The sequence below is a fragment of the Ostrinia furnacalis genome, unplaced genomic scaffold (genome assembly GCF_004193835.3).
Source record: "Ostrinia furnacalis isolate ACB-3 unplaced genomic scaffold, ASM419383v2 OfSCF3909, whole genome shotgun sequence".
Classification (NCBI taxonomy): domain Eukaryota; kingdom Metazoa; phylum Arthropoda; class Insecta; order Lepidoptera; family Crambidae; genus Ostrinia; species Ostrinia furnacalis.
In genome coordinates this window covers 1-284923 of record NW_021134148.1, presented here as the reverse complement: position 1 = coordinate 284923, position 284923 = coordinate 1, and the positions used below count along the sequence as shown (strand labels likewise).

At 40.1% G+C, this 284923-nt stretch overlaps 26 protein-coding genes and 1 non-coding gene across 43 annotated transcripts; 14 read left to right on the top strand and 13 right to left on the bottom strand.

Moving 5' to 3' along the window:
• Positions 1 to 545: 545 nt before the first annotated feature.
• Positions 546 to 3860, bottom strand: LOC114358410 (zinc finger protein 680). Its single transcript, XM_028312378.1, has 6 exons — positions 3625 to 3860; positions 3124 to 3277; positions 2514 to 2628; positions 2005 to 2118; positions 1766 to 1924; positions 546 to 1681 (listed from the first exon to the last, which is right to left on the bottom strand). Exons 1-6 carry the CDS (start codon positions 3720 to 3722, stop codon positions 558 to 560), a joined length of 1764 nt encoding a protein of 587 aa, XP_028168179.1. The 5' UTR covers positions 3723 to 3860; the 3' UTR covers positions 546 to 557.
• Positions 3861 to 4548: 688 nt separating this feature from the next.
• LOC114358397 (zinc finger protein 2) lies at positions 4549 to 9892 on the bottom strand. 2 transcript variants are annotated; one of them, XM_028312361.1, is made up of 5 exons: positions 9629 to 9868; positions 9183 to 9318; positions 8574 to 8669; positions 7790 to 8011; positions 4549 to 5922 (listed from the first exon to the last, which is right to left on the bottom strand). In XM_028312361.1, the coding sequence occupies exons 1-5, from the start codon at positions 9785 to 9787 to the stop codon at positions 4793 to 4795; spliced, it is 1743 nt and encodes a 580-aa protein (XP_028168162.1). In that variant the 5' UTR covers positions 9788 to 9868; the 3' UTR covers positions 4549 to 4792. The 2 variants fall into 2 exon arrangements, with proteins under 2 accessions (XP_028168162.1, XP_028168163.1); XM_028312362.1 differs by lacking the exon at positions 4549 to 5922 and adding an exon at positions 6313 to 7381 and having other exon boundaries at positions 9629 to 9892.
• Positions 9893 to 10124: 232 nt separating this feature from the next.
• LOC114358399 (uncharacterized) lies at positions 10125 to 11064 on the top strand. Its single transcript, XM_028312363.1, has 2 exons — positions 10125 to 10579; positions 10727 to 11064. Exons 1-2 carry the CDS (start codon positions 10260 to 10262, stop codon positions 10932 to 10934), a joined length of 528 nt encoding a protein of 175 aa, XP_028168164.1. The 5' UTR covers positions 10125 to 10259; the 3' UTR covers positions 10935 to 11064.
• A 1214-nt stretch (positions 11065 to 12278) lies between these two features.
• LOC114358396 (gastrula zinc finger protein XlCGF26.1-like) lies at positions 12279 to 16140 on the top strand. Its single transcript, XM_028312360.1, has 6 exons — positions 12279 to 12308; positions 12343 to 12554; positions 12939 to 13098; positions 13561 to 13701; positions 14368 to 14520; positions 14971 to 16140. Exons 2-6 carry the CDS (start codon positions 12411 to 12413, stop codon positions 16110 to 16112), a joined length of 1740 nt encoding a protein of 579 aa, XP_028168161.1. The 5' UTR covers positions 12279 to 12308; positions 12343 to 12410; the 3' UTR covers positions 16113 to 16140.
• A 597-nt stretch (positions 16141 to 16737) lies between these two features.
• Positions 16738 to 30836, top strand: LOC114358395 (zinc finger protein draculin-like). Of its 8 annotated transcripts, XR_003656372.1 has the most exons (8): positions 16740 to 16986; positions 17330 to 17462; positions 17925 to 18047; positions 18852 to 19001; positions 19276 to 19380; positions 23189 to 24260; positions 24963 to 25115; positions 25865 to 26003. XR_003656372.1 is itself a non-coding variant. In XM_028312355.1 (7 exons), the coding sequence occupies exons 1-7, from the start codon at positions 16843 to 16845 to the stop codon at positions 30808 to 30810; spliced, it is 1821 nt and encodes a 606-aa protein (XP_028168156.1). In that variant the 5' UTR covers positions 16738 to 16842; the 3' UTR covers positions 30811 to 30836. The 8 variants fall into 8 exon arrangements, 7 of the variants coding, with proteins under 7 accessions (XP_028168156.1, XP_028168157.1, XP_028168153.1 ...); XM_028312355.1 differs by lacking the exons at positions 24963 to 25115; positions 25865 to 26003 and adding an exon at positions 30717 to 30836 and having other exon boundaries at positions 16738 to 16986; XM_028312356.1 differs by lacking the exon at positions 24963 to 25115 and having other exon boundaries at positions 16739 to 16986; positions 25865 to 26009.
• Positions 30837 to 33473: 2637 nt separating this feature from the next.
• LOC114358411 (zinc finger protein 431-like) lies at positions 33474 to 51584 on the bottom strand. Of its 2 annotated transcripts, none has more exons than XM_028312380.1 (6): positions 51279 to 51567; positions 50716 to 50836; positions 50163 to 50366; positions 48903 to 49017; positions 46640 to 46785; positions 33474 to 36323 (listed from the first exon to the last, which is right to left on the bottom strand). In XM_028312380.1, the coding sequence occupies exons 1-6, from the start codon at positions 51432 to 51434 to the stop codon at positions 35278 to 35280; spliced, it is 1788 nt and encodes a 595-aa protein (XP_028168181.1). In that variant the 5' UTR covers positions 51435 to 51567; the 3' UTR covers positions 33474 to 35277. The 2 variants fall into 2 exon arrangements, with proteins under 2 accessions (XP_028168181.1, XP_028168180.1); XM_028312379.1 differs by lacking the exon at positions 33474 to 36323 and adding an exon at positions 41294 to 42810 and having other exon boundaries at positions 51279 to 51584.
• A 1610-nt stretch (positions 51585 to 53194) lies between these two features.
• LOC114358418 (zinc finger protein 25) lies at positions 53195 to 59664 on the top strand. Its single transcript, XM_028312387.1, has 5 exons — positions 53195 to 53489; positions 55056 to 55203; positions 56788 to 56913; positions 57777 to 57998; positions 58279 to 59664. The coding sequence occupies exons 1-5, from the start codon at positions 53334 to 53336 to the stop codon at positions 59388 to 59390; spliced, it is 1764 nt and encodes a 587-aa protein (XP_028168188.1). The 5' UTR covers positions 53195 to 53333; the 3' UTR covers positions 59391 to 59664.
• Positions 59665 to 61555: 1891 nt separating this feature from the next.
• LOC114358420 (PR domain zinc finger protein 5) lies at positions 61556 to 66851 on the top strand. Its single transcript, XM_028312392.1, has 5 exons — positions 61556 to 61829; positions 62895 to 63036; positions 63408 to 63503; positions 64383 to 64538; positions 65696 to 66851. The coding sequence occupies exons 1-5, from the start codon at positions 61662 to 61664 to the stop codon at positions 66799 to 66801; spliced, it is 1668 nt and encodes a 555-aa protein (XP_028168193.1). The 5' UTR covers positions 61556 to 61661; the 3' UTR covers positions 66802 to 66851.
• A 4921-nt stretch (positions 66852 to 71772) lies between these two features.
• LOC114358408 (zinc finger protein 782) lies at positions 71773 to 75489 on the bottom strand. Its single transcript, XM_028312375.1, has 5 exons — positions 75246 to 75489; positions 74803 to 74941; positions 74262 to 74405; positions 73409 to 73615; positions 71773 to 73060 (listed from the first exon to the last, which is right to left on the bottom strand). The coding sequence occupies exons 1-5, from the start codon at positions 75399 to 75401 to the stop codon at positions 71979 to 71981; spliced, it is 1728 nt and encodes a 575-aa protein (XP_028168176.1). The 5' UTR covers positions 75402 to 75489; the 3' UTR covers positions 71773 to 71978.
• A 769-nt stretch (positions 75490 to 76258) lies between these two features.
• Positions 76259 to 88716, bottom strand: LOC114358419 (zinc finger protein 2). 3 transcript variants are annotated; one of them, XR_003656373.1, is made up of 13 exons: positions 88471 to 88716; positions 88205 to 88346; positions 87219 to 87344; positions 86209 to 86358; positions 84441 to 84509; positions 84124 to 84207; positions 83783 to 83851; positions 82660 to 83257; positions 81764 to 81869; positions 80849 to 80958; positions 78987 to 79083; positions 78376 to 78718; positions 76682 to 76742 (listed from the first exon to the last, which is right to left on the bottom strand). XR_003656373.1 is itself a non-coding variant. In XM_028312388.1 (12 exons), the coding sequence occupies exons 1-12, from the start codon at positions 88624 to 88626 to the stop codon at positions 76661 to 76663; spliced, it is 1866 nt and encodes a 621-aa protein (XP_028168189.1). In that variant the 5' UTR covers positions 88627 to 88716; the 3' UTR covers positions 76259 to 76660. The 3 variants fall into 3 exon arrangements, 2 of the variants coding, with proteins under 2 accessions (XP_028168189.1, XP_028168192.1); XM_028312388.1 differs by lacking the exon at positions 78376 to 78718 and having other exon boundaries at positions 76259 to 76742; positions 78910 to 79083; XM_028312391.1 differs by lacking the exons at positions 76682 to 76742; positions 78376 to 78718 and adding an exon at positions 78222 to 78294 and having other exon boundaries at positions 78964 to 79083.
• A 242-nt stretch (positions 88717 to 88958) lies between these two features.
• On the top strand, positions 88959 to 94665 carry LOC114358406 (zinc finger protein 568-like). Of its 2 annotated transcripts, none has more exons than XM_028312373.1 (6): positions 88959 to 89196; positions 90267 to 90411; positions 90997 to 91101; positions 91721 to 91858; positions 92417 to 93540; positions 94529 to 94665. In XM_028312373.1, exons 1-5 carry the CDS (start codon positions 89038 to 89040, stop codon positions 93412 to 93414), a joined length of 1545 nt encoding a protein of 514 aa, XP_028168174.1. In that variant the 5' UTR covers positions 88959 to 89037; the 3' UTR covers positions 93415 to 93540; positions 94529 to 94665. The 2 variants fall into 2 exon arrangements, with proteins under 2 accessions (XP_028168174.1, XP_028168175.1); XM_028312374.1 differs by having other exon boundaries at positions 92417 to 93532; positions 94521 to 94612.
• An 859-nt stretch (positions 94666 to 95524) lies between these two features.
• Positions 95525 to 101688, top strand: LOC114358409 (zinc finger protein 37 homolog). Its single transcript, XM_028312376.1, has 5 exons — positions 95525 to 95744; positions 96801 to 96936; positions 97552 to 97659; positions 98072 to 98227; positions 100567 to 101688. The coding sequence occupies exons 1-5, from the start codon at positions 95586 to 95588 to the stop codon at positions 101667 to 101669; spliced, it is 1662 nt and encodes a 553-aa protein (XP_028168177.1). The 5' UTR covers positions 95525 to 95585; the 3' UTR covers positions 101670 to 101688.
• Positions 101689 to 102042: 354 nt separating this feature from the next.
• Positions 102043 to 172044, top strand: LOC114358394 (zinc finger protein 91-like). The gene is made up of 11 exons (XM_028312351.1): positions 102043 to 102374; positions 104787 to 104958; positions 105506 to 105649; positions 107518 to 107718; positions 156187 to 157212; positions 157480 to 158236; positions 164836 to 164887; positions 165378 to 165534; positions 165832 to 165945; positions 166747 to 166866; positions 171030 to 172044. The coding sequence occupies exons 1-11, from the start codon at positions 102222 to 102224 to the stop codon at positions 172034 to 172036; spliced, it is 3903 nt and encodes a 1300-aa protein (XP_028168152.1). The 5' UTR covers positions 102043 to 102221; the 3' UTR covers positions 172037 to 172044.
• On the top strand, positions 144605 to 145859 carry LOC114358402 (zinc finger protein 626-like). Its single transcript, XM_028312368.1, has one exon. The coding sequence runs from the start codon at positions 145006 to 145008 to the stop codon at positions 145648 to 145650; it is 645 nt and encodes a 214-aa protein (XP_028168169.1). The 5' UTR covers positions 144605 to 145005; the 3' UTR covers positions 145651 to 145859.
• On the top strand, positions 149184 to 151069 carry LOC114358401 (zinc finger protein 62-like). Its single transcript, XM_028312366.1, has 2 exons — positions 149184 to 149286; positions 149470 to 151069. Exon 2 carries the CDS (start codon positions 149886 to 149888, stop codon positions 150696 to 150698), a length of 813 nt encoding a protein of 270 aa, XP_028168167.1. The 5' UTR covers positions 149184 to 149286; positions 149470 to 149885; the 3' UTR covers positions 150699 to 151069.
• Positions 157229 to 158729, top strand: LOC114358400 (zinc finger protein Xfin-like). Of its 2 annotated transcripts, none has more exons than XM_028312364.1 (2): positions 157229 to 157386; positions 157480 to 158729. In XM_028312364.1, exon 2 carries the CDS (start codon positions 157518 to 157520, stop codon positions 158613 to 158615), a length of 1098 nt encoding a protein of 365 aa, XP_028168165.1. In that variant the 5' UTR covers positions 157229 to 157386; positions 157480 to 157517; the 3' UTR covers positions 158616 to 158729. The 2 variants fall into 2 exon arrangements, with proteins under 2 accessions (XP_028168165.1, XP_028168166.1); XM_028312365.1 differs by having other exon boundaries at positions 157235 to 157296.
• Positions 161347 to 162101, bottom strand: LOC114358404 (nucleolar protein 56-like). Its single transcript, XM_028312370.1, has one exon. It carries the CDS (start codon positions 161823 to 161825, stop codon positions 161388 to 161390), a length of 438 nt encoding a protein of 145 aa, XP_028168171.1. The 5' UTR covers positions 161826 to 162101; the 3' UTR covers positions 161347 to 161387.
• On the top strand, positions 167189 to 169612 carry LOC114358403 (uncharacterized). Its single transcript, XM_028312369.1, has 7 exons — positions 167189 to 167283; positions 167366 to 167443; positions 167525 to 167638; positions 167756 to 168006; positions 168092 to 168263; positions 168578 to 168674; positions 169545 to 169612. The coding sequence occupies exons 3-7, from the start codon at positions 167557 to 167559 to the stop codon at positions 169576 to 169578; spliced, it is 636 nt and encodes a 211-aa protein (XP_028168170.1). The 5' UTR covers positions 167189 to 167283; positions 167366 to 167443; positions 167525 to 167556; the 3' UTR covers positions 169579 to 169612.
• A 13866-nt stretch (positions 172045 to 185910) lies between the features above and the next one.
• LOC114358421 (myb/SANT-like DNA-binding domain-containing protein 3) lies at positions 185911 to 194564 on the bottom strand. 2 transcript variants are annotated; one of them, XM_028312393.1, is made up of 5 exons: positions 194426 to 194564; positions 193656 to 194047; positions 193121 to 193192; positions 186605 to 186788; positions 185911 to 186196 (listed from the first exon to the last, which is right to left on the bottom strand). In XM_028312393.1, exons 1-5 carry the CDS (start codon positions 194497 to 194499, stop codon positions 186019 to 186021), a joined length of 900 nt encoding a protein of 299 aa, XP_028168194.1. In that variant the 5' UTR covers positions 194500 to 194564; the 3' UTR covers positions 185911 to 186018. The 2 variants fall into 2 exon arrangements, with proteins under 2 accessions (XP_028168194.1, XP_028168195.1); XM_028312394.1 differs by lacking the exons at positions 185911 to 186196; positions 186605 to 186788 and adding an exon at positions 191828 to 192063.
• LOC114358422 (uncharacterized) lies at positions 188144 to 190393 on the top strand. Its single transcript, XM_028312395.1, has 3 exons — positions 188144 to 188305; positions 188918 to 189101; positions 190031 to 190393. The coding sequence occupies exons 1-3, from the start codon at positions 188230 to 188232 to the stop codon at positions 190254 to 190256; spliced, it is 486 nt and encodes a 161-aa protein (XP_028168196.1). The 5' UTR covers positions 188144 to 188229; the 3' UTR covers positions 190257 to 190393.
• A 7947-nt stretch (positions 194565 to 202511) lies between the features above and the next one.
• LOC114358405 (PR domain zinc finger protein 5) lies at positions 202512 to 208525 on the bottom strand. 2 transcript variants are annotated; one of them, XM_028312371.1, is made up of 6 exons: positions 208328 to 208525; positions 207487 to 207625; positions 205630 to 205758; positions 205158 to 205331; positions 203517 to 204360; positions 202512 to 202679 (listed from the first exon to the last, which is right to left on the bottom strand). In XM_028312371.1, exons 1-6 carry the CDS (start codon positions 208454 to 208456, stop codon positions 202526 to 202528), a joined length of 1569 nt encoding a protein of 522 aa, XP_028168172.1. In that variant the 5' UTR covers positions 208457 to 208525; the 3' UTR covers positions 202512 to 202525. The 2 variants fall into 2 exon arrangements, with proteins under 2 accessions (XP_028168172.1, XP_028168173.1); XM_028312372.1 differs by having other exon boundaries at positions 205191 to 205331.
• Positions 208526 to 212286: 3761 nt separating this feature from the next.
• LOC114358412 (zinc finger protein 420) lies at positions 212287 to 218242 on the bottom strand. Its single transcript, XM_028312381.1, has 4 exons — positions 217973 to 218242; positions 215399 to 215534; positions 214048 to 214158; positions 212287 to 213612 (listed from the first exon to the last, which is right to left on the bottom strand). The coding sequence occupies exons 1-4, from the start codon at positions 218126 to 218128 to the stop codon at positions 212399 to 212401; spliced, it is 1617 nt and encodes a 538-aa protein (XP_028168182.1). The 5' UTR covers positions 218129 to 218242; the 3' UTR covers positions 212287 to 212398.
• A 2871-nt stretch (positions 218243 to 221113) lies between these two features.
• LOC114358413 (ferritin subunit-like) lies at positions 221114 to 223832 on the bottom strand. Its single transcript, XM_028312382.1, has 5 exons — positions 223548 to 223832; positions 222706 to 222848; positions 222051 to 222185; positions 221481 to 221615; positions 221114 to 221288 (listed from the first exon to the last, which is right to left on the bottom strand). The coding sequence occupies exons 1-5, from the start codon at positions 223612 to 223614 to the stop codon at positions 221133 to 221135; spliced, it is 636 nt and encodes a 211-aa protein (XP_028168183.1). The 5' UTR covers positions 223615 to 223832; the 3' UTR covers positions 221114 to 221132.
• Positions 223833 to 225086: 1254 nt separating this feature from the next.
• Fer1HCH (ferritin 1 heavy chain) lies at positions 225087 to 236779 on the bottom strand. Of its 2 annotated transcripts, XM_028312385.1 has the most exons (6): positions 236642 to 236779; positions 235858 to 235932; positions 228208 to 228350; positions 227404 to 227538; positions 225901 to 226035; positions 225114 to 225525 (listed from the first exon to the last, which is right to left on the bottom strand). In XM_028312385.1, the coding sequence occupies exons 2-6, from the start codon at positions 235922 to 235924 to the stop codon at positions 225370 to 225372; spliced, it is 636 nt and encodes a 211-aa protein (XP_028168186.1). In that variant the 5' UTR covers positions 235925 to 235932; positions 236642 to 236779; the 3' UTR covers positions 225114 to 225369. The 2 variants fall into 2 exon arrangements, with proteins under 2 accessions (XP_028168185.1, XP_028168186.1); XM_028312384.1 differs by lacking the exon at positions 236642 to 236779 and having other exon boundaries at positions 225087 to 225525; positions 235858 to 236159.
• On the top strand, positions 236645 to 247530 carry Fer2LCH (ferritin 2 light chain). Its single transcript, XM_028312383.1, has 5 exons — positions 236645 to 236945; positions 240122 to 240240; positions 245074 to 245307; positions 246122 to 246300; positions 247087 to 247530. Exons 2-5 carry the CDS (start codon positions 240126 to 240128, stop codon positions 247243 to 247245), a joined length of 687 nt encoding a protein of 228 aa, XP_028168184.1. The 5' UTR covers positions 236645 to 236945; positions 240122 to 240125; the 3' UTR covers positions 247246 to 247530.
• Positions 237985 to 238055, bottom strand: TRNAG-GCC (transfer RNA glycine (anticodon GCC)). Its single transcript has one exon. It is a non-coding gene; the product is annotated as a tRNA-Gly (tRNA).
• Positions 247531 to 249789: 2259 nt separating the features above from the next.
• LOC114358417 (dipeptidyl peptidase 9-like) lies at positions 249790 to 284859 on the bottom strand (the record flags this gene model as incomplete). The annotated part of the gene is made up of 16 exons (XM_028312386.1): positions 249790 to 249895; positions 251020 to 251131; positions 259263 to 259455; positions 260342 to 260420; positions 261022 to 261165; positions 262392 to 262520; positions 268944 to 269116; positions 270213 to 270308; positions 270741 to 270861; positions 275673 to 275825; positions 276284 to 276390; positions 279132 to 279412; positions 280052 to 280239; positions 282497 to 282644; positions 283929 to 284052; positions 284738 to 284859. Coding segments are annotated over 16 exons (2263 nt in total), but the record flags the coding sequence as incomplete, so codon positions are not given.
• Between the last annotated feature and the right edge of the window lie 64 nt (positions 284860 to 284923).

The following is a 284923-nucleotide window of genomic DNA, read 5'->3' as shown; positions in this document are numbered from 1 at the left end:
CGATCATTGCAAACGTTGTGATAGGGATAGAGACATGCGATTTTTGGTTTTACGAAGGTAATACGATAGAGAATAATACAAACTAATAAAAACCACCGGTTATAGGGGCATTTTTTGGAGAAATTTATCAAATAACCAAAAAAACACGAATTTTTAAGCAGATTTTTTTCAAAAAGTATCATTTTTTATTATTTGTTGGCCTTTTTTGTGTATTTTATGTATTTTTTATTATCGCCTGTTATTTAGCATTATTACTGTTTTTATTTTATCAGGATCTACCGCTTAGATTAAAAGTTATTACGTTTTCTTTACAACAAGTAATTGGAAGAAAAAAAATCTATAAAAAAATAAAAAAAAATCTCAAAAAATTTTTGTCCTCTTTTTTGTCGATAAAAATAGGTCTAGTTTCATCTATTTTCATATGTACACTTTAACGTGACTCACACTGTATATGACTTTATCAGTTACACACGATAATTAATTTAAAAAAAAAAAATCTTTGATTTTTTTGTAAAAAAAAAACATGAAAAGTCACACATCTTTATTGTAAAAGTTATTTATTTATCAGGACTTTTATAAACAATCAAATCAGCCACATTATATTCAGCATGATTCACTCTGATATGGTTTTTCAAGCTACATTTTTGTACAAAACAAACGGCGCAAGCACCGCACGACCATCTCTTATCATTTCTATGTATCTTCAAATGTTCCTTCAACGAACTCAGTCTCCCAAACTTTTTTTTACAGACCTCGCACTCGAAGTTTTTCTCGCCTGAGTGCACAAGCTTGTGACCAGTCAAAACGCGTTTCGTTTTAAACTTTCTACCACAATCCTCGCATGTATACTTTGCTTCTCTAGGCACCATAAGGTGTTTATGCTTGACATGATGATTCAAATTGCTGTTAGAGCTAAAAGTTTTGTCGCACTGGTCGCACTGCAAACTCAAAGGGGCTCGACCGTGCCTCTCTACGAAATGCTGCAACCTTTTCCTATAAGTTGGAAACGCTTCGTTGCAAATTGAACATGCGTACAGTTTTTTCTCGTGAGCATAACGTATATGGCTTTTCAAGGCTTGCTTTGTGGGCAAAATCTTGTCGCAGCTATCACATTTAATGGCATTCTCCGAATGCATCTGCACGTGTACCCTCAGCCTTTCTATAAGAAGAAAACACTTCCCACACACATCGCAGACATGGTTCGAACTGTGTTCGTTCATATGCTTCGCTAGCGTTTTAAAGAACAAAAACTCTTCCTTGCAAACCGTACATTTAAATTTATTATCACCCAAATCGTAGCTTATAACTGAATCTTCTGGATTCTCATCGAATTTCACACTGTGTGTTACACTCAAATGAATCACCAGTTCGTCCAATTTTGTGCACTTTACATTACATATTTTGCAAGATATTTCACTAACGTCCACCTTGACTTGATCGTGCGGTCTTGTGATGCCTTTTACTATGTCAATAAAGCTGATGTTCGAATGATAATCTATGACATGGTTCTTCAGTTCTTGGAAGACTAGGAAATTTTTACTGCAGTAGAAACATTTGAAGTAGGCCTGGCTGTATTTGAAAGGGCAGATGGTGGAATGTTCTAATAGAAGGCCAACATTTCTGCGTGGTTTCGTATACTTCACTGACTGGAAGGCTACGGTTCTGCGGTCAACTTTGGGATCTAGAAAGTAAAATATAGAAATGGGTTAGCAAATAAAGACAAGATATGATATTTTTTGAAAAGTTTTAAAGGTTATTGACTCACCCTTTTTGATTTGGATTAGTCTTTTCCCTTGCCCTTTCTTTCGCTTGTTTATAATTGGTAGCCTTTTCGAGTTCTTTGGACTACTCTTATCATTTCCCCTTTTCAGTTTTTTATTAGATTCATCACTACTATTTTCTGATTTCACCGAGGGAGGTCTATCTGGAATGAAATTGATTAAAAAAATTTAACATAAATAGCGCTAGATAACCAAAATATAGCAACATAACATAATGATTTACCTTCAAAGAAATCGTCGTGATCTGTGGTATCTTTCCTGTCACAATCATATTCAACTTTTACTTCATTCTCCGTTTTCTCTTGCTTATCTGGTCTTCTCTCATGAGTTTTCACATCTGTAATAAAAAACATTTTAAATTACCAGCTCAGAATCATCACACTTTCTCCAGCTTTTTCGAAATGCAACAAACAAAGACTAATTAATGATAATAATTATTTAGAAATACGTTAAAAATCTCACAGAAATAATTGTTCAGAATGAGATAAATGTAGTTCTAAATTAAATAAAAGTTTGGCATGTAAAGGCACTCTTTCACTGAGGGCATAAAATGATAGATACTATTTCGTATACAGAACATCAGAATACTAATAATTTGTATAAAAAGAATAATTTGTTGCAAAGTAGCACCTATTACAAGGACATTAGACGTGCCGTACATCCTGACTCAAGTTAAAAATCACGATGAATTAGTCTCAAGAAACGCTTATAGAAAATCCTAATTTTACTGACCACTTTCTTCACGTAGCCGAGCCTGACAGCGAGACACTTGCGCCTTGAAACACACCGCGTTGCGCAGTTGCGTTATACACACTTCGCAGATCTTTGCATTGATCTGATCTGACATCTGAAACCAGAATTTAAAATTTTATGAATAAGTTTTCTCTCTCATCTCATAACCAAAACAAGTTCAAAGCGAGATGATGTTCGTCAAAGCTGTTTACTAGCTTTTTAAGTCAAGATAAATTATCATAGCCACGATAGCCGAACGGTGGATGGGTCGGACTGGCCGACTCGAGATCCAAAGAACGCGGGTTCGAATCCTACCGCCACTCGACTATTATGGTGAGCCCACACGTAACACAAGCTTATTTATTAGCTTAACACGAGGGGCTAACGGAACTACTATAACTATGTAATTTGTGCAATACAAATTGCTAATAATCTTAAAAAATCAGTTTTCAGACACCAGATTCCCCTTTAAAACTGCAGATAAGTCATGTATTATTTTTCCAGAAAGCCAAGAAACAAAAACAATAGAAAATTGTATTGTTTTTGGTTCTCAACACAAGTTATTAAAGCTCAAAATGATCTGTTACTGCAAGAAATAAATAATACCTACATCTAACCCAAAGCACTCCCCAAACATATCCCCATACTTTTCGCAGCCCGCCATCCATTCATAAGTCTGCCACAAGCCCTTCTGGCTTTGCAGATGAAGGCAGCAGCAGCACAAGCCAGCCTGGTCTATAGGCACCTCAAAAACGGAGTTCAGGCTGAAAAAAGGGAAAATTAAATTGATCCAATACATCTACATGATTTATTTTAAACAGGCTGCTTGTAGGCGTATGAAAGATTATGGTGCATTGTCTATTGTCATCATAATATTGTTTATTTGCCGAGAAAAAAAAAACCAGCCAGATAATTTATATTGAAATGTTAATTCCAAACATAAGTATGTTAGAGTTTAGACTAACATACTAACATTGTTAATATGGTTTTTTTTTAAAGAAAAAACTAGAAACATCTGTAGCTAAACTCAGCTATGTGCCCCATATGGGACATAAACTGAAAAAGTTTGAGAAACAGTGCCACTTAAAAGTCAGCAGTTCTATTTACTTACAGGGAATAGTTACTGTTGTCTTCAATGTTTTCGCCTTGGCACTGTTTCTTCAAGTTGCTAAAATGGTCATTATTAAGTACACCCCTCTGTGTAGTCATGTTTTATACAAAAATACTTGAGAGCGTAGGGTTTTTCTTGCTAAAATAATAATTTATGACTCAATTAAACTTAAAATATCATGATCCTAACTCTGTTCCATCTATCTTCAATAAATAAATTGATGTTTATGAAGATTTTTAAAAAATTAATTCCACAAAAAGCAATGCAATCACAACAACAACAAAAACAATGAAAAAACAACAACAGCTGATGCCAAAATGCAGCGTAGCACCATAATCGGACATTTGCTAGGGAAGTGGCGACACTAAACTAAATCGAGAAATTAGACATTCAGATTGATGTCAAAGGAGACGTGATGGTTTAATCGGAATGAGTTGGCCATGACCTTGATAGTGGACCGAAGATCACCGTATGGTTATTTTCTCGTATTTTCATAAATGGATTCTAATGTTCAGTCTGATCCAGCCTCTATAAAGTAACGACACGTAACGACGTATTTTTTAAATAGGAACAGCACGTCATTTGATACAAAATAGCTTCCATTACAACTGTTTAGAGTAGGCGCACACCGTTGATTTTTCGTCGGCCGATAGTTTAGTCGGGCAGTTGATCAGTATGGGCATGTATGGGAGTGCGCACACTACGCCGACGATTTGGCCGATTTTTCATACAATTTAAAATCAGGCACAACTATCGGCCAACTAAAAATCAACGGTGTGCGCCTACTCTTAAGATCTCACTCAAATTTTTGCTGTCCATATTTTCTACGTCGTACTACCTACTGCGCTCCGTGAATTTTGAATAAATAAATAAAAGACGATTAAAAAATTACATATTTATTTACATTACTTATAGATTAGCAAAAATATTAAATAAATACTATCGCAGTGATTATGGCAGAAAGGGTACAATCATAATAGAGATCAATAAATAACCGATAGCGTGAGCAAGCTAATGTGGCAGTTTTTCTCTCACCAGTTACTTTAGAGCAAGGTTTACTTTTGACACCACTGGCGATTGAAAAAATTCTACTCTTTAATTAATTCAATGTTTTGATTTTTTATTTAATTTTGACTAGAAATCACATCACAGTAATACATATTCCAATTCACAATTTGCTCAAATCAGCCTCCGGATGATGGACTTTAGTGTGGTTCTTCAAACTGCACTTCTGTATAAACGCCGCTTTACATATTCCGCAGACGTACCTTTTATCATTCATATGAATCCTTTCGTGCATTTGCTGTGAATACGACTTAGCGAATTTCTTATTACAGAACTTACACTCAAAGTTTTTGGCACCAGTGTGGACATCCATATGCCTCTGCCATATCCATTTGTACGCGAATACTTTCCCACATAATTCGCAAGGGTACTGAACTGTTTTCAAGTGGGAATACCTTTTATGGGCTGCAAGCCCCCCAGAACTAGCTAACTCCCGCCCACAAATATCGCATTTAAACTCTGGCTTCTTCACCTTATGACGCTCAACCAAATGCTTCAACCTGTGGTGGTACTGCGTAAAACTTTCAGAACACTCCGGACATTTGTAAGGAGCTTCGTTATGCTCCTTCCGTATATGGTAGTTCCTTGCTGCCACAGTCTTAAAGTCTTTGTTGCAATGCTTGCAGAATATATTCGTCCGTTTGTGCATCATAATATGCGTCTGCAATCTATGGTCCGATATGAATTTTTTGCCGCACACGTGGCACATAAAACATGTGCTGTGCTCGTTCATGTGGACAGATAGGTTCTTAAAAAACCTGAACTGTTTCTGACACACACTGCACTTTAACTGTTCGGAGCTAAGATCGAAACCCAAAATCCCGTGAGGAGGTTTCATCCGTAAGTTCTGATGATAAATCTTTTTGTGGACTTCTACCAAATGCTCTATAACACTGTCGATGTTTTTGAAGTTTTCCCCACAAAGCGTACAGGATATTTCGCTTAGATCAGCCTTTATTAAATCTCTAGGAGTTTTTAGAGACACGTTAATCTCTTCTTCCGTTATATTCCTGTGAGATTCCATATGGGATTTCAATTCTTTGAAGAATAGAAACCCCTTTTCACAATACAGGCACGCGAATTTACTGTTGTTTATATGCCTGAAAGGAACTACAGAGGTGTTTTTGAGAACTAAAGTTATATTGGAGCGAAGTGAGCGGTTGTCGATGATGCTCTGTGAAGGTATCTTTTGCTTTCTTTGCACTTTTAACGATACCAGCCCTAATTTATTCGCTGAAAATAAAATACAATATTTGTTAGCGTTGTAGCAATTTAAGCCTATTTTAGTGACTCTTTTTCAGTCTATAGACATTGGGACAGGAATTTACTTATGACATTGGACTTAATGTCTGAATAGTGACTGAGTTCCTTGCGGTGCTTCTTCTCAGCACAACGTCCCATTATTTGTCCCGAAGCAGTGGTAAGAACCGTTTGGTTTCTGCCTACTATCAATCCTGCCTGTCTATAGTCTGGTCTGCGAGTACGTAGAATTTTGTCTAAAGACCCCAAGCTACCCATCCTTATCGTTTGCGCGTAATTATATTGCTGTCCCGCTTGCACACTCACTGAGGGCGCCCGTCGCACAGTCGCGACAGCAATATAATTACGCGCGTGCGATAAGGATGGGTAGCTTGGGGTCATTGGACAAAATTCTACGTGCTCACAGATCAGGCTTTAGAACTCTAGAGATGGCGCCTTCAGTTTTACTCAGGGCAACCAAACCTCCTGTCATTATCGTGAACCCGCATGTGTTCTTTCAAAGTATAACTCCTTGCGTACGATTTACTACAGACATTGCAAGAAAACGGCTTGACTCCTGAATGTTTAAGCATATGCTTTTTCAAGCCATGATTCGTAATAAAGGCCATGCCACACTCAGAGCACTTTTTATTCTTATGCCCGTGAGTCTGGCGTATGTGAGTCGCCAAATAATGTTTTATATTGTACTCCCTACCGCATATAGGACATTTGAACTTATGCGTTATGTTGTGAACTTCCGACATGTGTTTGATCCTCTCATTATAATGTTTCATGGGCTTAAAACAGATCTGGCACTTCATTTGTCTCTTAGAGTGAGCACTCTCCATGTGGTTAGCTTGGGAAGTCTTCGTCTTCAAAACCTTCCCACATTCGGAACAAGGGAAGTTTCCAGATTCGTGAGTGCGTTTGTGAACCTTAAGCCTCTTAGAATTAAGGAACGATTTCCCGCAAACCTCGCAAATACAGTTCGCGTAATGCTCGTTTATGTGGGTAGTCAGAGTTCGGAACACGTGGAACTCCTGTTTGCAAATATGACACGTAAACGGACTGGCGTTAACCTTATAATCGGCTATGCACTCGTTGTAAATGACTTTACTGTGCGCGTCGCTAAGATGGCGGCGCATTTCGTTGACATCTGTCATCGGCGAGTGACAGTTGCGGCATTCTAAATTCGAAATGTCGATTTGGAGGGAGCGCGGGTAGCGTTTTATTTTTTTTATTTCGGAGTCTACATTTGAGTGATCTTGGAGGGTGTGGTTTCTGAGGAGGTTCATTTCCATGAAGCCTTGTGAGCAGAAGAAGCATTGGAACCAGCTCTTGTGGTGACGGAAGGGGCACGCGGTGGTGTGTCTAAGGACAACGTCACACGTCAGCATGACGCGTTTCCGGTCCGATAAGTGCTTGGCACCGTTCGCCCCGGTATGCGGTGGCCCTAAAAATAAAAATGCTATTTATTTGTTTGATTACCACCGCGGCCTAGTTATAAAAGTCAAATTACTAATATTGATACCTTGAGTCGGATTTTTTTCGTCTCACAACATAACCCATAAGTCAAATAATTATGTATTTTTCATATAATATTTATGTCGCCAGCAGTCAAGCAGCCACAAAATTAGAAATTTTTCAAAAGATTTAACAGGTTGTTTGGATTTTCACATTATTGAGATGGAAAATTACAAATGTGAAGGCAAAATGTATAAGAATTTCATTCAATATGTTTTATAAAATTGTAGATACAGTTTACATAAACTACCAAACTATAAAAATAAAGATGAGCAACTCTGAATCAAAAATAAGTTAAGAAATGACCTCAAATAAAAAATAAAAATACCTCACTTACTCTCAACATTGGGAATTTCATCTTTTACATTTCCAATCACAGCCTTATTATCATCGCATGAAGGTTCATTCTTATCTATCATGTTGGCAATGGGCGTGTCTGAATCGTATTCCGTTTCAGTTTTCTTTTTCTTTCGTCTCACTTTATCTGTTTTCTGTTTCTTTCTCTTTTGTATTCTTTTTTCAGGTTTTACAACTGGAGGCGATATTAGATTGTTTTCGTCTGAAAGGAAAAAAATTGGAGTCCTTTAGCTAATAATATTACAAGTAAATGAAACAAAATAATAATAATTTGTTCCAGCCACTTAGTGTGGTTTCAAAATCAAAAAAATCAAAATCAAAAATATTTATTCAGTTTAGACCACAAGTGGCACTTATGAACGTCAATAGAAAATAATAAAAAAAGAAAAGGTAGCCCTTATGGGGCACTTTACATGTCTCCTTATCTTTTGGGCCCTACCAGCGCTTCGAGACAAACATATGGCAAGTGCTGAGAAGAAACGCCGGAACAAACTCAGTCACCACTTATTGCCAGGAATTATCTATTAGGTAAGAATAGTCAAATTTAAGTACATCAAATATGTGCAGACTGAACTGACCACACATGGTGGTTTGGATTATTATTTTTACGTCAATTTCACCAAAAAGCAATCCTAAGATCTTAAAACAAGAACATTAGGTTCTAAATAAGCTTATTAAATCCCTTCTAATGATACTGATATATTGTAAACTTTAATTCATATAAAATAATGTCCAAAATCAAAACCAATAAACAAGATATTTACCTTCAGATGGGACTCCCCTATCACTGAAATCAGCTTCTGGACTGTTAGCTTTGACATTTTCTTCTAATTTTACTGTCACCATGCCAGTGTTATGGTCTGAAATTAAATAATTATATTAGTTGGATATAACAGTATTTAACTATCTATCTAACTAGCTCATAGCAGATGGAATGCAATGATAGCAGTTACGACTTAACACACAGAGGTAACTTGTGTTGCTGCTGTGCGAGTTGTATACAGTTTGCCAACTAACCAAGATTTGCCAATAAGTCAGAAAAAAAACAACTTCTATAAGACAATTAACAATTAATAAAGATTTTAAATAAGTTATTTCCCATAAAATAATGTAAATAATAACTTATAAAATCTTTTTAAACTTTGGAAGAAAGAAAGAAAAATGTTCATTAATTAAATTATAAACAAAACTAACTTAGAAACTTTTTGGCAGGGTGTGCATTGAAGGAAGAGTGGCTGTCAGTTGTATTGATAGCAGATTCATTATAGTTGGGTTAAGTTCACAGGTGATAAAGATACATACAGATTACAAGATAATTAAAATGGAAAGAAGAAAGAAAATTTAAAATCTTACAATACAAGAGAATTTCTCACCTCTACTGCTGCAGTATTCTGTAAAATGTTTCTCCGCAGCCCTGACCTGGTCGCGGAAGCTGCAGGCCTCCCTCAGGTGACCCACACACAGCTTGCACACCATCCGGCTCGGGCCCCACTTGGAGAGATAGGACAACTGGGGAATGAAGGCAGACATCTTGTTTAAATAAAGAAAAAAATAAAAAATAATTTATTTAGCACCTTAGGCATTTAATACATGGACAATGTAAAAAGAATATAAAAATATAGTAAGCCTTAAGTTCTATAAAGGCTACTTAGTCAGCTATAATGCATGTATAGGCTGTATTAAGGTGATAACAATTCTAATTAGAATGCAGTTGGATACAAAAAACTTTTAGTCACAATATTTTTATTACTGCAAAATCTACCGGTTAGCAAGCAAGATAAAATGTTAAGGTCACGTTTTTAGAAACTAGAATACTCACAGTAATACCATAACAATCTCGAAGCATTTCAAAATACACTTCCTTGATTCCCGAATCAGATATGTAAGAAGCCGTGACATCCCACGTCCCGCTGGCCGAAAGGCAACACCTGCATACATCTGGCTGTGAGACCCAGCTGTTTATATTTTCTAAATCCATTATTTTAAGTTAAAATTTCACTAAAACAACTGCTAAGATACAATTTTTTTACGATTTTTTGACATTTTTGCACAAATTATAATACCATCAGATTCAATAGTTTATAAAGATGACATTTTAGGCAGCTTATCTCTTTTACACATACACAAGATAGTATAATAGGAAAAGAGAAAGAATGTAAGTTTAAAAAATTCTTGACCATTCAAATATGACTGCATAAAATTCGTTCAGAAAAGCTGCTTACCTATATCGTAAGTACTTTTAAACACAATCGAATGAAAATAGTTGCGCGTCGATTCAAATCATTTTCTGAACGGATGTTCTAGCTTGACATTGACATTTGACACGCCAAGGCGGGAAAAAAAACATTCGCTTCTTTTTTTACCGGCGATATCTCGTTTTTTAGGTTTTTACAGTTAAATTACTGTAATTTCACTATCCACTTCATTGTTTTTGTGTTAATTAATCCAAAATGCGTAACGTTGAGATAAAAGCGAAGATAACAAATCTTGAAAACATTTGCAAAGTAGCCGAACAACTCAGTGGTGGTCCTCCGACAATAATCAAACAGGACGATGTTTTTTACCGAGTGAATAATGGGCGTTTGAAGATGAGATACTACGCAGATGAATCAGCCACTCTAGTAAGATACGAACGTAGTGACCAAGAGGGCCCGAAACTAGCAGATTATGATTTGCTGCATTTTTCAGTGACCGACAGTGAGAAAGCGAAATTGCTAGATAAGATGCTAACCCAGTGTATGGGGGCGAGAGGACGGGTTATCAAAGAAAGGTCAGTTTCTTATTATTACATTTGGTTGAGGGTATGATGAAAACTAAATTTCTGACTGTACTGTTGCTTCAAAAAGGTATCTTCATAAGTAAGTCATTATTGTATTGTAATTTGTTATTCTTTTATTATTATTTTTTTACATTCCAGGAAACTGTACATGGTTGATCAAACTCGGATCCACATAGACTCTGTGCAGGACCTCGGAGACTTCATGGAGTTAGAAGTTGTGCTGCGGCCAGAACAGACTGTAGAAGAAGGTCAAGTTATTGCCAAGGACTTGCAAACCAAACTCGGTGTTAAAAATGAAGATCTGATTGACTGTGCTTATGTAGACTTGTTGGAGAAAAAAGCTTGAAGTTACAGTGTTGTAAAATGTAAAAGTCAAATAAAATGATAATTCTGTTAGATTCTGGCTGTGCAGTTGTTATGTTTGCTACGATATTGTATGTTTTTGATAAGGTTTTTGAATAAAAAAGTTATTTTAACTTGTTTATTTTTCTATTTTTTACACACTTTAGAATGTAATTAACTGCCTCACACACTTTTAAGTTACTGAATTTCAGGTGTTTTGTAAAAATTTATGTTTTGATTTATTACATGGACATCATACATTAATGGAAAGTGGAAACTAGCGATGGGCGTTATTCGTTATCACGGGTTATTAAACGAGTGATCAGCCTGACCAGTGATCACTCGTTATCCAGAAACGCCTAAACTAGTTTTTTTCTTAACGTCATACAACGTTAGAATCTCTTCGTTAAGGCCTAATTCACACGAGAGCTTTTTTAACGTCCGTTAAAAAAGCGTTCAAATAGAACATATGCATACCCAAGTACGTGTTCACACGTCGGCGCTTTTAAAACGCGACGCTTTTTTATCGAGCAGTGTTGCATTTTCAACGCAGAGCGTTGGGAATAGGCTTGGGTATGCATATTATGTTCTATTTGAACGCTTTTTTAACGGACGTTAAAAAAGCTCTCGTGTGAATTAGGCCTTAACGACATACAACGTTAGAATCTCTTCGTTATTCAACACGATTGTTTCCACAACGCTCTAAAGCTAAACTGAATTCACTCTTAAGCAAACAACATAAGGTAGATGTTTGGTTGACATAAAAAATAACGTGTTTCCCGCTTCGTTATGACAGATTTGAGGACAACGTCGTACATTGACGATTCTTAAACATATTTTTTGTAACCTAAACGAGTAAAGCGAGTAATGTATGGTGTCCAATTAATAAGGATTGTAACGAAACGAGTGCGTGTGCGAGTGAGAAAGCCATAGGACGTTAACATAAGTGTGGATGAAATAGGTATAATGTTCGTCGTACGTTAGATATTCAATTGAATTTGAGTCTTATTTTGAAGGTCATAAGTTCTTAAATGCCTTGCAGCTAACCAAACACCTAACGTTATAATTATCACACTTGCTTGAGAGTTGTGGAAATAACTTCGTTTAAAAAAAACTAGTTTTGAAAACGTTATTCGTGATTCGAAAACCGTCGCGTTTAGTTATTTCAAAAACCCTCGACACATCTTTAGTGGAAACCTGAAAAAAATATTTTTTTAACCAAATGCGTTTTGTTTCTGCATTGTAAATCACTAATCGGAGGCAGAAAAAGGCTGCTCTCTGGAAAAAGGAAAACCGATTATGGTGTTGGGCACTTGGGCACGCACTAGTTGGTTAAAAAACTAAAAATGTCAAAATGCGTAAATTTGTTGATTTCTTTTTGATTTTGATCTTATTTGTTGTTTTTTTTGGCNTTGATTTTGATCTTATTTGTTGTTTTGATAGAAAAATTAATTATTTTCGCTGTATAATTTAAAGAATCATGGAGTCAAAAACTCTGGCAAACTACGGCCAGTGTCGTTGTTGCTTAGGCACAGGATATCACCGGGATATTATGAAAGAATACTTTTGTAATGGCATACGCGAAGTGTACTTTGAAATTTTTAGGGAATGCTACAATTTGTTCGTAAGTAAAAAGTCTATAAATTATTTATTTTCGAGTTTAAGCAGCGTACTTATTAGCAACCGTAATTCGCATACGTGTTATGTACCTGATTTGCTAGATCCTTTTACTCTTTTAAGCACTTACGGGTTTAGTTCAGGTTCACCACACTTGTGAATATTTGAAATAATCTGCGATGTGTACAAGTGTTCGAAAAAAACTAGTTAAGCTCGATCTCCAGCACGTGTTCGCAATACACAATCACCAAAAACATGTCAACTTTTAACAAAATTACCTACAAAAAATGTTGAATGTTGACATTTTTTAAATTAATTGTTTAGGGCAAAACACCGGCTTTATAATCTAAATCTTTTATTAAACATGGCCCTTTTTATTCTTGTCTTCCAGCTCTCAACAGACGCAAACATCAGCACACTGATATGTTCGTCCTGCGTCCAGCGGCTTCGCGAGGCGATCAGTTTCCGCATGATGGTGGTGGCGACGGAGCAGCAACTGCTGAGCGCTGCTCGGAAGGAACCAGGGGACAACCAGATGACTTTCGTGAATGGTAAACACTATAAAATTGAAATAGCTGTATAGTGTAAAGACTGCTATTTAAAATTGTACTTTTGTTTCATTTTCGGGAAATAAATACATATTTATACTCTTTAGGTACCTACTAGATAATTTATTGCTATTTTAGAAAATAGGTAATATTGTACAGGCCTAAGTGATGTTCCCTATCTAGGCATGTCAAAGTACTGGCCTTCCTGGTATCCCTTGTTTGTATTCCGCATCTTTTTGGCAAGATACTGCAATTCAAACACTGTTACCACCTTCCCTGTTATTTTAAACAACTGTCCTCTCCCTCGGTTGTAAAATATAGCTTCCTAACTTGTTTTGATTTGATTTTGCATTTGTTTTATTTGTCAACCCACAAGACCTCCAATCTCCTTGTTGAATGAATCTGAATTGAATAAAAAAGATTAATTAAATTAATCACTAAAGCTAATTCACTATTTGTTTCCAGTGCCGGTAAGCATAGACGCTCTCAAGGATGTGGAAGTCAAGCAAGAAATTGATGTTCAAGTAATTAAAGAAGAATTGATCGATGTGGAGCCCGACAACACCGATGCAGACCCAGATTATGTGCCTGAAGATGATCATTATTGTGCGTATTATTAGTATCATTTATTTTACAAGAAAATTGTTACTTTATTTGTCTTAACTAAATATATATAAATTTCTTCAAAATAAAGCAAAAAGATATAAGAAGAAGATATAGAAGCAAAAAAAGGATTCTGGCAGATTTATCAGATCTGCTGTATGATGTATTAAGTTAAATATCCATTGTCTAGGTACTCGTAGTACAAGCTCTTTTCATAGTTTGGGACTGGATGGCGCAGTGTTTACAGACTACCAGAATATTACGTTCGAAAGACGTCCACTGCTGGACAAAAGCCTCCCCCAACTTTTCCACAAAGACCGGCCCTGCACCGCCCGCATCCAGGCACCTCCCGCGACCTTGACCAGATCGTCGGTCTACCTAGTGGGAGGCCTGCCCTCACTATGCCCAAGAATATTTATTATTAATTAACGCAAATATTCTATTAGCGAAAGGGATGTTAATAATAGGGATGCGCAATTGCTGTAGGGCTTCCTGCTGAAAACCAGTGTCGGGACATCCTTCAAGGTGTCCCAACTAAAACTTAGCGGGCGCCCTATCAACAAACATTTCTTTCTTTCTTTTAAATATAACCTTTGTATTGTCTTGTTATGTGTGTTAATAAAGTTATTCTTATAAAACATAACATAAAAATATTCTATAACTTTTCAGCGGACGAGGCTGAACCAGCGAAGCCCGACAGCGACCTGGTCGAAGGTGAGGCGAAGCTCCTGGCGAGGTTCCCAAAGCTCAAGTGTCTGCCCACGCGGCAGACCCTGGCCAAAACCTGTCCGCAGTATGTGAAACAATTAGACTTATTGAAAGGTACACATAACACTTATTTAAAGGTACATTATACTTATTGAATGGTAGATTAGACTTTGTGAAAGGTACATTAGACTTGTTTAAAGGTACATCAGACTTATTGAAAGGTACACTATACTTAGTGAAAGGTACACATAAGACAAAGGTACAATAGACTTATTGAAAGGTACATTAGACTTCGTGAAAGGCACACATAAGACAAAGGTACATTAGACTTATTGAAAGGTACATCAGACTTATTTAAAGGTTCATTAGACTTATTGAAAGGTACATTACACTTACTGAATGGTACATCAAACTTTAGAAAGGAAGGACTTACGATTAAAAGGCACAGACTGACAAATGTAACATTTCATGTTGGCCATCGCTTTGAATTTCCTTAGCTTATTGTTGTATCAAAAAGATACGGAAAACATTAATTGAAACTTTAAGAAAGTATATTGTTTGCAGGTTTAATTGTGCTGCCCGGTTCACTAGTGAAGTTACTAGATAATGATAACATAAGAAGCAAAGTACACCCAAAAAAGACTTTTGTCTCTGAAAAAATGGCCCACATCGTCAATGCGTCTACGTTATTAGAGTTTTCAAATATTACGCCGTTCAAGAGCAGAAGCAGGAGCGGATTCCCATGTTTCTACTGCAGAAACTTGTTCGAGAACCTTGACGAACTCAGAGAGCACACATCAGAGCATAAAAAGAGTGAATTGAGGAAAGTTCTCGGCACATACGGGGCTGAATGCTTGGTTGTGTATGCTGACATCACCGATTTGCGCTGTACCATCTGCAATAGCAGCATTACGAATCTTAGCCAGTTGAAAACTCATCTAACGAAAACACACAATAAGAAAATGCACCTCGAATACACTGACAGAGTTATACCGTTCAAACTGTCGACAGATAATGTGTACGAGTGTCAGATGTGTGGGTTTAGTTTTGAAACCTTTGGGTCGATAGAGAGACATATGAACGTCCATTTCAGGAACTACGTGTGCAAAGATTGTGGGACGGGCTTCGTAACGAAATACAGGCTGAAAGTTCACTCGAAAAGCATGCATGTGGGAGGCAGCTTTCCCTGCGATATTTGCAAGAAAGTTTTCACAACGCAGCAGAAACAAAAGAACCATGTCGACACAGTGCATAAGATGGTCAAACGGTTCAAATGCACGAAATGCCCTGAGCGATTTTCGGAGTACTTTAGACGGCAGAAGCATATGGTAGAAGAACATGGTGTTGCGCCGTTACAGTATAAATGCAATGTGTGTGAAAAGAGCTTTGATAGACGATACACATTATCTCGACATATGAAGAGAGATCATTTGGAAGAGAGAGACTTCCAGTGTACCTTGTGTTCGTATAAATGTTTTACGAACAACGAATTAAGAGTGCACATGATAAAACATAACGGTGAGAGAATATACGAGTGCTCCGTTTGCAAAAAGTCCTACGCTAGGAAGAAGACGTTGAAGGAGCATATGAGAATACACAATAATGATAGGAGATTCTCGTGCGCTGTGTGCGGACAGGCTTTTGTTCAGAAGTGTAGCTTGAAAGGACACTTGAAGACTCATCACCATGAGTACGGTTTACAATGAAGTTCTAAATAAAGGTTAATGTAATTTTTCTTGTATCATTTTATTTATTTCAATGTGAGAAATTGGAGAATAATGTGGGCGGGGCACGTAGCACGCAGAGCTGATGGCCGCTTGGGTAGAAAAGTTCTCGAGTGGCGACCACGAGCCGCAAAATGTAGTGTGGGCAGGCCACCACTGTGGAGCAACAATCTGATGAAGGTCGCGGAAAATGCCTGGATGCGGGCAGCGCCGGACCGGTCTTTGTGGAAATCATTGCGGGAGGCCTTTATCCAGCAGGACATCATTCGGCTAAAATGAACAGTGTGAGAAAGTTGAGAAAAATGAGAAAAATCTTTCTTCTAGGTAGGTATAGTTCCAAAATACTGGACTGTCCTGTCGATGACATTGACAGTGGGGCGCCACCGTCAATACCGGATTGCTGGTTCAGATTTTTGCCATGTTGGAAACCATATAGTTGAACGATGGTAGCGCCCCCCTGTCATTGAGTTTGGTGGTGGGACAGTTCAGCGTGGGTCAATTTTCTAGTTTTTTTTTTGCAATTGCATTTTACATGTGATTTTGCAATAACGAAACGCAGAATCATAATCGAATAATTTGACAGTTCCATGGCTGATGCACATCACTGACTTGTCAATTTAACCATTTTTTTGTGATGATACGGATTGAAAAATCCGCAATATTTATTTTAATTAAATTAAAATATTTTAAAAGACGACAACAATAAACTAAAATGGATATAAAATTTGCGAGCGTTTACGGAAAATGTCGCTGTTGCTCTGCTATGGGCAGCCACAAGGATCTCAACAAGGAATACTGCTGGAATGGGATTCGCGAAGTGTATTCCGATATATTATTTGAATGCTACAATTTAAAAGTAAGTCATTCTTTTTGTGCAAGTTATTCTTATTCACAGCATCAGTGGACATCCTGTGGCTGCAGTGATGATGATGATGAAACTCTAGCAGCGTTAACTAATTATTTATTGCACCATTACACTGTGTCGGGATTTAGTTAAAAAACATATTTATTATTACATTTTTTTTAGTTCATATTGATCATCACCTATATTAAAGTGATGTGTACCTACCATTTACAGTGCTTCTGATTAAATAGATAAGGTTTTTCTCACATAATTTTATGTTTAGATAGTTTTTTTATTTTAAATTCCTATACTTGTTTGTCATAATAGTTTATTTTAATATTTGTATTATTTTCAGCTTTTGTCAAAGGCCGGGTTATCCACACTCATATGTAACGAATGCGTCACACGCTTGAGAGATGCTTGCAGCTTCAGGATCCTGGTATTCAACACAGAGAGACAGCTGCTGGAAGCTTTGGATTCTGGTCAAAGTAAGTTTGTAAATTTTTGACGTATTTGATTTTGAAGAAAAAGCAACAACTCAACTCTGTTGTGACGACAATAATATGAAATTGAAAAGTCGCGGTGTCTAGTCGCCGCGACTGTCGCCCAGTGTGTGCTATAGCTCAACAAGATTGCTCACTAAGTCAAACTGTGATACATAATAATATGTAATACCCTGGCGATATTTTTGAGCTTTTTAGCTACTTGCCGGATTCGAAATAATGTAAATTAAAAAAACATATTACAGACAACAAAAAAAATAGAACACTACTATCTTAACTATTAGAAATAGGTGCTAAATTGCAACTCAAAAAAGTACCTATAGTCTGTCTGTACATAAATATTATTTACAAGCTATAAAATCTGCACCTACTCTAAAAAACTGTAGCCAAACTGTAGATGCTTGAAAACCATTAAGTGGTCTTTTGAATTTGACTTAAAATTTACAGGCGATATACTAAATCAAGATACAGTGAAGCAAGAGTTCAGTAGTACAGTATCTGTAAAAGAAGAAATAACGAGCAATGGGGAATGTTCGGAAGAAGAGTCTAGCAAATATAATATGTGTGAAGGTTAGTGATTTATGGCTATTATTATTCAAATTATAAGAATTCGTTTCAACAAAGGATGACCACTGCTGGACATAGGCCTCCCCTAAGAATTTTCCATAACGATCGGTCCTGGCGCTATCTGCAGCTACAATCCTATTGAGCTAACTGCATCACCTTCACCTCTCTGAAATGCGATTCTAAGACCCCCCCCCCCATTTGTCCGCACACGCCCCTACGTTCACCCCATCCGAACCAGAGGTGGAATTGTGTAAAGCAATCGTTATCATTTGACAGTTCATAACGTACGATTATTCTGTCAAACGCTTTGTCTAACTGACTTTATCGTACGTTATGAACTGTCAAATGATTACGATTGCTTTACACAATTCCACCTCAGAGCGTCGATGTACGTCACGGCCGCCAAGTGCGCAGTTAACTCGACCAGGTTGTAGATGCTTCATACTGTTTGATAATAAATATAATATACCTATTTCATTCCGCAACCTTCAATGTACAACCTGCGCCAGGCCTCCTGCCTACTCCACAGTGCTTCCCATCACCTATAAGAATGGCCATTGCAATGAGGGTTTTCGCGAATGAAAGATTCGCTAGATGGCGGGACGTGGATGTGGGGTGTGACTGCTGCGTGATTGGTGGATTTTGACATATCTGTCAATGTCATGTCAAAAATAACCAATCATGCAGCATTTGGACCTCGCGTCTACGTATTGCCATCTGGCGGATTTTTCATTCGCGAAAATCCTCATTGGAGTATTAACATTGCATTCAGAATAATTTGTAAAAAAGTATATTTTACCTTTTCAGTAATATACAATACCCCTCCCCCCAATAATGACCTTGTGGAAGGCGAATCAAAACTGATCGCGAGGTTCACTTCGCTTAAACCACTGCTAAAGCGAGTGCACCTCAAGAAGATTTGCCCGAATTTCGTTAAACGCTTGGAAGCACTAAAGGGTGGGTAGTTTTAAAACTTACAATGCTGTAATGTAACTAAACAGTATTTTTATTTATTAACAAAAGAAACTACCAAGAAAACGATTATAAACGTAACAAAAATGCTAGCAGATTGTTTTAAATTCATTGATTATTAACATTAAAATCATAAAAGTAACCAGGATCACGACTCAACAGCTAGAAATATTAACTACGTCTACTATCGGCGAAACCTGAAGCAGCTAGTGTTACAAACTAAAGTGTATTAATGTTACTCAATACCTTTTTGTTTTAGGTAAACATATATCAGGAAAGTCTTTAGAGCGACTGCTACAGACAGACACAGAAAAACTAAAAGGAAATTTAAAAACGGTACCTAATGACCAACTTAACGACGACCNTGAGTCACGCCAAATAATTTTTTGTAGTTGTTGTTGATCTTGAGTTATTTCTATGCAGCGGAACATTTTCTCTATGTCCGCGGTGTATGCATATTTGTATGACCTCCATTTTAAGATAAGGGCCTGAATATCTTTTTGTAGATTTGGGCCCTTTTCTTGTAGTTGGTTGAGACTGAAGCCACTTGTAGTTTTTTGAGAAGCGTTGAACACGACTCTCAGTTTGGTAGTAGTTGATTGTTCACGTAAAACGCCATGATGCGGTAAGTAATGTTTCAGTAGGTAGTATGTAGGTATCGATGACGACGGCTTCATGTGACCAAGTTCAATGTACTCGTTGATAAAGTCTCGGTACATTTGAGCAAGTTTATGGTTTCTCTCAAATCGTCTCTCCAGTTGTAAGTATTGTAAGAGAGCGATAGATCTTGAGTTTCCCATTTTTTCTTCATAGTTAGATAGAAGTGGCATTTCAACGATGTACTTCCCGTTTGAGTGACGTTGCACGGTGTTTGAGTAGTGTTTTTCACAGAAGTCATCCTTAGACAGGTCATTGTCGTCTTGGACGATCTCTTCGCTCTCCCAGTATTTCGATATTTCGTCGAGATCGATGAGGGTCACGTGACAGTTTAAAGTTTTCAGTTTGCCGCACAGAATCCATCCCAATTGTGTTTGTTGTGCAATCGGTGATTGTTGACTTCCTTTGAGTACTCCATCTAGTAAGATGTCGGAGTACACGTCGGCTCCTAGCAGTAGGTCAATAGGGCGCGACATGTGGAAGTCTGGATCTGCGAGCTTCAAGTTTTCTAAGTGTGGCCATTCATTTGGCTCAAATGAGGAGTTTGGCAAGTTGTTAGTGAGCTTTTTCATTACGAGGGCTTGTACCTCAAACTCGTAACTGGAGTAAATGGACTTGCAAGACAGATTTAGACGTCCTTTGCAGTCTCCAGATCCTACTCCTGTTACGGTTGCGTTCAGTCGCTTCCTAGGCAGACGTAGCAGTTGCGCCGCCCTTTCAGTAATTAAGTTCACTTGCGAGCCTTGATCTAGTAAAGCCCGAAGTTTAATTTGAGTGCCGTTTGCAGACATCACTTGCAGCTGTACAGTCGGCAGTAAGATCTCCACATCTTCCGTCGATAGATGATTGGAAGATGGTTGAGAAGAAGTTGAAGGTCGTGGTTTTGAGGTAGTTTCGTTTGATGTTTTAGTTGTTGGTGAATATTTCTTTGTAGAGTTGTGCAATAAAGTGTGGTGTCGCATGTTGCATTCTTTGCAAGTTTTTGTAGAATTGCATTTGTCGTTGCCGTGCCTGTAAGCAGTTTTCGCACAAATGCAGTTTTGCAACAGTGTTATTGCGTTGAGTGGGGTTCATGTCGATGAACTTTGGACATTGCATCAACACGTGATTCTCGTTACAGTTAGGGCACTTTCCATAAGTAGTGTAATAAGTTTTCTTAGGTTCGTTGTTGTATTTCTTGAATGAATAGTTTCTCTCGCTGGTATTCCACGATGGAATGTTTCTGTTTGAAGTTGAAGTCTTCGTAAAAGTATGCTTCTGATTTTGAGTAACAAAAGCTTCTTTTTTGGTGTTTTTCATGGACTCGTACGCCATGAACTTGCACTCGAGAAAGTATAGAAAGTCGTTTAGGGGCTGCAATTCTCTGTGGTCTTGTAGTTCTTTCATGTATTCCGATTAAGTACTTCTGTCGAGTTTTAGTGACATCAGGTGGACAATCAGTGGGTCCCACGTAGTCGTGTCAATGCCAATGTTTGTGATTCCATTCAAACATTCAGTGATGACGTCGTGCATCTATTTCAAGTTGTAGCTATCAGGATTTTGTATGGTAGGCAAGTTGAGCATGGTGTTGATGAAAGATGTAAACTGAAGGCGTCGGTTTCCATAGCGTTGCGTTAGTATCTCCCAGCATGAGTTGTAGTTGTCGGCACTGATACTGAGATGCTGCACTATGCGCTCTGCCTCGCCTCTCAGTTTAAATTTGAGATGCTGCATCTTCTGAGCGTTGTTTATCATTGGATTGTTGTGAATGGTTTCCATGAAAAGATCTTTAAAGGAAATCCATTGAGTATAGTTGCCAGAAAATTCAGGTATTTCCATTTTCGGCGCTGATGTTTCGTAATGCACAGTCGACCATATTCTTGAGTTTAAAACTCGTCGGATGTCGTCATACTTGTCTTCCATTTCGACAAATATGTTGTAGTATTTGTCGTTGGAGCCCTTGTACTTTCTAATTCTTGGAGCTTCTAATTCCCAATGTAGTTTGTCAATGTCTTGCCACTTAGATTTTAGTATAGAGAGATGGTCTTGAAGCTCCCACTTCTCGGTGATTGTTTTGAGGTCAATTTTGGACATAGCACGATCAAGAGCCTTGAAGTTACACATTTGTTTTTCCAGCAGTGAGTTTGATGATGAAGTTTCATCCGAACTGTCCTCCAGCATTCCTGATAGGTCGAATTCCAGAGACTTGGGCTCAGATAGTTTTTTCAGTAAGCTCTCCATGCTTGTTCTAGTAGTTTCGTAAAGTTGTTTCGTATTTTCGTAGATGTTTTCGGTAAAGTAGTTAATGTTCTTGTCTTCGAACGTTTCCAGTAGTTTTTTATGTCGTGCACTGAAGTCGCTCCACTGTGCCTCGAGAGACTCCAGTCGTTTTTAAGTAAGTATTCTTGGTTTTTTCGGTTTTCGCTGTCTTTCTTGTAGTTAGAGCAGAGAGTTTTGATGTTGTTGAAACACTGTTGTTGTAGTTCCAGCATGATGTTGTTGAAGTAGTTAGTTGATTGTAGTTGTAGAAGTTGGATGAAGTTTCGTAAGTAGTTCGTAGCTTAGTGATCTGGCACGTAGTTGACGGTGGCAGATGAAGCTTGGTGTTGGTTCGTTCCAGGAGGTAGTGTAAGTACGTGATAGGACTCCTCTGCGATATGTGCGCCTTCTCAATTGATCTGGGGATTTCCTCTTCCGGAAGGCCAGTCAACCGAATCGCTACCGCAGATTTATCACTGATCACACACTGTACACTTCACTGGTGAATTTAAACTCGAAGGACCATTAAATGTATGGTTTGTAGGGCCATACATTTATCTAAGTAGAGTTGAAGTTAGTTGAAGTCGAGTTGAAGAGCACGTCGAGAAGAGAAGATCTCCAAAGTTTAAAGTTTATATTGTAGTGAAATACTGACAGAGTTATCGTGGCAAATCTTTTCTTGAGTAGTAGTGTTACGTGGGATGGTTGTTGACGTACTGAGTTATAATAAAGAAAAATACTTAAAATAGTAACTAACGCGCGCCCAAAAAGTAGGACGCAAACGTAAGCGTAAAAGTAAGTGCAATGTACGATGGCTTGCCCGTACAAGGTGGGTAGTTTTAAAACTTACAGTGTAGCTAGACAGTATTTTTATTTCAAAAGAAACTATTAAGAGAATGGTTCTAAACGTAACAAAAATGCTAGCAGATTGTTTTAAATTAAATTGGTTGATTTATTATCATTCAAAACATAAAAGTAACCAGGGACTACGGGTGTCTATAGGCGACGGTAATCACTTACCATCAGGTGATCTGTCTGCTCGTTTGCCTCCTGGCACATCAAAAAAAAGGATCACGACTCAAGAGCTATAAATATCTAACTACCTGAAACCTGAAGCAGCTAGTGTTGCAAACTAAAGTGTATTATTGTTACTCAATACCATTTTGTTTTAGGTAAACATATATCAGGAAAGTCTTTAGAGCGACTGCTACAGACAGACACAGAAAAACTAAAAGGAAATTTAAAAACGGTACCTAATGACCAACTTAACGACGACTTAAACGAACCCTTTACTAAAAAGAAGCGAATACAGACCACCAAGTATAAAGAAAAAGACAAACTGGACATTGATAGACTTAAAAACCCATACACCATAGAAAGATTAACTCATGCAACGAATATAACTGCAATACTGGAATTTTCAAATGTAACAGCTTTTAAATCGAAATTCCAAAGAGCTTATCCGTGCTTTTACTGCGAAAAGTTATTTGAAGATTTTGAAGAACTTAAAAAACATCAGAAATCAGATCACACCAAAGAGAATGTCAGCCAAAGCGTTTTAAAAAAGTACAGAGTGGGCAGACCTGATGGAGTAGTTGTTTATGCTGATATATCTGACCTACAATGCACAATTTGTAGTAAGAGTATACAAAGTCTGAACGATTTAAAGAAACATCTAACAGAAGTTCACGGAAAGAAAATGTATTTGGAATTGTCGGACAGAGTTATTCCTTTCAAAGTGAAAGAGAACAGTTTCCAGTGTCAACTTTGCGGTAATCTTTACGAGACATTTGGAGCGATAGAGCGGCATATGAACACTCACTACAGAAATTACGTTTGCGAAGAATGCGATTCTGGTTTCGTGTCGAAACAGAGATTACGAATACACGGCTATCATATGCATTCGCGTAGAACCAAACAGTACCCGTGTGAGGTTTGCCAAAAGCAGTTCCCTTCTCAGCAAAAGAGGAAGATTCACGTTGAAACGGTTCACGAGAATGTGAAGAAATATAAATGTAATAGATGCCCTGAGAGATTCAATGAATACTTCCGGCGACATAAGCATATGGTGCTGGTACACGGAGTAGCTCCTCTAGAATATAAGTGTAACATTTGCGAAAAATCATTCGAACGTCCCTACGCGCTATCCATTCATATGCGAACGCATATACAGCAAAAGGATATATACTGCGAAATATGCCCTTATAGATGCTTTACTAACGTGGAATTAAGGCATCACATGATAAAACATAACGGAAAAAGAATTCATGAATGTTCTGTTTGCAAAAAATCGTATGCTAGAGAGAAAACGTTAAAGGAACACATGCGAATCCATACAAACGACAGAAGGTACGTGTGTCCTGTCTGTGGGCAAGCATTCATACAAAATTGCAGCTTGAAAAGCCACATTAGAAGTCATCATAAAGATTATGGTTTGACGTGAAATTAAATTACTGCATTAATTGTTGCCTAATAAATTATTTTGTTAAATAATCTTGGTATGTATGTTCATTGTATATTTATATTTCTTAATATTACAGTCACCTTGGGTATTTTATTATGAATATCAGGGTAACTTTCAGCAGTAAAAAATGTATGCACTACAATCTACAATGCCTGAAATTCAAAGAAAGGTACCCAAGATAACCGTTATAACTTTACTGTAACTAATAATTTGATATAGAACCTCCTCCTTTTTTGAAGTCGGATAAAAAATATTTCGTCCCCTTTTCATAGAGGAATTATTTTTGTTTTCTGCCTCGAAAAGCGTTTTGTTTTTCCACCTGCACCTCATCAAAATGACATATTTTCTCCTTTTTTTTTCGATTATGATTTTGCCTAAGTTACTTCACTAGCCACTGGCCAACATGGCGATACTTATTTTAACCAATCGCGTTGAAGTAAGCCAAGCCCAAGTGATACGTGATTGGTGCTTTAGTTAGCTGTCATGGTTTGACACATTTTGTGAGACACGCTCAAAAATATTAAATAAATTTTCAGCTGTTTTCACCAAAATGATTTTTCTAGTTCCAAAAAATGGATTTTTTACAGGAACGCGATAATACAACTGATACAGAGTCTAGTTACGGCCACTGCCGATGTTGTTTAGAAGAAGGCTACCACAGGAACATCACCAAAGCTTATCTAAGCAGTGGTTCTAAAGAAATCTACGCGGATATTTTATTAGATTGTTTCAATGTTTTTGTAAGTTTTCTTAATTTTACTACTAAATCTAAATAATCAGTTGCAAGGTCCAAGGATGGATGTTTATTACTCCTTTAGGTTACTTAAAAACCACTAAACATATTTTGATGAAACTTTATTTAAAAACAGCTTAGCATTTAGTTAATTACTTAGTTTGGGACTTGGGTATAAAATGCGCCGTTTTATGCGTAGAATTTAAATGTAACATGAAGAAGGGTTTTAATTAGACCTGTGTCCACGATTTTGGGGGAGGAAAGAGGGGAGTGTAGCTAAATTACGTTCCGTTCACTCATTGGCGAAAGAAATCAACGAAGTTAAAAAAAGAATTAAATTTATTATTTCGCAACTCTGGCGCCCAATATCATTTGGGGGTGTTTTAGATGACACCCCTTAAACCCCCTACATATCTTCTTCTTTTTCTTCTTCGTCGCTACACTCTTGCCAGAGTGGTCGTGGTCGTCACACCAGGTCCGGTGGCAAGTCTCACAATCCGTCGCCATTCCTCCCGCACTGCAGCCTTTCTTGTGCACTCGTGGAGTGGACCATTGAGTGCGGTTTTGACCTGGCCAGTCCAGCGCATTGCCGACCTGCCGCCCGCTCTTGTGCCCTCAATCTTCCCCTGCACGACAAGTTGTTTAACAGTATCTAGTATCCTCAAATTCAAGCAACTAGATTTGTTATTGATACAACAAGAAGAAGGCAACTTGATCCTAAATCCAACTCTAATCTTTCCTGTTGAAATTCTTCAGCTATCAACACATACCAACCTAAGCACACTAATATGCTCCGACTGCGTGGCCCAGTTGCGGGCAGCGAGGGACTTCAAGGCGTTGGTGTTACGGACGGAGGAGCAACTCATGGAGGAGCTACAGAAATGCGACAACGAGCAGATGGTTCTAGTCAATGGTAATTGTACTTATTATTAGGCGTTGATGATTTTTTTGGTGATGATATTTCTGAGTATACATACTCTCCCAAAATTCAACGATAAGCCGGCTCCATGATGTGCATATTACCTACGTAAAAAAACCTATCTTAATTATTTTTTTCTTATTTTTCTTAAAGTTCAACTAGTAATTTTTCCTAAACCTTAGGAAAAGATAGATAAACATTTTGAAATAGATTTTTTTCTTATTTTTCTCAAAAAAAGTAGTCATGACTATAACCGTCTTCTTCTTCTAATTCGTTACGCTCTTGGCAGAGCGGTCGTGGTCACGTTGAGGCCGCCTGCTTCAGACGCAGAGGTCCCGGATTCGATTCCCAGTGGGGGCAAATTTTTCTGTTTAGTTTGGTTGGTGGTAAGGCTTGTTCTAAGTCCGCCTAGCTAGCTCCATACCTCTCTCTGCAGGCCGTAGTGGCCCGCATGGTGGGGAGTAAGGAGGTATGGCAGGCGATGCTCTCCTTCTGCGAGGCAGTTATCTCGCAGAAGGAAGCGGCGGAGAGGAAGCGAGAGGCTTCGGCTGTCGCCCCTATGATCCGCCGCCGTCGTCCAGGGCGTCGCAGGAGGGTTTACAACCTCCACGCTCCTCCTTAGGAGTCTCGACCGCCGGGTATGGGGATGCCCGGCCGGCGCACAACGAGACCCGTGGCGCCGGCGCACCAGTGTCCAGGGCGCCGTTAGCGGATGACCCGAGGGGAATCACTATTCCCCTCGAAGCTGGAGGGGCTCGCCCAAGAGCGAGCTGTAGCCTGAGACGGAGCCGCGGACGAATGTCCAATAGGACAATAACTCGCGGCTTCGTATCAATGGCCCCGGAGGACACCGTCGGGTTTTAGTGGGTAGGCCCCGCCCTCCCGGCGGGGAGAGTCCCACATAACCCATTGACTGACTGTCCCCATCAGCCAGTGGGCATGCGCAAAGCATTTCCCGACGCAAAAAAAAAAAATCTAGCTACCACCATCTTATCTAAGTCTGTCGCCATAACAACAATGCTGAACACAGCTGCCTGTCCCTGCACAGGCTAAACCAGTGTTTCCTAATAAAAATAAAATCAGTAATTAATACTAATACCTTATTTGCCTATTGAAAACAGTCAAATAAGTTATTTATTCACTTAATTTTATTTATTTTGTTTGTTTTGTTTGCTTTTCCACAATGCACGGTCCTATTTATTTATTCATTTAATTACTTGATTTCAGTGCCCATACCAAAGGAAACGTTAGGGACAACGGTAGGCTTCAAAATTGAAGTCAACGACTTTGGAAACTTCACTGAGACCAAGCAGGATGCTGAGAGTGACGAATGTGCGCAAGAGGTGACAATTACACTAAACGATGATAGCAACTCTGATACGCAGATCAGCTGGAATGATTCAAGTTAGTATACTCAATAGCCCCTTTACTAAGAATCCCCTCCATCTGGCCACTAGTTCTTAGAGTAGGCGCACACCGTTGATATTTCGTCGGCGGATAGTTTAGTCGGGCAGTTGATCAGTATGGGCATGTATGGGAGTGCGCACACTACGCCGATTCGGTTTGGCCGATTCTTCATACAATTTAAAATCGAGCACAACTATCGGCCAACTAAAAATCAACGGTGTGCGCCTACTCTTAGTGACAAATAAAAACCGGCCAAGTGCGTGTCGTGCGCAGTGTAGGGTTCCGTAATTGTCCTTCGTTACTACAATATACTTCAGAAGTATTTTCTTCTAAGAAATTTTTTATTAGGTATGAAATTCTATAATATATGAGTAAAACGACTATTACTCTTAAACTAACTGATCTATCTTAACCGCTATAGTTTTCGAAATATGGTCCAACCAACCAACCAACCAATCCAACGATACTCCACACGATGGGGTAGAAGATGAAAAAAAAAAATCATTCCCACTTTACATGCAGAGGAGCTACCCAAAAAAAAATTTTTTTTTTCAAAATTTTATTCTACCGTTTTGTCGGCGTGATTAATATACATACCTCCACAAAATTACAACTCTCTAGTGCCAATAGTTTCCAAACAAAACCTCGGACGGACAGACAGACGGACATAACGAAACTATAAGAGTTGCTTGTCAGGACTACGGAACCCTAAAAATTATGAAAATAAAGGTTAAATAACATTAACTTATTTTGTCCTCAGATAAGCCACCCAAGCAGACCCAACTCCACATAGATCCTAAAGAACGGCTCAAAAGAGCCCTAATCGTGAACACCTACAATTTACTACAATTCTCTAACGCCACACTTTTCAGAAGCAAAATGCGTTCCGCTGGTTTCCCCTGTTTCTACTGCAGAGAGTCATTTGAAGAATTTGACCATCTGAGGCAACACCAAACCGAACTGCATCCAAAAGTTTCGCTTTTAAGAACTCTGAAATTATACACTGCAGAAACTTTAGTTGTATATGCAGACGTTCAAGACTTAAAATGCACTGTCTGCGATATTACGATACCGAGTCTTAAAGAATTCAAAGAGCATCTCATAGAAATACACAAGAATAAGTTTTATTCTAATGTCACGGATCGAGTTGTGCCATTCAAAGTGCTCGAGAATTACTTTGAATGTCAAATCTGTGCGTTCAACTTTGAGACGTTTGGTTCGATAGAAAAACACATGAACACACACTACAGAAACTATGTGTGCAATTTCTGCGGTGCAGGTTTTATAACCACCATGCGATTGAAAAAACATATGGATACTCGACACAGAGACGGGACTTTTCCATGCGACAGTTGCAAAAAGGTGTTCAGAACGCAGCAAAAATTGAGGTACCACGTTGATTTTGTTCATAAAATGCTCAAAAAGGTTAAATGTTCTAAGTGCACAGAGCGGTTTTCAGATTATTTTTTACGGAAGAAACATATGGTGAAAGTTCACGGAGAGAAACCAGTGGTTTACCGTTGTAATGTGTGCAATAAAGGGTATCAGAGACGGTATACTCTCGCCTGTCATATGAAGAGGCACATGGAGCTGAAAGACGTCAAATGTGACATTTGTACATATTCATGTTACAACAAGACTGAGTTGAGGGAGCACATGTTGAAACACTACAAATCGAACATAGAACGGTCATACGTATGCTCCATCTGTAGCAAGAATTATTCGAGAAGGAAGTCGTTGAAAATACACATGAAAAGTCATATGGACGTTATGTGAGAGCACTACAGGTTTAATTATTTAAATAGCTGATGATATGGTGACATAGCCCGATGGATTAGCAAGCTGAAGTGGCAATGGGCAGGGCACATAGTACGCAGAACTGACAGCCGATGGGGCAGCAAGGTTCAGCAGTGGACATCCTATGGTTGAAATGATGATGATGATATGCATGATGGAGCGTGCTATGCTATACTTGGCGTTCCCTACGTGATTGAATCAGAAATAAGGGGATCTGAAGGAAAACCAAAGAACCGACATAGCCAGCAGAATTGCTAAAGCCCGGTCTGTGAGCACGTAGATGTCCAATGACCCCAAGCTACCCATCCTTATCTCTCGCGCGTAATTATGTTGCTATCGCGCTCGCACACTCACTGCGGGTGCCAGTCGCAGACTATAGTTTAAGTGGCAGTGGGCGGGGCATACATAGCTCGTAAACTGATGTCCGTTGGGGCAGAAAACTTCTCAAGTGCCGGCTACGGGCCGGAAGACAGAGTGTGAACAGCATTGCTACTCGTTACACCGACGATCTGGTAATGGCCGTGCCTGGATGCAGGCAGCGTAGGGCCGGTCGTTGAGGAAACCCTTGGGAACCTTTGTCCAGCAGTAGACTTCCTTTGGTTTAAACGATCTGATATCTGCGAGCGAAAGTGCCGGAAAAAGATTTGGTTCCAACGAGACACAATTTCAACGGGACACATTTTCAATCAGACACATTCCCACGTGGACACATCAATTATTGTATCATCAGTTAACCCTTATTCAAATAAAGATAGATATATTACCACTTCGTTTACTTTTAAAAAAGGATCCTAATTTTCGATATGGTGATACTTAAAGATATCGTGGTCACTTATTTATATTTTTAAATATATTTTTTTACTTATCTATGCCAACTTTCAACTTTTCAACGTCATTTGTCACTGTCAGGTAATGTCAAAGTCAACCAAACGGTTTTGGTGTGAAAAATTTCAAGTTTTTAGCGCGCGTTTTTGGTATTTTTGAAACTTTGTTCAACGAAAATTCTGATAAGTGTTTTTTCGATTCAAAATCCTAAACTATAACATTTATTGTATAGTCTCACTTATAGGCAGCGTCTGCAATTGATTTATTCATATAGTTTAGACATTTATATATTAAATAGTTTACCACTGTCCGATCCCGTCTTGACAAAAGTTTGATGATATACAGGGTGTTAGGTAAATGGGTATATGAGCCGACACTAGCCCATGTTAACATGACCATATAAATGGTATAGTGAAATCAGAAATTTGATATCACAAACATACAAAATAAATTTTATAAAATGCGATTTGTATGAAAATTAAAATAATTAAAATGAAGATATCAAATTTCTGATTTCACTATACCATTTATATGGTCATGTTAACATGGGCTAGTGTCGGCTCATATACCCATTTACCTAACACCCTGTATAAAAATAACTGTTGTTTTTTGTATGTGCACAAATTAAANACACATGCGGATCCATACAAACGACAGAAGGTACGTGTGTCCTGTCTGTGGGCAAGCATTCATACAAAATTGCAGCTTGAAAAGCCACATTAGAAGTCATCATAAAGATTATGGTTTGACATGAAATTAAATTACTGCATTAATATAATTGTTGCCTAATAAATTATTTTGTTAAATAATCTTGGTATGTATATTCATTGTATATTTATATTTCTTAATATTACAGTCACCTTGGGTATTTTATTATGAATGTGGGAGTCTGAAACGGAACGCAAGGGAGTGAGTGAGACGGAATGAATGAGGGAGGAAGTAAGAACGACGGGATTTTAAAACAGAAGACGAATAGTATTAAGACGGTTCTAAGACGTTCCTATTTTTTGTGGTTTATCCTGGAGTAAATACAAATACAGCTGATGAAATACAACCTGGGTTTCAATTCCTACATGAATATCAGGGTAACTTTCAGCAGTAAAAAATTTATGCACTACAATCTACAATGCCTGAAATTCAAAGATAGGTACCCAAGATAACTGTTATAACTTTACTGTAACTAATAATTTGATATGGAACCTCCTCCTTTTTTGAAGTCGGATAAAAAATATTTCGTCCCCTCTTCATAGAGGAATTATTTTTGTTTTCTGCCGCGAAAAGCGTTTTGTTTTTCCACCTCGTCAAAATGACATATTTTCTCCTTTTTTTTTCGATTATGATTTTGCCTAAGTTACTTCACTAGCCACTGGCCAACATGGCGATACTTATTTTAACCAATCGCGTTGAAGTAAGCCAAGCCCAAGTGATACGTGATTGGTGCTTTGGTTAGCTGTCATGGATTGACACATTTTGTTGCATTTTGTGAGACACGCTCAAAAATATTAGAGAAATTTTCAGCTGTTTTTACCAAAAATTATTTTCTAGTTCCAAAAAATGGATTTTTTACAGGAACGCGATAATACAACTGATACAGAGTCTAGTTACGGCCACTGCCGATGTTGTTTAGAAGAAGGCTACCACAAGAACATCACCAAAGCTTATCTAAGCAGTGGTGTTAAAGAAATCTACGCGGATATTTTATTAGATTGTTTCAATGTTTTTGTAAGTTTTCTTAATTTTACTACTAAATCTAAATAATAAGTTTGCTATATCTAAGGATGTATGTTTATTACTCCTTTAGGTTACTTAAAAACCACTAAACATATTTTGATGTATTTGAAAACAGCTTAGCATTTAGTTAAATTAGTTTGGGTATTAAACATAAAGAAGGGTTTCAATTAGATTTGTGTCCACGATTTCGGGGAAAGAACGAGGGGGAGTGTAGCTAAATTATGTTCCGTCCACTCATTTGCAAAAGTAATCAACAAACTTAAAAAATTAATTAAAATTATTATTTCGCAACTCCGGCGTAGGGTTTCTGATTTCTCGACTTATTTTTTTTCTCGAGTTTCGGGAATTCTCGAGGCCAAAGTCTCGAGTTTTCTCGGGTCTCGAGTCTTTTAATTAAAACTGTTGAAATCGGTTGAAATTTAATAAAAACACGGGTTTTTATTAATGTTATAATGTGTCTGGGTTATAATCAAATTCAAATTCAAATTCAAATTCAAAATTCAAAATTTCTTTATTTTCTTATAAGACACATTTACAGGGGTTGGGTGTCTCCTTTTAAGTTTAGAAAACCTGTATTAGGAGACGCCCGCTCTTTCGATCAGTTTTATATAATAAGAAAATAAATAAAATTACATGATTTTTTACTTACAAATTAATTCGTACCAAAAAGTTGTGTGAGTATGAGATATTGTGTGTGTGGGTTTGTGTGAATGTGTGCATGCGTTAGTTGTTTCTTGTGTTTGCTTGTTCCCTAATTGTGATTTATCTGTATAAGTACCTACAAACTGAACGGCTATTTCTGCGGCGAGGAGGTAGCGACCGCTTTACCGCGAAAGTAGCTGTTCAGTCTGATCATAATCAAGTTCCTTTAACCAATTTATTAAAGTCTGTTTACACTCATTAGAAGACATTGTATAAATATGTTTTAGTCTGTTTACTTTATTATATATAAATATGGATTGTACCAAGAATTGCTGTCTAGCAAATAGTGTTCTAGCTGGAGGTTGTTTTATAACAGAGTATGGATTTCGCTTTTTGAGAATATCTGGGTCTATATTATAGCTCTTGTGAACTTTGAGAACAGATTGTAGAATAAATAATTGTCTGACTGTTAGAACATTTGCATCCCTATTAGGGTTTCTGATTTCTCGACCTATTTTTTTTCTCGAGTTTCGGGAATTCTCGAGGTCAAAGTCTCGAGTTTTCTCGGGTCTCGAGTCTTTTGATTAAAATTGTTGAAATCGGTTGAAATTTGATTAAAACACAGGTTTTTTAAAATCTAATATACAAAAAAACTAAAACCCAACTACATAAAAATGAACTGAAAAGATACGAACAAGACAAAGTGTTCACAAATGCAGTCGGAGACATCAATGACTATTTTTTTTGTTGGTGATAAGTTAAGTAGTTGGTGATAAGCCGTGTGGTGACGGCAGAATAGAATACATTTGTCACCAACCCCTACTCTTCCCGCGGAGGAGGCTCATAGTCCAGCAGTGGACTGTAAAAGGCTGTTGATGATGATGATGATAAATGTTTGATGCCTCCAACTGNAATAAGGGTTAAATGTTTTAATGAAAAAAAAATATATTATTTATTATATGTATGTATAGATGTTAGAGCAAGTGTAAAAATATAAACTGTAAATATGTAAAAAATATGGTTTCACATAAATAAAACAAGTTGGAAACTTTTGGCATTTATTAATTCAAAAGTTAACTATCAACATAAGGGTCACACTTCCATGTAATTAATCTAAGGCCGGGTAGACGAGTGTAACGTGTAATGGAATGTATCGTGTAATGTAATGGAAATAGAATGGGCAGCACTTTAAATGTAATGCTCGTAGTGCCGTCCACACGTAGAATTCATGTTACATAACACATTACACCCGTCTGATCCCGGCTTAAAAATACTTGTAGAACGAACAAACAAAACTCATTTGTGTTTCTCAAAATTTACAATATAACTTTTACAATTAATTTAGGAAAATTTCTATTCTGCGATTTCATTTCTTACAACTTTTTTCATCTAACTTAGGCCACGCAACGCCGATAGGGTAAAATATTATAGTAGATGACGTCAACAAATTATAAACACCAAGGAGTCCCTTAAATTAAAAAAAAAGAAAAATAATGATAGCTTAGTTATTTTGACCCCAGTCAAGACGCGAGGCGCGGATTGGCAAATAACAATGACATAATTATATTATTTTTAACAACTGCTTGAAACTAAGCTTATCTTACAAAAGATTTCATTCATTTATTATAAACTAATCATACACAAACACACCCTATTTTCTAATTACAATAAAATTAATACAACGTTAAACCAATTTACATTTTAAATGTCCTGCATTTTGAGGCGACTTTTTATACCCCTATTAGACTAAGAGTTATTAGTGAACGCCAGACCTACGTTATAAAAGCTGAAAGTTTGTCAGCGTATGGTCCCAATATAGGTTAGAATGTTGGTGCATCATGAAAAGAGATGTAAATTTACGGAATCTGACCGGTCACGATGGTCAAAAACCATAAATGACCGGTCAAAGTGACTCAAATATTACTGTAGTCCAAGTCCCAAAGTCCCAACAAATAATTTATGGTGCTTGACTCTTGAGACAAGCTAAATTACACCATATTGTTTATGACATTGAGCATACATTTTTTTAAATACCTTCGCGAAGTAAAACTTCTGTACAAGGTACTTATTATTATTCTGTGCCTATATTGGGAGCATTATAAAGTGACGTAGGTCTGGCGTTCACTAGCTCTAAGTCTATAATATGGTGTCTGTCTTGCCGAAGCTCAGTAGTGGCGATCGCAGATGTCGCTGGATTTTATAGTGATTTTCACTTAATGATTCCATTCATTTAACATCTTCGATATTAACCAATTATCAAAATACATTATTAATGATTGTCTTTTATAAATAGGTAATTGCAATTTTCATTCAGACGGATTTTTAATCAATCTAATTTTATTGAGCATAAATTATGAATTTATGCTCAAACAAACACATTTAACTATCATGTACAGACAGAACCCAAACTCATTTGATTTTATGGAACAGTAACATTTTTTTCGATTTTCATAAACCCTCTGTAGTGTGAGACTGTTTGATTCGTTTTTTTTCGAATTATTCAAAAATATATTCACCAATTTTTGGTCGGGGAGTCATTATTGTAGTGTGCGTGTGCACTCATGGATGATTTAGCGTGTACCGATAACACTCAAACATTGGCGGAAGAATGGTGTCCGCGTCTTCGTGGATGAAACGATCTATACACGTCCTAGAATCCAATGCACCTTAGTTACTAAATTATAAGTAAATTAAACTAGAAAATCTAGAAATTCATTAAGGTCGTAACAAAATGTACATTTTGTACCACACGTAACTTCAAGTGTGAAAAGGTCCACAGTAAAAGTACAAGCTTTGCTTGGTTTGGTACTAGATGGCGCTGTATGAAATGTAACTCACACTATTAAAATTAGCTTTGGCTCACTACAACGCTATCTTCGTCCACGTACATTATCTCAGCGGCGTGCTTTTTCATATGCTTCTTCAGCTCTGTAAAAGTGACGTAATTCTTCTCGCAAAACATGCACACATGCTTGCCTTTCCCCGTGTGCCTTTGCACGTGCATTTTCAATTCGTGTCCGCTAAGAAAACATTTGTTACAATAATTGCACTTATAATTCTTCACTTTGTGGTGAACTTTCCTCAAATGGGCCATGTAGTATGGCTTCCAATCGTAAGTCTTCCCACAGAATTCGCAGGTCGACATCCGCACCCTCTCCTTGTGTTTCTCGACTATGTGCAAATGCCTTTCGTACTCAGAATGGTACGCTTCGCCACAATCCGCGCATTTGAACAACTTAGCTTCTTTATGCACCATCGCTTCGTGTTTTTTCTTGTACTTCTCCAAAGAGAACGTCTTCCCGCAATGCCCGCACGAAAACTTGCCCGTGTTGTGTATCATAATATGGTGTTTTAATCTATTTTCAGTGACAAAAGTGTCTCCACATTCCGAGCAAACATAATTGCAGTAGTGAGCGTTCATATGAGAGTCCAAATTGGCTACATTCGGGAAATCTTCGTTGCACAGCGCGCAGTAAACTATATTATGAGCGCTCAGCTTGTACGGAATCAATTTGTCATAAACCTGGTCTAGTTCAATATCGTGCAAATCCTTCAGATGCACGAACATATCGTTCCACGTCGGTATGCGGGTTTGGCAGACCGTGCAGTTGAACATTTCGATGTCTACGCGTAACATTTCGTTGAGGAACGGCGGCCTCATGATTTGGTCGAGTCTGTCAAGTCTTTCTTTCAGTCCGTGGCTGGCTGTATGGACTCTGAGTTCGCTGGGGTCCTCGAAGCTCTCACTGGCAGTGTAGCAGAACGCACAGAAGTACCTGGCGGATTTTACCTTGAAAGGAACAGCGTCGGTGAGGGACAGCACCTTCGTGATTTCTTGCACGAATTGGTAGTGTCGCTCGTTGTTCATATGCGTTGCGATCTCTTTAGGCGTTTCTGGAAAGAAAGGATTGAAAATAAATGACGGTAGTTTTCGCGATTGAAAAATCCGCCAGATGGCAATACGTAGACGCGAGGTCCAAATGCTGCATGATTGGTTATTATGTCAAAAATAATAAAAAACATTTGGACCTCGCGTCTACGTATTGCCATCTGGCGGATTTTTCAATCGCGAAAACCCTCATTGGTTTACGTTAAAAAAATTGCCAAAAGATTTTAAGAGCGTTGTAGCAAAAAGTTGGCGTTCGAATTTTAGGTTTTTATTGCTTGACGTCTCGTAGTGAGTGCGCAAACTGCATTTATCTGTACAATGAGGATCAGTACTGTTGTAGAAAATTCAATAAAACTAGTATCTACGTTAATCTTTAAGACATAAGAAAGATATATCTTTTTGAATTATCCAAATCGGACCATTACTTACGAAGATATTAAGTAATAAACATAGGCCGTTTTTGCCGCTAAAAGTCAACGTACGCAAGGCCGCGTGACGTCATTATATCCGAATCGAGCGCAGCCGGCGTACTAATGGGATGGAAAATATTTTTTTCCGGCTAAACTATCAGTTTTAGAAAAAAACTTTTAATAACATTTATTCTTCAAAATAAAGTAACCTATCGACCAGTAATTTTTAAAAATAAAAATTGTGAAAAATAAGTATTGCTATGTCCAAAAACCACATTTTCATAGGATTCGATGCAATGCGGAGACGCGGTTGGGGTGAGTGTAACTTAATGATTGTTTGTATTGAACATAATAATACATAATATGATGCTAATACCCAGTTTCTGGCCTGGGGGGGGCATCAAAGAGCTCGTAACTAAACATCGTAAGCGCCATTCAAATTATTATCTATAAGTTAATAATAAATATTTAGTTTTTGTAAATCTAAACAAGTCAGGAAATTAAAGAGGTAAATACTGATATCATTGTGATTTTATAGAATTTATTATTATAAACCACGGTCGTATAATGCTAAAAAATCAGAGGTAACTTTAAGATTTTTATCCATAGAGCAAAATTTATCTAATCGTGGTTTTAAACAGTTATCCCATTAGGTACACATGCGTTCTGTAATACAAACCCATCAAAAACAATACTAAAGTTGTCAAAAAACCAAGTCTCACTACTCAGTTGTTCTACGGTAAAAAGTTGTGAGATATGAGAGTCCAGGAAATCATTAACATTTTACATAAATATATTGACTTGGCCATCGCATGAAAACACGTGTAAATTAAATTATTTAGTGCGAAATGAAACTAAATTTTGCATGCCTGTGCAGACATGCAAAATTTCAGCTCAATGGGAAAACGGGAAGTAAGTAAATTTTAAGTTGCAAGATTTTACAACTCCAGATGTCAAAGAGAATAAAAGCTTGTAGATAGCTTTACAAAGAAAAGAAAGATTTATGAAGAAAATAAAAAGTACTGTCTACGATACATTTGTTGGGCCGTGTAACCGTGTTGCACCGTCTTACTTTAACATTGACATCAAAATTTTGGATGTCAAAAATCGTATAACATAAAACACCGGTTATTGTCAGTTAGGGTCAAGGTTGGGTGGTGCATCTCAGCCTTGGTGTATTTTAATTAAATTCAATACAAATAAGGATGACGAAAATAATCGATAAGTGATCTCACTCGAATATTTCTTATAGTAGGTATGCAAGATGTCGAACAAATGGTTACTTACTGAAACAGTGCTTCATGAGACCTAGCAAACGGCATCAGTAATATGTTTGGGAACGAACTGAATCTATTCAAGGAACCTATATTTCCAGCTTTCATACATTTAATACAGTTACAAACAAACACGAAATCAATGGTTTCTGAGAATTCTGAGTGCCTTAATGCCGTCTCCTTTATCTGTTTATTTAGTATTTATTAATTAGTATCTCTTGATGATATTGTAGCAAGTTAAACCTAAAATCATGTTTTCCGTAAATAATTTAAATAAGAATGCAATTTACGAGTTTGTTATTTGATTATTATATATTACTCAATTAAACATTTAAATTTAAAAAATTAACACTTCTAATATGGTAGGTATGGCTGGCGGCATACATTTAGTATGAAATTCGGAAACATTGAATTTTTGCATGGATCCAGTTTATTATTTAACCTATTTATTGTTATTGTTTTAAAGAGCTTATGAAGCACTTACAGGAGCAGTAGACAGTTTCTCGATATCTTGTATAATTAAAAATCAAGTGAAATCACTTATCGTTTCCACCCAACCTATACTTTTAAAAATAAACTCATTTTATACGTTCATTTGTATATAAGTATCTTACAAATACCTAACCAACAATACAAATACCTAACCAACTTAGTTGACGTTTTATAAAACTAGGAAGTTTGTAAAAAGTCACTAATTAATACTTTGATTTGCTCGTTTAAACACAGTGAATGATTCAAATAGGTACATACAGTGAATGGTTCAATTACATAAAATATCTTTATTTATTAAATTTTCAATATTATTTACGAACAGCGCTATTCATAGTAGGTACATGTAATATTTAGTTACTAATTTACTAATGATGTCAACAGATGGCGTTTGACAGCTTTGCCTTCATGAATATTTACGTACCTCAAAAATGTTTGTCAGGCGCAAGATGATTTTAACCAATGACGATAGATGGCGCTTTTCCACGTCTTATGAAAATCCCAAATACTTTACGGGACCCTATTTTTTTTCAAAATAAAATGTAGCCTATGTTACTCGTGAGTTATGTAGCTTTCGAATGGTGAAAGAATTTTTAAAATCGGTCCAGTAGTTTTTGAGCCTATCCATTATAACTAAACAAACAAACAAACAAAGTTTTCCTCTTTATAATATTAGTGTAGATGTCGATAGATGGCGTTTGACAGCTTTGCCTTCATGAATATTTACGTACCCCAAAAATGTTTGTCAGGCGCAAGATGATTTTAACCAATGACGATAGATGGCGCTTTTCCACGTCTTATGAAAATCCCAAATATTTTACGGGACCCTATTTTTTTCCAAAATAAAATGTAGCCTATGTTACTCGTGAGTTATGTAGCTTTCGAATGGTGAAAGAATTTTTAAAATCGGTCCAGTAGTTTTTGAGCCTATCCATTACAACTAAACAAACAAACAAAGTTTTCCTCTTTATAATATTAGTGTAGATATTTGTCTAAGTGTCATCGAGCGACCGCTGGTGGATTTGCCATTTACCTGACCTACCCCTTTATTATTAAACGTTTAGTATCAGATGAATAGTTACGCACCTAGGGTTGCCAGGTCCAAAATCAAAAAAGCCGGACTCTGTGCTTCATTTGGCCGGACATTTTACCCTAAAAGCCGGACATGTGACGGGGGGGGGGGGGTGCAATTAGTGTCATTAGTACTGTCATCGTATCATCGGTTGCCCAACATAACATCCTGATGCGTGCGCTTCATATTACTCTGTGGCTCACCTTTCGCCTGGCTCAGCAGGCCAAATAAAAAGCCTAACAAAAGCCGGACAGGCCGGACAAGACAATATTTGGCCAGACAGGACCGTAAAAAGCCAAACATGTCCGGCTAAAGCCGGACGCCTGGCAACCCTATACGCACCAATTTCTTTTATTCAGTCGTCAGTAATTGAACTTTCGGAAAAACATGACGAAGCGTTGTGTGACCATGCAGACGCTATTCAACTTTTATTAGTAAGGAAGAGTATATTTTATGTTGGTAGAAACACAATAGCATAGACTAGTGTTTTCACACCCTGTTAAAAAAATTATTAGTCATTAATTTTTTCCTGACCAAACAGATACCATAATAATATCTTTTATCTATTCTACCCATATTCTGTAAGTAAAATAATAAAAAGTTTGAAAAGAAAGAAATTACAAGTCCGATTTACCTAAACAAATAAATTAAAAATACTTGCGGATCAAAAGTACTCAATCATACTACAATTTACGAAAAAATCACGCGTGACGCATATACGTCAGTGGGCAGTCAACTGACATAGACCCGGCGTCTACGAGTGCCAAAGCACGACTGATTTATGCCATTTGATGCACCCGATTTTATAGTATTTTCAAATTAATTTTTCATTTGAAGATTGAAGATAGATATTTTTTCTTTTTCACACAATAATAGTACTATGTTTCTTCTTAAGTATAAAGTAGTTTATGTTGCCAAATGACTTTTAGATTATGAGATGTGACCTGTTTTCTTGCAGTAATTTTCTCGAATTTTGACTATCTTAGACATGATAAAAATGCATTTTAATGAATTAAACATCAAAATTTTCTCAATACACTTTCTTCTTCAGGGTATGCTTATTCTAATGAATACATTCTATCTTCTTACTTAGAAATAAATTTGTTGTAATATTAGTTCAAAGTTGTGCCTTCGCGAGTTACCTGGAAATCGGGCTTTCGAAATTCGCTGTTTTCGTAGGCAAAAATCCAATTTGAACGAGATTTTGTCAATAGACATTCCGTAAAAACGTATGATAATTACGATGATATAAGTCAAAAGAAGCTATAACAATAAATTATATGACTAAAATCATTTCGAAATCTGCCAAATTCTCGATTTCTGCATGAAAAATGTGACAACGCTCTTAATGCGTTTAATTACCTTGCGATAGATTATGGACCACAATACCTATTTGTTATATGACGTTCAGCCTTAGGAAATAAATTCCTTAATAATTTAACTCAACTGGAGCATTATTTTGGCTGTTATAAAAATTTAATAAAATCAAGAATACAAATAACCACTATTTATTATTTAATTTAGGTACATAATATTTCAACGCTTACTCTCTACAAATACAATAATCTTATTGTACTTAACAACAATACATCTTTTACTAATCTTACTAATATTATAAATGCGAAAGTTTAAATGTCTGGATGTTTATTACTCTTTCACGCAGAAAGTGCTGAACGGATTTTGTTGAAACTTTATTACTTACTTACTTATTTTTGTAACCCAGATTAACATATATGCTATAATTTATGCCGATCTGTGACCCTAAATTTCACGCGGGTGAAGCCGCGGGCAAAAGCTAGTTATGCATAATACATCAAAAATTATTTAGCACATAAGAGCATAATTTTTTATTGAAAAATAACTTATTACAATTACCCAATGAAGTGTTTATAAGTTAACTAACTGTTCCCGCGAATTCGTAAGCGTGAAAATAGTTTGAATAATATTTCCCGTTTTTGCAACATTTTTCTTTACAGCTCCGCCCCTATTGGCTGTAAGGCAAAAAAATATAGTTCCTGAGATTAGCGCGTTAACCAAACAAATTTTTAGCTTTATAATCTATATTCTATAAAACGGGATTTTATAAAATTCAACTCCTACGGGGGTAAAACAGTATCCACGCGTACGAAGTCGCGGATGGACGCTAGTTTAAGTACCTATAGATACCATGTCTGTCAAAACATTCACAAATCATAAATACTGTGTGTGAAAGCCATGTGGTCCCTCCACTTGTACCTCCTTGTGAACTTCCTAGGACACAATTCACACAGCAGCTTGCAATCGTCATTGTGTATCTTCAAATGCAGTTGGAAGTTCTGCCGGTGGCCAAAACTCTTCCCACAGTCCGGGCACTTGTAGTTTTTGACCCCGGTGTGTTTCACCATGTGTCTGTCTAATGTTGCTTTTCTAGAAAATACCATGCCACACTCCGGACATGTTTTCTGAGGCTGGTTGAAGTGGCAACGGGTCTTATGAAGCTTCAAGCTCATCCGAGTGTCAAATCTACGCTCACACCCATCACAAATGCATGGTCTTGCCTCGTCGGAATGAAATTCTAATTCATGATTAGCCTTTTCGTCTGCGTCTAGGAATATTTTAGAGCATTTCCAGCACTTGTGAGCTTCGTTTGAATATATGTGGACGACTCGCAGATGAGCTGCCAAGCGAGACTTGGTAGGGAATCTTTTTGGGCATATATCACACTTGAAATCCCCTATAGTGTGTTGTCTTAACTTATGCTGCCGCAACGTAGGCAGGCTTATAAAGCCTTTCCCACATTCGTCACATTCATAATTTCTGTAGTGCGCGCTCATATGCTCGCTGAGATGTTTGAAGAATTTAAACGCTGAATCGCAATGCGTACACTTGAACTCATCTTTGTCAAACTTGTACGGAATAATCACGTTTTTGATATCCGTATGTATAATTTTACCGTGTTGGATTATATGAGTGGTAAATTTTTCTAAGGAGTCAAAGTTCTTTTTGCATAGACGACATTTTAAATCTGTCACGTCGAGTTTGAGACTGAAACCGCTAGCCATTTTGAAGTGGAGTTCTTTTGATTCGTGCGCGTGGATGACGTTATGTTTTCTTAGTTCGCTGATGGTGGTATATGCTTCGTTGCAGAAATAGCAGACGAAATCTGAGCCGTGTGTCTTAAAGGGCGTAGCGGTGGAGTAGTGCAGGATAGTCCGCGCGTTGTGCCTGTGTTTCCGGCTCTCGTCCGGCTTTGGTCGGATCCGGGCATCTACAACAAAACACCCAGTTGTAGTTTCACTTGTGGAGAAGGTTGACGGCACAAGAGCGCGAGGCAGGTCGCCCATGCGCTGGACTGACCAGCTCAAAACCGCACTCAATTTTTTTTTTATCCACAGCGAGGAAGCTCTTGGCCTGTATCCCACCTGATGGTAAGTGACGATCAGGCCGAAGGTGGAAGCGAGCTTCACCCGGAATTCTCAACCACGGAGGAACTGGCTATCTTACCTCTAACTGCCGGAACACAACAATGCTGTTAGTTAACATTGTTGTTATGGCGACAGACTTAGGTAAGATGGTGGTAGCTAGCCAGGCGGACTTTGAACAAGCCCTACCACCAACCAAACCGATCAGAAAAATCTGCCCCCACTGGGAATCGAACCCGGAACCTCTGCGTCTGACGCAGGTGGTCTTACCACTAGACCACAGAGGCGGTTAACTCGATGGTCAACTCCACGAGTGCACAAGAAAGGCTGCAGTGTGGGAGGAATGGCGACGGATTGTGAGGCTTGCCACCGGACCGGGTGTGACGACCACGACCACTCTGGCAAGAGTGTACCGACGAAAAAAAAGAAGTAGTTTCACTCTTGACACGTTTTGTGTACATTTCATTTCTATGTGCTTTTAAGCTTGCAACATTTTGTAAGGTTTTTATTATTTTATTCAAAGATTTAATTTAAAATATTACTTTTCTTTACGTATTGCATTATATTATCAGTTAAAATTATTTAAATCAATTATTTCAATGAATTAATAGCACTCAAAATCGATTTACCGAGTAATTCAATTGACCGTTGAAACTTCCTGTACCGGTTTACTTAAGGCGAAACGACTCGACAGGTTGGTCATTCTGTGCGAGAGAGCGGCAGTGAACAGTCGTGTCTTCAAGCCTTGTACTTGGTAATAAAAGTGAAATAAAGTGTTGAAGTGCTATTCTGAAGACTTTTATTGGTGAAACTCTTACAATTTATTTATTTTATAGAGCACTAGCGGCCGCCCGCGGCTTCGTACGCGTGGATCCCGTTTTACCCCCTTCCCGCTTTTCTGTTGAAATTTTTCCTGAATTTTCTTTGCTATAAACCTCACGGAGCCTTTCCTTTCTAACGAATGCAAAACCGTGGAAATCGGTTCGTGCGTTCTGGAGTTATAGCGTCAGGGAGGAAAACCCGACTTATTTTTATATAGTAGATCTGTAAATTAATCGTTCGCCGTCCGCTCCGATCCCTTCCATCACCGGGGAACCAGACGCAGGTTAGCGTACCATCCCTATATTGTGACATTCCACCAGCTCGCACTAAGCGTTTTGATGACTCTTTTATACGATCGAGCTAGGCACTGGAATTCGCTGCCTGCTGCTGTCTTCGAACACTATAATCCGGGCCTTTTCAAGGCGAGAGTAAATCGGTACTTGCAGGGCAGATAAATGTACCATCCTAGACTGCATCTCACTTAACACCAGGTGCGATTGTGGTCAAATACCAGCCTTGTTAACAGTGCCGTAACTAGGGCGGTGCCAGCGGTGCCCAGGCACAGGGCGCAGACCCTGGAGGGGCGCAGAAATGACCAGACCAAGCATTATTCAAGGGCGCAGTTTTGAAAGCTCGCACCGGGCGCATAAAAGGCTAGTTACGGCACTGCTTGTTAAGCATAAAATAAACTTGTCGTGCATCAAAGAATAGACAGTCTCCTTTCCGTTGAACAGACAAACTAATGCTCATCATAGGGGTCATCCATAAAGTACGTCACACGTAAAGAGGGGGGGAGGGGGTTGACAAAGCGTGACATGGTGTGACAAGGGGTGGGAGGGGTCCTAAGTTTCGTGACATCACATTTCAATTGTTTCAAATATTTGATATAATGTTGATTTAATAAAAAAAGTACTTAATTTAAATGGAAATAAAACTAATTTCGGAACTGCTGTTAATTTAATAATTTTTCGATGTGAAATTGCAAAACANGATATAATGTTGATTTAATAAAAAAAGTACTTAATTTAAATGGAAATAAAACTAATTTCGGAACTGCTGTTAATTTAATAATTTTTCGATGTGAAATTGCAAAACATGTGACGTCACATTAGGGAGGGGGGGGGGGTCTCAGAAATGTGACCACCTGTGACAAGGACGGAGGGGGGGTCAAAAAATCATGAAATTCGTGTGACGTACTTTATGGATGGCCCCATATTACAAGCTTTGCATATTATTGGGGCAGAAAAGTTCTTGAGTGGCGACCACGGGCCGGAAGACGTACTANCCCCGATAGTACCTAGTGTAGGCAGTCTCTTTTTAATGTGAACAGCTAAGAACTGAATTCGCTGCTTGCTGCTGTTTTTCCCGAACACAATAATCCGGGCCTCTTCAAGGCGAGAGTGAATAAGCGTTTACTACCACCCTAGACTGTTCCTAATAAAAATCAAGTGAGATTGCATTCCAGAAATACCTGCTCTGTTTTGCTTAAAAAATTATATGTGAGCGGCACGGGATGGCTGCTCGTCATGCAATGAGGGCTATCGTTTTAGCGCTCACCAGTTGGCGGCACCGTAGGGTAAGGTCCTGTCACTTGCTAGTAGCGAAGACAGTGGCGCCAACTTGTGAGCGCTAAAGTGGTAGGAGGACTATCGCAATTGCACTCATCAAGATGGCGCCACTGTAGAGTAAGGTCCTGTCAATCGCCAGGGGTGCCAACTGTTAAGTATAAAAACGATAGCCCTCATTCAAATTTCGTTTCCTGACATTTATTTATTGTATTGTTACTGGTATGAAAAACAACTACGAGTAAAATAAGTATTTTGAGTTGTAAAATATGTTAAGTCTAAAACTAAATGTAGCAATAATAATTAACATAACTTTAAGAACAAGAACTTTTGCACGTCGCATGCGACAGAATATGCTGGAATTTATTAAATTAACAGTTAACACCCATCTGTAACCATGTTCTTGCAAATAAATGATTTTATTATTATTATTATGCTTACTCTATTATTTAACTAGCTTTTGCCCGCGGTTTCACCCGCGTGAAATTTTGTCACAGATCGGCATAAATTATAGCCTATTAGGGGTAACAAACAATAATAATACTGTAAAGTTTCAACAAAATCCGTTCAGTAGTTTTTGCGTGAAAGAGTAACAAACATCCAGACATCCAAACTTTCGCATATAATATTAGGATAATTATTATTAACTAGCGGCCGCCCGCGACTTCGTACGCGTGGATCCCGTTTTACCCCCTTCATCTATCTTACGCGGTTTAGATTTTTTCATACAAATGTTTTTTCCCGCTAACTCCCGTTCCCGTGGCAATTTTGCAATATCCTGTTGTAACTAAGCTTTAAGTTTACTAAGGTACCTGCATGCCAAATTTCAAGCGTCTAACTTAAGCGGTTCAGATTTTTCATACAAAAGGATTTTCCCGCTAATTTCCGTTCCCGTGGGAATTCCTAAGTATACTATAACCTGCCCAGGAGTATGAAGAATAATGTACCAAGTTTCGTTAAAATCCGTCGAGTAGTTTTTGTGTCTATAAGGAACATACAGACAGACAGACAAAAATTTTACTGATTGCATTTTTAGCATCAGTATCGATCACTAATTGACCTCTCTACAGATCTACTATATAAAAATAAGTCGGGTTTTCCTCTCTGACGCTATAACTCCAGAACGCACGAACCGATTTCCACGGTTTTGCATTCGTTGGAAAGGTCTCGGGCTCCGTGAGGTTTATAGCAAAGAAAATTCGGGAAAAGGGGGTAAAACGGGATCCACGCGTACGAAGTCGTGGGCGGCCGCTAGTTTATTATAAGTATACATAGATGATCCACTCACCAGGTTTCAGCCCGTGCTTAATGTTGTATACTCTAGCGATCAGAGTCTTCCTGGGGATGCCGTAGCGCGCCGCCACCTTGGACAGAGGCTCCGTGCTTGACATTGCTTCCTCCACGCATTGACGGAGGGTCGCCTCGGTGTACATCCTAATCAAATCAAATCAAATCAAATTTCTTTATTTGCGTAATTCCAGGCACATAAGTGGTCTTACATAGATTTGGTAGGTTTCACTGAAATTTGCTCAAACTAGGAAGCGTGCAAATATTAAAAAGANGTGTTTGATGGATTTCTCAGTTTTTTACAAGTGTCAAAAAGACATTTTAAAGACAATAGATTGCAATAGATATTTAAAAATACAATAAAAAGTAAAAAAGTCTACATCGCCATCGCCAACAAGTGATGTGCATGCGTTACGATAATTAGTGGTGTGTTTAATAGATTGTCGATAAAATAAAATACTCAAGATTAAAAAAAAAATTTTTCGGGCATTATTTTTTTACGGATTTGTGTTCAGTATCAGTAATATAGTAACCTCTGTAAATATGGCAAGAATGCAAGGTAACACCCTGTATATTATATTATATTTATTTATATAATATATATTTATTATATTTATTGTATTTATATTATATTTTATTAATAAATAATAATAATAAAGAGGAAAACTTTGTTTGTTTGATTGTTTTTTTGTTTGGTTGTAATGAATAGGCTCAAAAACTACTGGACCGTTTTTAAAAATTCTTTCACCATTCGAAAGCTACATTATCCACGAGTAACATAGGCTAAATTTTATTTTGAAAAAAAAAAAGGGTTAGTATGTAAATAACGTAGTCAACACGCGCGATGCCACGGGCGGAAAGCTAATTTCCTATAATTTGGCTATCATCATGGTAAACCAAGCAGGCTCTGGATTGGAACCCCCAAGGAAAACGCAAACGTGGTCGCCCCAAGCAAACTTGGCGGCGCACTGTAGCAGACGAGGCGAAGAAGATCGGCAAGACTTGGAGCGAGATCAAACGCGAAACTCAAGACCGAACGCGATGGAGGACTGTTGTGGACGCCCTCTGCCCCATCTAGGGGACATAGGACCATAATTCAAGTCAAAGTCATGGTAAACACTGATAAAACTCATTTATTTTTGCAAATAGGCTTTTAAAAAGCACTTTTACACGTCCCTGTACATATTAAGTATTAATCCTACCACTGCTTCGTGACAATAACTGGGCCAGTGCTGAGAAGAAGCAGCGCAAGAAACTCAGACACTATTGTCAGCCTCAGGTAATTTTTATGATTTACTAGTCCGGTCGCCGAGCAGATAGAATTTCGTCCAATGACCCCAAGCTACTAACTGTGCGACGGGCGGCCACAGCGCAACAGCAATATAATTACGCGCGAGCGAGAAGGATGGGTAGCTTGGGGTCATTGGACGAAATTCTATGTGCTCGGCGACCGGACTTTAGCTGTGTAATATTTCCCGTTTTAGCAACATTTTTTTTTAGTCCGCCATTATTTGCTGTAGGGTGATGTTAAATAGCCTAAAGCCTTCCTCGATAAATGGGCTATCCAACACAAAAATAATTTTTCAAATCGGACCAGTAGTTCCTGAGATTAGCGCGTTCAACCAAACAAAACTATACAGCTTTACAATATTCATCATCATCATCATCATCACAGCCATAGGACGTCCACTGCTGAACATAGGCCTCCCCCAATGCTTTTCATGTTTCCCGGTTGGCAGCGGCCTGCGTCCAGCGCCTTCCTACCTTTATGATGTCGTCGGTCCACCTTGTGGGTGGACGTCCCACGCTGCGCTTTCCGGTACGCGGCCTCCACTCCAGAACCTTGCTGCCCCATCGGCCGTCAGTTCTGCATACAATGTGCCCTGCCCATTGCCACTTCAGCATGCTAATCCGTCGGGCTATGTCAGCGACTTTAGTTCGTTTACGGATCTCCTCATTTCTGATTCGATCTCGTAAAGAAACGCCGAGTTACAATATTAGTTTAGTATAGAAGTATAATTATGTAAAGCCTGGTCCGTGAGCACGTAGAATTTTGTCCAATGACCCCAAGCTACCCAACCTTATCGCTCGCGCGTAATTATGTTGCTGTCGCGCTCGCACACTCACTGCGGGCGCGCGTCGCACAGTCGCGAGAGCAATATAATTACGTGCGAGCGATAAGGATGGGTAGCTTGGGGTCATTGGACAGAATTCTATGTGCTCACGGACCAGGCTTTAGATATTATTGTGACGTCGTTGCATACCTGTAGTTCCGCTTTCTGCCACTTTGCGGCGCTTGTTTGATGCTCACTGCTTTTGCTTTCTTAGACGATTTAGCGGCAGCTGCTTTGCGTTTTTTTTTCTCCTTCTTTTGGTGTTCTATAACAAAAGATCATTGGTAACATAAATTCTGTTTGGCCCAAAGATTAGGAAGAGATTTTTTAATGATCAGGCTAAAAAATAAATAAATAAATCTTTGGACAATTTCACACAGCGCCAGCTAGCCCCAAAGTAAGCAACTTAATGCTTGTGTTATGGGTGCTAGCTTAACGGATATACTACTTAAATCCTTTTTTATTCATTTTTTTTATTTTTAAATACATAAATATTATACATAGTCACACCCAGACCCGTCACAGAAATTAAAATTCATCATTTCAATTTCTGCCCGGCCGGGAATCGAACCCGGGACCTCTCGGCATAGTAGTCCGTTCTGAACCACTACACCAAACGGCCGACTAAAAGAAAGAAATAATTTTCTTTTTATTTAATAATCCTTATTAAGACAACAACATCAGTACATGTTGTGGTCGACTGTGTGACGGGCGGCCGCAGTGGGTGTGCGAGCGCGACAGCAATAAGGATGGGTAGCTTGGGGTCAAAGATTGGGGGCTAAAGACATTTGCGCGCATAGACAGACACTTGCGCGAAAAGACATGAGCGCGAATGGACGTTTGCGCGAAAAGACACGAAGGTGGACCGACGACCTCCTAAAGGTAGCGGGAAGGCGCTGTATGCAGGCCGCCATCAACCGGCCAATGTGGAAATCATTTATAATAATAATAATTTATTTATTTATTTCTCTCACAACATAAATTATGAAACATTTCTTATAATATATCCGTTAAACTATAGATTGCATTGTGAGAGCTGGTGCCTATTGTAGATTTTAAGAAAATCTGTATTACAGGTCACCAGGCCCACTCTGCGGAATCTATTTTATTAAATAGTTATACATTTAAATAATTAGAAGATTCCTAGAGGTACAGAGTGTTGAGTTCTAATTAAATAGACAGGCTAAACAAAATATAAAATAAAAAATACCATAAAAATACAATGATATGAGAGTGTGAGTGTGTGTGTGTGTGTGTGAGCGTGTGTGTGGGTGTGTATGTAGATGAGTAATTGGTGTAAGGGCGTACTATTCCAAGATATTGTCATAAAAAAAAATTGGGGCAGACCTATGTTCAGCAGTGGACGTCCTATGGCTGCAATGATGATGACGAATAATGAAGATTCCTTACCTTCTGGTACTTCATCGTCTAGATATTCAACTTCCTCATATTCAATGTCCTCATCTTCTTCTTGTTTGATTTGCACATCATCCTCTTCAATCTGCTCGAATACAATTTCATCGTTGTCTTCTTCGCCTTCCTCATGGTATGTAATGATCTCGTACTGATCCATCTCTGATAACTTTTCTTCATTTACGGATTCTGATTCGGAATCTAAAAAAAATATTAAAGAAATTAAAATCATGAGAGCGTTTACTAATGCTAAATTACAAATAAATTGACCCTTGCCAGGCGATTGCTCTTCCTTCTGAGCTACTTAAGACACTGGGTGAACCAAACGAAATTTTCAAAAGTCGCAAAGTCGCCTCGAAAGGTCGTGGGTTCGTTCCTTAATAGCATTTGACGATTTGTAAGAACTAAATCGTTACTAATATTATAAATGCGAAAGTAACTGTCGGTCTGTCTGTGTGGCTTTCACGCCTAAACCACTGAACCGATTTTAGTCTAGCTAGTGGTCTATATAAATAAAGATATTTTTGAAACAATTAGCTAGCATACAGACCTAACGCTCCGTCCATTAGCAACTTTTCACTGGCCAACACCTCCCTTTTAAAAGTGTGCGCGTCCCGTAGTCTTCCCACGCACATTTCACAAATCACCTCATTGGTCGCTGACGAATCCCACTGTGGAATAAACATTATTTTATTAATAACATGAAAAAACCTATGGGAATTACTCCCACAACCATTTGCTTGCCAGGCAACTGCTTTAACCGTAATTGAAATTTTGAAATATAATACGCTATTACGGCCAGCCATGGTAGGGCCCAAATGAAGAGAGACATGTAAAATGTCCCTTATGGTTATGGGGTACTTTTTAAATCTTTGATTAAAGCATTTTAAAATAGTGCTACTATTTTTATTAATTTTTTTCTGAGGTTATCATAGTTATAAAGTTTACAAATAGGTATGCATGATTAAAATAGAACCCAAAAGCACAAGAATGGGGTCAGATTGGGGCTTAGATTAATCTAATGATGGGGGTTATAATCCATCGTCCAATCTTCTTTGAAATTATCATTTCTGAACAGCTGTACAGAAAATTTTATAAACTTTGTTTACTTACAGTTATTGAGAACGTTTCTATGAGCATTTCACCATAGATTTCATTAGCTCCATCCCATGGATACGGAGTCCACATGTCCTTCACGTTGCCAAGTTCTAAGCAGCACCTGCATCTTCCGAAAACTTCGGTATCAGAATTTTGAACTTCTTGATCCATTTTCACAACAAAAAATGTAGCTATAGGAAAATAAAATGAAGCCAAGCCAAATGCCTCTCGTCCAAGGTGGTGATGAAATTTTTAACGGAATACCAGGTTCGATATTTAAATTACCAACAATTTATAAATAATAATACACTGACGCGCAGGGTGGGGTGATGGCCAGTGATAGACGATAGCACTGGTCAACAAAAAATCAAAATTAAAATGGTGCCGAGATTCTGTTGATAGTTTATTATTAGGTGTTTATTAGTAATAATAAAAATATTTTTCTTTTTTTTTTCCTACGTGTAGTTTTTGATCTACCCTCAGTTTTAAATTTTAGCTTTAATCGGTACTTTGGTTGCACAGTTTGTAATGTTATCGGTACATTTTTATAACGAAATTTATTTTAATATGATGTCTGCATTGCCAAGAAGTTGCCTCAACGATCCAAATGTAATTTGTTACATTTGTGATGTGTACACAGTTAAGAATTTCAAAAATTTAGACAAAATTTTAATAAAAAGTGCTTATTTTTCTTACTTTAAGTCGGAAATTGTGGTTGTATTCAAGCCGTGGATACCCGAAATTGTTTGTATAATCTGCTGTGAACACTGAGGCAATGTTTCAATGGTCAAAGAAGCCATAACATGAAGTTCAGAGTGGAAAAAGTGAGGAAAAAACAAAAAAAAATCCTGGTTTGAGCATAAAAAAAGGTTAAAGCAGTAAATTTTTGATGGCCCACAAATAAGAATATTAATAAAAGATACTGATTTCTTAAGTTTGATGGACGTTTAGAACGATATACGTGGACTTATTTCGTTGAAGTTACTAAAAATTTTTTCGGAAATCACAGGACTAGTAACTACTATGAAATTGTGAGACATGCCCTAAAAACTCAGGATGTAATAATTTTCATCAAAGGGCACTACCTCCACAGTCATCTTGACCAATTCCCAGAGAATCTTGGGTCACTATAACATGCTATAGCTAAGAACAGGGAGAGCGATGCTATCAAGACCTAAAAACCATTGGAAGAGAGGTACCAAGGCAGATGGGATAGCTATATGATGGCTGATTACTGCTGGAGGATGTAACGTGATAGTTCCATTACACCTCATTCACAAAAGTCGTGGAAAAGAAAGTTTTTAAGCACTTCAAAATATTATAAACGCTGATTTTGGTGAAATTTTGTATTTTTCTATACACCTCAAAATCTAGAAAACCACACGTAGGAAATCAACCAATTTGCTACTAAAGCAACCAGTATAAGGTCCTTAATCAAAAAATATATACAGTTCCTTGGCACCAAAACCACTGTTGACCAGTGTAGTTGACCGATCGCTTATCGCATCATGATGCAGTATTATTGCTCATCATCCCATTTTAAACTCGTGACTCGTAAATGAACAAGAACATTTTTTATCGAATATTCTGAGATATCACCGTGCGTGTTAGCAGAATATTACTGTCAGTTTTTACACATTCATTTGCATGAAGACAAGATTATGAGACAATAAGCAAGATTTTTCATAATAACATGAAAATTCGGTTACATTGGCTTTAACAAAAAAAAACGAAATTAGTGGTAGGATCTCACAAAAACTAAAATTCCCCATTTTTTGGTAATTTACGTTTATGGTCACACCAACTTATGTCAAAGACAAGAAATAGTGATGTTACAGTATTAAAATCACAATCATAATCGAGTGATTGGAAAGCTTCTCCTTGAAGCAGTAAACTAAACGCATTTTTTTTAGTCTGTGCTTCTTTTATTGACATTTTGTCGTTTTGGGAAAGCTTTCGTGTCGTGGGCCATTATTTTGGTGCTTGGGCCACATCCCAAAATCGCTTGGGTGCTATAATATGGAATAATTATTACTGAAACACATTAAATTATATTTACAAACGGTAAAAATGAGTGCGCCCAAAAATAACGGGCCTATTATAGACCCAGCTCTTTGTAGATGTTGTCGTGCCATCAAGAAATGCAGGGTTCTCACCGCCGAGTATACTTGGATGGACAAAAAAGAAGTGTACGCGGATATGATCATGGATTGTTTTGGTATTCTCGTGAGTATTTACTGTGATATAACTTTAATAGCAATTTTATTGCTAAAAATGTAAAACATCCACTTTCACTTAAAGCATTAAAAAAAATATTTTCAATGTTTATTTTATTTTAATTTTAGCCTCATAACTATGCTATAAGAACAACAAAAAAACATTTTGTTTTGTACAAAAGTATTAATTGTTCTCAAAAAGCCAGAAAAGTTCTTACATGGATAAGTATTTACAAACAAATTATCATTTAGAAATTACACTCTTGTCTGGATTGTTTAAATAGTGTGTTAGGTCACACATTATTTAAACTATAACATAATAACATCAGGTCATCTACCAAAGGTTTCAAAATCAACCCCATGAGCATGAAACAAATGTCTAAAAAGTGGTAAATTGATGATTTTTGATTTTAAATTTAAAGTTTATGCTGAACTGTTTACACTCTAGGCTTGACCTTTAAAAAAAGCATGATTAAGCAATTTACGATTACTAATTTAAACTGTTAAGATTAAGATTTGTATTTCCATGCTGTATCAAGGTATGAAATCCTGGGAATAACCAAAATGAAGTATCGTGGTAAATGCTAGCCATCCCCCTAGGCACGCCCTAGGGTTTCCACAATGACTGGTACTGTGTTGCCAGCGAAATTGTAAAATTCAAATGGTTTTTCGAATGGTGGATATCCCACAAAGGTTCTATTCTCTTTCAATTTAAGGCTGAGTTGCACCACCTTATTTTAACCGTAACAATATTAATAACCGGTGCTTTATGTATGAAGTTTGGCAGATTTTTGATGGTTGTCAAAGTTATAAGTGAGATGGTGTTACAGCCTAAGCGCTCCTGCACACGACGCCGCCACCGCGCCGCCGCTGCGCCGTCGCCGCGCCCCTACACTGTTCATACGCACCGAGTAAAGCCCGCCGCCGCGCCGCCACCGCGCCATCAAAGCATAATTTCGCCAGCGGCGCGGCAGCGGGCTTCACGCGGCGCGTATAAACAGTGGAAAGGCACGGTGGCGGCGTCGTGTGCAGGAGCGCTAAGCCTGAAACATTATCGGCCGTTTGGTGTAGTGGTTCGAAACGGACTACTATTCCGGAGGTTGCGGGTTCGATTCCCGCACAGTACAAACATTTGTTTGTATTGGACTGGGTGTTTTCTATGTATTTACGAAAAAAAAAGTATTTAAGTATGTTTATTTATATCCGTTGTCTAGTACCCATAGTACAAGCTTTGCTTAGTTTGGGACTAGAAGCGCAGTGTAAAAATGTCCAAGGATATTTATTATTTATTTATTTTATTTATTTACTATGCAGCTCTCGCTGCATATATATATACAGTAAATAAATAGAGGTAGACAAGCGAAAAGATGGGAGGACGATATCCGCGAATTAGCAGGGCCATTATGGCCACAAATGGCTAGAAACCGAGAAGCATGGAGATCATTGGAGGAGGCCTATGTCCAAGGACAAACTGGAGATGAGTGCAACTAAATTGTAAAATGAAATGTTAATGTTGTAAAATACCTTGTAATCCAGTAATAAAGGCTTATATTATTATTATATTATTATTATGCAGCTCTCGCACGTGGACGAAAGCGAGCGCGACAGCGGCGTTTGCGCGACGTGCGTGGTGCGTCTGCGCGACGCGCTCGCGCTCCGGCAGCAGGTGCTGCAGTGCGAGGAGCTGTTCCTGCACGCCAAGCTGGAGTACAAGGAGGCGGAAGGTAGGAGACTTCCACTTAGGCTAGTTTTAGGCCTCAGCCTCGAACTTAGCGGGCAGCGGGGCGGCGGCGGCGGCGGCGGCGGCGCGGGAGCGGCAGGATCTTATGCGTAAAATCAAATGGACCGGTTCTCGAAAACAGCGGCGCGGCAGCGGCGCCGGAGCGGGCAACGAGCGGGCAGCGGCGAGGGAGCGGGCAACGAGCGGGCAGCGCACTCCTTCTTTTGCCCACAATAAATCGAGCGTTAGGAATATCGAAATAAAATTGTCGCCGTTGTTCAGACATTTCGTTTGCGAATGAAAACAAATATCTCGACAACACAACCCCGATCACAACACTTCGCCGCTAAAGCGCCGCGCGAGCTGCCCGCTTGTTTCGAGAACGGGTCTGCGTTGCCCGCCCCGCTCCAGCGCCGCCGCCGCTCCCGCCCCGCTGCCCGCTAAGTTCGAGGCTGAGGCCTTAGAATCGCGCTGACGCACGCTGACCGTCGGCGCTGACGGCCAAAATGTATGAAGCGACGGCGCCGAGCGATCAGCGTCACTCAGGAACGTTTCCTTCAAATTGTACATATTGATCTGGCAGTTCGACGATCAGCGAGCGGTCAGCGCGATTCTTAAACCTGCCTCATAACTCACCTATCAGCTTATAACTTAGTGCCTGAGGTGTGGAAGCGGCACGGGAGGATGATTTTCTTACGTCAAATGTCAGCGAGACTTCATATTTTTTATGCTCCGTCACGTCAAAATCGTCCCTTGCCGTGCTGCTTCCATAACTCACGCCCGTATTCACAAACAGTGCACGTGGACGCACAAGGTGACACACGAACCAATCACAGAGCTCTATTCAACGCTGTGCGGTTGATTTGCTGCTTCACTTAAGTAAGAATCGTTTGTGAATACGGCGTTCAGACACTGAGTTGAGAGCTAGACCTATAACATCCTTCATCATCAGGTTAATTCACTGTGAAAATGACGCACCAGGTGCATGTCAGGAGCTGTTCCTGCACGCTTTAGTACAAGAGGGCGGAAGGTAGGAGACTTCCACTACATCCTTCATCATCAGGTAATTTAGGCACCAGGTACAGCTGTTCTTTTATGCCAGCCAGAAATGACAGTAGGAGCGTCACTCCAGATACATTGCGAGGCAACCTCAGGCCGAACGGCTGCCTCGTCCTGAGGCAAATACATCGCCGCGTGACGAGCCATAATAACTAACTACACTAAAGCCCGGCTTCCACTTAGACGGAGAGGAGCGGAGACGAGAGAAAATCTGTAATAACCAATCAGATTTCCTTATTTCTACATCTCTCTGCTCAGCTTTCGGTGAAAATGGCCTCGCGCGCCTTGTTCCCAAGAAAGGCTATGTATGTGAAAGATTATGCAGGGATAATCCCTACTGCCTTTTCTACACATAATCTCACATCTCTTCACTCGTCTGGTCTAAGTACGCTACGTTTTGGTGGAAATAAACTGCCAGCTTCGTCGCATATCTCCTCTCATCTCCGCTTTAGTGGAAACCGGGCCTGACCCACATTAGTACTTATCTCTACCACATTCATCAACCAGCAATGTTTGTACTCCTCCACAGAGACCAAGAAGCCCCTGGAGATTGAGCCCAAGATAGAGCCCAAGGATGACGTCAGCGATCACAATTCCGTCCTCGAGATGGACCACGACGACAGACTGTCGATTGACTACTCCGCTGATGATACAGGTATGGTATATTGATCTAAAGTCCGGTCGCCGAGCACGTAGAATTACGTCCAATGGCCCCAAGCTACCACGTAATTATATTGTTGTCACGCTCGCACACTCACTGCGGCCGCCCGTCGCACATTCGTGACAACAATATAATTAGTAATTACACGCGAGCGATAAGGATGGGTAGCTTGGGGTCATTGGACGAAATTCTACGTGTTCGGCGACCGGACTTTATCTATTCTGTATACCAAGTTTTTTTCCATATTCCTATTGGATGTTCCATTATCATTATTAGCTAATGTCGAACATAGGCCTCAACATGTCACATCAAGTGTCTACCAGCGACCTTTCGCTAGCCATCTGGAAAAGTATGCATCTTACCAAATTCACATTTTGCGAAATGCACATTTTGAGAAGTGCCCCTTGTTAGAATAAATGCGCCAACAGCGTACATTCTGCGTCAGACTCATCATTCCACTTAGACGTAAAAAGCTCTATTCTATCTATGCTTGCCAAGCTCTGGTTTACCTCAACATTTACTGGTTCTTCCAAAGACATACTTACCTAGTTATTTGTCACAAATTATATCAATTTAGGGAGCTATTTTGGTACGCCATCCGCAAATCTTGTCATTCATTCATTGACTCTTTTTTGATCACTGACAAACCCCAGAACAGCATTGTTGTGTTCCGGCAGTTAGAGGTAAGATAGCCAGTTCCTTTGTGGTTGAGGATTCCGGGTGAAGCTCGCTTCCACCTTCGGCCTGATCGTCACTTACCATCAGGTGAGATACAGGTCAAGAGCTTCCTCGTTGTGGATAAAAAAAAAGAAGTGGTTTTAACACGTCATAAACACGCTACATTATTCTCTCTACAGAAGTGAAACCGGACACAAAAGAGGAGAAAATCGACATAGAAGCAAACGACATAGAACCGCCACCAAAGTGCAGCACAGAAGACAGCGACGACTCGTACGCATCATCTTCAGATTCCGACAAGCCGATCAAAAGAAAGAGAAGCAAGAAGACAAAATCTACGAAGAGTAATGGGTCTACGAAGAAGAAGACGAAAGTGGCTAAGGCGAAGAAGGAGAAAGCTGGTGAGTGAACAGAATATTACGAAGTAAATACAAATCTTAGGTCGCGCAACGAAAGTTTAGGCAAACACGGTATAGTTCGCGCAACAAGAGTGCAGGCGATCAACACAAGCAAATATTTGTATCTGTATACGCGTGGCGCGCTGAAGTCTTGCGTATTATGGCTTCTGTATTCAAATATTAAATCAATGTGAGTAGGTATATTATGTTCGGCTCAACTTTCGCTGCGTGACCTACAGTGGTGTAGATGATGATTCAGTAAAGTTATTTTTGTACCTTACAGGTTCCTCAAAAAAAGTGATCAAAGTGAAAAAACCGCCCGTCGAAAAACGCCACAACTACGACAGGGACCTCGACTGCATGTCTGAGGAAAACCTAATAACGATCATCCAATACTCCTACGTCTGCCCCTTCAAGAACAGAAGAAACAACTACTACTGCTTCTACTGCAAAGATTACTACCCAAAACCAGAAGACCTTAGAGAACACACAGCGACCCACGACACCAAACCGTTCCAGCTTCTCATGGGGTACAAGAAAATGCCCAAAATTGACATCACAAGAATTGACTGCAGACTCTGTCCGGCCAAAATAGACGATCTTAACACCTTTAAACAGCACATAGACCAGATCCACGGCAAGAAAATATACTTTGAAGCACCGGACAAGATGCTGCTCTTCAGACTGACGTGGAACGATTTAGTCTGTGTCATGTGTAACGATGTATTCGAAGATTTCAATACCCTCAACACCCATATGGTGGGGCATTTCAGTAACTACACCTGCGATATCTGCGGCTTCTGTTTCTTGGAAAAACCACGCTTGGACGCCCATTTAAAACGACATAAGGACGACGAGCGACACACGTGCGAAGTCTGCGGAAAAGTGTTCAAATCAAACCATTACAAGGACATGCATGTGGATATAGTGCACAAGAAAAAGGCCATCATACGGTGTCCGCGGTGTGACGAGTGTTTCATGTCTTACGCGTTAAAGAACAAACATTTGACCGAAGCCCACGGCCAAAATAGAACGTACCCGTGTAACTTGTGTGACAAAGTGTATAATAGGCAGAAGACTTTGACCGAGCATCAGAGAAGGAATCACCAAAAGGTGTTGAAGCATCAGTGTGAGTATTGCGATCAGAGGTTTTACTTGCCGTCTCGGTTGAAGGAGCACATGGCGACTCATACAGGCGAGAGAAACTTCCGATGTGAGTACTGCGACAAGTCGTATCCTAGGTTGAAGTCTCTGCAGTACCACATACGAACGCACACAAACGATAGGAGGTACAGATGTCACATTTGCGGTCAAGCGTTCATACAAAACCCGAGTCTGAAGTCCCACATAAAGAACCACCATCCTGAATGTGACATAGAGGGATGTTATTTCTAAGATAATTGAAACTTGTGTGGATATTGCTAGTGTGTTTGTATTGAGATTATTGTGTATTAGATGGGGTAGATCGTGCGTTTTACACTTGAATCAAATTGCAATTTCTCAAACGTAATTATTTATATTTATTAAATTATCGATTTATTTTACCAACATCACTTTAAAACATCACAGTGTATTTTTTAAGTAATTATAATTTATATTGTTTTAGAATTATTATACCAACATCACGTTAAAACATCACAATTTATTTTACAAGTAATTATAATTTATATCATTATAATATGGAGAATTATTTTACCAACATCACTTTAAAACATCACAGTGTGTAAAGTATACTTTCTAAGTTATTTATATTTATTATTTTTTACATTATTTTTTTTATTGAGATTATTTTGTATAACAGAACAGTATTGTTAGATTTTTAAACGCTTATTAATAAGGCAGCATAATAATTAATTATTAAACCTAATTTATTCCCGATAATCACCCGCTGATAGTTATTTTGAAAATATTATTCATGTACAGAATTGACTTCTCTACAGATTTATTATAAGTATAGATGTTTAACAAACACGACATCAACATTTTCGTCAGCAAAGTATTCTTAAGAGTACAAATAAATTACAATATTAGCGTTCATAATTTTGAACTCGCTAACACAATCTCTTGAAATGTAATTCTGCATTTGCGATAATGTTTTTATTGTTTTAATATTATTTAAGCACGATCTATCAAATGTATTGGTATAGTAGGAGTAATGATGTGTAGGATGATTTATTTATACAGTTTAATATAGAAATGTACCTATTGTAGATTAATATTTTACACAAAGATTTTTAAGTAACATTCATAAGTTTTCGGTTTATACTTTGTTTATTGGTCAAAGTGCGATGTAAGTCTGATGTAAACAAATTCATCACAATTTATATATTTTTACAAACAAATAAAATAGTTCTAGATATCAAATTAGTCAGTTATGCTGAACAAATCACAATAATAATAATTTATCATCACAAGGCTAAGTTTTGAAACCTAAAATATTATTAATAATTAATAAAAAATGTGCGTTTAAAGTCTTGTAAATGCTTATTTTAGTAATTAAATATTGTAAATAAAAATAAGTATTAATCTCATAGATTATGATGACGATAATATTCCTAAGTAGTGGTCAAGTGAAGTAATATTGACTTTAATTTATAAGTTTTATAATAAAACAGTTTAAAAAGTTAGTGTTGATGCTTTCATTTTTCGTGAATCCCTGAACTTGGTGAACTTCAATTTAAAAACTTTTCACTTTTTTTTTTGCTTAATATTTTTTAAATTATTTTTATGAGACGATAATTGCGCATTTACCCTAGTCAGTGCATTCTATCACATTCAAGCTATAAAAAAAAACAGCCATAAAAACCAAAACTAATAGGTATTAAATAAAATAATCTTTGTGTTGATCGCCCCAACTCTCGCTGCGCGACTTAGGTATACCGCTCCTGTTGTGTAGTGGCTGGACCACCTACTTCAGATTCAGATCCAGAGGTCCAAGGTTCTATTACTAGTGGGAGCAAAACTTTCTGCTCCGTTTGGTTGGAGGTAGCTTAGGGATGTAGGGCTTGTTCTAACATCTAGTCCGCCTGACAAGCCACTATCTTACGTCTATCACCATAACAAAAATGTTCCGGCAGTTTTTAAGTTCCTCTGTGGTTGAGGATGCTCGCTTTCACCTTTGGCCTGATCACTTTTCACATCAGTAGGCCTAGGATGCGCGCCGCGATAAGCGTTTATCACGCCATTTTATCAATCTTACGCGATAAGCTCATACATTAATTTATCGTCTAAAATATTCGATAAGTTTTATCACGGCGTGCATAGCCCGGCAGGTGAGAAGCAGGGTAAGAGCGGAATATCATCTCCTTAAAAGTTCCCTGCTCGAAGGTTTTTATAATCATAATCGAATTAATTTATTTTTAATAAAGGGAATAAAATCCATAAAGTTAATATTCCTTCGGAAGGAATATTAACTTTATGATAAAATCTCGTATCAAAAACGAAACGCTTTTGACGTTGCGTTGGTCATGTTCCATATCTGTGTTTTCAAATATATTTTTTGTGTTTTGCTTACGATCAAACTTTGTACAAAAATCCTAAAAAAAAAATACTCTGCTGAAACATTGACGGATTGGAATGGAACACGACTATAGTTAATTTTGTATCGTCTTGTGTTGATGTGAAGAATCGAAGTTTTATTGAATTTAAATGTAAATAAATCAAGAAATGGCTACTCCATCGGGGTCAGGGAAAAATAGAGGACCCATTGTGGACCCTGGACTGTGCCGTTGTTGCAGGTCCATTAAAAAATGTCGACTTTTGACCGCAGAATACTTGTGGAATGGCGAGAAGGAAATTTACTCAGATATGTTTATGGACTGCTTCGGTTTATTGGTAAGCTAACTTAATTTCATTGAGCTGTGTACATCCTAGATATCTATTTCTTTAAAGTACGGTAAATCCTTCCTCCTTGGTTCTGTAGAATAAGCAGCAAACCAAGTCCTAAAAAGTCCTAAATCCTTTTTCTAAGCTCTTCTGTAAATATTTTTCATACTTTGAATTATTTCCCTACAATTAAAACCTAATCTAATTTTTCTAATTGCCCAATGCTTGTGAATTTTACATCATAAGCTCTTAATAGAAGACCTATGAGTAAAATATTAAACTGTTGTTGTTCACTACAATATTTGCATCAGGCATGAAAATAGTTTAAATAATTTAAAAAAATGTTGTAAAGACGATCACTGACAATTGACTACTTTTTCACATGGAATTTACATTATTTTTGAACTGACTTCAAAAAAAGTGGCAGTTCAATATCCCACAGAATGTATTTTTTTAAAGTAACTACTGGGTATTATCACTGGTGTTATATTTACACCTGCTCAGGCCCTGAAGTCCTTAATAATTCAAATTTTACTTATGGTAGAGCAAAAAAAAGAATGAGATCAATAACAACTACGAGCATTTGATGATTATGTAAGAAGTAATCCAGTTAGTCTAAAACTAAACCAGTGTTTTTCAACCCTTTTCATGACACAACCCCCTAGTATGAAAAAAAATTTTGCGATCGAAAGCGAAGAAAAAGTAAATGGTTGGGCCATTTACTTTTTTTTTAGTGTCACAACTTTTTTGAAAATAGGTTTGTCACCAGTCTATAAAAATATTTCTTCCTCGTAACCATTTTCGGCCGTTTGGTGTAGTGGTTCGAAACGGACTACTATTCCGTAGGTAGCGGGTTCGATTCCCGCACAGTACAAACCGTACCGCACACAAGCATAAACATATTTGTTTGTATTGGACTGGGTGTTTTCTATGTATAATAAGTATGTATTTACAAAAAAAAGTATTTAAGTATGTTTATATCCGTTGTCTAGTACCCATAGTACAAGCTTTGCTTAGTTTGGGACTAGAAGCGCAGTGTAAATGTCCAAGGATATTTATTTATTTATTTTTCAGCTGTCCCACCTGGACGGGGACAGCAAGGAGTGCTGCATATGCGCGGCGTGCGTGTCGCGACTGCGCGACGCCTGCGCCTTCCGTCGGCAGGCGCTGCAGAGCGAAGAAGTGTTCTTGAGCGCCCGGCTTGAGACCAAGCAAGGTGAACACTAAGCCTAGGCAAAGACCATCGATTTTTGGTGTGATAATAATTGCAAACTGGACATCTGAAGGTCATAATCCGTCCTTAGGGGGTCTTATTAATACGGCGGTAACTACGAACCTGCTAAACACTACGACACCCCCCTTATCGCCTATAGCACACACTGCAGAACCATAAGTATAAGACTATTTTGAAAGAATATTGAAGAAAATAAGCCTTTTCATTGACAAAGCCCTTCTCTTGCTGGATCACGGGTCCCATCCAATTTTTACATAGGTAGAGCACTTATTTAGACACACTATGCTACTAGTGTTCAGATTGATATGTTTTTATTTTATTTGTTCTTTAACATTTAAAATTACATTTTCCAGGTCTAGAAACCAAGATACTGCTGGAGGTGAAACAGGAACCGCCGGCAGATGACAACGACTCGATGGGCGCTGACGACGTGGGCATGGGCGAACCCGGTAAATATAACTTGTACAGCACATTACCACCGCACCGTAGCACCGTAGGAGAACCAAAGTGACTGACTTAGCCCGCAGAATCGCTAAAATCAAGTGGCAGTGGGCGGGGCACATAGCTCGAAGAGCTGATGGCCGCTGGGGCAGGAAAGTTCTTGAGTGGCGACCACGAGCCGAAAGACGTAGCGTGGGCAGGCCTCCCACTAGGTGGACCGACGATCTGGTGAAGGTTGCGTGAGGTGGCTGGATGCGAGCGGTGCAGGACCGGTCTTTGTGGAAATCCTTGGGGAAGGCCTTTGTCCAGCTGTGGAGGTCTTTCGGCTGAAACGAACGAACGAACAGCACATTAAACTACATACATTTTTGTTGCAAAATAGCTCTTTTTAGAAAGAAAGAAATAAATATTTATTACGATGAACATCACATAAATAACAAAGAATACTTTCTTTACGGGAAAAAGACAGAAATATCACATAAATATTACAAGGAAATAAAATTTTTAGCGTTAAGAGTCGCATCTCAACAGTGGGTTCATAGTTCATACCCGCCTTAGGCAGTTCGATTTTTTCAAGTTATTTATAACTAGCTTTCCGCCCGTGGCTTCGCCCGCGTGGAATTTTGTCTGTCACAGCAAAACTTTATAGCGTGCGTCTCTGTTTCAAAAACCGGGATAAAAACTATCCTATATCCTTTCCCGGGACTCAAACAAATCAAATCTCTATGCCAAATTTCATCAAAATCGGTTCAGCGGTTTAGGCGTGAAAGCAAGACAGACAGACAGACAGAGTTACTTTCGCATTTATAATATTAGTATTAGAAGATTTTCAAACATTTTTGGTGTCTTATTTTACATATTTATTTCTTATTCTTGTCTCTTTTCAGATCTCGAAGAGCAAGACCCCAAGTCGGAGCCTTCGGCCTCGGACCCCTCGGACGCGGACTACAAGCCGCGCCGCAACAAGAAGCCCGGGCGACGGCAGCTGCTGGCCAAGATGAACAAGCTGAGGGACAAGCTGGACCACATGATGAGCGCTACAGGTAAAAAAAACTAGTTTTGTTCTAAAACCTGGTCCGTGAGCACGTAGAATTTTGTCCAATGACCCCAAGCTACCCATCCTTATCGCTCGCGCGTAATTATATTGCTGTCGCGACTGTGCGACGGGCGCCCGCAGTGAGTGTGCGAGCGCGACAGCAACATAATTACGCGCGAGCGATAAGGATGGGTAGCTTGGGGTCATTGGACAAAATTCTACGTGCTCACGGACCAGGCTTTACGAGTAAACATGATAGAAGTGGTGCTACAAACTATAAGGCATGGACGACGTCATATCGTACAAATTCACGTACGGTAGACGTAAAGTGGGCAGGCCTTCCACCAGATGGACCGACGATCTGGTGAAGGTCGCGGGCCGGTCTTTGTGGAAATCCTTGGGGGAGGCCTTTGTCCAGCAGTGGACGTCATTCGGCTGAAACGAACGAACGAACTGAACGGGTTGGGTCTAGAGACTCCAAAGGTACGTAGGTCCTTACGACGCGGACTACAAGCCGCGCCGCAACAAGAAGCCCGGGCGACGGCAGCTGCTGGCCAAGATGAACAAGCTGAGGGACAAGCTGGACCACATGATGAGCGCTACAGGTACCTAAGAGTCGCCCACGGCGACTTTTTGTAGCGGTGCAGTCGCGCGTTAGTAGCGCGTTGGCATCACTTCTGTAGTGCATTGCGTTGGGCCCTTAATAAATATCCATGGTCTACACTACGCCATCTAGTCCCATACTAGCAAAGCTTGTACTATGCGTACTACACGAGAAATATGTATACATAGTTTGAAACAATGAGGGTTTTCGCGAATGAAAAATCCACCAGATGGCAATACATAGACGCGAGGTCCAAATGCTGCATGATTGGTTATTTTTGACATGACATTGACAGATATGTCAAAATCCACCAATCACGCAGCAGTCAGACCCCACATCCACGTCCCGCCATCTAGCGGATCTTTCATTCGCGAAAACCCTCATTGGAAGTAAATTCCCATCTCTCGTTCTCACCGCTGCGAATCCTGTACCCAATTCTTGACCCAGCCCAGACCCAATCCTGAAATGTTTCATCCTCGTATACATATTAATATTTGCCCCCCGACGGGAATCGAACCCGTACCTTCCAGTTCGTTACTAAGCTTGCTCCTTGCCCACAGAAGCAGTTGCCCCAAAACGAGAGAAGATACCACGAGCAAAAAAGAAAGAATCCCTCGACCACGACAACATGATGTATAACAACGCAGTCACCATAGTACAGAACTCCTACGTCTGTCCGTTCCATAATAGAATCAGCAACTACTATTGCTACTACTGCAAGGACCAGTTCGTGAACCCCATAGAATTAAGGGACCATACGTTGTCCCATGACCCAAAAGAACTCTTTGAAAGCATGATGGAAAACAAGAAAATACCCAAAATCGATATCACAAGGATCGATTGCAGATTGTGTCCGGACAAAATAGACGATATCGATACTTTCAAGCGGCACATCACTAATACCCACGGAAAGATCATATACCCAGTTGACAACGAATTCCTCAAATTCAGACTGACTTCAAACAATCTAGCGTGTACAGAATGCAACAGTGTGTTTCCGTATTTTGATATGTTAAAAAAACACATGATCGACCATTTTGGCACTTATATTTGCGATATGTGCGGAGCGTGCTTTCTCGAGCAAAACTCACTGCGAACTCACATCAAATCTCACAACAAAGTCGAAGCGAATTTCCCTTGTGAAGTCTGTGGGAAGAATCTTAAATCTAAGTACAGCAGATATTTACATGTAGCCACTGTACACGAGAAGAAACCAACAGTTAATTGTTATAAATGTGAAGCAAGTTTTCTGTCTTATGCTCAAAGGAACAAGCATTTGATAGAAGTCCACGGAGACAAGAGGACGTTTCCTTGCAAATTGTGTGACAAAGTGTATAATAGGAGGAAGACATTAATGGAGCATAACAGAAGAAATCATTTGAAAGTGTACCGGCATCAGTGTGATTTGTGCGATCAGAGGTTTTACCTTCCATCGAGGTTGAAAGAGCATATGGCAACGCACACCGGGGAAAGAAATTTCAGGTGTGAGTTCTGTGAAAAAAGCTACCCGAGGCTGCAGTCTCTCCAAGAGCATATTAGGTCTCACAGTAACGACAGAAGGTACAAATGCGATCTGTGCAACTCAGCGTTCACTCAGAATGGGAGTCTCAAGAATCATATGAAAAGTCACCACCAAGGGTACGATTTGGACACGAGTTTTAGTTGAATTATTGTGAATGTGTTTTTTATTTATTTATTACATGAATTGATGATCAACTGTTTTGTATTTTTTTTTAACCTTTAACTGGTGACATGGTTTTTGTGTAACGTAACTGGTGACGTACGGTCTGAGAGGCCGCTACCGTATCAAGACTGTAGCATAGAAACTAGGTAAGGTAGCATACCACAATCTTTAAAAACAGATTACTAGCATATAGAAGAATTAAATTTAAACAAAATAGTAAACTCTTAATATCATTTTTAATTCAGAAATTGCTGTTAAATTATATGTAGTAATAAAAATCAAAAAACTAGAGATGAGATCGATAATCGCAAATAAAGAAATTTAAATCAACTAATTATAACAAAATTAGTATTTTTTATTATAGTTCCAATGATAATCAATTTAAAAAAACCTATCACACATAGGTAACCTATCATTTTAGAAAACTGGCAGTGGTGAAACTTTTGTATTTTTTATTGGCTGTCAGGGCATTTATTGTTTGGCATAAAAGTTGACCGTCATTTTCACTTTCTGACTGATTCTCGTCAATTGGTCCTTCATCTTCAAAAACACTTTCTTCGGCTTCCGAATCATGGTCACTTTGCTCCTGAACGATGTTTTCAGGAACATATTCGGCTTCCGACCCAATTGAGTCTTCCTTTTCCGGATATTTTTCAAGTGGCGAATTTTCAAGTCGTTTCATAAAGTATGGCACTATATTCCCAACTAATGATCCTACGCTTCTTTTTTGGAGTTATTTAAGTATCAATTGCAAGTAAAAACTGTAAAAATACGAAAAAACTGTATGAAAAAAATGTCACGTAACTGGTGACATGCGGTCTGAGAGACCGCTGCTAAACTTTACATCGATGTAACTTGCCGATTTGGAGCTGAATGATGCAAATATCCTTATCTACGGCGTAGACACAACTAAACTTGAAGCTACTGAAGCGGTGAAACATGGGAAGTACGGGGAAGGGGGTGAAACGATGCTTCACTGACGCTGCCCGGCCTGTGAGACCGCTTGTCACCAGTTAAAGGTTAAATGCTCTAGAATTTTTTAATGCCACGATAGCCGAACAGTAAATGTGTTGGACCGACTCGATATCCGAAAAACGTTGGTTCGAACCTCGCCGCCGGCGCCGTTCAACTGTTATGGTGAATCCAGTTGTAACAACACCCGATTGAGTTAACTAACTAACTGCGTAACTGCGTACCTGACAGCCGTGACGTCACGACGCTCTGGTACGGACGGGGCGAACGGGAGGTGTGCAGGTAAGAGAGGAAGAGAAAGTTGCATTCCAGTCAAGTGCGCAGTTAGCTCGATTGAGTTGTAATATTCTTTGAAAAAATAAATTGTGAGGGTAGCCAAAGTTCTTCAAGCTCGTCCAAATATACGACGTGCGAACCGCCGCCAGTCTGTTTATGACCACGGCTGTACCAACACAACCGACGATTCGAAACGTCAAGCTGTAAGTACTCATGTAATATTATGTGATGATTAAGCGTTTGAAGACCCTTCTTCTTCAAATCTTGAGTCTACAGGGGGCCCAGTGTGAGTTTATTAGATGTCGACCGCGTAAAAAAGTGACATGAAATGTATGACGGATTGTACAGCGCCCCTAGCGGAAACGAGCAAGAACTAAAATGTTCTTATTTTTTTTATGGACTAACGGCCGCCCGCGACTTCGTACGCGTGGAACCCGTTTTACCCCCTTCATCTATCTTACGCGGTTTAGATTTTTTCATACTAATGTTTTTTCCTGCTAACTCCCGTCCCCGTTGGAATTTCGCAATATCCTGTTGTAACTAAGCTTTAAGTTTACTAAGGTACCTGCATGCCAAATTTCAAGCGTCTATCTTAAGTGGCTTAGATTTTTTCATACAAATGTTTTTTCCCGCTAACTCCCGTTCCCGTAGGAATTTTGCAATATCCTGTTATAACTAAGCTTTAAGATTACTAAGGTACCTGCTTGCTAAATTTCAAGCGTCTAACTTAAGCGGTTTAGATTTTTCATACAAAAGGATTTTCCCCTGTTGTAACTAAGCTTTAAGTTTACTAAGGTACCTGCATGCCAAATTTCAAGCGTCTATCTTAAGTGGCTTAGATTTTTTCATACAAATGTTTTTTCCCGCTAACTCCCGTTCCCGTAGGAATTTTGCAATATCCTGTTATAACTAAGCTTTAAGATTACTAAGGTACCTGCTTGCTAAATTTCAAGCGTCTAACTTAAGCGGTTTAGATTTTTCATACAAAAGGATTTTCCCTCTTGTTCCCGTTTCCGTGAGAATTTCGGGAATTCCTTGTTGTAACTAAGCTCTAAGTTTAATAAGGTACCTACATGCCAAATTTCAAGCGTCTAACTTAAGCGGTTTAGATTTTTCATACAAAAGGATTTTCCCGCTAATGCCCGTTCCCGTGGGAATTCCTAAGTATCCTATAACCTGCCCAGGAGTATGAAGAATAATTGTACCAAGTTTCGTTAAAATCCGTCAAGTAGTTTTTGTTTCTATAAGGAACATACAGACAGACAGACAAAAATTTTACTGATTGCATTTTTGGCATCAATATCGATCACTAATCACCCCCTGATAGTTATTTTGAAAATATATTTCATGTACAGAATTGACCTCTCTACAGATTTATTATAAGTATAGAAGATAGAAGATTAGTACTGTAGTACTGGGTTGTACTTGTATCCCAGTCTTGTTAACTGCGCACCTAGGAGCCGTGACGTCACATCGACGCTCGGCGAACGCGGGGAGGTGTGCGGGTGAGAATCACATTCAGCGAGGTGCGCAGTTAGCGATCCATTTGTAACAGTATAGAATCGGATTATAAGATAGGCAGTGTTAAATTTCTAAGGTGAAGAATAAACCAAATTATTTCTCAATATAACATTATATTTGTAACATAAATTAGTGATAAATAAATTATTATTTACATTATGTAATTGCGTAATTTGAATACTTAATTCCATTAATTTATATCTTTTTTACTAAATGTAAAAATGTAACCAACTATTATTGGTTTTGTTGTACTACATTTACAGCAATAATACTCGACCATTATTCTGGTTAACCCATATATGCCCAGAGGCACGAAAACGACCCAATGGTACATGTTCTCTTGCGATGCCAATTACAAAAAAACTGTACGTTTGTTTTCTGTTTTAGCGCTATAAATATAATGTTGAAAGAACTTCCTAATGAAATTTAACAGTTACTAAGTTCGTACGCAGCCACTTTTTTTAGAATTTGAAATTGAATTTCACTGATTTTTTTGTTGTTGAAATTAGTGCACCCAGTCTTACAAAAATGTAAATATTATTTTATGTATTCTGTTTTAAACGATTATTGCGATTGAAATATTGAAATGAATATATTTCCAAGGTAAGTAACTAAGAAGTGTTATGAAAATATAAATATGTGCTTTGTTATTTTTTGCAAAAGTTCTGTTGGTCGAAAACGACCGCATGGGCATATATTGGACCAGAATGTAGAAGGTCCAGGCTGAGTTCGAAGAGATCCATTTGTAAGAAGCGAATTTCTAGTAATTTACCTTCGAAACTTCAAAGTGTCTACAGATGCTCCAAGGGATCTCGCTATTATGGCAAAGTTATTGATGGGAAGGAAAAAAATGATTCTAATGTTTTTGACATGGTTGATTGATGTCACCGTCAATAACAACTCTGGAGTTTCGAAGGTCAATTGCTAGAAATTTGCTTCCAAAATATAGATATCCTTGAACTCAGCCTGGACCTTCAACATGCCCAGTGCCGTCTAATATACCACTAAGTGTAAGGCGATATGGTGCTGAGCATTTGATTGATCCTCACAGGTCAGATTCGTAGAAATTGTGCAGTATGCAAACACATAAACTGTGAAAAAATGCAGCAAGTGTAGTGTAAATCTCCATGACAAATGTTTTGCGGCCTAAATTGTACTAACTGTATTATTATTCAAGTTCCTAAATAAACCAAATATGATTATTATACACTATTTGCTATATTCTGTTCAAATTTGCAAACTAATTATATAATAAATACGACTATTATTTGAAAATACTTTATACTATGAACACCTACATTCTAGTCTCATATATGCTAAGGCGGTCGTTTTCGACCGACTGAAAAAAAAATAGTTCCAAATCCTGAAATCCAAAAACTCATCTTGGTTCATGATTATGGGCCTAAATAGAGTAAATATGCCAATATACATAAAAATCTGGGACCTAAATAGTTCTGGGCATATATGGGTTAATTAATTATCTTCACTTCAATAATTTTCTTTATTTCCTTGTCTAAAGACAGATATTTTTAATGGCCAAATCCAGTGCTTCAGCAAATACCCATCTCACGTATCTCAATGTTTTCAGTATGGCTGATCCAACAGTGTTGAATTGGCACTTTTTTGCCGTGTTTAACGTGACTGGCGGAATTCATTAGGGAAGTCACTCTGTGTAGGCCGTAATATCCCAGACTTGGCGAAAAAACAAAATAAGAAGGAAGAACTGTTATGCCGAATCTCTTTGACCAGTGGCGTAACTGTACCATCCGGGGCCCGCAGGGTGGAAAAAAATCATGATTTATTTATTTTAATTAAAAAATCTGATTAAAAAAAAAACACTGTTTTTTTTATTTATTTGATATTTTCGATTTTTATTACGTTTTGCGATCATTTCTTTAGTTTTTCTTACGGAAAACCTTTTTATTTACGTAGAATTGATGCAACACCACCAAAAAAAAAAAATTGTTTGGTTATCTAAAAAATCGCAAACATGTTTGTACGGAAAAAATATTTTTTTCTGATTCTCTATTCAAAACATCAATTTCATACATTAACACCTATTTATTAACATTGTTTTCGAACATTACAGTTGATTAATATAAATTCCCAGACTTTCATTAATTCCATTTTCGGCCTTTGATTTAAATCAGTGATTTTTATTTAAAAAAACATGCAATATAAATCGTGATTTAAATCATGATTTAAATCAAGTTGATTTAAATCATGCAACCCTGGGGGCCCGTGGCAAATTCTGGGCATGGGGCCCTTGTTTCTAGGGTTATTTTCAGGGGGGCCAGGGCCATTGCGGATTGCGGCATCACGATACGATCAGGGATTTTGCCAGACTTGCTATACTTACGCCACTGTCTCTGATACAACAGCGTCTCTTTCTACTCGTGATACACTTCCTCCATATCCGCTGGCTGATGCTGCCTCCTTATATGGCTGGTCAGGTTCACATTCTGAGTGAACGACGCCGAACATAACGTGCACTTATATCTTTTCTCCGCACTGTGACTTTGCATGTGCACTTTCAGACCTCGTAACCGAGGGTAGCTCTTCCCACAAAATTCACATCTGAAGTTTCTCTCTCCAGTGTGTGTTGCCATGTGTTCTTTTAATCTCGATGGCAAGTAAAACCTCTTATCGCAGACCTCACATTGGTGCCGGAAGATTTTTAGGTGAGATCTTCGGTTGTGTTCTCTCAACGACTTTCTGCTGTCGTAGACCCTATCACAGTGTTCGCACGGGAACATACGTCGTTCTCCGTGAGCTTCTATCATGTGTCGATATCTCAAAGAATACGAATAAAACACTTCGTCACACTTATTACACTCATACGCTGCTTCTTTCCTATGCAACCTCGCTACGTGGAGATTCCTACTATGTTTCGACTTAAACGTCTTCCCGCACTCATCACAAGTGAATTCTTCGTCCGTTTTCTGATGACACCTCATATGAAGACTCAGCATCCGTTCCTCAAAATAATGGGCACCGCACACATCACATATACAACTGCCGAAATGTTCTGCCATATGTTTTTTTAGCGCATGAAAAAAACTGAACGTCCCATTGCACTCTATGCACGTCAAATTGTTGATTGTCAACTTAAATTTCAGGAACTCGTTGGTGACGTCATGCAGTTTCACATCGTGGGATGTTATCAGGTGATTTTTTAGTATGTCTATATCGTCAATTCTTTCTTCGCACAATCTGCAGTCTATTCGTAAAATATCAAGCATGAGCTGTTTTTTTGTCACTGCATACTCGTTGAACGCACTGGGGTCGTGCGATAGCGTATGCTCTCTGAGTTTAATAGGGTCTGTGTACATTCCACGGCAGTAGACGCAGTAGTAATCGCTGAAGGAACTGTCGAACGGACAGACGTAGGAGTTTTGGACGATGGCGACGGCGTTCATGAAGCATTTGTGATCGTTGTCGATCGTTTTTGGCGGCTTGAGTTGGATTTCATCTGTAACCAAGAAATATTATCATTTGTTAAAAGTATGCATTGAATTTAAAGTCGCGACGCGTCTGTGATGCATAAAAAATTTAACGCGCGAGTTTTAGCAGAGTAAATACAAATGAGTAGGTCATCTTCATAGAAACGCACCGAGCGCGGTTTGTATGTGAGCGCGCCAATACGTATGCGGCGCGCACGCACACACTGCAACTCCCCGCTAAATTTTGTCAGTGTGTGCGTGCGCGCCGCATACGTATTGGGGCGCTCACATACAAACCGCGCCCGTGCGTTTCTATGAAGATGACCTTCATTTGTATTTACTCTGGTTTTAGTATAGGCCCTTAGACCCAAACTTACCTTCATGCATCCTCTTCAACTGTTCACTGATCTTAGCTATGTTAGCTAACATCTGCCTTCTATCCTTTTCTTCTTGACTCAACGAGTTCTTACGTTTAGCTTTCTTTTCAGTCTTCAGTTTCTTCTTCGCTTTCAAAGATTTCTTCGGCTTGGGAGACTTTTTGGGCGATTTCATTGTTGATAGTGGTTTGTTGTCGTCAAGTGAATCTGTTAATGTAATCAAGAACATGTTACCTTCAATTTGATTTAGTTCATTATTGTCTTTAATTTTATTTTAAATTCTTCTTTTATTGTGACAATACTGCGCTTCTTCTTAACACCCCTATTAACAAACATTACTATGAGGTCTCATAGTGCGCGTGGACGCACAGGGTGACAAATGAACCAATCACAGAGCTCTATTTCTATTTAACGCTGTGCGTTCGATTTGCTGCTTCACTTAAGCAAGCATCGTTTGTGAATATGGGCGTAATACAATCATGTTACTTCAAACTTTTTTTTATGCAGAACAAGGCAGGTATTTGATCACAAATGCACTTGAAGGTGAGATGCAGTCTATTGTCAGGCCCAGATTGTTTTAAGATCCATGTTGCCTGTGCCATAGCTGTGAAACACTATTATTTATTTATAATTATATGCAATCACCCCCTTACTAATAAAAGGTTACACAGTTGTTGAACACTGTTTTAAAATGACATTTCCATACTAAACGTCACTTTAAAACACTGTTCAATGAGTGTGTAAGTTTTATTAGTAAGGGGGTTAAAGTTTATGAGCTAAGGTGTGAGATATTATTTATTTATTTTCTTGTCACAATATTGGTAAATACAGGTGGCAAGAAATAAATACATACCATATGCACGGTCCGACCCACTATCTCCATGGTGTGGCTCAGCGTCATAAGGATACGGATCTTGCTGCGGTTCAGCGCTTAACTGGACTTCAACTTTGATTTGTGCATCTGCCTCCTTTTTGATGTCAGATTCTGTGGCTTCATCTGTAATGACAAAATAAATTATGTAATATAAGTCTAGCTTGGTTTAATAACTATTTATTTAGCTTACTATTTACTATGAGTATAATTTGTTTTTTTATTTTCAAAGAACACCAATAACCATTATCTACTAGTAGCCTCCAAATTAATAAGTCGTAGGAAATGGAGTCAATCATTTAACACATTTTAGTCATTATAACAGTGATAGTTTAGAATACTTTGTGCACATTAACATAACAATATGGTTCATACTTCATGCACAAATCATTAAAAGGTAGGAAAGTAATACAACTTCTTTAGTTAATTACCTACACAACAATTTAGCGTACCACCTACATTATTTTAGTTCCAATTCTGTCTTAATTTAAAGTAGAAACATTTTAAAAAATAATTTGTTTACCGTCCAAATGTATCCTTGCCTGCAGCAGTGTTTCTTCGCACTTCAGCACTTGTATACGGAAGGAGCTCGCCTCACGCAGGCGGGAAACACAGGTAGCACATATTAGCCGCTCTAGGGGTTCCCCGTCGAGGTTTGATAGCTGTAAGTGTTCAGACAATAATATGAAAAATTATTATAGAAAAAGTACTGAAAACTTCTGTGGAATTGGGCTTGGGGATAAAGTTAAGTGCGATAAGGAAATAGTTTTCAGTATATTTAAAAAAGATTAAGTTCCTAATCGTTGCTATTTTGCTTAATTTTAAAAGCTTTTTTTGGTTAATGATTGATGACTTACTTTAGGCAGAATAGAGAAAGTTCTCCTTGATATTAAGTGATTGAAGCTTTATTTGATTAGAATACAAAATTTTAATCAAGTTTCGGTTATGTTTTGTTCCGCTACTCACCATCAAACCAAAACAATCTACAAACATATCGCAGTACACCTCTTTTTGACCTCTCCAGTCGTATTCCACGTTCAGCAACCTGCATTTCTTGAGCGCACCGCAACACCGACACAGTCCAGGGTCAAAAACAGGCCCCTTTTGGTTATTTACACTCATTTCTGTGTAATTTTTCACTTTATTTTGTAAAACAACAAATCAGCAGGAAGACATAACATTTGACGTTCTGTTCCATTGAAGAAAAGCAGACAGAAATACGCACCGAATGAAAATGAAAAAGTGCAAGATGTCAAAATTGTAAAGAAACTAATGCACGAAATAAATGGAACATGCTCTTTTTTTTTTTTAATACCGATCCATAATATAGCGCCATCTGTTGAGGAGTGGATGTAAATAAAATTTAAAATAGAGGTGGGGCGAAAAAGGGCGAGGGCATACGAAACATGAAGAATATTTTGCATCCTCGTAATTTATTTAAATGCGATGCATCCGAATGCAACTAAACTTAAAATATGTGCTACTGCACGCATTGACGATTATTTACTGTTTTTTCTGTGTGCTAGGGTTTAGCTTATAGCATAGAAAAAACAATCGTTTGCTAATCTAAAATGAAAATCGTAACTGTTCTAACAATATTTATTACAAATTGTATTTTCAATAATATTTATAAAATACTTAACGTAAAATGGAGACAGTGTCAAAAATAGCTTTACAGTCCAAATAATCAATAAAACTACAGAATGTAATGAAAATGTGTGCATTTTCGCTGTAAAGATATATTTGATATCTATATGCTAAATTATCCTATGTATTACATTTCATTTCACTTATTAATCAGAATAAAATATAAAACCTACAAATAATATTTCATTTTAAAATAATGATTTTTAATACATAAAATAAATAATCTCAATTGAATACTAAAATTGTGATTGTTCCCGATATAGCGGGTCGTGTTCCTATTGTATTCTCTCTCACTCATTGCGAGATGCTTCCATGTGCGACAGAGACAAATAGATTCGAAATTAATTTATTAATGAACTTACGTCTGACTTTTATTCACCGGTTCGGCTAGCACGAAAAACTTTCGAGATCGAATCGTTTGCGTATTCGAATCGCCATCAAAAGATTTAGTACGAAAACTACATCAGCGCCCTTGTGAACGTGTCGTAAAGTGAACTTAGTATGAGAAATGGTTGCACGAAACTTATTTTGAGAATCAAAATTATCACGTAATCGTTGAATTCGAAGGTTGAGTGTCGAATTTTGTCGAATACGCAAACGATTCGAAGACGAAAGTTGCTCATGCTAGAGGTACCGGTTTCAAAAACTTGTCCGATTTGATACCTTAACGCTATACACATAAAAACTACTATTGCTTGTACTGTACAGCCACGTTGTTTTTACAATAAGACACCTTATCCATACTCGGGGTGTTGACTCTTCATGTGTCCCTTTAAGCTGCAGTTTTGTATGAAGGCTTGACCGCATATGTGGCATCTGTTGAGAGAAAACAAACTTTATTACATTCACAATAAGGTCTATATTTCTTGTGTTTCTGACGGCATATACAGGGTGTTAGGTAAATGGGTATATGAGCCGACACTAACCCATGTTAACACGGTCATATAAATGGTATGGTGAAGTCAGTAATTCGATATTATCATTTTAATTTTTTTAATTTTCATACAAAATATTTTTTTATAAAATCCGATTTGCATGAAAATTAAAATAATTAAAATGAAGATATCAATTTTCTGACTTCACCATACCATTTATATGACCATGTTAACATGGGCTAGTGTCGGCTCATATACCCATTTACCTAACACCCTGTATAAGATATTTTTACACCTCATGGAAAGTGATGATCAGGCCGAAGGTGGAAGCGAGCTTCACCCGGAATCCTCAACTACAGAGGAACTGGCAATCTTACCTCCAACTGCCGTAACAACAATGCTGTTGTTGTTATGGCGTCAGACTTAGATAAGATGGTGGTAGCTAACCAGGGGGACTTAGAACGAGCCCTACCACCAACCGAAACCGAGCAGAAAATGTTGTCGTCACTGAGAATCGAACCCAGGACTTCTGAGTATAATGCGAGGTTTAAACTAGTTATAAAACTTGCAGAAGTTTGCTTTAGTTTTAATTATTTTCAAAATGGAGCAAGAATTTAGCTTGCGATAGCTTCTCTATCCTTCATACAACGTCGAGTTAACTGCGCATCTGGCAGCTGTGACGTGACGTCACATCGCCGCTCTGGTACGGTCGGAGAGTTGAATTCCAGCGAAATAGATTTGAGCGAATAAAATTTTCTCACCTATACCGCCTGTCGTTGGTGTGTATCCGTATATGGTCTTTCAGAGTCTTGAGCCTTGGATAGGTCTTCTCGCAGACCTTACAATTGAAGTCTCTCGCAATCAATGCAATAAAGAGCAGTCTTAACATAATGTCTCACCTATACCGCCTGTCGTTGGTGTGTATCCGTATATGGTCCTTCAGAGTCTTGAGCCTTGGATAGGTCTTCTCGCAGACCTTGCACTTGAAGTCTCTCGCAATCAATGCAATAAAGAGCAGTTTTAAATTTTCTCACCTATACCGTCTATCGTTGGTGTGTATCCGTATATGGTCCTTCAGAGTCTTGAGCCTTGGATAGGTCTTCTCGCAGACCTTGCACTTGAAGTCTCTCGCAATCAATGCAATAAAGAGCAGTATTAAAATTATCTCACCTATACCGCCTATCGTTGGTGTGTATCCGTATATGGTCCTTCAGAGTCTTGAGCCTTGGATAGGTCTTCTCGCAGACCTTAATTGAAGTCTCTCGCATTCAATGCTATAAAGAGCAGTTTTAAAATTATCTCACCTATACCGCCTGTCGTTGGTGTGTATCCGTATATGGTCTTTCAGAGTCTTGAGCCTTGGATAGGTCTTCTCGCAGACCTTGCACTTGAAGTCTCTCGCAATCAATGCAATAAAGAGCAGTTTTAAATTTTCTCACCTATACCGTCTATCGTTGGTGTGTATCCGTATATGGTCCTTCAGAGTCTTGAGCCTTGGATAGGTCTTCTCGCAGACCTTGCACTTGAAGTCTCTCGCAATCAATGCAATAAAGAGCAGCTTTAAATTATCTCACCTATACCGCCTGTCGTTGGTGTGTATCCGTATATGGTCCTTCAGAGTCTTGAGCCTTGGATAGGTCTTCTCGCAGACCTTACACTTGAAATCTCTCAATCAATGCAATAAAGAGCAGCTTTAAATTATCTCACCTATACCGCCTGTCGTTGGTGTGTATCCGTATATGGTCTTTCAGAGTCTTGAGCCTTGGATAGGTCTTCTCGCAGACCTTAATTGAAGTCTCTCGCATTCAATGCTATAAAGAGCAGTTTTAAATTATCTCACCTATACCGCCTGTCGTTGGTGTGTATCCGTATATGGTCTTTCAGAGTCTTGAGCCTTGGATAGGTCTTCTCGCAGACCTTACACTTGAAATCTCGCAATCAATGCTATAAAGAGCAGTTTTAAATTATCTCACCTATACCGCCTGTCGTTGGTGTGTATCCGTATATGGTCCTTCAGAGTCTTGAGCCTTGGATAGGTCTTCTCGCAGACCTTACAATTAAAGTCTCTCGCAATCAATGCAATAAAGAGCAGCTTTAAATTATCTCACCTATACCGCCTGTCGTTGGTGTGTATCCGTATATGGTCTTTCAGAGTCTTGAGCCTTGGGTATGTCTTCTCGCAGACCTTGCACTTGAAGTCTCTCGCGCCTGTATGGACGGGCATGTGGTTGTTCAAGGCGAAGCGAGTGAAGAACTTCTGGCCGCAGCATTGGCATATGTATCTGGAAATACAAATAAATAGATGTACATAAACAAACATATTTTGCATTTACGCCACATCCTCATAACGATAACATTCTATGACTCTCAAGACCTATGCAAAAAAGCACCGCAGTATACTTGGCTACATGCATCGGGATAGCGCGAATGTTCAGTTTACCGGGATGTATAATAAGGTGTCATCCATAAAGTACGTCACACGTAAAGAGGGGGGGAGGGGGTTGACAAAGTGTGACAAGGGGTGGGAGGGGTCCTAAGTTTCGTGACATCACATTTCAATTGTTTCAAATATTTGATATAATGTTGATTTCATTTAAAAAAATACTTAATTTAAATGGAAATAAGACTAATTTCGGAACTGCTGTTAATTTAATAATTTTTCGATGTGAAATTGCAAAACATGTGACGTCACACTAGGGAGGGGGGGTCTCAGAAATGTGACCACCTGTGACAAGGACGGAGGGGGGGTCAAAAAATCATGAAATTCGTGTGACGTACTTTATGGATGGCCCCTAATATGGCACTGTGGCCTAGGGGTTAAGATTTTTTAACTTGAAAAAATCGATTGCCTAAGGTCAGAATTGAATCCGCTACTTTTGCTAGCCGGGCGACTAACTGATTGACCCCTGAGCTATAGTAGAGACATCGGGTAAACTAGCATTGTTTCATTAATGCTGAAAAGTTGAGAAATATTCGTAGCTCAGCGGTTTAAACAGGAATAGGCTAGTTTCTTAAAATTTTTTTTTAGTTTGTCATGTTTAATATCAAAAAACATTGGACACGTATATTTTTATTTGTCAATCTAACAAATAATTACATAGTTATGGTGCGCTGAAGTTCCGCGCGACGTCACAAGGTGCTGCACTTTTAAACACTCATTGACGTCACGGGGCTCTTCTTTGGAACTTTAGCGCGTTTTATCTCCTTACATTTTCATTAGTTTGAAAAAGTGAAAAATACGTGTAGAGTATTTTTTTGATAAGTTAACTGACGGACTAATTAAAACTCTTGCTTTTTTACCCAGGAAACATCCCTATTGCAGCAGTGGGAACGAGAGGTGGGAATAGTCCCGTAGCTCAGCAGTCAGAGCAGTAATGTGTTGAATTCCCAGTTGAAACAATCGATTTTTTCAATGTACCTATCTATACTGATATTATAAAGCTGAAGAGTTTGTATATTTGGTTGAATATTAACACGGGAATTATTATGCTAACTATTTTCACGCGAAAAGTAGAAAATTTAAAATTAGTGATTTTTTTAAAAGGGGATATGCGTGCTATAAGGGGACATGCGTGCTATAGGGGACATGCGTGCTATAGGGGACATGCGTGCTTTAGGGGACATGCGTGCTATAAGAGGACACGCGTGCTATAAGGGGACATGCGTGCTATAAGGGAACATGCGTGCTATAAGGGGACATGCGTGCGATAAGGGGACATGTGTGCTATAAGGGGACATGCGTGCTATAAGGGGACATGCGTGCTATAGGGGACATGCGTGCTATAAGGGAACATGCGTGCTATAAGGGGACGTGCGTGCTATAAGGGGACATGCGTGCTATAACGGGACATGCGTGCTATAAGGGACATGCGTGCTATAAGAGGACATGCGTGCTATAAGGGGACATGCGTGCTATAAGGGGACATGCGTGCTATAAGGGGACATGCGTGCTATAAGGGGACATGCTTGCTATAAGGGGACATGCGTGCGATAAGGGGACATGCGTGCTATAAGGGGACATGCGTGCTATAAGGGGACATACGTTACCTGTAGTCCTTCAAGTGGTCCTTCCGCCGGTGTATGGTAAGCGTGCGGCGTGTCTCGAACACCTTGTCACACACGTTGCACGTGAACGACAGGGGCTCTTCGCCGTGCACCTGAAATATGAACAAATAGGTAAATATGCAGTTAAAATGACGTAGCACACTTATCAATCCGGAAAGGGATCGTAACAGTATCAAGAGGCGCTCAGCATTCTTTGTATGAAATTCCATACTGCAACGCAAACTTATCCGCACCGTAACGTAAACGCCTCGCGTCGCCGTTGACAGCGCGCGAAGGGCGATACGGTGTGGATCTCTTTTCGAGTTGATAAGTCTGCTATGACCTAAAGCCTGGTCCGTGAGCACGTAGAATCCCGTCCAATGACCCCAAGCTACCCGGCCTTATCGCTCGCGTGTAATTATATTGCTGCAGTGAGTGTGCGAGCGCGACAGCAACATAATTACGTGCGAGTGACAAGGATGGGCAGCGTGGGGTGATTGGACGGGATTCTACGTGCTCACGGACCAGGCTTTAGACTCTTCGAAGACTACAGACTATAGTTTGATCCTCTTTTCTTCTTTTAGTTCATACTGATTAACGGCTTGATAACGTGACGATTGTAATATTTGTAATACCCCGTCGCTCCGGCGTTTTTGTGTAAGCAGTTAGTTACTTAAGATAGTTACCGTTACAAAATAACGCTCAAAATTATAATCAAACTCAGTCCTAGATTCTGCCTTGTGATTGGTTTAGTGACATTGGAATTTAACCAAGTCTCAATTTATGTTTGAAATTGATTCGAGTGTCGAAATTTAATCTTCCTTATGTGCACAGTCTTTGGTTATTTTTGAACCGGCAATGAAAATATCCATACTTTTACATTGCGCTAATAAAATTAATGTCTTTATTTATTCTTACCTCGACCAAATGCTTGAGTTTCTGGTGGTAGGACATGAGCCGGATGTCGCATTTGGGGCAGTAAACGCGTCCGCGCTTCATGTGAACCCGGTCGTTGTGGAGATCCCTGGGGGAACAAAAAAACACAATTAAATATGGTATGGTAGAATTGATACATGAATGTGAGGCAATTTGAAAGAGTTAACTGTAACTGTTATATTTTTTAAACCCTATTAATATTGCAAATGCGAAAGTATGTGAGGATGGTTTGTTACTTTCACGCAAAAACTACTAATAGGATTTTCAAGAGACTATACATTGTTATTGTTTATAATACATCCGAATAACAACTGTCTGTGATTATCTGGAACTCACGCAGGCGCAAGCATTGGAAATAGTTGAATAGATGCAACTGAAATTCAGTGTCCAGGACACAGCGAGTGTTTTTTCTCAGCGGGCGTCTTTTTGACAAGAAAGAAGAAACTTTTTTTTGTAAAAACCGACTCCAAAAAACCTACATTAAAAAGTAGAAAAATAATTACTAATAACCTACTTATTTATTAGGACGAATTAATATTTATGTAGGTATACCATGATTGATACTTAAAAAAAAAAAAAAAAAAAAAAAAAACATACGGGTCGAATTGAGAACCTCCTCCTTTTTTTGAAGTCGGTTGAAAAGGGTCGGACCCCATTTGCGCGGCGCTGCGCGAAAGAATATTTTCTCTTAAGCAACTGTGCTGCGACACTCATTGCAGCGCCGCCATAATGCGACAAACTCCATACAATTACAAAATGACTGAAATAATAATTTGACACTGTGTCGCGCCGAAAAAATGAGCTCCGACCTATAAGAGACGGACATTACTGCAATTTATATTTTTTCTGTAAATTAAAGTATATTCTTATAACCTCACCTATTATACTGCGCCTTGAACACCTTCCCGCAAGTCTCACACGGATAATCGCCTTCCTCATGCCTCTGTTGATGCATCACAAACCGTCCCTTATCAACGAAACCCAACCCGCACGTCTCACACACATAATTACTAAAATGCACGTTCATATGCTTATTCAACGCATGAAAATACGGAAAAATCACATCACACACTGCACACTTCATTTCATTTTTAGTCAACTTGAACGGTAAAATCAAATCTTTGAAGTCGAAGTAGTATTTTTTGTTGTGGACACTCGATATGTGTTTCTTGAAGTCGTCCAGGTTTGTAATATTCTCCGGGCATAATCTGCAGTCGATTCTTGTTAGATCCACTTTGAGCATGTTCCGGTGTTCAGCGATTTTGAATTTCTTCGGAGAGTGGCTTGATTCAGTATGTTCTCTCAAATGCACTGGGTCTATAAAATGGGCACCACAGTAGTGACATAATAAGTGATTGTGTCGGCATTTGAAGGGGCATACGTATGAGAACTCGATGATTGTGAGCGCATTTGTCTCAATCATGTAGGTGGGGTCGCGTTCGCGCATCATTTCTTGCACTTTCGCCATTGGGAGTTCTGGAAAATAAGGTATTATGGCTGTTTTATTAGAGGTTATTTGCATAAAACATGGTAGTTGTACCAACAAGCTAGAATTTGGTTAACAAGGCAGGTATTTAACCACAATCGCACCTGGTGTTAAGTGGGATGCAGTCTAAGATGGTAAATATCTGCCCTGTAAGTACCTATTTACTCTCGCCTTGAGAAGGCCCGGATTATAATCTTCGGTAAAGACAGCAGGCAGCGAATTCCAGTCCCTAGCTGTTCGCATTATAAAAGAATCATCGAAACGCTTAGTGCGAGCTGGTGGAATGTCAACAATATGGAGATGGTACGCTAACCTGCGTGTGACTTCAACATTCAGAATTCGGCTTGAGTAATTTCAATTCAATTCAGAAATCAATTATGTTCAGAAACCGTGAGTTAGTCTTCACTTGCAGGAGACCGTCACTATTTACGCTGGTCAGACGGGCTGGGAGGCCTGACAGTACCTTAATAGAAGAACATTTCTATAGTTACAATAATAATATTAATTTTACTCACTCTGTCGCTGTAGCATTTGTGAGGCCGTCGGAACCGTGGGTAGTTGTGCTTGCTTCTCTACTGCGGGTCCTGAAAAGAAAGAATAAGGAACTAGTTCAGCGTCACGAGGTTACAAATATCTGTACCTATGTTAGATCTGTAACTTTAGAGATTTTTGGAAACAGAAAAGCACTTCTATTTGAAAATTGGAAGTTGAGATTTTAAGCGTGCTCAATCTTTAAGATTTAGAAAATATTAGTAGTTTTTTGCATCTTTCACAATTTTAAACTGTACTTGTAGTATTATTGCCTTGAAGAAAAATAACTCGCTTGCCCGATCAAAGGTTAGTAATGAATACTTACGAGTTCTCTTAGCCATGGCATGTGTCGCGGCTCCATTCTTAGCTTTCGTGTCGACAGATTTCCTTATCGCAGTTGCCCGGAGCACTAAAACATATCATTATCAGATCATTGTCTCCTTGATGGTTTTTCTACCTATAAATAGCAATGATGGTGAATAAAATATAATATATAAATAAAAGGTCATAGCATACTTATCAACCCGGAAAAGGATGTGCGTTGTGGTACGGAGTTTTATGCAAAGAATACTGACCGCATCAAGTTGATACGGTTACGATCCGTTTCCAGGTTGATAAGTGTGCTTCGTCCTTAAAACTCACCTGGTTTTTTGACTTGAGTTGATACTGCCGATTGCTTTTTCAATGATGCTAGGCTCTTGTCACTCAAATCTGAAAAAAAGTATAAAAAGGACTTCATACAGAGAAAAAGTGTAAGTACTGTAGTTACATGACTGTGTAGAGGACGGAATAGCGATTAGGGAAGACGGAATCGCGGTTGGAGACGATAGAATTTCAGATGGGGAGAACGAAATTGCACTTGGGGAGGACGGAATCTCGGTTAGCGACCATGAAATTTCTCATGGGGAGGGCAGAATCTCGCAAGGGGAGGACGGAATCGAGCAAAGCACTCACTTGCAGGTTTGGCCTTCTTTGCAGGCATGGTGAGAGGAGCCACATTGATCTCCAGCATGGGAGCGGCGGGCTTTCTTCTGCTTACTCACTCAATCGGGGAGGACGAAATTCGCATGGGGAGGACGAAATCTCGCATGGGGAGAACGGAATCTCTGTTCGGGTAGAAACATAACTTACTTGCAGGCGTTGCGAGCGGCGCCACGTTGATCTCCAGCATGGGAGCGGTGGACTTTCTTCTCCTTACTCACTGCACTAGCAGTCTCAGTTGGGGAGGACGAAATTTCACATGGGGAGGACGAAATTTCACATGGGGAGGACGGAATCTCGCATGGGTAGGACGGTATCTCGTATGGGGAGGACGGAATCTCGTATGGGGAGGACGAAATCTCGGTTGCGGAAGGCGGAATCAAGAGATCACTTGCAGGTTTCGCTTTCTTTGCAGGCGTGGTGAGAGGAGCCACATTGATCTCCAGCATGCCAGCGGCGGGCTTTCTTCTCACTCGCTGCACCAGCGGCACGTCACCTTGGTTTGAGTCGTCGTTCGCTTCGGCGGAAAATCAGTTGGGGATGACGAAATTTCGCATGGGGAGACCGGAACCTCGTATGGGGAGGACGTAATCTCGCATGGGGAGGACGGAATCTCGTATAAGGAGGACGGAATCTCAGTTGGAGAGGACAAAATCTCGCATGGGGAGGAAGAAATCTCGGTTGCGGAAGGGAGGGAATCAAGAGAAGTGTAACTCACTTGCAGGCTTGGCCTTCCTTGCGGGCGTGGTGAGAGGAGCCACGTTAATTTCCAGCATGGGAGCGGCGGGCTTTCTTCTCACTCGCTGCACTAGCAGTCTCAGTTGGGGAGGACGAAATTTCACATGGGGAGAACGGAATCTCGCATGGGTAGGACGGAATCTCGCATGGGGAGGACGGAATCTCGAATGGGGAGGATGGAATCTCAGTTGAGGAAGACGAAATTTCGCATGGGGAGACCGGAATCTCGCATGGGGAGGACGGAATATCGGTTGGGGAGGATGGAATCGAATTGTTCATTATGGAAAACCTTGGGGGAGGCCTTGTCCAGCAGTGGTCGTCATTTGGCTGAAAGGAACAGGATGGAATCGAGGGAAGCACTCACTTGCAGGTTTCGCCTTCCTTGCAGGCGTGGTGAGAGGAGCCACATTGATCTCCAGCATCGGAGCGGCGGGACTTTCTTCTCCTTACCCACTGCACTAGCAGTCTCAGTTAGGGAGGACGAAATCTCGGTTGGGGAGGACGGAATCTCGCATGGAGGACGGAATCTCGCATGGAGAGGACGGAATCTCGCATGGGGAGGACGGAATCTCGGTTGTGGAGGACGGAATCTCGCATGGGGAGGACGGAATCTCAGTTGGGGAGGACAAAATCTCGCATGGGGAGGAAGAAATTTCGGTTGCGGAAGGGAATCAAGAGAAGTATAACTCACTTGCAGGCTTGGCCTTCCTTGCGGGCGTGGTGAGAGGAGCCACATTAATCTCCAACATGGGAGCGGCGGGCTTTTTTCTCACTCGCTGCACTAGTGGTATGTCGCCTTGGTTTGAGTCGTCGTTCGCTTCCACTTTGATGTCGGGCTCATCTGGAGATTGGTGTAGAAATATTGCGTAATTAGAAGTCTTAGAGTAGGCGCACACCGTTGATTTTTCGTCGGCCGATAGTTTAGTCAGGCAGTTGATCAGTATGGGCATGTATGGGAGTGCGCACACTACGCCGATTCGATTTGGCCGATTCTTCATACAAATTAAAATCAGGCACAACTATCGGCCAACTAAAAATCAACGGTGTGCGCCTACTCTTAGACTGCATGTCACTTAACATAAGAGGTGATTGTGGTCCAATAAGAAAAAGCTCACTTAGGACCATTTTCTACCAAATAAATAGAGCAGAGCTCTGCTCTCCTTTTTTATCTGTGATCAGGCAGCAGATTTAATTACATTAGATTGAATTGGCAGTTTGTGTTTCAAAAAAAATTTGAGTTTCTTCCCCGCTGCTTCTTCTAAGCTCTAATCCATTTATAGCCTCATAAGTTTAAAAGTTAGAAGGGGATGTGAAAAAAGTAAGAAGGGGATGTGTAAAAGCGCTTTTTTTAACGACTATTCCCGTTGTCCCCATACGCCGTGTCTTCGACAGTGACACATCAGGGTCAGTGGGACGTCGTCGCTTGCCTCTCTAACTGACGTGACTGACATTTTGCATAATTTTCAGGCGATTAGACAGATCGATTCGTCTTGCGAAATTGATTAAGATGGTGTAGATAACTCAGTTTCTAAAAAAATGTCAGATAGGTACGTCAGTTAGAGAGGCAAGCGACGACGTGATTAAATTTAATTCCCGTCGTCCCCATAACGTGGATTCGGCTAACGGGAACAACGGGAAGTAAACATGTAACGCCTATTTGCAAAAAGGAATGAGTTTTATGAATGTGTATTTTGTACTGACCGTCAGGCAGGTCGGCCAGCGTGTCCCCGGCTATGGAGTCGTCGTCGGGCGGCTCGGTCTTGACGCAGACGGCCGGCGGAGCGCCCTCCACCGTCGCCTCCGCCATTTGGGCCACTTGAGCCCCCGCTGCGGGACCAAATATGTGAACTATCAAAAACTCATATCAAACATTAAGGTTTATGGCATTGGTTCCCAAAGTGGGGGGCGCAATGACATTTTAAATGTCGCGTGGCGCGCGGGCCATCTGTATGAAACCTGCGACCGCTGAGAGAATGCATTCCAGACTGCTTGATACGACCAATAAATATAATCTTGACTGGAGGAAGGGGACGCAGATTTTTTTGTCTGGTCGAAAGGGGACACGTCTCAAATAAGTTTGGGAACCAATGGTTTAAGGATTTGCCACACTGGATACTGTCTGCAGTCAAGTCCAAGTAATCATACATTATTATATTCACTTTGATCTGACCACAGATTGCAGACTGAATCCAGTGTGAAAAAATTTTCAACAAACAACTTCTTCGTAAGTTACATGATTTTCTGTTAGCTATATTTCTATCAGTGATATATGATTTTAGGCAGGTTCTACTATTTTAATTTTTCTACTATACTTCATTTAAAATTTTTTTATGCATAAGTTTTATGACTTTTTCTGGATGATTCAGTAATGCTAAAAACAGTATTTACGAGTACATAGTATACTTTAATCTTGCGCAACATAAGTCAAAGCAGAGGGGCACAAGCAGTAGTCAGTACACAACATGTTTATGTTTATTATGTTCTATAACATCTTGTGTACCTTTCTGTCACATGATTCAAAATAAATGCTTTGAATTAACTCATTATTCTGATTGAAAAAAGTTATTGTAAATAGGTAAAATATAAAAAATTCAGGAGTGAGTTTTATAGCAATTCTATATTTACCATAATAATGCCTAAATTATGTCTATATGTGGTAACATTCATACACAATTTAATAGTAATACCTTCACAGTCCAACATCCTCATCTGCAGAAAGGCTTCCTCACACCGCAGCACCTGTTTCCTAAAGGTGAAAGCCTCTCGGAGCCGCAACACGCATGTAGCACACACCAAACGCTCTGAAGGCTTGCCGTCTAGGTGGGACAACTGGAAGGAAATATGTAAAATTAACAAGTTTGTCGAGTAAAGGAAGACAGGATATGTGATTGTAATTTAGAGTTTAATGGTATTTGCTGGGTTTATAGGACGAAACGCTGACTGATATTCTTACCAGAAGGCCATAACAATCCATTATCATATCAGAATACACTTCTTTTTGCCCGCTATTCTCGTACTCGATGTTCAAAACACGACATCTCTTCATAGTCCCACAACACCTGCACAGCCCGGGGTCAAATATTGGCCCCTTGGGCTTGGCCACACTCATATTGAGAGATTATGTTTTATCAATTGTGAGATTATTCACATTTTGGCTTTTCTAAAATCAATCAACAAACAAAATTCGCCCCTGATTGTGCCTACGCCGCGGCTGTCAAACAAAACACCATTTCAATCTGTCAAATACTTTGACGTTTTTGCACTGCCATCTAGCGCCGAGTAGTCATACTAATGAGCTAGTGTCTAAAACTAGATGGCGCTGTAACGGAAATTGCGCCATCTGTATTTTAGTTTTAAAATTTATTAATTAATTTATTTATCAATAAGTGGTCAGTGATGAAACAAAACGCAACTTTTGACATTTTATGACAAGCTGATAAGATCAGCTGTTTTGTTGTTGGGTTTGTTGGTTTGTTGTATAACAAAAATAAAACGATAAATCGTGAAAAAGTGATCCAATATGAATGTTACGTACAGTAAAAAAGGTCCAATATACGACCCAGGGATATGTCGCTGCTGTGGAGCCCTTAAAAAGTGTCGTATATTAAACTTGGAGTACGAATATCTGGGCCAGAAAGAAACCTACTCTGATATCTTCGTTGAGTGTTTTGGACTAATGGTAAGTTATTCTTTGGAGTAATCCACCTTATTTATAACTCTATGCAAACCCTAAAATTATTTACAAAGGTTTCTTTCACAATGTAAGGTCCCAACTAACAGTGGCGTAAATAGGTAACCAAGGGTCCCGGAGCAAACTAAAAATGGGGCTCCACTGCTATCTAAACTGGTTAGGTTTTATCAAGTTTATTAACATTAAGCTTAGTTACTCCTGATTCAGCATAAATTTTTTTAACCGTTCTCTTCTTTTCACATTAAAATGCACATAATATCCCTATCTGTCAAATTTACTACACTGCCAACCAGCTTTGCCAGACGTCCCGATTTTTAAATCAAATTTAAGTGTCCCGCGCGGGACAGGCTCTGTCCCGCTTTTCGGAGAGAGAGACACTCACTTCACCAGACTATTGTTTGAAACGCCATATTATTCTAAAGAATATTTTTTTTATTTCGATTTTTGTTTTGTTTTTCTTTTTTTATTCTAAAGACGAATTTAACGATAGAGTAAATCTGATTTAAAATATAATTTTTTTGTTAAAATACATTTTCTATGGCTACTTTTGCTATCTATTGTCACGTAAACGTAATTTTAAGTCAAATAAAAGGATAAATATTTAAAAACCTTTGATTATATACGTTTTTTTACTATGTCCCGCTTCTGACGGAAGAATCCCGCTATTTTCACTAAAAAAGTACCAAAATCTCGACTTGGCGAAAAAAAAAAACGCTACCCTAAATTCTTTTTATGGGTTGGCAACGCTGCTGCCAACCCATAAAAAGAATTTAGGGTAATTCCCTGCTTACTTTCCAATTTTTCTCTATTTATTTGGAAATTGGGAGAAATTTTCAAAGTTCAGTTTATTTGAGATTTCCCGGTAAGGATTCAGGGGCCCCCTAAACTTGGGGCCCCGGGGCACTGCCCCTTAGTAGCTACGCCCCTGCCAACTAAGTATTGTCCCAAATGAACATTTGGTTTATCTTTCTTTCTACTAGCCAGCTTTTGCCATCGCCTACGCGATCTGCACGCGTTCGTTTGGCTAAAGCTTAAGAGTGTTGTTTTTCCTATTTCAGCTGTCCCATCTAGATGGCGAAACAAAAGACCGTTTAATATGCGCTACCTGCGTCGGCCGACTGCGTGAAGCCAGCTCCTTCCGTCGGCAGGTGCTGCAGTGTGAAGAAAAAATGCTGCAGAGTTGGATTCATGTCCATAGTGAAGGTAGTTAAGTGTTTTTATATTTTACTTTACTTACTTTATATTTTATACTCGTAGGCTCGTAGCATATGGATAAGCTGTTCTATTCCACTTTAGGCTGGTTTTAGTGTCACGCGGACTGTCAGTGCGGATCGCCGCGTGACAATAAAACCAGCCTTAATCACCTGGATGGAATTGATCACCCAGGTGATCAAAATGGACTCGCAAGTGACACTTTGGTGTCCTTTGATCACCCATGGATAAGAAGTACACATTGATCTCCTAGGTCATTGGTTCCCAAACTTATTTTAGATGCGCCCCCATTCGACCATAGAAATAATTCCGCGCCCCCCTCCTCCAGTCAAGATTATTTATTGGTCATATCGAGCAGTCTGGAATGCATTCTCTCAGTGGTCGCAGGTTTCTTATACTTAAGTACACAGATAGCCTGCGAACCAATGTCCTAGGTGATCTTATCCATGGCCTCTATTATAAGGCATTAAGTCCGCCTTATGTACACCGTTCTATGTGCATATAAGTTTAAAATAAATAAATAAACTCCTAATAGGAAAATTAGTTTAAAGTTGATAAATAATTCTCATTATGCAGGTGCATCAGGTCCTCCAATGGTGAAGAAAGAGTTCAAAATAGAAGTAATTAAGAAAGAAATTGAAGATGATGATATGAACCACTGTGAAGACAATCATGACAATGGTGAGAACATTTTGTTATTTGATTTTGAGTTATGAAATTAATGGAACAAAAATAGACTTGGAATTAGAACATAATAATTGTAAGGGGCTAAATAGTACAAGCAGTGGCGTAGCTTGGTAACCAAGGGCCCTGGGGCAAAAAAAATGGGGCCCCACTGCTTCAACCCATAGAAAGAATTTAGGGGAATTCCCTAGTTATAACTTTCGAATTTATCTCTATTTATTTTGAAAATGGGAGAAATTTTCAAAGTATTTTCTGGTAAGGATTCGGGGGACACCTGAACTTAGGGGCCCCGGGACACTGCCCTGCCTAGCCTCTTAGTAGCTACGCCCCTGAGTCATTTGCATCATTTTTCTATGGACTTGGACACTCATATGCAAAAGTGAACCATTATCATTTACCCCTCACAAGATTATGCTATAATTTCAAGTCACCCTGTCTTTAATAAGTCAGTAAGAAATAAAATATACAAATGTAGGTCTTAAATTGAATGGATGTATGGATAAAAATAAGAGTTGTTTTGAAGACTGTTTACAAGATCGCGCGTTATCATAGTCTTATTTTCGTCATTATCTCTTTTGTGTGAAAGCCACTATACAATCTACTTTAACTTTTACAGGTAATGCATTGTCAGACAATATAAAAGAAGAAACCAGCAGTAAAAAAGTCCTCACTCAAAGGGATGAGTTGGCCAAGCAGCAGCTCCTGAACAAGATATTGAAAATGAAGGAGAAACTGAAGAAGATCCATCCAGATAGTGAGTTGCTTATCTCTTTTGTAATAGACTATAGATCGTTTCATCCACGAAGACGCGTCCCACCATTCTGCCGCTAATGTTTGAGTGTTATCGGTACACGCTAAATAATCCATGAGTGCACACGCACACTACAATAATGACGCTCGGATTGCTTGGATCAAACTTCCCGCACCCCGCGCGACCGAGACCAAACATTGGTGAGGCGCGTCCGAGTGGATGAAACGATTATAATAGGCTAGACTATCAAAAAATATTGGACATATACATATATTTCTGTCAATTAAACACGTAATTACGCAGTTATGACGCGTTAAAGTTCTGCGTGACGTTACAAAGTGCTACACTTTTAAGCACGCCTTGAAGTCACGGGCCTCTTCTTTCAGTAACGCTTTTCTGCTTCGCACTTACAAAGCAACTTCCCTTTTAGTTTTAAAACAGTTGTCCTCTCCCTAGACTGTCTGGAAGAGATCGCTTCATAGCAATAAGCTACCACCTAAATTGTGTGTTTCTTTCTTTCCCTGTTTTAATAATTCAGTGTTTCATCTATCTTTCTTGCAGAAAAGCTTCCAAAACCAAAACTCAAACCGCCGGTACGCGACAAATTCGTCGACGAAGACTCTCTTATGTTCCAAAACGCGGTCACCATCGTCGAAAACTCCTACGTCTGTCCCTTCCAGACTTCTTACAGCACTTACTTCTGTGTCTACTGCAAGGCTACGTTCACGGACCCGAACCAACTCAGAGACCACACCTCGAAGCATGATCCGAAAACTTTCAAAAACGTGTTCAGCAAAAGAAAAGCAACGTACATTGACATAGAAAGAATTGACTGCAGGCATTGTGAAACTAAAATATTAGATATGGACTCGTTTAAGACACACATTAAAGATGTACATGGGAAGGTAGTGAATAACATCAAAGAAGAAATCTTGAAGTTCCGACTCAAAAGCGACACGATATCCTGCACGGAGTGCGACAAAACTTTTGTGTTCTTTCACGCATTAAAAAGGCATATGGCCGAGCATTTCGGTTCCTTCGTCTGCGATGCCTGTGGGGCGCATTACTTCGACAGAAGATCTTTGGAGTTGCATACACGAAATTCTCACAAATCGGACGAGAGATACGCGTGCCACGAATGCGGGAAGCTGTTCAAAAGCAAGCATACAATGTTCTTTCACGTTTCCAGCGTGCATAAGAAAGAAGCGGCCTTTCAGTGCAGCAAATGTGATGCTGTGTTGTTTTCAGATAAAGACCGTTACAAACACATGTTGGATGTTCACGGGGAAGCCAAAATATTTCCTTGCGACATCTGCGGGAAAGTGTACACTATTAAAAAGAACCTTAGGGAGCATAATCGGACGGTACATTTGAAAATTTTTAAGCACAAATGTGGTATTTGTGATCGGGGTTTCGCGCAACCGTCTCGGTTAAACGAACATGTTATGTCGATACACAGGAACGAAAAGAGTTTCCATTGCGATATATGTGGGAAGAGCTATCCTCGGCTGCATTATTTGAAGATACATATTCAATCGCACAATTCGCAAGGGCCTTGAGGATCGGAAGGTTTCCTTTTCTCTCCCTGATTGAGAAAACGAATATTGAATCTTTACATTTCTGAAATACAGTGGGGGCTGTGTTATGGAGTATTGGGACAATTATATCCATTCAAACCTTCATGACAGAGGCGGCGTAAGGCGTAGGCGATGTGGGCCACCGCCTACGGCCTCGCGGTACAAGGGGCCTCGCGCATCAAAAATTTTGAAAAAATGTATACAAGGTGGAGATGACAATATCACAATACGAACATTGACTATTAAATATAAATTCTTGATAGCTAAACAATGTAGTTAAAAATAAAAATATATTTTTTTCCAAACAAATTCAGCCATAATCAGACACAAAATTAAGCAACAACACGGTTTTAAGTGACGAACATTATTCTTTGGCGCAATATTCCTTTAAAAATAATCACTGAATCAAGAAATCAGAAACTGTCAATGTATAGACCTTTGACCCTTTTTTTTATTATTTCATAAAATCCGTCTTCAGGTCGCCACAGAACAAGGCCTCGCGAAATCTGTCTTGCCCACATCAAATTTAGGTCTTGCCCCGCCTCTGTTTTTTTTATGTAACCCTGAATAATGCTTCTGTTTGGAATTTATTGTACCCTTACTTAAGACTCCGCCTTTATCCGAAACTATCCGTAACTTTTGAATCAGTTTCGGTTACGGTTATGGGTATTTTTTTATTTCGGATATCCGATAGTATAGGTGTACCAGAATCTCATGGCAAACAAAAATATTGNAAATGTATACAAGGTGGAGATGACAATATCACAATACGAACATTGACTATTAAATATAAATTCTTGATAGCTAAACAATGTAGTTAAAAATAAAAATATATTTTTTTCCAAACAAATTCAGCCATAATCAGACACAAAATTAAGCAACAACACGGTTTTAAGTGACGAACATTATTCTTTGGCGCAATATTCCTTTAAAAATAATCACTGAATCAAGAAATCAGAAACTGTCAATGTATAGACCTTTGACCCTTTTTTTTATTATTTCATAAAATCCGTCTTCAGGTCGCCACAGAACAAGGCCTCGCGAAATCTGTCTTGCCCACATCAAATTTAGGTCTTGCCCCGCCTCTGCTTCATGATGATGCTTGGCGGGACAAAGGAGATTCTTGACTTTGAGGAGGACTTTGTCTTACGATACAGAGATAGTTTCATTGCAGGATCAATGTCTACTGTATTATAATTTATAACTGTTTATTAAAAGTTACTTATTTTAAAACAGCCCGTTGTTTTACTTTAAAATCTTGGACTAAGCTTACATTTATTTTATGTGTTTAACAATGTTTCAACATCATTTAATTTATACAAAAAGTTGGCAGAATTTGGGAATTTGGTCCTGTCATGTAGCTTACGGGAAACTTCAGTGCAAAGAGTAAAGTAATTATTTGCTTCAGTGGGTCTAGCTAGCTAGAGCTAGACAAATGGCACTTTTTTGATCGACGCACAGAGCACGTAAGCCGCGATCTAAATCAGCACAACGCCATCTATCCGTTGGACACGGAAATACATTAAAAAGCTGAAAATTATATTTTCAGCTTTCTTACAATTGGTATAATTAGCCGACGCGATATTGATAGTTAATTTTGGTGTAATATTATTGTATAATAATTGTATTTTAAATATTTTTGAGATTTGTATAAAAAATGGATGAAACTAAAATCGAGTACTTGCTGCACTAGTAAAGAAAAAGTAAACTGTCAGTGTCACTTCCTGCCGCATAGGGATGTTACCCACTACTTTATCGATATTTAAAATAATGTTTATCCACAACAAAAACCGTCTTTCAAAACCAGTCAATTATTATTAAATTACCATAGAATTTTAAATAGTAAGATATTATTATTCATTAATTACGTCTGTAAAAATAATCTACAGGTTTATGAAATAAAAATTAATAATTCACCATCCATCTGACTACAACAAACATGATTTTTCTTGAATTAGCCTGTTTTATGTACCTTTTTTATGATACCACAAAAATATTATTGATACTCTAATAGACTGAATAAAATCGTTAACATTCTATCTATCGACTTAATAAAGCTATAACATGGAACATCACTAGTCTATGTTATTGACTGAAGTTGATTGAGTTTTCGCAGAATTATTTTCGTTTTTACATTAAATAATTTAAAAGTTATGGAAGTGAATATCTCGAAGAAAGGTCCTGTGATAGAGGCAGGGTTATGCAGGTGCTGCGGTCTGGTAAAGCGATGTAGACTGCTTAATGTTGAATACATTTGGTGCGGGGAGAAGGAGGTGTATGCTGATATGTTTTTGGACTCTTTCGGGCTTTGTGTGAGTAAATTTATTGAATATTACTCATAATATTGTTGTCTTGTAACCCCTCAAAATGTGCTGGGGCATACATGCTGAAAATTCTATGTTAAATGTATTTTTAGCAAGACAAAACTATTAAAGTAGATTGACTTGTCCTGTTTTATTCTTTTTCCTGAAAGTTTGTAGTGTCTGGTTAAAAATACTTACCTACTTAGATTCTGTTTATAGATTTTCTAGCATTAAACATTATTAATTTCATAGAATTTTTGCACACTTTCGAACCTGACTGGCTGACAAGGGAACATTTTTAAACTTTTACTGTGATTACTTTACATGAGCATTTATTCTTCCAAACATTGAATGCTTTGTTAATTTTCCAAAAAATAATACAAAAAAACAATGTAAAAGCATCGTGTCTATTTTTTCCACAGTTAAAGACAGGACACGTAAATAAAAATTAAATTAAGTCATAAAAGTAATTTTCTGCAATTTGGTTTTTCTTCAAATTCTGCAAAAGCGCTTTTAGTTTTACATGTCCTATAAATGGGCCAGTGCTGAAAAGAAGCAGCACAAGAATCTCACGTCGTCGTTCTCAAAATGAGTTTAATATTATTATTCTGTTCAATGACTTCAATGGTGATTTCGCCAATGTCGAGTGTTTAAAGAGACAGTGAAATTAGGAAGTTTCATCATCATCTCAGCCATAGGACGTCCACTGCTGAACATAGGCCTCCCCCAATGCTTTCCATGTTGCATTATTTGCTGATTAGAAGTTTGCCCAGTACTATAGTCTGGTCCGTGAGCACGTAGAATTTTGTCCAATGATTCCAAGCTACACATCCTTATCGCTCGCGCGTAATTATGTTGCTATCGCGCTCGCACACTCACTGCGGGTGCCAGTCGCACTGCGCACAGTCGCGACAGCAATATACAGCAATATAATTACGCGCGAGCGATAAGGATGGGTAGCTAGAGGTCATTGGACAAAATTCTACGTGCTTACGGACAGGGCTTTAATTAAGTCATTCTTCATTGAATTTTTTTATCAAAATGTGTTTCTCCTGTTCGTTTCAGCTGTCCCACCTAGACGGGGAGCCAGCGGAGCGCGCGATCTGTGCCACGTGCGTGTCGCGGCTGCGGGACGCCTGCGCCTTCCGCCGCCAGGTGCTGCAGTGCGAGCAGAAGCTGCTGCAAGCGCAGCTGGCCAGCGGTAATTATCAGTATCAGCGAAAGGTCACTGATGTTCTTACTGACTCACTTATCACGAAAACTCCGAAACTATTGTTATTATTCTGTCTAATGGCTTCAATGGTGCAAATTTCTCCGAAACTACAAGTGCTAGGAGTCTCAAATTTTGCATGGGGGTTCTAAGGGAGTCACGGGCGACCGCTAGTAACTTATAAAGATTGTTTTTTTAAATTTTACGTTTCTACCATCAGGAAGCCTAGTTAATTGATTCATTCTCAATTTAATTCAGTAAACAGATAATCTTTTGAGGTTTATCTATTTGCTCAGAGCTCAGATGGCTCAACTTTTTTATTTTCTTATGAATCATCATCATCAATCAGTCACAGAACGTTCACTGCTGTGCTGAACATAGGCCTCCATCAAGGATTTTCATAAAGACCGGTCCTGCGCTGCCCGCATCCAGATTCTTTCCATCCACAGGCCGGAAGACGTAGTGTGGGCAGGCCCCCCTTTAGGTGGACCGAGGATCTGGTGAAGGTCGCGGGAAGAACCTATGATAAATCCATCCAATTATTCAATGAAGAACTATCTCATTTAAATGATTTGTGAATCTTCAAGTGAAATAATTTCGTTCCAGATGACGCACTGATAAAGCAAGAGCTAGACATAAAGATAGAAGCTGACGATGACATCTGCGACTCACTGCCAGAGGCCATGGACCACACAGACCACTATGATGATAACAGTAAGTTAATAGATATAAAGTTTTTTTTTGTCTCAAAACAGGGAAATCCATTTGGTAGTGAATGGACGGACGCTGTAGAACACTTTGTTTTGTATGTAATGATAGGGCCACAGCATACATGCTATTTTAGCATCGGTGATCTGCGATTTTCGTTGCTGTCACTGTGATAAGCTTCCGAAAATGCTAAAAGTAGGAGTGTCCTGTTCTTGTGCCTCTAGTGAATTTATTAATAATATGTTTTTAATAAATTAAGTCCACTGAAAATTAGTGTCGAGCCACGCACTTAGCTGGCGGTATATTCTAAGTGTGTGTCATTTCGGCCCAAACAAAAATGTTTCTTGTGTCAAATAAAGTTTTATTCTAATAATTTATTTTAAGTAAATTAATATACATGTATCTCTTTTCTTTGCAGTCCCACTAGACGTGAAAGTAGACACGTGGAAGGCCGAAGTTAAAGAAACAAAACGCAGATCAAAACGGAACAAGGCGAGCGACACCCGCGCCAAGAAGGAAATGCTGGTCAAGATCAAGAAGATGAAGGACGAGCTTAAGCAGTTGGAGAATGATGGTATGTGTGTTAAAATATTTTTATTTATGGCCCAGAACAGACGGTGAAACGCAACTGCAACGAAACCGCAACTGCTAGTTACTTTTGAGTTTCATCTAAGTTTCTGCCATAGCGTCCGTTTAGAGACCACACATGACGCGACCAGTTTGAAACTTTCAAACTGGTCGCGGTGGTGGCCTTAGGCCCAGAACAGACGGTGAAACGCAACTGCAACGAAACTGCAACTGCTAGTTACTTTTGAGTTGCATCTAAGTTTCTGCCATAGCGTCCGTTGAGAGACCACACATGACGCGAGCAGTTTGAAACTTTCAAACTGGTCGCGGTGGTGGCCTTAGGCCCAGAACAGACGGTGAAACGCAACTGCAACGAAACTGCAACTGCTAGTTACTTTTGAGTTGCATCTAAGTTTCTGCCATAGCGTCCGTTGAGAGACCACACATGACGCGAGCAGTTTGAAACTTTCAAACTGGTCGCGGTGGTGGCCTTAGGCCCAGAACAGACGGTGAAACGCAACTGCAACGAAACTGCAACTGCTAGTTACTTTTGAGTTGCATCTAAGTTTCTGCCATAGCGTCCGTTGAGAGACCACACATGACGCGAGCAGTTTGAAACTTTCAAACTGGTCGCGGTGGTGGCCTTAGGCCCAGAACAGACGGTGAAACGCAACTGCAACGAAACTGCAACTGCTAGTTACTTTTGAGTTGCATCTAAGTTTCTGCCATAGCGTCCGTTGAGAGACCACACATGACGCGAGCAGTTTGAAACTTTCAAACTGGTCGCGGTGGTGGCCTTAGGCCCAGAACAGACGGTGAAACGCAACTGCAACGAAACTGCAACTGCTAGTTACTTTTGAGTTGCATCTAAGTTTCTGCCATAGCGTCCGTTGAGAGACCACACATGACGCGAGCAGTTTGAAACTTTCAAACTGGTCGCGGTGGTGGCCTTAGGCCCAGAACAGACGGTGAAACGCAACTGCAACGAAACTGCAACTGCTAGTTACTTTTGAGTTGCATCTAAGTTTCTGCCATAGCGTCCGTTGAGAGACCACACATGACGCGAGCAGTTTGAAACTTTCAAACTGGTCGCGGTGGTGGCCTTAGGCCCAGAACAGACGGTGAAACGCAACTGCAACGAAACTGCAACTGCTAGTTACTTTTGAGTTGCATCTAAGTTTCTGCCATAGCGTCCGTTGAGAGACCACACATGATGCGACCAGTTTGAAACTTTCAAACTGGTCGCGCTGGTGGCTTCTTCTTCTTCTTTTTTGATGATGTTGGCAATACACGTCGAAGTCGACTTGATTTGTGCCATTTTCAAGCATTTATGTGATACTGATACGAGTTACAAAATGAGATCAAGTAATGATATAATGAAGGATGATAGATGATACTTCCCACCCTTTGAGTCTCAGCAAAGTTGTGGTGCTTTACTGCGACCTCCTATGGACAACTTGAGAGAACTAGAAGAATCACGATGCACTGTTTTGCTTCACTCGCCCACACTCATGCACGTTCACGAACACTTAATGGTTAATAATCCACCATTATTACACATTAATAGTCGCCAAACACGAATTTGAGGAAATAAAACAAAACCGCTAACATGACGCTTCAGATTCGCTTCAGAAGTCGGTATTTGTGTTAAAATAATTTTATTTTAAACTGCACAAAACTGACAATAAGAGCGTAGTGTGAGTTTACATGAAACGCATTCGATACCGACTGAGTTAAAAAATGTATGAAGATTTTAGTTTTTGAAAGTTTCCGCTAGGGGCGCTGTACAATCCGTCATACATTTCAATCCGTCATACATTTCAATCCGTCATACATTTAATTTCACATCTCATAAGCAGTCGACATCGAATACGTTTGACGTAAACTCACACTTCGCCCCCAGAAGAAACACCAAATCGAACAAAGTGGAAAAAACAAAAAAATCGAAAAGAGCGGGCATTTTCATATTTCACAGCCCGTCGCAGCAGTCGACAGGGTTTCAAACTTTCGATTCTTGCGCACTACTGAAGGGTCTTCGTTAGGACTTAAAAAAATCGAACTCGCACGGCCCAAGGCACACTTCAACCTGGAAAGGGGTCAACACCGTATTGCCTTTCGCCGTGAGGCGAAGCGCTTACTTTACGATGCGGATAAGTGTGCGTTGCAGTACGGAGTTTCATACAAAGAATCCTCACCGCCTCGAGTTGATACGGTTACGATCCGTTTCCGGGTTGATAGGTGTGCTTCGTCCTTAATTCTTTTGCCAATTTTAGTGATGTAATGCATTGTTTACAAGTCGGATTTTTATCGATATTTTAAATAACGTTTTCTTAATTTTTTTTACAGATATGGACCTTATGCCGCCTCAAATGCCGCCAGCGGTGCGGCCTTGGAAGTCAAACAGCGCTAAAGCATTCCACAACACAATAACTTTAGTAGTCAATTCGTACGTTTGTCCATTCGTCACTACCTTCAGCGACTACCACTGCGTATATTGCAAAGAATTGTATACAGACCCGGACAAATTAAGAGAGCACACGTTAACGCATGACCCTACTACATACCAAGACACAGTTACTTACAAGAAATCGCTACTAATAGACATTACAAGAATAGACTGTCGATTATGTCCAAAACCTATCGATGATTTGGAGGAGTTCTACAGTCACATCACTAGTTTTCACGACAAAATGCTATACCCAAACATCAAGAATGAGTTTTTGAAATTTCGATTAAAATTGGGTAATTTATCGTGTCTCGAATGTGGGAATATTTTTACGTATTTTCACGCATTAAAAAAACACATGGCAGAGCATTTCGGGACGTGGATATGCGATATATGCGGAGCGCATTTTTTCGAAGAAGGGAAGTTGATTATTCACCAAAAATCGCATCAACCTCAAAAGACTGAAGACACGTATCCCTGTAAAGACTGTGGAAGAGTTTTTAAATCAAAACACGGTAGATATTACCACATATCGCGGGTTCACAGCGAACAGCCAGCGTACCCTTGTTATAAATGCGACGAAGTGTTATTTTCGCACAGTTTAAGATACCGGCATATGATAGAGGTACACGGAGAACAGAGAACGTTTCCGTGCGAACATTGTGATAAAGTGTACGATACGAGAAAGTCTCTCAGAGAACACAATAGGAAGAATCATTTGAAAGTTTTAAAGCACGAGTGTAATGTTTGCGAAAAAAAGTTTTATTTGCCGTCTGCGTTGAAAGACCACATGGCCTCACATACTGGTGAGAGGAACTTCAGATGTGAATACTGCGGGAAGAGTTACCCACGGATGCGCGCGTTACGCGTCCACGTGCAGTCGCACGACAGTGAGAAAAAGTACAAATGCGCGATTTGCAGCGCGTCGTATACACAAAGCAATAATCTGAAGCATCACATACGAGCGAAACATCAGTCAGTAATGCTGGATCAGCTGGAATGATGACACGCCCGTTTTTACCGCATTTACCAAAATAAAAATCAATTATACACTGCCAATATGTGTTTTATTGTGTAAGAAAATAGTTTAGAAATGCTTAGCAGCGTTAAATGTGTAAAGATTAATTACAGCATTTTCTTCGTTTGCAATCAGCTCTTTGTTTAAATAAGTTCAATCACATACAACTTTGTAGCATTTCTATGAAGTAAATATAAAAAAATGAGGCTCTGGAGAACTTTACCTTAGCTTTTTTGCTAAAGAATCCCTGTTTTCGTCTATTTTCAATTTTTTCTTCTTAATCGAGTATTTACAATCGAAGAAAAATAAATATTGATTCAATGTTCGACTCTCCCCCTTGTCAGTTTGCCGCCGTCAGTTTCCCATCACTAGCAATCCAGCCGCTTTTCGCCGATGGCGTCGGTTCTCCATTTTTGTGATGTGTAAATGTAAAATAATTAGTTTCAAGCCAGTTTTAATAGTTATTAATATTAGTTAGTGACATACAATTATTATGTTAATTGAATTAGCCGTGATAGAACAACTATAGCAGTGAAAATGGCAGCGAAAACCACCGACTGGCGACCGGGCCCTACGGTCTGCCGTTGTTGTTTGTCTGAAGGCTGTTACAAAGACATTTCTACTGAATATTTTTGGATGGGCAAGCGGGAGGTGTATTCAGAGATGCTCTCGGAGACCTTCAGCTTATCCGTAAGTATTGTGATGCCATGATGGCGTCCATTTTCTTCATGCAGGAGTTGGCTTTCATTGATAATGCTGCTGAATTGGGATGGCATGCGCATCGTTGTCCGGGCTGCGCTTGTGATGTAGTCTCAATTGGGTCGGGTAGTAAAAATCAATAAAGCTGTCTGTAGGCCCTCAGAACGCCATCTTTTTCGTTGATGTTTTTTTGATAAAATTGTTGTTTGAAGCTATCAATAAAGCTATCACCATGAGAATCAGAAACTAAGCAGTAATATAAATTAAATAGGGCTGTATCATTGAAGAAAACAGTCAAATTGTTAACATTCTAAGCCCTATTGGCCCTATGCTTAGCTTTAAGAGGCTGCTACTACTATACTAAAATGTATTAAGAATTTATAGATTTTTCACATTAAGTCTTCAATTAATCAATTTAAAAAACACATTGGGGCAAGGGACTCTCCATTAGGATATTTTTAACTTAAACATGGTTCTTAGTCTGCCTACATTTGTATCTATAACAAACTATTCAATATTCAATATGATCATGGAAAGAACAAAGTTAAGTTCTATCAGTCAGAGTTGGATTGTTATCATGATCCTGACCGACTGGGACAGTCTGTACCCAAGGGTACAGGCGGTGCCAGACAGACAAGTTGGCAAATCAGTTTGTGTATTAACCTTTAACTGGTGACAAGCGGTCTCACAGGCCGGGCGGCATCAGTGAAACATCGTTTCACCCCCTTCCCCGTACTTCCAATGTTTCACCGCTTCAGTAGCTTCAAGTTTAGTTGTGTCTACGGCGTAGATAAGGATATTTGCATCATTCAGCTCCAAATCGGCAAGTTACATCGATGTAAAGTTCGGCAGCGGTCTCTCAGACCGCATGTCACCAGTTACGTGACATTTTTTTCATACAGTTTTTTCGTATTTTTACAGTTTTTACTTGAAATTGATACTTAAATAACTCCAAAAAAGAAGCGTAGGATCATTAGTTGGGAATATAGTACCATACTTTATGAAACGACTTGAAAATTCGCTAGTTGAAAAATATCCGGAAAAGGAAGACTCAATTGGGTCGGAAGCCGAATATGTTCCTGAAAACATCGTTCTGGAGCAAAGTGACCATGATTTGGAAGCCAAAGAAAGTGTTTTTGAAGATAAAGGACCAATTGACGAGAAACAGTCAGAAATTGAAAATGACGGTCCACTTTTATGCCAAACAATAAATGTCCTGACAGCCAATAAAAAATACTAAAGTTTCACCACTGCCAGTTTTCTAAAATTATAGGTTACCTATGTGTAAAAGGTTTTTTTAAATTGATTATCATTGGAACTATAATAAAAAATACTAATTTTGTTATAATTTGTTGATTTAAATTTCTTTATTTGCGATTATCGATCTCATCTCTAGTTTTTTGATTTTTATTACTACATATAAATTAACAGCAAGTTCTGCATTAAGAATCATATTTAGAGTTTATTATTTTATTTCAATTTAATTCTTCTATATGCTAATAATCTGTTTTTAAAGATTGTGGTATGCTACCTTACCTAGTTTCTATGCTACAGTCTTGATACGGTAGCGGCCTCTCGGACCGTACGTCACCAGTTACGTTACACAAAAACCATGTCACCAGTTAAAGGTTAATTCCCGGTTAATTTAAAACCTTTACGATGTCGTCGGTCCACCTTGCAGGTGGACGTCACACACTGCGTTTTCCGGTACGCGCTGAGGGTTGCGGAGGGAGGCGCTGGACGCAGGCCGCTACCAATCGATCAACGTGGAAAGCATTAGGGGAGGCCTATGTTCAGCAGTGGACGTCCTATGGTTGAAATGATGATGATGATAATTTAAAACAACATAGTCTGAAAATCCATGATATGCGATCATGTAAACAATCCGATTATCCGAGTCCCAATTTTTTCATTCCAATGCATAAGAAAAAGAGATTCATCAATTTAGCTATAGAATGTCCACTGCTGAACCTAGGCCCAATGATTTCCACAAAGGCCGGTTGGTAGCGCCCTGCATTCAACACCTTCCTGCTACTTGATGTCGTTAGTCTACCTTGTGGGTGGACGTCCTACGCTTTACGCAAAATAGATTGGCAAGTCTCAATTAGTGACATAAATCATATTAATAACTTTACTTTATTGTATGACTAGCTTTCCGCCCGCGGCTTCGCCCGCGTGGAATTTTGTCTGTCACAGAAAAACTTTATCGCGCGCATCCCTGATATCATGTCCTTTCCTGGTACTCAAACTATCTCTATTTCAAATTTCATCAAAATCGGTTCAGTGGTTTAGGCGTGAAAGCAAGACTGACAGACGAGAGTTACTTTCGCATTTATAATATTAATTAGTATAGATTTTCAAATAAATAAATGTGCCATTCAAAACCTTATCAATTTGTCCCAGATCGCCTACTCCACATCCGGTGGCCCGAACAGCAACAGTCGTCTCATCTGCGAGCCGTGCATATCCCGGTTGCGAGATGCGTCGGACTTCAAGCGTCAGGTGCAAGAGTGCGAGAAGACGTTCATGCAGTACCTCGACCCTGGGACTGAACGGCTATCGGATTTTGAGACTGGTAAGTCTATTATAGTCTGGTCTGTGAGCACGTAGAATTTTGTCCAATGACCCCAAGCTCGCGCGTAATTATGTTGCTGTCGCGCTCGCACACTCACTGCGGGCGCTCGTCGCACAGTCGCGACAGCAATGTCATTACGCGCGAGCGATAAGGATGGGTAGCTTGGGGTCATTGGACAAAATTCTACGTGCTTACAGACCGGGCTTTAGATGTTCTAGAGATCTCTATCGTAATCTAGGGCAGAATCTGATAGTCCAAGATGCTAGACCTATGCTAACCCCTAGCTACCCATCGTTATCGCTCGCGGTAATTGTATTGCTGTCGCGCTCGCACACTCACTGCGGCCGCCCGTCGCACAGTCGCGACAGCAATATAATAACGTGCGTGTTATAAGGACGGATAGCTTGGGGTCATTGGACGAAATTCTATCTGCTCGGCGACAGGACTTTAGAGATAGTGGACTCTACAGTTGCGCCAACGGAGGTGCGTCAAAACGATAGCCCACATTAGCTGTCTGAATGGTGTCCAATAATTGTGTGTTCCTCTGCAGAATCCCGCATCGAAGTGACCCTGGAATCCCTGGAAACGGAGGTGAAGGTGGAACAAGTGAAGACGGAGAAAGATGAGAGCGACGGCGATGACTTTGGAGACAGGACCGACTTCCCAGACCTAGATGACGATGATGATGATCGTAAGTGTTTTAGTTTACTACTATTTTCAGAAGACGGTACAACTTGTATCATGTTTTACTTCGTAAGATGCAAGGTGTTCAGCATGAAGTACCGTCGTTTATACCTTTCTTGTATATTTGTCGCTTTCGGTTTTACTTCTAAATGAACCACCATTAGGGCTCGCGCGCACGGGTAACTTTTGTCATCGTTATTTTAAATGCCGAGTCATTTCAGCGGCGCGTGGGGTTGCATCCAACTCCGCTGCAAGTCGCTTGCAAGACACGATACTCTCATTCCGTCACCCTATGACACACCATTTAAAATGTTTAAAACAATATTTTGATGTTTTGTGAAATACAGCAGATGTCAAAATAGCCTACTGGCGGTTAAAGTGTACATCTTTTTCTACTATTTGCATAAATACAACAAACAGGCCAATAGGCTAGTTTCCTAAAAAAAAATTTTTAGTCCGTCAATTTTAATTTAAAAAAATGTAGGACAGTTATTTTTTGAATTGTTAATCAAACAAATAATTACAAAGCTATAGTGCGTTGAAGTTCCGCGCAACGTCACAAAGTGCTGCACTTTTACGCACTCACTGACGTCACGGGCCTTTTCTTTAGAACTTAGGCACGCTTTAACTCTTTAAATTTTCATTAGTTTTAAAAACTGAGAAATACGTGTCGAGTAGTTTTTGATAGGCTAACTGACGGACTAATTAAAACTCTTGCTTTTTTACCCAGAAAACTTCCCTATTATAATAATAATTAGTGATGGGCCGACTATGGTCTTTGCCGACTAACCGACTAGCCGACTAATCGGTTTTCAAATTGCCGATTAGTCGGCCGACTAGTCGGCAATGCCGATCATTCTAATACCTACTTGTCCGAAGAGTAATATCTAGATTTCTCAAAGAAATAACAATATCTAGATTTCTAAAGAGATAAATACAAACTTCTTGAGAAATGAGATTTCTTTAATATGAGAAAAAATCAAAAGCAACATTACAATCACCTAACAGTACCTAAGGTAGATGTCATAATTTTGGACGGCGGAGGGGTCAGAGGAGGTGACAAAATGATCGCCTCCTGCTGAGCTAGGATGCGCACCGTGATGTTATTCTTACTTATAGACGTCAAAATGTATGAGCAAACTGCGCTTATCGCGGCACGCAACTTAGGCCCACTGATTTCTCTCCACCCTCCATGGTGATGGTCAGAAGCTGGGGGCGTGAGGGTACCCCCGCCTACATAGCACGGACTACCACCACCACCACCGTCAATAGGCAGGGCCCGCCAATTGCTGGCACAGACTGCGATAGTTGATGGTTTTGTCCGAATTCCCATAGTTCTTCACACTAAGGCGATCGACGGAGTTCAGGGGTTATTTATGTGTGTATTCCTCATCCTTCCGATGAGAGGAGCTCCACATAATCCACTTCCCCGCAGGATAGGTATGCAATTCCATGCATTTTTTCCTCGAAAAAAAGTGTCAATTTTTTTATGGACAAATTTCAGAAACTTTACACATTTTTGATGATTTCCTGGTAATTTTAACTAATCTTTACTTTTTATGAATTTAGACTGATTGCCAAAATTTTAAATCAGGTGAAACCACCTTTTACCGATTTTTTGCAGTCAAAAATGGTTTAGATAAACGCCCTTGGTCCACCTCATAATCATCTTGATAATTATGAGTTTTATTTCATTCATATATTTAATTTTTTAATGCGCCGATTATAATCGGCAGATTTTGCCGAATAGTCGTCACTAGTCGGCCGACTACAAATGATGCCGATTAGTCGGCTTTCCCGACTAGTCGGCGACTAGTCGGCCCATCTCTAATAATAATCTATAGCCGCCGTGTTCACAAGTCCCTTCCATTCCAGTCGACGACCAGCCCCTCACCCGGCTAGCAACCAGGGTTCCCAAAAAAGAATCCGTAGACGCTGACGCGGATAGCAAGCCGGAGAAACGCAAAGCCACCACCAAGGCCAAAACAAGCCCTGCCAAAAAGGCCAAGACCAAGAAAGAAGTGGTCAAAGCCACCACCAGCAAGGCGGCCAAGCCGACTGAGAAGAAGAAGAAAGGTAGGCATCAGTTTGAAATGTTTTGTGGTCGGAGATGGGAGTTGCTGTGAATTGCCGGTTTAGGTCTTCTTGTGTCCTGTTTTGAAGACTTGACAAATAATTTATTATTCCTTTTATCCCATAAAAAATAACTGCTAATAAGTTGAATATCTCGCAGTAAATGTATTTAATTAAGGCTCATAGTCGTACAAATTATGTAATGAAACTCAAAACTCAACTAAAAATTCAATCGATATTAGTATTTTAATATTTTTGGATTTTTATGAACAGTGACAGATTAAATAGTCAAATATGGGCGATAGAAATATTTTCGACGACTATGACAGCCATGGTCTCCAAAAAAAGCTATTTTGTTAAATGGTGGGTAAATACGAAAACAAAGAAGCTGTAGATTCTTCTTAAAAAATACAAAATGGTAATTGATGGCAACTCTTTCTACCGACTGTTTATTGGCAGATATCTTGCAATGGACGCACACACACACGCACACCAACACTCATTAATCATTTATTAGGAAAGTAATAAAAAAAAACATATTGATTATTTCTAAATCGATATGAATCAAATAAATCTTGTAAAGAATATTTTTTGCTGTGTGTAAGTAAACTGTATTTATTTACACACTTGTTTTTCATACCTACTTTTAACAATATCATATTGTTGTTAAATTGCTGGATAATTTAGTTATTGCTGTAATTTTTTTCAGAATGTTTAGTCAGAACTGAGTCAATTTAGACAAGTCTTCTCATACTGATTGGGAATTGAAATCAAGTATAGTTTTCGTCGGATCCTTTTGGCGAAAGAAAACTAAAGTACAGTATAATATTTGTAAAGATACATAATGAAAATTATTTATTTAATAATAGGTATTTTTTTCCAATACAAGTATTATTTTATGACACCTGATAACTACTACACATTTCTACTGTTTCCATGAAATATTTTCGATGATTGGAATTCCAAGATTGCAAGAAAGCTATCCTTGCAAAATATCTACCAATACCACTGTAAATAAGTTGTGTTTTTTCTAGCATAGTTTGATCATATGGACGTGTCTCAGGATAGAAGAATGTCTCGATCAGTGTGACGTTTTAAATTAATTTACTTGAATTAGTTTTTTTTATCGAGTGACAAGAAAGAGGTACAGTTAGGCCCAGAACGGACGGTGAAACGCAACTGCAACGAAACTGCAACTTTGTGATGATTCTGATGAATGAAACTGAAACTGTAAGTTTCAAACTGGTCGCGTCATGTGTGGTCTCTCAACGGACGCTATGGCAGAAACTTAGATGCAACTCAAAAGTAACTAGCAGTTTCGTTGCAGTTGCGTTTCACCGTCTGTTCTGGGCCTTAGCGTCAAATAGTTCGTGACACCCAAAGTAGCCAAAAAGTCGCAACACTTCTTTGTTACAATTGGAATAAGGTTGTGTTGTCAACTTTTGGCCACTTTGGGTGTCACGAACTGTTTGCAGCTGACTGTACCTATTTTTACATCGATTTTATAAACTAGAATCACATTGTACACTAGCTTTGTGCTCCATCTTAAAAAGATATGCATAATATTGACATGTATGTTTATTAAATATTACATTGCGCGAAAAAACCGTAAATAATTTCAGACATGCTAATATTTATTCACATTGGTTGAGACATGCAGAGCTATTTTTTCTTCTTGTTTTCTATTTCTATGTATTTTTTAGTCCTATGTCAGACGAATTCTGTTTTTCTGTACATTACGAAGAATAAGAGTTATTTTTATTCATATTTACTATTCACATGTAAAAAGGCGATAATGATGTACGATTCTATGTAATTTCACATAAAAAATATTCGTTTGACATAGGGATTCCTATAGGTATTATAGCATCATCTTCACACTTCAGCGGATCTACAAAGATTATTTTTTATGCAATAAACATTATTGAAAATAGTTTTTGTTGATGCATTAGGGTTCCATTTCAAGGAAATAATAAATATTTTTTTTCTTGTATAAAAGCAATAGAAAAAGTAACTTTAATCATGGATTGAAAAGGAAGTCTTACTTCCTTAGTATAATACCGCATGGCCTACAATAATGCGTGGGTTCGAATCCCGTGGGGGTAAAGGTGGGTTCATGGGTTTTTTCTATGATGTTTGTTTATTCTTTACCTAGTCGCCAGATTTTTGAGAAAAATTGCATACATTTTTAAAAGAAAACAAAGACATTTTCTTTACGAGCGTTAGAACCTTGAGATTTCCTATCAGATAGGTGATTTTAGCAGCGACTACAAAATCATCGAGTCAACAAATCATCATGTGTTGTACAGGGTTCGATCCCCTGCTCCCTTGCTCCCGAATGCAATGGGTAAGTGTTAGCCATGTAGTTTGATAAGAGAGCTCTGTTCATGTTGATTGTAGCTCTGAAAAAGTTATAATCAATAGTAAAAACTATTTCTTGTAAGAAAGAGACATTTCCATGTGATAACGGTATTCCGATTGCACTTCATTCGAGTTGTTAGAACGAATATGTCAAGAAAGAGCGAGAGAGATGTTTGAAGTATAGCTGAAATACTCAGGATTCAAGAACTGATTCGATCCAGCAACTCCTTTGAAGTGACCAACTGATTCTTAATACAGCTGTGATGTTGCCTTGCCAAAACCTTTCAAAAGTAGCCAAAGTACAGCATACTGTACACGTTTCACAGCTGCGTTATGGTGTCAGTCTTAATTTTAATTAGATTAAGCATTTACCGGATTTTGACCTTTAATCGCCACGGGTTTGTGCTCCCAAAAGCACGTTGAATTGAATTATACCAACTCTTATTTGACAAACGTTACAATCTTTGAGAATAACGGATAGTATTCCGATAATACTTATAACTCGCCGCTACGCCGTATCCGTAAGCCGCCGCCGACCTCCATGTACAGAGGCCTACAAAGAGAATGTTTTCTTTTTTAGCCGATCGGTACGACCCCGTGCGGGGGAACGCGGAAATCATCGTGCGGTACTCGACCGCGTATCCGTTCCGTGTCAATGACAAGTCCATACTGTGCGTCTACTGCCAGGAGCTCTACGATGACCCAGACGTCTTCAGGAAACACATGGACGATGAACATGACACCTTCAGTCTGAAGATCGCATTCCACAATCTCCCCAAACCAGAATTTATCAAAGTCGACCTCGCTGACCTACGCTGTAGACTCTGCTCCGAAAAACATAACCTGGAAGACATGGCCAAACATCTAGCCGAAGTTCACAATCAAAAGATTAACACCAAAGCGAAAATCGGAGTGATGCCGTACCTTTTGCGAAAAGACACGTACAATTGCGCGGTCTGCGAAAAGAGTCTACCGTCGTTGTTCCATCTGAACAGACACACGATAACCCATTTCCTGAGCTATGTATGCCACGTTTGCGGGTGCAGCTACGTAGCGACAACAGGTTTGCTGCGCCACGTGAGATCCAAACATCAGGACTACGAGGTGTCCTGTAGGAAATGTGGGAAGTTCTTCCCCACGATGGAAGCTAAAGAGAAGCATCGTAGAGCAGAGAAGGCTTGCATGCCGTATTGTTGTCCGAAGTGCAACGAGAGGTTTGTGGACTGGAAGTCACGGAAACGACACATGGAGGTTGAGCATGGCCAGTCCAAGAGGACGTATAGATGCGCTGACTGCGATATCACGTTCCCAAACGAGAATTCGTATTACCACCATTTCAAACTGCAGCATTCCGAGGATTGTGCCATGTGCAAACATTGCGGCTTGAAGTTTCTATCGCGGTATAGGCTAAAGCGGCATATGTCGAAGCATGTAGTGTAGGATTCATTATACGAAAACTTTTACTACTAGAAGTAGACTGTAAATAAGCTGGATTCGCACTATTCTAATGAAGAATAAGCAAATGCGGTACATATCTGATCTCATAATAATAGCTCTCTCAATATGCAATTCAATAGCTCTTATGCCTTTTCATCTAATGCATCTATTACCCAATTCTAGTCTAGAATCTAGACTTTATCTCAGGCTATCCGGGTTTGGCGGCCATATTTAAACCACACATAATTTTATCATTTATGAATACACTTAAACCAATATGTTATTCTATTTTATTTAACCCTTGTCCTCACTGGCGATGCTAAATATGCATCTCTTACGTCATATACATTTACTTTTTTCATAATAACTTTTCTTTACAACTTACACTGAAAAATTTGTCATCTTCGTGACAAGTGTTTTGGCAGTATCGGAAAAGCATGACCCAAATGCAAGTGTCCTACGTTGTGAGTACCAGACCCGAAGAACTACAACACATTTTTTTCCTTTTCTAGACGTCACGCCAAACTACCTCGTGAGAAGAAACGCGGAGATAATCATAAAGAACACGACCGCGTATCCTTTCCGTGTGAACCTCAAGTCGCTGCGGTGCGTTTACTGCGGCGACTTGCTTGACGACCCCGACCAGTTTCGCGCGCATATGACAGACGAACACCAAACGTTTACGATCGCCATGGCTTTCGTCAAGCTCCCAAAAACAGAACCGCTCAAAGCGGACATCGCGGACCTCAAATGCAGAATCTGCTCACAAAAATACAACACACTCAAAGACATCGCCGAACATCTAAAAGATATTCACGGAAAACCCCTCAACTTCAACACTGAGTTGGGGATTATGCCGTATCTTCTGCAAAGGGATGCGTGGAAGTGTGCCGTTTGCGATAAAAGTTTGCCGTCGTTGTTGCATCTCAACAAACACACGATAACGCATTTCCAGAATCACATCTGTGAGATTTGCGGTAAGAGCTACAAAGCGGCAACAGGGCTGGTACAGCACGTAAGGGCTAAACACGACGAGGAAAACAAGGCGTTTTGCAGGCGTTGCCAGACAGTTTTCCCCTCTATGGAGGCCAAAGCGGTACATCAGAGAACTGAAAAGCGGTGTATGCTCCATTGCTGTCTGGAATGTCCTGAAAGATTCCCCAGTTGGGAGATGAAACAGAAACACATGATAGAAGTCCATGGCATGCAGAAAAAGACATATCGTTGCACACATTGCGTGAATTGGGTCTGCGAGGACCGGAGGGCGTTCTATGACCATTTCAAGCTAAGGCATTCACAGGACTGCCTCTTGTGCATCCATTGCGGGCTCAAGTTTGCCACGCCTTCCAGACTTAATAGACACTTGGAGAAACACGTTTCATAGTTTTCGTATATGAAGTTCCATTTACGTAAGACGATCCTTAAATTGTACTTTTTGGTGAATTGCAAATATAATTATGTGTTTAACTTGTGAATAGAAATTACGAATCAATTTGAGTAACATAGTGTTTGTTATTTTATTGATTAAACTATACTATCAAACTAATTAATATTTATTACAATTTCCCAAACTCAATTTATCCTTTTAAAATAGTGCCAATAATACAAAAAAAAATACACGACTATTTAATTTTGTTAGGCGGATTCGTAATGTGCCATGACAAAAAATAATTGATATTTATTGTATCCTCCTGTAAGTTATTATTAACTAGATATATTCCTGATGCTGACTTTAGTACTTGATCTAGAATATCATACTTTTCTTGTTCTAGACATGAAACAAGAGAAAGGAAGTGTAGCGGCCAGCAGCAAAGTCGCAACTGTGGAAAATATGACCTCAGTTGCTCCCAATAGTGTAACAAAGCGACGCATAAGGAAAAATGCCGAGTTAATATTGCGAAATTCCAGTGCTTGTCCTGTTCGAAATACGGGACCAGTGCTAAAGTGCTGGTTTTGCATCCAAACATTTGTCGATCCCTCTCGGTTGAGGACTCATATGGGGGAAGATCATCCGTCCATCGATAAATCGACTTGTCTAATAAAAAAAAACGAAGACCTCCAATTGCGTGTAGACATTTCTGATTTGCGCTGTTTACTTTGCAGCACGAATTTTGATGAGTTAAAACCTCTAGCAGAACATTTACATGAAGTTCATTCACTCGGAATCTATCTTGAAATCAGTCTCGGCGTTGTTCCGTTGAAGTTGGAACATAACAATTACAAATGCATATTGTGCGATCAGAAGTTTTCCAGCTTCATTCCGCTGTCGAGGCATATGGGAACGCACTATTACCAGTACATTTGCGATATTTGCGGCTTTCGATGTGAGACTATTGGCGGCATGAGTACCCATATCAAGCTTCAACACTCGCACAAACACATGTGTAGGCAGTGCAAGGTTGTTTTTCCAACTGCACAGGCTAAGATAGAACACATTCGAATATCCAAAAACTGCATGCCGTACACTTGTAAGCTATGCAAAGAACGCTTCCTATACTGGGAGCTCTGTCAGCATCATATGGAACAAGTGCACGGTGTTCCCAAACCCGAGTTCCGTTGCACCGAATGCAAGGCTGTGTTTGTGAAGCGTATGCAGCTATATAAGCATTTTAAGTCTGAACACACAGACGATCACAAATGTCCATACTGCGAAAGGAAATTTACTTATAATTCGTCGCTCAAAGAACATGTTCTTAGCCACACTGGGCAACGACCCCTCGTTTGTCCAGTATGCGACAAAACATTTGCTAGAGGAAAAGCGTTTAGGTTACATTTGGCTATACACGATGATAGCAAAAAGGCAAAATGCACCCAGTGTAACCGCATGTTTGTTAGCAGAACTAAGCTAAAGGCACACGTGAAGAAACATCATCCAGATACATTTTTAAAAGAATTCCCCGAAAAATCTGCTACATAATAATAAACTCGTGTGTAAAATACTTACGTGATAAGTCTATACTTTTTTGTTTATTATAAATGCTATCTTTGCTAGTTTGTCTATGATAATGTGTAATAAATCATTTGCCTCTAATCATAACTTTCATTCATAATCATCAGTACCTATGTCAAAAAAAAAACTTATCATTTCAGAGCCACGTCATTTTTCTCTTAATACTTCAATTGAAAATTTAATAGACTCGATTAACCCACGAATATAATATCCTTGGAAACCGGGAAAATATGTGTTTTTTTGTATAAAAGAACTAACTTAGAACGATCAACAAGACAGTTGAATGACCAAGGACATTTCTTTTTGTTCTAGAAATCGATTCTAATATCATCGCGAGACGCAACGCCGAGATTATAGTGAAATACGCGACTGTGTACCCGTTCCGTCTGCCGGAGGAGGCCATGGTCTGTGTGTACTGCGCCGAGAGCTTTGAGAACTCCTCCGGGTATAGGGAACACATGGAAACTGAACACCAAACGTTCAAAGTCAGGATGGCGTTCGCACATTGCAACGAAGGGTACATCAAAGCTGACTGCACCGATCTCCGCTGTCGGCTATGTAACGAAACGTTGGCCAACTTGGAGGATGTGGCCCAACATTTGCAAATGATTCATCACCAACCGATAGATTCGAGCGCGGAATTAGGAATCCAACCATTTCGACTGGCGAAAGATAAATTCGTTTGCTCCATATGCAATTCTAAATCTCTCTGCTTGCGACAGCTGAGTAGACACACTCAAACCCACTTTTTGAAATACACCTGCGAGGCTTGCGGCAAATCGTATGCCACCATGACGACTCTGAACCATCATATCCGCTTTTCGCACATTCAGGACAATAGAATTTGTAGGAAGTGTAAAGCCACGTTTAGTACTTTAGAAGCTAAGCGCAAGCATTTGAAAGAATCGCGTAAATGTTGGTCTCATTTGTGCAACGTTTGTGGTGAACGCTTTATAACGTGGAATTTGAAACAGGCTCATCTAGCTCAAGTTCACGGCACTGAAAAGAGGTCTTACATTTGTCCAGAGTGTGGAGCAATATTTGTAGATAGGAAAAAGTACCGCTCTCATTTTAAAATTAATCACACTGACGACAATTTCATGTGTTCGTGTTGCGGTTTGAAATTTGAAACCAAGAGAGACCTCAATGAACATAGAGTGGTTCACACGAAGGAGCGGCTGTTTCCCTGCACAGTATGCTCTAAGTCCTTCCCTCGGAAAAAGAATTTAGTTCAGCACATGTGGATCCACAGTGAACACAAGAGGTTCGAGTGTACACTGTGCAGTAAGCAGTTCAACCAGCGAGTCAGCTGGAAGACCCATATGAAGTCTTATCACCCTGAAATTTATATTCCTCCATATCAATCTACAAGCGCTTTCGATGATGCAAAAAACACTAATCTCAAATTATTGCTATCAGTCTTGAAATCAAATTGATTGAACACAGGGTTAGGGAAATAAATAAGTGTTATAATGACCAAAGTTCTTGAGCGTCTCTTGTTTCTTGTGCAATAAATATTATGTTAGTTAACGTTATGTACATTAATAGTAAAATATATATTACAAACGGATTAAAAGTTAGTCTCTTGTTATAATATAAAACACATGATCACGAACATTTGTTTGTTTTGTTCTAGACTATGATTACTTCGTGAAGCGGAACGCCGAGATAATATTGAAATATACAACAGCTTATCCGTTCAGGCTTCCGGAATGTTCCGTAGTTTGCGTATACTGTAACAAAACTTTTACTGAGCCGGCCGTGTTCAGAAGGCACATGGATGACGAACACGAAGACTTTCCTCTGCGTCATGTATTTTCCCATTATTACCCTATTGGATACATAAAAGCTGATTGCACTGAATTGAAATGCCGCCTTTGCTTAATCAAACATGAGTATCTACAAAATGCAGCAGAACATCTGCTGCGCGATCATAACATGTCCGATTTAGACCTAAAATGTGATCTTGGCATATACCCATTTAAGCTAGATGTAGACCGCTACGGATGTGCTATGTGCGATGAAAAATTTGGTGGTCTCCGTGCGTTAAGTAAACATGTTACAAAACATTTTTCACAACACATGTACACGTGCGAGTCGTGTGGCAAGTCGTATGCGACATTGTCGTCCTTGAAAGCTCACATTACAGGTTCGCATGTTCTTGGCGATCAGCGTTACTGTAGAAAATGTAAAAGTACGTTTAAAACGCTGGAAGCTAGAAGAAAGCATTTGGCGGAATCGCCCAAGTGCTGGAATCACGTCTGCAGAGTATGCAACAAACGCTTCATCACGTGGAACCAGAGGAAAACTCACCAAGTCCAAGAGCACGGAGTTCAGAAACATTCTTACATTTGTCCGGAATGTGGAGAGATATTTTTTGACGGCTCCGCTTATAATAGGCATTTCAAAATAAACCACACCAATCAGAACTTCGCGTGTTCCGATTGCGGATTAAAGTTTGAAAACGAAAGAAGATTAGAGGAACACAGAGTTGTCCACACGAAAGAGCGGTTGTTCCCTTGTACTGTGTGTCTGAAATCATTTTCTAGGAAAAAGAATTTGAATCAGCACATGTGGATTCACATGGAGCATAAGCGGTTCGAGTGTACTTTCTGTAATAAGCAATTCAACCAAAGGGTCAGTTGGCGGACGCACATGAAGTCTTACCATCCAGGGTTTGAAATACCTCCATATCAACCACCTAATGCTTTTAATGATGCGCAGAACAAAGAGACTTGTTAATTAATTGTTATTGTATAAAAATATATTATTATATTACTAGCCGCGTAAACCCTAACATAGGACTTTGAGACGATGCTCTGTTAGCAATAAATAGATAGAATAAATAGTAAAAAAATTGTTAATTTGCACATAATTGTTGTTGTTTTACTAAGTTAAATTTACTTGAATTAATTTGTTGAAACGGTTATTACTTAGATCAATTGAGCTATATTCTTTAAAAAAGTCACTATTTACCTTCTCACAGCTTTTAATAACTAAAAGCAGTATTTTGATTTGAAGACGGATGTATGATAAAGAACATTTCTTTGTTCTAGACCACAATCCGATGTACTTCGCAAAGCGGAACGCCGAGATAATGCTGAAATATACTACAGCCTATCCGTTTAGGCTGCCCGAATGCTCAATAGTTTGCGTGTACTGTTACGAGAGCTTTTCCAGCTCGGCGTTGTTCAGGCGTCATATGGACAGTGAACATGAAGATTTCCCTGTGCGCGAGGCATTTTCTCATCTCCCTGATGGATACGGAAAAGCCGACTGCACAGAACTTAGATGTCGCTTGTGTTCTCAATCGCAGGAAGATTTGAAAAGCGCTGCTGAACATTTAATACGTGAACATAATATATCCGGCTTAAACTTGAAATACGATCTCGGTATGCAGCCATTTAAGTTGGACGATGACCGCTATGAGTGCGCGTTATGTGACGAGAAATTCTCTGGTCTCCGTTCTCTTAGCAGACACACGCAAAGTCACTTCTTTAAACATACGTGCGAATCGTGCGGTAAATCGTATTCGACGTCATCTTCCTTAAAAGCGCATTTGAGAGTGTCACATATAGGCGACAATCGGCTTTGTCGAAAATGTAAACGAACTTTTAAAACTGTGGAGGCAAGAAGAAAGCACTGGGATGAATCTCCTCAGTGCTGGGCTCATTTGTGTAAAATTTGTGGTGAACGATTCATCACGTGGAACCAAAGGTTGTCTCACCAAGCGAAAGCTCACGCGGTAATCCAGCAGCATAAACGGTCTCAGGCGTGTCCAGAATGCAGAGAAGTGTTTCCTAGAGGCGAAAAATTTCGTAATCACTGGAAAATTTGTGATGCTAGAACTGTTAAACCAAGTGAAAAATCATATTAGGAAGAGTAACGATTTCATTCATTGTAGTTCATTGCTAACAAAATATTTTTGCAATTTCGTACTTTTATGTACGGTTCATCACCAGGAAAGAAAAGACTGACCAAGCGCTATTCTTTTTGTTCTAGAAAATGATCCGACGATGTCCAACGCCAAGCAAAACGCCAGGATCATAGTCCGATATACGACAGCGTACCCTTTCAAGCTGCCAGAGCGATGTATGGTGTGCGTGTATTGCGACAGCTTTGATGACGCCCCGCTGTTTAGGGAACACATGTCCGAATATCATCCTGCAGTGAAATTACGTATCGCGTTTGCCCATATCCCCGATGGATACATCAAAGTCGACTGCACAGATCTCAAATGTAGAAAATGCTCAGTTACTCTCGATAATTTAAAAGTCGCCGCTGACCATTTAATAAAAGAACACAACCGCAGTATAGATTTAACTTGCGATTTAGGAGTGCAGCCGTTTATATTGCCTAATGATAAATGGACGTGTGCTATGTGTGAAAGCAAATTCATATCTCTGCGTGCTCTGAGCCGACACACCCAGTCGCATTTTCCTAAGCACACCTGCGAGTCGTGTGGAAAATCTTACTTCTCAGTGTCATCTCTTCGGTTTCACAAACAGGTGTCTCACATAGGGGAACAGCGGATATGTGTTAAATGTAAAAAAACTTTTGAATCACTAGAAGCGAAAAGGAAACACGTTCAGGAAACTCCTCGATGCTGGGCTTTCGCTTGTAAATTTTGCAATGAGAGATTCTGGTCATCGACGTTGAGAAATGTTCACAAAACTCGAGTTCATGGCATGCAGTCGAAAGAGTACACCTGTCCCGAGTGTCCCGAAGTTTTCCCGGACCGACAAAAATATAGAATGCATTTTATTGTAACTCACACAAATGACTATTTTGAGTGCTCATGTGGTAAGAAGTACGATACAAAATCGAAATTAAAGCAACATATGGTTGTGCATACAAAAGATAAGTTATTCCCCTGTACAGTATGTTCAAAGGCCTTCTGTAGAAAAAAGAATTTAGTGCAGCACATGTGGATACACAGTGAACATAAGAGATTCGAGTGTATCGATTGTAATAAGCAATTTAATCAGAAAGTCACGTGGAAATCTCATATGAAATCTCATCACCCAGGCGTTGCTATTAGTTAGCGAGGATTGAGATCGTAATAATAATATGTATATTTACACAACAACCTGGTTGGCGTACTATTCAACGATGATAAAATTATTACAACTATCAAATAATGTAATTCGAAAACACAATCTATTAAAACGCAGTAAGAAATTCTATTCAAGTTAACAAAAGCTAACCCTGATATCGCTATAATTAGGAATTTTTCGTATTATGCATAATTTGTGTAATGATTTCTAATTTATCAACTAAGGAAGAGCTACACCTGACCAAATGCTTTCCTTTTTGTTCTAGAACTTGATCCGATGGTCAACGCGACGAACAACGCCAAGATCATTGTCGAATATACGACAGCGTACCCATTCAAGCTACCAAAACGCGGCATCGTGTGCTTGTACTGCGACAAAACTTTCGACGGCCCCACTCCCTTTAGGCGTCACATGGCCGATCAACACCCTCTCGTAAACATAACCAAGGCATTTGCCCATATTCCTTACGGATATATCAAGATCGACTGCACAGAACTCCGGTGTAGGATTTGTTCGGCAGAGTTAAAACAATTAAGCGACGCAGTCAACCATTTGGTGGACGACCACAATCTAGAAATCGATTTCGACTATGATTTGGGAGTACAGCCATTCATTTTGCCCGGTGAGAGGTGGGATTGTGCATTATGCGATTCTAAATTTATATCGTTACGCGCTCTCAGCAGCCACACTCAGATACATTTCGCCAAACACCATTGCGACGTATGTGGAAGATCCTACTTCTACTTAAACCGGCTCGAAAAGCACAAAGAGGACTCTCATAGCGAACTGTGGTCTTGTTTGAGATGTAAATCCACCTTTGAAACGTTGGAAGATAAAAAAAATCACATTCAAGAGTCGCCTCTATGCTGGGAGTACATTTGCACATTATGCGGTGAAAGATTCCACACGTTGGCTTTAAGGAATTCCCACAAAACTCAAGTACACGAGTTAAAGTCTAAACCGTTTCCCTGCTCAGAATGCCCGAGAGTGTTTACTGATCGACGCGTATATAAAAGGCATTTTACTGTGAACCATACGAATCAGTATTTTGCTTGCGAGTGCGGTAAGAAATTCTGCTCGCAATTCACTCTGAAGGAGCATATGGTTGTGCACACCAAGGAGAAGTCTTTCGTTTGCACAGTGTGCTCGAAAGCTTTTCCTAGAAAAAATAGTTTGGTAGCCCACCTCTGGGTACATAGTGATCAAAAGAGATTTGAGTGCACAGATTGCGATAAGCAATTCAAAATGAAAAAGACATGGAAAATGCACATGAAAAACTACCACCCTGACGTCCCTATAAGTTAAATAGAGTAAAAGTTTGATATTTCTGATGTCAGTCTTACTTAGTAGCAATTAAAGATCTTAATTACATTCCTTTAGCTACTAGAAGCTGACTGAGCCTCTGTGCCACGATCACAAAATTCGTAGAGAAATCTACTCTACGTAGTTATTCTAAGTAGAATTATTTATCACTAATAAGTATTACTAAACTTTTCATTACTTGCTTTAGCGTATAATTACACTTGAGAATCAAGCGCAAGAATATAGTGTTGCTGAAACGCTCCCAGTGCTTTGTCCTTATGCTAAAAATATAAACAATGTATAGTCATTTATACTTCTCTATTGCGAAAAAGATCATAATGTATTGATACCGAGAAGTGGTGCAAGTTAAGCATGCTCAGGCGAAGGGTTATATGGCTTAAATGAAGATATTTGAATATCACTAATTACGCGGTAAGAATTTCTAAACTAGCGTGATTAATATCGCTTATCAAGATATTTTTAAATATTAAATCATTAAACCATTCAAATCAAAACTCACAAGAAGCATTTCTGTTTGTTCTAGAGATAAGCCAAGCAAACCGCAACGCCGCGATCATATTGCTAAACACGACCGCTTACCCCTTCAAGCTACTGGGTCAAGACATGGTCTGTATGTATTGCTACGAAACATACAATACACCATCGATGTTTAGGCAGCATATGGAAGCCGAACATGAAGAGTTCAACGTCAACATAGTCCTCAATAGAAACTTCGCTTTAGTCAAAGTCGACTGCACGTCCCTTCAATGTCGCCATTGTAAACACTTCTTTACAAATTTGGATGAGATCGCACGACATTTGATCGACGATCATGGCTTGACTGACCTAGCCCTGGATGGATGTTTAGGAGTCACACCATACACATTCGTTGATGATAAGTTCGCTTGTGCTATTTGTCAACTCAAATTCAGTAATTTACGTGGGCTTAGCAGACACACGCAGTCGCATTTTTTGATCAAATCGTGCAAGGTGTGCGGTAAATCTTATTCATCACGGGCCGCGTTACATCAGCATGTGAAAATCAATCACAGTTCGTCTGCTCCGGCGTGCAAAAAGTGCAAAAAAGAATTCCAGTTTGCAGAGGATCTTAAAAACCACTTGTTGGAGTCCAAAGCTTGTTGCTCGTATAGTTGTAAAATGTGCTCGGAAAGATTTTACTCCTGGTCAGTAAGAGAGATCCACATGGAAGAGGTTCACGGGAGAAAGAAAACTTTTCCCTGCTTAGAATGCGGGACTGTATTTGAGAAGCGGGACACCTTAAGGGTACACTTTGTTATTGAACACACTGATAACCATTACGATTGTACTTTTTGCCAGAAAAAGTTTCATACTCAACCTGCCTTACAAAGACACTTAATATCCCATACTAAAGAGAAAAACTTCTCATGTGGGGTATGTGGTAAAACGTTTTTCAGGAAGTCTACACTTGAACTTCACATGTGGATCCATAGCGACGTTAAAAAATACGTATGTGACGTATGCGATAAAGGTTTCTGCCAAAAAATTTCTTGGAAAAAACACATTAACGCTTATCATCCAGAGCTGGTGGATGAAACTGTGTAAAGAGCTAGCGTAAAAATACCAAAACTATCAATAAAAATAACTCGTATATCCACGCGCATTTTAATATGATTTCTTCTTCAAGCTCATAATAATATAATATTTTATCATTGGATGTATTAGTCTATAGTAAATGTTGTGTTTCAATGCGTGTAGGCCATATGGCAATTTTACTCTGAGCACCCTTAGATTACCATCGCCCATGAGTCCCATGACTATTACGAACAGTTGCGACTTCATTTTCTAAAATATCTAACCGGCATTGCACTGTCTTGTTGATCAATCAGATTGCAATATTATCATAGCTCTCGAGTACGCGTAGATATTGAAGTTATGTATAATAAAAAACGTGAGCTGCATTTCATTTTTGATTTTGCATTAAAGAGGGTACCCAAGTTATTGTTAAAGCAAGACGTGTTTCAGGAAGTTCCAGTTGTCACGTTTTCGAGTGTACATAATATCATAAGTCATCAAAATTATGGACATGAAACACTAAAGTTCATGTATTACAAGACGAAGCACACAAAATTCGATCAATGATTGTGTTGTGGCTTTAGATTAGTCTAATTTCAATCAATATTAATTACAGGAAAGTCTTTAACAGATTAAAGTGTTTTGATAGTTGTTTTGTGAGCTATTATGACGCACGGAGTTGATTTTTTCGTAGTGGGTGTAATTTTGTGACTTCTTAACGAGATTTCCACTGTGAGTTTTCGCACTACGGTGACTAGAAATTGCTCGCGCTCTCTGCGTGCTTAGTAGCATATCTTTATGTCAATTTTGTAATACTTATTCAAAATGACGATTGTATTTTAATTAAAGACTCAATTATTTGTTTATTATTATTATAGCTGGTAAATGATTACAATATTTTCATTATTATGCTGACAATTATTACACTTTATCTTATACTTATCTTATGCGCACACCTACATTATTGTTAATTGTATTTATTATACATCCGTTTTCGTATATAAACTTACTTTGGTTAAGGTGAAACTACATAAATATTTACTTGTCTAATATAGTATAGATTGGGGAATATTTTTATTGTAACTCCCATTACTTGTTAATCGCTACTACTTGTAAATGCAGATTCGATGTTTAAGTTTTAAATAAATGGATATTAACAACTAGATGCCTTTTTCATTTTAATCCATGCAGCATTAGGTAACAATACCCGTCAGTAAAATTGATAAGTTGTCTTAACACATACATTTAAAAACACATACATTTAAAATTTTCTCGATATCTTTGAACACTTGTAGTCACAACCAGATTTTTTCTTTTTCTAGAACCAGCCAATCACATTATGGCGAAACGGAATGCCGAAGTTGTCTTGCAATATTCCACTGCCTACCCATTCCGCTTACAACGCAACGAGATGCTATGCGTATACTGCTGCGAGTCGTACCAGGACCCAGTAGAATATAGGAGGCATATGGACAATGCCCACCAGACTTATACAGTTTCAACAGCGTTTGCACATTGCTACCGCCGCAAAGAATACCTCAAGGTCGATCTGACTGGGCTTAGATGTCGAGTATGTGCTGAACCATTTGATGACATCAACGGCATCGCCAGACACATACAAGAGCAACACGAATCGAAAAAACTTGATCTCAGGTACGAAGTGGGCATGCAACCGTATAAAATGGAGAATGGAAATTGGTCTTGTTTCCTATGCGACAAGAAAATGCCGTCATTGGTCACGCTAGTACGTCATACCACTGCACATTCCCTGAAGTTCACTTGCGATATTTGTGGAAGGAACTACCTGAGCATGGAAGCTTTACGCTACCACATCAAATGTTCGCATTCAGGGAAACATTCTTGCAGGAAATGCTGGAAAGAATTTCCTAGTTTAGAAAAGAAACGAGACCACATCAAAATGTCCAAACCCTGTTGGTCCTTCTGCTGTACTATTTGTGGCGATAGATTTCTCTCTTGGGAGACCAAACAGGAACACTGGAATGTCTATCACGGGCGTCCAAAGAAAACTTATAACTGTCCAGACTGTGACAAAGTTTTTGAAAACCGAAAACTATACTACAAACATTTTAAAATAAGCCACACCGACGAGAACTTTATTTGTACTTGCTGCGGTCAAAGGTTTGCCAATAAAAAGGATTTAGAAGATCACAGGCTTGGACACTCAGGAGAGAAGTTGTTTAAATGTTCTGTGTGCTCGAAAGCATTCTCCAGGGACAAGACGCTAAAACAGCACATGTGGATTCACAGCGAAAACAAAAGATTCGGCTGTCTTATTTGTGATAAACAGTTTGCTCAGAAAGTTAGCTTGAAAGGGCATATGAAATCTCATCACCCTAACGTTTCTCTTGAATTTTGAACTTGGTTACTTATTGTTACACATAGTTATGATAATAAATGCATGATCAATACGATCCGCCTTTAAATGTTGGCCTAAATGTCTTCTCAAACTATAATAAACTATAGTGAGTCGTTGGGTAAGACACTGACCATGTTCTTTTTTGTTTTTAGGGTCCACATTGGAAATTCATGGACGTAGTGAGACCGCCACAAAAAAGAAAATAGTCCTTGTGTACCAGACTCCACAGCGGCGCAATGCCGAAATGATTCTCAGATTTTCCACGGCCTATCCATTTAAGACCCGTTTTAGCCAAATACTATGCGCCTATTGCCATGAGGAGTTCGACACTCTAAACCTGCTCAGATACCATATGAAAACTGAACATCTAAATTCAGATTTTAAAAACGTATTTTATAGAGCTAAAGATAATTTAGTCAAAGTAGACATCACAGATTTGTCCTGCAAGATATGCAATGAAGAAATTCCAGATATAGACGCATTAATGAGTCATTTTTGTCATAAGCACCACAAACCTGTAAAATTCAATGCACGCTTCGGTGTACTGCCATTCAAACAAACTGTAGAAAGTAACTTTTTATGTGTATATTGTCAGAGGGTTTTCTTAGATTTTGTCAGCTTCAAAAGGCATATCGGGTGTCATTTTATGAACTTTAGCTGCGACAAATGTGGCACGGCCTTTCTATCTGCTAATGCTCTACGGGACCACCATCGCCAGGTCAAATGCTTCCGAACAGCGTACAAACCACGGAATGGTCGAATTATGAAACCGAGATGCAATGCAGAGATTATTCTTCAATATACAACGGCCTGTCCTTTTCGCACGTGGAAAAATAACTTCAATTGTGTGTTCTGTCGCGTTCAGTTTAGCGATCCGAACAGTTTAAGAGGTCACATGGCGACTCGTCACGCTAACTATGATGTACAGAATGCATTTTATAAGAAGCTAGGCAAAGAATTCCTCAAAATCGACATTACCGATCTACAGTGTAAACTATGTTTTATGCCAATCGTCGATTTTGAGGGGTTGACTTACCATTTGAAAAATGACCATCACCAGCCTCTTAACACTGATTCACAGTTAGGCGTGTTACCGTTTGTTCTAAACGACGGATCTATTTGGAAGTGTACGATGTGCTCTAATGAATTTAAAGATTTCGTATCGTTAAAACTGCACACGTCGCAGCACTTCCAAAACTACGTATGCGATACTTGTGGACAAGGATTTATCACCGAATCGGCTATGATAGCTCATACCAAAATACCACACGAAAACAAGTATAGTTGCAGTCGATGTATCGCTACATTTTCTTCGTTGGATGAGCGGAATGTCCACGTCAAAACTCAACACACTTCGATGCCGTACATGTGCAATTATTGTAAAGAGAAACCTCGTTTTGCTAACTGGGAGTTACGGAAAAGACATCTCTTGGAAGTTCACAATTATAAAACCGGCGCTGATAAATACGAATGTACCACTTGCCAAAAATCGTTCAAGACAAGATCTGGTAAATACAACCACATGGCTCGGACTCATCGCATTAAAAAGGATACCGAACTTAACTACCCCTGTCCAAGTTGCCCGAAAGCCTTTACAACTAAGCTGTTTCTGGACAAACACATCGCTAAAAAACATTTTGATGTGTGATTTGATTCGTTATTAAAAGTATTAGGACAAACTATACTGTCTTAAAAGTATTTTACACTAATACAATGCAATATTAGGTATAAAAAATGTGATCTAATTAAGAGTTACTATTGTGTGTGTGTAGTGATGCAGGCGTTTTGATTATTTGCCCTTAAAACAAAGATTTAATAGAACATAATAATGATGTGGTTCTTTTCTTTTTTTTAGGGGCCAAAAAGGAAAATGACGGGCTTAGAGAAAAAGAAAGTAAGCCCAAAAAGGTTATTGAAAAGAATAAACCTAAAAAGAGACTATTCGAAAGATCCGTTGACCAGAACCCTCAGCGTCAAAACGCCGTTCTTATTCTAAAACATTCCACTGCGTTCCCTTTTAAAACTAGATTCAATAGAATCGTCTGTTCGTACTGCCACGATGAGTTCGAACCGATGGCTGCTCTCAGGAACCACATGAAGACAGACCACACTAATGCAGACTACAACAGCGCCTTCTATAAAGTCGTAGACGACTTGAAAATTGACATTACCGAGTTTAAATGCAATCTGTGTGCTCAAGATATAATACCGAGCGTTGAGACGTTTATGACGCATTTATCTCGGGACCACGGAATAGTAGTTAATTTCGATGTACCTTTTGGAGTCCTGCCGTACAGACAAGGCCCGACTGGTCATTGGATGTGTCTAGAATGCGACAAATCGTTTACGGAGTTTTCTCAAATCAATAGCCATTTGCGAAGCCATGTGAAAATATTTACTTGTGAGAAATGTGGAGCAACCTTCTTGTCGGAACACGGATTGCGGCAGCACGAACGGAAATTCAAATGCTACAGAACTTCTTACAAGCCTCGATTCGGCAAAGCTTTGAAACATCGCAGCAACACTGAAATTATTTTACAATGCTCCACCGCCTGCCCCTTTAGAACTTGGGGCCAGAATTTTAATTGCGTCTTTTGCAGAGTGCAATCAAACGACCCGAATGGTCTCCGAACTCACATGGCTACACGTCACGCCAATTTTGATATTCAGTTAGTGTTCAATAGGAAACTGCGTAAGGAGTTCTTGAAAGTTGATATTACTGATCTTCAATGTAAACTTTGCTTTATGCCGATAGATACCCTCGATGATCTGATCACTCATTTGAAGAACGATCACAAGCAACCAATCAATGCTGACGTTCAACCTGGTGTTCTTCCATTCAAATTGAGTGATGGCACCAATTGGAATTGTGCCATTTGTAAAATACAGTTCATGGACTTCAAATCGTTGAAGAAACACACGGCTGAACACTTCCAGAATTACGTCTGCGATACTTGTGGAGAGGGTTTCATAACTGAAACAGCTCTAATAGCTCATACGAAGATACCTCATGGCAACAAATACAGCTGTCCACGCTGTGTCGCTACGTTCTCTACCATTGAAGAGAGGGGTATACATCTTAAAACTCAACATACAACTTTGCCGTATATGTGTATGTACTGTAAAGAAAAGCCGCGTTTCGCGACGTGGGAGTTGCGCAAGCGTCATCTAATGGAGTTCCACAATTACAAGCCTGGTGCAGACATGTATGAGTGTACGACATGTCATATGACGTTTAAGACGCGATCTCAGAAGTACCACCACAATGTGAAGGCGCATCGGATGAGGAAAGAGACAGATTATAACTACCAATGCGGTAGTTGCGCCAGAGGATTCATCTCGAAGCTTTCGCTGGACAAACATATCGCAAAGAAACATTTTCATGTTGGGTAACTTTCGCGAAAGGATAGTATTAGTAGATCTTAAGGTTTAGATCTCATTGTGCATAAGTTAACTGAATAAAAATAAATAAGCCGCTAGTTTTTTGTTTTAAGACATGGATTTTACACATTATTCATCGATTCGTTTTCATTTATTTCCTTGCCACGTTTCTGAACAAAGTACAAAGAAACAACCAGTTTACAATAACACATTATTTTCGGGATATTTCCTTAAATGACTCTTTATCCCTGTTGTGACATTTCCTAATCAAGTAATAAAAACTGGCTTAACTAATTTGTCTTAAATGGCATTTGTAATTGGAGTCATTAATAAAAATATCATTCCTAAATATGTTTTAGTGTAACTATTTACCTAGTTCTGTCATATTGTCACAATAATTAGTAAAAATGTAGACAGAAGTACATAATAGGATTATAGTTGAGCTGCTAAATATATTGTAAAAGATCTTAAATAAGTGTAAATGCATCTTTATGTAATATTAATTTATTGGAAAAATATTCTAAAATAATGTAATAAACAACATTTTGTAACTACCTTATTGTATTTATTTGTCATTTACCTATATCCCGGCATATTCCAAATCCAAAATGAAATATCTAAGGTTACATCAATATTCTTCAATTTTTATATCTACCTATATCAAGTCAGGTAACTAATGATAATAAAATGTAAATAATATGCAAATAAATATACCTACCTAGGCTTTCCTTATTGATTATGATCACACAAAATACACAGCTAAATAGTAACATAATATAAAAATAAAATAACCAAATACAGTTGACTTTTCAGCTGTCTGAAAAAGTTTAAAAACTATCTCAGGCACATCAAGAATAGTGAATTTGGAGGATTCAGATTTCTGACACACGTTTTCTATTTTTAGGACAACGCAGACAAACTGAGATAAAGGTAGAAGAGATGGAAAATATACCTAACCGCCTAGAGAATAGTGTGCCTGAGAAACGACGCTACCAAAGGAGCGCCAGGGGACAAGCTCGCGTTATAATAAAGAGGAACGCCAGCATCATCCTTAATAGTTGGACAGTCTGTCCTTTCAGATGGAAAAACAGCAGATTCATGTGTGCGTACTGTGATACTGATTTCTCGGAATTCAAACCACTCAGAGATCACGTGAGGTTGTGCTCTTCAAAACACACCGTAAAAGATATATACCGCAAATACAAAGAATTGCCTCAGATTAACATCGATGTTACCGACGCTCACTGCAACATTTGTTCGGCTTCGTTCACTGACGTCAGTCATATGCGAGAACATGTTATTCAACACGATCGCACCTTTGACCCCAATCATCCTGACGGGGTGTTGCCGTTCTACCTCAATAAAGAATCGTGGAAATGCGTGTTATGCCAAGCTTACTTCACCACGTTCCTCAAACTGTACAAACACATGAACGTGCATTACCAGCACTACATTTGTGCCACTTGTGGAAAAGGGTATATGACAGCGACAAGGTTAAGAAAACATTCCGAAGTTCACATTTCTGGATCGTTTCCATGCAACGAATGTGGGAAGGTATTCTTGATGCGCGCAAGTAGAGATGCTCACAAGGCCCGCGCGCATGCGAAAGGTCCTCGTTACGGTTGTCCCTATTGCAGCCTACGATTTGATGGTTACTACGTTAGGATGGCCCATTTGAACGAAGCACATCGAGAAAAGAAAGTGATATACAACTGTTCTCTCTGCGAAGCTACTTTTAAAACAAGTGCGAAACGATCGTTGCATTTAAAAACAGTCCATTTTCCTCGCCAAAAAGATGTTAAATGCCTGTTGTGTGGAAAGCGGTTCAGCTCGAGCAAACAATTGAAAAGTCACATGTTCACACATACTGGGAAAAAGGAACACCATTGCAACGTTTGTGGAAAAGATTTCTCGTCCAAAGCAGGGCACAGTAGGCATATGAAACAGCATGAAGTATTCATTTGTGAGTGGTGTTCGACAGTTTTCCCGGAGCAGACACTGCTAGTGGAACATATGAAAACTAATCATCCTCAATTAGACGACTTGGAGATCACGGTCTCCCAAAAATGTGAAGTGCCAATTAAGTAATTAATATTTTTGTAATAAATCATGTTTATGTAATAAAGATTGTATTTCAGCATCACTGTTTATCTCTAAACTATCCCTTAGTATACACACTTGAAATCACACAGTATTGGTTCTCAGACGATAATGTAGACTTATTTTCTTTTTAGGTTCCGCTAATGCGGACTCGGGAGCAAACGTAAGCGTTGTGAAACGCGTAGTGCGAAAGCTAAAGGAGAATGTTAGCGAGCGACAGATGCGCAGGCGACGGCGCGCTAACAACGAACTGCCAGAGGAATCTGAAAAACGCATCGGAAAAACTATGATGCGACGAAATGCTATGACACTTCTAGAATGTTCTACTGCATGGGCTTTCAGGTGGTTTCATGGTGTTTTTTATTGCTCGTACTGCGATGAAAAGTTTGTTGATATGGTTCCCTTAAAAGAACACGTTTTCGCAAGTCACTCAAATGAGCCGCCCACTAAACGATTATTTGCAAAGATAACAGAAAATAATATGCTCAAGATTGACATTGGCAATCTTTCCTGTAGGCTCTGTGATAATTATGTAGAAGGCTTCGATGCGCTGAAAAACCATTTGCTTTCATGTCATGAAAGAGCGCTGAATTCTGACTACAGTGATGGTGTGCTACCATTCAAATTGGGAAACGGTGGAATTCAATGTCAGATTTGCTATGCACAGTTCGAATCCTTCCCTAAAGTGAATCAACATATGAACACCCATTACCCAAACTATGTATGTGATGAGTGTGGGAAACCCTTTTCGTCTAAATCTCGTTTCCGCAGACACGTGCAATCACACGAAGTCGGCAAGTTTCCCTGTGGAGAGTGTGAAATCATATTTCTCACTAGAGTCGAGAGAATGTGCCACAAATTGAAAATACATAAAAAAGGGTATCGATACTCCTGCCCGAGGTGCTCGGAATCGTTCACGAGTTACTATGCTAGAGGCAAACATCTAGTGGATCGTCATGGACAACAGCAAATAGACTACGACTGTCCAGCTTGCGGTAAAACGTTTGAAACGGGTTCAAAACGTGCTGCACATTTCAGATTAACGCACGGGAATATAGGGAAAAAGTTTGACTGCAATGAATGTACTTTAACATTTAATAGCAAATCAAAACTTCAGAGACATCTTTTGACTCATATGAAGAAAGAATCTCAAAAATAATTGCTTTAAAGTACCTAAATAAACACAATTTTACTGCAGTAGAACAGTTAGCGGTTTCAAATGAGTTTATTTTTTATAGGACCAGAAGATACTCTGCGGATGAAACTGTCGAACCCACCGGTGAAGGTTAAGTGGAAAAGGAAACGCAGAGTGGATGAAGACAGAGCCAATGCTGCTTTGATCTTGCAGTATTCAAATGCAGTTCCATTCAGATGTCAGCGTGGAAAATTTATGTGCGCATATTGCCAAACTAACTGCCCTGATATGAAGGTTTTGAGGCTACATTCATCGATCCATGAGAAATTGGACGTTCTTGAAAATCCAGAAGTTCGAGTTTCATACCCTTTAAGAATCGATATTTCTGACTTAATTTGCACCATTTGTGATGAACCCGCGCCTACCTTAAAAGAATTTAAGAGCCACTTAAGTACTGTCCATGGCAAGAATATAAATCAGAATTACAGCGACGGTGTCATTCCTTTCATCTTGACTGATAAAGAGTACAAATGCGTGCTCTGTGGAATTGTATTCGAAAGATTTTTGTCTCTCTTTGTGCACATGAACAAGCATTATCAAAGCTTCGTCTGTCACACTTGCGGTAAAGGATTTTCTGGGAAACACAAACTTCGAGCTCACCAGACATGCCATGAAACCGGGGAATTCGCATGTCCCAAATGCGAATTGGTATTTCCAAATCGAGCCTCTAAAAACAGGCACATGTCAGTTGGACATGGTCCAAAGGAGAGGTATCGTTGTCCAGTCTGTGATGCCCATTTTGACTCATACCACTCTAGGCTGAGGCATCTAGACCAGACGCATGGAGAAAAAGTAGATTACCGGTGTAGCTTGTGCCCTGCTGTGTTTGGGAGCAGCACACTTAGATACTCACATATGAATATCGTACATTTTAGGAAGCGTAAAAGAAATAACTAACTGTACATAGATTTTAGAGATTTGCTTAGGATATTGTAAAAATTAAAAAATATTGATTATTTTTAAGTTTATCATGACTGTCTAATTTAATAAACGTACATAATATAAATTGTAATAAATTAGTTTTATTACTGGCCTTTTCGTCCCTAATAACTGACGCAGATTTATAATCTTCACTTTAGTAAGTTTCCATTTTTTAAATTACCTAGATATAATAAAGAAAATTGTACATCTGGGTTTCAAAGAAACTTTTCTTCTTTTTTAGGCTCCGTGGAGATCACTCTAAAATGGAAACCACGGCGGAAGTTTAATGATCACAGGGACAATGCAGCCATAATTATTCAGTGCTCAAACGCGTGCCCGTTTAGGTGGAAGCGCGGGACGTTCACCTGCGCTTTTTGTCCTCTTTCGTTCGGAGATCTTGCTGGCGTCAAAGAGCATACGTTAGAGCATCCCAATAGAGTAGAAGTGCTGCGCTATGCCCGGCAGACGGACAACATCAAAATTGACGCCACGGGACTCAGATGCGAGCTCTGTCTCCAAGACATGAAAGATGTCGACACGCTCAAGGATCACTTGCGCGTATCCCACAACAAACCTATCAAGCCAGATCTCGAGTCAGGCGTTACCCCCTTCATAACAGACGGCAAAGAGTTCATCTGTACGCACTGTGACCAAAAATTCGAGTTATTCTCGAAAATAAACACTCATATCAATCAGCATTATCCCAATAACATTTGTTTTGAATGCGGCAAATCTTTTTCCGTCGCTCAAAGGCTAAAGGCTCATTTACTGATACACGAGAATGCCAACGATAGTGAAGGATACAAATGTACAAAATGTGATAGGGTTTTTCCGACGCGCGTTCTGAAGAATAGTCATATAACTATAGTTCACGGACCAGAGTACAGGTATAGATGTCCGTATTGCAAAGATTCGTTCAAGCGGTATGGAGACAGAGCCAAACATCTGAAGTTGGTCCACAACCAGAAAGTGGAATACCCTTGCCATTTGTGCTCGGCTGTGTTTGCGCTGTGTAATCAAAGGACGAAGCATATCCAGCAAGTTCACACACGGCTTAAGCAGTTTTACTGTGTGATGTGCCCCTATCAATTCGTCACTGCATCGCAGTTAAGAAACCACATGGTGAAACATGTAGGCGAGAGAAATTTCCAATGTGAAGTTTGCAAAAAAGCTTACCCCAGACTGAAGACTTTGAGGGAACACATGCGAATACACAATAACGACAAAAGATTTGTCTGTGAAATTTGTAACCATGCTTTTGTACAAAAATGTAGTCTTAAAAGTCATCTTAGAGCTCACCATCCTAATAGTGAACCTTTGAAAAAAATAAGATTACCCAATGTATATTAATTGTAGACTGTTTACAATAAACTTTATATTAATCTGATTTCTCATTTCATTATTTTTATCCTTTATTTTAAAAATTACACGTACATAATCTATGTGCTTTCTTGTAGACTAAATCCTGGCATGAAGATCCTATATCGGCTGTTTTTCTATTTTTAGGAAAATCTGGACAAGTGCCTATTGTCGATGAAGGCAGAGAGATTAGCACCATGCAGGCCGACAGGCAGAGAAAATTTGTGCCTACAGAAACGATTGCTGCTACACTTGTATCCCCCCGGGATACTGCCGATCGGAGACGTATTCTGTTCAGAAAAAACATTTCTATTATAATAGAATCATCTACAGCGTACCCTTTCAAGTACAGAAAAGGAACCTACATGTGTTACTATTGCAGAAACACATTTCTGGAGCCTGAAAAACTACGAGAACACAACAAAACTCAACATTCCGATGTAAAAATAACAGTTAAACCAAAGAAGTATGAACCCTTGAAAATGGACTTCACGGTGACGACTTGTAAGCTGTGCAGCGTTGATATACCTGATTATACAAATCTGAAGTTGCATTTGAAAACGGAACATAATAAAACGATTGACTGCACTTATGGGGATAGTGTACTACCATACAAGCTGAGCAGAGACGAGTACTGCTGTCAGATATGCGGCAAACGGTACGAGATGTTCCTTAGTCTACACCGGCACATGAACGAACACTTTGGGCAGTATATTTGTGAGAATTGCGGGAAGAATTTTGTGACTCAGCATAGGATGGCGAATCATGCTCGAACACACGAGCGTGGTGTGTTCCCTTGCAGGCTGTGTAAAGAAACCTTCGCGTCCTACGCTGCAATGTGCACTCACGTGGCCAAAGTCCACAGATCCAACCAACGATACAAATGCCCCATTTGTGACGAAAAATTTGCTTCTTACAAACATCGGGTGAAACATTTGAGCACGGTTCATGGGGAGAAAATTACCGTGTTTCCTTGTGCTCTATGCCCGAAAGTGTTCGATTTATGCAGCCGTAGGACAGCCCATATAAGGTTCCAGCACCTCCAAGAGCGCAATCATGTGTGCCACGAGTGCGGGATGAAGTTCTTCTCAAATCACGAGCTACAGGAGCATTCTATCAAACATAACGGTGAAAGGATATACCAGTGCGATGTCTGTAAGAAGTCTTACGCCAGATTAAAGACTTTAAGAGAGCACATGAGGATTCATAACGACGATAGGCGATTCGTTTGCTTCGTCTGTGGACAGTCGTTCATTCAGAACTGCAGCCTAAAACAGCATATGAGAGTCCATCATCCTACTAATATGAAAAATGATGTTAGGATTTAATTTCGCTAAAATGTGTAAATGGATGTTAGATTTACTTAAAGACAGGACAAATCGTGATTTATTTATAATGCTCTCGAAACATATTCATAGAAGTGGTGACTGCTACAATGAATTTCATTTTTTTAGGGCTAATATTCAATAGGTACATATTATACGCATTTTACTGTCTGAATAATGTAGTTAAATTTGAATTTGTTCCTTTTAATGTAATTAGCAATAATTTTATGCATACAAATTATTTATTTTTAAATTAATTATTAAACATGGATAATAACTTAAAAGTATGTTTTTTTTTCACTCTTCTGGGCAATCACAGAACATTTTTACCATTTAAGAAAAGGAATCACATTCTTAAATAAGTCTTTCCTAATACCTACTGATTGAATTCTATTTAAGTATATTATGTAGTTAGGTTGGCTCATGAAATAAAGGTATTTACAAGAAAATAAACAATTTAATTTAAAATTTACTGCGATTCATGTTGGCACATTTTAAAAGATAGAGCGCTGATCGATTTGAACTAGATTTTTAAAGAGTTTATTGCGGAGGTGGGTATTTGAAGCAAAAATAATACAATTTCACAATATTCATTGATTATGTCGAAGATTACCTCTCATGTTACCCTGTTGATGTTTACCGTACCTTAATCTGTAATGGTCAAATAGTGACAGCATTTATTTTCTCATTTCTAGGTGATGATGACAGCACAGGCTTCGAAAGCAACAATTCCTTAAAAGAACTTAGAGACGAAGCTCAAGCGCTTATAAGCAGTGCAAACGCTTTACCGTTCAAAGTCCACAAAAGCCATTTTCTGTGCTTTTTCTGCGACAATCTATACCCGGACTTTTACAAACTAGAACACCACAATTTGACCGAACATCAGGTTACTGAGAAGCAATTAGCCTATTCTATAGTAAGGCTCGCAAAAACACAGGACATCAAAATTAATTTCAGGAATTTTGAATGCAAACTCTGCACGCACGTCGCCGAAAATTATGAAGAGCTAAAAGACCATCTCAGGTCTGTCCACGATATAAAATTAAATGTGAGTAACGACGGGATATTCCCCTATCATATTAATTCTGAAGGATTCATATGTGTGTTCTGCGATGAGAATTTCCAACATTTCAAGTTATTAAATCAGCACATTAACATCCATTTCCGGAACTTCATCTGCGAGGAATGCGGCGCTGGCTTTGCTACGGCTTTACGTTTAAAGTCGCATGTCCTAAACCATGAAAAGGGATCGTTCAAATGCGAGATATGCGACAAAGTCCTCAGAACCGGGGCCTCATTGAAGGCCCATGTTGAGAGGATCCACATGAAGGTCAGGAAGAACAAATGCCACCACTGCGACGAGACCTTTTTGGATTACTGTTCCAAGATAATGCACATGGTGAATGTGCACGGCGTCAAAGTGCCCGAGTACAGATGCAAGTTGTGTCCCAAAGTTTATTTGGTGAGCACGAAGTTGAATTGTCACATGAAAAAAAGTCACTTCCAAACAAAGAAGTACCAGTGTGACATATGCCAGAAGGAATTTTCTGCTCCCCATACGCTTAAAGAACACTCTGTCTGTCACACGGGTGAGAGAAATTTCGAGTGCCAGGTGTGTAAAAAGAGATACAGTCGCAAGAAAATACTGGTGGAGCATATGCGGATACATAACGATGACAGAAGATTTACCTGCCAATACTGCGGCATGGCGTTCTTACAAAAATGCAGCATGAAAAGTCACATAAAAGCGCGCCACCGTAATGAAGTAAAAGAGGAATTCGTTGATGAATGATGTTACGTTACCCGCCAATACTTACCACATTACATGATTTAAACCGGATTTCGGTTCGAAAGCTTAGAATGTACCTACTATAATATTAGACATTGTATTTTCAATTACTACATAGGTATTATTGATTATTTGATTGATTGATAGTTGCCTTGCTATGTTTTAGGATCTGACTCTTCAAATGGGGAAAAATGCCTTTTAGTTATAAAATTATGTATTTCCTACCTGTACTTATCTTTTTAACAATAAAGGCTCCTCTAAAACGAAATTTTGGTTTTGATTTCAGCAATTTTCACTGTTCCTTTTACATAATTTTACAACTTGAATTAGTTTTTTTACTGTGTCTCATTCCCTTTTGTAGCACGATGAATCGTCTTGTATTATAGTGCTATAGTCCGCGTAGTGTATTATGTATGAGAACAGAGGGCCTAGTGTGAGTTTTCATCAAACGCACTCATTAGTGAGCGTGTCAAAAAATGTCATTAAATGTATGACGGATTGTAGGTACAGCGCCCCTAGCAGGAAACGTTCAAAAACTAATATTTTCATAAATTTTTTAAACGCGCTTACACTCAGCCCACAGGCATAAATATTTCTTGGCCGTGCTTCACTCAGGTTGAGAGACCTTCATTATAAGTATGATGCCCGAATCCTCAACGGACCAATAGGGTATTTGCCACCACCAATCAATTGACGTACTTTTTAAAACTGTCAAAACGGGACTCTCCCATAGATTTTGTATGGCAAATATGGCAATACCTAGCCAGTGACGTTACCGTTTTGTCAACACCATTAAACTGCTTTTTTCAATTACAAATTGTAATTTACAATGCAACCAAAAATTTTATTTTGCAGGTAATTTAATGTTAATTAAGCTTTTAAGACCAGAATGAAGTAGATACCTTTTTAAAAAAGTTGTGCTTTAGCATTATTGGGGAGTGGTGGCAAATACCTACCCAATTGTGACGACTTATGTTTTCTACTTTCTAGGTGATGGCCAGAAATCCTACGAAACCTTCAAATACAAAAAAGAAATCAGAAATAGAGCTCTGGCTCTTATAAGCAGCTCCGACTCTCTACCCTTCAGGATTCGGAAACACCATTTCTCCTGTTTTTACTGCGAGAAATTATTCAAGGATTTTTTAAAATTAGAGCAACATAACGCCACCGACCACAGTGTTACTGGCAGTGAAACTACAATGGACTTCTTGATGAGACTTCCCGCGGCCGAATCTGTCAATGTGAACTTCAGATGCTTTACGTGTAAGCTCTGCGCATACGCAGCAGCCGATTACAAAACATTGAGAGAACATCTCAATTCAAAACATGATATCAAATTCAACCAGACCAACGAATGGGTTATTCCATATCATATCAATTCAGAGGATTTTAAATGTGTGATCTGCCCAGAAAGTTTCGCCGGCTATAAATTATTAAATCAGCATATGAACACCCATTTTCGCAACTTTGTTTGCCATCATTGTGGCGTTGGGTTTACATCAGCATTGCGCTTGAGGCAACATGCGCCCACGCATGTGGAGGGAAAATATAAATGCGAATTGTGTGACAAAGTTGTCAACAAAATCGCGGCGTTAAGAGATCATGTTCAGAGAATCCACAAGAAGATAAAAAAGAACAAATGCCCCCACTGCGATGAAACGTTTAGGCACTACAATATGAAGATAACGCACATGGTCCACGTGCACGGCGCGAAAGTGCCCGAATATAAATGCGATTTGTGTCCTAAAGTATACCTGGTTAGTGGGCGATTGAAATGTCACATGAAAAGAGCTCATACTAATATTGCCAGCGTTACCACACACGAATGTAAAACATGTGAAAGAAAATTCACTACAAACCAGGCGCTTAAGGAGCACTTGGTCTGCCATTCTGAGGAGAAACAGTTTGAGTGTCAAGTGTGCCATAAGAAGTTTAGTCGCAAAAAAGTGCTGAAAACACATATGCGGATCCATAATAACGACAGGAGATTTGTCTGTAAATTTTGTAGTAAATCATTTGTGTACAAATGTGGCATGACGAATCATATAAAGACACAGCATCGATACGAAGTGTTAGTCGAGTCGGACGATGATTAACTAATGATTATCGGTTATCACAAATTTGCCATCAACCATTTGAATTCTTTATTAATTAGGAAGGTAGGCTCAAATATAGCTTGCTTCACCATCAGTTTGGGACAACGTCGACTGGTGAATATTGAATTTAATAAGACACCTATTTGATGAGCGATAATGATGAGTACCTACCGCTGTATTTTTCTGTAGAACCGTACCCAATGTGGAGAGTGGATTTCGTAACTATTGAAATATATTTTAGCATCTAACAAAAACAAATCCTCAATCAGATTTCTCCAATTTCCATTATATTAGTGCTTATTTACCTGTATAGTGCATACTTATCAACCCGGAAAGGGTATCGTATTTACGTAGAGCGTTATGGTGCGGACAAGACGTGTGCATTGTAGTATACAAATAATACTGACCGCCTCGAGTTGATACGGTTACGAGGCATTTCTGGTTTGATAAGTGTGCTTCGTCCTTATGTCTGTAATTTTTAGAGAAATAAGAAAATACAACGAATCCATAAATTCTTGGCCAAATTGTGACCGCTATTGTTTTCTCGTTTCTAGGTGATGACAACACAACGACCATCCGTAAAGTAAAAGATATAAACGCCAGTAACAAAACTAAGAAATTGATCGACTTCGAACTCAACCAACAGAAGAAAATAGGTAGGGAGGGAATCATGTCTCTCATAAGCAGCACCAACGCTTTGCCCTTTAAATGGTGGAACAACATTTTCTTGTGCTTTTACTGCGACAAGAAATACTCGGACTTTGCCGATTTAGAAACACACAACTCCGCTGAACACCAAGTTACAGAGATACAAATAATCAAAGCGCTCATCAAGCTTGGGAAATACCAGAAAGTCAAAGTGAATTATACCAATTTCGTATGCAAACTCTGCAATCATATTGCTGAAGACTTCAACAGTCTCAAAGAACATATTGGTTCAGAGCACAAAATGAAACTGAACGCGGATAACGATGGTGTTTTTCCTTTCCGGATGAATTCAGACGGGTTCAATTGCGCCATGTGCCCACAAAGTTTTCATAACTACCGACTGTTAAACCAGCATATAAACGTACATTTCCCAAACTTCGTCTGCGAGCAATGTGGTGTTGGCTTTGCAACTGACGAGCGGTTGAAGGCTCACACTCAAAGCCACGATACTGGGTCATATAAATGCGAGATGTGTGACAAAGTCTTCCGAAGGATTGCTGCGAAAAAGGATCACGTCATGAGGATCCACATGAAGGTGTACAAGCACAGGTGTCCTCACTGCAAAGAACTGTTCAAGGAGTATGCGCAGAGAATAAGACATATGGTTAGAGTGCATGGTGTCAAAGTCCCAGAGTTCCGGTGCGCGATGTGCCCTGATAAAGTCTATATGTTCAGTGGCCAGTTGAGAGTTCACGAAAAGGTGCATCATTTAAAAACTAGAAAGTACGAGTGTAAAATATGCCAGAAGACTTGTTCCAATTCCGCTGTACTCAGGGATCACATGGTCTGTCACAGTGGCGAGAGAAATTTCGAATGCCAGGTGTGCAAAAAGAAGTATGGCCGCAAAAAAACTTTGGCTGAACACATGCGTATCCACAACAACGACAGGAGATTCGTCTGTCAATACTGCAGCAGTGCATTTGTGCAGAACTGCAGCTTGAAAAGTCATATGAGGACACACCATCGAAATGAAATCAAAATTGAGTAATATTTGATGGCCATTTTTAATTTAAAAGAAAATCCAAGAATCACAGACATGCGCGTAGGATTATTATTTTCCAAGCTTGCGTTCCTAGATAACTTGATATTTCGTACTTCTTCCAATTCTGAGTCCAAACTTCTCTATATTATATTGTTGACTGTGTCTAGCTATGAATGAATAACCTTTTCACAGTTATAGTCTATTTTTTTCGGTATCTGATTGTTTTATTGCATTGTTCATGTAATTTAGATACTTAATTAGGTACTGCAGTAATCTGCATTATATTCCTAAAAATGTTGCAGACTACTCCATTTATATTTTTTATCTGTAAGATCACTCGCATTTAAAGTAAATAAATTTTAAAAGTATCAATAATTTAATAATATTAGTATTCAACCCGGTCGAGTTAACTGCTTACCTACGCTGGAATGCGACTCCCTCGCACCAGAGTAAATACAAATGAGTAGGTCATCTTCATAGAAACGCCCGAGCGCGGTTTGTATGTGAGCGCGCCAATACGTATGCGGCGCGCACGCACACACTGACAAAAAATTAGCGTGGATTAGCGGGGAGTTGCGCCGAATTTTATCAGTATTGGCGCGCTCACATACAAACCGCGCTCGGTGCGTTTCTATGAAGATGACCTACTCATTTGTATTTACTCTGCTCGCACTCAACCGCCCAACTCCCCGCGTTCGCCCCGTCCGTACCAGAGCGTCGATGTGACGTCACGGCCGCCAGGTGCGCAGTTAACTCAATCGGGTTGTATAATACGATTGTTGTCATTATTATTTTAGCCATAAGTACTTTCCTGCAATAAAATACTTATGTTCGAAATATGCTCTGATTTTTTCTGCCTGTTGTCTCTACCGCCCTCTCACTTGATTTGTTTTCAAGCCTGCGAAATAAAACAATCTATAACAGATATTGAAAGGAACAGCGGGTTACTCCGAAAAACGTTATCAGAAGTTTAGCCTATGTCTGTCACGCAAACCGAGACGTCAGCAAGAGCGACAGTGACAAATAGACCTGAAACTACCTAAATAGCTATTCGGAATAGCCCTGCAGGTATTGAGGCTCTCCAAATTCTCTAACACGAGCGCCACGTTGCTGCCAACTCTCGTACCAACGTTGGTCGGCTAAGGTCGGTTATATTCGGTTAAGGATAGGTCCATGGGTCGGCTATTATACCAGTCCTGTCAAGTCAGAGTCAATGTGAAGATGTCCCAACGTTGGTGCCAATACTATTTTATTTTCTAGTTCGTTGGTGTTGGAAGTTGGGACCAAAGTGTGGGGCCGGCTAAACTTTATTCCCAAACAGAACCCAAACAAATTCTGTAACTTGAAAAGGTTTCGTTGGCTCAACTTAAGTAAATTATTAGTAAGTAATCTGTGACTCTACTGGATGAAGGCGAAACAAAGTTTCCATAGTTAAGTGGACGTGGAAAAACGATTGTAAAATGTATGGAAGTGTAACATCGCCCTTACTCGCGTATTTAGCTATCAACTGACTACAATACACACACAGGTTTAAATAGGTACCTCACATTACTTTTGATTTGTGCATCTTATCATCTTAACTTTCGTATCCGAATAATTATATCACAAGTTAATTCGTTATCGTTACGGAAAGTCATATAATCATTGTGAATAGTATTAGGAATACCAGGGTTTACATAATTTCAGTAAGTTATTTTACAATTAATATAGGTCCTTACAGATAGACAGATAATCTTATTTTCTTATTGGTTTACGATGCTGATGTTTCGCAACACTATCTGTTTAAAAACAAGGTCTTTTTCTTTATAGGTGACGCAACCGCCACGGACGTATGTAATTCAGATGGGTCAGATGGTAATAATCAACCGGTCATTGTGGGAGCTCCAAGCAACGCCGTGTTGTTGCGAGACATAGAACAGAAGAGAGTCAGTAGGGATAGCGCCATCTCGCTCATCTCCTATACGAATGTCTGCCCTTTCAAATTCTTCAGGTGTTTCATTTGTCTCTACTGCCCCACACAATTCGTGAACATGCAAGAACTACGCCAACATCTCGATATACAACATCAGAACTTATCAGAGAACTTCATAAGAAAGGCTTTGGTTAAGAAGGAAAAATGCCAGCCGATTAAAATTAATGTCTTGGACTATAGTTGCAAGCTATGTAATGATGAAATATCGAACTTTGAAGATCTCAAAAACCATCTGATAGGGAAACATCAAAAACCAATCGACCTCAACAACGATGGGGTTCTGCCTTACAAAATCACGGAGAATGAGTACATCTGTGTACTTTGCGAGTCGAAATTTGAGCAGTTTGAGCTGCTGAATAGGCATATAAACAAGCATTACACGAAGTTTATTTGTGATCAGTGTGGAGCTGGATTTGCTTCTGAAGCGCGTTTGCGGAGACACGTGGAATCGCATAAAGTTGGAGCTTACCCATGCGAGGAGTGTGGCAAAGTGTTCGGCAAGATTACTACAAAGCAGGTGCACATTCAGACGGTGCATTTGAACGCTAAGAAGAATAAGTGCATGTACTGTGAAGAGCTCTTTAAAAACTATTATCAAAAGCAACAGCACTTGCTAGATGCGCACGGGATTAAGATGAGGATATTCAAATGTTCCCTTTGCCCGAAAATCTTCTCGAGAAGCGGCAGCCTTCGATGTCACGAGCGCTACAATCACATAAAAGCTCAAGTGTTCGCGTGCGAGCTGTGTGAATACCAGTCTCATGATAAAGGGACGTTAAGACGCCACATGATCTGTCATTCTGACGAGAAGAAGTACAAATGTGAGGTCTGTGAAAAGTCCTACGCTCGGCTAGGAACTTGGAAAGAACACATGAAGATACACTACAATATCAGGCGGTTCGCCTGCCAGTATTGTGGGAGAGCGTTCGTCCAAAAGTGCAGTTTGAAAGGCCACTTAAAAACACATCATCTGGATCAGATGAAGGAGGATAATCTACAGCTAGATCAAGTATAATTTATCGCAATGCATTGGGACTGTAATTTGATGAAACTTTGTAAATTGTAGTCTCCATGGACGATGTTACGTAGAACTCCTAATTGTATGAAACTGCAAATGAAATCAAAAATATTTTATTAAATTTTGACCACTGGTGGCACTTATGAACGTCAAATGCGGTAAAAAAAGGCCCCTAAGGGTCACTTTACATGTCTCCTTATCTTTTGGGCCCTACCAGCGCTTCGAGACAGGCAATAATATTGTCCATTGAGCGTATATCGTTTTAATTGTTAATGCAATATTTTGTTGAACCTATTCAATAAATTATGTTGTCTTCCACTGAACTGTTACACTGAAGAACCCAAAATTCATAATTTAATATCTATTCTTTTATACGAGTAAACTTGTGTATTTCGTATGAAGTTATGAGAATATGTTATCCACTGTTATTATTCTTTTAAGTACTTAACTATTATTTTGACATAATATTGTATTTTATTGTCGTTACTCTCCATTAAAGGATATAGAGCCATAATGTTATTTTATTTTTTTATCTTAAAACTATTGAAAAACAATTATACTTTTTATCCTCGTAAATCCAATGCGTAAATCAACTCATCAATATTGTCCGTAGATAGTAATAACCGTCAAGACCCATTATTCTGAACTGTCCTACCCGTGACATTGAAAGCGGGGCGCCACCGTCAATACCGGATCGCTGGTTCCGATTTTTGCCATGTTGGAAACCATATAGTTGAACGGTGGTGGGTGGTGCCCCTCTGTCAATGAGTTTGGTGGGACAGTTCAGTTTAGATCATCTACGCAAGTTTACAAAATTATGTAATGATTCTGTTTCAACACAATTTTTGTATAAAACAAGGTATTTTTCTTTATAGGTAATACAACCTCAACGGGCGTACATAAAGTTGCTAAGGTCTCTGCCATCAAAGCCAAGGGTGTTGGAATTGTCAGGGACAACGACGCTAAGTTACGCGATATAGAACAGAATATGTATAATCAGTAGGGAGAGCGCCATCGCCCTAATATACAATACCAACGTCTGTCCCTTTAAATTCAACAGATTTTTCATATGCCTTTACTGCCCTCGCCAGTTCATGAACCTGCCAGAATTGGGACAACACGTCGAACTTGAGCACAAAAACATAACTAAAGACCACATTTTTAAAGCAACCGCTAGGATAAGCAAACGTCAGCTATTAAAAATCAATATAATAGACTATGGCTGCAAGCTTTGCAACGATGAAATTTTCAATTTTGAAGACCTAAAGCACCACCTGCTTGGAAAACATAAACTACCGATCGACCTGACTAACGATGGAGTCTTGCCTTTTCGAGTTATGAACGACGAATTCATATGAATATTGTGCGGAAAGAAGCTGGAGATTTACAGGCATCTAAACAAACATATGGACGAGCACTACACCAGAGTCATCTGCGATATATGCGGAGCTGGATTCGCTTCTGACTCGCGCTTGAGAGCTCACGTTGCCTCCCACGAAAAGGGCTCATATCCCTGTGAGGAGTGCGGCAAACATTTCAGCAAAATGGTGTCTAAACAACTTCACATTGAAATGGTACACTTAAAGGTGAAGAGGAATAAATGCAAGTACTGCGACGAAACCTTCAGGGACTATTACCAGAAAGAGAAGCACGCGCTCGCTGTCCACGGCATCAAGATGAGAGAGTACAAGTGTGGTTTCTGCCCTAAAGTGTTTGTCAGAGGCTCTAACTTACGTTCCCACGAGCGTCTTTGCCATATCAGAGCAGAGACGTTCTCGTGCGAAGTCTGTGACTATAAAACCCATCATAAGAACACCCTGACCCGCCACATGGTCTGTCATTCGGACGAGAAGAAGTTCCAATGTCAAGTTTGTAAGAAATCGTACGCGCGAGCCAGGACTTTGAAAGAGCACATGAGAATACACAATAACGATCGGCGATACGCCTGCCAGTACTGTGGGAGAGCGTTCGTCCAGAAGTGTAGTTTGAAAGGGCATTTGAAGACGCACCATAGGGAACACCAGAATGGTGATAGTCAAATACAGGAATAAGAAGACTAATGTTTGTAACGTTATCGCAGAAAACTGTAAATTAATTGCTCAAGTTATACCTACAGATAAATGCGCTGGTTTTTAAGACAAAATTAAATATGGCATTCAATAAAAGAAAGGGGGCATTCCACTAAATGCCAATCTGATTATAAACTTACAATTTTTTTGTAGATTACTGACATAAGAACTTTTCTCTCTGTTATTGTATACTTTGTTGTATTTGTATGTTATCTATATATATAAAAATGAAACCCGTTTCGCGTTGTCACGGCATCACGTGTGAACGGCTGAACCGATTTCGATAATTCTTTTTTTTTAATGTTTGTGGAAGTCCAAGGATGGTTCTTACGGAAAAAAATATTAAGAAAATCTCTACGCTAAGGCGGTACGAAGTTCGCCGGGTCAGCTAGTGATTTATAAAGTTATAAGCTAGTATCTAGATACTGGAATATTTTCTAATAAATAAATCTGCAGTAATTATTTTTTCTCATAATCATGCTGCAATAAATACCTACTTCACTATGGCATCTACAACTATTTCTTCAAAGGTATCTTCGACTGAGGAGTAAGTACACTAAGTAGTGTTAAAAGTAGGATACCTACTTACTCGTAATCTTTACTTCTGAATTTATTCTTTGAATCATAGGTCAACTGTCATACTTAGGTACATTACATACATACATAGCCTGCTACGGAGCTTCTTCCGCCCAACACTATCTGTTTAAAAACAACATCTTTTTCTTATTATAGGTGATGCAAGCGCAACAGGCGTACATAATGTTGTCAAAGTCCTTCCCATCAGAATTATGGGTGCCGGATACGACGACCAGACGTTAACTCGAGATGTAGAACAGAAGAGAATCAGTAGGGAGAGTGCCATCACGCTCATCCACAGCACCAACGTGTGCCCCTTTAAATTCCACAGGGGCTTCATGTGCTTTTACTGCCCCAGCCTGTTTGTTAACATGCCAGAATTGGGACGACACGTTGAACTAGAACACAAACAGATGACAGAAGATGACATAAGAAAGGCAACAGGAAGGTCAAGCAAATGCCTATCGATCAAAATCAATGTATTAGATTACAACTGCAAGCTTTGCAGCAACGAGCTGTTCAATTTTGAAGATCTGAAACACCATCTGATTGGGAAACATAAGAAACCCATTGATTTGAACAACGATGGGGTATTGCCTTATAGAATAACGCAGGATGAGTTTATCTGTGTGATTTGCGAAAAGAAATTGGAGAATTACAGGCTTCTGAATAGGCATATAAACGAGCATTTCATGAAGTTTATTTGCGATCAGTGCGGAGCTGGATTTTCCTCGGAGTCACGTTTGAGGGCGCATGTTGTTTCACACCAAATAGGATCATACCCGTGTGAAGAGTGCGGTAAAGTTTTTAGCAAGATCACGTCAAAACAGCTGCATATTCAAACGGTACACTTGAAGACAAAAAGGAACAAGTGCATGTACTGCGAAGAGACATTCATGGACTACTATCAGAAACAGAAGCATTCCCTGGCTGTACATGGGATGAAGATGAGGGACTACAAATGTGGGTACTGCCCGAGAGTGTTTTTCAGCAGTTCCTACTTGCGAGCGCACGAGCGCCGAAATCATATTAAAACGCAAATATTCACTTGTGATGTTTGTGAGTACTCGTCTTTTAGTAAGGAATCACTGACTCGGCATATGATTTGTCATACAGGCGAAAAGAACTTCAAATGCCAAGTTTGTAAAAAGGCGTTTTCCAGAAAGAAGACTCTTACTGAGCATATGAGGATACACAATAATGATCGTCGGTTTGCTTGTCAGCACTGTGATAAAGCGTTCATACAAAATTGCAGTTTGAAAGGTCATTTGAAAACGCACCACAAGGAATTTTCTATGATACAACGTTGAACTTTATAAATAGTAGGACTAGTTACAAAAATGATCCTTTAATTTTAAGTTATGAGGTGCAATAAGTATTTTTATTAGGTGGATTATGTAAAGTGTACCTACTTAATTACATAGTTAATTATTCAACTTGTATATCTTTGCTAACTTCTATAGTAAATAATATTTCGAATTATAACATGTTTTATTTCATTCTTGTCTCATTTACTACTAAATTTTTAGCTGATGCTATTTCTTACCTGATGACCCTGATGTCAGTTTTTTACCTACGTCACTATTATTTATATTTGTTGAAAAACAACTTAGGTACCTATTTAACGAACTGGTTTTTCTCGCAAAGGATCTTAGAAAATGAACGTGGATGAGCAGTTTCACGATAAAATAACTCACAAACGTTTATATTTATTAATCTACCTTTATACTTAACGTGTATTTGATGCATGCCAACTAAATGACGAAAGATGCTCATGCACGCTTATTTTCTTATTTTAGGTGAAGCTCCGTCTCTCCCTATGAAGATAAGTTCCGAAGTGAACGAAACTGCGATATCGTCAAGGTACGCACTCAATCAAGCGAAGGACATAAATGACGAGCTGAAAGCTAGAAAAAAGCAAGCGACAATACTGCTGGAGCTCACAAAGATATGCCCTTTCCGATGGACCAAGAATTTGTATCTTTGTTTCTACTGCGAGCAACAGTTCTCTGACCCAGCCAAATTGAGGGAACATAGCTCTATGGAACACTCTTCTCTAAAACCCACCCATATTAAAGAAGCTATATCCAAACTCAAAAAATACGAGCTCATAAAAGTAGATATCACAAACGCGAACTGTAAACTCTGCGACGACAACATTAACGATTTTGTTGAAGTTAAAAAACATCTTCTAATTAAACACGAGAAGAATATCGATCCGAAATCCAGTGATGGTTTCCTCCCATTTAAATTGACGAGGGAAAACTTTGAATGTGCCATATGTTGTGATAGATACGCCGAGTTCAAGTCTCTTAACCAACACATGAACGTGCATTTCCAGAATTTTATATGCGAACAATGTGGTTCTGGTTTCATTACCCCAGAAAGGTTGAGAACTCATGCGTTCTCCCATGAAAGCGGGTCTTTTCCTTGTGAGAGCTGTGACAAAGTCTTTAGGTCTACGAATGCCAAAAATGAACACCACGCTACAGTCCATATGCAAGTAAAGAGGCATAGATGTCCACACTGTCCAGAGACTTTTCGGAATTATTTTCAAAGGAATAAACACATATCGAACGTACATGGGTTGAAATTAAAGGAATTTAAATGTACGATGTGCCCTAAAGTGTTTACGCTGAGTGGGAAATTAGGGGTCCATATACGGACAGTTCATTTAAAAGTTAAGAGACATGCGTGTGATGTGTGCGAGTGGAAGTTTTACTCCAAATCGGAATTAAAGGAACACATGATAAGACACGGAGGGGAGAGGAAGTATCAGTGCAACGTTTGCAAAAAGGCATATGCTAGAAAATATACTTTAAGAGAACACATGAGGATTCATGATAACGATAGGAGATTTGTTTGTACCACTTGTGGACGATCGTTCGTTCAAAACTGCAGTTTGAAGCACCATGCCAAGATTCACCATCCTCCAACGGTGGGACCAGCACTCAAAATGTCAGATGTCCTTTACAACACTGCTCCAACTTGATAATGGTCTTCTATGATTTAGTATTATGTCAAAATTAAAGTAATATACAGGTACTTTTACTATTACCTACATAACTTCCATAACGTCAATTAAAATCTTTGATACACACCTAATAATTAAGTCTCTTAAACCAATGAAAACAGGGGCAAGGTTATTTGTATTTAATGTGCCAGAACTTAACTGCATGCAGCCGTTGTCGCTCCAAAGTACAGTTCTATTTATTTCTTTTCTAGGAACCGACCAGACAATAATAACGACGAAGCAGAAACGCATCGTGCCTCTCTTTCAAGTCGCGTACGACCGCAGCTTGTGTAGGCCTCTGGGGACAATAACGGACTTCAGCAAACTTAAATTACGGCAACGAATACCAAGCGTGAAAGTTTCCACAAGTATATCCAAAGCATTCACCCCATCGCGCAGTCCATCACCCGTATCTTTAGGTGGCAGATCGTCAACGCCTCCCAGAGAACACATCCTGCCCAAATTCAGAGAAAGTGCCCCTACAAAGTCAAGAAACCCAGACGTCAGACAAAACGCTTTAACAATATTCGAATTCTCAACTGTCTATCCGTTCATTTATGGCAACAACAAGTTCAAATGCTTCATCTGCTCACAATCTTTCTTAGAAACAGCGTTGCTAAAGAACCACATGAATGAAGCGCACACATTTGCTCCGCTGAAAAGATTGGTCAACAACAGACGCGAGAATATCCTAAAAGTAGACGTAAGCGACATCGCATGCAAGATTTGCTCCGCGAAACCCAATGGCCTGACAGAGTTGAAAGTGCACCTAAAGCAAGCGCACCAAAAACCGATTGACCCTGATTTGAAAGATAATATCATACCATTTAAATTAGAAGCGAACGAGGGTGGTTACAAGTGTGTAATATGCGAGCAGAACTTCATCAAAGTCCGCATATTAGTCATTCACATGAGCATACACTTCAACAACTACAGTTGTGAAGTGTGCGGCTCAGGGTTCATGACGCTCCGACTCTTGAAGACCCATTTGAAAGTGCACGAAAGCGGAAACTTCCCTTGCGATCGCTGCAACAAAGTCTTCAGCACAGCGTACAAGAAAACTCTTCATATCCGAGGGGTGCATATGAAACAGTACCCTCGTAGGTGTCCAATATGCCCGGAGAGGTTCAACTCGAACTATAAAAGGACGATCCATCTCCAAGACGTTCACAATCAATCCACACGTGTCCACAAATGCGAGATCTGTGGCAGAGCGTTCAATTTGAAGTACCATCTGATTTGTCACACTCGATCTGTGCATTTGCAGGAGAGGAACCAGCAATGTGACGTTTGTCACCAGAGATTCTGTAACAAAGAGACTTTGAAACGCCACATGGTTATTCACACGGGGGAGAAAAATTACAAATGTGAGATGTGCGGTATGGCCTTCCTTAGGAGAAAGAACTTGAAGGACCATCTTAGGTCACATGGAATCGGATGAATTGTTTTTATGAGGATATTGACTGTTTTAACTGTAGTTTTCTATTTTGTAATATACTGAAGTTTATCGAGAATCACCTTTATGAAGCTCGTCTTACAATAGTTTATCATAATAAGATACAAATTATTTTTTCATAAATCTGACATTGTGGTAGATAGCAGCTACTAATAATAATTGTTATTTATGATCAAAGAAATTTATTTTATTTCTAAAACAGGAAAACTAGAAAGCTTTTATTTAACAATATTTTAAATAATGACATTAAACCATCATAGTTTAACTAATTCTAATAAAATAAATAATGTGTCCTTGGTTTTAAACAATAAGTTTCGTCAATAGACTGTAATATGTAATTTAATTTTATGAACGAATAATAAATATTTTAATGTAAACTTGGAATTTTATTTAATTTGATCACTCTAACAGCTGTAGAGCTACTTACTATGAAAAAGAAACTTATTTAAATAAATATTTCGTCGGTACGTTGTTCATATTTTTTTTCTACTTGTTTTACTTTTACTTATACTGTACTGCCTCCTACGTGTTAGGAATAAATGGACGTTTATAAATATGATAGAAATTTTATTTTTCTTCTAGGGATCATCCAAGCAAGTCCTTCCACGGTTACCATCAAAGACGATGAAGGCAACAACATCACACTCAATATCCTCAGAACCCCGATATGCCTTGACAACCTGAAGTGGGAATACGAAGATGCACCACAAAAAAACAATAAGATACCCCATCAATATACTGAAGATACTAAAGTTCGTAAACCCTTAAAATTGTCGAACCCTAACAACAATGTTACCAGCGTACTATTTTTGAAAGACCCGATATGTCTTGATGAATGGAACAGAATGGCAGAACCGCTTAGTCAAGTGACCTATAACGTGAAAACTATCCAAGGCTCCTACGTTCGACCTTCAAGAAAGGCAAACGCAGTAGAGTTCCAAGCGTGGAAGCAAAATGCTTTGGTTATCTTCGAAAACTCCTACGTCTATCCTTTTGTGCATTCTGGTAACAAATATAAATGCTTTGTATGTGCCAAACAATTTCTGGATCCAAGTTTACTGAAAGAACACACGACTAGAGAGCATAACATTAAAGATTTACAAAAAGAACTAAATAACCGGTTGAGAGATAAAAATCTAAAGATTGATATATCAGATTTACAATGCAGGATATGCCTTGAGCAGCTTCCTAATTTCGAAGCTCTGAAAGTCCATCTAAAAGATCACGGCAAAAATATTGACTTAGAACTGACCGATAATTTGATACCTTTTCGATTAGGTGGAAGTACGTTCGAGTGTCAAGTCTGTGGAGAAAACTTCTTGAAGCTGAGGCTCCTTATCATCCACATGAGTAAACATTTCAATAATTATAATTGCGAAGTTTGTGGGTCTGTCTTTATATCATTGAATCTTTTAAAACGCCATCAACAGACGCATGTCTCCGGGAACTACCCATGCGAGAAATGTGACAAGGTGTTTAGTAACTCTGCTAAGAGGACACTACATATGAGAGGAGTTCATCTCAAGCAGCTACCCAGACGGTGCCCTATATGCCCTGAAAGATTCAACTCCAACTACCAAAGGACTAAGCATTTAAGAATAGTCCACAATCAAACCAACGGACTGTATAGATGTGAAACGTGTGGGCGAGAATACGACCTGAAATACCATCTTCTGATCCACATAAGATCTGTTCACCTCCAAGAGCGGAATCAGGAATGTCCCATTTGCCACTCTAGGTTCTTTTCAAAGTACTGCCTCTCAAGACACATGGTTATACATACAGGAGAAAAGAACTTCAAATGTAATGTATGTGGAAAAGCCTATGCTAGGAGAAAGAATTTACGAGAACACTTTAGAGTGCATGAGCTAAGTCAAACTTGCTCTGTTTGTGGTCAAGTTTGTGCTGATCAGGCGTCCCTTGGCGCGCATATGAATGGAGTCCACGGAGTATTATAGAATGTAGAATAATTTAACTGAACTGATAAACTTACTAATGAATGAAGATTAATGTAGTAGGATACATAAAATAGATTATTGTATGGGTAACAAGTATTGTTTACAATCGTTAGTAAACCAGTTTGTAAAATAATGTGTATTCTTAATAAAAAAATCTGGAATTAGTACTTAGTACTTTTCATTCATCTGTACCACAGACTGAAGTCTGTATTAAAACTCTATCCATCACTATAATGCAGTGAATCGCACGCACGCAGTAGGTTGAAATTTGTTTGACACAGTTTGCACAATTTCTGCGAGAAGACAAAAAGAAATAAACGAATATTTTGTTTTCCCAGGAGAGCCTGCAGGACACCAACCAGGGCCGCGGACCAGCATATGGCAAATGACCGTATCAGAGAGGCAAAACGCGGCCACCTTTCTCGAATGTACCACGGTCAAGCCATTTTTTTACCAGCAGGCCAATTTCAAATGTTTCTTTTGCAACGAAGTCTTCCCAGAGATACATTCTCTCATGCAACACACTGCTTTCCATGTTACTCCTGAAAGATGTTCACTGCTGAAGCAATATTTGAGGAAAGGCAAGCGCGTCATCAAAGTAGACATATCAGCGCTGAAATGCAGACTTTGCGAGCAAAAATATTCCGATTTGGATGATATTAGAAAACATCTCATTGCAGCTCATAAGAAGGAGTTTAATTCAGCTGGCAACGGGCTGATGGCTTACGATTTGAGCACAAATAACGGCTTGCTATCTTGTCATAAATGTTCAAAAACCTTCAATTCCTTCTTCTTACTTAACAGACACATGAATGTCCACTTCAGCGTGGTCTGCGAAACCTGTGGCTTAGGATTTATGTCTCACCAGCGCTTGATCAACCATAGGATAGTCCACCAAAACGGAGTTCACAAATGCGACAGCTGCCAAGAAGTGTTCCCGACAAAACTGAAGCTGCGTTATCATGTCTTCAAAAAACATGAAAATTCGAATGCCAAGAAGATAAAACCATTGAAATGCCCTCACTGTTTGGAGAGATTCGCGGAACACTATAGGAAGATGACGCATTTGAAAGAAGCGCACGGGATCACTTTCAGTTTTGAGTGCCCAGTCTGCAAGGCAGTGCTTCCAACGCGAAGAGCCCTAACAGAGCACACAACCAAGCTTCACACGCAGAAAATACAATGCAAAATGTGCGGGAAGTGTTTCGGGACAAAATCGTTGCTCAAGATGCATATGAGAGGGCATACTGGTGAAAGAAACTTCTACTGCAGCGTTTGCCAAAAAGCATACATGCACGAAAGAACTTTAAGACAACACATGCGGGTTCATGGCCCAGTCTGGAAGTTCACGTGCTCAGAATGTGGGAACGGGTTCCATAACCGCAATGATTATAATAAACACATGAAGCAGTGGCACCCTCAGTGGCAGTTCAAGACGATTGTGAAGAATTTCGGAAGTGAAGTTATGAATGCGTAAAAATAGGAATATTTGTCATTTTGAGATAGTCTTATTCCTGTATTTTTATAATGCTACTGCCAAAGATGATATTAATTTACACACTTAAAATACTTTCGTCCTTACAAAAACTACGAGTAATAAATCTTTTAAAAGCAAAATCATGGTAGTTACCGTGAAATTAACATAATACCTAAAAGACAGTTTCATTAAAGACATCGCATATTTTGACTTAACCTTAATTTAAAACTATATGCTTGCATGTGAAAGGAAAATCAGGATGGCGGCTTCTCCTTAACAAAGAAGAAAAATAAAGGGGCATTAACTAAACAAAAATTTTATCTCCCCAGGACCACAGAAGGAAGGAGGTAAACGGAGACCAGCAGTGCTTACCAGCATGTGGGAAATGACTTTATCTGAGCGACAGAATGCTGCCATTATACTAGAGAACAGTACAGCCAAACCTTTTGTGTACTGCAGATACTATTTCAAATGTTTCTTTTGCCAAGAACAGTTCGCAGAAGTACATAGCGTCCTCCAGCACAGTAAGAAACATGAGACTCCAGACAGTAGTACGATATTGAAGGATTTGCTGCCGAAAGGGAAACGCACAGTCAAAGTAGACATAGCAGACCTTAATTGCAGAATCTGCGAGCAAGAACTAAAAGACTTGGACGAGGTCCGCAACCATTTGACTTCTGAACACGAAAAGAAATTCACAGAAGCCGGCAACGGGATTGTAGCTTACAACCTGACGTTAAGAAACGGGCAATTTTCTTGCCATCTATGCAGCAAGATATTCCAAACGTTTATTCTTTTGAATCGGCATATGAACGTCCATTTTAGCAATGTCGTGTGTGAAACGTGCGGCGCTGGTTTTATGACGTACCAGCGCTTGGTTCAACACAAAGAGATCCACCTACCTGGGGGATATCCATGTGATCGTTGCAACAAGGTTTACACTACAAATTCCAATCTCAAATATCACATAGAGAAAACGCACGAAGGAGCTACGAAAATGCGAATGTTAAGATGCCCCCGATGTCCCGAAAAGTTTTCCGAACACTTCCGAAAGTTGAAGCACTTGAAAGACGCCCACGGAATCACTTTTACCTTCGAGTGCGAAGTCTGCAAGTCCATATTTCCCAGCCGTAGAACCCTGACAATGCACACTAACAAGTATCACACACAAAAAACTCAGTGCGAGATTTGCAAAAAGAGTTTCAGCTGCGTCACTTCTTTGAAGAAGCATATGGTTTCGCATACTGAAGAAAGAAACTTCGTCTGTGCGTTATGTCAAAAGGCGTACAGACATCAGAAGAGTCTGAAACTGCACATGAGATCACATGTGCAGGTCCAGGGAGAAGATTATACGAAGTTCACATGTGCAGAATGTGGCAATGGGTTCCCTAATAGGAACGAGTTTAACAGACACGTCAGAGAATGGCACCCACGCTGCTATTTCAATTTTACAGTAAACACCAATGTTTAGCAAATTAGAAATGATCATCCCTCAAGCAGTATACCTAGCTCCAAATCCAAAGGTAAAGGGTGTCATTTTGTAGTACCTACATCTCCAAGCTGTGTTCAAAATCGTTTTACGGTTAGTCCGAGATGATCAGTGGAATGTACTGATGCATCGTCATCTTCCATGAATGCTCGAACGGCAAATTATTGTAACAATGATTTATTTTTCTGTAGTTATTTAAAGGGGCATTACACGCTCATATTGATCTCTTTGTGTGTATTTAATTTAATTGTAAATAAACCATGCCAGTATTATATTATTTTTAACACGTGTTTGTTTCATTTATTTCTTACCTTTATGTCCTTAATAAGTGGTAGGTAGGTATGCATCACACCATGTGATTTCTTCAAGAGACTACGATTATGATGGGTTTGTTACAGGGACGATGGGAAAACCATTTCTTTGACCACCGCACTCCGAGTGACATTGGCATTGTGACGTCATAACTTCATAGTCAGAAGTTGTGTGCATAAATACATACGTGTAATATGAAGCTGCTTTTACTGAAAATCCTAATTTCTTCTTTCGCAGAAAATGGAAAGGCAGCGAGTATCTGGCAACTAACGTCGCTTGAAAGGAGAAACGCGGCTGCCCTCATATGTTGGACCACCGCCAGGCCTTTCGTATTCATGGGCTCATATTTCAAATGCTTCTTCTGCTTAGAACACCACTCGGAGATCAGTTCACTCCTTCTTCACACAACTACCCACGAAACCATAGACGAACACTCTCTCCTTGAAAAATACCTGCCCAGGGGCAAGCGGTGTGTCCTAGTCGATATTTCTAACCTCAAATGCCGTTTGTGCACGTCAAACTTCACCAATCTCCAAACAGTAAGAGAGCATTTAGAAAATGTCCACGGAAAGGAATTCCAGGCTGCCAGCAATGGGATTACAGAGTTCAATTTGGAAATTAAAGACGGAATGTACACATGCCATGTGTGTGGAATAGGATTCCATGAATTTGTACTCCTCAACACCCATATGAATAGTCATGTTGGGAAAGTAGTTTGTGAGACTTGCGGCGTCGGATTCATCAACCAGCACCACCTCATGAAACATAGAGAGGTCCATCTTATGAATAGGTTTAATTGCAAGCATTGTGACAAGACGTTTTTCAAGAAGAGCCAACTAGAGTATCACACCCAGATCGTCCACAAAGGCAGAGAAAGAGCTAAACCAAAGAAGTGCCCACACTGTTCTGAATGCTTCAGAGAACATTACAGCAAGATGGTGCATTTGAGGGAAGCTCATGGAATAAGCCAGACCTTTCAATGCCACATTTGCAAAGCCAATTTCCGTGCTCGTCGGTTTCTGACGGAGCACATGACGAAATGCCACACAGACAAATTCAAATGCGATGTGTGCTGTAAAAGGTTCGGGACTAAATCAAGGATGATGCTGCATATGCGTGGACATACTGGGGAGAGGACGTTTGTGTGTCCAGTTTGTAAAAGCGCGTATATTCACAAAGTTACATTGAACAAACACATGAAAAGTCACAGTTTGGATTTGATAAGACAATGCCAGATTCTGGAGGAGCAGGATGTGGAGGGAAAATAAAACAATCTCAGAATTTTATTCTCATCCCTCATTTCACAACTGAGTGAGACCTTCTTTACTGTTCAGTAATTCGTTGTAGGTAGGTTCCATGACTTCTACGTGATTCGCCAGAAACATTGACCCAATGTCTAACTACATCTACCTATTTACCTAAACAAATAGTTTAGCAGTAAGTTGATCGTGGTTGATTTTTGAAATAAGTTCAATTTGAAGCCAAGTGCTTGGGTAAAACGTCAATTTACTAACAATTATATCTTTTCAGCGCCAGCAAAATTGCTGCCATCGACGAGTATATGGTCCATGACTCTCATGGAGCGAGAGAACGCTGCCACCCTACTCCAGAAGACTACGTTAAGGCCCTTCACGTACATGTCTTTCCCTCTCCGCTTCAAATGTTTCTACTGCAACGAAGTACACCCCGAACTGGACACGCTATTAGAACACACAAACCACCATCCAGTCCCTGATCTTAATGATATGCTTAAAGGTCTACTAAAGAAAGGGAAGAAGACCATTAAAGTGGACATATCGGAATTGAAATGCAAGCTGTGTGATAACCCTTTCTCTAATGTAGACGATATCAGAAAGCACTTAGTACACGAGCACGCTACGAAGTTCAACAATGACTCTGGTAACGGCATGATGGTGTACAGTTTGAAGTCAAAAGACGGTGTCCTATCTTGCCATTTGTGTACCCAAACGTTCACTAGTTTCTTCCTCTTGAACAAACACATCAATGTTCACTTCAACAACGCTATATGCGAGTGGTGTGGCAAAGGCTTCATAACACACCAGAGGCTTGTCCAGCATAAAGAGATCCATCTCCGAGGGAAGTTCCACTGCGATAAATGCAAGATATCCTTTGAAAGCCCAGCTAAATTTAAGTACCACAACGAAAGGATGCACGGACAACCTAATAAAATCCTCAACATATACAACTGTCAGCACTGCTCGGCCAGATTCACTCATCATTACGAAAAAATGAGGCATATGAGTGAGAATCATGGGATATCTTTCGAGTATGTCTGTGAAACGTGTAACTCTGTATTTAAGACTAGAAAAGCTTTGGCGGGGCACAAATTGAAGTACCATATACAAAGCATATCGTGCGAAGTTTGTAAGAAACCATTCGGCGATAGAGGGCAGTTGAAGAAGCATATGGCTATGCACACGGAAGAACGGAATTACCCCTGTCCTTTATGTAATAAAACTTACAAGTATGAAAAAAATGTGAAAGCTCACATGCGAGTACATAATCCAGATTGGAAGTTCGCTTGTGCGACTTGCTGGGTAGGGTTCCCTAGTAAGATAGAGTTTAGGAAACACATGAAAGAATCGCATGGAAATGGAAATTCTTCGACTGCTGTTGAGGAATTGCAGAATAAGCCGTCCGAATGATTATATTATACCTAAATTTTCTTGCCAGCAAATTCAAAACTGGATTTTCTTTGGCATACTTATGGAATTGTGATTGTACCTAGTGCACTTTGTAAATTGTAGTAGGTACCTACTTAGGATCGTCGGTCCACCTAGTGGGAGGCCTGCCCACGCTACGTCTTCCAGCTCGTGGTCGCCACTCAAGAACTTTCCTGCCCCAGCGGCCATCAGCTCTTCGAGCTATGTGCCCCGCCCACTGCCACTTGATTTTAGCGATTCTGCGGGCTATCTGGTGAAGGTCGCGGGAAGTACCTGGATGCAAGCGGCGCAGGACCGGTCTTTGTGGAAATCCTTGGTGGAGGCCTTTGTCCAGCAGTGGACGTCTTTCGGCTGAAACGAACGAACGAACCTACTTAGGAATGGGTACTTTCATGTGGCGGACTTTTATATCTACGCACAAGACAGGAGTTGTACTTTTTTATTTTTTATTTATTTGTTAATAAAAAAATATATCCCTTTCGGACCGCTCCAATACAATTGTGCGGGTTACAAAATCGAGATTATCTCATTAGTTTTACATCGGAAGTGGATGGGCTGAGTATCGTACGATTGTGCGGGATGCGTTCTTTCACCTCCCGTGCAAATTTTGTCCGAAGCGCAGTTGGTGAGCAGGTTACAACCTGTACAGTTCATGACTGATTGCGCTCCCCGACTTGGCGAAAGAAAGTGCCTACTATAGTTTTATTTTGTAATTGTAGTAATATACAAGTTAGTAAATAGACAAATAGATAAAAATAGCATCTTTTGATGATAACAGTGACTACTTGTAAGCAAAGACTTTGGCGTAACGGCTTAACGAACTTTACTGACACAATTGTATCGACGTGGGCCCTACAATACCTTATGCGTATTTTAAGTTTCTCATAATTATTAATTTTTCATGGTTTCCGCACCATGTTTCCGATTTTAAACGACGCTACTATCGCAGAGATGCTCAATGCATCTGGAGATGAGAGCGATGACAACGACAAAAGCTAGTTTCGTCTACTTCAGATGAACTCTTCTTCTGATGAAGGCTCAGACATTCATGACGATACATACCTCTGAGTATGCAAGCGGCATAGCAGACGAAGCCCTTCAATCGTCAACCTCTTCCAGGAGATGCTCTTCATGATCCAGGAGATATTAAAACTCCATAGGAATATTTCGAGCGCTATATTTACTGTTGAGCTCATGGAACAGATGGTTTTGCCCACAAATCATTATTAAATGGCAAATACTGGTATAAAATTGAAACCTCTTTATTCTTTACGGGTTATAAATACGTTTTTCGGAATACATGCCATTGATACAATTTCTAAAACCCTTACAATTTTTACCCTCACAATTGTACGTGGGAAGTGAAGGGCCCAGTTTGATACAATTGTTGGTATATGAATTTTCCAAGATGGCGGCGGAAAATCTGGAAAATTATAGCAGATTCGTAATCTGCGGCCCCAAATTACCTAAAATTCATTTTCAAAATTAAAAATTTCTTTCTAGTTTAAGCGCGGGTCCGAAAGGGATATAGCTACTCAACTGTTTTATTAATCGTAAGTCACCTTACTTATAAATAAAATTCACAAAAATATTTTATAAAATAAATTTTACTGGTGCAAATTGGAATTCTATAGCCTGACCAGGAACATATAGTTCCAAAATACTGGACTGTCCTGTCGATGACATTGACAGTGGGGCGCCACCGTCAATACCGGATCGGTGGTTCAGATTTTTGCCATGTTGGAAACCATATAGTTGAACGATGGTAGCGCCCCCCTGTCATTGAGTTTGGTGGGACAGTTCAGCGTGGGTCATCTATAAAAACCCTGGCATAGAGGCGCGTCAATTGCATTTGATAGTGCAACACTGGGTACAGTCGTACCTGTATGAAATTAATAGGTTAACTTTATGTATCAGGATTCAGGATTATAGGCTAATTTAATGTTTCATAAATTAACAAAAAAATATTACATTATAGGTAAACTGGTTTAAATAAATTAAATGAAACCATCAATCGAGCAAGTAGGATTTTATTATTATTCATCAATAATAACATTCTGAACTTGAATATTCAACTACAATGTCTGCTCATGAACGCTTCAAACTCGGTACTTCTTTCTCAATTCCATAAAATTCAACACTTACAAAGTGACAAAAATCTTTAAAATAGGTAGTTGAAACAAACCACAGCTAATTTTCATAGTTGACTGTACTATACGATAAACATGTCAGTCAATTTGACAACCTTTGTCGGAAACATTATTTAATGAAAATATTGTCCGAACCCTTAGTATTTCTCTTCGACAAATACTTTAACACATTGTGAACCACTTTTCTTTCGCGACTATAAAAAGATTTTAGCAATTTAATTCAGAAAATCAATTGCACACATTTAAAACAAAGTTTGTTTACACTTTGACAGCAATAGACTGACATGCATGGTGACATATCAATGAAGTTTTCAGTTACTGTTGCCATTAAAAGAAATTAGTACCATTAATTTTCCGCAACATGGCGAGGGTTTTTATGTTCCTGGTCAGGCTATAAATTACAATTAAGTATGTAAGACAACAACAAAGGCTTAAAATAAAACTAAAACAAATCAAAACAATTCTTAAAAAGATAAGCTACACTAACACAAATTAAATAAATATTAATAGCTAATTGGTATAAATTAGACAAGATTTTTGTAAATCTGCACATGGTCGCCGCACATGGTTATGGTCATGGTCAAATGGCCATAACCACCAAAGTTCATAGATTCGACCTACTGGGTTTCTTATCGTCAGCCTTCTCTTTCTTGTCATCATCCTTTTCTTTTTTTTCATCTTCCTTCTCCTTCTTACCATCATCCTTCTCTTTCTTATCATCTCCCTTCCCTTTCGCCGACGACCTCCTTTTTTTCTTCTCTATTTTTTTTTCGCCGCGTTTCATGTGCAGCTCTTGGGGTATCGGCATTTGGCCAAGCCGATCGACGCCCGGACCCGGTTTCAGAGTGCGACGGAATTCAGTCTTTGTATGGATAGACAGCGCTGGTATGAGGCGATTCTTGCAGTTGTAGAAGTGGTAGTCTCTGGAGAAGAAATCAGCTATCAGTACACAAGGATATGCCTTCAGTAAGTATTGGACAATAAAGAAAATAAGTATAAGTAAGTAATTTATGAGTAAAAACATACAGAGAGAATGCACCATATCCCCTCAAGATCCCTTATGTTCATTGTTAGTAGGTACCTACTGTCCTTTTCGAGATTAGATTCGTCGTCATTATCATAATTTCAGCCACAAGACGTCTACTGCTGGACAACGAACATAGGCCTCCCCCTCAGATCGTAGAAATGACCTGAGGCCTCCCCCAATGATTTCCAGATCGACCGGTTAGAAGTTTTGTTGCTATAATGATTAGGTAGTTACAGCCCGGTCAAGTTAACTGGCACCTGGCAGCCGTGACTTCACAGCGATGCTCGCTGGTACGGACCATGAAGCNAATGGTTTCCAGATCGACCGGTAAGAAGTTTTGCTGGTATAATAATTAGGTAGTTACAGCCCGGTCAAGAAACCTTGCACCTGGCAGCCGAGACATCACAGCGATGCTCGCTGGTACGGACCATGAAGCTACAGATAAAAATGGAGGCCACACTCCGAATACCTACTTGAAGCACAAACTAAGTATCACTATCTCGCTCTCTGTGGGCAGACTCGCTCTTTCTAAATAAACAAAAAATATAAAATTGCTCAAATTCAATGAAACCAATGTAAAATCTTTATTTCTTGACATAGGTATCATTAAAAATGATAAGTGTAATTACTGGTAAAACGTTTTAGGAAGAAATTACTGTAAAAAATGTGAAAAATGTTTACAATGATCCACACCACGTACTACCGCAACCACGCACTACAAAATTTTGCACCAATTCTTGTGATAAAACAATGATTATTTCCTGTAAACAATCTCAAACGAAATTAACTGCTTAATAATCAAAATAGTAAACAACCGCCATGATGGGCCGGACTGGGCCGATGTTGCCACATGGTACCGATTACCCAGGAATTGGGATTGTAATTCCCTGATTCGCCAACACATTAAGCCTAAATGGCCGACAATTTTGTGATTTTTTATTTAACTAGGTAATCTTAGTTTCAAATATTAATTATTTATTTGTTTAACTTCTGATTTGGTTAGTGAATTGGCTATTTCGAAGAATTTACAAGGAGATTTGAATCGGAAGATAGCAATACTACAGTTTACACTAAAAAGAGAGGTAGGGCCGCAGAGAGCGAGATAGATATAAGTAGGTATTTGACTCAAGTTTTTGTTCCAACTCTGCCCTCCATTTTTATCTTTAGCTTCATGGTACGGACGGGGCGAACGCGGGGAGGGGAGGTATGCTGCACCCACCCGGGCGCGAGGGAGAATCGCTTTCCAGCGAGGTGCGCAGTTAACTCGATCAGCAGGTTGTAGGAGGAATCAATCAATCATCTTTTCGTCTCCCGTATATTGCAGGATTTAAACCACTAACCGTATATCCAGAAACTGGAAGGGCGCAAAGACGCGTTCCTCAAAATTCCTTTTATATTTCGCCCAGTGGCACTTCAAATACTCATTCTTCTGAAGCGAGTAGTGTTTGATATACGTGTACTCGAATAAGCCCTTCTCAAATATCGGTAGGGTGCGGTAGTTGCGTCCGATTTCTTCGGCAATCTCTGTATAAATTCAAATTCTAATTTAAATACGAAATTCTGTCTATTTGGCTGCTAGCCTAGGCGCAGACTACCGACTTTTAGTTGGCCGATAGTTGGGCCCGATTGTAATTTGTATGAGAGTCGGCCGATACCAAATCGGTAATAATAGGTAATGTGCGCACTTTCATACATCTCCATACCAAAAGCCAGCCCGACCAAACTGTCGGCCAACTAAAATTCGTTGGTCTGCGTCAAAAAATATATTTACTCTGACGAGGTCTGCTGCGTCTACTAGGCTTACTATTTTCGCGCCTGAACCACCACCGATTCTTTTCATAGATTTTTTTTATTAGGTAGGTATCTTCTTAACTTACCTTTATTTACTGTAATATTAGGTTGTGGTCGAATAAGATCTCCACAATTCGGATCTTTCTTCTTGTCTGTAGTCATCATGCACTTTTAAAATAAATAAACTGAAAAATCTTTCAAGAAAACTTTCCTTTTCCTAGCGAATTTGGCAGATACTTACACTGACATTTTCATTTAAAAAATATTTTACAGTCAACCTATTTAAAACTACCGCGCAAAAGGTGTTAAACGAAACGCACAAAAAGTTAAAAAGTAAACTGTCAGTCTCCAGTCCTGTTTGTAGAGATGGGTTATACTAGGTAAATTTGATACTAGGTGCACCTATTCCTAGTATTTACTAATACTCGATCCAAATACCTATTCCACCTAGTACGTAGTAATTTAGCATACTTGACGCAACTAGTGCGGACTAATCCACGTAATATGACTTTAAAATACATTTTTTTTAAAAGATACAACCGTAGTATGAATAATGCAATTTGAAATTGAATAATGATTCCTCCCTTCATACTTCAACAGGCTTAGGACTGTCAACTTAAAAGTTGGCGTATTTAAAAGATATCAATGTAATAAAAATATTTACATATTTTTTTCTTATTTACATGAATATGGTTTGACTACGTTTGTGTGCGTTTGCTTCGTCGCGCTCAAATTTGCTTGGTCAGACAGAGACGGAGTGAATCTCTACGTTCGCACATAAGCTTAGCGAGAAATACTAGGTGCGCGTAATACACGACTACGGATTACGCAATAATAACCTCTATTACTTTGACGGTAGGGTCGGAAATCGTGTAATTTATAAAATACTAGGTGGATCAAGTATTTAAAAAATTTGAATAGGTGCCGCCTAGTACTATAAAATACCTAGTATGTGGATCTGTTCTAGTAAATACGTCTCATCTCTACCTGTTTGTTTTTTTGGCAGATGCCATCGACAAGGAACGTACATAGAAAATCTATAAAAACCGATTTCTGAATTAAATTCGTAATTAAAGTGAAAGTGATTTGCAAATATCAATGTAAAATTATTTCTTCCCTTCTTTAAAATGAATTCTGCCTTGAAAACGGGTTCAGAATATGAATTTTCCAACATTTGCTGTTGTTGCCTTAAAAGCGATTGCTTTAAAGATATTTCTTCTGAATATGAATTTAGCGGGCACAAAGAAGTTTACGGGGATATGCTGAATGAAACATTTCATCTGCAGGTAAGATTTAGACACATATAAAGTTTTTTTATACTTACTATTCTATCACAATCATTTGCCTTAAAATTGTATGAAAAGATTGAATTCCTATATAAAGGTAGTGATTTCTTTAGTAAAGTTGGATATGTATCTCTACAAACATCATATTTATAAACATTTCAAATCATTTTTCTCTTGAAAAAGTTTTCAATGTTACAGAAGTTTTGTTGTTTGGAGAAAATCCCTCACAGAATCCATGTAAACAATAAAACTCATTCATTTTTAAAAACAAATTGTATTAGAGTAGGCGCACACCGTTGATTTTTAGTTGGCCGATAGTTGTGCCTGATTTCAAATTGTGTGAAGAATCGGCCAAATTGAATCGGCGTAGTGTGTGCACTCCCATACATGCCTATACTGATCAACTGCCCGACTAAACTATCGGCCGACGAAAAATCAACGGTGTGTGCCTACTCTTAGCAAACAAAACAATTTTAACTCCTTCTCACAGGTACCAAAACACTTCCCCGAAGATTATTTCGTTCAGTTGATATGTGACCAGTGCGTTATACAACTGCGAGAGGCGTATGCATTCCGTTCCAGGATGTTGGACAGCCAAGCCGTTATTCTTCAACGATGGGATCAGTTCCAAAGTAGACGTTCTGAAGGTAATTTGCAGGTTGTCAATGATTATATTTCCCTCTGTGATTGATGATATTACCCACAAGTTGGACCGACGACCTTATAAAGGTAGTAAGAAGGCGCTGGGTGCAGGTAGCTACCAACCGCGCGGTATAGAAATCATTTGTGAAGGCCTATGTTCAGCAGTGGACATCTTGTTGCTGAAATGATGATGAATTCCTTCTGTTGCCATAAACTGTGTGTTTCCAGCACAGGAAATGGAAATCGTTTACCTGATGCATTTAGTTTGATGTGCTGTCGTCTATACATTTATATTTTTTCAGCAACCACTCAAGAAACGGACTCCACGATGGTAACAGAAATCAAATTGGAGGTGGAGCCTGAGGCTGGCTGCGACGATGGCGAAACAGGCGCTGACATTTATCAAGAAGTAGATGGTAAGCTCATCACTTGGAGACTGCTCTCAGCACACTCACAGCAGTAACAATCAAGCTTGACCACAGATCACAGAAACTAAAGGGAGATGTGACAATGAGTTTCGAACTCAGCGCATTAGATGGCATCTCTCTATGAGCTAGACATTAGCACAACAATAAAGAAATATACAATTTATATAATGATTTTTTATGCACAAATTCACATGCCAGCTACGCTGGTGAGATAAGCTGCACCTCTCTCGGTGAATAAATAATCTTTGAATCTATAACTGCCACGCGGTCTCGTCTCGTGCTAGATGAGGGTCTTAAGGCCACCTTCTATCAACGAAAATGCTTGGGCGTTTGGTAGAAAAAAGCGCTTGGAAGCGTTTCTAAGCCAAATGGCAACTTTAACTATGAAACATCGCACATCTCTGCATCGCGCAGGCGCTGCCGCTGACAAATCTTTTACTCCACTTATAACTCAAGAACGGCTGAACCGATTTAGCTGAAAATTGTCAGGGAGGTAGTTTAGAGCCAGGAGAAGGACATAGGATACTTTTTATCCCGTTCGAAATAAAAAAAGTCTGCTTATTTATTGCCATTAAGGCGGAACAAAGTTCGCCGGGTCAGCTAGTTCTATAAAAAAACAAGTGCGCCCGACACTTCTCCGCTCGATCCATTTCCATCGATGCGGAGCGGAGCGGACATGTGCAAATAATGGAATCTGGTTATTCAAAAAACTTCTCTGCTCCGCACCGCTCGCTCTGCCTTGGTGGACGCAATAAAATGGCGCTATATTATTAATCATATTTCTTACAGAAATCCTGCAGAACATCAAGATGGAATTAGTGGAAAACTCAGAAAAGGTGACACGGAAACGAAAGGGCAACGGGCGGCGCGCCAAGCAGAAGAAATGCAAGATCGAAGACGAAAGTGAAGGTAAAATTACAAATACTAAGTATACAGGGTGGAAACATTAAGTGATCTCACTCGATTATTTCTAAACTATACAAGATATCGAAAAACTGGTTACTGATCCTGAAAGTGCTTCACGAGCTCTTTCAAACGGTGCTAATAATAGGTTTCAGAATAAACTGGAACTATCCGAAAATTAAATGTTCCCAGCTTCCATACATTTGGTAAAGTTACATATCACAACAATTTATTAGTCGAAAATATTTGTTATTTTTTCATTTCGAATTTTTTTTCACAAATATACGACCTAAATGTCAATGTGACAGAGCCCACAAAGTTGTGGACGCTAGTTGGCGCTGTAATCGTGCACAGAGCCAATAGATGTCATCACTAGTCCAAGAAGTCTACCCTGCTCTAGTGATGTTGAAATCTATACATATGGTAACTATAAATCTCATATTTATTTTTGTGTAAAATATAAGCCTTGATGCTTCTTATACATTATTATTAATTCCTATTGCAGATGAGGTTGAACTTCCTACAGACAAGGTTAACACAACTATAAATTGCCCTACTGAAGAAGCCCCACACTGTCTACCCGGTAAATATAACAATTTATTTTAATATTTTTATTATGCATGAAGCATTCATAATTTAATTAATATTTTTTTGTTGCTAATAGCTGAAGCAGAAAATGAAGTGACAGTGGACATAATGCCTGGTGTAAATTACCCAGTCACCTCCGGTTCTAAAGAGGCCAAGAAAACGCAACTTAAAGCTGTTAACTGCCAATCAGGTAACAGGTTTTATATAAAATGCAATGAGCTTCTCTCGTCAAAGATGCAATGCGACAAAATTTCATATTTTCACTTGTTTTAGTTATGGCTTTTCCATGTTTTTTTATTTGTTACAGAGTGCATTACAAACAAGCAATATGCTATACAGCAGAGTCATATGATTCAGATTATGTCAGACCTAGCTAACCAAATGGCTGAAATCAATAGAAAATTGGATTTACTGTTAGCTAGGTCCGGAGAAACATTTTCATCAACAGATGACAATCCAGGTCTTTCAGAACTTTTGGCAAGTCTACCAGTAAAAGATATTGCAAGTTTTAATAATTTCGATGACCATTTAAAAATAAACAAGGATAAACAGGCAATAGTATGTATAAATTAAATACTTAAAACACAGGGCAAATTTTATTATTATATGAAAACATTCTAATGCTGATTTAATTAAATTTCAGATGTCATTTTTGTCTGGTATTGGCGGCAGAAATGTAAGAAGCCTTACGACTAATATGTTGAGACGAATAATTCTAGATGATGTAGCCGAGTTGTATTCGTTAACTGGGAAACAGATGAAAAATTCGAATAAAAAATCATTTATGAGTACAGAAACCTATAAATTAATCTTTCGTAAGTACCTTTATTTTATTACAAACTTATACAGGGTGTAAATGAATTCATTGGCAACCTTGCAGGGGGTGGCTCAGACCATCATTATGAACTTTTCCTATGACCAATGCTGGGATCGCGATTTTTTTTCCTGTTTTCATACAAAAACTGATCACGAAAACAAAGTTGTTCATAATGCTGATCTGAGCCACCCCCTGCAAGGTTGCCAATGAATTCATTTAGATACACCTGCATATCTCTCAATACGCCTACTACTATTATTTTCTGAATCATTCGTGTTTGTTAGTGTTAATTATTTCTATTTTATTTTTCAGAAATATGTAGAAAAATCTACGAAGATGTAACTGAAGACAGTCTAAAAGAAATTATAAGTGATTGGCTAAATCAAGCTAAAGTTAGACTTTCAAGAAGGTAAGATTTAATTTATTTACATTAGATGTATTTTATTTTACACTAGCGACCCGCCCCGGCTTCACACGGGTACTCATGTATTATACATATGTATAAAACAAAGTTGCTGTCGCTGTCTGTCCCTATACAGGGTGTTAGGTAAATGGGTATATGAGCCGACACTAGCCCATGTTAACATGGTCATATAAATGGTATGGTGAAGTCAGAAATTTGATATCATCATTTTAATTATTTTAATTTTCATACAAATCGGATATTATAAAATTTATTTTGTATGAAAATTAAAAAAATTAAAATGAAGATATCAATTTTCTGACTTCACCATACCATTTATATGACCATGCTAACATGGGCTAGTGTCGGCTCATATACCCATTTACCTAACACCCTGTATATATATGCTTAAATCTTTAAAACTATGCAACGGATTTTGATGCGGTTTTCAACAATAGTTAGAGGGATTTATGAGAAAGGTTTTTATATATAATAGAACCCCGTGCGAAGCCGGGGCGGGTCGCTAGTTATACATATAAACCTTCCTCATGAATCCCTCTAACTATTGTAATTGAAAACCGCATCAAAATCCGTTGCGTAGTTTTAAAGATTTAAGCATACATAGGGACAGACAGACAGCGACAGCGACTTTCTTTTATACTACCTATGTACCTAGTGATTTACAAATTTTAAATGTGCTCCTTTCAGAATTTTAACTGATAACCCCTTCCCCTTATAGTAGTTTTTAAGGATTACTATAAATATATTTATTTCAGACATAGTTCATAATTTTGTTAGTAGTACAGAAACTTATACAATTAAATGTAAAATAATGTCTTAACCTGTAGTAAATATACTTGTTTCTTTTTGTTTCAGAGCAGAAAGACAAAATAAAGAAAAAAAGCAATAGCGGCGACCATAAAACCGATTTTTTCTCATTTAAAGTAAGATAAGATAAAATTTAAAGTATAAATAATAAAAAAATATATGTTATGTTTGTTGTTTTATTTAATGTCAAACATGCATATTTATTGCAAGTTTGTTAAGGCAAACTTACATATTATTTATAGAAGCAGACATAATGCAAGTTTGTTAAGGCAAACTTACATATAATTTATAGAAGCAGACATAATGCAAGTTTGTTAAGGCAAACTTGCATATACTTTATAGAAACAGACATAATGCAAGTTTGTTAAGGCAAAATTGCATATACTTTATAGAAGCAGACATAATGCAAGTTTGTTAAGGCAAACTTACATATAATTTATAGAAGCAGACATAATGCAAGTTTGTTATGTCAAACTTGCATATACTTTATAGAAAACATTAATGCAAGTTTGTCGCTCGGAAACTAGAAAGTTTGATTTAAACTTGCCTCAAGTTTATAGGGGAGAGTTCGGTATATTGTACCGCCGGGTAAATTGTACCACCCTCATATTTCGTAAAATATTTATTGAATGTCTGTAATTGCAACACTCAGCGATACACAACTAAATTCAATTAATATCGGCCATGTGGTTTTTGCCGTGACAACAAACACGTGTGTTTTATTTAGAAAAATATTTTTTCATTGTTTTCAAGTAACTTTTGACTATGCATGTTTAGTTTGTAATTTTGTTAAATTTAATCACCGGGTGTTTCTAATATATATTATTTAGAAGCGTAAATTAGTGTGGATTACAATTATTTGAAACATTTTTCGGTATTTATAAGCTATATTTCTTACCGATTTTTCTATGTTATTAACTACTGTTCCTTTTCGTTTCCTGATTTGTTAAGAATATATCGTATAATATTTTGCCATAGTTTTTTATAGGCTTGAAATTTATTGAAATCCAATTTAGTAACCCTGTGGTACAAATTATCGAACCGGTTGGCTAAATTGGACCGAAGCTCTTAACTCGTACTTTGTTGATTTGTGCTAAATATACAACAATCATGTTAATTAATACTCATGAAATAGTAAGTTGAATAATTTATATTTTATTAAGTATATACCATGGACATTAGCAAAAACAAGAGAAAACTATGTGTAAAATGGGATTGAAAAAAACTGGTCCAAATTAGCGGACTCTCCCTTATACTTGCCATGGCAAATTTGAAACAAAGCTTCATTTTTGATACATCAAATTTATTGCAAGTCAGATTCAAGTTTAAATTGTTATCTGGGTAGTGATTTGCCGCCTCAGTGGTCTAGAGGTATTTGACGCTATTGTCTGCTCGCACACTCACTGCGAGCGCCCGTCGCACAGTCGCGACAGCAATATAATTACGCGCGAGCGATAAGGATGGGTAGCTTGGGGTCGTTGGACAAAATTCTACGTGCTCACAGACCAGGCTTTAACTGTATACTTTTTTCAGATATCCCACCAGACCCCCAAAAAGACTGGTCGAAAATCGTCGAACGCCGCGGCGTAGGACCGGTTCTCCGAGAAAATTCCCTGAAACTCCTGGCCAACTCCACCATATGTGTCTTCCAATGGAACAAGAGCTGGTATAGGTGCTTCTGCTGCCAAGTGGCATTCCCCGAACTCGATTCTCTAAGAGAACACACCAGCTCCGAACATACTCTGGAAGACATTGAGAAGAAAATAATCCATCAACAGAACCGACTGGTCAAAGTGGAAGTATCAATCATAAACTGCAAAATATGCTCGAAAAAGATCGAAAACCTAACAGAATTGAGGGATCATCTACATGAAGAACACAAAATAGAGTTCGTGCACAAGGAAGATTTGCTAGTACCTTTCAAGATAAGCAGTCAACTGCAGTGCCAGATATGTTCGGAGAACTTTACCGTGTTTAGGTTGCTGAATATACACATGAACAAGCATTATCAGAAACAAGTCTGCCATATTTGTGGATCTGGGTTCTCCAATTTGGTGTTTTTGAACCTTCACAAGTCGAGGGCACACAGGCTGTTCCATTGTAAAGAGTGCGACATGATATTCAATAATAAATCGGACAAAAAATCCCATGATATCACTGTCCATGATGTAAAGTTTGAAAGGAAACTACGGTTTCCATGCCCGTACTGCCCACAACGGTTCTTCCAAGAAAATTTCAGAGTGGAACATCTAGTTGAAAAACATGGCATGACCCGGCCAGAACATAAGTGTGTTGTGTGTTCCAAAGTGTTCATAACTAGAAGTCTATGTAATAACCACATGAAAAACGTTCATAAGAAGGAGAAAAACCACGAGTGTGATATCTGTCATAACTTATTTTACACTAAAAGTGATGTTCTGAGGCATCGGGTCACTCATACGGGGGAGAAAAAGTTTTCGTGCAGTATTTGTAACAGTCCGTTTGCAACTAAGTGCTCGTTGAGGCGACATTTGAAAAGAACTCATGTTGGGATGCAATAAATTGTGAAAAGATGTTGTTTTGTTTCATTTGCTACCTATTTCCGATGATATCGTGTTTTAGCTGCTCCAAGCTAGGATGCGCGCCGTGAAAATCTATACTTATAATAAATCTGTAGAGAGGTCAATTCTGTACATGAAATATATTTTCAAAATAACTATCAGGGGGTTATGAGCGATCGATACTGATGACAAAAATGCAATCAGTAAAATTTTTGTCTGTCTGTCTGTATACTCTGTATGTTCCTTATAGAAACAAAAACTACTCGACGAATTTTAACGAAACTTGGTACAATTATTCTTCATACTCCTGGGCAGGTTATAGTATACTTAGGAATTCCCACGGGAACGGGATATAGCGGGAAAATCCTTTTGTATGAAAAATCTAAACATTATTTAACCCATTAACGCCCAAATGAAAACTACGGTCAATTTCCCATAGCCAATGTTTATTTTCTTTATAAAAATATGTGCAGGACGACTACAGATTCGTCTTACAGAACCCTAAAAATATCAAATGAAACCGCAGCAAANTTGTCGCTCACATACTTCACTTCACCCCCGGTACTGGTAGCAGATACGTGTAATTTTATGTAATTGTGTTCCAAATATTAGTGAAATGGCTCCTACTGTAAGTGAATTTCCTGTACGAAATCCATTAAGCAGCCAAGTGAAAGAAATTTTATGCAAATTGAATACGTATTTTAAAGGTGTGAACGAAAAGTTTTTAGTCTGTTTTTATTTTGTAATTTTATAAAGTTTGTCTTTTTGTTGTATTTTGTAAGGCTGGCTGGACGCCCTCTCTATAAACCGTGCTCGCAGAATATCAGCGTCGAGGTACCTACTTCGTGCCTTGGCATATGCTGAGCGAGGACCTGTTTTTATTTATTTATTTATTTAAAAGGATGTGTCAAGTGTCGTTACATCGGCCCAATTGGTAGCAAGTGTTTTATAGACTTCCTTTTTATAAAACATTAATTTTATTTGTATGTGTTTTACTAACGGTACTTTTGGCGATCACACACACAAATGCAATTCTCAGCTTAAGTTGATAGGACTGTACTTTTACAACTTTTGCTTCTCTGTCATTTATGTGGTAAGCAATATAAAGTATTTTAATTTATTTTCTTTATTTATCGCTTTGAGTTACACGGGGAAGCACACCTGAAAGAAGTGGCAGTAAGAAGTCAGCTAGCTGTAAAATGTAGTAAGAACGTAAAAAGAACTCGTCCATTTAAAAGAAGCCACGAGGTACGAAGACGTGGCAACGATCCACCACCGATTATAGTATAGCAGTGCAGAGATTGGAGACACCGTCCAGCGGAGCTTCTACAGTCTACAGTCCACCGCTCTCCGTTCACCGCATTCGACAGCCCACTCCGCTCTTCTACTCCAGTCAACGATTATCTGGCTTCCGACAGTTCCGCACATTTTTGTAGCCGGATAATAAATAGTCCTGCACAATTTTTCTGGTCCTTCGAGCCGGATCGTTGTCTACCGATCCCGAAGTTACAGAACCTTCGAGAACACCGAAGCGGCCTTCGTGAAGTGGCATAGTATAGCACAAATAGAAGATGCCTGTGACAAGATCGAGGAAAGGCAAGGCGAAAACATCGCAGCCCGCTACACCGCCGATGACGTCATCACCAGAGCCGACTGTGGAACACATGACGTCATCACAGTCCGCCGTAACCGCACAGGAGGAACTGATGCATTTGGAGCCTCCACCCGTAACAGACGTCACAGGAGAAGAACAACACTCGACGGCCTCACCGCGAGCACCGCTCTCGCATACCGATTGCGCCCGTCGACTAGCCGAGGCGGAGGCTAAGATTGCCCGCCTTGAATTAGAGCTTGCCATCGCCCGCCGCAAGCTTATAGAAATAGAAGAGTCCGACGATGAAGATGATGACTCGGCATCTTTGAAAGGAGATGGCGACTTACAACCGCCATCCCCTGTAACCGTCATCGCACCGCAGCCGACGTCATCGAAGCAGTTTATAGATCTCACAGAACTTGCAACAGCCATCGCAACCGCAGCACGCGCCGGACAGCAGCCACAGTATATCGGAGAATTGCCGAACTTCAGTGGCGCGCACTATGATTGGCTTGCCTTCAAAGCGGCCTACACCGAGACCGCGAGTTTCTTCAGTGAAATAGAAAATATAGCGAGACTCCGGCGGTCACTTACAGGAAAAGCCAAGGAAGCCGTGACCTCCTTGCTAATAGTGAACGCGAAGGCGCAAGAAATTATGCGCACTTTGGAGATGCGCTTTGGCCGCCCGGACTCGATAGCTCTGTCCGAGATAGATAACCTAAGGAGACTACAGAGACTCACCGATTCGCCGGAACAGGTTTGTGTGTTCGCTTCCCGAATACAGAACAGCGTAGCGACTCTCCGTGCACTTGAGCGAACACACTACCTGTACAACCCAGAGATAGTTCATAGTCTTACCGAGAAGTTGACACCGGCGCTTCGCTACCGGTGGTATGACTACGCCTTGGAGCACACAGAGGAGGAACCGGACCTCATGAAATTCAGCCGCTTCATCGAGCGAGAAGCCGAGAAGTGTGCCAAATTCGCCACTCCCGAACCGATCTTCAGAGAAGATAGTTACCGATACCGCAAACAACAGCACACCCAGCGTGTCTTCCACATCGAGGAGAAGACAGTACAGAGATCGTCGTGCCCAGTGTGCAACGGCAACCACTCCGTAACCGACTGCGGCAAGATTAAGAAAGCCGAAAGCAGCGAACGCTGGGAGATGGCGAAACAGAAGCGCCTGTGCTACCGCTGCCTTCGACCCTGGAATAGAGCACACAGATGCCCAGGGATACAGTGCAAAGTTAATGGCTGCAGGAAAACGCACCACAAATTACTGCACCATGAACCCGCTGCGCCTACAGAAAAAATACACGCAATAGTTTCGCCTACGCACGTCGATAAAATTGCTAATAGAAATCCGTCAGGCGCTATTAGAAACGGAAGATCGTCCCAAAACCAGCGGGAGTCATCGAAAAACCGGCGGGAGTCATCGTCAAATAGAAACCGACAGGAGTCATCGCAGCTTCCATACCGGCGGGAGGAGTCACGGCGAGAATATAGAGAAGATAAATATAGAAAGTTTGAAAACCGTCCATTGTCCGTACCACGCCAAACTTCGAAAGGAAAACAGCGTTCAACAGAAGACGTCGATAAACAACGCCAGAATACAGAAACAGCAACGAACTGGAGATTGAAGACTCCAGTACCGGCGGGAGCAACAGAACAAGTTTTCACGTGTGGTTCCAAAAACTATGTAACTAAGTCTCTTTAGGTCGACAAATAGGTTGTAATTGGGAAAACAAAATGTTTCTTTTTGTTGTCTGTAACTCCATAAATAAAGAGCCATGTTATTGGAAAAAGAAAACAAAGATTATATATAAAAACTATGCAGAAATAAGTAAACACTCTAATAATAATGTCGTTACTGTACTATTTTACGTAACGTGTCAAGCGCCCATTGTACTAAAGTTTGTACAGCATCACTTTGGGAGTTATAGCATGAAAAACTTTCCATGAAATGAACTTTTTTATGTATTTTTTATTAGAATATCTTGTTAGCTAATACACAAACAACTTATTTGGTATTTTGTGTAACTTAAACCTTGCATAAAAAATTATCAAGTACCCACTAGAAGACATGAAAAAATCACTGAAACGGAATCGCAAAATACCCCCTTAAGATTGTATAATTATGGTCTGTTTCATCTCAGGATATAATGCATAGACCTTTGTTTACCGATTGTAATTATTTCCAGGGTAAAAATACTAATTAAACCAGATTTATCGTAACTTAAAGTTGTGTACTATTTATTGTACGGCGGGCGTTAATGGGTTAAAAAAAGACGGTGCTAAGTTTTGATTTTTTTTATTTCTGTTTGAATAGAATAGATTATAGATAGTCAAACCCAAAATACCCATTATTCTTCCCCGTCTAGCTAGTTCCTGGATGGTGCTGAAAGTAAAGATTAGTTATGGTTAGATACACAAACTTTTGTTACATTACAGTCGAGTTAACTGCGCACCTAGCGGCAGTGACGTCACATCGACGCTCTGGTACCACAGATTACTTATTAGTCTCTGGTACTGACTGGGCGAATGCGGGGAGGTGGGAGGGAGTCGCATTCCAGCGAGGTGCGCAGTTAGCACGTTCGGGTTGTAAAAAAAGCTCAACCAAATGGAGCATGCTCAAGTGGAGACGGCTGAGCATGCTCAATTGTTTCAACCACCACGTTAGTGCCGATTACGTTGCTATCGACAATAAGTGTCATCGAGAAACATAACCATAAAGAAGCTATTTCAAATTCTTGGTGGACCTGAGAAAAAAAATACAAAATAACTACATCACAGAATGAGCTGCTCTGCCCCCTATGTTAGGATTATATTATCTTTGGAAGTGTATTAAATATTAAAAAGTTAACTGTTTCCGGTAGAACGTTCTTCCCTCTTCCGGCTATGTACGAACAAGATGTGTCTGTGTAAGAACCCGAATAATAAATGCTTATCTCGCTAACTATCGGTCTTTTCATTAAAGAAACACAAGTTCTGATAGGTTATGGGCCCAGACGCCCGTTAGTTAGAGTTAGGGAAAGTTTTAATTGTAGATTATTCGGGAAAAAGCGGATTTGTGAAATATAAAAATGGCGATGTCAAGTAGTAACACGCCGCTACCGCAATTGAGTGCAGGGGCATACGACAACTGGGTTTTCAGGATAAAATGCATACTCGCAGAAAAAGGTCTAACAGAAGTTTTGGATATAAAGAAAATAGTAGACTGTGATGAGAAGATGAAACTCATGGATGCAAAAGCGAGAAGTATCATCGTCCAAAGCGTGACAGACCAACACTTAAACCTGATAAAAGAAAGCACAAGCGCGAAAGAAATGTTAGAAGTTTTGAAAAACACATTCCAACGAAACACGGTCATATCAAAAATATGCCTAAGAAGAAAGTTATTGACTTTGAAACATACAGGAAAATTAGAAGAATATTTCGCCAATTTCGACAATCTTATAAGAGAATTAGAAGTGTCAGGAGAGAAAATTGCAGAAAATGAAAAAATCAGCTACCTCTTAACTGGATTGGGAGAGGAATTCAACGCAATAATAACAGCAATGGAAACGGTAAACCAAGAGCTAAGGCTCGACTTCGTAAAGTCTAGATCCTGAAAAAGAAGAAATAATTAGTAACTTACCTTATAGAGAATTAATAGGAAGTTTAACTTACCTCTCGACGATCAGCAGACCAGACATTACATTTGCAACATCTTTTCTCAGCCGATATCTTGACAAGCCAACAAGAAGCTTGTGGAATGCAGCAAAGAGGATACTGCGTTACCTAAAGGGAACTGAAAACAGAGAACTTACCTATATGAAGAAAGAAGATAACACTAACACTTATTCTATTTCAGCCTTTTCAGATGCAGACTGGGCCAGTAATAAATCTGACAGAAAAAGTGTCAGTGGCATGGTCATTTATCACAGAGGAAATCCTATATCATGGTCATCCAGGAAACAGCAAGCTGTCGCCCTTTCAACTGCGGAAGCAGAGTATGTCGCCGCCGCTATGACTGTGAGCGAGCTATTATTTGTGAGGGGACTTGCAATCGATTTTCAAGACAAAAGTGATGCAGTGTTATATGTGGACAATCAAAGTGCGATTAAAATGGTGATGAACAGTGAAAACACTCGACATTCGAAGCACATAGACATTAAATTTCATTTCGTGAAAGACATAGTTTGTAATAATATTGTAAGTGTCAAATATGTAAGTACAAACGAAAATACGTCAGATATTTTGACTAAATCACTGTGTAATATCAAGTTCAGTTATTTTCGTGAGAAGTTATTAGTTTTGTAGTGATTTCATTTAAAGTTTTGTTTACATTAATAGAACAGTGTGAAGTGAGTTGCATGTGTCACTAGTTGTCATTAATGTCAGTTTCTGAAATGTCAAATTTTTTTTAATGTTGCCATACTAAAACATAAGTGGAATATTGTTATTAGAAGTTTTTATTAGTAGATAAAAATTATTTTGTTTTGCAATTAAAAGTTAAAGCCTAACTTGTAATTGAGAGGGAGTGTTAGGATTATATTATCTTTGGAAGTGTATTAAATATTAAAAAGTTAACTGTTTCCGGTAGAACGTTCTTCCCTCTTCCGGCTATGTACGAACAAGATGTGTCTGTGTAAGAACCCGAATAATAAATGCTTATCTCGCGCTAACTATCGGTCTTTTCATTAAAGAAACACAAGTTCTGATACCCTAAACAAGTTGCACTTTTTGATCGAATCGAAAATCGAGTCCGTTTAACTCCATAAAAAAAGGCCTTTCGCCAGTTTTCGACTGGTCTGCGATTATAATGTGCACTTTGTCTAGACCCACTGGTGCTCACCGTAAATCAAAAACTAATTAACTACGTGGTGGTTGAAACAATTTCATCATAAGGCTAAGAACTCACGGCGCGATTTTCACCCGCGGCGGTTGTGGAATTGCGGTTTTATTTCAAAACTCACGTAGCTGTTAATTGCGCGGTTATTTTAAGAACTCACGGCGCGATTTTAAATCGCGCCGCGTGCTAAGTCACTGGTACAAAATGGTCGCCCGCGCGGTCGAAAACCGCCGAACGGGACCGGATTACAACCGCGCCCGCTGCGGGCGAAAACCGCGTCGTGAGTTTGTGCATTAGTTTTTACATAAGTATCTGCATTCTACAGAAACTGCGGGCCCGCAACCGCGGGTGAAAATCGCGCCATGAGTTCTTAGCCTAACTGCCATGTTAACGTGGCAATGTCGTGGTTCAGCAGACTAAAAGCCCGGTCTGTGAGCACGTAGAATTTTGTCCAATGACCCCAAGCTACCCATCCTTATCGCTCGCGCGTAATTATATTGCTGTCGCGACTTTGCGACGGGCGCCCGCAGCACACCCGCAGTGAGTGTGCGAGCGCTACAACAACCTAACTATGCGCGAGCGATAAGGATGGGTAGCTTGGGGTCATTGGACAAAATTCTACGTGCTCACGGACCAGGCTTTACTTCCCTATGAGTAAATAAATAGTTACTCACTGCACATCTCCGGGGGCACGCACAAGTTCCGGTTGGGATCATACAAATAATCACTAGGGCAGGTGCATCCGTCGGAGTAGCATTGTAGCGTGCAGTACTGGTTGGGTTCATTGCATCGCTGACCGCAGAAGTCCCTTCGGCAACCGGGCATGGCGTTTGGGACCCCGTCGCATGCCGCTGGGTACCACAATAGATACTTTGAGAAGGTAACACAAATACACAATAAGGCTATGTTCAGATGGCAAAATTTTGACGCGCGTTTTCAAATCGCGCGACTAGACATCGTAGTATTTACATACAACCGATCACATGGGGTGTCATACTTTGCTATCGAACGTCGAAGTATGAGGGGAGCGTGCTATGCTTGAGTTTCCCCGCGTGAGCGAATTAGAGAAATGCGTTAGGTTAGGTTCTCCAGGAAAACCAAAACCGACATAGCCCGCAGAATTGCTAAAGTTATGTGGCAGTGGGCAGGGCAGGGATATAGAGCTCGTAGAGCTGATGGCCGCTGGAGAAGAAGTTCTCGAGTGGCGACCACGTCACTAGGTGGACAATCTGTTGAAGGTCGCGGAAAGTACCCGGATGCGTTCAGCAGACAATCGTGAAAATCCTTGGGGAGGCCTTTGTCCAGCTGTGGACGTCAATCGCCGGGAGGGAATATGGCCTTCTTTGTTCGGAATCCCACAGTTCCCTCCCACTTAAGGTCATAAGACATATCAACTCGGAAAGGGATCAACAGCGTATAGTTCCAAAATACTGAATCCATATCTGTGTACTGAACTGTCCTATCAATGACATTGACAGTGGGGCGCCACCGTCAATACCGGATCGCTGGTTCCGATTTTTGCCATGTTGGAAACCATATAGTTGAACGATGGTAGCGCCCCCCTGTCATTGAGTTTGGTGGGACAGTTCAGCGTGGGTCATCTATATCGCTGTGGTATCGCCTTTTGCGAGATTGCGAGCTGTCATCGTCTTTCGCGCGCTGTCAACCGCGAGACGAGGCTTTACGAGTACTTTACGGTGCGGAAAGAGTGCGTTGCAGTATGGAGTTTCATACAAAGAATACTGACCGCCTCGAGTTGATACGATCATGTTCCGGGTTGATAATGTACTACGGCCTTTATAGGGAGTGCGCATATTTACCAACATTTAACATCATGAAGAAAAATTTACCCCTCGTCTGCTCCACAAACACGATGGCCACCGCCAATACTACACAAGTAATTCTTGCAGACATTTTTGCAGTAATGAAACTTTTTACGATACTTTAGTATCTTTTTACATAGGCAGGTTGTACTAGATAACAAAGAATTACGTAAATTGATAGGATTTTGTTATTTTCACGATTTTTAGTCGTGATACGCGTGTACGTTAATAAGTACCTGAAACATCATTTAAAGCAATCACGACGTTATTAATATAAGTAGGTACGAATAAATACTTAAATAGCCTAAGGGGTCGTACTGGCCGACTCGAGATCCAAGGAACGCGGGTTCGAATCCCACCCGGCCGCTCGACTATTTTGGTGAGCCCATTCGTAACAAGCGTATTTAGCTTACCACGAGGGGCGAATGGGACTAGGTCTAGGTATTAATAATTTGTGCAATATAAATTACCTGCTAATCATGTAACTAAAAAAAATTGTTCTAACTACCACACTAATTGAAATTAATGCGAAATGTAACAAAAATGCAATGAATAATGAAAATAATTAGGCTAAAAACCTTAGATTTTTCAGTAGGTTTTAAAATTTATAAATAGGTTCTAAATACTCAGATATTTCTTTTTGCTAACTTATCTCAAACCAATTTTAAAACTTAAAAAATAAGGCAGACTATTTTCAGGTCTTAAAATTAGTTTACCTCTAATTTGATTTCATTGATAAAACGAAACGTTAACGAATTTGTTAGGTAGAGTTTTAAAATAATTACTTAGGTACTTACCATTTCAAAACATCACCATGTATTTATTTTATTTCAAAAACATAAAAAGCACTTTTGTTAACAATTCGTGTTTTGGTCGTAATCTGATATTGCATAAAAACCCCAATAGATAAAAATAACACTGTCAGAAGATATTACAATGCGTGCTCGCACTTGTTTAGTTTTGCTGCTGGTGGGCACTTTCGTGGCGCAGGCCTTTGGTAAGTAAACTAGGTACTTAACATATAGAACTACGTACTTGTCTTTAAGGGTTTTCTTAATTAATTGTAGGTACTCACAAGTAAAGCCGTATTCACCCCAGAATGGCTGTTGCCGGTGGGCAACCATTGGTGGCTTACCATTGGTGTATTTTAGGGGTAACCTGGCTACCAATGGTAGGCCTAGTGCAGACAGCGAAATCGCGCTGTTTCTAGGCAGCTCTTGTACATTTGCATCAAACTGTAGTGCCAGGATACCCCTTAGATTAATAAAACCTAGATAGATAGTCAGTGCACGAAAGGTGAGGCAGTTTTTAGGGAGCCGGCACGGCTTACCCGTAAACGTCACATGAACTGTCAAAGTGAAAAATTGGTAAACACGTCCGACGAATTTTAATTAATTAAAACGGGTTGTGCTGTGAAAGGGTGTCTAAAATACATCAGAAAAACAAAAGAAAGTGACCAGTGTTACATTTCATAAGTAAGTACTACGATTCGACGCGTATTTTGCTTGAATTTGGCTTTCAAAAATTAAATACGGGAATGATACCAGTAACAAGAAAATTTATTTCCCAATTGTTCGCCGTACAAATACACTTCCTTTTTTATGAAATCGAGACTTTTAAGTCGATTTATCTTATTGTTATTAGGTAGGTACTTTGAATTCAATAAATAAGTAAGTACATGATGCGTTTTGTTTTTGTTAATTATAAAATTATTAAAAACGTATTAAAAATTTCCCTACTTTCGGGAAAATCGCCTTCACTGTCTACACTCCCCAACAAAATTGACACTAATGACATAAGATTTTTGCCTCACTCTTGACGAAGCGTTTGTATGAAGACTATCCATCTAGGTTTTATTAATCTAAGGGATACCCCTAAAATACACCAATGGTAGGCCTAGTGCAGACAGCGAAATCGCGCTGTTTCTAGGCAGTTCTTGTACATTTGCATCAAACTGTAACCGCACGCTTACCGTCTTAGTGCCTCGGCAACGTACCACCACAGTGTACCACCCAGAAACCGCGCGGTTTATATCGCACATGTCTGAAACTGAACCAGGCCCTATAGCGCCAGATCAATGGCGAGTGACTGACCTTCAGTTAAGGACTGTCCAAACCAAGTACTTAGCGCCAAACCTGCCCTAAACCACCATCTTACCTAAGTCTGTCGCCTTAACAATAATGTTAAAACAGTATTGTTGTGTTCCGGCAGTTAGAGGTAATAAGATACCTAGCCAGTTCCCCCGTGGTTGAGGATTCCGGGTGAAGCTCGCTTTCATCTTCTTCCTGATCATCACTTACCATCAGGTGAGATACAGGCCAAGAGCTTCCTCGTTGTGGATAAAAAAAACTACTAGAATGCGACTCTCCCTCCAACTTACCCGCACTCCTCCCCGCTTTCGCCTCGTCCGCATTAGAGTCGATGTGACGTCACGGCTGCCAGGTTAATTCAACCGGGTAGTGTAGTATCCGTCCACCCACAAGGTGGACAAATCCCACCACCACCCATGGCCATACCAACCTCGCGGTTATTGTGGCCGAATCTTGAGAGATGCACGCGGAACTGCCTAGGGCAGATTGCACTCAACCGCGCGCAACGCTTGACCACAATGTGGCTTGACTCTCTACAAGTTCTTTATTCTTCGTCCATTTGTCCCTCTTTGCCACTCTCCCCCTTCCCACAAGGTGGACAGAAGACCCTATAAAGTTTGCAGGAAGGAGTTGCCTGCAGGTCACTGGCAATCGACCAATCTGGAAGTTTTATAGGAGGCGTATGTTCAGCAGCGGACACGACGTCCTATGGCTGAAATGAGGATGACATTAAAATCTGTGATTGAGATTAATCTAGTAAACTCGTAGGCCTGGGATGCCTGGGATGTACGCCACGATTAACTTTTATCGAGGCTTATCGATTTACGCGATAAGTCCATTTCTAACCGACTTCATGTCACCATGTGATGGTGTGATGATGTGACCACACTGTGATGATTTTATCATGGCGCGCATCGTAGCCAAGTTGGTCAATGAATCATTGGATAATAAGGCTCTGAATGACTCGTTACCAGGACGTGGACTTCGTAAAGGTAGCAGGAAGGCGCTGGACACAGGCCGCTACCAACCGGGCAGCATGGAAAGCATTGGTGGAGGCCTATGTTCAGCAGTGGACGTCCTATAGCTGAGATGATGATGATGGTGATGAATGACTCGTTTTCCCAGGCCAATGCTCAGAATTCCCGGACTTTCCCAACGCTGAAGATGGCTGCGATCACTCCTGCGAACGACGATGTGAAACGTTTGCTAACTGTCAAAATTGTGAAGACCGAGTCAAATGCCAGTGCAAAGAGGGGTACAAGTTTGACAGCAACACCTATGAGTGCGTGAGGGCGGAAGACTGTTGTAAGTTTTCTTATTTTGAATATTTTGTAACTTCTTTTGTATTAGCCTAAGCGCAGACCATCAGACCACCGATTTTTGTCGGCCCATAGTTTAGTCGGGCAGTTAAACAGTATGGGCAATGTATGGAAGTGCGCACATTACACCGATTTGGTATCGGCCGATTTTTCATACAATAAGAATACAATTAGAATCGGGCCCAATATCGTCGAACTATATAAAAGTTGGTGGTCTGCGCCTAGGTGTGGACCCTAACAACAAGCGAGTCTATATACACCACTAAATTTTAATCACCGAAAAAAAAAATTCTGGGTAATGAGTTATTGATACTGATCCCATTTGTGCAAAAAAAAGAGTAAAATAAAGTGACTCAAAATATCCTCCTAAAATTGGTAATTTATTGACACACGCGTCGCTAGCACTATTTAAGTATGATAATGTAACACTTACTAGAATTAAAAATGGTCTAAGTTAGCTAAGTATGTAATAATAACACTGGAAGTGGAAGCGTGGTCGAGGCGTGAGTGAGACAGACAGATCGATGCAGCGTGCGAGCGTGTACGATTACTCTAGCGAGCAGCGGAGTGACCCAGCTGTGACGCGTAAAATACGGACTAACGAAAATTTAATAAAAAAATTAACTTCATGAAAACCATTTCTTTTTCTTTTGCTTTCAATATTCCACACGTTTCTACATAACCTGTTAAAATTTTTTCGGTGATAAAAATTTAGTGGTGTATTGTTTCTTAATAAACACATCCCTAAACATTAGACCCGATTTTCCACCAATGCGAAGCGGAGACGAGATGAGAATCAGATGTGTGGCAGAGCTGGCACACCAAAGCGGAGCGTATGAGTTAAAAGTGCCGCACTTTTATGCTCTTTGGTGCCGCATTTTATTAATTCATAATTTCATACAGCACATATTTTTCCCATTATGCGGGCTACACGCACACGTGTCGAAATCTTTATCACAACAAGGCACTAACATTTTACGCATTAAGTAAACCTAAGTAAGTAGGTACTACATAATTAATGTAATCTACTTTCTTTCCAGCTTCTTGATCCTGAAGACAACATGCTGCTTAGAAGACCATACCAACCATACCCGGATTAGCTTTTATTTGTATACTGGTCTTCCCTTAATGAGCTCAACAATATCATGCGTTGCCCGTGGTCTTACTGCTAAGTCCTACTGGTAGGAACTTGGTAAGAACTTAATTTTTTTCCGTGAATCTAGCAGGTAGGACTGATCAGAAGGACCATTGGCATAGCACGAAAAATATTATTATTACAAACACATAAAACAAAATAATCAGAAAAAGATTAAATACTGCTGAACTGTTTTAATATTTTTAGTGTCTACTCCTATACCTCTAGCACGAAAAACTTTACATTTGACAAGTAAGTCCCTCAAGGGTGTAGACTTGTAGAGACACCTCCCTGACAGTCAGACAGAAACAGATGGGTCTAGACAAAGTGCAAATTATAATCGCAAACCAGTCGCAAAGTGGTCGAAAAGCCCCTTTTTTGTATGGAGTTTTGACGGATTCGATTTTCGATTCGATCAAAAAGTGCGTTTTGTCTAGGGGGGCAGTGGGTCTAGACAAAGTGCAAATTATAATCGCAAACCAGTCGAAAAGAAGTGGTCGAAAAGATTTTCGATTCGATCAAAAAGTGCGTTTTGTCTTGGGGGGCTGTCTTCATAATAATTATCACAACGTTTCAAATTGTGAGTTTTAGCACAGAATATTATTATAGTTCCATAATACTGGACTGTCCTATCGATGACATTGACAGTGGGGCGCCACCGTCAATACCGGATCGCTGGTTCCGATTTTTGCCATGTTGGAAACCATATAGTTGAACGATGGTAGCGCCCCCCTGTCATTGAGTTTGGTGGGACAGTTCAGCGTGGGTCATCTAGTGCCAACTTCAACAAGGAATTTGTGACTGAGTAACAAGTGTCATTCTCTGTGTGGCACTCTGTGGCCAGAACCACACGGTTTAGTAGTAGGGTCAGATACTAAGTTCGAAATAAAACCTACCTAAAGTCTAGTTGGGGGAATCATCACAGTTGCGGAACCGACCCCATAAAATTACAAAACCTATGTATTCCTACCTAGGTATTCCTAACATGTATTCTTCCGAAAGCCTCACCTACTCTCAAAACTCGTGTTACGCGAAATAAAAGTGCAAAATGATCCAAAGAATACCATTTATTCAAAACCAATACACTAAACCCGTAACCAAAAATATTTAATCCAAAATAAATCTACATCAAAACCTATTCGAAATAGCGGGCTTCACAAGATGGCGGTTAGCAAAATGGCCGACTAGACCCACTTCTTGGCAATGCCGACGGTTTTGCGCAAATGCATGTCGTCAGGGATGGGCATTTGCCCGTATTTGTCGACCCCGGGACCCGGCGCCAGTTGTCGATGGTGGCGAGCGATTTTGCAAATCGATTGCGATGGAGCGTACCGATTATGATAGTTGTAGAAGTGGAAGTCGCTGGAATGAAAGAATAAAAATCTCTATTAGTCGGTATTCTAGGCGTTTTTAAGGCACTTAATTCGCGGGACCAAAATCGCGATTCCCGCAAGTGGAAATCCTGTGCAGCTGGGATCTACACCTTAGCCGCCAATAAAGACCCAAACAGTTGAATAGTCCCATTGAATAGCTATCACTGTGTGAAGACTTTGAAACCGCCATTATTAGAATAAGTAAGTAGGTAGGTTATTATAATTATTGCAAGATAAAGAGCAGGTAGCTGGCAGTGAGCTTAAGGTGGTTAAATGAAAAACTTGGAAGATTTGGGAATTTCTGTAAGAAGGTTTAAGCCCAGGCAGCAGACTTTGACTACCTGAAATGAATCTACGAGGAGTTTTAAATTACCTATAAATAAATAGTTGTACTCACTCGACTTTGGGAAACTGGAAGGGGTTCCGCTCTCGGCCCATATTAGTGTCGATATACCGCCGCCAGCGGCACCCTAACAACCGGTTGCGTCGCAGAGAGTAGTGGCGCACGCGCGTGTAGTCAAATAGCTTCTTTTCGAATAAGGGTAGTACTCTAAAGTCGTTGGAGAAGGTCTTTACTATTGCTGCAAGGATAAAATGATAGAGTGATTAGGGTCCAAGGAAAAAAAATATTGCACAGGGGTAGGAAGTAAAACAGCAACCTAGTGACTAAAACAGCTTTTCCTGTAGTAGTACAAACAGCTTGTCTAGTAGCATAAACAGCTTGTGTAGCAGCTAAAACAGCTTGTCTGGTTTTGCGGAATTGCGTTTAGACAGTGTGGGATTAGGTTAAAAGATAGGAAAATGAATTATTATAAATTACTTAAGTCAGAAACAAGGTTCTGGGGTGGAGGCCGCGTACCGGAAAACGCAGCGTGGGACGTCCACCCACAAGGTGGACCGACGACATCATAAAGGTAGCAGGAAGGCGCTGGACGCAGGCCGTTACCAACTGGGCAACATGGAAAGCATTGGGGGAGGCCTATGGAGAGGGAGGGAGATGATGATGATGAAATCAAAACCCTTGTCGTGGCTAAACGCAATCCGGGAGAGCCACAATGAAGAAAAAAAAACATCTTGTCCAGCAGTACAAACAGCTTTTCTAAAGTCTGGTCCGTAAGCAGGTAGAATTTTGTCCAATGACCCCTAGCTACCCATCCTTATCGCTCGCGCGTAATTATGTTGCTATCGCGCTCGCACACTCACTTCGGGTGCCAGTCGCAGTCGCGACAGCAATATAATTACGCGCAAGCGATAAAGATGGGTAGCTAGGGGTCATTGGACAAAATTCTACGTGCTTACGGACCGGGCTTAGCAGCTAAAACAGCTTGTCTGATAAATAAATAGATAGTAAACTACATAAATATTTGGCTTAGCTCTACCTTCGTCAACGGAGATGTCCGGTTGTGTCCGTTTAATATGGCGGCATGCTGCGTATGGGGAAGCTGCATCATCATTCTTTTCCATTTCAGATAGGCTATTGTGAAGAGAGCTTTCAACAAACTTTCCCTGCAAATGGACATGTGTACGGAATACTAAAAGAAAGATAGAAATAAAGCACCGCACAAACTAGATCTCGACAGAAAATGATGAAGTGTCAAAACGGAATGTTCTTTTTTTGGTTTTTCTTCTTTTTTGAGGAAAGAGGAGAGGATTGTTATTGTTAGTTTATGAATTTAAGAAGTTTTTATTTAAGGCACAGTGTAAGTGCACAGTTTAAGTAGGCGCGTAGGCGGTCTTATCGCCAGGGAGAAATCTCCACCAGTCCAGATAATCCAGAGAAAGGACAGTAAGTTGTTAAACTAAAATAATACAAGCTTTGTCGTCTATACATACATACATATAAGAACTTTTTAAAAGTCTAATAAGTTTTAAAAAGTATAGCGTCAAGCGTCATGTTTGAGAGGTCCCATCAAAGAATATATTTACTCTGACTGTCAATTCTACCAAACAATACAGTGCCCAAGGAAATATTTTTAAAAACCAGAATCACAAATACTTATTTAATAGTTTCTCTAAGACAAAATGGCCAGAAACAGCAGTTTATACGATTCGTGCAAAAACATAAAAAGGGAACCCATGTCACATGTTGCTGATGAGAGTGAGTTATTTGTATTATCATAAGTACAGACTACACCCTCTATTTCTGCAGGCTGCTGCTTCCCGGTTACAGAAGAACAAATCCATCTGTGTATACTTCCTATGACTGTTGCTAGTGTATAGCAACACAATTTTATGCTTTATTGATTGATTGATTAACGCCCGTATTCACAAACATTTCTATGAGGTCCCACAGTGCGTGTGGACGCACAGGTTGACATTGACACACGAACCAATCATAGAGCTTTATTCAACAACGCTGTGCGTTCGATTTGCTGCTTCACTTTTGTAACCATCGTTTGTGAATACGGGCGTAAGGTCCTAACCTAAGTAACTAGGCTTCAGCCTTATTTAGTGTAAGCGCCATAATTTTATGGGATCGAAAAAGAGACAAGGCTTTTCTATGGACAAGGTTTTTTTTCTATAAATTACCTAGTAGATACCTAGTTACTTACCTACTCTCTTAAAATATTACACAGTACACTGTGGGTGCAACTGTCCTTTTTCGTCATCTCTCATCAACTACAGTAGTAATTAAATTACCATTCCTCCTCACATATATTTCTATTTTTCATACCTCATCATCAGCCTTCCATCATGCGTTCCATTTTAGACATAGCCCGCGAGATCGGCAACAACTACCGCACCATTCCCACGTTCGAAAAGGGCCTGTTTGAGCACCAGTTCATCCGCCACTACTCGCTGCAGAGGAACCAGCAGCTCAAGTGTCGCTGGTCGGTGTACAAGCAGAATATTGAGGGGAGGGTCTTCGCGCCTTTTCAGTTTCCTAACCACAGGTAGATTATTTGCTCTGTTATCACAGGTGGAGGTTAACTTATTTTGACATTCATCATCATCATCATCTCAGCCATAGTACAATAGTACATCAATTTGGTACCAAAATTATAATTATTATTTTTAGATTGTATATATTTTTTGTTTTGTATTAGAATAAGTTAAATATTGTGTAGGTTTTAAGTGCATGTAATTTGGTGCCAAATAAACATTTTTTGTTTCTTTCTTTCTTTCCATAGGACGTTCACTGCTGAACATAGGCCTCCCCCAATGCTTTCCATGTTGCCCGGTTGGTAGCGGTCTGCGTCCAGCGCCTTCCTGCTACCTTTATGATGTCGTCGGTCCACCTTGTGGGTGGACGTCCCACGCTGCGTTTTCCGATACGCGTATTTTGACATTACAATTAAGTTAACAATCTCGACTCGAAAACTCAACTGGAAAAAATCTTAGATTTTCCCACTGGGCAGCTGTTTGTCCAGAGCCTCACGATGAAGGGAGCCCCCTATGAGTTGTATTATTCTGTGATTGTTACCTAAGAATTAAGTAGTGTAGTTCTATATTTTTTTTTCAGATCACCTTTTTTTAAATGTCCAGGCCTCAAAATTTGGCGAACGCGTAGTCCCACATATCGCGCGCGAATTGTGTTGGAGACTAAGATGATCGATAATTGTATTTTATTCAATAAGTAGGTAAACATACAGGTTACATATCAAAATACATAAACAAAATGAAAAGTGTCTGACTCCAACCTACAAGTAGCATAAATTTAAGAATTACGATGATTTAATTTACGTTTTAATTTAATTTTAATTGTTTCATATCAACTATTCCTTTCTAGAAAGGTCTCATCTATCTATTCCTAGATTTATAGATGACGATAGCAGTACGCAACGCTTTGCAACTCTAATAAAATAGTATTAATAATCTTCAGGGATTTGCACTTCTACCAGAGCGCTATTCGATTCGCACCGTCCGAGTCGATATATCGATACCCCGAGCATCGAATGAAGTTGAAGCCCGGCCCCGGAGTCGATTTCCGGGGACAGATGCCCATCCCTCAGGAAATGCACATGAAGCGCGGGAAAATCGAAAAAAGTGACAGCCACAGACAAAAAATTAAATCTGCGAAGAAAAAAGTTACCGGTGCAAAGACATAAGTCCTATACTGTTTGCTAATAGATTTATTTAGGATATTTTGTATGTTAATGTACTTATTTACTTTGTATGCAATGTTAATTTTGTAATAGTTTAATTTTTTATGTTCAACTCATTTTGTAAGTTTGTTTTGTTAAGAGCTTTGTTTAGTTATAATTTTAATAAAGTTATTTTGTTTACGAAAAATTCTTTCATTTACATTTTGTATACAGGGTGACAGGTAAAGCGATACATTCCTTGAAAGGGGTTAANAGCTTGTATTAGAAGACGGGGCTCACAGTTTGAGCAGGACTTAAAATAATGTACCTAGATAAAATTAGGTGATACAATTATTATTAAAATACTAAGTTTTCATTCATTGAGACCCAAGAACAGTTGTTAGTGTGACTTTTTTATTTATTTATTTTTTTATGAAAGTATCTTACTAGACGTTTAAATTCAAATAAAAAAATAATTATGTATTGTTTGTTAAACACCTGTACCTTTTTGAATAGCTAATGAATCAAGGAACTAAATTCTGTAATTTGTACACAACATTCCATACATTTTTTCTTGGAAATTCTTCGTTTAATTACCTAAAACATATTTTTTTTGCAAAATAATACATGGTTTTTTAGCTTTTACTTGAGAAATGATGATTCTTTCTTGCAAATTTTAATTTTAAATGTCAATCTTATTATTTAGCTATACGAATACAACAAAAAAGTTAACATTATTCCGTATTCTTCATTGCAAGGGTACATTTTAACATAAAAACTGGAGATTTTTAAAAAAATACTTAAATCTCGAATAACTTGGAAATGAACAAGTTTCGGACATGGTGTCATATGACTTAAATGACTGCAAATAAGCTCTACTTTAACCCCTTTCAAGGAATGTATCGCTTTACCTGTCACCCTGTATATGAGAGAGACACAGTAAAACACTGGAATCACGCACATAATGTTTTATAAATAAAACACCCACAGACATAATAATAATTATTGAATGTCATAATTTATTGACACCCGTATTCACATTTCACATTAAACAGTTCGCGTGGTCGCTCCGGCACTATGCACGCGTCCCGTCCGAAACGCACAACTAAAGTCCGGTCGCCGAGCAGATAGAATTTCGTCCAATGACCCCAAGCTACCCATCCTTATCGCTCGCGCGTAATTATATTGCTGTCGCGGCCGCAGTGAGTGTGCGAGTGCAACAGCAAATATAATTACGCCTGATCGATAAGGATGGGTACCTAGCTTGGGGTCGTTGGACGAAATTCTATGTGCTCGGCAACCTAATTCTATGTGCTGACTTTATCTAGGGTAGCCGCCAGGTAGCTGAGGGCACTAATAGTAAACAATAGCTTAACTACTTAAATACATATGGAAATAGACTTATATTTAAGTTACTTAAAATTAAATTAAAATTCAGTTACCTAACTTAACAACTTAATATGTGTAAATCAGTCTTTAAGATATCCAAATATGAAATATCCAAACACCGAGGATAAACTAGAGGTCTAGTTTTTAGAAGAATAATTTTGTATTATAAATAATAATTTAATTTTTGACTTTTATTTTATACAAACACAAAATATTTATGAAGTTTTATTTTCAATCTGTTTACTTAACAGTTCAATTTCTAATTTCAGTTTTTGTATTTGTAAATCGTGCATCTGTTTCTCGTGTTCTAGCAAATTCTTTTCTCTGTCTATCAATATTTTTTCTCTTTCTACCCTCAACTCGTGTAATGCCTGGTCCTGTTGAATGTTCAACGTGGTACGTCTGACTTTTATATCTGTCTCGCTTGGGAATCTCTGGCTACCTGCAAAACAAATTGTGAATGTGTTTAAAATACTACAATAATTTCACTTCGCGATTAACGAGAGGTTTTGTCGCCTCACTATTGCACAGACTAAAAATGCGTTAATGTCAGTCGGCCATATTTATTTACGTTTCTGCTGAAGTCTAAAGAATTCGACTAGATCGTTTCATCCACGAAGACGCGCCCCACCATTCTTCCGCCAATGTTTCAGAGTTATCGGTACACGCTAAATCATCCATTAGTGCACACGCATACTACAATAATGCCGCTCAGATTGCTCGGATCACACTCCCCGCACCCCGCGCGACCGAGACCAAAAATTGGTGGGGCGCGTTTTCGTGGATGAAACGATCTATACATTTATTACTTACTAGTGGCCCAAGTACACTATGCAGGAAATTGGCTTAGACCATTGGTTCGAAAGGGGGCGCGTCTCAAATAAGTTTGGGAACCAATGGCCTAGACGTAATAGTGTGAACACCTGGCTCAGTTACTTTCTCCTTCCCCCATTCGTGCGTCGCCCATACTTCGGAGTGTGATCTAGCGCGTCTCGGTCAATTTTCCACATAAGGCCCAGAACAGACGGTGAAACGCAACTGCAACGAAACTGCAAATTTTTGATGATTCTGATGAATGAAACTGAAACTAAACTGGTCGCGTCATGTGTGCTCTCTCAACGGACGCTATGGCAGAAACTTAGATGCAACTCAAAAGTAACTAGCAGTTGCAGTTTCGTTGCAGTTGCGTTTCACCGTCTGTTCTGGGTCTAAGTGTACTTGCACCAACAAATCTATACTAATATTATAATCTATACTAATATTATAAATGCGAAAGTAACTCTTGCCTGTCTGTCTCGCTTTCACGCCTAAACCACTGAACCGATTTTGATGAAATTTGGCATAGAGATAGTTTGAGTCCCGGGAGAGGACATAGGATAGTTTTTATCCCGGTTTTTGAAACAGCGCGCGCGATAACTTTTCTGTGACAGACAAAATTCTACGCGGGCGAAGCCGCGGGCGGAAAGCTAGTACTGTTCATAAATAAGTACAATACCTACATGTAACTATTGGATCGTCATTGTCTGGATCAAGATGGTTTTCGAAATATGGTTCCTCTGCATCAGGTTTAGCTAAAAACAAAAAATAATATTGCTTTAAATAAAGTAAGTGCTAGTTAAGAAATAATAATTTTAAAAAAAAAAAAAAAAAAAAAAAAAAAAAAAAAAAAAAAAAAAAAAAAAAAAAAAAAAAAAAAAAAAAAAAAAAAAAAAAATTATGATATAGGTATTAAACTGGATGTATGTTTGTAGGCCACTATCAACTAGTGAACATGGAAATCATTGGGGGAGGCCTATGTTTAGCAGTGGACATCCTATTGCTGAAATGATGATGATAGGTATTAATAGGTATCTAAAACTCGAGAATGGCTGGACCGATTTAGCTTGATTTTGGTTGGGAAATTATTTTTATACTCCAAGGAAGGTTTAAGCGGTGAGAAAACATGGGAAAATTGCGATTTGATTTCAACACATATGAAGTTTTGGGCACAGCTAGTTAAGAAATATATTTTATGATATAGGTTTAATTACTTACCCTCAATTGAATTTGAATCGATTACTTCCGGGACTTGCACGTTAATAAATGAGTCAATTGTGCTTATATCATTGTCAGACGTACAGCCATTTTCATCTTTCGTCAGATGTAGAGGATCTGCAGTTCCACCGATGCGTTTCAAAGTCAACGATTCCTGAGAAAGTTCCTTCTTTCTTATCGTCTTCATGTTCTCCCAGCATCTTTTCAATTGGTGTGTGAGCCTCTTTGAGACGAACGGTTGAGAATTATAAGCGATGGTGAGATCTTCCCAGGCCCGTTTCTTCAACCGGATATTTTTAGCGTTGACGCGCTTATCTTCAATGACAGGCCGTTCCCTTACTAAAGCTATAATCAGCTTTCTTTCAGACGGAGAAAACGCAAGCTTTTTTGAACTGAAAAATAATAACATTCTTTTCACTATTTTAGTTGTGAATACTCAAACATTATTAAGAGGTCTCACAGAGCGCGTGGACGCACAGGGTGACACACGAACCAATCGCACAGTTCTATTCAACGCTGTGCGTTCGATTTGCTGCTCCACTTAAAAAAGCATCGTTTGTGAATACGAGCGTTAGTTTTATGAATGAAAATAACGCCCGTATTCAGCATCAAACAATAAGAGGTCTCACAGTGCGCATGGACGCACAGGGTGACACACAAATCAATCACAGAGCTCTATTCAACGCTGTGAGTTCGATTTGCTGCTTCACTTAACATCGTTTGTGAATACGGGTGTAATTAATTAATGAAATCGAAGTATTCCTACTGACCTGACGGTATTATTTGACATGGTACACAAAGTTGTAGGTTTATTATCCTTAGGTAATATTTTCACAAAATTCATTAATCGGCTTCGGCACAACAAAATTACCAAAAGAAAGACACGAATGCGAAACGCGACGAATTGTTATGACATAGGACAGAAATGAAATCAAATGTCAGTCAATCGTCAGTCAGCGGAGTGAACTTGCTGCGAACTGCGTAAAAACGAACCAATCACAAAGCTCTATTCAAGGCTGTCCCTTCGCATAGTGATGTGACAATCGATGTGTAATTAATCATATCGACCTTAGTTAATTTACGACAATCATTAAATTTTATCAATAAAAATTGCATATTTTAGGACTCATTTGAACTACAGTTTAATAATCAATACTTCTTTCGAGCAGTATTCGTCATTTATAGTTCCAAAATACTGAACTGTCCTATCCATGACATTGACAGCGGGGCGCCACCGTCAATACCGGATCGCTAGTTCCGATTTTTGCCATGTTGGAAACCATATAGTTGAACGATAGTAGCGCCCCCCTGTCATTGAGTTTGGTGGGACAGTTCAGTGTGGGTCATCTATAGCTGAAATGAACGAAGGAAAAACACTTTTTCAGGCATACAAATAAAACTAACACATTCTAGAATAGAATAGAATAGAATAGAATAGAATAACGTTTATTTTGCTGCCACATGAATACACATACATACAAAAAACAAACGGTCAACATTACAGAACCAGTCAAAAGAATGATAATATACAACGTGTCCCAAAATTCAAGGATAAGCCGGCGCCGCAGGGTGGACATAGTCATGACTACTTTAGGAAAAATAAGAAAAAAAATCTATCTCGATTATTTTTTAAGTTACACAATAAATTATGAAATTTGTCGAAAATTGACACCCCTTATGATATTTTACATTACCACGACTACAATTTTTCAAATACTTCAGTTTTTTTGTTTGTATCGGTAACTTAAGTAGTGCTGCTGTCCACCCCAATTCTTAAAACCCTCAGAACCCTTGCAGTTTTTACACAAAAGTTAATCAAAATATGATATTTCCTTAAAATTTTGAACGATTTTTACTTACACTCCACTTTGACTCGTCGTTTTGTAAAAAAACAGTATAAACACTACTGCGGCAAGTTTTTTATAAAGTTGACGCAACTATCCAAGATTCCGAAATGGTATAATACTCTAAGAAAACTAGTCGCAAAAAAGATATGCGTACCATTTTTACAAGCATTTCGCTTGTAAGTTAGTATGAGATAAATCTTGCAACTGAATTTAAAACCAGTTCTCCTTAACCAATTGAGCTGAAATTTGGTATACTTGTGTAAGTACGATGACAATGCAATATTATGGTACCATTGAGCTGGATGGAGTATGGAGGTGGCCATAGGAACTCTTAACGAAACGGCGGAATTACATCTAGTTTGGGTTCGTTGGACTTGTCTTTTCGAGCACTTTAGTGCTAGATGATGTTCAGGGTCCTGATGATGAAGTCAAGAGGTGGCAGGAGCTGGCCATAGGAACTCCTAAACGAAACGGCGGAAGCTTATCGAGTTTGGGTTCGTTGGATTTGTCTTTTCGAGCACTTTAGTGCTAGATGATGTCCAGGGTCCTGATGATGAAGTCAATTATAATTTTCAAACGAAGTCAAGCTTGTTTTTAAATAAGTTTTTATTTATTACAACTTTATTTTAAGCTTTTTAGTTGTTTCTCAATCTCATGGCCTAAGTGCTCGGGAAGACAAATCCAACGAACCCAAACTCGATAAGCTTCCGCCGTTTCGTTTAGGAGTTCCTATGGCCAGCTCCTGCCACCTCTTGACTTCATCATCAGGACCCTGAACATCATCTAGCACTAAAGTGCTCGAAAAGACAAGTCCAACGAACCCAAACTAGATGTAATTCCGCCGTTTCGTTAAGAGTTCCTATGGCCACCTCCATACTCCATCCAGCTCAATGGTACCATAATATTGCATTGTCATCGTACTTACACAAGTATACCAAATTTCAGCTCAATTGGTTAAGGAGAACTGGTTTTAAATTCAGTTGCAAGATTTATCCCATACTAACTAACAAGCGAAGTGCTTGTAAAAATGGTACGCATATCTTTTTTGCGACTAGGTTTCTTAGAGTATTATACCATTTTGGAATCTTGGATAGTTGCGTCAACTTTATAAAAAACTTGCCGCAGTAGTGTTCATACTTTTTTTTTACAAAACGATGAGTCAAACTCGAGTGAAAGTAAAAATCGTTCAAAATTTTAAGGAAATAACATATTTTGATTAACTTTTGTGTAAAAACTGCAAGGATTCTGGGGGTTTTAAGAGTTGAGGTGAACAGCAGCACTACTTAAGTTGCCGATATAAACAGAAAAACAGGAATATGTGAAAAATTGTGGTCGTGGTAATGTAAAATATCATAAGGGGTGTGAATTTTCGTCGAATTTCATAATTTATTGTGTAAGTTAAAAAATAATTGACATAGATTTTTTTCCTTATTTTTCCTAAAGTAGTCATGACTATGTCCATCCTGTGGCGTCGGCTTATCCTTGAATTTTGGGACACGTTGTATAATAATTAATCGGGACAGTTACTTGGCGGCGCTGCAGCAGCAAAAAGGTCCCCGTCTCAGCATGTGTCAAGTGCATACCACATGACGCTGATTTTCAGACGGCGGCCGTGGTCTGAGTTGCTCGGTGTATCAGGATATGAGTTTTATAAATGTCAAATTTAATGTCAAGTAGTAGAAGAAATTAATACAAATAGAAAAATAAATAAAAAATTAAACAACATTAATATGTAGGTATAATTAAAGGAAATGTCAAAATTAAATGTCAAAAACGATAGAATTGTAGATGTCAAAAAGAATCTTATAGAACAACTAGAGGAATTGATGATACTTAGCAACGTGTCATTTTTTGAATGCTGAGTAAGTGTTTTCTAAGTTTACTTTTGAAAGTAAACTTAGATTGAGCTTGTCTAATGGGCGGGGGCAGGTTGTTCCAGCATTTGGTTGCCAAGTATCTAAAGCTACCCCTAAACGCGGCGGTCCTGTGTTTGTGATTGACGAGTTTCCAGGACCTACCCCGGGTGTTGTACACAGAGGATGAGTGTAACCACTGCAATTTTTTATGGAGATATTCAGGTGTCTCACTGTTAATCACGCCAAAAAGCAAGCTTGCAAAGTGTAAATCTCGACGGGACTTCATGTTCAGCATATTCGCTTCATTTATGAAAGGAGACACGTGAGTTCTCGGAGGAATGTGCTGAGAAAATCGCATACACGCGTTTTGAACTCGTTGCAATACTCGGCACGAGCGTGAAAGTAAACAAGGGCCAAAAACGGGTAAACAGTAATTTAGCTTTGACAAAACCAGACTTTCAACGAGTCTAGTTCTGAGCTCCGAACTGAGGTAGTCCCTGAACCTGTATAAGACTTTCAGCCTGTAGAGGCAACACCTGGCCAACTCGGAGACATGACTCTCGAAACGGAGGCCGGCATCAAATGTCACACCCAGATTCCTTGCTGACCAGACTCGTTCCACTATCTGGTCATTAATTGTAATACTTGGATCTCTACTCTCAACAAACTCGATCTGCTTCTTGGTACCAAAGATCATATACTTTGATTTAGCTGGATTCAGCGTTAGGATATGGTTTTGAGCCCATACTTTGATCCTATGCAGTTCTTCATTCAGTTTAACCGCTGCGTCTTCGGTTTTTCTGGGGTCAAAGGACAGGTAAATTTGAAGATCATCGGCATACATATGGTATCGACAGTCCCGAATTACGCAAGGCACATCAGAGCTGTATAGTATGAACAACAGAGGCCCCAGTATTGAACCCTGGGGAACTCCTCTGTGGAGTGAACGCAATTTAGAACTTTGGGTGACACCATTTGAGGCCAATTCCACGAATTGTGAACGTTTTTCCAGGTAACTTGCAAACCATGCTACAGTCCCATTATCAAAGCCGTAGAAAGTGAGTTTGGAGAGCAGGAGGGGCACGCTGATTGAATCAAAGGCGCGAGAGAAATCCAAGAGAACCAAAATAGTAGCCATACCCTGATCCTGAGCCGCCAAAATATTATCAACTACGTCGAGAAGCGCTGTTGCAGTGCCATGTCCCCTTCTAAAGCCAGATTGAAGACTCGGGAGTATGTTAGTGTCTTCCCGATATTTGGTTACCTGTTCATGCACAATTTTTTCCAGTACCTTGGATAGGCATGGGAGTAAACTTATTGGCCTCAGATCTTTGAATTGTTGAGGGTTGTTGTTTTTAGGAAGAGGAACGACTTTAGCTATCTTCCAAACGTCGGGGAACGTACTTGTGGTGATGGATTGGTTTATTATGAAGGTGATATGGGGCAAAGTGTGAGGCAAAGTAAGGAAGATCATGTCGAGAGAGATGTTATCTACCCCTCTAGCATTAGATTTCATACTCAGTAGGACTTTAGCAACTTTATCGCATGAAACCGGTTGCAATGAAAAAGTATCGGCTGTGGTTTTATGGAATTCATAATAGGTTAGCTGTGATAGTTCCACCGAGTCCCTGCCAGGAATATTTAGAAAATGATCATTAATATCGTCAGGATTATTTAAATAATGAGGAATGTCAGGCTTACATTTACTGTCAGGTAATACATTATTTTTGAGATTTCGCCATAATAATTTAGGGTCGTTAATCGCACTGTTAATATGAGTGTTGAAATATGCACACTTTTCAGACCTGAGCGCTGAAGCAGCCAAAGTTTTAAGCTGTTTGTACTCGGATTTTTTAAGATCAGATTTATCGGCGCGGTATTTGGAAAGGGCGGCATCTCGTAGCTTCATGATTGCTCTCACATTGCTTGTGATCCAAGGCGTTAAACCCTCCCTGAATTTGGTCGTCCGCTCAGGCGCATGAAGATCGAACAGCACCGTTACGAATTCATTGAAAATTTCAACCATTTCATTTACGGAGTGAGCAGAGTAGACAGATTCCCAGCGCGTCAGAAAAAGGTCCCTGTCAAAAGCAACCCGGTCGATGTCCCTTAGAGGTCTGTAAGTTACAGTCTTAGGTGAGATCTTTTCTTTTTTAAGCTTAAGGGTACCTAATGCTAACTATGCAGTGACGATTCAGATCAGGGACATGAGTGACGTCAACATTCCTCACACATGCATCAGTACAGATCACATCGATCAAACTATTACTCTGGCTTGTGAAGTGTGTTGGTGACTTTACGACTTGCTCCAAGTTGATCGAACTTAGAAAGTCCTGGAATTTTTTGGTTTTTGGGTCACCTCCATTCATTAAATTAATGTTAAAATCACCCAGGAGTACTATATGGTCGTGGTCAGAGAATGACACGATGCTGTCGGAGAGAGCATCGAGGAAAATGTCCACATCAAGCCACTGGGGTCTGTATGCAGTACCTACGGCGATTTTCTTACCATTGACGGTTACCCGTATCCACATCTGCTCAATTTGGGCCAATGGGTGTGACAGGGTACGTGCCATAGTTCCACGCGCCACATAGAAACCCACCCCTCCACCGCGCCCCCCACGCATGTTTGCAGGCCTAGGCACATGACGCAGGCGATAACCCGGCACGACAGCTGCCTTTTTAAGCTCGTTTTCACGTAGCCAGGTTTCGTTAATCGCAATTATGTCAGGACTGATGTTGAGCATCGCTGCGATAAAGTCCTCGTGACCGGTGTTCAGAGACCCCGCATTAAAAAGACTGATTTTTATGAATTTCATTTAATATTTGTATCAAATAAGCAAAACGGCGTTTCAGGTTTTGAGTAACAATTGTCAAGGCAGGAGCGCGACTAAGTGTGGGAGTGATAAGATAGTAGATAATTTCTAATGTTATAAGGACATAAAGTAGGTGATATACGATGGTAAAAGATCTGATATAACCTGATACGGAACAGTTCGACTCCATTGCCGCTGCAACACAGCCCAAGCCACTGCCGGTCATGGCAAGCAAGTCAATACAAACGTGCAAAGAGAAGCGAATCAACAGAGGCGAAAAAGATAAACACAATAAAATTACATAAGTAGTTGTACCCCGAATAAGAGATACATGTCAGAATCAGACTGGCAAGGTACTTAATGCAAACATGAATCGTTACACAGTTGAAATCATCGTTTATTGCGTGTCGAACAAGTGCGCGTGCTGTCTTCGCAGGTGGCGCCGCCAGGAGTCCTTCGCCTTGAACCGGCCCTCGCAGTAGCCGCACGCGACGCAGGTGCGGCCGCTCGTGGCGCTTCTGTTAGGCCTCAGCCTCGAACTCAGCGGGCAGCGGGGCGGCGGCGGCGGCGGCGCGGGAGCGGCAGGATCTTATGCGTAAAATCAAATAGACCAGTTCTCGAAAACAGCGGCGCGGCAGCGGCGCCGGAGCGGGCAACGAGCGGGCAGCGGCGAGGGAGCGGGCAACGAGCGGGCAGAGCGCACTCCTTCTTTTGCCCACAATAAATCGAGCGTAAGGAATAAATTTGAATCGAAATAAAATTGTCGCTGTTGTTCAGACATTTCGTTCGCGAATAAAAACAAATATCTCGACAACACAACCCCGAACACAACACTTCGCCGCTAAAGCGCCGCGCGAGCTGCCCGCTGGTTTCGAGAACGGGTCTGCGTTGCCCGCCCCGCTCCCGCGCCGCCGCCGCTCCCGCCCCGCTGCCCGCTAAGTTCGAGGCTGAGGCCTTTTTTAATTTGTGGCAACCAAACCTCTCTGGGAGGTTTATTTCTGCCAATGTCGAGTGAAAAGTATTGACATAGTTATCAATAGAACGTGGGTGTTTCAGTTCTATTGATTTTTCATGGATTCCGTGGAGTTAAGTATGCCCGTAAGCAGGTTTCGAGACGCTACCGGGTCCAAAGCGGGTTGTTTCATACGACAACCCACTCGACACTCGATGCGCGCTCAAATTCGAAGTATTTCAATGTTTTTTATAATTTATCACTTCACTGCACTTTAGAACACAAAATAACACCAAATTTGTACACTAAAGTCCATTAAATAATAAATTGAAACCATTAAAACAGATCGACCATGCTTCCCGTTCAACTACCCTCCACGGAATCCTCCCCCGAAAATCAAGCCCCTTTTTTGTATGGAGTTTTGACGGATTCGATTTTCGATTCGATTAAAAAGTGCGTTTTGTCTAGGGGGGCAGTATTTTGGAACTATATAAAGATCCTTTGCGAGATTAGGTACCTTCATTATCGATTTCGATTTTACATTTTATTCGATTGTACCAAATAATATCGATTAAATTGAGAATAACCTTCGTGACTACACTAGTGTTGTGCAATAATCGATTTGTAAACATCAATATCGAGTAATTAAATGATGTCGATCTTAATTTTGGCAGTATAATCGATTGGGCGTAATTGTCTAGGACTAGGTATCGATTTTATTTTTACGATAGTAGGTAACTATCGTGGTCCCACGTAATAGTCGATACTTTTTTCGAGCAGTAATGGATACTAATTTATGGAAATTAGGCTGAAACCAATGACGAATACTTAAAAAAATAAAACAAAAACCACTCTCTGTCTTTCTAGAATGTATATTTATTGCGTTTCGAACAAGTGCGCGTGCTGTCTTCGCAGGTGGCGCCGCCAGGAGTCCTTCGCCTTGAACCGGCCCTCGCAGGCCGCTCGTGGCGCTTCTGTTAGTAGAGAGAGAACCTGTGCGTGAGCGTGGCACACTCTTGTGAACATCCTTCGAGAGATTTGTGCGTCCGCTCGTGGCGCACTTTGTGAAGTTTCTTACTATCAAGTAAGTGTCGATGCGATATCGATCTTAGTTTTACGACTTTTGATTCAATTGTAACAAATAATATCGATTAATCGTTTTACCGAGAAAATAGTGACTACTGACTAGTGTTGGGCAATAATCGGTTATCATATCGATATTAGTTAGGTATCAATTCTATTTTTATCGACAGATTGGATATTTTTGGTCCCTTAAAGTATAGTTTATTAATCGATACTTTTTTCGAGCAGTGTTCGTCATTTGGTTGAAACGAACGAAGAAAACACACACACACACACACAGGCATATAATGAAACTAACACATTCTAGAATCATCTTTTATTGCGTATCAAACAAGTGCGCGTGCTGTCTTCGTAAGTGGCGCCGCCAGGAGTCCTTCGCCTTGAACCGGCCCTCGCAGTAGCCGCACGCGAAAGACCGCACATCTTCGTGTGTTCGCTCGTGGCGCTTCTGGTCGCACTTTGTGAAGAACCTGCGAGAGAAAGGCTTTATTTATTTATTTGGACTAAAGCCCGGTCTCTGAGCACGTAGAATTTTGTCCATTGACCCTAAGCTACCCATCCTTTTCGCTCGCGCGTAATTATGTTGCTGTTGCGCTCGCACACTCATTGCGGGCGCCTGTCGCACAGTCGCGACAGCAATATAATTACGCGCGAGCGATGATAAGGATGGGTAGCTTGGGGTCAATGGACAAAATTCTACGTGCTCAGCGACCAGACTAAATCAACATGAGATAAAGTAATGCAGACAAGAAAAAAAAAGGTCTAGGCGCAGACTACAGACTTTTAGTAGGCCGATAGTGGGGCCCGATTCTAATTTTTATGAAGAAGCGGCCGATACCAAATCGGTGTAAGTAATGTGCGCATTTTCCTACATCTTCATACCGAACAGCCCGATCCAACTATCGGACAAAAAGTCGATTTGGTATCGGCCGATTTTTCATACAAATTAGAATCGGGCCCAACGGCCGATTAAATGTCGGTGGTCTGCGGCTATGCTTAAATACCCTGCAGACTTCATCGGCCGATAGTTGGGTCGGGCTGTTAATCAGTATGGGCATCTATGGAAGTGCGCACATTACACCGATTTGGTATCGGCCGAGTCCTCATACAAAAAGAAGCCGACCCAACGGCGAGGATGAGCGCTAAAGTGGTAGGAGGACTATCGTATTTGCACTCATCAAGATGGCGCCACTGTAGAGTAAGGTCCTGTCAATCGCCAAGGGTGCCAACTGTTAAGTATAAAAACGATAGCCCTCATTGGCCAACCCAAGTCTGTAGACTGCAGGGTTTCAAAATTATTGACTAACCTCATGCCACATATACCACAAGGGTGATTCCTTTCCTTAACATGCACACAACGAATGTGTATCTTCAGATTCTGCGGAGACAAGAACGTTTTCCCACACTCCGGGCACGTACTGATCTGTCTTTTGGCTCCGTGCTCTTGAATCCTATGCTCCTCCAATAAGTACGAGTATCTGAACGTTTTATTGCACAGCATACAGTATCTTTTAGACGATGCAGTGTTGTGAACTTTCCTCATATGCTTCACCCGGAGATAGTGTGATATGAACGTAGCTGAACACAGCGAACATTTCTTCTCTTTATGAACGGAGTTCACATGCATTCTTAAACTTAATCGGTTGATGTAAGACACACCACATATTTCACAAACGTTGTTCATGTAATGGGAATTCATATGGATGGACAATCGTGTAAATGTATTGAATGTTTCCTCGCACAACACACATTTGAAGTCGTTTTCCAAATTGTATGGAATCAAAAAGTGGTCTCCGTTGCCAAATTGTATACTGTGCTTTTCTGTCAAATGGGATTTTAAAATATCTAAATTAATACAACTTTCTTGACACAGTTTGCACGCTAGAGATGATATGTCAACGTTTCTGTACGTCATGCCTCTTAAGCAATTGATTCTGAGCTGTAAAGTTCTGTTATTAGAGTGGGTTTTAGAATGCTCTCTCAGATCTTGCATGGACAAGTAACTCTCTGGGCAGTGGAAACACCGGAATTTGGTCTTTAACGACTTGAAGAGGCAGAGGTTTGAGTTCAAAATCAGCTTGAGCGAATTTTCGCGGGAGGCGATCTGGCTTTGGGGTATTACTGCCTTCTCTCTGTTTCGTCTTGATTTTGCTGAAATTATAAAGTGAATTTGATGAATGAGATTGTGAGAGAGAAACTCTATTAAAAGACTACAAGGTACATAGAGCGAGAAAGTAATATTGGGTGAGATAGACTAAAGTCCGGTCGCCGAGCAGATAGAATTTCGTACAATGACCCCAAGCTACTCATCCTTATCTCTCGCGCGTAATTATATTGCTGGCGCGACTGTGCGACGGGCGGCCGCTGTGAATGTGCGAATGCGACAATATAATTACGCGCGAGCGATAAGGATGGGTAGCTTGGGGTCATTGGACGAAATTCTATCTGCTCGGCGACCGGACTTTAGCTAGTCTCGGAGTGACTTTAGGCTACAGCGTTCATCAGTTGGTGCCACTGTCTTAGCCATTAGTGTGTTACAAGACCTTACAACCCATTTGAGCTAACTGCGCACCTCGCTGGAATGCGACTCTCTTGAACTCACCCGCACAGCTCGCCGCGTTCGCCCCGTCCGTACCAGAGCGGCGATGTGACGTTACGGCTGTTAGATGCGCAGTTAACTTGACCGGATTGTATATGTAGATCGTTTCATCCACTCGGACGCGCCCCACCAATGTTTGGTCTCGGTCGCGCGGGGTGCGGGGAGTGTGGTCCGAGCAATCTGAGCGGCATTATTGTAGTGTGCGTGTGCACTCATGGATGATTTAGCGTGTATAACACTCAAACATTAGCGGAAGAATGGTGGGGCGCGTCTTCGTGGATGAAACGATCTATACACAGTGGCACCAACTGATTAAAGCCTATAGTAGAAATTAATATTATTCTTTTACCTGTGGTGCATGTGGATTTTTTGACGTTCTTACTTCCATTGGTATTTTGTTTGGTTTTCAATTTGTTTTCAACTTTTTTGCTGACTGCTGACTTTTTCAAGATTTTCGTTGGTTTCTTTTTTAGAACGGTCTCGGGCTCATCTTTGGGTTCCAATTTTATTACGAATATTTGACCTGTAAAATAAAATAGCACAATGAATTGACATACAGTTTTAAATATAAGCAGAGCGACTCCTACTCAAACTCAAACAAAGTTTCGAATGTTTCCATCTCTTTCACGCTAAGCGAGATGCCAGTAGGAGCGACAGAGACAGAGAGAAATCATCAAAATGGGCGTGGCTTAAAGAGGCTGGTTTCCCAAGGTTTCCAGAAAAAGGGTTTTCTGTCAAACTACTTCTAAATTCCTTGCAGATAAAATATCAATTTCTTGTTAAAATAACAGCAAGCAGTGCTATATCCAAAACAACCTTACCTTTATCTTCATCGTTCAACGTATTATCACCAACGTCCCAAGAGAAGTCGTTGTTAAAATGGTCATCGAGCGTGTCGTCAAAGTCATCACCGTATTCACTGTTCTCTTGTTTTAGAGCAGGTTCTGCATCTGAAATAATTTGTTTAACTTTTACATTAAAATGCCAGTACAGTCTTTTACTTTTACATTGAAATAGCCAAAAGGTTTGCAACATGTCTGTTACAATTGGAATTAGGTTGTGTTGTCAAGTATTTCGCCACTTTTTTTAATTATTAAAATGTAATTTGCATGCTATAAATTTATGATAGCTAAATGTTTTTTATTTGTTTTCTAACTGTGAATCTCCTTTTAATAAAGACAATTTATTTTTAACCAACTTTATTTTATTCATACACAGCTTAGATTAATATCTATGCTGTGTATGAATAAAAAAAATTGTAATACAATGAGGATCATTTCGATTTTTAGCTGTGAATGCAGATTTATAGGGCTAAGAAATCCTTAATACACAGTCCAAAAATTTTTGTTCTACGACAAAAATTGACGAAGTTATGGCCAAATTACTAAAAAAGTTCACTGACCGCCCGGCGCGGGGACGATGACGTCATTATATCCGATCCGAACACTGCCGGCGTACTGCGTGGATAGAAAATATTTTTTCTAGCCAAACTATCAGTTTTAGAAAAAAACTTGTAATGACATTTATTCATCAGTGTACCTACCATGAGTTTACGATAAGTGTGCTCGCTAGCGAGTACGTCAAAAATCTCTATGAAGATTTTGTTTCTTGAAAGTAGGCGCTAGGGGCGCTGAACAATATGTCATACAAGTAATGTCATTTTTTTACGCAGTCGCTAGCGAGCACACCTAACGTAAACTCATGGTAAGCACACAGAATAAAGTAAGCTATCGATAGGTAATTTTTAAAAATAGAAATTGTGAAAAATAACGCAAAAAATCCACACGCTCGTACTATTCAATGGAACGCAGAAACGCGATTGGGGTCTCCGCGGTGGTATATTTGGCGATTTATTCAAATAAAGTAGTTAGCCTAGAAGCTGGGTATGAGTCCCTCGCCCCCCTCCTCTCCCCAGGTCATAAGCTGGGCATGACTTCCCCCTCGGCCAGAAGTTGGGAATGAGTTACCCCCCCCCCCCCCGGACCGAAACTGGGTATGACTTGACCCCTTGCCCCTCCCCCCAGGCTATAAGCTGGGTATGACTTATCCCCCCCCCCAGGCCAGAAACTGGGTATTAGCATCATATTATGTATTATTATGATGTTCGATACAAACAATCATTAAGTTACACTCACCCCAACCGCGTCTCCGCATTGCATCGAATCCTATGAAAATGTTTTTGGACATAGCGATACTTATTTTTCACAATTTTTATTTTTAAAAATTACTGGTCGATAGGTTACTTTATTTTGATGAATAAATGTTATTAAAAGTTTTTTTCTAAAACTGATAGTTTAGCTGGAAAAAAATATTTTCCATCCCAATAGTACGCCGGCTGCGCTCGATTCGGATATAATGACGTCACGCGGCCCTGCGTACGTTGACTTTTAGCGGCAAAAACGGCCTATGTTTATTACTTAATATCTTCGTAAGTAATGGTCCGATTTGGAAAATTCAAAAAGATATATCTTTCTTATGTCTTAAAGATTAACGTAGATACTATTTTTATTGAATTTTCTACAACAGTACTGATCCTCATTACCAATTGAATATGTACTCATACAATAGTATCATACTTTTTAATTCAAGTTTAGATTAATAAAAGTCACTAAGCGGAAATTTTAAGATACGTAACTTTATCTTTTTAATATCTAATACATCCCATTCAAGACACTTACCAACTCCTTCACTAGCGTTCAGCATTTGTAGCAACGTGTTCTCTGTGTCGACCACCATCTTTCTGAAGTTGTTGGCATCCCGGAGTTTTGTTATGCAGTCTTCGCAGATAAGCTGCTTTAGTTGAATTTGTTGGGATATCTGTAAGGTTTAAAATTTAAATTCATGACTGACTGCACTTTTTGTAATGCTTCTTTTTTGTGAAAACTAATTTGTATTCTGTTGCTTTCAAATTCATATATGTAGTTTATTCAGTACATAGGCCCTTTCCAGGGCATCTATACATGTCTCAAATATAGCTTACCCTACCACCACTTCGGGACAATGTATGGGCTATAACTAAATAAATAAAATAAAATTAAAAACAATTTTTTTGTAAGTTTTTTTTATGAGAATTGACAAACATCTGTCCTTTTACTAATCTAATTTTAAGCTATAATATCGCTAAATAAACTGTCCAATAGTTTATGCATGAAAGAGTAATAGACACCCATAGATCTACCATAATAAACTTTAGCATAAAATATATGATTTTGTTTCAATTCTTTCCCAGAAATAAAAATCTACTTTTTGTCATATCAAAGTAGTTAAAATTTTGTAATGAAACAATACTTTGATTCTGATTCAAGCAGATAGCAACACCAACTCTCGTTATTATTATTTTCACCGAAAGTTAAAAGCTTTTTGAAGTTATAAGCAAGATTTCTTACCTGTAAATGTACATGGCCTAAATACATCTAACATACCAGAAACATAGCTTTGTAATGAACTAAACGGATGATAACTTCTAATTTAACAAGCCTTTATCTTAATAAGCTCAGTTTGATCGTAAATTATACGTACAGTTAAGTTAAAAGTGTCCAGCAACATCTTTGAATAAATTTCATTTTGTCCCCCATAGAAATACTCGTTTGATATATCTTTGTAGCATCCATCAGTGAGACAACAGCGGCAAACGTTCGTTAAGTCCATATTGCTAATATTATTATGTTTTTATTCATAAATTAAACATTTTATTGCAAAATAAAAAAGCAAAACGACAAAAACAGCAATTTTTTTGACGTTTTTTTGACAGTTGACAGTACTTTTTTTTAGAATGGTACACTCATATCAAATCTCACATCATATTCACCAAACATGAACTTTCGATCGAGATGTACCTGGCCGTAATGAGGATCAGTACTGTTGTAGAAAATTCAATAAAACTAGTATCTACGTTAATCTTTAAGACATAAGAAAGATATATCTTTTTGAATTATCCAAATCGGACCATTACTTACGAAGATATTAAGTAATAAACATAGGCCGTTTTTGCCGCTAAAAGTCAACGTACGCAAGGCCGCGTGACGTCATTATATCCGAATCGAGCGCAGCCGGCGTACTAATGGGATGGAAAATATTTTTTTCCGGCTAAACTATCAGTTTTAGAAAAAAACTTTTAATAACATTTATTCTTCAAAATAAAGTAACCTATCGACCAGTAATTTTTAAAAATAAAAATTGTGAAAAATAAGTATTGCTATGTCCAAAAACCACATTTTCATAGGATTCGATGCAATGCGGAGACGCGGTTGGGGTGAGTGTAACTTAATGATTGTTTACACTTTATTTGAATAAATCGCCAAATATACCACCGCGGAGACCCCAATCGCGTCTCTGCGTGCCATTGAATCGTATGAGCGTATGGATTTTTTGCGTTATTTTTCACAATTTCCATTTTTAAAAATTACCTATCGATAGCTTACTTTATTCTGATGAATAAATGTCATTACAAGTTTTTCTCTAAAACTGATAATTTGGCTAGAAAAAAATATTTTCTATCCACGCAGTACGCCGGCAGCGTTCGGATCGGATATAATGACGTCATCGTCCCCGCGCCGGGCGGTCAGTGAACTTTTTTAGTAATTTGGCCATAACTTCGTCAATTTTTGTCGTAGAACAAAAATTTTTGCACTGTGTATTAAGGATTTCTTAGCCCTATAAATCTGCATTCACAGCTAAAAATCGAAATGATCCTCATTCGCAAAAAAATCAGACGGAAAGCCATTAGGTGTTAAAAAACTAAAAAAAAAAGTTGCAAATTGCCAATTATTGAATTTATAATATAAACGATTATTTATATAATCGTTATTCAATAAATTCAAAAAAAGGTTGAACTCTCTTCGTTACAACACCCAAAAAAATACTCGCGACTGATTGATATTATTTTTTTATGTATTCTATATTAAAATTTTGGGAATTGGCTCCGGAGCTCCGGAGAAATAAAAATTCTCTAACATTTTCACTGTCCACTTTTCAATTTACGCTGCAATAGACATCCCTTTCTCCACTGAGAACAAAAGGATGCCCGGATGAGGCAACAAATCTCTCTAATCGGACGATATACAAATTAAATTTCTGACGTTGTAGTTATTATTACCATAGAATATTTTAATCCCCAAAGGAAGCTCTTGGCTTGTGCATGATGCACAGCACAGTGCATCTCATTCATGATGATCGAAGCAGTTTCATCCGGAATACTCAACCAAAGAGGAACTGGCTACCTTACCTCTAACTGCCGAATTATCTTACTAACTCTAACTACTATGATGGTGGTAACTAGACGGACTTAGAATAAGATCTACCTCCAACACTAGTATTAAATTATCTGTGCTCCAACCAAATGGAGCAGAAAAGTTTTGCCTCCTCTAGGAGTCGAACCCGGGACCTCTTGATCTAAACAGGTGGTCTTACCACTAGGCCACAGAGGCGGCTTGTTTAGTTTATTTATATTAAGTAAAATATAAATAGCAGATTTAAAAACATTTTAAAGAAAAGGCAGAATACTGTATAATAATATTTTATTACATAAATGTACGGAAGTACTCAGTTACAATATTGCACAATAAATTACATTTTATGTCTTTCTTCGTTGGACACTAAACAATAAATACTAAAACAAAGACAATAATATAAAAAAAAAACTTAAAAAATAAGATCAAAATGGCCGCAGATACAAAATGGCGCCTCTAGCAGGGAAACGTATACAGGGTGTCCCAGAATGGGTGAATCAAACTGCTATGGGAGGAAGCTAACCTCTGACCTACCCTTTAAAATATAAAAAAATAGTATAGGTCTAGCGCTCAGTCATAACTCAGACAGTGCCTGAAATATGGAAACAGTACGGGAGGGTGTTTTTGTAATGTCAAACGTCAGCAAGACTTCAGATCTCCTTCAGAGTTATTTGCTTTTTAACGTTATAATACTCAATGTCACCTCTCCCGTGCCGGTCCCATACCCCAGGCACTGACTCATAAGCGCTAGACCTCTATTGCAGGGGTTCCCAAACTTATTTGAGACGCGCCCCCTTTCGACCATACAAAAAATTCCGCGCCCCCTCCTCCAGTCAAGATTATTTATTGGTCGTATCGAGCAGTCTGGAATGCATTCTCTCTGCGGGCGCAGGTTTCTTACAGATGGCCTGCGCCCCCCCTTAAAGGTCTTTGCGCCTCCCCTGCCCCCCACTTTGGGTACCAATGCTCTAGTGCGTATTACCGAAGAATCTTCAAAGTTAAACATACATTTGAAGGTTCCTAATTTTTCCGCTAGAGGCACGCACGGCCTATAATAATGTATAAAAAGTACAATTCTTCATTATATTTTAATACTGAATATAACAAAGTAAATATTGATCATAAATCAACGCGAATAAAATTTAACTATAAAAAATTTGTCTAAAAATTTATTTTTAGGAAAAAGTTCATAATATAACGGAAGGTGTCGTGTGCCTTTAAGTCTTATACAGGGTGATAGTGAAACTCATACTTCGAAAACAAAAATATCTTTGGGACAGTCCATCCCAAAAACAAAAAAAAATATCTTCAACAGATTTTCGTAAACAGTCAGCGTCAAGTACCTAGTTCGCGACATCGTGACACTCAGTGACCAAAAAGTCGACAACACAACCTTAATCCAGCTGTAACTAAGACTTGTAGCGAACTTTTTGACTACTAAGGCCCGATTCGACAAACTTTTATCCCAGAATAACTCCTGGTGTAACTGGCACATTGACAGTTTTAATATAGGAAACTAGCTTTCCGCCCGCGGCTTCGCCCGCGTGGAATTTTGTCTGTCACAGAAAAACTTTATCGCGCGCGTCCCTGTTTCAAAAACCGGGATAAAAACTATCCTATGTTCTTTCCCGGGACTCAAACTATCTCTATGCCAAATTTCATCAAAATCGGTTGCGAGGTTTAAGCGGGAAAGCGTAACAGACAGACAGACAGACAGAGTTACTTTCGCATTTATAATATTAGTTGGGATATGTCAAAACTGACGATTTATTCTGAGATTAATATTTACTCTTGTTTGGTCGAATCCACCCTAAGCCAGAAATCGCGGGTTCGTTTCCCGTAGTATACAAACATACACAAAATAATGTATTGCACTGGCGTTGTATCTACAAAAGAACTATTAGCTTCAAAAACATTTCAACGTCACCCTGTATAACAAAGATCTCGGAAGACAAACAAAGATCGGATTTAACAGTGAATTGCGTTTTTTTCAGTCGGGTTAACTATCCTACTGCACAATATTCTTATTTTACACTAATTTCTCTTCACATGACGTAAACATCTACCTTATTTCGCATTTATGGACTGAGTAAATACAAATGTGTAGGTCATCTTCATAGAAACACACCGAACGCGGTTTGTATGTGAGCGCGCCAATATACGTATTCGGCGCGCACGCACACACTGCAAATCCCCGCCAAATTTTGTCAGTGTGTGCGTGCGCGCCGCATTCGTGTTGGTGCGCTCACATACAAACAGCGCCCGTGCGTTTCTATGAAGATGACCTACTCATTTGTATTTACTCTGGTAATAATCACATTTTGCGATTTTGACATTCCACATACCTCTTAAACCTACTCCGCTATATCAAACGTTGAATTATTCTATCCTCCACATCCACCTTTCTCTCGTGAACCTTAAGATGTCCTTTCAAGGTGCATTTTTGAGTGAACGCTCTCCCACACACCGGACATACAAACCGTTTATCATTATCGTGTATTCTCTGATGTTCCCGAAGAGTTTTCTTCCTTTGATACGACTTGTGACATATATGACAAGTATGAATCCTTTCTCCGTCGTGTTTGATCATGTGCATTTTCAAAGCGTTCTTCGTGTAAAATGCCAAATCACATTTATCACATTTGTGGTTCCGCTCGTTCAAATGATCTCTCCGAACATGGCTTGACAAATGCCCCGGAGTAATATAACTTTGTGGGCACACTTTGCATTTGTATCTCTTCAATTCTTCGTTATGTACTTCGGCTAGATGTTTCTGTCTTGCATAGAAAGATGATAGGGAAATATTACAGCGTTTGCAAGCGTATCTCACGCCAGATTTGTGTTCTTTCGACACGTGATTCTCCCGTTTAGTAACCCTATCGAAGACAGCGTTGCAATGCCTGCATGGGAAACTGCCCACTTCGTGTGTCCTCATATGGCCTCGTAACCTCGCTTTAGAAGCAAACGCCTTGCCACAACTCTCGCAGATGTAATTAGGATAGTGCACGTTCATATGAGTGTTTAGACTCACATAGTTTAAGAAAGTTTTCTTGCAAATAGGACAATCCAACTGGTCTTTTTCCAGTTTAAAAGGCAGATTACTCCAATTCTTATTATACTTTAGTTGGTTACAGTTTTCCACGTGCACTTTTAGTTCGTTGAAATCCGCGATATCAGTTGTACAGATTTTGCACCGAAACAAATTTGTGGTGGGATAGAATCGCTGTGAGTTCGAATAGACCATCTTTTTGAATGCTAGTTGTATGTTATTTTTGCTGTGGACGCTTACGTGTTTTTTTATTTCATCCAAGCTTGTCGATTTTACTGTACACAGCATGCACGAAAACGCATGGTTTTTGCGCATTCTAAATGGAAATAGTCCAGCCTGAAGTAACGCTTCCGTTTCACTGGTGTCGTTAGTTTTAGTGTATTTTAGGAGCTTGCGTTTAGTTGAAACAGTTTTCTTCTTTCGCACTGGTTTTTCGTCTGTGACATCTTTCTTTTCCGGTTTCTCATCTTTCACGCCCTTGTCGTCGTAGAACATGAATTTGTCTTTTATTTTGAACTCGTTTAGAGCTGAAAATTATAAATTTTAAATTGAGTATTTACATACAAAATCATTGCCACCTACGATTAGATTAATATTACAAGAACAAAGGCATTGTTAAGAGTTTATTGCCTCTATCTATAGCTTTTACGTTTTATACAATACGTTCAAGGTTCTGTGAAATTATTTTGGAATTATTATTTTTTTTAAGATTGTTATAAGTAATTTGTTATTGCACAAATTACTAATAGTCCCGTTAGCCCCTCTCTAATGCTTGTGTCACGAGTGAGCTCACGGGTCACACACAATAGAAAGTACCCGCGTTTCCCGGATCACGAGTCGGCCAGTCCGACCCCTTCACCGTTCGACTACCTGGCTTTTTAATTGGTTTATATTTTCATTGAACCATAAGCTCTTGTCAGTCAGTAATGAACAAAATATAATAGAAACAAACGGTTACTCACTTATATTGTCCTCGTCGTCGCAGAAATCGTCAAAATCGTTGCAAAAGGCGTCTTCATTTGTTGAGTCCTCGCTCTTGATGTCTTTCACTGCAGACTTTGTCTCTTCTGAAACTAGAACGAAACTAATATTAACACACTTGAACAATATCTAAAAAAAGATTTTACGGAATTTCACATACTAAACTATGTAATTCATATTGCTAATTACAATTAGCAATATGAATTTCATTAGCTTTTGTTATAGCGCTTGCGCTGCTTCTTCTCAGCACTGGCCCATTTATTGTCCCGAAGCAGTGGTAGGTTATTACTGGGACGTGTAAAAGTGCTTTTTGAAAGATTACTTGCAAAAATAAAATGAGTTTTATATTGGCATTTAGAGCCAGCGGGAAGGCGCTGGATGCAGGCCGCTACCAACCGTGCGATGTGGAAGTCATTGGGGGAGGCCTATGTTCAGCAGTGGACGTCCTGTGGCTGAAATGATGATGATGATGATGATGATTTAGAGCCAAAGCACTCGATGCGTTGAGCCGCCGAACCGCAAAGATTTCGCCGTTTCGCGCGACCGCACCGCTTGTGTGCCCGCCACAGATATTTCTATGTAAGACGACGCAGCGACACCGCTCCGGCGTCGCACCGCCGCCGCAACGCATCGTGTGTTTATTGAATAGAATAGAATAGAATAGTTTTTATTTGAAAGAAAGACATACAAGCAGGTAGGTAAGGATTATTAGTGGACTGGACAGTTTTAAAGACTGTGGGACTATACTATTCCCACCTCTCGTTCCCACCGCTGCAACTCCTGTGTAGCCAGGATCTACAGCTTGACCGCCAATAACCCAACCAGTGAAGGCCAAGTTTGTCCCGGGGGAAAGTTAAACTGCCATTGGACCCGCAATGAAATTAATCAGAAGAACATAGGAGGAGTTCGAAGTTTCGATTATAGACTGAGACTCATAAGACACTTTATTTTTATCACAAGACCCGTATGCGCAAACGTTGCTTGCTTAAGCGAAGCAGCAAATCGAACGCATAGCGTTGAATAGTTCTGTTTTTTTTTAAAGATTATTAGCAATTTGTATTGCCCAAATTACTAATAGTCCCATTAGCTTTTTGTGTTAAGCTAAATAAGCTTGTGTTACGAGTGGGCTCACCACAATAGTCAAGCGGCGGTGGGATTCGAACCCGCGTTCCTCGGATCTCGAGTCGGCCACTCCGACCCCTTCACCGTTCGGCTATCGTGGCTATTCGTGTGTCACCCTGTGCGTCCACGCGCACTGAGACCTCATATTAATGTTTGTGAATGCGGGCATTAAACTCATAAGGCTTTTCATTTTTAGACTTAAAATCTTACCACTTGACTTGACGTTCTGCACAAGAACCTTCAAAGACGCCTCCACCTGTTCCCTGAAGGACACAGCATCCCGCAGCTTGACGATGCAACTGTCACATATCAGCCGTTTTGTATCTCCGAGATCCAGTAATGCCAGCTGTAAAAGTTATGTAAAAAATTTTTAACTTGTAAGTATAAGTGTCTCTACGAGCTATGTGCCCCGCCCACTGCCACTTGATTTTAGCAATTCTGCAAGCTATGTCGGATGGCCGTTGGGGCAGGAAAGTTCTCGAGTGGCGACCACGGGCTGGAAGACGTAGCGTGGGCAGGCCTCCTACTAGGTGGACCGACGATCTGGTAAAGGTCGCGGGAAGAGCCTGGATGCGGGCAGCGCAGGACCGTTCACTGTGGAAAACCTTGGGGGAGGCCTTTGTCCAGCAGTGGACGTCATTTGGCTGAGACGACAAGTACAGGTGTAGCACTTAAATCAGTCAGTGCCTGAGGTATGGGAAGGGCAAAGGGAGGGTGTTATTGTATATAAAAAAGTATATAAGTAGTATATCCGTTAAGCTAGCACCCATAACACAAGCATTTAGTTGCTTACTTTGGGGCTAGCTGGCGCTGTGTGAAATTGTCCAAAGATTTATTTATTATTGTGAATTATGGTCAAACGTCAGCAAGACAAGATTTATATGCTCGGTAACATCATAATATTCCTCATCCTGACAATAGACAGTTTCACACCAAACCCCAATAATTCGAAACCACAACTGTTTTAAAAAGACCCTTCATTCTGGTCTTAAAAACTTAATTTATTTTAAATTACCTGTAAATTACGATTTTTGGTCGCATTGTAATTGAAAAAAGTAGTTTAACCCGGCGCCAATGACGTGAAAATAATTGCAGACGATGACCCCGGGTCATATTGACCCACATTTCATCGATCATTTTTTCAGGAAATTGTACAAGTAAGCTTAATTTTAATTCGTTCGTTCGTTCGTTTCAGCCAAATGACGTCCACTGCTGGACAAAGGCCTCCTCCAAGGCTTTCCACAATGCACGGTCCTGCGCTGCCCGCATCCAGGCTCCAGATAATTTTAATTACTGTCTATGTATATAGGGTTCTTTACTGAGCTAATAAACCAAAAATAAAACGAATGCATGAAATAAATATTTTTTCAAATGTCCAAAGATTATGTTTTGTTTTTGGTAAAGATTTCTAGTATTAATGGGAATCAACAATGTTATATAGTGAAAAAGAGATAAAATCAACTTTTTATATGCAGATACAATGAGATCAGTCTTCTACTTCATCATTCAGAGCCATGGAACTGCTGCAACTGGTGCAGTATGTAATCATATGGTCTGGGCATGTAAATGTGGCATGACGCACTTGCCGGCGTCGTACTAATGCAAGTTCAAGATTATCCGAACACTGAGTCCCCATTATTTGCGTATTTTTCACATTCGTTGCCATTTCTAAGTTCTGGCTATTACAGCCTGAAATTCTTCAATCTCGGAATCCGACTCTTCCAGCAACGCTACATTCTTGCTGGGTCATTTAACAAAGACATTTTGACTAAAACTTAAAAAAGAACAACATAAGCTAGTACTAAACACAAAATAAGCGAATAAAAGTAAGTCACAAAATCACCGCGCCACTGATGACGCCGGGTCATAATGACCCGTTTTAATTTGAAGCCTGTGTATCTCGCTACGCAAGCGGAGTCACAATACGTTAACTAACGGAATGGATTTAGGGAGGTTCTATCTCCAGCTATACGAACGCCCGAACCACAAAATGGACGCAAAAAAAAAATTATGAACGTTTGAAAATGCCTCGGGTCAATATGACCCAGCGTCATTGACGCCGGGTTAATTGAGTTGACAAAATAGTGACGACACTTGCTTGTAGTGCCATACAAATTCTATGGGAGAGTTTCATTTTGACAGTTTTAAAAAGTACGTCAATTGACTGTGGTGTCAACATGTCTATTCAATACATTAATATTGACTTCAAATGCTTGCTAACTAACAACAAAAAAATACTACAATAACCTTCCTTCTGACACAGTGAGGTAAAAAAGTTAATTTTCTTTGACTGTTACTAATTTATTTTTAATAAAATAAAAGACTGTAATACTAACTTTACTTTGCATTTACTTAGGCACTCCCATAATATTGATGGAATAAATTTCAATAATAATTAATTTTAATAAGTTTTAACTTTGCCCAATAAAAATACAATTCATACCAAACTTGCCTAACATGTAAGTGGTAAAATATACCTAGTTTGAATTATGTGAAAAGAGATATTTAATTTGTGTAAATAAATACGATTTAAAAGTGAAGTTTTGATACAAACATTATTACTTCAATTATTGTAAAAATGTATGACAAGCATGCAGTCTGCAGACATGTACTGAGACTAAATAAACGATAAAATTGAAGCATTGATGGCGAACAATAGTGAAATAAGAAACTTTGTAGCGAGAAATTTGCTGACATCTTTGGAAAACAAGATGCAATGCGATACTACGAAAACAAAACTGCAACCATGTCTGGATAAGGAAAATTGATTGAAATAGTACTTACGTCTATAGAGAAGCATTTTAGCAACATTTCGGAGTACAATTCCTGAGTTCCATTATGTTTTTGAGACACAATCATACTCTTCACGGTGTCTTCGTTCAAACACAAATTGCATACCCCAAGCAGGGGTAGCGCCTCTACCATTATCTCGACATCCATTTTGGTGTATTTCGTACAATATTTATTTAATTCACATACGTAATCATATCAAGTGCAGTTCAAAATAAATTAATATTTTTTACGATTGACATCAATTGACATCATGGATGAAAAAATGACATCCCAACTGACATTGACAAATCGATTGACGTGTGTAAAAAAAAAGAAAAAAATGACTAGTCTATGGCATTCAGCTAGTGATGTAACAATAATAAATCTAAATCGAAGAAAATCAGTAAAGTGAAAGAAAAATATAGATGTCGCTAATGGTTTTCTTTAAAAATGAACTTTTTTCGCCGCTTTCGCGATTTGCGGAGTCAAGCTGTTGCCCGGACTTTGATATCACAGTAGTTATCGGAATAAACACCTCAACTACTTATAATACAAGAAATAATAATACAAGAAAACTTATAATACAAGAAATTATCTAAAAGAACAAAACACTTTCATTGGATGGTTAAACTTTATTTTTAAAATAAATAATAATAACCATTTTTTAACACAAAGTATAAAAATGTAATGTTGGAAATTAAAAGGTTTTGCTAGTATTCTGAAACTAATTGACTTTCAATAACTGAACCTTACAGTAGAGTTTAATAATATTTAAATTATACTACTTTAGTTGGTACAACCAGTATAGCCTGACCAGGAACATAAAAACCCTGGCATAGAGGCGCTTCAATTGCATTTGATAGTGCAACACTGAGTACAGTCGTACATGTGTTAAATTATAGGTGTACCAGAATCTCATGGCAAATAGGGAAAATAAACTTTGTTGATAGCAATACTGGGGAAATTGGAATAAACGATCTTGATACTATTTAATTTTTTACTTTTATTACTTTAATATTAATGAACATGAAGTACGAATATACATTTTAGGTAGGTATGTGTATGAAGAATGTTGTTAGACATCAGATTTTTAACATAGGTAAATGTTTTGGAAATTGAATAAATCGTATATTACTTTAAGTAACTAATTTTATTATGCATCATACTTCTAACTTATCACTTCATTCAGAACTAGAAAACGATTCTTAAAACTCCACTTGCATTTCTTGTTTTTCAATAAACAGATGATCAAGATAAAGAGGTACTGTAAATAAATTGCTCTTCCAGCATTTCAATGGAGAAGTTCCTGATGTTAAAACACTATATTTCTCTGAATGGGATTAAAATATATACCAAAACTAAAAAGACGGTGAAGTTTTTATTTAAATCGATCAAGAAATGTCTGAGAAATAAATTATTTATATTACCTACATATTTTCGCGTGGAACTGAAACATAGGCGGTGCCGTTCTTTTTGTATATGGCCAGGTCTGGGATATTTTAAAAAAAGGTTACAAAATTTTACTAAGAAAGAATCTTGAGTGACCCTAGCTGAAAAATTAAAAACTGCTAGATTTAAAAAAAATAACCTGTCAACAGCACTGGCTGGATCAGGGGTGATTTACTGTTTGTACTCCGAATGACTGTCGTGAATACACCGATCAAAATGGCGTGAATAGTTATGCGCAACTTTAGGGCCCTGTAACTTATTTATTTGTAGAGATATTTTCATGATTATTTTACAATTATTATTAGTTTTACTTATATTTATTTCAAGTTTATTTAAAAGAAAAAAATTGGAAACTTCTTCATTATTCAATCTTGCTTTGATGAAATCTTTTTCAATTTTCTTTACATGGTCATAACATCTGCACCAATTTGTGAGATATACCTGAAAACCCCGATAAAGCAGCTATTAAGTAAGAATAATATAAAAAAACCCAACCCTCCTTCTGACGCAGTTGGGTAATAAACTAAATGTATCAAAACATTTCAGTCCAACTTACTGTCAACTCGACGACGCGCTTTAGAATCAAAGATTGACTTTGAATTATGCCTTATTTTACAATTCACATTGAAAACAATATGCTTTGCTTGAACTTTTTCGACTTTTTCAGAAAAATAACAAATAGTCAAGAAGAGATTACAAAAATTTTGCAGCGGCTGACAGATTTCATAATTTTCTTTGACAGGTGACAGTTAAACCATAGACAATTGCCATATGAAAAACACACTTTTCCAATATTTTTGTTTGCCATGAGATTCTGGTACACCTATAATAGGCTAAATTTATGTACCAGGATTCAGGATTACGGGCTACTTTGATATTTTCATAAATTAACGAATAATATTATTAAAGGAAACCTGGTTTAAATAAATTAAATGAAACCATCAATCGAGCTAGTAGGATTTATTTTATTATTCATCAATAATCAAATTCAGAACTTGAATATTCAACTGCAATGTCTACTCATGAACGCTTCAAACTCGGTACTTCTTTCCCAATTCCATAAAATTCAAAGCTTAGAAAGTGACAAAAAACATTAAAATAGGTAGTTGAAACAGACTGCAGCTAATTTTCATAGTGGACTGTACTATACGATAAACATGTCAGTCAATTTGACAACCTTTGTCGGAAACATTATTCAATGAAAATATTGTCCGAATCCTTAGTATTTCTCTTCGACAAATACTTAAAATAGGTAGTTGAAACAGACTACAGCTAATTTTCATAGTGGACTGTACTATACGATAAACATGTCAGTCAATTTGACAACCTTTGTCGGAAACATTATTCAATGAAAATATTGTCCGAACCCTTAGTATTTCTCTTCGACAAATACATTAACACATCGTGAACCACTTTTCTTTCACGACTATAAAAATATTTTAGCAATTTAATTCACAAAATCAATTGCAAACATTTAAAATAAAGTTTGTTTACACTTTGACAACAATAGACTGACATGCAAGGTGACATTTCAATGAAGTTTTCAGTTACTGTTGCCATTAAAAGAAATTAGTACCATTAGTTTTCCGCAACATGGCGAGGGTTTTTATGTTCCCGGTCAGGCTATACAACATAGTTTCTGATGTATTTTCAAATTAATGGAAAACGCGGGAATTTCCTAATGACAATAATAATTGTTTTTTCTATTACTAGCACAGGCGATTTAAATGTCCATTCCAAGGAGTTTCTTGTCGAAGATGAACTCGCCGAGCGATGGGTGGCGTTCCAGCATCTTCTTGAGGGTAGATGCTTTTCCAGCGAGGTCACGCTGGCCCTTGTATTGTTCCTCCAAGAAATCAGCGGTCAAGTAGTCAACAAGCTGAAAAATAAGAAAACAATAAGTTAGAAGTACTTACATTTCATTTTTTTTGTGCTAGACAATAAGGCAGGTATTTGACCGCAAGAAGAAAGACACAAACATCACGATTAGGAACCAATTATGTTTTGTTCAGACAAAAATACAAGCAAAAAATCTCTCAAATGGCCCATACGAAGTACCAGCTGCACTTACGTGGTAATCGTTGAACTCGCTGTCGCTCTCGCAAGCGTGGATGACTTTTCGGATGCTGTCGGTGACGGTATGCTCCATCTTCAAGGCGTGTTCCAAAGCCTCCACGCCGTTGGCCCAGTGGTTGCGTTCGGGATGCTGTAAAAATCATAGTTATTATTCAGCTGCGAATCTGGAAATTGCGAATTTTACCTAAGTAAATAGGCACGTATCTATTTGACCACGTGCTTTTCTGACGACATGCGCTTGATCCCCCTTCATAAGGTAAATTTTCGGAAAATCTACTCTAATAATTATTAGAAAGAGGTTAAACACTGTTTGTTTGTTTAGTATTGAATATATAATATTTTAAACTATTATGTTGCATTTTTTACTATAAAATTATTAATTTTACTATAAAATTAATAATTAAGATATTGTTGCAATAAATCCCGTGAAGTGATAATTTTATAGTATTGAATAGACTGGGACTGGACCGATTTGAAAAGTTCTATCACAAATTATAATTCTGTTGAACACAGGCTGTTCGAAGTTCGCCGGGTCAGCTAGTTAATAAATAGACCAGTTACTTACCCTGACGGTGATGAGTGAAGTGACGTCAGAGGTGAGCTCTCCTCGCATGAGCATGTACTCGATGAGCTTCAAGGCGTGCTCGCGCTCTTCTGAGCCCGCGTCGAAGAATAGCTTGGCAAAGCCTGGCCGGTTGACCTGTAGACAACAAAATAATTATGTTTAAATTCTGTTTGCTGTTGGCCTGTTTTAATTTCTTCATCCTTATCATCATGATAATTTCAGTTAAAGGACGTTCACTGCTGAACATTGGCCTCTCTCTCCCAATGATCTCCACAAAGACCGGTTGGTAGCGGCCTGCATCCAACGCCTTCCTGCCACCTTTATGAGGTAATTGGTCAGTGAATTAGTCTTTTTCTGCGCTCTAGTTGTGATGGGCTGTTTAATGAGGATCTACATCGCTCCTTCTCTTATGACAGTCATCTTTTTGAGTTAGAAATTTATCTATAAAAGAAGTTAGGTTTTCCTATAGAAACAGTAGGTACCTACTTCTTTTTATACCCAGGAAAATGACCTATTATCCATACCTACCGCTGGGAGACGGCAGGTTATGTGGGGCTAAAACCCATTAAAAACCTGGCGTGTTCCCTAAGCTCTGCCGCATAGTGGTGGGCGCCTTGGGTACTAGAAACGACCATGGTGCCAAACAGATACTTACAGTGTCCTGAGAGAAGTGAGCGCCCATAGCGAGGTACTGCACCGAAGCAGCCACCTCCATCTGGATCTGCTGACGCATAGAGTCGGTGCAGTTTTTCTGCATCGTGACCCATTCCTTCGGGATGCTCACCGGATCCTCGCTGCCTGCAAGTTGTAAACGGCATGCTAATACAGATCTAATCAAATAAACTTTCTTTATTTTCCGTAATTACAGGTATAATACGTAAGTGGTCTTACATAGATCTTAGTAACCAGCTGCTAGTTGTGTTGTTGTATCAATACTTTTTAGTCAAAAAGTTTTATGTTGTGTTATCCCATTCGGAATAATACATATAATAATAATCCAGTGGTTTGCTTGGACAATGTCACTAAATAATACCGTTAAACCCTTGTGGTAAGCTAAATATTATTATGCATCATGACTGTGTTACGTACGAGTGGGCTCACCACAAGGCCGGGCGCGGGGATCGAACCCAACTCAAATACCTATCAAAAAACGGAACTAGTCCACTAAAATTTCATATCAGTAGACTATAATTAAAAACACAATCAGAGTCGTGGCTATGCTATTAATCTATGACTGTGTAATTATACTGTAAATCACGCGTTAAATCCGCATTACATTGATAAATAGGTGTTTAAACACATTGATACAGTAGGTACACCTACTTTATTAATTTTGTGTTTCTAGGCATTTTGAATTGCTAAATTTAGTCGTGAAGAATCGCGGTCAAGGTTTATTATGAATTATAGAATATTGTAAAATAGGAACTGCCTTTTTAGAGCAAGAGGTCATCAAAGGCCTTAGGCCGTATACACACAAATAATAAAAAATAAACTTACATTGTGTAGCCAATGCTGGGGCGCACACCGCCAGGAAAGAAGCGACAGCAAGCACGAAAGTCGTCATATTTATTTCTAAATAATCACAGATACAACGAGGTAAGAGTAGATTTTGAAAAAATTCCAGAGTACTCGTGAAAGCCAGGCCTTTACACACACTGGTGCAGAAGGCGACTTGTATCAACCAAAATAACAAAGAGCACTGACTGTAAGCACCAATGGCTGTGATTTTAAATGGCAATTATTAAATTATGCATCGATACCACTATCTCGTGTTGACAAGAGCCGAATAATATCAGCGAGCGAGACGGTAAATACAAGCTTGGAACCAAAAACCTCTGAGGATTTGTGTTTCAAAGCCAATGATGGACTTTTTCTGTTAACTCTGTCATTAGAGCATTATAATTTATGTTCCAATGACCATTTTTGTATACAAATCACGAAGGGCGATACAAAGAGAGGGGCAAGGTACAAGTGGTACCAGCATTACTAATCTACACTACACCTATTAGAATTATGTCATTTCAACTAAAACTTTGTAAGCCCGTACCCTGCAGCTTCATATTTTTGTGTCGCGAGAGGCAACTTCTGCGCCAGTGTGTAAAGGAATAACTTCTGAGCCTGGCGTTGATATTTCTATTTTCACCATTTACTCCGCAGATTGGCAAGTCTTTGTTTACAGACTTCTTTAAAACTAAGTAGGTATACATAATTTTGAATTCCATAAACTACTGGATCCTGCTGGACCAATATTATGGGAGCCCCTTTTAAATATTTACTTCATTCTATTTTTAGTATTGGTAGTTAAAGCAACAACAGTAATACTTTATAATGTGAAAATTTCAACTATCTAGCTTTCACGGTTCATGAGATACAGCCATACAGCCTGGTGGTGACTGACAGGTCCCGTTTTTAGCCTTTGGGTATTATTGTTACGTGCTCTGTGGGTCTAGACAAAGTGCAAATTATAATCGCAAACCAGTCGAAAAGTGGTCGAAATCCCCTTTTTTGTATGGAGTTTTGACGGATTCGATTTTCGATTCGATCAAAAAGTGCGTTTTGTCTAGGGGGGCTGCTCTGTGCCTTAGGGCACCGGAACCCATGGAGGTACCTAAAGGAACCCTACAAAATGACATCCTAATGATCCCAACCAACGGACATTGACAGCTAGTGATGTAACAACTCAATTAAGTAAATCTAAATCGATGGCAATCAGTAAGTAGGTACATAAAAGAAAGAAAAATATTATAGATGTCGCTACTGTTTTTCACGCTAAAGACGAAACATTTTTTCTTCTCGCTTGCGGTTTGCGCTTAGATAATAACAAAGGAAAAGAGGATTTATTACATAAATAAACTTTGTTCTAAAAAATCAGTATCGAAATAAATTGGTAGGCTTGTAAATATTTTGAGAAGGAATAAAAGATTTTCATCGGATGGTTAAACTTTATTTCTAAGAAAAACAATAAACAATGAACAATTTTGGAACGCAAAGTATAAAATAAAATATTGTTGGAAATTACAAGTTTTTTAATTTAATGTATCACATGGGTATCATAAAACTCTAAATTGACTTTATACCTGAATGGCTTAGTGGAGTATATCGTTTAAATTCTTACACTACTTTTGTACAATACTAGTTACATGAAGTCTAATTTCTGACGCACCTACATCGAAAAATTTTGTGAAAATAATGTTTTATGAATCCCGCTATAGGTACCTAAAAACTTCGACAAGATGGCTGAATTCGAAAAGTCAAATAATAATGCGGGAATTTTGTACTGGATATGACTTTTTGCTTTTTTTGTGACTGGCACAGGCGTTTAGACGTCCATGCCGAGGAGTTTCTTGTCGAAGATGAACTCGCCGAGCGATGGGTGGCGTTCCAGCATCTTCTTGAGGGTGGATGCTTTTCCGGCGAGGTCGCGCTGGCCCTTGTATTGTTCTTCCAAGAACTCGCCAGTCAAGTAGTCGACAAGCTGCGAAAATAAGAAAAATATTATACTCTATTTCTAAACAAAATAGGAATCTCAAAATCGTTACAATGTAAGATACGCCTGTATTCACAAAATATGCTTGCTTAAGTGAAGCAGCAAATCAAACGCACAGCGTTGAATAGAGCTCTGTGATTGGTTCGTGTGTCACCCTGTGCGTCCACGCGCAAGGTGAGACCTCATAGAATGTTTGTAAATACGGGCGTATGTTTCTAAACTATGCAAATCAATCAGTCTTTTGTTAAGTCCGCACTAAAATAGGGCACAACAATCTTACACATATTTTCACCGTTCGTCTTTTGTCAGAAAAACATACAAACAAAGATAGCACTAATAACAAAGGATCATAACGGCACTTACGTGGTAGTCGTTGAACTCGCTGTCGTCTTCGCAGGCGTGGATGACGGTGCGGATGCTCTTGGTGACGTCACTCTCCATCTTCACGGCGTGTTCCAAAGCTTCCACGCCGTTGGCCCACTGGTTGCGTTCGGGAGGCTGTAGAAGACCATTATTATTAGGAACTAGCTTTTGCCCGCGTTGCACTTACTTACTTTTAACACTTTAGGTGTGAATTTAGGAATGATGATGATCGCGATGCCTACCCTTTGTGCCTTTCAGTGCAATGCATTCAGTGGTTTGTAATCCTCTAAGGTGATTAAGCTGTGTACCTATTCATAGTCAGTCAGACAGTAGCGGTTCCTTAAATCGATACCTAATGCTTCTCTCCTCGATATTATTTCTCTCCATTTTATGTAGGTAACTACTTGGTTGGCAAAGAAAGCCTTTTAGTATTTGATCCTATATTTGTTCGTAATCGTGTTACAATTTCCAACATAATAATTAACTTTTTAAAAAAATAAAACCGACTTCAAATGCGTGAACACAAAAAAAAAACTAAAAATTAAATATATTGCGTATAAAAAAGTTCATCCCCAATTTTCCACCCTTGGGGGTGAAATATTTTCTTCAAATTCGCATGAAACCACCCTTTTGATAATACCTATTCAACAAAAAAATAATCGTTCAAATTGATTTATAATCGGCGGAGATATTGCGTATAAAAAAGTTCATACCCAATTTTCCACCCTTGGGGGTTGTTTTTTCTATTATTAAATTTAAATGGGACCACCCTTGAGGTATTACCCATACGCCGAAAAAAGATTTGTTCAAATCGGTTCATAATTGGCGGAGTTATCGCGTAACAAACATAGAAGAAAAAAAAAACATACGGGTCGAATTGAGAACCTCCTCCTTTTTTGAAGTCGGTTGAAAATAGATTGCGACAATGTTGGTAAGGTATTTGGCATGCCACAGTGTTTATTTTAAGAATTATGCCACTATCTCAATTTTCTCTGTGGAAAATAATTCGAATATAGCAATATGAGACCTGTGTCATGATTTTAGCTTCGTTCCATTCATGACAATGGCATTATTGAACCCTTTATTAGAACTGGGACACCAATCGCATATCTACCCCATGACTCTCTTCTTTTGAATAAAACAAACATGTCCGTTTCGATTATCCAGTTTGATATAATTACATTTATCAAGATGTATCACATAAAATCTAAGCTGTAATCTAGTGATCAATCTCGCATGTCGTTTTAAATCCGCATCTTCTGCCAATCAGCTTTTTATTCGAAATTTAAATGTCATAAATTTTCAGTGCAATTTCCATTGATTATTTCGAATAAGTAACATTTTTATTCGAATTAGATTTATGGGGAGTGTAGGACAAAACGGTCAAATCGTCCATTTACTTCTCGTGATTATAGAGAGAGTCGTCCTCCTCAGTGGAGAAAATAATGGATCTGATGATGAATGAACTCGGCGTGATAATTAGTGAACTAGTGATACACTTACCCTGATGGTGATGAGTGAGGTGACGTCAGAGGTGAGCTCTCCTCGCATCAGCATGTACTCGATGAGCTTCATTGCGTGCTCACGCTCTTCTGAGCCGGCGTCGAAGAATAGCTTGGCAAAACCTGGCCGGTTGACCTGTAGATCAAAAATTTATGTTTGCTTTAGCTCTGTTGGGAAGGCAGTAAGCAAAAAGTCAACGTAGAGATGGTGTTTTTCAACTGGATTTACAGCTACAGGGGATTCTAGCATAACTACTTCCAAATGAATGTCGAAAGACAACAACGATTTTATTGTTCTTATGGCGACAGACTAATCTACACAAGATATGGTTGTAGTAGGCAGACTTAGAACAAACCCTACAGCCTGTTACAACAAAATAGGAATCTCAAGCTAACTTATCTGGTACACTTAAAAATTTCGTCAGGTTCACCCAATGTCTAAGTAGCTCAGATGGTGAGAGCAGTCGCCCGGCAAGCGGTCGCGGGTGTGATTCCCTTAGGCCTTAGGCAATTCGATTTTTTCAAGTTATTTCCTCGTTGAATGGCAATACTAAGCCTTTGTGCAAGGAAAGAGCCAGCATTTAGTTTTTTCGAAATTTTAATTGCCTAATTTAGGGGAAATGGTCTCATATTTGCGCCGTTAGGCTAACTCAGCCAGCATTCTCGCCTCTTTGCCTCACGGACACATTTTTATTTTTGAGTAAAATAAGTTTATATTCTTATTTTGTTCAGAGTTAAGTTTGCCTTAGTTTAAAAAAAATCTGTTTATTGTAAATAAAATTAACAGTTATTTTAAAATACTTACAGTGTCCTTAGAGAAGTGAGCGCCCATGGCAAGGTACTGCAGGGACGCAGCCACCTCCATCTGGATCTGCCGGCGCATGGAGTCGCGGCAGGGCCGGTGCATCGTGATCCATTCCTTCGGGATGGTCACGGGGTTGACGCTGCCTGGAAATTGTAAAAGAGATTGTTAATCAACAGAACTTGTCCTGAAGTGGTGGCATAGCTATATAATTAATATTATTCCATGACATTCTATCAATTTCTGCACCATCGCTGTCAGGAATCTTATCAATGATAAAAAAAAAAAATATTCGAAATCATTGACAATTATTGATGGCGCGATTTTTTTACAATCTATCAATAAAACATTTTAAAAGAGATCATTGAAGGTGATACCTACTTTTTAAACTTTCTTAAGAGCACCTAGATAGGACATAGAAGTGGTCTTATCGACATGCCTTGTTGCACGTACGAGTTATCGTGCATGGGTCATCAACATGTAAAGATATTAGACGTCAATTTCATACAATGTATGACAGAAGATTAGATTAGAAAATCTTAGGACAACAATCTTACGTCTGTACCTATTTACTTATTTACGGCCGAATACTGAAACGCCATTTAAATATTTGACGGCTTCTCAAATAGTTAAGCAGCTCCTAAACTTACATTTCGCATACTCAAAACAATATCTGAGCAGTTCTCAATTTTTAAGCACCTCTCAAATTAAGTTGCACTCAAACGCCACTTAAATGAATTTTCGCATACTGAAACGCCATTCAACGCTAAGCATTACTCAAACAACTGTCAAATCGTCTTAAGCAGCTGTTAAATTTGAGAGTGCTTGCGCGGTATCTTAAATCCTATTCTAATACCTAAATCGACCTAAATAGTGGTAAATAATGTGTGTCATCGTTATCATTTCTTTCGAGGCTCGAGGAAATACCTAGATCTAATNAAACATGCTTATTTCTGAGGAATAATATGGGGACATCGCATAGTAGCATTTCCAAGAGTTGTTGATTTGTCAATTTGATGCTCTGTCAACAATGATAAATGTCAATTGTGGTTACGTTTCGGTCCACGATCGCCACTTATTAGATTTCAACAATAAAAAGTATCACCTTTAAAATTATTTTTTTAATTAAATAAAAATGCAAGCATTAATTTTTTTATATGATAAAACGAGATTTATGTATAATAGAAACTAAAAATAAACTGTTGTATGTTAAGTTGATTGAGTAATATTTCCATAAAAGACAATACATAACCAAACGATGCTGCGTGTAATGGATAAAAAACGTAAAGTTATCATTTGTGTAAATGAAAACATACTTTTTTTGGTAAATGTTGCCATTATGTAAACATTTGAGAGCTGCTTAGCTGATCACGGCTTCAAATCCGTTGAGTGGTGTTTGAGAATACCATTTAAAATTGAAGGATACTTAAATTTAGGAGCCCGTCAGCTGAGTGACAGATTTGAGTAGTGTTTCAGTATTCGGCCGTTAGTCAGACAGTTTTTGTATGTTTTCCTAATCTCTTTTTATAGTTGCCTACCTACAACGATATTTTGAAGGTTAAAGTGTTAAAAAGTTGATCTTAGCTGAGATTTACCTTATTATCAGATATTTAAAAAAAGTATTTTGTTCATAAGGAGACAATAAAAAGAGCGAAATAAGCTTTGTTTCTAAGATCCTTGAAACGTAGGTATTTAGTTGTTCGCTGAAGCTATAAATAACTAAAAATAATTCTACCCACAAAGTTCACAATACCTACGCGAAACAAGACAAACAATGACGCGTTTTTCTTAGACAATGGACATTATTGACCCCGAAACCTTTTCGTATAGATAGACTGTCGATGTTGATACTTTGTCGCAGAACAATCATATTACTTATGTAGGAAGTGAATAATACTTTTCTGTTGCAAATTATTCCTGCCTGAGAAAATCAACGAAACAATTTTTGTGTAGTATAATAGCTATTTATTCATTAATTAGTAAGTAATTATGAAGAATGAGGCAAATAAACTGTTGATTTGCTTGCAAAGAGTGTGTTGTGAATTTAATAATATTGTGAGTACAAACGGACGAACTGATTTTGATTGAGCGCTCTAAGTGATGTCAGAACTAAAAAAAAATAGGTTTATGTCGTGTTGTAGAATTTCTGGATAGGTTTATTTGTTAGGACAAAGTTGGTAATCTAATTTCAATAATGAGATATCTCAATTATAATCTAACCAGTCAAATTAAAGCACTGAACTAGTCCACTTAAATATTTATATCAGTGGGTTTAATGAAAACGCAATCAGTGTGGTGGCAATTAATCTATGTAATTATCAGTTGTAAGCTAATTATCTCTGAATCACGTGTTAAATCCGCACATTACATTGATAGTACACGTTTGAACACATCGATATTATCTACCGTAAATATAACATAGATCGGTACCTATTTTATTATACATTATAAATTTGTGTTTCTAGGCATTTTATGAAGACGCGAAATTATGTTATAGAAGAATCGTGGTTAGCACATTCTGAACTAAAACACTATTTTCATCATTAAGTACATCTTATTTTGCGACAAAGCATTCATGATTACTCATCTTTTTATCTTTCTGTGAATAACAGGGTTTTTCTCTATCAGTCTGTATTAAAAGTATTCCTAAGCAGTAGCTTAGCTTGAATAAACTGAGATAATGCAACAGTTTCAACGAAAACTACAATAAAAAATAAGTTTAAATTGTTTGCACTTTTTCACGAAGACAACAAGAATTAAAAGAATCGAGCAATAACAGACATAGTCAATAGAACAGGCAATCAATTTAGTCCTATTCGTAGGTATTATCAATGGTCCTATTGATTCTTTCTACCAATCGCAGCATGCCCATGCTATGGTACAAAACAACAACTTTTGAGTTTTACTAAATTGGCAGCATGACCAATATTGTGAGCGTCACTAAAATAACAGAGCAAACATTTACGTTTTTGGGACTGTAAACAACTGAAATGAATTTATTGTAGTCCCATACGCAAATTATTAAATAAAGATATTTTTTTAGACGTTCAATAGCAAAGTGTTAACTTTGTATATCGAAACAAAAGGAAACAACAACACAAGCGCCATCTGCAATAAAATAAAAATGAAACCCGTTTCGCGTTGTCACGGCATCACGTGTGAACGGCTGAACCGATTTCGATAATTCTTTTTTTTAAATGTTTGTGGAAGTCCAAGGATGGTTCTTACGGAAAAAAATATTAAGAAAATCTCTACGCTAAGGCGGTACGAAGTTCGCCGGGTCAGCTAGTCTGCAATAAAAAGCTTTTACATGAGAGGCATTGACTAAAGAGCAACTCCTTTTTTTTGGTAGAATCGAAATCATAAAATCGTACAAAAATAAACATTCGATTGTAGACAACACTATCGTCCAAGTGGTGTTTTTTTTAATTTTTGTTGTTTTTCAGTTTACTTTTTAAATACGTGATTTAAGGTCATCCTATCCTACCCTCTTTTTAATTTGCTGCCTTTCATCATGCTAAAAGGGGTAAGTGATAAGTGCCTACTTAACTAATTTTCAACATACTTAACTAAATGTAACTTCAATTGAATCCTAACATAGATATACCTCAAAAACTTATAATGGGACTGCCTGATTAGTAAGTAGGTACATAAACAAGTTAGGGCTCGTTCCCACAGTAATCCAGCGGGATCCAGTAATCAGGATCGCGCAAAACTGTCGTGTTTATTTATTCTTGTTAACACACATTCATGTGTTTGAAATTCGATTTACAATCAGTTTTTGCAGGATAATGCTAACGGGATGTTGTATGAACGTTACCTTACTGTACCTACTACTAGAGCCTGCATAAAACAGTTCCTGCAAAAAACAGGATGTCTCCATGGGAACTAGAACTACCCTTGTATTCAGTTTACCTTTTGTGTTGTTTTCTCTGTGCAATGAATGGCATCATTACCTAAGATGTTTTATTAATCTAAGCCTAAGATGTTATTGATCATTACACCATAAATACAATTTTCATTTTTGTATCAATGAGTAATATGTGTAAATAAACATAATATTATTTATTATGTGCAAATAATGACTTAACTTTTACATAGGAATTTTGTGATTCAGGCATAAAGTTAATATAGTACCTAGCGAAAGAATAATAACTTTATGGGTTCAGGTGTTCCTTGAACACTCACAGACAAAATCTATACTAATATTATAAAGCTGAAGAGTTTGTTTGTTTGTTGGTTTACTTGAACGCGCTAATCTCAGGAACTACTGGTCCGATTTGAAAAATTCTTTCAGTGTTAGATAGCCCATTTATCGAGGAAGGCTATAGGCTATACTCAGAGAGCAGAAATAACAGGAGTAGCAGCGCGCGTTTATTTCCATACAAAAAAATTTCGCCATTTCCTGAGGGGGACGAGGTAATGACATTTGTGTAACAGCTGATGGCGCTGAGACACTATCGATATTTTTGTCGATGAGAATCATTGCTCTATGGTTCATAGTCTATGGCTCGTTTAAAAAAATGATATGAATTAATTTATTATCCTATGGGAGATTCAACATTTCAGATCTCTATTTAAAGGAAAATACGCAAAAGTTTGGCATTTCTTCCCTAGCACGAATACGAATTGTGAAAGTTAAGAGTTATATGAAAAAAACTAAAAAGTCATTTATATAGGCTCTTAAAAAGCACTTTTACACGCCCCAGTATTAACCCTACCACCATTACCCTACACTACCCATGAAATAGGTACCTAATATTCTTATATACCAAACATGACCCACGGCCACACTCCCTTGGCAAAGGGGATCGACTATCAGCCTTAGGCCCGGTTTCCACCAAAGCAGAGCGGTACGGAGACGAGAGATGTACGACGAAGCTGGCAGGCTATTTCCACCAAAGCGGAGCGGAGAAGAGCGCAGCGGTGCTGAGACGAGAGGAGATGCGTGAGCTGTGCGTAGCTGTTAGCTGTCAGTCTATTGCTATCTATGAAATACCGCACTGCTCCGCACAACTCCACACCGCTCCGCTCTTCTCCGCACCGCAAGGCAGCGTCAAATTCTATAGAAAATCAAGTGCACCTGATTCTTCTCCTCTTGATTCATTTCCATCGAAGCGGAGGGGAGTGAAGATGTGCAAATAAGGGAATCTGATTGGATTCAAAAAACTTCTCTGCTCCACTCCGCCTTAGTGTAAACCGGGCCTTAGAGGATGAACAGGAGGTGGCATTTTGAGCATTCATGCTCTTTCAATATTCTTTATTACTTTAGCGTATGTGAAGGTACATAGAAGGTTAGTTCAATGTCGAAATTCAACTTTCAAAGATGGTACGGAACTCTGTTTTAATTTTCTTTTGTTCGGTTTATACGTAAAATTATTTACAGGAGAGAAGTAAATCTTTCTAACAATACAATCACCAAGTCGATGTCGATATCGATATTTCATATTGTGCTGTACCACACTAAAATTTCCGCTGGGTGGCCAGCGTATTGAAATAAAAATGTACACACTTTTGACTGACCATAATATGTAAAATAATGAAACAGGCAAATTCCACGAACATAATTAATTGTATTATTACAAACGTTTGGATATAGGATTTATTTACATTAATTAATTAATATATTGGCCAAAGCTGTTATTGGCATTCATACACACTAAACTTCTTTAAGTAAGATTTTCATATAATTACTTTGTATGTAATGTTGTTGGTATGCCTCATTAGATAAATAAATAAATAAATTTTCCAGACTGGCAAAAAAGGAAAGTGAGAAAAACTGAAAAACTTAATTTCAATTTTTATTTACAGAGCAAGAAACTATTAAAAGCCTTGTTTCGAAGGTTAACAAAAATATTCCTACACATTTTTATTATAATAAGTACTTACATTATACACATGACTTGAACAGATAGAGAAAAATGGTGAAAAATACAAATATTATTTATTATTATAGTATATAATAAGATCCAGATATTGCGAGTAGTTGGATCTTTTGGAAATCTGTAAAATAGCGGGAACTTACTTAACACGTTTATTATGTCAGGGTAAATGTGATAAATTGAAAATTATTAATAATCGCCGGTTATTATGAATAATTCCCGACAGTCGAGGTAAAAGTAATAAATGAATTTACATTTATCAGTGATTATTAATAATGTATTAATACTAACAAATATCATAAAAGAGAACACCTATTGGCAGTATCAAATTGTTTGCATAGAATTTCGATTATATTGTTACACAATTAGGAATTTTTGCTTTCCAGTCATTCCAGTGGCAACACTTCTAGAAATTTAGTTTTTTGCAAATTTAGTGTATTAATTAATGTGAAATAAATAAAATAATATTTACCGATGGAATGTAATGTTGTCCTTTTCAAGATTTGATGTTTCAGATCTCTTCTTACAATTAAAAACACTGCAATTCACCATTTTTATCGCAGCACGTTACTCTTCAATAGTGACATTTGGAATATGTCATTGGTGGCGCTGCAACTAGTTTTTATAAACTGAGTGAACCACTGGTCTACTTACATTGCTAGAGGGGATTGCCTGTCAGTTCCACTCCTGTTATTTCTGCTCTCTGGGCTATGCTATACTACATCACGCTACGAGTAATAGGTGCAGAGCAAAAATGAAAAATGTTGCGAAAACGGGTTTTCACACGTATGAAGTCGCGGGCACAGCTAGTACAATATAAATGTTGACTCAAGTCTTTAATTAATGCAATAATTACAGTGTAATGTAGGCTAATATTTATTACATATACTTAAGTATTACATAGTTTAAGTTTTTATGCAACTATGTTAAAAATAGGTTACATGCACAGATTGTACCAGAAGAATGCATTTAAGGTGCACTGAATAATACCTAATTGATTAGGGAAAACCATACATAAATTAGAAATTGGATTTACTCAAAAGAAAATATTGCATCATTCACTAGGTTGGTAGGGTAAATACCCCCTTTGTGGTCACTGCACCTTTTTTGGCCATATAAGATTAAGATTGTTTACTGTCAAAAATACCAAAAAATTAATTATTTCATAAATAGTCAACACTGGAGATTAATTTAAAGAGGCACTATGAAAATACGTAATTTTGTGATTTCTCATAATGCTTCATTAATTAAAAATTTAATGTGACCAAAAACAGTGTAAAAATAAAGATAGCCAAAACTGGTATAAGTAGGTATCTGTACTACCTACTTTATAAACAGAGATCATCATTCTGTAGACTGTAGCTAGCTTCATGCTGTTTTGTCAATGATAATGCAGTAAAAAACCATTTTCTACCTACCTGGTTACTATTTTTTGTTTAACACCTCTATTGTACTAAAAAAAATTACTGAAATATTATTTTCACACATTTTATTTGAATCATAAGACCTAACTAGGTAGGTACATAAGTGGCAACAAAGGAAGTGCGTTGTTATGATACCTAATTGGAGGAAGGTAACCTCTTATTTAAGAAGATAAACAAGACAAAATCTTGTAGTGAAAAACATAAATGTTCCAATTTTTAAACTTTAAAAACAATTCGAATTTCGAAACTATTTAAAATATTCCCGTTGTCTTTTTTAGACCCTATACACAACGATGAATGTCAAAGAGGGTGATTCCAAAACAAAAAAAATAATAAAAATTACTTACATTGTGTAGCCAATGCAGGGGCGCACACCGCCAGGAGAGAAGCGACAGCAAGCAGGATAGTCTTCATTTTTATTTCTAAAATTAAAATCACAGATACTTTGACGACGTAGTTTTTGCAAAAAGATGCAGAGTACTCGCGAAAGTCAGGCCTTTACACACACTGGTGCAGAAGGCGACTTGTATAACAACAAAATGTAACAAAGGGGGCTGACTATAAGCACCGATGGCTCTGATTACACGAAATTATATTACGCATCGATACGACCATCTCGTGTTGACAAGAGGTTTCTACCGAATGACATGAGCGAGCGGGACGGAAAATACCGTCTTGGAACTAAAAACCTCGGAGGTTTTGTGTTTCAAGGCCGACGATGGAATTTTTCCTCATAAGTTTGCTAAATTCTAGACTCTAACGATCATTTTTCTGTATAGATCACCTTTAAAAGGGCACATAATATGATTTCAAACCTACAATATTACTGAAAAGGGCGTAAATACAAAGAAATGATGAAATGTTTGGAAACTTCTCGAAACACAAAACCTCCACCTTTCTTTGTATGACATATCAGGTGACGTCACAGACTAGGCCGAAGTGGGGACAAAGGGATTTGTTATTGAGAGGGGCAGGGTACAAGTGATACCAGCATTACTAATCTACACTTATTAGAGGTACGTCCTTTCGAGAAAAATAACATAATTTATTTATTTAAACTTATTGTGCATCATAAAAATTTTACAATCAAGTCGCGACATCAATTTTATGATAAAACTAGTTCATAAATACCTTGTACCGTTGCGCTTTGTGGTAATTTTAACTGAAACACAGCAACACCAGTTACGCAGCAAACTTCACTAGTGACAAAATAGAATTATTATTTGCTGTCAATACAAATCGAGTGCCGTGTTCTACGGATAAATTGCAATTAACTCACAGTTTTGCCCGTACCCTGGGGCTTTATCAGTTTTATTGCTTCGCAGTTATTGTGTCGGGAGAGCCACCTTCTGCGCCAGTGTGTGTAAAGGTTGCACTTCTGATCTGACGGATCTCGCGTTGATATTTCTATTTTCACCATTTACTCCGCAGTTTGGTAAGTCTTTGTCTCTCAGACTGCTTTATTTCTCAATTATTTTTTTCATCTACCCCATTGCCTTTTTACTACTTACTCGCTTTTTCCTGTGCAAGCAACTTGTGTTCTTTTTTTAAGGTCGTCAATGTATCCCAAGCTTTAAGGAAAAACATTCTAACATTTTTTTTTTCATACAAAATATCAAAATAAAATTCTTTGTATTTTGTTATCATTTTAAAGCAAACAGCATTAAGTTTTTTTTACAATTTATTTAATTTTTTTATTTTATTTTACATTATTTATTTAACATGAAGTTACAAAGTTTTTCCCTAAATATCATTTTATAAATTACCAAAATTAGGTGCTATTACCCTACCATTTGATTATCATTTGATTTTCAGTGTGCTTGGTTAATGTTTTCTTTAAAAATTAGTAACACAAAAACAATCATTATTAAAATGGCAGTAGGAAAAGATTATAGATCATGTTAATGTAATTTGTTACCATAAAGATCTAAGTATTTCTTGTCAAGAATTTGACTACAATTATATCTACGAATTAAGTACTTGTATCTAATTGATAAATTACTTCTAATAGTCACTTATTTGTTTACTAGCTTTCCGCCCGCGGCTTCGCCCGCGTGGAATTTTGTCTGTCACAGAAAAACATTATCGCGCGCGTCCTGTTTCAAAAACCGGGATAAAAACTATCCTATGTTCTTTCCCGGGACTCAAACTATCTCTATGCCAAATTTCATCAAAATCGGTTGCGAGGTTTAAGCGGGAAAGCGTAACAGACAGACAGACAGACAGAGTTACTTTCGCATTTATAATATTAGTTGGGATATAGGTAGTTGGGATTTGTTTAAGATAATGTACCTAATTAAAACTGTATTTCCCAGTAGCTCACATTATGGATCATTGCAATCAATAGAAAAACGTAATTATTATTCAGTTTCAAATTAGTTTCGCCTTTATTTTCTTAAAGAAAGCAAAAAAATACATCAATACAAGATACAAGTCTGTTTTACTAAATTACCAAATAATAAAAGAAAAAAAGATGCATCGGCCGGGAATCGAACCCGGGCCGCCCGCGTGGCAGGCGAGCATTCTACCACTGAACCACCGATGCTTATGACTCCGTGACGAAATTACAAATCTTATAATGTGACTATCATTGCACTAAGAAAAAATGATGAGATTTTGAAAAAACAACAACATTGAACAATTTGTTTTGCAATTTTTATGGCGATAGGTGATGAATAAAAAAAGCGTTGTTTTTTTGTGTTGTTTTGGTATCTGTTGAACGCAAGTTGGTGGTCTTACCTAGTTTTTACCTGAATAGCGTCGTATATCTTTTGTTGTCCTATTAGGTCGGGTTCAAGAGATGAACAGCCTTGTCGCGGGTTCGATGCACGGTCTAGGCACGGTAATACTATCATACAGTATTGTAACTTCATATAAACGGACGAAACGCGAGCTTTCCTTCGAAATTCAAATCTCGGTATGCGCTCGACATGCAAAAGTCGGGGGTGTCGCGAATGTGTCACAGTAATAAACTGACGATGTGTTGTTTTGTAAACAGTAAGTGTTTTTTTTTTAAATAATTACAAGTAACTATTTAGGTATACAGGGTGTTAGGTAAATGGGCTTATAATCCGACACTAGCCCATGTTAACATTGTATGTAAATGGTATGGTTGGTGTAGTCAGTGATATCTTTTTTTTTTAATTTTCATACAAAATAAAATTAATAAAATCAGATTTGTATGAAAATTAAAATTATTAAAATGCTGATATCAATTTTCTGACTTCACCATACCATTTATATGCACACGTTAACATGGGCCAGTGTCTGCTTATAAACCCATTTACCTAACACCCTGTATAATAAATCAAGCATTTTGTACGCCTCAGTCGAGGCGCATACATTTTACGGTCGCAAATTTATAAGATTTGTCACTAAATCTTAACACAAATATATTTTTTTAGTGAAATCTACTAATGACAAGAAAACATGCATTTTTATTTTATCCTATTTCATTCACAAAGTATTTTGTTTGACAAAATAAAAAAAAATACAATCACAAAATAGATTCACAAAACTAGATAGAAATTCTTAGTAGGCAGATGTAGTGAAAATAGGGTCTGCAGGTGGGCAGCCCTATCGCATGTTGTCATATGTTGACGTACCGCGCGGCTGTTGACATTTATTTCAAAAATATGGCCGAGTTGGAATACTGTATAGATAGTATTACCGTGGTCTAGGTTACATAACCCCAGCGAATTGAGATACAATAGAAATCAATTTGTTACCGCGGTCTCATGCGCCCACTTAGCCTAGGCGCAGACCACCGATTTTTAGTCGGCCGATAGTTGGGCCCGATTCTAATTTGTATGAAGAATCGCCCGATACCAAATCGGTGTAATGATTAACAGCTCGACCCAACTATCGGCCAACTAAAAGTCAGTGGTCTGCGTCTAGGCTTAGGGCTCCACGAGATACAAGACAGTCCCCTAGACAAAGTAGCATTCGTATTAAGTGACAGTTTGAATAGCGAATAAGCTAACTTATTTCGCTGTTTGTAACTTATTTCGCTACGTAAGGAAGCAATTGCGAAATTGAATTTCAATGAATGAGTTAGCGATGTCGCGATTAAAAAACCACGCGTGGGTATGATCTTATTTCACTTTGTCTATGGAGGCTGACAGCCTTTCTGAATTGATATTTCCAGCTTGAGCGAGCTTATCTTCTACTTATGAATGAATTTTATGAAAGTACATACTTAAAAGATGAGCAACTATTCCCACCTCTCGTTCCCACCGCTGCAACTCCTGTGTAGCCAGGATCTACAGCTTGACCGCCATTAAAAACCCAACCAATGAAGGTCAAGTTTGTCCCGGGGGAAAGTTAAACTGTCATTGGACTCGCAACGAAATTAATCAGAAGAACATAGGAGGAGTTCCAAATTAAGGTTCGACTTCCCTCCATTGCAAAGCGGATGACAAATGAAAGTTATTAAACCTTTGTTTGTCACCAAGTAATAGAAGATGAGCAAGGCAAAAAAATCAATTCAGAATCACAAAAATCCCTCGAACCATTCGTATCGTCTTCATCTCCGCAACAACTAAACGAATAGCCCAACTACAAAAACTGACAAAATACAACTTTTTAAATTTTATTATTATTTATCCACAGTACAATGAAGGTCATCGCATCAGCCCTCCTGTGCCTCCTGGCCGCCACCGGAGCCCTAGCCGCCGACTCGTGCTACCAGGACGTGTCACTCGACTGCGGGCAGGCCTCCAACACTCTTGGTGAGCATTTAAGACGTATCACACTCTAAAGGGATCGTAACCGTATCAACTCGAGCGGTCAGTATTCTTTGTATGAAACTCCATACTGCAGCACACTGATCCGCGTAACGTAAACGCCTCGTCCCGCGGTTGACAGCGCGCGTCTGTTGATTCCTTTCCGAGTTAATAAGTCTGCTATGACCTTTTTTAATCATGTCCTTTAAGGCCGTTTGCTTTCATCAATCTAGTCCGTCAACTGTCAAATTTTAATCTGTTTTCGATCAAATATCTTGCTTTTACACTTTTTTAATGTTTATAAATAATCTTATTTTGAGCAAAACAGATTGAAACTTGATAGTTGACGGACGGATTTCGATTGGGATTGATTTAGCAACCCGGCGTTAGTCGAGAACTATGTATTTGGTAATTTTATTAATACACAAGATCCGATTTGTATAATAGTTTTCTTGATACGTAATCAGACGTAGACGTGTAAAACCGCACTTACATAAGGGGTAAAATAGTGTTTTTTAGCAAAAGTTGATAAAAGGAGTTAAGTTGCAATCTGCATTTGAGTCTGGTCCAATGACTGGACGTTCACCTAACTGGACATTCTAAGCACTATTTAATGGTTTCAAAAACCCAATTTAAATATTTGCTCTATTATTCATTTTTGTGTTCCAAACCTACAAACACACTAATCTAGTAGCTTTATCTAAACACGAACATGCATATTTATCTAAGCAACATTGTCTCAAGTATCTTATCAATATCCACAGTTGGAAACGATTGTGAGTATATTATGTACCTACTAATGTGTCTAACTGCATGTATAATTATGTATGATGCATGAGCAATATGTTTACCAATAGTTTTCAAGCTATTTTGATTGTTCCTATAAATAGCCAATTTAGAGGTCGCAGCCACGATAGCCGAACGGTGAAGGGCACTGAAGGGGTCGGACTGGCCGACTCGTGATCCGAGGAACGCGGGTTCGAATCCCGCCTCCACTCGACTATTGTAGTGAGCCCATTCGTAACATACTTAAGCATAAAATATTTAGCTTAGTACGAGGGGCTAAACGGGACTATGACTAATTTGTACAAAAACAAATTAGGTAGGTACTATTAGGTGACTTTCCCTAAAACTTGCCCAGTTTTAGGTCCGTATTGAAGAGCGAAGCTTGTAGATTCTGTTTCAACTTTCAAGCATAAATGTAGCTTCTGAATCTACTGTGTGAAGTTAATGACAGACAAGCAGTAGTGTAGCGTGCCTTTGACGAGCCCTACCAATATCACAATTTGTTGGAGGCCCAAAAAAGTAATTTGTATCATGGGGACCCTTTTCATCTAAAAAGGTTTATTGCAAAATTATAGAACTTCCTTAGCAGATGCCTATTTATACGGCAGGTAGACAATGTTGCATGGACTTTGACATCCCTATCTTTCACTTAATGCATGTATTAAACAAAAGAAAGACTAATGACATTTCATGTATTTTTTATTAACCGGCAACAATATTTTTATCTTTACTTGTGGTAATCAATCATTAGACAAAATCATTATTGATAATGTAATTCTTTTGGTTTTCTCCTAATCCCTGATAAACAATTATTACTTTACTGATTTCTGTTTGATTAGCCTTTACAACATAGGCTTACTTATAGTACGAGAGCCCACGACCAAAATTTTTGTCTCATAGCAATACGGCCAAAACCGCATCAAATCGATAGATACGATTATCCTGAACTCGAAAATACCAATATCAGACATTTTCCGCGTAGCGTTTGATCTGACCGAATTTTCAAAATTGTCAAAGAATTTTACCGAACTGCATCATAGCAATATGTCTGATTTGCAGACTGTAGTTGAATGATAGTTCTGAGATACCGGAAACATTATTTTCAGACGTTAGTGGTGTAGCGCAAACCCGTAAAATCACTTAAAAAAATTAAAAATGAGACAAAAAAAATGTCTCATAGCAATACGTCTGAAAATCTTTTTTATTAGTAAATTTTGGTTATTTGATGCGAACAAAACAATTTTCAGACGGAAATGTGAACGCATTAAATTTTGAGACCGTTTTGAAAATGTTAACAAATTTTACCGATCGGTATCATAGCAATATGTCTGAAAATTGTTGGACATGATAAAATAAGTTGTCCACATGTGCAAAAAAGTTATATCAGACAAATTAAGTGTAGCACCTTCTCTATCATACAACTTTTTGATACACTTAAAGTGTCTGAAAACAGGTTATTGGTAATCATGGCAGCAATACGAAAAGTTAAAAAAAATAATTATCCGTATTGCTATGATACAGGTCGGCTAAATTTGTTGACATTTTCAAAAATGCGCACAGGCTATATGCTACGCGCAAAATGTCTGAAAACAAACTTTTTCGTAATACAATTATAAAATCTATGTACATTTTCACTATCAGACGTATTGCTATAATACCGACTGTCTTTTTTTTTTGACACAGCAGAAATGGCCTCCCACTCAGTTGCTACACTTTCGACCGTTACTACACACCTAGTCGGGTTCAGAATCATACAATCTAACGATTTTATAGGGTTTTTGCCGTATTGCTATGACACATGGTTTTGGTCGTGGGCTCTCGTACTATTACTTAAGTAAGCGTAATAAGTAGCGTGTCGTCAGATTGCCCGAATAAATACATACTGATTACATTCTTTTTTTGTACAATTATGTGTCAAGTATGCGTGGTCCCCGTTTTACCCCCAGGGGTGGAGTTTCGTAAAATCCGTTCTTAGTGGATGTTTACATCCTATAAAATTTCAATTTTGTAGGTGACATAGTTTCTGAGATTTTGTGACTTATCAATGAGTGGTATTTCGCATTTATACTACTAGCTTTTCGCACGCGGTTTCGCCCGCGTGGAATTTTGTCTGTGACAGAAAAACGTTATCGCAAACGATATCGTCCCTGTTTCCAAAACCGGGATAAAAACTATCCTATGTCCTTTCCCGGGACTCAAACTATCTCTATGCCTTTCATCAAAATCGATTCATAGTCCAGTCATTCAAGCTTAAATTAGGTAAGAATCTCGGAATTAGAGATACCCAGCTGTAAGTCTGTAAATACTTGTATATTGACACCCTAAAAGTTGTCTCAAACCCTACATATGGTAGGGTGTAAGCAACTATTAAATTTTATGGTCAAAGNACAAATAGCAAAACCCCCCAGGAAATGAGATATTTCAAAAAAAAGCGCAAAAAACCGATTTTTGTGACCGTTGACCTTGAAATTTAATAGTTGCTTACACCCTACCATATGTAGGTTTTGAGACAACTTTTAGGGTGTCAATATACACGTATTTACAGACTTACAGCTGGGTATCTCGAATTCCGAGGTGAACTTACTATAATGACTGGACTATCAGTGGTTTAGGTGTGAAAGCGACACAGACAGGCAGACTTACTTTCGCATTTATAATATTAGTATAGATATAGATTCTGTTACGAGTTGTGACTGTACTCATACTTTCGGTGATATGCAGTTTATTATCTTGACCTGTTAACAACAAACAGTTCTATTGAGGTCACTTTAGGAACCCAAATAGGTATTATCTTTATCAATAAAAGCGAATGGTCACTGACTCATCACGAAATCTCAGAAACTACAAGTGCTTGGAGTCTCAAATTTTGCATGGGGGTTCCTTTTAGAGCGTAGGTGCTCACTAAGACGGGATTTTGCAAACAACCCCTAAGAAGGTAAAACGGGATCCACGCGTACGAAGTCGCGGGCGGCCGCTAGTCTTGTATATCTTTAGTCATGTTCCCGGAACATTCACATTCAATGATAAATGAACAACTGTTTTAGTGACAAATATCGTATTATATTTCACAAACACTCGTTTATATGCGCATGACATTTCATACAGTTGTTTTGTGTACAGCGGCCAATATGCAGAATAAACATGTTGATTGTAAAATTATGCCTATTACGGATTATTCCACTTTGTTCACCTGGGTGAAGAAAGTGGAATTTTTAGCCTAGGCGCAGACCATCGATTTTTCGTCGGCCGATAATTTAGTCGGGCAGTTGATCAGTATGGGCATGTATGGAAGTGCGCACATTACACCGATTGATTCTTCATAGGTACTTTGAATTGGACTCAATTATCGGCCGACTAAAAATCGGTGGTCTGCGCCTAGGCTCATTTTCGTCGTTTGGGAATTAATTCACGTTGATGAACAGATGAATTATTGGGTGAATTAATGCCTAGGTAAAGAAAGGGAACTGTCTTTGTCGAATCAATTCACCGGGGTGAAAATTTTACTCAAAAATAACATTCCTTTATTTTTGAAAAGAAAGAAAAGTTAGGATCATGAAATAGTTCAGTCTCAATTATTCTCAATTTCAGTCGATTGTTTCTTACCATTTCACGAAATTATACAGGGCGAAAGCAATAAGTGATCTCACTCGATTATTTCACGAGCTCTTTCAAACGGTATCAATAAATAGGTTACAGAATTACCTAACTGGATCTATCCGAAAATTATTTTTTTCCAGTTTTTCGATATCTTGAAATAATATCAAGTGAGATCAATAACGTTTCCACTTTCCATCCTGTAAAATTTCCTAATTCTGCTGGCACGTATCTTATGTATGTCAACGTGAAATTGTGAACTCTGTCAGTTTATAATATAACGCGTTAGATTGTAAACTAACAGTGGGTTAGGTTAGGTTAGATTGTAATTTAACTACGTCAGATTATAATCTGACGGAATTCACAATTTTACGGTGGCATGTACATTTACATTCACCATCATAGGGTTTTATGTCTAACACCATCCACAGTCATATCATCCACGTACCTCTCTTCCAGCCCTGCCGAAGTGTAACGCGGTCTACGGCGACTACGACCGCCATGGCGTGGTAGCCACAGAACTAAAAGGCTACGCCAACCTGCACCTAGAGAGGTCATACGAATACCTTCTTTCTGCTGCCTTCTTCAACAACTACCAAACGAACAGGGCTGGATTTAGCAAGCTGTTCAAGAAACTGTCGGATGATGCGTGGGAGAAGACCATTGATCTGATCAAGCATGTCACTATGAGAGGTGAGTGATTTTCTTTACAGATTGTTTCGTATAGGTCTAGCGCGTAACTCAGTCAGTGTCTGAGGTATGGGAGCGGCACGGGAGGAGTGACATGGACATTATGACGTCACACTTCAGATTTGTGAGCATACAAGTGCCCATACGATGCTCTGACGTTGGACCATCAACAAATCAGGGCCCCCCCGTGCGCTCCGCTCTATACCTCAGGCATTGACTGAGTAAAGCGCTGGACCTATAGTATAAGTATACAAGGTAGCCCAACCACAAGTGACAGCCCGAAATGTTCTAAATATTCATGAAAAATTACTGATCAAAATACAGGGTGTTAGGTAAATGGGTATATGAGCCGACACTAGCCCATGTTAACATGGTTATATAAATGGTATGGTGAAGTCAGAAAATTGATATCTTCATTTTAATTATTTTATTTTTCATACAAATCGGATTTTATAAAATTTATTTTGTATGAAAATTAAAAAAAATAAAATGATGATATCAAATTTCTGACTTCACCATACCATTTATATGCCCATGTTAACATGGGCTAGTGTCGGCTCATATACCCATTTACCAAACACCCTGTATAACTCATTAAAATAATTTTAATATCCAAGAAAATATTTAATTTCAAATAATATAAATAAAAATAATATTATATCAACGAAAAGTATTTTATATCCAAGAAAATTTATATAAATAAACAACTTCAACTTCAATTATAGCTTTATAACTTTTAGCGCTTTGTAAAATTGACCAAAAATACGTACCTATTTATTTATTACTTTATATTATTATTTATAATTTCAACTCCCAGGTGACTCAATGGACTTCGCCCAACGCAGCAAGAAAGTGGACAAGAGGAACTACACCGTCGAACTCCACGAGCTGGAGTCTCTGGCCAAGGCTCTGGACTCGCAGAAACAGCTGGCCGAGGTGGCCTTCTTCATCCATCGCGAAGCCACCAGGAACAGCCCCAAGTTGCATGATGCTGAGGTGAGCTTTCTAGAAGTTGCGTTCGTTTCAGCAAAACGTCCACTGCTGCAAGGATTTTCAAACGGGACTATTCACACCTCTTGTTCCCAACTCCTGTGTAGCCAGGATCTACAGCTTGACCGCCGATAACCCACTACCTCAACGCATTCACCTTTCATCCTTTACAAATTCTGTCTACATTTCCAAGTAACATCTGCCGATCTATGTTTTTCTTAAAATAAATGGGTAAAATGTTTTGGCTAACATGCATCCCTAAATTCACTTACACAATAGACAGACGCCAAAATTTTGCGTCACAGTTTTGTTGTAGCGCGAGTTCCGTCCGCCTTTTTTTATAGGTCCATGCCCAACTAGTGAAGGCCAAGTTTGTCCCGGGGGAAAGTTTAACTGTCATCATGTCAAATGTCACAACCAAAAGTCTGAAGAAGATTTAGGTCATTCTGTGGGCCGTAATATCCCATGGCCTAAAAAAAATAAGAAGTTTTTAGAACCATTCAAGACCTTCGCAAAACTCATATTATTAAACTCTTAATACATAAAAAATAGGCACGAATAACTAAAATAAGAGATCTGTGTGCTTAGTGCGAATTACATTGGACGTCGTCGCTAGCTAGTCCGTCAAAAATCTATGAAGATTTTAGTTCTTGAAAGTATCCGCTACGAATCTGTCGTACAATTCTTTTTTAGGCAGTCGCTAGCTAGATATCTTTAGTGTAAACTCGCACTAAGCACACTGCAAATATTTAAAAAAATTCTTGGCATAACTAACTATTATTCTTCCCACAGATCGCCCAATACATGGAAGAGAAATTCGTAGAGGACCAAGCGAAGACGATCCGCGAATTAGCCGGCCACACCACCGACCTCAAGAAATTCATTACCAACGGGCAGGACCTGTCCCTGTCTCTGTACCTATTCGACGAGTACCTCCAGAAGGTCCTCTAAACACGTCCAAACGTGCCACCAAACCTCCACTATTCACAAATTTCAGTTCAAAAAACTACCATTTTTGTTCAAAAAACTACCATTTTCGTTCAAAAACTACCATTTTAGTTAAAAAATTACTATTATAGTAGATTATTTCCCGTTTCAATTTAGTCTGGTACAAAATAGGCTGTTTAATTAATTGTTAAGTGAACTGTATATTATTGTAAGTATAATCTGTGGTATTTAGAAAGCAATGTAGATTTTTGGTTATTTTCAAATAAAGATTAATTCATTAACAACACAGCTATGGTGTTTATTTATTTATTTGGTTATCCGGACGCTCAAAGCTCGCTGAATAAGACGTGATCTGCAGACTATTTAAAATCGAGTATAACCCGATAAAGCTAACTCCGCACCTCGCTGGAATGCTATTCCCTCCCACTTCCCTGCGTCCGTACAAAGCGTCGATGTGACGTCACGGTCGCCCAGTGCGCAGTTAACTAGACCGGATATAGGTATGTAATTAATCAATTGATGTAACGCCATTTTTTGTTCCGGCAGTTGGCATAAAAATTTTGAAAAAAAAAGGTTCGATCCCCGAAGTGGCATCGTCGACAGAACCCAGTAGTGTTGCCGGATAATCGATAGATCCTGCACTAGTGTTGCTGCATAATCGATATGCGATGCGACATTGTACCTAAAGGTACCCAAAACTAAGGATTGAAACCTATCATCGATAGTATTTATTTAAACTGACGTTATTCAGAGTGTAGCTTTTCGCAGTTTACGAGCAAAAGGCCTTCATTTTCTTTTGTCGATGGCAATGAACTTAGAGTTTTTCGCCACTGAGGGCGCACAGTTCAAATGCGAACAGTTTTCTGTGAATTAGAAACTTTTGGGGGTAGGTAAATAAAAGTTCAAGTGTAGCTTGCTTGGTGTATTGTTCACAAGTGCTCGTGCAGGAAGTGCAGCAGCGCCGCCTCGTAGTGCTTGGCGGCGTGCACGGCGCGCAGCGAGTGCCGCTCGCCCGGGTAGATCAGAGGGCGTAGTGTGTTTATGTCAAACGCATTCGAAATCTACTGAAGATTTTAGCTCTTGAAAGTTTCCGCTAGGGGCGCTGTACAATCCATCTGCGTATTTTTTTTACGCAGTCACTAAGTAGTAAAGACTTTTGATGAACTTGCACTATGCAACAGGCGACGCTTAAGGCGCATTGTCGTGTAATTGATAGATCCTGCACTAGATGGCGCATAATGATAGGTCCTGCACTAGTGTTGCTGCATAATCGATAGATCATGTACTAGTGTTGCCACTTAATAGATAGATTTTGCACTAGTATTGCCGTATATTCATTAGAAACTCACTAGTGTCGCCGGATAATGGATCCTTGCACTAGTGTTGCCGCATAATCGATATTCGACATTGTACCTAAAATAGTGTTTTTTTTTTTTTGGGATGATGGCCCAAAACTAAGGAGTGAAACCTATTATCGAATGTATTTAAACTGACGTTATTCAGAGCGTCGTTTCTCGCAGTTTATGAGCAAACTTTAAAGGTCATCATTTTCTTTTGTCGATACCAATGAAGTTGCAGTTTTTTCGCTACTTAGGGCGCACAGTTCCGCCATTTTATCTATAGATTTGCTATGAATTATGAACACATTTTTGGGGGTAGGTAAATAAAACTTCAGATGTAGCTTGCGTGGTGTATTGTTCACAAGTGCTCGTGCAGGAAGTGCAGCAGCGCCGCCTCGTAGTGCTTGGCGGCGTGCACGGCGCGCAGCGAGTGCCGCTCGCCCGGGTAGATCAGAGGGCGTAGTGTGTTTATATCAAACGCATTCCAAATCGTGTATGTTAAAAAATATATGAAGATTTATATTTATGTCATAACGTCCTCACTAGTGTGCGCATTAGAAAATGAATGAAGATTTTAGCTCTTGAAAGTTTCCGCTAGGGGCGTTGTACAATCCATCTGCGTAGTTTTTTTTACGCAGTCACTAAGTAGTAAAGACTTTTGATGTAAACTTGCACTATGCAACAGGCGACGTTTGAGGGCGCGGGTTAGATCTCCGTAGTGGCATTGTCGTGTAATCGATTGATCCAGTACTAATGTTACTGCAAAATCTATAGATCCTGCATTAGTGTTGCTGCATTATCGATAGATTCTGCACTAGTGTTGCTGCATTATCGATAGATTCTGCACTAGTGTTGCTGCTTAATCGATTGATCCTGTACTAGTGTTGCTACTTATTAGGTCCTTCACTAGTGTTGCCGCATAATCTATATTCGATATTGTACCTAATATCAAGATAACTAAAACTAACAATATGGAAAACTATTATAGTATTGAAACTGACGATATTCAATTTCTCGCAGTTTAGAAGCAAATTTAGGCCTTTTTTTTTGTCGATGGCAATGAACTTGCCGTTTTTCGCCACTGAGGGCGCACGTCAGTTTCGCCAGTCACGTGCGCAGTTTTTGTCCAGTGCTTTCACCGGGTTTTTTCAAGTTCCTATCAAGAAAAAAAATCTGTGTAGGTAAATAAAACTCCAAATGTAGCTTGCGTCGTGTATTGTTCACAAGTGCTCGTGCAGGAAGTGCAGCAGCGCCGCCTCGTAGTGCTTGGCGGCGTGCACGGCGCGCAGCGAGTGCCGCTCGCCCGGGTAGATCTGAAAGAGGTTACGGGTTCGATTCACATACAGGCTCCCATTAAATAGTGTCAAGCCGAAGATTATGAATTCAACTATAGTCTGGTCTGCGACCACGTAGAATTTTGTCCAATGACCCCAATCTACCCATCCTTATCGCTCGCGCGTAATTATGTTGCTGTCGCGCTCGCACACTCACTGCGGGCGCCCGTCGCACAGTCGCGACAGCAATATAATTACGCGCGAGCGATAAGGATGGGTAGCTTGGGGTCAATGGACAAAATTCTACGTGCTCACGGACCGGGCTTTAGCTGTGCCCGCGACTTCGTGCGCGTGAAAACCCGTTTTTGCAACATTTTTCATTGTTGCTCTGCTCCTATTGATCGTAGCGTGATGTTGTATAGCCTATAGCCTTCCTCAATAAATGGGCTATCTAACACTGAAATATTTTTTCAAATCGGACCAGTAGTTCCGGAGATTAGCGCGTTCAAGTAAACAAACAAACAAACTCTTCAGCTTTATAATATTAGTATAGTTAATTGCCCTTCAACCGTCATGAAGACCAGCAACCCGATTGCGCTAAATATTTTCGAAACGACGAACGAAAATCAGCTGTTTGCACAACTTCGTATCGTATATTAGCAAGCTGAAGTAGCCAGGCAGGGCACATAGCACGCAGAACTGACGGCCGATGGGGCAGCAAGATTCTGGAGGCCCTTACCGGAAAGTGCAGCGTGGGATGTCCACTCATTAAAAGGACTGAAAACCTCATAAACTTAGCTGGGTGCAAGCCACTACCGGCAGTGGGCGGGGCACATAGCTCGTAGAGACGATGGCCGTTGGGGCAGAAAAGTTCTCGAGTGGCGACCACGGGCTGGAAGACGTAGCGTGGGCAGGCCTCCTACTAGGTGAACCGACGATCTCGTAAAGGTCACGGGAAGAGCCTGGATGCGGGCAGCGCAGGACCGTGCATTGTGGAAAACCTTGGAGGAGGCCTTTGTCCAGCAGTAGACGTCATTTGGCTGAAACGAACGAACGAACGAAGCCACTACCGGACATTATGTAAGTCATTGGGGGAGGCCTATGTTCAGCAGTGGACGTCCTGTGGCTGAAATGATGATGATGATAGAACTTTATATAGTTACCTGAACACGATGCGGCTTCCCGAGGCGCACCAGCTCCGCAAGCAGAGCCGCGGTATGACAGAAGTGTACGTTCTCGTCCGCCAGCCCGTGGATAATCAGCAGACGGCCTTCCCTGCGGGCAAAGTGTTGGTTTATGAATACAGTGGGCCCGCGGTAATCAGATGAACGTTTTGCTGGGCGGTGTCGGAATATAGATTTGTTATACTAAAAAATTCTTCCTATAAGACCCCCTACAATCCGGAATTTTTAAGACCCCCTACAATCCGGAATTTTTCGAAGAAGAGTAACTTGTATTCCGACAAATTGCAAACCAAAGAAAATAATTTTCCGAAAATTATATACATACAATCAACAATATAAAGCATGTCGGATTACAGGGAGCGGATTACTGGGGGTCCACTGTAAATAAATATCCTTGCAGATTTCACACTGCGCCATCTAGTCCCAAACTAAGCAAAGTAAGCGTCAAATAGTTCGTAAGACCCAAAGTAACAAATTGATGACATACCAAGCTCAGTGCTAAAGAGATACTAATATAATATGATGACACCACATAGCAGTTTCGTAGAGCCGCCAGCTAGTTATCTATCATACAACCTAGAGAGATGATAATCTATCATGACACCAATGTCGTGTCACGTTGATGACACACCTGTTGAGTCATGAAAAAAGTTTTTTTTACATTAAATTATAATATTTACTGGTCTGGGAAGAATGGAGCGTGAGCCAGCACGCTGGCCCGCGTGTAGGCATGCGGCGCCGCGCACGGCAGGCCCATACACCGCTCGGTGTAGGCGGTGTCGTACGAGGGCTGCACTAAAAGTATCGGGAATGGAATATTTCCACTGTTCCAGTCATATTAAAATCTATTTAATTGCAAACTCCAGGGTTTTAAAAATCGTATACCATTTATTTATTTAAAAAAAGATTCTCGGTCGTATCACAAGGTCTTGTCAAACTTGTTTAGTCGTTGAGAAAATGGAATTGACTCGAGAAAATTCACGAGCGATGATTTATTATGACTTTTGAAGTGGTTTAACACAAAAACAGTGTGTTGACCGGATGATTTCTGCATTTGGTAATGAAGCCCCATCCAAAACCACAATTTATCGCTGGTTTATTGAATTTCAACGTGGACGTGTCAAGCTCAGTGATGATCCCCGTCAAGGTCGTCCAAAAACTGCAGTCACCTAAGAAAACGTTGATGCTGTGCGTAAGCTGATTGAAGAAGATCGACATGTGATATACCGCGAAATTCAGGCAACTTTAGACATTGGCATGAGTCAAATACAAATAATCTTGCATGAACAATTAGGTGTAAAAAAGTTGTTTTCCCGATGGATACCGCATTCGCTCTGTGAAGAGCAAAAAGCGGCTCGCGTTACTTGGTGCGTCAGAACTCTCGGGAGATTACATGCAGGATCCTCAAATGCTGTATACAACATCGTATCAGGTGACGAATCATGGATATACGCGTACGAACCCGAAACAAAAAACCAGTCACGAGTTTGGGTGTTCGAAAATGAATTAAAGCCAACAAAAATTGTTCGTTCACGGAGTGTTGCAAAAAAAATGGTGGCCACGTTTGTCTCCAAAACCGGCCATGTTGCGACTATTCCTCTTGGGGGACAAAGAACGGTTAATGCAGATTAGTATGCTAGCATTTGTTTGCCACAGGTCGTTTCTGAACTCCGTAAAGAGAACTGCAACCGCCGCATCATCCTCCATCACGACAATGCGAGTTCTCACACCGCGCACTGAACAAAAGAGTTTTTAGAGCAAGAAAACATAGGATTATTAGTCCATCCGCCGTACAGCCCCGACCTAAGCCCTAATGATTTCTATACTTTCCCTAAAATTAAGAATAAATTGCGTGGTCAGAGATTTTCATCACCTGAAGAAGCTGTGGAAGCCTACAAAACGGCCATTTTGGAGACCCAAACTTCCGAATGCAATGGTTGCTTCAATGATTGGTTTCGTGTATGGAAAAATGTGTCAAAGTTCGCGGAGAATACTTTAAAAAGCAATAAATACATTTTTAAATAGTAATGTTGTTTCACTTCCTTGATTCCCGAAATTTTCAGTGCCGCCCTCGTAGAACGCTATCTAGTCACTATGCAGCCTAGAGAGATGCTAATATTTCGTGACACCACTGTCGTGTCACGGTTCCAATTGATGACACACCGAGCTTGCTGCTAGAAGATGCTAAAATATCATGACACCACTATCGTGTCACGTTGATGACACATCTATTGAGTCACGAAAAAAAACGTTTTTTTCTTTCACGTCTTAAGTTATAGTAATATTTAAATGTGAAATTACTGGTCTGGGAAGAATGGAGCGTGAGCCAGCACGCTGGCCCGCGTGTAGGCATGCGGCGCCGCGCACGGCAGGCCCATATAGCGCTCGGTGTAGGCGGTGTCGTAGAGACGCCAGCTGGTTATCACACAGCCTAGAGAGATGTTAATATTTGTGACACAGCTTTCGTGTCACGGTTCCAATTGATAACACACCGAGTTCGCTGCTAGAAAATGCTAAAATATCATGACACAACTGTGGTGTCACGGTTCAATTGATGACACACCTACTAGCCGCCAGCTAGTCATCATGCAGCCTAGAGAGATGCTAATATTTTGTGACACAGCTTTCGTGTGACGGTACTAATTGATGACACACCGAGCTCGCTGCTAGAAGATGCTAAAATATCATGACACCACGGTCGTGTCATGGTAAATATTGATGACACACCTATTGAGTCATGAAAAAAAAAAGTTTTTTTAGACTAGATAATAATATTTACTGGTCAGGGAAGAATGGAGCGTGAGCCAGCACGCTGGCCCGCGTGTAGGCATGCGGCGCCGCGCACGGCAGGCCCATATAGCGCTCGGTGTAGGCGGTGTCGTAGAGACGCCAGCAGGTTATCATACAGCCTAGAGAGATGTTAATATTTCGGACACAACTGCCGTGTCACGGTTTCAATGAGGGCTATCGTTTTTATACCTAACAGTTGGCACCCCTGGCGATTGACAGGACCTTACTCTACAGTGGCGCCATCTTAATGAGTGCAAGTGCGATAGTCCTCCTACCACTTTAGCGCTCACCAGTTGGTGCCACTGTCTTCGCTACTAGCAAGTGACAGGACCTTACTCTACAGTGGCGAAAACTGGTGAGCGCTAAAACGATAGCCCTCATTGATGACACACCACGCTGCTAGAAGATGCTAATATATCATGACACTACTATCGTGTCACGTTGATGACACAACTGTTGAGTCATGTTTTTTTTTAAATTAAATACATAATAATATTTACTGGTCAGGGAAGAATGGAGCGTGAGCCAGCACGCTGGCTCGAGTGTAGGCATGCGGCGCCGCGCACGGCAGGCCCATATAGCGCTCGGTGTAGGCGGTGTCGTAGAGCCGCCAGCTAGTCATCTTACAGCCTAGAGAGATGCTAATATTTCGTGACACAACTGTGGTGTCACGGTCCAATTGATGACACACCGAGTTCGCTGCTAGAAGATGCTAAAATATCATGACACAACTGTGGTGTCTCGGTTCAATTGATGACACACCTACTAGCCGCCAGCTAGTCATCATGCAGCCTAGAGAGATGCTAATATTTCGTGACACCACTGTCGTGTCACGGTTCCAATTGATGACACACTTAGCTCGCTGCTAGAAGATGCTAAAATATCATGACACCACCGTCGTGTCACGTTGATGACCCACCTGTTGAGTCACGATAAAATATCATTTTTTTTTCTTTCACGTCTTAAGTTATAGTAATATTTAAATGTGAAATTACTGGTCAGGGAAGAAAGGAGCGTGAGCCAGCACGCTGGCCCGCGTGTAGGCATGCGGCGCCGCGCACGGCAGGCCCATATAGCGCTCGGTGTAGGCGGTGTCGTAGAGACGCCAGCTGGTTTATCATACAGCCTAGAGAGATGCTAATATTTCGTGACACCACTGTCGTGCCAGGGTTCCAATTGATGACACGCCTAGCTCAGATGCTATTACCTATACCATGACACCACGGTCGTGTCATGGTACACATTGATGACACATCTGTTGAGTCATGTATTTTTTAAATTGGATAACAATATTTACTGGTCTGGGAAGAATGGAGCGTGAGCCAGCACGCTGGCCCGCGTGTAGGCATGCGGCGCCGCGCACGGCAGGCCCATACACCGCTCGGTGTAGGCGGTGTCGTAGAGACCCATCTAGTTATCACACAGCCTAGAGAGATGCTAATATTTCGTGTAACAACTGTCGTGTCACGGTACTAATTAATGAGACACCTGGCTCGGTGCTAGAGAGATGCTAATATATCATGACACCATTATCGCGTCACGGTACAAGTCGATGACACACCTATTGAGTCATGAAAAAATGTTTTTTTTTTTCTTTCGCGTCTTAAATGATAGTAATATTTAAATGTGAAATTACTGGTCAGGGAAGAATGGAGCGTGAGCCAGCACGCTGGCCCGCGTGTAGGCATGCGGCGCCGCGCACGGCAGGCCCATATAGCGCTCGGTGTAGGCGGTGTCGTAGAGACGCCAGCTGGTTATAATACAGCCTAGAGAGATGCTAATATTTCGGACACAACTGTCGTGTCACGGTTTCAATGAGGGCTATCGTTTTTATACCTAACAGTTGGCACCCCTGGCGATTGACAGGACCTTACTCTACAGTGGCGCCATCTTAATGAGTGCAAATGCGATAGTCCTCCTACCACTTTAGCGCTCACCAGTTGGTGCCACTGTCTTCGCTACTAGCAAGTGACAGGACCTTACTCTACAGTGGCGCAAACTGGTGAGCGCTAAAACGATAGCCCTCATTGATGACACACCACGCTGCTAGAAGATGCTAATATATCATGACACTACTATCGTGTCACGCTGATGACACAACTGTTGAGTCATGTTTTTTTTTTTAATTAAATACATAATAATATTTACTGATCAGGGAAGAATGGAGCGTGAGCCAGCACGCTGGCTCGTGTATAGGCATGCGGCGCCGCGCACGGCAGGCCCATATAGCGCTCGGTGTAGGCGGTGTCGTAGAGCCGCCAGCTGGTTATCACACAGCCTAAAGAGATGCTAATATTTTGTGACACAGCTTTTGTGTCACGGTTCCTATTGATGACACACCGAGTTCGCTGCTAGAAAATGCTAAAATATCATGACACAACTGTGGTGTCACGGTTCAATTGATGACACACCTACTAGCCGCCAGCTAGTCATCATGCAGCCTAGAGAGATGCTAATATTTCGTGACACCACTGTCGTGTCACGGTTCCAATTGATGACACACTTAGCTCGGTGCTAGAGATGCTAAAATATCTTGACACAACTATCGTGTCACGTTGATGGCACACCTGTTGAGTCACGAAAAAAAGAACGTTTTTTCTTTCGCGTCTTAAATGATAATAATATTCAAATGTGAAATTACTGGTCTGGGAAGAATGGAGCGTGAGCCAGCACGCTGGCCCGCGTGTAGGCATGCGGCGCCGCGCACGGCAGGCCCATATAGCGCTCGGTGTAGGCGGTGTCGTAGAGACGCCTGCTACTCATCATACAGCCTAGAGAGATGCTAATATTTCGTGACACAGCTTTCGTGTGACGGTACCAATTGATGACACACCTAGCTCGGATCTAGAAGATGCTAAAATATCATGACACCACCGTCGTGTCACGTTGATGACACACCTATTGAGTCGTGAAAAAAGTTTTTAAATTAAATTAGATACTAATATTTCGTGACACAACTGTCGTGTCATGGTACACATTGATGACACACCTATTGAGTCGTGAAAAAAGTTTTTAAATTAAATTAGATGCTAATATTTCGTGACACAACTGTCGTGTCATGGTACACATTGATGACACACCTGTTGAGTCATGTATTTTTTAAGACTAGATAATAATATTTACTGGTCAGGGAAGAATGGAGCGTGAGCCAGCACGCTGGCCCGCGTGTAGGCATGCGGCGCCGCGCACGGCAGGCCCATATAGCGCTCGGTGTAGGCGGTGTCGTAGAGACGCCAGCTGGTTATCATACTTATCATACAGCGTAGAGAAATGCTAATATTTCGTGACACAAATGTCGTGTCATGGTACCAATTGATGACACACTTAGCTCGGTGCTAGAGATGCTAAAATATCATGACACAACTGTGGTGTCACGGTTCAATTGATGACACACCTACTAGCCGCCAGCTAGTCATCATGCAGCCTAGAGAGATGCTAATATTTCGTGACACCACTGTCGTGTCACGGTTCCAATTGATGAGACAACTAGCTCGGTGTTAGAAGATGCTAATATATCATGACACCACCGTCGTGTTACGTTGATGACACACCTGTTGAGTCACGAAACAAAAAACGTTTTTTCTTTCGCGTCTTAAATGATAGTAATATTTAAATGTGAAATTACTGGTCAGGGAAGAATGGAGCGTGAGCCAGCACGCTAGCTCACGTGTAAGCCCATAATTACCTAAGCTAATTAATAAGCTTAGATGTCGTAGAGCCGCCTGCTAATCATCATACAGCCTAGATAGATGATAATATTTCGTGACACAACTGTGGTGTCACGGTCCAATTGATGACACACCTATTGAGTCATGAAAAAAAAAGTTTTTTTTAGAATAGATAATAATAATTACTGGTCAGGGAAGAATGGAGCGTGAGCCAGCACGCTGGCTCGAGTGTAGGCATGCGGCGCCGCGCACGGCAGGCCCATATAGCGCTCGGTGTAGGCGGTGTCGTAGAGACGCCAGCTGGTTATCACACAGCCTAAAGAGATGCTAATATTTCGGACACAACTGCCGTGTCACGGTTTCAATGAGGGCTATCGTTTTTATACCTAACAGTTGGCACCCCTGGCGATTGACAGGACCTTACTCTACAGTGGCGCCATCTTAATGAGTGCAAATGCGATAGTCCTCCTACCACTTTAGCGCTCACCAGTTGGCGCCACTGTCTTCGCTACTAGCAAGTGACAAGACCTTACTCTACAGTGGCGCAAACTGGTGAGCGCTAAAACGATAGCCCTCATTGATGACACACCACGCTGCTAGAAGATGCTAATATATCATGACACTACTATCGTGTCACGTTGATGACACAACTGTTGAGTCATGTATTTTTAAGACTAGATAATAATATTTACTGGTCAGGGAAGAATGGAGCGTGAGCCTGCACGCTAGCTCGCGTGTAAGCCCATAATTACCTAAGCTAATTGATAAGCTTACATGTCGTAGAGCCGCCAGCTAATCATCATACAGATAGATGATAATATTTCGTGACACAACTGTGGTGTCACGGTCCAATTGATGACACACCTATTGAGTCATGAAAAAAAAGTATTTTTTAAGACTAGATAATAATATTTACTGGTCAGGGAAGAATGGAGCGTGAGCCAGCACGCTGGCCCGCGTGTAGGCATGCGGCGCCGCGCACGGCAGGCCCATATAGCGCTCGGTGTAGGCGGTGTCGTAGAGACGCCAGCTGGTTATCATACAGCCTAGAGAGATGCTAATATTTCGGACACAACTGTCGTGTCACGGTTCCTATTGATGACACACCGAGTTCGCTGCTAGAAAATGCTAAAATATCATGACACCACCGTCGTGTCACGTTGATGGCACACCTATTGAGTCATGAAAAAATGANTGCTAATATTTTGTGATATATCTGTCGTGTCACGGTTCCAATTGATGAGACACCTAGCTCAGTGTTAGAGAGATGCTAATCTATCATGACACCACGGTCGTGTCATGGTAAATATTGATGACACACCTATTGAGTCATGAAAAAAAAAAGTTTTTTTAGACTAGATAATAATATTTACTGGTCTGGGAAGAAAGGAGCGTGAGCCAGCACGCTGGCCCGCGTGTAGGCATGCGGCGCCGCGCACGGCAGGCCCATATAGCGCTCGGTGTAGGCGGTGTCGTAGAGACGCCAGCTGGTTATAATACAGCCTAGAGAGATGCTAATATTTCGGACACAACTGTCGTGTCACGGTTCCAATTGATTACACACCTAGCTCAGTGTTAGAGAGATGCTAATCTATCATGACACCACTGTCGTGTCACGTTGATGACACACCTATTGAGTCGTGAAAAAAGTTTTTAAATTAAATTAGATACTAATATTTCGTGACACAACTGTCGTGTCATGGTACATATTGATGACACACCTGTTGAGTCATGTATTTTTTAAGACTAGATAATAATATTTACTGGTCAGGGAAGAATGGAGCGTGAGCCAGCACGCTGGCCCGCGTGTAGGCATGCGGCGCCGCGCACGGCAGGCCCATATAGCGCTCGGTGTAGGCGGTGTCGTAGAGACGCCAGCTGGTGACAGGCGCGCCAGCCACGCACACTTTGAATATGTTCGGACGCGTTGCTAGGCCGAGGAGCGAGAGATAACCACCTGGAAACGAAGGGTACTTGTTTATTTTGCTGCACACTTTACATAGATTGTACATTTCTGTTGCAAAATCGTCAGTGTTACAACTGCATAAGATACCACCATGTTTTATTTATCTATTTTATTATTACATTATTTAGCCCTTACATCTTTGATTTAATTAGTGTCTTAAATCCTCTTGAGTTTAGCTTGATGTTTCGTTATCTGAACTTTTACTATCATTTTTGCGTAATAAATAAATAAATATCCTTGGACATTTTACACTGCGCTTCTAGTCCCAAACTAAGCAAAGCTTGTACTATGGGTACTAGACAACGGATATAAACATACTTAAATACTTTTTTTTTTGTAAATACACACTTTACATAGATTAAATTTGTGGTGCAAAATCGTCAGTGTTACAACTGCATAAGATACCACCATTTTTAGCTTGATGTGTCGTTATCTGAACTGTTGCTAAGATTTTTAGGTAATAAAAAATTAAATATAAATAATTTAAATGTGAAACCTAGTTAAGTTATCATAGTAATTTTATTGAATTGTATTCTGTGGTTGTGCCTTTAAATAAATAAATATTTTTTTGTTACTCGAATTGAAAATATCGCCAAAATGGCCAGTTGCTCTGTGATTGAGGATTTCAGGTAAGATAGCTTCCACCTTCGTTCTCATCGTCACTTTGCATCAGTTGCACGGCAGGCACATAAGCTTTCTCGTTGTGAGTAAAAATTTTTAGATTGAAATGATATTATTTCATTTTCATGTTACATCCTGACCCAACTGTTGTGTCACAATAGAAGTTCATGACACACCTATTGAGTCACAGAAATACAGTATAGAAATTAGCTTTTAATCGTCTCTAAATAAAGTATATTTTCGAGCGTCGTCTCACCGTAACTCCAGCCGTGTATCGCGATCCTTTCCATGTCGATACAGCCAGTTTCTTTGGCCAGCCATTGCAATACTTCGACCTGGAACAAACAGTACTTTATTAATATTCAGGTATTTAGCTTCCGACGAGGGGTTAACGGAATTATGATAAAAATCACTCTTAGAGCGCTTTCACATTTAGGCGAGTTTAGCAGCGCGACAGACGCGCTGCCGATAATTTCATACTATTTATAAGACAGCGGATGCCCCTTCACATTATAAAAATGCCGCTGCTGTCGCGCTTCTTGCCCTAATGTGAAGGCGGCCTTAAGAGTTGGTATGGCATTTTCCCAAGGAGATATCCCGTTTTTTTGCATGAAATGTTATTTGCAAGATCCCATTTAGTACTAAAGTGTTTTAATATTAGCATTCACACGAACATCCCGTTTGCAGGGTCCCACAAAAAACCGATACGTTAGAATTTGGAATCAGTGTCTGAAATTTACTCATATTGAATTACCTCAGAAGGTATGGTGGAAGCAGCACGGGAGGGTATTTTTGAAATATCAAACGTCAGCGAGACTACAGATTTGTATGCTTTGTCACGTCATAATGTCAATGTCACCACTCTCGTGCCGCTACCATACCTCCGGCACTGAGGCAGTTAAGGGCTAGACGTATAAATGCCCTGATGATGATCACCTGGTCGTCAAGCTCCACCTGCCCCATCTTGCCCTTGATAGCAGCCTCCCACGCGCGCCCGCGGTGCTTCGAGCCCCTCGAATCGACCGCAACTACGTTGAACCCACGCGCTGCTAACATATGCATGCGGAGTTGGCGGATGCCCTGTGGACAAAAAAGAAAAGGTTTAATAGGGCTTCTTAGTTTCCTTTTGGGTATATTGAGCCTCCAGCTAGTTACATTTTATCATGTTTGATGCATGATTTCAACTAGTGACCGTCGAGAACCAAAACTAGATATCTGTTTTTCACTTACTTTGTACATACACAGCCTACCAGTAGCCATATCGAGCCACTAGTGGCTATCTGGTAGCCACATCCAGTGGCTATTAGGTAGCCACATCTAGCGGCTATCATGTCCCATTAGTGACCGCCATAAGTAGATTTTCAACCAGCAAACGGTTGCTCTCTCTCTCTCAGGCCTGTCTCTCGCTCACCTTGTAGCTGTTGGTGACGGTCTGCACCTCGGGCCCGCCGTACACGTGCAGCACGGTAGGGCTCCGCCCCGGGCGGGCGCAGCGCCACAGCGAGCAGTAGGCGGGCGCGCCGCACGACAGCCGCGTGTGACGTCATAGCGACTTATATCACTATCCATATCTAGCTCTAAACTTGTAGTAACTTTCAGTAGCCACACTTAGACACTAGTGGCTTGTAGTGGACATGTCAAGCCACCAGTGGATGAAACTATCTAGGTGTGCACTCGTTGCTTCAAGGAGAGGTCATAATAGACACTAGTGGCCATGTTAGCGAGTCACTAGTGGCTGTGTCAAGCTACTAGTGGCCATATCAAGCCACCAGTGGATGAATTAATCTAGGTGTGGACTCGTAGCTTCAAGGAGGGGTCATATAGACACTAGTGGCCATGTTGACGAGTCACTAGTGGCTGTGTCAAGCTACTAGTGGCTGTGTCAAGCTACTAGTCGCTGTGTCAAGCTACTAATGGCTATGTCAAGCTACTAGTGGCTGTGTCAAGCTACTAGTGGCTGTGTCAAGCTACTAGTGGCTGTGTCAAGCTACTAGTGGCTGTGTCAAGCTACTAGAGGCTGCGTCAAGCCACTAGTGGCTGTGTCAAGCTACTAGTGGCTGCGTCAAGCTACTAGAGGCTGCGTCAAGCCACTAGTGGCTGTGTCAAGCCACTAGTGGCTGTGTCAAGCCACTAGTGGCTGTGTCAAGCCACTAGTGGCTGTGTCAAGCTACTAGTGGCCATGTCAAGCTACTAGTGGCTATCATGTAGCCACATTTAGCGGCTATCATGTCCCATTAGTGACCGCCATAAGTAGATTTTCAACCAGCAAATGGTTGCTCTCTCTCTTAAGTCTGTCTTTCGCTCACCTTGTAGCTGTTGGTGACGGTCTGCACCTCGGGCCCGCCGTACACGTGCAGCACGGTAGGGCTCCGCCCCGGGCGGGCGCAGCGCCACAGCGAGCAGTAGGCGGGCGCGCCGCACGACAGCCGCGTGTGACGTCATAGCGACTTGTATCACTATCCATATCGAGCTCTGAACTTCTAGTAGCTATCAGTGGTCATATCTAGCAACTATCAGAGGCCGCATCTAGCTACTATCAGTGGCCAAATATAGCTACTATCAGTGATCACATATTGCTACTATCAGTGGCCGCATCTAGCTACTATCAGTGGTCGCATCTAGCTACTATCAGTGGCCAAATATAGCTACTGTCAGTGGCCGCATCTAGCTACTGTCAGAGGCCGCAACTAGTTACTATCAGTGGCCGCATCTAGCCACTGTCAGAGGCCGCAACTAGTTACTATCAGTGGCCGCATCTAGCCACTATCAGTGGCTATATCTAGTGGCTATCATGCCCCTTAAGTGAACACTATGCTTGTAATTTTTGATCTATTTTTAGAGGTCTGTCTCTCGCTTACCTTTTAGATATTGGTGACAGTCTGCACTCGTTGCTTCAAGGAAAGGTCACAATAGACACTAGTGGCCATGTTGACGAGCCACTAGTGGCTATCATGCTCCATTGATGTAGATTTTCAAGCATTAAACAGGCACTTATATCACAAGTCTCTCTCTCGCTCACCTTGTAGCTGTTGGTGACGGTCTGCACCTCGGGCCCGCCGTACACGTGCAGCACGGTAGGGCTCCGCCCCGGGCGGGCGCAGCGCCACAGCGAGCAGTAGGCGGGCGCGCCGCACGACAGCCGCGTGTGACGTCATAGCCACTTATATGATCCATATCTAGCTTTGAACTCCTAGCTACTATTAGTGGCCAAATATGGCTACTATCGTGGCCGCATCTAGCTACTATCAGAGGCCACATATAGCTACTATCAGTGGCCGCATCTAGCTACTATCAGTGGCCGCATCTAGCTACTATCAGTGGCCGTATCTAGCTACTATCAGTGGCCGCATCTAGCTTTTATCAGTGACCGCATCTAGCTACTATCAGTGGCCGCATCTAGCCACTATCAGTGCCTACATCTAGTGGCTATCATACCACATTAAGAGTGCCCTATATGGTAGACGTTCAGCTAGCAGACGATTGGTTTGGGAAGGCCTACTTTCACAAGTCTCTCTCTCGCTCACCTTGTAGCTGTTGGTGACGGTCTGCACCTCGGGCCCGCCGTACACGTGCAGCACGGTAGGGCTCCGCCCCGGGCGGGCGCAGCGCCACAGCGAGCAGTAGGCGGGCGCGCCGCACGACAGCCGCGTGTGACGTCATAGCCACTTATATCACTATCCATATCTAGCTAAGAACTCCTAGCTACTATTAGTGGCCAAATATGGCTACTATTGTGGCCGCATCTAGCTACTATCAGTGATCACATATGGCTACTATCAATGGCCACATATAGCTACTATCAGTGGCCGCATCTAGCTGCTGTCAGTGGCCGCATCTAGCTACTATCAGTGGCCGCATCTAGCTACTATCAGTGGCGACATCTAGCTGCTGTCAGAGGCCACATATAGCTACTATCAGTGGCCATATATAGCTACTGTCAGTAGCCAAATATAGCTACTATCAGTGGCCGCATCTAGCTACTATCAGTGGCCAAATATAGCTACTATCAGTGGCCGCATCTAGCTTTTATCAGTGACCGCATCTAGCTACTATCAGTGGCCGCATCTAGCCACTATCAGTGGCTATCATGCCCCATTAATGAGCACCGTTTATGTAAATTCAGAGGTCTGCTACCCACTTACCTTATAGCTGTTGGTGACGGTCTGCACCTCGGGCCCGCCGTACACGTGCAGCACGGTAGGTCTCCGCCCCGGGCGGGCGCAGCGCCACAGCGAGCAGTAGGCGGGCGCGCCGCACGACAGCCGCGTGTGACGTCATAGCCACTTATATCACTATCCATATCTAGCTCTGAACTTCTAGTAGCTATCAGTGGCCGCATCTAGCTACTGTCAGTGGCCGCATCTAGCTACTGTCAGTGGCCGCATCTAGCTACTGTCAGTGGCCGCATCTAGCTACTGTCAGTGGCCGCATCTAGCCACTATCAGTAGCCACACTTAGTGGCTATCATAGCACATTAAGAGTACCCTATTGGTAAACTTTCAGCTAGCAGACGATTGGTTTGGGAAGGCCTACTTTCACAAGTCTCTCTCTCGCTCACCTTGTAGCTGTTGGTGACGGTCTGCACCTCGGGCCCGCCGTACACGTGCAGCACGGTAGGGCTCCGCCCCGGGCGGGCGCAGCGCCACAGCGAGCAGTAGGCGGGCGCGCCGCACGACAGCCGCGTGTGACGTCATAGCCACTTATATCACTATCCATATCTAGCTCTGAACTTCTAGTAGCTATCAGTAGTCATATCTAGACACTAGTGGCTTGTAGTGGACATGTCAAGCCACAAGTGGATGAAATAATCTAGGTCTGCACTCGTAGCTTCAAGGAAAGGTCATAATAGACACTAGTGGCCATGTTGACGAGACACTAGTTGTATGAGCCCTTGACTGGTCCATACATTAAATTGATGTATCTTGGGTGATCTTGATAATAACAACACTCGAAGACTTGAAATACTTGATTTACTGTTTCGACTTGATACAATGATGTAATGTGTGTGCACACTAATAAAGGCAGCAGTGAACTAATCGTAGATTTAACAAAATAAATAATGTCAACTAGCAAAGCGTAAATAACATTTGGTTTTATGCTTGCTTGCAATAAACTGTACTTTGTACACTAGTGGCCGCATCTAGCTACTATCAGTGGCCGCATCTAGCCACTTTCAGTGGCCGCATCTAGCCACTATCAGTGGCTATATCTAGTGGCTATCATGCCCCTTAAGTGAACACTATGCTTGTAATTTTTGATCTATTTTTAGAGGTCTGTCTCTCGCTTACCTTTTAGATATTGGTGACAGTCTGCACTCGTTGCTTCAAGGAAAGGTCACAATAGACACTAGTGGCCATGTTGACGAGCCACTAGTGGCTATCATGCTCCATTGATGTAGATTTTCAAGCATTAAACAGGCACCAATATCACAAGTCTCTCTCTCGCTCACCTTGTAGCTGTTGGTGACGGTCTGCACCTCGGGCCCGCCGTACACGTGCAGCACGGTAGGGCTCCGCCCCGGGCGGGCGCAGCGCCACAGCGAGCAGTAGGCGGGCGCGCCGCACGACAGCCGCGTGTGACGTCATAGCCACTTATATCACTATCCATATCTAGCTCTGAACTTCTAGTAGCTATCAGTAGTCATATCTAGACACTAGTGGCTTGTAGTGGACATGTCAAGCCACAAGTGGATGAAATAATCTAGGTCTGCACTCGTAGCTTCAAGGAAAGGTCATAATAGACACTAGTGGCCATGTTGACGAGACACTAGTTGTATGAGCCCTTGACTGGTCCATACATTAAATTGATGTATCTTGGGTGATCTTGATAATAACAACACTCGAAGACTTGAAATACTTGATTTACTGTTTCGACTTGATACAATGATGTAATGTGTGTGCACACTAATAAAGGCAGCAGTGAACTAATCGTAGATTTAACAAAATAAATAATGTCAACTAGCAAAGCGTAAATAACATTTGGTTTTATGCTTGCTTGCAATAAACTGTACTTTGTACACTAGTGGCCGCATCTAGCTACTATCAGTGGCCGCATCTAGCCACTTTCAGTGGCCGCATCTAGCCACTATCAGTGGCTATATCTAGTGGCTATCATGCCCCTTAAGTGAACACTATGCTTGTAATTTTTGATCTATTTTTAGAGGTCTGTCTCTCGCTTACCTTTTAGATATTGGTGACAGTCTGCACTCGTTGCTTCAAGGAAAGGTCACAATAGACACTAGTGGCCATGTTGACGAGCCACTAGTGGCTATCATGCTCCATTGATGTAGATTTTCAAGCATTAAACAGGCACCAATATCACAAGTCTCTCTCTCGCTCACCTTGTAGCTGTTGGTGACGGTCTGCACCTCGGGCCCGCCGTACACGTGCAGCACGGTAGGGCTCCGCCCCGGGCGGGCGCAGCGCCACAGCGAGCAGTAGGCGGGCGCGCCGCACGACAGCCGCGTGTGACGTCATAGCCACTTATATCACTATCCATATCTAGCTCTGAACTTCTAGTAACTTTCAGTGGCCACATCTAGACACTAGTGGCTTGTAGCGGCCATGTCAAGCCACCAGTGGATGAAACTGTCTAGGTATGCAAGGGTATGTCAAGGGGAAGTCATACAGAGACACTAGTGGCCATGTTGACAAGCCACTAGTGACTGTGTCGAGCTACTAGTGACTGTGTCGAGCCACTAGTGGCCATGTCGGGTCACTAGTGGCCATGTTAAGCTACTAGTGGATGAAATAATCTAGGTCTGCTCTCGTAGCTTTAAGGAGAGGTCATATGGAGACACTAGTGGCCATGTTGACGAACCACTAGTGGCTGTGTCAAGCCACTAGGGCTGTGTCAAGCTACTAGTGACTGTGTCAAGCCACTAGTGACTGCGTGGAGCTACTAGTGGCCATGTCGGGTCACTAGTAGCCATGTAGAGCCACTAGTGGCCATCAGATAGCCACGTCTAGTGGCTATCATGCCCCATTAGTGACCGCCATAAGTAGATTTTCAACCAGCACATGGTTGGCTCTCTCTCTTAAGTCTCTCTCGCTCACCTTGTAGCTATTGGTGACGGTCTGCACTCGTTGCTTTAAGGAAAGGTCAAATAGAGACACTAGTGGCCATGTTGACGAGCCACTAGTGGCTATCATGCTCCATTGATGTAGATTTTCAAACACTTAATGGATCCAATTTCACAAGTCCCTCTCTCGCTCACCTTGTAGCTGTTGGTGACGGTCTGCACCTCGGGCCCGCCGTACACGTGCAGCACGGTAGGGCTCCGCCCCGGGCGGGCGCAGCGCCACAGCGAGCAGTAGGCGGGCGCGCCGCACGACAGCCGCGTGTGACGTCATAGCGACTTATATCACTATCCATATCTAGCTCTGAACTTCTAGTAGCTATCAGTGGTCATATCTAGACACTAGTGGTTTGTAGTGGACATGTCAAGCCAATGGATGAAACTATCTAGGTGTGCACTCGTAGCTTCAAGGAGAGGTCATATAGACACTAGTGGCCATGTTGATGAGACACTAGTGGCCGCATCTAGCTACTATCAGTGGCCGCATCTAGCTACTATCAGAGGCCGCTTCTAGCTACTATCAGAGGCCGCATCTAGCTACTATCAGAGGCCGCATCTAGCTACAATCAGTGGCCGCATCTAGCTACTGTCAGTGGCCGCATTAGCTACAATCAGTGGCCGCATCTAGCTACAATCAGTGGCCGCATCTAGCTACTATCAGTGGCCGCATCTAGCTACCATCGATGGCCGCATCTAGTCACTATCAGTGGCCGTATCTAGCTACTATCAGTGGCCGCATCTAGCTACTGTCAGTAGCCACACTTAGTGGCTATCATAGCACATTAAGAGTACCCTATTGGTAAACTTTCAGCTAGCAGACGATTGGTTTGGGAAGGCCTACTTTCACAAGTCCCTCTCTCGCTCACCTTGTAGCTGTTGGTGACGGTCTGCACCTCGGGCCCGCCGTACACGTGCAGCACGGTAGGGCTCCGCCCCGGGCGGGCGCAGCGCCACAGCGAGCAGTAGGCGGGCGCGCCGCACGACAGCCGCGTGTGACGTCATAGCCACTTGTATCACTATCCATATCTAGCTCTGAACTTCTAGTAGCTATCAGTAGTCATATCTAGACACTAGTGGCTTGTAGTGGACATGTCAAGCCACCAGTGGATGAAATAATCTAGGTCTGCACTCGTAGCTTCAAGGAGAGGTCATAATAGACACTAGTGGCCATGTTGACGAGACACTAGTTGTATGAGCCCTTGACTGGTCCATACATTAAATTGATGTATCTTGGGTGATCTTGATAATAACAACACTCGAAGACTTGAAATACTTGATTTACTGTTTCGACTTGATACAATGATGTAATGTGTGTGCACACTAATAAAGGCAGCAGTGAACTAATCGTAGATTTAACAAAATAAATAATGTCAACTAGCAAAGCGTAAATAACATTTGGTTTTATGCTTGCTTGCAATAAACTGTACTTTGTACACTAGTGGCCGCATCTAGCTACTATCAGTGGCCGCATCTAGCCACTGTCAGTGGCCGCATCTAGCCACTTTCAGTGGCCGCATCTAGCCACTATCAGTGGCTATATCTAGTGGCTATCATGCCCCTTAAGTGAACACTATGCTTGTAATTTTTGATCTATTTTTAGAGGTCTGTCTCTCGCTTACCTTTTAGATATTGGTGACAGTCTGCACTCGTTGCTTCAAGGAAAGGTCACAATAGACACTAGTGGCCATGTTGACGAACCACTAGTGGCTATCATGCTCCATTGATGTAGATTTTGAAAACACTTAATGGATCCAATTTCACAAGTCTCTCTCTCGCTCACCTTGTAGCTGTTGGTGACGGTCTGCACCTCGGGCCCGCCGTACACGTGCAGCACGGTAGGGCTCCGCCCCGGGCGGGCGCAGCGCCACAGCGAGCAGTAGGCGGGCGCGCCGCACGAGAGACGCGTAGTGAATATCTGCGCGGGCGGTATGTCGTGGACGGATAGCGAGTTTTCTGGAATGATATGTGTTTGTTTTGGTTTATTTGGAAAACAGAGTATGTCTGATCTGAGTAGGTAACACACAAATATTGCATCCGTTATTCGTAAAATTGTATTATTGTAACTTTTCTGACTTTTTCATAGTAAAAAAAATTATGTACTTTGAATATACTTTCATAAATACATTTCATAAATCACGGATTGCACCAACTCCGTACGAAAAAACCGATTAAAGTTAAAGTAAAGATTAAAGTTAAGATGATGCTTAATCGATTAATTGTCAATCGATTTTTCGGCAACACTAATCGGAAACTCGGTGTTTATTTACGAGATCGAAAATCGAAATGAGGAAATCCGTAAACGAACTAAAGTCGCTGATATAGCCGAACGGATTAGCAAGCTGAAGTGGCAATGGGCAGGGCACATTGTATGCAGAACTGACGGCCGATGGGACATCAAGGTTCTGGAGTGGAGGCCGCGTACCGGAAAACGCAGCGTGAGACATCCACCCACAAAGTGAACCGACGACCCCATAAAGGTAGCAGAAAATCGCTGGATGCAGGCCGCCACCAACCGGTCATTGTGGAAATTATTGGGGAAGTCCTATGTTCAGTAGTGGACGTCCTGTGGCTGACATGATGATGATGATGATGATGATAACTTATTAAATAAGGTAAATAACAAATGGAGGATTTTTATTTGCCTCTGGTTTAGTCGTGGTCGTGATTCTGCATTGGAAACTATAGCTTTACTCAGTGAGTGCCTGAGATATGGGAGCGGCATGGGAAGGGTGACATTAACATACTATGACGTGACAGACAGGGCACACAAATCTGAAGTCTCGCTGACTTTTGACCGTCACAAAAACATCCTCCCGTGCTGCTTCCCATACCTAAGCATTGACTGAGTTAAGTGTTAATCTATAGACGACATGTGGTCAAAATCTCGTTGACGTTTAGAAGTCGTCCCATTGAAAAACAGTTCTAAATCCGTATACACAAGGGTCATTTTGATAGAACGATTACTCGATAGGATCGCAACTCAGCGATTTGTTGTCGTTGAAGTTTTGTTACGTGAATAAGGCTACTGATGATGACAATCCCCACCTACCTCGTATAAGCATGCCGGTGTCGCTGCAATCGGTATCGTCTCCGTCGCCGGACCGGCTGTCCCACGAGCCGTTGAAACTGCGCGTCTCGGGTGATTCTGTGACAATAGATCTATTTTAACGTTGTAAAGAAAAAAAAGTTGTACAGTCAGAGTCAAATAGTTCGTGACACCCAAAGTGGCCTCAAAGTTGACAACACAACCTTATTCCAACTGTAAGAAAGACGTGTTGTGAAGATGTTGTAGGGAATTTTGAATGTGTGCTCTGTCACGTTATAGGACAACATTGATACTGGAACCGACAGCATTGGATATCAATAGCTTGTATGTACTTATAGTGGAAATGTAGAAATAAAGTAGCGAGTGGAGTGTATAAAAAGTGATAACCAAAGTGAAATATCACTTTGGTTACAAGAAAGACCATTGTACGCTCGTGAATCGAACATTGCTCGTTCATTTGCAGAACGTTCGCCTTTCTCTCCGCGGGCAATGTCTGTGCGTAGACTGCACTGATAGTTGTACAACACTAACCTGCGCGCTCCAATAGTGTGCCTTGCGCGTGCAGTCTTGGCGGCGAGTGCGCCAAGCGGTAGACCCGTGTTCTTGGCACGCTGCTGATGGATGAACTGGTCACCACCGCCGTTGTGCAGTCCTGTAGACAAACACAGTGGTTATGTGACAAGATTATACAGGTTGAAATTAAATCGTTGGCATCTTCATTACATAGTATAAAACAAAGTCGCTTTCCGCTGTCTGTCCCTATGTTTGCTTAAATCTTTAAAACTACGCAACGGATTTCGAATACATTGTACCTGTGCGAAGCAAGGGTGGATCGCTAGTTTTAAAAGAAGACTAAAGCCCGGTCTCTGAGCACGTAATCCTCATCGCTCGCGCGTAATTATGTTGCTGTCGCGCTCGCACACTCACTGCGGGCGCCCGTCGCACAGTCGCGACAGCAATATAATTACGCGCGAGCGATAAGGATGGGTAGCTTGGGGCCATTGGACAAAATTCTACGTGCTCGGCGACCAGACTATATTTTATTTTATTTTATTTGGGATAACAAACTATACTAATGATACAGAATCATAGGATCCACTGTCGAACATAGACCTCCCCCAATGATTTCCATAATGACCGGTTGGTAGGGGCCTGCATCCAGCGCCTTCCTGCTACCTTCATGAAGTCGTCGGTCCACCTTGTGGGTGGACGTCCCACGCTGATTCCGGTACGTGGCCTCCACTACAGGAACTTGCTGCCGCATCGGCATTAAGGCCTACTTTCCACCAAAGAGGAGTAGAGAAGTGTTTTGGACAACTAAGCAGATTTCATTATTTACACATCTCTTCTCCGCTCCGCACAAAACCACTCCGCGCCGCACCAATGCTGCTGTCAAATTCTATAGAAAACTTCGTCCACCCGACACATCTCCTCTCTTCTCCGCTCCGCTCCGCCTTGGCGGTAACCGGGCCTAATCCGTCGAGCTCTGAAAGTGACTTCACCTCGTCAATATCCACTGCGCACGAGAGACTCACGTACAGATGGCGCTCTATCTATAGGTATCTCTCTCCTAAGGCTCCCCTAAGAAGTATACGCTATAATAGACCTTACTACCTACACAAAAAGGTCTCACCTCGTCAATATCCACTGCGCACGAGTGACTCACGTAAAGATGGCGCTCTATAGGTGTCTCGCGGAGCCCAAAGAAGTACACGCTAAACTAGACCTTACTATCTATCCATCCAGGATCCAGGATCTTCCCGCGGCCGTTACTAGATCGTCGGTCCACCTAGTAGGACAAGGTCTCACCTCGTCAATATCCACCGCGCACGAGTGTAAAGATTGCTCTCTCTCTATAATAGGTGTCTCACTCTAAGGCTTTCAGTGACAGTGGTCAGCCAGCAGTGTGTTTTGGATAACCAAGCAGATTTTATTATTTACACATCTTTTCTCCGCTCCGCACAAAACCACTCCGCGCCGCACCAATGCTGCTGTCAAATTCTATAGAAAACTTCGTCCGCCCGACACATCTCCTCTCTTCTCCGCTCCGCTACGCCTTGGCGGAAACCGGGCCTAACCCGTCGAGCTCTGAAAGTGTCCTCACCTCGTCAATATCCACTGCGCACGAGTGTAAGATGTCATGGACACAGCGCTCTAAAAGTGTCTCGTGGAGCCATAGGAAGTACACGCTAAAATAGACCTTACTATCTATCCATCCAGGATCTTCCCGCGACCGTTACCAGATCGTCGGTCCACCTAATAGGACAAGGTCTCACCTCGTCAATATCCACTGCGCAAGAGTGTCTCACGTAAGGTGTCTCGCGGAGCCCTAATAAGTACACGCTAAACTAGACCTTACTATCTATCCATCCAGGATCCAGGCTCTTCCCGCGACCGTTACCAGATCGTCGGTCCACCTAGTAGAACAAGGTCTCACCTCGTCAATAACCATTGTGCACGAGTGTCAGATGCCACGTATAGATGGCGCTCTTTAGGTGTCTCGCGGAGCCTTAGAAGTACACGCTAAAATAGACTTTACTACCCACACAACAAGGTCTCACCTCGTCAATATCCACTACGCACGAGTGTCTCACGTATAGATGGCGCTCTATAAGTGTCTCGTGGAGCCCAAAGAAGTACACGCTATAATAGACCTTACTATCTATCCATCCAGGATCCAGGATCTTCCCGCGGCCGTTACTAGATCGTCGGTCCACCTAGTAGGACAAGGTCTCACCTCGTCAATATCCACCGCGCACTCTCTCTCTCTATAATAGGTGTCTCACTCTAAGGCTTTCAGTGACAGTGGTCAGCAGTGTATTTTGGATAACCAAGCAGATTTTATTATTTACATATCTCTTCTCCGCTCCGCACAAAACCACTCCGCGCCGCACCAATGCTGCTGTCAAATTCTATAGAAAACTTCGTCCGCCCGACACATCTCCTCTCTTCTCCGCTCCGCTCCGCCTTGGCGGAAACAGGGTCTAATCCGTCGAGCTCTGAAAGTGACCTTACCTCATCGATATCAACTGCGCACGAGTGTCAGATGCCACATATAGATGGCGCTCTATAGGTGTCTCGCGGAGCCCAAAGAAGTACACACTAAACTAGACCTTACTATCTATCCATCCAAGATCCAGGATCTTCCCGCGACCGTTACCAGATCGTCGGTCCACCTAGTAGGACAAGGTCTCACCTCGTCAATATCCACCGCGCACGAGTGGCCGACAGTGGTCAGCAGCGTGGGCGCGTGCGGTCGCGGCGGGTTGTACGGCGCCGCGTACAGGTGGCGCTCCAGCGGCGTCTCGCGGAGCCCTAGGAAGTGTACTAGCTGCCCCACATTACTGTCTACACAACAAGGACCCACCTCGTCAATATCCACCGCGCACGAGTGTAAAGATGGCTCTCTCTCTCTATAATAGGTGTCTCACTCTAAGGCTTTCAGTGACAGTGGTCAGCAGTGTGTTTTGGATAACCAAGCAGATTTTATTATTTACACATCTCTTCTCCGCTCCGCACAAAACCACTCCGCGCCGCACCAATGCTGCTGTCAAATTCTATAGAAAACTTCGTCCGCCCGACACATCTCCTCTCTTCTCCGCTCCGCTCCGCCTTGGTGGAAACCGGGCCTAATCCGTCGAGCTCTGAAAGTGACCTTACCTCGTCGATATCAACTGCGCACAAGTGTCAGATGCCACGTATAGATGGCGCTTTTTAGGTGTCTCACGGAGCACTAGGAACTACACGTTATAATAGACCTTATTACCTACACAACAAGGCCTCACCTCGGCAATATCCACTGCGTAAAGATGGCGCTCTATAGGTGTCTCGCGGAACCCTAAGAAGTACAATAAGGTCCACTGCTGGACAAAGGCCTCCCCCAAGGTTTTTCACAATGAGCGGTCCTGCGCTGCCCGCATCCAGGCTCTTCCCGCGACCGTTACCAGATCGTCGGTCCACCTAGTAGGACAAGGTCTCACCTCGTCAATGTCCACCGCGCACGAGTGGCCGACAGTGGTCAGCAGCGTGGGCGCGTGCGGTCGCGGCGGGTTGTACGGCGCCGCGTACAGGTGGCGCTCCAGCGGCGTCTCGCGGAGCCCTAGGAAGTGTACTAGCTGCCCCACATTACTGTCTACACAACAAGCCCTCACCTCGTCAATATCCACCGCGCACCAGTGTAAAGATGGCTCTCTCTCTCTATACTAGGTGTCTCACTCCTAAGGCTTTCAGTGACAGTGGTCAGCAGTGTGTTTTGGATAACCAAGCAGATTTCATTATTTACACATCTCTTCTCCGCTCCGCACAAAACCACTCCGCGCCGCACCAATGCTGCTGTCGAATTCTATAGAAAACTTCGTCCACCCGACACATCTCCTCTCTTCTCCGCTCCGCTCCGCCTTAGCGGTAACCGGGCCTAATCCGTCGAGCTCTGAAAGTGACCTTACCTCATCAATATCCACTGCGCACGATTGTAAAGATGGCTCTCTCTCTATATGGCGCTCTATAGGTGTCTCACTCCTAAGGCTCTCCTAACAGATGGCGCTCTAGTGGCGTCTAGCGAAGCCCTAAGAACTACACGCTAAAATAGACCTTACTCCCTACACAACAAGACCCACCCGTTTAATATCCACTGCGCACGAGTGTCTCACGTACAGATGGCGCTCTATAGGTGTCTCGCGGATCCCTAAGAAGTTCACGCTAAACTAGACCTTACTATCTATCCATCCAGGATCTTCCCGCGACCGTTACGTAAAGATGGCTCTCTCTCTCTATAATAGGTGTCTCGCTCCTAAAGCTTTTAGTGACAGTGGTCAGCAGTGTGTTTTGGATAACCAAGCAGTTTTCATTATTTACACATCTCTTCTCCGCTCCGCACAAAACCACTCCGCGCCGCACCAATGCTGCTGTCAAATTCTATAGAAAACTTCGTCCGCCCGACACATCTCCTCTCTTCTCCGCTCCGCTCCGCCTTGGCGGAAACCGGGCCTAATCCGTCGAGCTCTGAAAGTGACCTTACCTCGTCAATATCCACTGTGCACGAGTGTCAGATGCCACGTATAGATGGCGCTCTATAGGTGTCTCGCGGAGCCCTAAGAAGTTCACGCTAAAATAGACTTACTATCTATCCATCCAGGATCCAGGATCTTCCGCGACCGTTACCAGATCGTCGGTCCACCTAGTAGGACAAGGTCTCACCTCGTCAATATCCACTGCGCACGAGTGTCTCACGTAAAGATGGCGCTCTATAGGTGTCTCGCGGGGCTCTAAGATGTACACGCTAAACTAGACCTACTACCTACACAACAAGGTGCTCGTTGGTTCGTTTCAGCCAAATGACGTCCACTGCTGGACTAAGGTCTCGCCCAAGGTTTTGCGCAATGAGCGGTCCTGCGCTGCCCGCATCCAGGCTCTTCCCGCGACCTTTACCAGATCGTCGGTCCACCTAGTAGGACAAGGTCTCACCTCGTCAATATCCACCGCGCACGAGTGGCCGACAGTGGTCAGCAGCGTGGGCGCGTGCGGTCGCGGCGGGTTGTACGGCGCCGCGTACAGGTGGCGCTCCAGCGGCGTCTCGCGGAGCCCTAGGAAGTAAACCAGCTGGCGGGCTTCGTCTACCTGCAACAGAAACGTGAATTAATCGAAGCGTAATAGAATCGAAGCCGAACGGTGAAGGTGTCGAACTGGCCGACTCGCTTAATATGCTTAAATACGACTACTAGTCCAGTCATTAAAGCTTAAATTAGGTAAGAATCTCGGAATTCGAGATACCCAGCTGTAAGTCTGTAAATAGTTGTATATTGACACCCTAAAAGTTGTCTCAAAACCTACACATGGTAGGGTGTAAGCAACTGCTATTAAATTTTAAGGTCAAAGGTCACAAAAATCGGTTTTTTGCGCTTTTTTTGGAAATATCTCATTTCCTATGGGTTTTTTCTATTTGTATTTATTATCAATATTGTAGAATACAAAATTCTCTACAAATTTTGTTCAAAAAATTTGGACTGATTTTTGCAGTCAAAAGTGGTTTTGACCGATTACGAGTTTTGACTGTAACAGATACACAGATAACGTACCCAGATCTTCCTGCCCATGATCTCCCAGTCACCAGCTGTGATCGGCTCCCGGCTCAGTATGTGCGGGCCCAACGCTGGGCCTTCGTCCGTTATCATGTCCAGCACCGCTGCAAGCGAGATTACACTTTATACAGGTTGCAATAAGGACTGTTTATGATCTGAAAGGGTTTGACTCGCATCATCATAGCCAGACAATTACGCCAACAAAATACAGCAGAATAATATGTAGAACTTTGTCATTTTAAGAACTGTTGTAACCATATTCTTTGAAATAAACTATTCTATTCTATTTAGAACCGCTACGGGCGAAAATGCGCTCTATGTCGCATGTAATAAGATCAATTTTAGATTCAAAAGAGGGGTCTATGCTTAACGTGTACAGGCTAGCCACCAGGCCTTTGTCTGTTATCTGCGGGGGAGATTATACTTTATACAGGTTGCAATAAGGACTGTTTTTGATCGAAAAGGGTGGTTTGACGCGCATCATGTCAAGAACCGTTGCGGGCGAAGTTGCGCTTTACGAACCATGCAATAAGATATATTTTTGAACATGATCATAATAATTTAAGTCACAAGACGTCCACTACTCAGGTGCTCAGTTTCTTCTGAAGCCCAAATGAAGCTAGCACGGAGGAAGAACAAAAGAGAAGAGACCTAGAATTGTATAGCTAGCTGCTGCATCCCTGCAACTCCTGTTGGCTACACAGGAGTTGCAGGGATGCAGCAGCTAGCTATCTAGGATCATCAGCAGCTAGGATCTACAGCTTGACCGGCAATAGAATCCCAAGGAGTTTTTAGTTTCTGACAATAAATGATCTTGGATTCAAACTCACAAGCTGGCTCGCGCCGCTAACCAGATACAGGTGCGACTGTCTCTTCAAGAGAGGAGAGAGAACAGGAGAGGAGTGGAGAGGATAAGAGAGGACAGGAGAGGAGAGGACGGGGATAGAAGAGGACAGTAGAGGGAGGACAAGAAGACAGACAGGAGAGAGATGACAAGTGAGAGAAGAGTAGATAGGACAAGAAAGAGGAGAGAACAGGAGAGGAGAGGACAGGAGAGAGGAGAGGACAGGAGGGAGGATTGGACAGGAGAGGAGACAGGAGAGAGGAGACGACAGGAGAGAGGAGAGGACAGGAGAGGGGAGAGGACAGGAGAGAGGAGAGGACAGGAGAGAGGAGAGGACAGGAGAGAGGAGAGGACAGGAGAGAGAAGAGGACAGGAGAGAGGAGAGGACAGGAGAGAGGAGAGGACAGGAGAGAGGAGAGGACAGGAGAGAGGAGAGGACAGGAGAGAGGAGAGGAGAGGAGAGAGGAGAGGACAGGAGAGAGGAGAGGACAGGAGAGAGGAGAGGACAGGAGAGAGGAGAGGACAGGAGAGAGGAGAGGACAGGAGAGGGGAGAGGACAGGAGAGAGGAGAGGACAGGAGAGAGGAGAGGACAGGAGAGAGGAGAGGACAGGAGAGAGGAGAGGACAGGAGAGAGGAGAGGACAGGAGAGGGGAGAGGACAGGAGAGAGGAGAGGACAGGAGAGAGGAGAGGACAGGAGAGAGGAGAGGACAGGAGAGAGGAGAGGACAGGAGAGAGGAGAGGACAGGAGAGGGGAGAGGACAGGAGAGAGGAGAGGACAGGAGAGAGGAGAGGACAGGAGAGAGGAGAGGACAGGAGAGAGGAGAGGACAGGAGAGAGGAGAGGACAGGAGAGGGGAGAGGACAGGAGAGAGGAGAGGACAGGAGAGAGGAGAGGACAGGAGAGAGGAGAGGACAGGAGAGAGGAGAGGACAGGAGAGAGGAGAGGACAGGAGAGGGGAGAGGACAGGAGAGAGGAGAGGACAGGAGAGAGGAGAGGACAGGAGAGAGGAGAGGACAGGAGAGAGGAGAGGACAGGAGAGAGGAGAGGACAGGAGAGGGGAGAGGACAGGAGAGAGGAGAGGACAGGAGAGAGGAGAGGACAGGAGAGAGGAGAGGACAGGAGAGAGGAGAGGACAGGAGAGAGGAGAGGACAGGAGAGGGGAGAGGACAGGAGAGAGGAGAGGACAGGAGAGAGGAGAGGACAGGAGAGAGGAGAGGACAGGAGAGAGGAGAGGACAGGAGAGAGGAGAGGACAGGAGAGGGGAGAGGACAGGAGAGAGGAGAGGACAGGAGAGAGGAGAGGACAGGAGAGAGGAGAGGACAGGAGAGAGGAGAGGACAGGAGAGAGGAGAGGACAGGAGAGGGGAGAGGACAGGAGAGAGGAGAGGACAGGAGAGAGGAGAGGACAGGGGAGAGGAGAGGACAGGAGAGAGGAGAGGACAGGAGAGAGGAGAGGACAGGAGAGAGGAGAGGACAGGAGAGAGGAGAGGACAGGAGAGAGGAGAGGACAGGAGAGAGGAGAGGACAGGAGGGAGAGGACATGAGAGAGGAGAGGACAGGAGGGAGAGGACATGAGAGAGGAGAGGAGAAAGAGGACAGGAGAGAAGAGAGGAGAGAGGAGGACAGGAGAGACAAGTAGAATGGTATACTCACAATCAACTCCCTTAATATGGCGGGTATTGAAATCAACACCCTGTATAGGCAGTTAAATACTGCACAGTATTTAGTACACCATTTTCTTTATTTTCTTCCGTCATACACAACAATACGCGTGCGTGAGTCAATGTTCGCTCGTATCGTATGTGAGACCTTGTCGAATAGTATCCTGTAGGTGGGCCATCGTGCGTGTTTTGTTTTCGATGTAAACTCGCGGAGATGAACAGGCCTGGTTTTACCAACTTGTGTCAGGATCAGACCGCTCGCGCTCTGTCTGATCAGACCGCTCAGCCATAGGACGTCCAGTAGAGAAGAGACGAAGAGAAGTAGAATGGTATACTCACAAGCTGGCTCGCGCCGGTTTATGGCGCACGTGACCAGATACAGGTGCAGGTGGCCCGTCTCCTCCGAGGCCCAGACGAAGCTGGCCTCGCCTGGCGCGCTGGCAGGAGAGGGGAGAGGACAGGAGAGAGGAGAGGACAGGAGAGAGGAGAGGACAGGAGAGACAAGTAGAATGGTATACTCACAAGCTGGCTCGCGCCGGTTTATGGCGCACGTGACCAGATACAGGTGCAGGTGGCCCGTCTCCTCCGAGGCCCAGACGAAGCTGGCCTCGCCTGGCGCGCTGGCAGGAGAGAGGAGAGGACAGGAGAGAGGAGAGGACAGGAGCGAAGAGAGGACAGGAGAGAGGAGAGGAGAGAGGACAGGAGAGATGACAAGAGAGGAGAGGATAGGAGAGAGATGACAAGAGAGGAGATAACTAGGAGAGAGGAGAGGAAGGAGAGACAAGTAGAATGGTATACTCACAAGCTGGCTCGCGCCGGTTTATGGCGCACAGAAAGGAGAGGACAGGAGAGAGGAAAGGACAGGAGAGAGGAGAGGACAGGAGAGAGGAGAGGACAGGAGAGAGGAGAGGACAGGAGAGAGGAGAGGACAGGAGAGAGGAGAGGACAGGAGAGAGGAGAGGACAGGAGAGAGGAGAGGACAGGAGAGAGGAGAGGACAGGAGAGAGGAGAGGACAGGAGAGAGGAGGACAAGAGAGAAGAGAGATGACAAGAGAGGAGAGGATAGGAGAGAGATGACAAGAGAGGAGATAACTAGGAGAGAGGAGAGGACAGGAGAGACAAGTAGAATGGTATACTCACAAGCTGGCTCGCGCCGGTTTATGGCGCACAGAGAGGAGAGGACAGGAGAGAGGAAAGGACAGGAGAGAGGAGAGGACAGGAGAGAGGAGAGGACAGGAGAGACAAGTAGAATGGTATACTCACAAGCTGGCTCGCGCCGGTTTATGGCGCACGTGACCAGATACAGGTGCAGGTGGCCCGTCTCCTCCGAGGCCCAGACGAAGCTGGCCTCGCCTGGCGCGCTGGGCAGGAAGTGTAGTATGTCGTGGACGTTGATCCACGCGTCTGGCGCCGATTCCGATATTAGCACTTGGATGTCTTGCGGCTTCTGGAAGGGGTTGATTTGTAGGGGTGATAAAAGTGCACAAGAATAATAAACACGCATTTGTTTAGCTGGGTGAATCAATTTTTAGGTGAATAGGTACTTTACGGGACTATTCCCACCTCTCGTTCCCACCACTGCAACTCCTTTGTAGCCAGGATCTACAGCTTGACCGCCACAAAAACCCAACCAATGAAGGTCAAGTTTGTCCCGGGGGAAAGTTAAACTGTCATTGGACCCGCAACGAAATTAATCAAAAGAACATGGGAGGAGTTCGAAATTAAGGTTCGACTTCCCTCCATTGCAAAGCGGATGACAGGTGACAAAAAAAAGGTTTAAAACCTTTATCCAAGGGTTCCTTAGCCATCGGCGAGAGGTTCCGAAGGTGCGGCGGTGCGTTCTCGTAAGTGACCGGTTGTACTGAACTGTTCCACTAGAATTTTGGATTTAGAGTTATTCCTAAAACGTTTAGTACCTGATCCAAGGGTTCCTTAGCCACCGGCGAGAGGTTCCTTAGGTGCGGGGGTGCGTTTTCGTAAGTGACTGTTGTACTGAACTGCTCGGATAAGGTTCCAATAGTTTTTAAGCCAATTTTTTTCCTAAAACGTTAAGTACCTGATCCAAGGGTTCCTTAGCCACCGTCGAGGGGTTCCGTAGGTGCGGCGGTGCGTTCTCGTAAGTGACTGGTGTGCTGAACTGTTCCACCGGAGTTTTGAATCCAATGTTATTCCTAAAACGTAGAGTACCTGATCCAAGGGTTCCTTAACGACCGGCGAGGGGTTCCGTAGGTGCGGCGGTGCGTTCTCGTAAGTGACTGGTGTACTGAACTACTCGACTGGAGGTCCACTGGAGTTTTGGATCCAGAGTAATTCCTAAGAAAACAGTTAGAGTTCCGAGGGTTCCTTAGCAACCGGCGGGGGGTTCCGTAGGCACGTGGGTGCGACCATTGGAGTTTGGAATCAAGGGTAATTCCTAAAACGTTAAGTACCTGATCCAAGGGTTCCTTAGCCACCTGCGAGGGGTTCCGTAGGTGCGGCGGCGCGTTCTCGTAAGTGACTGGTGTACTGAACTACTCCACTGGGGGTCCGCTGGACTTTTGAATCCAGGATAATTCCTAAATTATTATTGACTACCTATTCCAAGGGTTCTTTAGGCACCGGCGAGGGGTTCCGTAAGTACGTGAGTGCGACCATTGGAGTTTTGAATCCATTATTCCTAATATACGGTTAGAATACCTGATCCAAGGGTTCCTTAGCCACCGTCGAGGGGTTCCGTAGGTGCGGCGGTGCGTTCTCGTAAGTGACTGGTGTACTGAACTACTCGACTGGGGGTCCACTGGACTTTTGAATCCAGGTTTATTCCTACATTATTATTGACTACCTATTCCAAGGGTTCCTTAGGCACCGGCGAGGGGTTCCGTAAGTACGTGAGTGCGACCATTGGGGTTTGAATCCATTATTCCTAATATACGGTTAGAATACCTGATCCAAGGGTTCCTTAGCCACCGGCGGGGGGTTCCGTAGATGCGGCGGCGCGTTCTCGTAAGTGAGCGGTTGTACTGAACTGTTTCACTGGAATTTTGGATTTAGAGTTATTCCTAAAACGTTAAGTACCTGATCCAAGGGTTCCTTAGCCACCGGCGGGGGGTTCCGTAGATGCGGCGGCGCGTTCTCGTAAGTGACTGGTGTGCTGAACTGTTCCACTGAAGTTTTGAATCCAATGTTATTTCTAAAACGTTAAGTACCTGATCCAAGGGTTCCTTAGCCACCGGCGGGGGGTTCCGTAGGTGCGGCGGTGCGTTCTCGTAAGTGACTGGTGTACTGAACTACTCGACTGGGGGTCCACTGGACTTTTGAATCCAGGTTTATTCCTACATTATTATTGACTACCTATTCCAAGGGTTCCTTAGGCACCGGCGAGGGGTTCCGTAAGTACGTGAGTGCGACCATTGGGGTTTGAATCCATTATTCCTAATATACGGTTAGAGTACCTGATCCAAGGGTTCCTTAGCCACCGGCGGGGGGTTCCGTAGATGCGGCGGCGCGTTCTCGTAAGTGACTGGTGTGCTGAACTGTTCCACTGAAGTTTTGAATCCAATGTTATTTCTAAAACGTTAAGTACCTGATCCAAGGGTTCCTTAGCCACCGGCGGGGGGTTCCGTAGGTGCGGCGGTGCGTTCTCGTAATTGAATGGTGTACTGAATTGCTCGACTCGGGGTCTACTGGAGTTTTGGATTTAGAGTTATTCCTAAAACGTCAAGTACCTGATCCAAGGGTTCCTTAGCGACCGGCGAGGGGTTCCGTAGGTGCGGCGGTGCGTTCTCGTAAGTGACTGGTGTGCTGAACTGTTCCACCGGGATGAGGGCCAACTCCAAACGCTGCTGCTTGCGGTCCAGGAGTTGGACCCAGACGCTGGAAAGAAGGTTTGTTATAATGAATACCGGGTGTAAAAAATACGTATACAGGGTCCTATAGTGGGTGAATATGAAGTGGATGAAAGACGTGCTAATGTTTGAGTATAATCAGGCCTGTTCATCTCCGCGAGTTTACATCGAAAAAAAAAAAAAACACGCACGATGGCCCACCTACAGGATACTATTCCATAAGGCCTCACATACGAGCGAACATTGACTCACGCACGCGTATTCTTGTGCATGATGGAAGAAAATAAAGAAAATGGTGTACTAAATACCTACTGTGCAGTATTTAACTGCCTAAATAATAATAAAAACACAGAATGTACTTTTTTAAGTTGCCTCAAGACACTGAGAGGTAAATAAGTAGTTAATATTTTCCGCAGTTTGGCACCTCACGTCACATCATTTTACCGAAGTCAGCCCTATAGCTTCGGCGCAGTGCCGATCACTGACGTTTATCAACAAAATGGTGCTTGACTCTTGAGACAGGCTAAATTACACCATATTGTTAATGACATTGAGCATACATTTTTTTAAATACCTTCGCGAAGAAAAGCTTCTGTACGTAGTACTTATTATTATTCTGTGGTATAACACCCAAACATTAGCGGAAGAATGGGGGGGTACACGCTAAATAATCCATGAGTGCACACGCACACTACAATAATGCCGCTCGGATTGCTCGGATCCGCACCCAGCGCGACCGAGACCAAAAATTGGTGGGGCGCGTCCGAGTGGATGAAACGATCTATATTTAATTAAACTTTTTTAACACTTCCAATATTGTTCGAAGTGGCGTCCTTCTATTGCTAAATGTATGAAAGCTTGAAACACTCAATTTTCGGATAGATCCAGTTTATTCTGATACCTATTATTGATCGATTTTGATAGAACTTATGAAGCACTTTCATAATCAGTAACCAGTTTTTCGATATTGTATAGTTTAGAAACAGTCGAGTGAGATCACTTATCGTTTCCACCTTGTATAATATCACTCTACAACCAATAGGGGCGGAGCAGTAAAGAAAAATGTTGCAAAAACGGGAAAAAATATTCAAACTATTTTAACGCGAACAAAGTCGCGGGTACAACTATCACAATAATATTATAATGGCGAAAGTTTGAGAGTGTGTATGTTTGTTACTTCTTCACGTCTAAACGGCTGAAGCGATTTCAATGAAATTTGGTATAGAGCTAGGTGACATCCTGGATTTATACATAAGCTGCGTTTTACCGCGGGTAACACCGCGGGGCACAGCTAGTAAAGAAATAAACTCACAATTTCCCACAAGGCGTCCACCCCACTCTGGCTAAGTACTCAAACCACGGGAAGGCTTCCTTCAAGGGTGTACGTAACTCGTACCATCGGATGTCCGTCACTTCTGTGGAGTCGCTGTCCAGTACTGAAAAGATACAATATTAGGGATGTTACCTGTGGCCTAATTCACGTATTTTGACAGTCAAGATCTCGCTGACGTTCAGAAGTCATCCCATTGAAAAAAGTTCTTAATCCATATTCACAAGGGTCATTTTTGATAGAACGATTACTCGATAGGATCGCAACTCAGCAATTTGTTGTCATTGAAGTTTTGTTACGTGAATAAGGCTACTGGGAAAATCAAGAGTTTGAATTAATCCGTCAGTTAATTTTCCAAAAAATACTCGACACGTATTTTTCACTTTTACAAACTAATGAAAATTGAAAGAGATAAAGCGCGCCAAAGTTCGAAAGAAGAACACGTGACGTCAAGGTGTGTAGCACTATATGACGTCACGCGGAATTTAACAGACCATAACTTCGAAATTCTTTGATTGACAAATAAAAATTTAAGTGTCCAATATTTTTTGATAATAATATTGGTATAATGAGAATTCCGTGTGTGTGTGAGTGAAGCTCTTACACCTTCGGCCTAATCATCACTTTTCATCAAGTGAGGTGCAGGCCAAGAGCTTCCTCATTGTGGATAAAAAAAAAACAATCGATCTATCTCCATACCCACAAGTTTGTACGGAACTATCAGTGCGCAAGTTCGACTCGCATTGGCCGGTTTTTTAACATGCCATGAAGAAGGGAATTCTTCCACATACCTGGCGCATCAGCCGAGCCCTCGTGGTAGTAATCCAGTACAGTGGTGGGTGACGCTTTCTGGAGTCTAAAGGTCACCATCTTCAGCACCGATTTGGCGTTTGGAGTACCGGCGCGGGGAAATCTGCGGTATAGAATTAGTTCAGCTGATAAATACCCGGCGGACTTCGTACCAACACAGATAATAT

Bases quoted from the DNA above. Each gene is read 5' to 3' on its own strand.
- LOC114358410 (XM_028312378.1), bottom strand. From the start codon at position 3,722: ATGACTACACAGAGGGGTGTACTTAATAATGACCATTTTAGCAACTTG. The intron at 1,925-2,004 runs GTAAATCATTAT...ATTTCATTCCAG, and splicing joins TCACGACGATTTCTTTGAAG to ATAGACCTCCCTCGGTGAAA. The intron at 1,682-1,765 runs GTGAGTCAATAA...TTTACTTTCTAG, and splicing joins ACTAATCCAAATCAAAAAGG to ATCCCAAAGTTGACCGCAGA.
- LOC114358397 (XM_028312361.1), bottom strand. From the start codon at position 9,787: ATGGATTTAGAAAATATAAACAGCTGGGTCTCACAGCCAGATGTATGC. The intron at 8,670-9,182 runs GTGAGAAATTCT...ATTTAATTTCAG, and splicing joins AGAATACTGCAGCAGTAGAG to ACCATAACACTGGCATGGTG. The intron at 8,012-8,573 runs GTAAATATCTTG...TTTTCCTTTCAG, and splicing joins TAGGGGAGTCCCATCTGAAG to ACGAAAACAATCTAATATCG.
- LOC114358399 (XM_028312363.1), top strand. From the start codon at position 10,260: ATGCGTAACGTTGAGATAAAAGCGAAGATAACAAATCTTGAAAACATT. The intron at 10,580-10,726 runs GTCAGTTTCTTA...TTTACATTCCAG, and splicing joins GGACGGGTTATCAAAGAAAG to GAAACTGTACATGGTTGATC.
- LOC114358396 (XM_028312360.1), top strand. From the start codon at position 12,411: ATGGAGTCAAAAACTCTGGCAAACTACGGCCAGTGTCGTTGTTGCTTA. The intron at 12,555-12,938 runs GTAAGTAAAAAG...CTTGTCTTCCAG, and splicing joins GGGAATGCTACAATTTGTTC to CTCTCAACAGACGCAAACAT. The intron at 13,099-13,560 runs GTAAACACTATA...ATTTGTTTCCAG, and splicing joins CCAGATGACTTTCGTGAATG to TGCCGGTAAGCATAGACGCT.
- LOC114358395 (XM_028312355.1), top strand. From the start codon at position 16,843: ATGGATATAAAATTTGCGAGCGTTTACGGAAAATGTCGCTGTTGCTCT. The intron at 19,002-19,275 runs GTGGGTAGTTTT...TTTTTGTTTTAG, and splicing joins ACGCTTGGAAGCACTAAAGG to GTAAACATATATCAGGAAAG. The intron at 24,261-30,716 runs GTACGTGTGTCC...AAACGACAGAAG, and splicing joins ATCCATACAAACGACAGAAG to GTACGTGTGTCCTGTCTGTG.
- LOC114358411 (XM_028312379.1), bottom strand. From the start codon at position 51,434: ATGGATCAAGAAGTTCAAAATTCTGATACCGAAGTTTTCGGAAGATGC. The intron at 50,367-50,715 runs GTCTGTATGCTA...TATTTTTTTTAG, and splicing joins GCTAATGGACGGAGCGTTAG to ATTCCGAATCAGAATCCGTA. The intron at 46,786-48,902 runs GTATGCAACGAC...TGATTTGATTAG, and splicing joins GGCAGAAAGCGGAACTACAG to GATGTACACCGAGGCGACCC.
- LOC114358418 (XM_028312387.1), top strand. From the start codon at position 53,334: ATGAGTGCGCCCAAAAATAACGGGCCTATTATAGACCCAGCTCTTTGT. The intron at 53,490-55,055 runs GTGAGTATTTAC...ATTATTATGCAG, and splicing joins TGGATTGTTTTGGTATTCTC to CTCTCGCACGTGGACGAAAG. The intron at 55,204-56,787 runs GTAGGAGACTTC...ACTCCTCCACAG, and splicing joins GGAGTACAAGGAGGCGGAAG to AGACCAAGAAGCCCCTGGAG.
- LOC114358420 (XM_028312392.1), top strand. From the start codon at position 61,662: ATGGCTACTCCATCGGGGTCAGGGAAAAATAGAGGACCCATTGTGGAC. The intron at 61,830-62,894 runs GTAAGCTAACTT...TTTATTTTTCAG, and splicing joins TGGACTGCTTCGGTTTATTG to CTGTCCCACCTGGACGGGGA. The intron at 64,539-65,695 runs GTAAAAAAAACT...CCTTGCCCACAG, and splicing joins CCACATGATGAGCGCTACAG to AAGCAGTTGCCCCAAAACGA.
- LOC114358408 (XM_028312375.1), bottom strand. From the start codon at position 75,401: ATGAGTGTAAATAACCAAAAGGGGCCTGTTTTTGACCCTGGACTGTGT. The intron at 74,406-74,802 runs GTAAACAAATTA...TTGTCATTACAG, and splicing joins GGCAAGGATACATTTGGACG to ATGAAGCCACAGAATCTGAC. The intron at 73,616-74,261 runs GTATGTATTTAT...TTACATTAACAG, and splicing joins TGGGTCGGACCGTGCATATG to ATTCACTTGACGACAACAAA.
- LOC114358419 (XM_028312388.1), bottom strand. From the start codon at position 88,626: ATGAGTGTGGCCAAGCCCAAGGGGCCAATATTTGACCCCGGGCTGTGC. The intron at 86,359-87,218 runs GTCAGTACAAAA...ACCAATCTCCAG, and splicing joins GCTGGCCGACCTGCCTGACG to ATGAGCCCGACATCAAAGTG. The intron at 83,852-84,123 runs GTAAGTATTCAT...CTTTCTTTTCAG, and splicing joins TGCCATGGCTAAGAGAACTC to GACCCGCAGTAGAGAAGCAA.
- LOC114358406 (XM_028312373.1), top strand. From the start codon at position 89,038: ATGAATGTTACGTACAGTAAAAAAGGTCCAATATACGACCCAGGGATA. The intron at 89,197-90,266 runs GTAAGTTATTCT...TTCCTATTTCAG, and splicing joins TTGAGTGTTTTGGACTAATG to CTGTCCCATCTAGATGGCGA. The intron at 90,412-90,996 runs GTAGTTAAGTGT...CTCATTATGCAG, and splicing joins GATTCATGTCCATAGTGAAG to GTGCATCAGGTCCTCCAATG.
- LOC114358409 (XM_028312376.1), top strand. From the start codon at position 95,586: ATGGAAGTGAATATCTCGAAGAAAGGTCCTGTGATAGAGGCAGGGTTA. The intron at 95,745-96,800 runs GTGAGTAAATTT...TGTTCGTTTCAG, and splicing joins TGGACTCTTTCGGGCTTTGT to CTGTCCCACCTAGACGGGGA. The intron at 98,228-100,566 runs GTATGTGTGTTA...TTTTTTTTACAG, and splicing joins TAAGCAGTTGGAGAATGATG to ATATGGACCTTATGCCGCCT.
- LOC114358394 (XM_028312351.1), top strand. From the start codon at position 102,222: ATGGCAGCGAAAACCACCGACTGGCGACCGGGCCCTACGGTCTGCCGT. The intron at 104,959-105,505 runs GTAAGTCTATTA...TGTGTTCCTCTG, and splicing joins GCTATCGGATTTTGAGACTG to CAGAATCCCGCATCGAAGTG. The intron at 157,213-157,479 runs AATAAAACAATC...ATATCTTTTCAG, and splicing joins GGAGCAGGATGTGGAGGGAA to CGCCAGCAAAATTGCTGCCA.
- LOC114358402 (XM_028312368.1), top strand. From the start codon at position 145,006: ATGGACGAGCACTACACCAGAGTCATCTGCGATATATGCGGAGCTGGA.
- LOC114358401 (XM_028312366.1), top strand. From the start codon at position 149,886: ATGAATGAAGCGCACACATTTGCTCCGCTGAAAAGATTGGTCAACAAC.
- LOC114358400 (XM_028312364.1), top strand. From the start codon at position 157,518: ATGACTCTCATGGAGCGAGAGAACGCTGCCACCCTACTCCAGAAGACT.
- LOC114358404 (XM_028312370.1), bottom strand. From the start codon at position 161,825: ATGGTGCATTCTCTCTGTATGTTTTTACTCATAAATTACTTACTTATA.
- LOC114358403 (XM_028312369.1), top strand. From the start codon at position 167,557: ATGCCTGGTGTAAATTACCCAGTCACCTCCGGTTCTAAAGAGGCCAAG. The intron at 168,264-168,577 runs GTAAGTACCTTT...TTTATTTTTCAG, and splicing joins AACCTATAAATTAATCTTTC to AAATATGTAGAAAAATCTAC. The intron at 168,675-169,544 runs GTAAGATTTAAT...TTTTTGTTTCAG, and splicing joins AAAGTTAGACTTTCAAGAAG to AGCAGAAAGACAAAATAAAG.
- LOC114358422 (XM_028312395.1), top strand. From the start codon at position 188,230: ATGGCCAGAAACAGCAGTTTATACGATTCGTGCAAAAACATAAAAAGG. The intron at 188,306-188,917 runs GTGAGTTATTTG...GTTCCATTTTAG, and splicing joins GTCACATGTTGCTGATGAGA to ACATAGCCCGCGAGATCGGC. The intron at 189,102-190,030 runs GTAGATTATTTG...AATAATCTTCAG, and splicing joins TTTCAGTTTCCTAACCACAG to GGATTTGCACTTCTACCAGA.
- LOC114358421 (XM_028312393.1), bottom strand. From the start codon at position 194,499: ATGAATTTTGTGAAAATATTACCTAAGGATAATAAACCTACAACTTTG. The intron at 186,789-193,120 runs GTAGGTATTGTA...TTATCCTTGCAG, and splicing joins TGACGATCCAATAGTTACAT to CAATAGTAAAGACCTTCTCC. The intron at 186,197-186,604 runs GTGAGTACAACT...CTTTCATTCCAG, and splicing joins TTCCAGTTTCCCAAAGTCGA to CGACTTCCACTTCTACAACT.
- LOC114358405 (XM_028312371.1), bottom strand. From the start codon at position 208,456: ATGGACTTAACGAACGTTTGCCGCTGTTGTCTCACTGATGGATGCTAC. The intron at 207,626-208,327 runs GTACGTATAATT...TAAACCTTACAG, and splicing joins TGGACACTTTTAACTTAACT to ATATCCCAACAAATTCAACT. The intron at 204,361-205,157 runs GTAAAAGAATAA...TTATAATTTCAG, and splicing joins AAAATCCACATGCACCACAG to CAAAATCAAGACGAAACAGA.
- LOC114358412 (XM_028312381.1), bottom strand. From the start codon at position 218,128: ATGGATGTCGAGATAATGGTAGAGGCGCTACCCCTGCTTGGGGTATGC. The intron at 215,535-217,972 runs GTAAGTACTATT...TAACTTTTACAG, and splicing joins TAAAATGCTTCTCTATAGAC to CTGGCATTACTGGATCTCGG. The intron at 214,159-215,398 runs GTAAGATTTTAA...GTTTCGTTCTAG, and splicing joins GCAGAACGTCAAGTCAAGTG to TTTCAGAAGAGACAAAGTCT.
- LOC114358413 (XM_028312382.1), bottom strand. From the start codon at position 223,614: ATGACGACTTTCGTGCTTGCTGTCGCTTCTTTCCTGGCGGTGTGCGCC. The intron at 222,849-223,547 runs GTAAGTTTATTT...TACAACTTGCAG, and splicing joins CCCAGCATTGGCTACACAAT to GCAGCGAGGATCCGGTGAGC. The intron at 221,289-221,480 runs GTAAGTGCAGCT...CTTATTTTTCAG, and splicing joins GCGAGTTCAACGATTACCAC to CTTGTTGACTACTTGACCGC.
- Fer1HCH (XM_028312385.1), bottom strand. From the start codon at position 235,924: ATGAAGACTATCCTGCTTGCTGTCGCTTCTCTCCTGGCGGTGTGCGCC. The intron at 226,036-227,403 runs GTAAGTGTATCA...GGTCTTCTACAG, and splicing joins CCTCACTCATCACCATCAGG to CCTCCCGAACGCAACCAGTG. The intron at 225,526-225,900 runs GTAAGTGCCGTT...TTATTTTCGCAG, and splicing joins GCGAGTTCAACGACTACCAC to CTTGTCGACTACTTGACTGG.
- Fer2LCH (XM_028312383.1), top strand. From the start codon at position 240,126: ATGAAGGTCATCGCATCAGCCCTCCTGTGCCTCCTGGCCGCCACCGGA. The intron at 240,241-245,073 runs GTGAGCATTTAA...CCTCTCTTCCAG, and splicing joins GCAGGCCTCCAACACTCTTG to CCCTGCCGAAGTGTAACGCG. The intron at 246,301-247,086 runs GTGAGCTTTCTA...TTCTTCCCACAG, and splicing joins CCAAGTTGCATGATGCTGAG to ATCGCCCAATACATGGAAGA.